Genomic DNA, 288,358 nt, shown 5'->3' with positions numbered 1-288,358 from the left:
CATAATATGCAAATAAAATGTTAAAAAAACAGACAATGTGATTTTCTGGATTTTTTTTTCTCAGTTTGTCTCCCATAGTTGAGGTCTACCTATGATGTAAATTACAGACACCTCTCATCTTTTTAAGTGGTGGAACTTGCACTATTGCTGACTGACTAAATACTTTTTTGCCCCACTGTATATTCAGTAGTTTCAATGTGATATATGTTCAGCAGTCGCAGTGTCTCCTATGTGATGTATGCATCATAATATAGTATAATGCTGTCTTAATTACCGTATATTGTAAAGATGTTTATATAGTGTAGAAATGTTTACGGTACATAGTATGGCGCTATGTATATATTGTGGAATTAACACTAAATATACACTGCTGCCACATCTCTACACTATATAATATATGCACCAATTCCTTAACACGGTATATAATATGCTGCTGTGTATATAATATATTGTAGTATACCATATATACTCGTGTATAAGCCGAGTTTTTCAGCATATTTTTTTTGTGCTGAAAACACCCCCCTCAGCTTATACACAAATCATTGTCCCAGAAAGACGGAGAAGGAGCAGCGGGTGACAGAGGCAGGAGCCGGCGGCTGTGGCTAAAGCCTGTGCCGCTGCTAAAGAGAAATGAATATTCACTGCACTGGCAGTGAATATTCATTTCTCTTATTAGGGTTGAGCGACCTTGACCTTTTTAGAGTCGAGCCGTGTTTCGCGAAACCCGACTATCTTAGAAGTCGAGTCGAGTGGAATCGGCCGATTATCGCGAAAAGTCGGGTATCGCCCGAAACACGAAACCCAATGCAAGTCAATGGGGGAGCATAGTCGGCAGTGAGTGGAGGCCAGGAAAACACCTACACTGCCCATTTTAATAATAATCTTTATAATAATCTTTATTTTTATATAGCGCTAACATATTACGCAGCGCTTTACAGTTTGCACACATTATCATCACTGTCCCCGTTGGGGCTCACAATCTAAATTCCCTATCAGTATGTCTTTGGAATATGGGAGGAAACCGGAGTGCCCGGAGGAAACCCACGCAAACACGGAGAGAACATACAAACTCTTTGCAGATGTTGTCCTTGGTGGGGCTTGAACCCAGGACTCCAGCGCTGCAAGGCTGCTGTGCTAACCACTGAGCCACCGTGCTGCCCATTTTAATGGCAAAAACATCCATTCTTGTTAAAGAAGCTTGTCAATCGTAATTTACCTTATAATAATTGGAAGGCATTTGAAATTGGGGGTCATTTGGCTAAAGTTGTGGGGGGTAGGGCTGGTTCAAGTAATTAGTGGGCCCAGTAAATCTGGACCACGTCACGGCAGTGGAGCAGGGAGAGGTAAGTATTTAAACTTTGCAAGTGCTGTGATCCTGAGCAAGCAGGGGGGGGCCACTCGTTGGCATTGGCACTGGCACAGGGCCCCTCAAAGTACAGCGGTGTGTTTGCACGGCGGGGGCGCCTCCCACCGGCAGCAACACTTTTGCGTACTATGAGAGGCCCTGTGCCAGTGACGTCGCCAACTAGTATTCCTCCCCCCACCTGATGAAGGAACCTGCACTTTCATCTGCACCTTCCTCTTTGTCCCCGTGTAAGGTGGTATGGTATGCGGGAAGAGGAACCTGACTTTCAGCAGGGTCACAATCTTGCTGTGTAGCGTGCACGGGGAATTTTGCGTTATGGGTCAATGTACCAGCAGACTCATCTATCACTGGCTGGGCAATGGGCAGGATGAGGAGGAAACACAGATATAGGCCCAAAGAATAAAGTGGGCTAAATGCAGTTCAAAATTGGTAACACAGGACTAACCAGGGGGCATTGCAGTGGAGGACAACTGGAATGAGAGGCTGACACAGAGAGTAGGCCCAAATCAGTAAGTAGTCGACATGCAGTTCAAAATTGGCAACCGTAGTAAACAGGCGGCCCAGCTTTGTTCAGTTGAGGAGAACAGCAAGGAGTGGCAGACACCGATAGTAGGCCCCAACCCAACTAGTAGGCCAAATGCAGTCTAACATTAACAACTACTTAACAAGAGCCTGAAAATGGAATTTCAGGACAGGAAACCAGGAGAACAGCAAGGAGTGGCAGACACCGATAGTAGGCCCCAAACCAACTAGTACGCCAAATGCAGTTGTTCCATTTAACTACAATTTAATGAGAGCCTGAAGATAGAAGTTCAGGAAAGGCAACCTGGAGAACACCTTGGAGTGGAACACACCATCTCTCTACACCCCATACCCAATTTGTAGGCCTAATGCAATGTAGTTTTCAACAACTACTAAGCGAGAGTCGGAAGATCGAAGCAATGTGGACGAAACCTGGGGAACACCTTGGAGTGTAACACACCGTCTCTCTACACCCCATACCCAATTTGTAGGCCTAATGCAGTGTAGTTTTCTACAACTACTAAACGAGAGTCGGAAGACCGAAGCAATGTGGACGAAACCTGGGGAACACCCTGGAGTGGAAGACACCATCTCTCTACACCCCATACCCAATTTGTAGGCCTAATGCAGTGTAGTTTTCTACAACTACTAAACGAGAGCATGAAGATCGCAGCAATGGAGAGGAAACCTGGGGAACACCTTGGAGTGGAACACACCATCTCTCTACACCCCATACCCAATTTGTAGGCATAATGCAGCGTAGTTTCCAACAACTACTAAACGAGAGCATGAAGATCGAAGCTCAGGAAAGGCAACCTGGAGAACACCTTGGAGTGGAACACACCATCTCTCTACACCCCATACCCAATTTGTAGGCCTAATGCAGCGTAGTTTCCAACAACTACTAAACGAGAGCATGAAGATTGAAGCTCAGGAAAGGCAACCTGGAGAACACCTTGGAGTGGAACACACCATCTCTCTACACCCCATACCCAATTTGTAGGCCTAATGCAGCGTAGTTTCCAACAACTACTAAACGAGAGCATGAAGATCGAACCAATGGCGATGAAACCTGGGGAACACAATGGAGTGGAACACACCATCTCTCTACACCCCATACCCAACTTGTAGGCCTAATGCAGCGTAGTTTCCAACAACTACTAAACGAGAGCATGAAGATCGAAGCAATGGAGAGGAAACCTTGGGAACACCTTGGAGTGGAACACACCATCTCTCTACACCCCATACCCAATTTGTAGGCCTAATGCAGCGTAGTTTCCAACAAATACTAAACGAGAGCATGAAGATTGAAGCTCAGGAAAGGCAACCTGGAGAACACCTTGGAGTGGAACACACCATCTCTCTACACCCCATACCCAATTTGTAGGCCTAATGCAGCGTAGTTTCCAACAACTACTAAACGAGAGCATGAAGATTGAAGCTCAGGAAGGGCAACCTGGAGAACACCTTGGAGTGGAACACACCATCTCTCTACACCCCATACCCAATTTGTAGGCCTAATGCAGCGTAGTTTCCAACAACTACTAAATGAGAGCATGAAGATCGAAGCAATGGAGAGGAAACCTGGGGAACACCTTGGAGTGGAACACACCATCTCTCTACACCCCATACCCAATTTGTAGGCCTAATGCAGCGTAGTTTCCAACAACTACTAAACGAGAGCATGAAGATCGAAGCAATGGAGAGGAAACCTTGGGAACACCTTGGAGTGGAACACACCATCTCTCTACACCCCATACCCAATTTGTAGGCCTAATGCAGCGTAGTTTCCAACAACTACTAAACGAGAGCATGAAGATTGAAGCTCAGGAAAGGCAACCTGGAGAACACCTTGGAGTGGAACACACCATCTCTCTACACCCCATACCCAATTTGTAGGCCTAATGCAGCATAGTTTCCAACAACTACTAAACAAGAGCATGAAGATTGAAGCTCAGGAAAGGCAACCTGGAGAACACCTTGGAGTGGAACACACCATCTCTCTACACCCCATACCCAATTTGTAGGCCTAATGCAGCGTAGTTTCCAACAACTACTAAATGAGAGCATGAAGATTGAAGCTCAGGAAAGGCAACCTGGAGAACACCTTGGAGTGGAACACACCATCTCTCTACACCCCATACCCAATTTGTAGGCCTAATGCAGCGTAGTTTCCAACAACTACTAAACGAGAGCATGAAGATTGAAGCTCAGGAAAGGCAACCTGGAGAACACCTTGGAGTGGAACACACCATCTCTCTACACCCCATACCCAATTTGTAGGCCTAATGCAGCGTAGTTTCCAACAACTACTAAACGAGAGCATGAAGATTGAAGCTCAGGAAAGGCAACCTGGAGAACACCTTGGAGTGGAACACACCATCTCTCTACACCCCATACCCAATTTGTAGGCCTAATGCAGCGTAGTTTCCAACAACTACTAAACGAGAGCATGAAGATTGAAGCTCAGGAAAGGCAACCTGGAGAACACCTTGGAGTGGAACACACCATCTCTCTACACCCCATACCCAATTTGTAGGCCTAATGCAGCGTAGTTTCCAACAACTACTAAACGAGAGCATGAAGATTGAAGCTCAGGAAAGACAACCTGGAGAACACCTTGGAGTGGAACACACCATCTCTCTACACCCCATACCCAATTTGTAGGCCTAATGCAGCGTAGTTTCCAACAACTACTAAACGAGAGCATGAAGATTGAAGCAATGGAGAGGAAACCTGGGGAACACCTTGGGGAGGCAGACACCGTTAGTAGGCCCTACCAAAGTTGTACACCCAATGCAGTTTTAAAATTCCTAGAGGCTGAAAACAAGACTATTGACGCTCAGCTTTTTTCAAAGGAACACAGCTGAATTGAGTGGCGCAGACAGACACAGGTAGTAGGACTCAAACCAAAAATGTGGCTCACTGCAGCAGAAAAAAGTTACAGGGGTACACAAGCTGCAGTGCTCTGGGCAGTGGAGGACAATTTCAATAGTGAACCGCAGACAGACTTTGTACGCCTACTATTAAAAAAAGGATGCTCTATGCAATTATAAATAGGTTCTAGGGGTACACGGGCAGCAGTGATGTGGTCAGTGGAGGCCTAGTGGAAGGAGTGACCGCAGACAGGCATCGAAGGCCTAAAATAATAACACATGGCTGTAGGCAATTTTAAATTGGTTCCAGGGGTACACGGGCAGCAGTGGCCTGGTCAGTGTAGTAGTAGTAGAAAGAACGGACCGCAGACAGGCATCGAAGGCCTAAAATAAAAAAATTGGGCTGGCTGTAGGCAATTTTAAATTGGTTCCAGGGGTACACGGGCAGCAGTGGTGTGGTCAGTGGAGGCATATTGTAAGGAGTGACCGCAGACAGGCATCGAAGGCCTAAAATAATAACACATGGCTGTAGGCAATTTTAAATTGGTTCCAGGGGTACACGGGCAGCAGTGGTGTGGTCAGTGGAGGCCTAGTGGAAGGAGTGACCGCAGACAGGCATCGAAGGCCTAAAATAAAAAAATTGGGCTGGCTGTAGGCAATTTTAAATTGGTTCCAGGGGTACACGGTCAGCAGTGGTGTGGTCAGTGGAGGCCTAGTGGAAGGAGTGACCGCAGACAGGCATCGAAGGCCTAAAATAATAACACATGGCTGTAGGCAATTTTAAATTGGTTCCAGGGGTACACGGGCAGCAGTGGCCTGGTCAGTGTAGTAGTAGTAGAAAGAACGGACCGCAGACAGGCATCGAAGGCCTAAAATAAAAAAAATTGGGCTGGCTGTAGGCAATTTTAAATTGGTTCCAGGGGTACACGGGCAGCAGTGGTGTGGTCAGTGGAGGCATGTTGTAAGGAGTGACCGCAGACAGGCATCGAAGGCCTAAAATAATAACACATGGCTGTAGGCAATTTTAAATTGGTTCCAGGGGTACACGGGCAGCAGTGGTGTGGTCAGTGGAGGCCTAGTGGAAGGAGTGACCGCAGACAGGCATCGAAGGCCTAAAAAAAAAAAATTGGGCTGGCTGTAGGCAATTTTAAATTGGTTCCAGGGGTACACGGGCAGCAGTGGTGTGGTCAGTGGAGGCATATTGTAAGGAGTGACCGCAGACAGGCATCGAAGGCCTAAAATAATAACACATGGCTGTAGGCAATTTTAAATTGGTTCCAGGGGTACACGGGCAGCAGTGGTGTGGTCAGTGGAGGCCTAGTGGAAGGAGTGACCGCAGACAGGCATCGAAGGCCTAAAATAAAAAAATTGGGCAGGCTGTAGGCAATTTTAAATTGGTTCCAGGGGTACACGGGCAGCAGTGGTGTGGTCAGTGGAGGCCTAGTGGAAGGAGTGACCGCAGACAGGCATCGAAGGCCTAAAATAAAAAAATTGGGCTGGCTGTAGGCAATTTTAAATTGGTTCCAGGGGTACACGGGCAGCAGTGGTGTGGTCAGTGGAGGCCTAGTGGAAGGAGTGACCGCAGACAGGCATCGAAGGCCTAAAATAAAAAAATTGGGCTGGCTGTAGGCAATTTTAAATTGGTTCCAGGGGTACACGGGCAGCAGTGGTGTGGTCAGTGGAGGCCTAGTGGAAGGAGTGACCGCAGACAGGCATCGAAGGCCTAAAATAATAACACATGGCTGTAGGCAATTTTAAATTGGTTCCAGGGGTACACGGGCAGCAGTGGCCTGGTCAGTGTAGTAGTAGTAGAAAGAACGGACCGCAGACAGGCATCGAAGGCCTAAAATAAAAAAATTGGGCTGGCTGTAGGCAATTTTAAATTGGTTCCAGGGGTACACGGGCAGCAGTGGTGTGGTCAGTGGAGGCCTAGTGGAAGCAGTGACAGCACACAGGCATCGAAGGCCTAAAATAATAACACATGGCTGTAGGCAATTTTAAATTGGTTCCAGGGGTACACGGGCAGCAGTGGCCTGGTCAGTGTAGTAGTAGTACAAAGAACGGACCGCAGACAGGCATCGAAGGCCTAAAATAAAAAAATTGGGCTGGCTGTAGGCAATTTTAAATTGGTTCCAGGGGTACACGGGCAGCAGTGGTGTGGTCAGTGGAGGCATAGTGGAAGGAGTGACCGCAGACAGGCTTCGAAGGCCTAACATAACAAAAATGTCAATACAATGGTATTGTCAGTGGCAGGCATTGAAGGATGTCAGCGCATAGACTAAACATTGGTGGAGCTGTGAGATAATTTTGCAAGTGGTAGAGCACTGTTTGAGCTGGGGGGGGGGAACTGTCTTGTGGCCGGCGGTACAGGCCCAGGGCCCCTCATATTACAACGGTGTGTCTGATGTTATGTGCGCACCACCACCGCCAGAGACACTTTATTGTACTAGGAGGGACCCAGTGGCAGTGCCGTCGACCAAAAGTGGGCACACCCACCTCTTCAGACAAACAGCACTCTCACGGGTGCTGTCGCCAAGTGTCGATACCACGGCCCCGTGTGCGGAGTTTGGCCATTTAGTGAGGTGTAAACATGTCGTATGCTGGACTATCAGGTGCAGAAAATTATGAGATTGGAAAAGGCATTCAGAATAGTCCACAGGCAAGACCTTTTCATAGGAAAGCTAGGTGTCAGCCGGGCAAGGTGGGGCAAAAGATTTCGAAATCCAGTTGTGGTTCATTTTAATGAAGGTTAGATCATCTACATTTTGGGTAGCCAGACGAGTCCTTTTTTCTGTTAGTATTGAACCTGCAGCACTGAATACTCTTTCTGATGGGACACTAGCTGCCGGGCAAGCAAGCTCCTGCAATGCATATTCTGCCAATTCTGGCCAGGTGTCTAATTTTGATGCCCAGTAATCAAATGGGAATTACGGTTGAGGGAGAACATCGATAAGGGATGAAAAATAGTTTGTAACCATACTGGACAAATGTTGTCTCCTGTCACTTTGAATTGATGCTGCAGTACCTGTCCTGTCTGCGGTCATAGCAAAATCACTCCACAACCTGGTCAGAAAACCCCTCTGGCCAACGCCACTTCTGATTTCTGCCCCTCTAACTCCTCTGGTCTGCTGGCCCCTGCAGCTCGTGTGAGAACGATCACGGGCGCTGTGTGCAGGGAATGCCAGAAGCAAACGGTCAACAAGAGTTGATTGTTTGGTTGCTAATATTAGTTCCAAGTTCTCATGTGGCATTATATTTTGCAATTTGCCTTTATAGCGAGGATCAAGGAGGCAGGCCAACCAGTAATCGTCATCGTTCATCATTTTAGTTATGCGTGTGTCCCTTTTGAGGATACGTAAGGCATAATCCGCCATATGAGCCAAAGTTCCAGTTCTCAAATCTGCGGTTGTGCTTGGTTGAGGGGCAGTTTCAGGCAAATCCACGTCACTTGTGTCCCTCCAAAAACCAGAATCCGGCCTTGCCGCGCCACCAATTTCCAGTGGCCCCGGAAAAGCTTCCTCATTAAAAATATAATCATCCCCATCATCCTCCTCGTCCTCCTCCTCCTCTTCGCCCGCTAACTCGTCCTGTACACTGCCCTGGCCAGACAATGGCTGACTGTCATCAAGGCTTTCCTCTTCCTCAGCTGCAGACGCCTGATCCTTTATGTGCGTCAAACTTTGCATCAGCAGACGCATTAGGGGGATGCTCATGCTTATTATGGCATTGTCTGCACTAACCAGCCGTGTGCATTCCTCAAAACACTGAAGGACTTGACACATGTCTTGAATCTTCGACCACTGCACACCTGACAACTCCATGTCTGCCATCCTACTGCCTGCCCCTGTATGTGTATCCTCCCACAAAAACATAACAGCCCGCCTCTGTTCGCACAGTCTCTGAAGCATGTGCAGTGTTGAGTTCCACCTTGTTGCAACGTCTGTGATTAGGCGATGCTGGGGAAGGTTCAAAGAACGCTGATAGGTCTGCATACGGCTGGAGTGTACGGGCGAACGGCGGATATGTGAGCAAAGTCCACGCACTTTGAGGAGCAGGTCGGATAACCCCGGATAACTTTTCAGGAAGCACTGCACCACCAGGTTTAAGGTGTGAGCCAGGCAAGGAATGTGTTTCAGTTGGGAAAGGGAGATGGCAGCCATGAAATTCCTTCCGTTATCACTCACTACCTTGCCTGCCTCAAGATCTACAGTGCCCAGCCACGACTGCGTTTCTTTCTGCAAGAACTCGGACAGAACTTCCGCGGTGTGTCTGTTGTCGCCCAAACACTTCATAGCCAATACAGCCTGCTGACGTTTGCCAGTAGCTGCCCCATAATGGGAGACCTGGTGTGCAACAGTGGCAGCTGCGGATGGAGTGGTTGTGCGACTGCGGTCTGTGGACGAGCTCTCGCTTCTGCAGGAGGACGAAGAGGAGGAGGAGGGGGTGCGAACGGCTACAGCCAACTGTTTCCTAGACCGTGGGCTAGGCAGAACTGTCCCAAACTTGCTGTCCCCTGTGGACCCTGCATCCACAACATTCACCCAGTGTGCCGTGATGGACACATAACGTCCCTGGCCATGCCTACTGGTCCATGCATCTGTTGTCAGGTGCACCTTTGTGCTCACAGATTGCCTGAGTGCATGGACGATGCGCTCTTTAACATGCTGGTGGAGGGCTGGGATGGCTTTTCTGGAAAAAAAGTGTCGACTGGGTAGCTGGTAGCGTGGTACAGCGTAGTCCATCAGGGCTTTGAAAGCTTCGCTTTCAACTAACCGGTAGGGCATCATCTCTAACGAGATTAGTCTAGCTATGTGGGCGTTCAAACCCTGTGTACGCGGACGCGAGGCTAAGTACTTCCTTTTTCTAACCATAGTCTCATGTAGGGTGAGCTGGACTGGAGAGCTGGAGATCGTGGAACTAGCGGGGGGGCCCCTCCTCCTCCGCTTCAGAACTGCTGCCGCCTGCACCCTGTTCCCCCAATGGCTGCCAATCGGGGTCAAGAACTGGGTCATCTATTACCTCTTCTTGTAGCTCGTGTGCAACTTCGTCTGTGTCACCGTGTCGGTCAGTGGTATAGCGTTCGTGATGGGGCAACATAGTCTCATCAGGGTCTGATTCTTGATCATTACCCTGCGAGGGCAATGTTGTGGTCTGAGTCAAAGGACCAGCATAGTAGTCTGGCTGTGGCTGTGCATCAGTGCACTCCATGTCAGATTCAACTTGTAATGGGCATGGACTGTTAACTGCTTCACTTTCTAAGCCAGGGACGGTATGTGTAAAGAGCTCCATGGAGTAACCCGTTGTGTCGCCTGCTGCATTCTTCGCTGTTGTTGTTTTTGCTGAAGAGGACAAGGAAGCGACTTGTCCCTGACCGTGAACATCCACTAACGACGCGCTGCTTTGACATTTACCAGTTTCACGAGAGGAGGCAAAAGAGCTAGAGGCTGAGTCAGCAAGATAAGCCAAAACTTGCTCTTGCTGCTCCGGCTTTAAAAGCGGTTTTCCTACTCCCAGAAAAGGGAGTGTTCGAGGCCTTGTGTAGCCAGACGACGAACCTGGCTCCACAGCTCCAGACTTAGGTGCAATATTTTTTTTCCCACGACCAGCTGATGCTCCACCACTACCACTACCCTCATTACCAGCTGACAATGAACGCCCCCGGCCACGACCTCTACCACCAGACTTCCTCATTGTTTTAAAAACGTAACCAAACTAACGGTATTTGTTGCTGTCACACAACTTACATGGTGAGCTATAACTTCAGTATGATTTAGCTACCCCTTTACAGGTGAGTGAGACCACAACGAAAATCAGGCACAATGTTACACACTCTGTTGTTGGTGGCAACAAATGAGAGAGATGCCACACACGCAGGACTGTCACTGAAGCACAAATGTAAATATTAATCTCCCACTGATTTGATTTTTTTTTTTTTTTCAGGGAGACTTTAGGAAAAAAAATAATAGAATAAAATGATTTTTTCAGGAAGAATTTAGAAACCAAATAAAATAAAATGATTTTTTCAGGGAGAATTTAGAAAACAAATAAAACAAAAAAAGGCTTTCTATGGCCCACTGAGTGAGAGATGACGCACACAGGAGTCAGGAGTGGCACACAAGCCCAGAGGCCAATATTTATCTCCCACTGATTGATGTAGTGATTTTTTCAGGTAGATTTTGGAACCCAAATCAAGCTAAAAAAATAATAGGCTTTCTATGGCCCACAATTGGAGAGAGAGAGAGAGAGATGGCACACCCAGGAGTCAAGACTGGCACACAAGCAGAAAGGGCAATATTAATCTCCCACTGATTTGATTTTTTTTTTTTTTCAGGGAGACTTTAGGAAAAAAAAATAATAGAATAAAATGATTTTTTCAGGAAGAATTTAGAAACCAAATAAAATAAAATGATTTTTTCAGGGAGAATTTAGAAAACAAATAAAACAAAAAAAGGCTTTCTATGGCCCACTGAGTGAGAGATGACGCACACAGGAGTCAGGAGTGGCACACAAGCCCAGAGGCCAATATTTATCTCCCACTGATTGATGTAGTGATTTTTTCAGGTAGATTTTGGAACCCAAATCAAGCTAAAAAAATAATAGGCTTTCTATGGCCCACAATTGGAGAGAGAGAGAGAGATGGCACACCCAGGAGTCAAGACTGGCACACAAGCAGAAAGGGCAATATTAATCTCCCACTGATTTGATTTTTTTTTTTTTTTCAGGGAGACTTTAGGAAAAAAAAATAATAGAATAAAATGATTTTTTCAGGAAGAATTTAGAAACCAAATAAAATAAAATGATTTTTTCAGGGAGAATTTAGAAAACAAATAAAACAAAAAAAGGCTTTCTATGGCCCACTGAGTGAAAGATGACGCACACAGGAGTCAGGTGTGGCACACAAGCCCAGAGGCCAATATTTATCTCCCACTGATTGATGTAGTGATTTTTTCAGGTAGATTTTGGAACCCAAATCAAGCTAAAAAAAATAATAGGCTTTCTATGGCCCACAATTGGAGAGAGAGAGAGAGATGGCACACCCAGGAGTCAAGACTGGCACACAAGCAGAAAGGGCAATATTAATCTCCCACTGATTTGATTTTTTTTTTTTTTCAGGGAGACTTTAGGAAAAAAAAATAATAGAATAAAATGATTTTTTCAGGAAGAATTTAGAAACCAAATAAAATAAAATGATTTTTTCAGGGAGAATTTAGAAAACAAATAAAACAAAAAAAGGCTTTCTATGGCCCACTGAGTGAGAGATGACGCACACAGGAGTCAGGAGTGGCACACAAGCCCAGAGGCCAATATTTATCTCCCACTGATTGATGTAGTGATTTTTTCAGGTAGATTTTGGAACCCAAATCAAGCTAAAAAAATAATAGGCTTTCTATGGCCCACAATTGGAGAGAGAGAGAGAGAGAGATGGCACACCCAGGAGTCAAGACTGGCACACAAGCAGAAAGGGCAATATTAATCTCCCACTGATTTGATTTTTTTTTTTTTCAGGGAGACTTTAGGAAAAAAAAATAATAGAATAAAATGATTTTTTCAGGAAGAATTTAGAAACCAAATAAAATAAAATGATTTTTTCAGGGAGAATTTAGAAAACAAATAAAAGAAAAAATAGGCTTTCTATGGCCCACGGAGTGAGAGATGACGCACACAGGTGTCAGGAGTGGCACACAAGCCCAGAGGCCAATATTGTTCTCCCAATGATTGATGTAGTGATTTTTTCAGGTAGATTTTGGAACCCAAATCAAGCTAAAAAAATAATAGGCTTTCTATGGCCCACAATTGGAGAGAGAGAGAGAGATGGCACACCCAGGAGTCAAGACTGGCACACAAGCAGAAAGGGCAATATTAATCTCCCACTGATTTGATTTTTTTTTTTTTTCCAGGGAGACTTTAGAAAAAAAAAAATAATTAAAAAAAAAATGATTTTTTTCAGGAAGAATTTAGAAACCAAATAAAATAGAAATGATTTTTTCAGGGAGAATTTATAAAACAAATAAAACAAAAAATAGGCTTTCTATGGCCCACTGTGTGAGAAATGACGCACACAGGAGTCAGGAGTGGCACACAAGCCCAGAGGCCAATATTTATCTCCCACTGATTGATTTATTGATTTTTTCAGGTAGAATTTAGAACCCAAATCAACCAAAAACATAAATAGGCTTTCTATGGCCCACTATTTGTGAGAGAGAAGGCACGCTCAGGACTGGCACACAATCCCAGAGGCCAATATTAATCTCCCACTTTTTATTTTTTTTCAGGGAAAAATTATAAACCCAATAAAAAAAATAATAAATAGGCTTTCTATGGCCCACTATCTGAGAGAGAGAGATGGCACGCATAGGACTGGCACACAAGCCCAAAGGCCAATATTAATCTCCCTTTTTTTTTTCAGGGAGAATTTATAAAACCAAAAAAAAAATAAATAAATAGGCTTTCTATGGCCCACTATTTGTGAGAGAGATGGCACGCTCAGGACTGGCACACAAGCCCAGAGGCCAATATTAATCTCCCACTTTTTTTTTTTTGTTCCAGGGAAAATTTATAAACCCAATAAAAAAAATAATAAATAAGCTTTCTATGGCCCACTATCTGAGAGAGAGAGATGGCACACTTAGGACTGGCACACAAGCCCAAAGGCCAATATTAATCTCCCTTTTTTTTTCAGGGAGAATTTATAAAACCAAAAAAAAAATAAATAAATAGGCTTTCTATGGCCCACTATTTGTGAGAGAGATGGCACGCTCAGGACTGGCACACAAGCCCAAAGGCCAATATTAATCTCCCACTGATTGATTTATTGATTTTTCAGGTAGAATTTAGAACCCAAATAAAGCAAAAAAAAAAAAATAGGCTTTCTATGGCCCACTGAGTGAGTGATGATGCACACAGGAGTCAGGAGTGGCACACAAGCCCTGAGGCCAATATTTTTCTCCCACTGATTGATGTAGTGATTTTTTCAGGTAGATTTTATAACCCAAATCAAGCAAAAAAATAAATAGGCTTTCTATGGCCCACTGAGTGAGAGATGGCACACACAGGGATGGCACTCTAGCAGAAATGTCAATCTTAATCTCCCACAAAAAAAAAAAAAAAAAAAAAAAAACAGGGAGTGTCCAACAATTACTATCTCCCTGCAGTAATCTCAGCCAGGTATGGCAGGCAGCAATAAGGAGTGGACTGGTGCACAAATTAAATAAAAAGTGTGGACAAACAAAAAAGATAGCTGTGCAGAAAGGAAGGAACAAGAGGATTTGTGCTTTGAAAAAAGCAGTTGGTTTGCACAGCGGCGTACACACAGCAATGCAGCTATCAGGGAGCCTTCTAGGGCAGCCCAATGAGCTACAGCGCTGAGGGGAAAAAAAAAAATGTAGCTTCCACTGTCCCTGCACACCGAAGGTGGTGTTGGGCAGTGGAAATCGCTACAGCACAAGCGGTTTGGTGGTTAATGGACCCTGCCTAACGCTATCCCTGCTTCTGACGAAGCGGCAGCAACCTCTCCCTAAGCTCAGATCAGCAGCAGTAACATGGCGGTCGGCGGGAACGCCCCTTTATAGCCCCTGTGACGCCGCAGACAGCAAGCCAATCACTGCAATGCCCTTCTCTAAGATGGTGGGGACCAGGACCTATGTCATCACGCTGCCCACACTCTGCGTTTACCTTCATTGGCTGAGAAATGGCGCTTTTTGCGTCATTGAAACGCGACTTTGGCGCGAAAGTCGCGTACCGCATGGCCGACCCCGCACAGGGGTCGGATCGGGTTTCATGAAACCCGACTTTGCCAAAAGTCGGCGACTTTTGAAAATGAACGACCCGTTTCGCTCAACCCTATCTCTTATAGCGTTGACAGACGCCGGCTTCCAGCACACATCCTACTTACCTTCCCTGCGCACCCTCGCTGCATCTCGTTCCGGCTCTAGCAGCTCTTCAGGACGACCGATCATGTGTCTCTCCACTCCCATAGGTGTGGGTAAATATTCATTACCTTAATGAGCGGGGGACATGTGATCGCCCGGCCACAGGAGCTGCTGGCACCGGAACGAGATGCTGCACGGCCATGCAAGGAAGGTAAGTAGGATGTGGTTTTTTATTTTTTTTTAGGAACCATACATATATGAACAGGGATAAGGAGCCATGCATACAAGGATGGGGATAAGGAGCCATACACACAAAGACGGGGATAAGGAGCCATGCAGACAAGGATGGGGATGAGGAGCCATGCATACAGGGACAGAGGAGCCATGCATACAAGGACGGGATGTGGGGACAATGCATACCAGGCTTATACTCGACTCAATACGTTTTCACAGTTTTTTGTGGCAAAATTAGGTGCCTCGTCATATACTTGGGTCGACTTATACTCAAGTATACACGGTATACTGTGGAGCTGTGTATACTTCTAATGTCCTGCATAAATGGTGTAATTCTCAGTATCTATTCTTATGTATGTATCTGTCTATCACTCCGATTAATTGTGAAAAAAGTAGCGGACTCTTTATTGGCCCATGTGGCATTGTTTCGGATCCATAACTGAACATTTCTCTGATATGGAAGTGAAATGTTGCCACATTGACTAATAAAGAGTATAAAAAAAAATCGGTTCCATTTTCTTCCACAAAAGTGGTACAATCATCTTCTCACTTGCTGTCCGTGTGCAGTCGTGTTTTTTTTTTTCTCAGCAGATGTTGCAGTCTGATACACGGCGAGCCAGACCATTGAGGAGATGGAGAAATTCATTTCTTCGTCTCCTCCACACCTATGCTGCGAGAGCATTGGAGCACGGACACTCTAATCAAGCTCACAGCAGAGCAAGAGCCGAGTATCATTGGCATATCACATCCGATGCCATATTCTAGTGTGATTCCACCCTAATGAGCACCTGTATTAAGCCCACGTTCACACGGTCAGTATTTGTTCAGTATTTTCATCAGTATTTGCAAGCCAAAACCGGGAGTGGTACAATCCAGAGGAAAATTATAATAGAAACATATGCACCACTTCTGTATTTATCACCCACTCCTGGTTTTGGCTACAAATACTGAGGTCAAATACTGACCAAATACTGACCGTGTGAATGTGGCCTTATTCTGTATCTATACACTGCACAGTACCACTCCTCATTTTAGAGTGGGGCTGTGTGTGTGTCACTATACAGTGGGGCTGTGTGTGTCATTAATTATACAGTGGGGCTGTGTGTGTGTGTCATGATACAGTGGGGCTGTGCCTGTCATTATACAGTGGGACTGTGTGTGTCAATATATATATACAGTCATGGCCAAAAGTATTGACACCCCTGCAATTCTGTCAGATAATACTCAGTTTCTTCCTGAAAATGATTGCAAACACAAATTATTTGTTATTATTATCTTCATTTAATTTGTCTAAAAAAACACAAAAAGAATTGGCCTAAAGCCAAATTGGATATAATTCCACACCAAACATAAAAAAAGGGGTGGACAAAAGTATTGACACTGTTCGAAAAATCATGTGATGCTTCTCTAATTTGTGTAATTAACAGCACCTGTAACTTACCTGTGGCACCTAACAGGTGTTGGCAATAACTAAATCACACTTGCAGCCAGTTGACATGGATTAAAGTTGACTCAACCTCTGTCCTGTGTCCTTGTGTGTACCACATTGAGCATGGAGAAAAGAAAAAAGACCAAAGAACTGTCTGAGGACTTGAGAAACCAAATTGTGAGGAAGCATGAGCAATCTCAAGGCTACAAGTCCATCTCCAAAGACCTGAATGTTCCTGTGTCTACCGTGCACAGTGTCATCAAGAAGTTTAAAGCCCATGGCACTGTGGCTAACCTCCCTAGATGTGGATGGAAAAGAAAAATTGACAAGAGATTTCAACGCAAGATTGTGCGGATGTTGGATAAAGAACCTTGACTAACATCTAAACAAGTTCAAGCTGCCCTGCAGTCCGAGGGTACAACAGTGTCAACCCGTACTATCCGTCGGCGTCTGAATGAAAAGGGACTGTATGGTAGGAGACCAAGGAAGACCCCACGTCTTACCCCGAGACATAAAAAAGCCAGAGCATTGTAAGAAACTCATTGATGGTTACCGGAAGCAGTTGGTCGCAGTTATTTTGGCTAAAGGTTGTGCAACCAAGTATTAGGCTGAGGGTGCCAATACTTTTGTCTAGCTCATTTTTGGAGTTTTGTGTCAAATGATCAATGTTTTGCTTTTTGCTTCATTCTCTTTTGTGTTTTTTCATTTAAGACAAATTAAATGAAGATAATAATACCAAAGAATTTGTGTTTGCAATCATTTTCAGGAAGAAACTGAGTATTATCTGACACAATTGCAGGGGTGTCAATACTTTTGGCCATGACTGTATATATGTAAGTTTTAAGAAAAAAAATTTTTGAAAATTTTTTTATGAAAAAATATTTTTGAGTAGTATGATTCATATCAAACATTTGTCTGTGTTTTCACATGGCCTAGATTCATGTACATGTGCTGCTGCGTTCTTTTATATCTATATGATGCAGCTTGCATGTGTTCACATTGGGAGTGCTGGTTGGCTTTTTTTCTTTCTTTTTTTTTATATATATATATATATATATCGCATGCTTGCGGTCACCAGACCACCTGTTCCCGGCGCCGGCACCAGAGAATCCTCATAGCGCACAGTGCGCACGACATGAGGATTCGCACATAGTGACTGTAGACATGTAGCTTAAGATCCGACAACACCTTTAAGGATAGGCCGCTACTCATGGGCCACTGCTTGTGCTTGCCCCCCAGGCTAAAATTTGCCAGCCAGCCCCTGGCTGGGGGGAACACTCTCTCGTGGGTGGCGGTACTGGCACAGGGCCCCTAATATTACGACGGTGTGTCTGACGTTGGTTGTGCACCACCACCATCAGAGACACTTCATTGTACAGTGAGGAACTCTGTGCCAGTGCCGTCGTCCAAGAGTGGGTGCACCCACCTGTCCAGGCAAACAGCACTCGCACGGGTCCTTGCGCCAGGTGGTGACCACGGCCCTGTGGGGGGAGTCAGCCCATTTAGGGAGGTATAAAAATAGCCTATGGTGGACATTCAGCAGCTGCAAATGGCGGAATTGGAGAAGTCAGTAAGAGGAGGCCAAAAGCAAGACATTTTTCAGGCAAGCTACGTGTCAGCAGGAGAAGGTGGGGCAAAATAATTTGAAATCCATGATTGGTTCATTTTAATGAAGGTTAGATCATCAACATTCTGGGTAGACCGATGTGTCTTTTTTTTCGGTCAGTATTGAACCAGCAGCACTGAAGACTCTTTCTGATAGCACACTAGAAGCAGGGCAAGCGAGCTCCTGTAATGCATATTCTGCCAATTCAGGCCAGGTGTCTATTTTAGATGCCCAGTAATCAAAGGGGAATGACCTGTGAGGGAGAACATCGATAAGGTAGGAAAAGTAGTTCGTAACCATACTGGACAAATGCTGTCTCCTGTCACTTTGAATCGATGCAGCAGTACCTGTCGTGTCAGCAGTCATTGCAAAATCACTCCACAACCTGGTCATAAAACCCCTCTGTCCAACGCCACTTTGGATTTGTGCACCTCTAACACCTCTGCCATGTTGCCCCCTACGGCTCGTGTGAGAATCATCACCGCCGATGTGTGCTGGGAATGCCTAAACCAAACGGTCTTCAAGAGTTGCTTGTTTGGTAGACAATATTTGCTCAAGGTGGCATGATATTCTGTAATTTTGTATGTGTATCCTCCCACAAATTAATTACAGCTCGCCTCTGTTCGCACAGCCTCTGAACCATGTGCAGTGTGGAGATCCACCTTTTTGCAACATCGATTATTAGGTGGTGTTTTGGAAGATTCAGCGATCGCTGATGTTTCAGCATACGGTTGGAGTGTACGGGCGAACAGCCGATGTGTGAGCAAAGTCTTCGCACCTTCAGGCGCAGGGATGGTAACTCCGGATAATTCTTGATGAAGCACTGCATCACCAGGTTCAAGGTGTGAGCCAGGCAAGGTATGTGTTTAAGTTCTGAAAGGGCTATGGCAGCCATAAAATTCCTTCCGTTATCGCTAGCGTTGAGCGAAATGGGTCGGCCATTTTCAGAAGTCGCCGACTTTTGGCAAAGTCGGGTTTCATGAAACCCGACCCGACCCCTGTGTGGGGTCGGCCATGAGGTCGGCGATCTTCTGAATCTGGTATCGGAATTCCGATACCGAGTTCCGATATGTTTGCAATATCGGAAATCGGTATCGGAATCCATATTTATGTGTAAAATAAAGAATTAAAATAAAAAATATTGCTATACTTACCCTCTGACGCGCCCTGCTTCTTTCGGCAGCCTTCCTTCCTAAGAATCAGCGCTTGAAGGACCTTCGGTGACGTCGCGGCTTGTGATTGGTCGCGTGAGCGGTCACATGGGTGGTCGCGCGACCAATCACAAGCCGCGACGTCATCTAAGGTCCTTCACGTGCTGATTCTAAGGAAGGAAGGGTGCCGGTTAGTACCAGGGCGCGTCAGAGGTTAAGTATAGCAATATTTTTTATTTTAATTCTTTATTTTACACTTAAATATGGATCCCAGGGCCTGAAGGAGAGTTTCCTCTCCTTCAGACCCTGGGAACCATTGGAGACACAATGCACTGCATTGGGTTTCGTGTTTCGGCCGACCCCGACCCCGACCCCGACTTTTTTATAAGATCGGCCGATTTCACTCGACCCGACTTTTGAAAAAGTCGGGTTTCGTGAAACCCGACCCGATCCTATAAAAGTAAAAGTCGCTCATCCCTAGTTATCACAGACTACCTTGCCTGCCTCAAGATGTACACTGCCCAGCCATGACTGAGTTTGTTGCTGCAAGTACTGGGCAATACTTCCGTGGTGTGTCTGTTGTCGCCCAAACACTTCATTTCTAACACAGCCTGCTGACGCTTACCACTAGCTGTACGATAATGGGACACCTCGTGTGCAACACTGGCAACTGCGGATGGAGTGGTCATGCGACTGCGCTCTGTGGACGTGCTTTCGCTTCTGGAGGAGGAGGAGGGGTGGCAAACGCCTACAGCCAACTGTTTCCTAGACCGTGAGCTAGGCAGAACTGTCCTACTATGGCTGTCCCCCGTGGACCCTTCATCCACCACATTAACCCAGTGTGCCGTGATGGACACGTAACGTCCCTGGCCATGCCTACTGGTCCATGCATCTGTTGTGAGGTGCACCTTTCTACTGACTGATTGCCTCAGTGCAGGGACAATGCGGTCTTTGACATGCTGGTGGAGGGCTGGGATGGCTTTTCTTACAAAGAAGTGTCGACTGGGTAGGTCATAGCATGTTACTGCGTAGGCCATCAGGTCTTTGAAAGCTTAGCTTTCAACCAACCGGTAGGGCATCATCTCTAACTAGATTAGTCTAGCAATGTGGGCGTTCAAACCCTGTGTACGCGGATGAGAGGATGAGCACTTTCTTTTCCTAACGAGAGTCTCTTGTATGGTGAGCTGGACTGGAGAGGTGCATATGGTGGAACTAGCGGTGGTGGTGGTGGTGAACATGGTGGATTGAGAGAGGGTTGGTGATGGTATTCTCGATGTTGGCCTACTTACAGTGTTTCCTACCAATAACCTTGTGATTCCCTGACTGCTTTGGCTTTGCGACGATACCTACACATTTGCTGCTGGTGGTGTCCTAACCGGTGGGCTTACAGTGAGGGAAGCAATGTAGCATTGCTGACTACCTTCATTCTGAGCAGGTGCACCAACGGTACGGGACGTTTGATAGTTAGTCCAGGCTTGCAAGTGTATGCTGGTTAATAGTCTAGGCATGCACGTTGTATTTAAATTTTGAAGATTCTTCCCTCTGCTAAAGGTCTTTGAGCATTTCTTACAGATAAATTTTGACTGATCATTCGGATCTTGGTTAAAAAATTGCCACACTGCACTCTTCCTACTATGGAATACCTTTTCAGGCATTGCACACTGTGCTACTTTCACCGGATGGCCTCGCTGTCCTAAAACTGTTTTTGTTTTTGACAAATGTTTTTGGCCTGATACGGGTGTCATGGTCAGGACATGGTTAATGTCCTGTCAGGGTTAATTTTTGCTAGCCTCTTTTCTATATTGGGAGGGGTATTTATACTCGCTCCTAGCTTGGTTTCTCTGTCAGCTATAGATTCTGTTTCTGTCTGTATGCGTGACTCCTGGATTGTGTGCCTGGTTTGCATAGTGTTGTCTTGCTTACTGTGCTTTACCCTGTTTGTGTTCCTGGCTACTGAACTCTGGCTTTGCTTCTGACGATCCTCTGTCTCTCTGTTTTGGTACCTCGTTACCTCCTGGCTACGACTTCTGCTTGTTTGATAATTCTTTAGTGCTTGTCCCTTCTCTGTTTCCCTGGCATCTGGCTCCGCCCCCTTTCCCTCCTCCCACTCTGTCACATGGTCTAGGTCCTGTTCGTTACCTGTACACTCTGTTTCATGTCAAAGGTCCTGTGGGTTCAGGTTAGTAACTTGGCATTTTGCTCAACTGCTGTGTGCAGCTTCCCCTGCAGCATAGATATCCAGGCACCGTGACAACGGGCCTACCAGATGACAGCTGTTGCGATGTAGATGGCTGCTGCAGATCATCCTCCTCCACTTCTGAGCTACTGGCAGTGGCACCCTCTTCCCCCAATGGCCGCCAATCTGGGTCAACAACTGGGTCATCTATCACCTCCTCTTCAATGTCATGTGCACCTTCCTCTGTGTCACCGTATAAGGCGCTATAGCGTTCGGGACGGGGCACCATAGTCTCATAAGGGTCAGATTCTGGCTCAGTGCACTGCAAGGGCAATGTAGTGATCTGAGTCAATGGAACAGCATTATAATCTAGCTGTGGCTGTGCATCAGTGCACTCCATGTTCGATTCATCTTGTAATGGGCAGTTAACAATTTCCCTTTCTAACCCAGGCATGGTATGTGTAAAGAGCTCAATGGAGTAACCTGTAGTGTCGACTGACGCATCCTTCACTTTTGGTTTGGGTGAAGGACACAAGGAAATGTCTTGTTCCTGACCGGGAGCATCCACTGACGACTTGCTGCTTTTATATTTGGAACTATCTGAAGAGGAGGCGAAAGAGCTAGAGGCTGAGTCAGCAAGGAAAGCCAAAACTTTGTCCTGCTGCTCCGGTTTTAAAAGCCATTTTCCTACTCCCAGATAAGGGAGCCTTCGAGGCCTTGTGTAGCCAGACAATGACGCTGGCTCAACACCTCCAGCCTTAGGTGCTATTGTGCTTTTGCCACTACCACCAGATGCACCACCACCACCATCATTACCAGCTCGCAACCACCGCCCACGGCCTCTTCCACCTGACTTCCTCATTTTTTGGAAAATCTAATCAAAATAACAACCGTTATATGGTACTGTAAAACAAGGTAGAAGGTGTATATAAACGTATTGAGATTTTAAATCTCCCTTTTTGGGGGGAGACTGAACAAAAAATCAGGCCCTGTGCAAAAAACAACACAATGTAAGTGGCAGAAAGTGGCTGGCTGATATACCACAAACTAACAGGACTGAAATATATCCACTTTGTTATAATTTGAATCTCACTTTTTTGGGGGGGAGACTAAACCAAACCTCATATAATGAATAAATAGCTTTTTTATTTTGGTAGCAGTCCAAATTTGAATTTTGACTGCTACCAAAATAAAAAAAGCTATTTTGAAAATCATCACCATTAATAAGTTGAGTGCCAAGTTATTTATTCATTATATGTTTACTGGTGTGGGGAACCTATCTTGTACACCAACACAGCTGTGCCACTATATACTTCACTAAACCAAACCTCAGGCCCTGTGCATATAACAGCACAATGTAAGTGGCAGAAAGTGGCTGGCTGATATACCACAAACTAACAGGACTGAAATATATCCACTTTGTGATAATTTGAATCTCACTTTTTTGGGGGGGAGACTGAAGCAAACCTCAGGCCCTATGCATAAAACAACACAATGTAAGTGGCAGAAAGTGGCTGGTTGATATACCACAAACTAACAGGACTGAAATATATCCACTTTGTGATAACTTGAATCTCACTTTTTTGGGGGGAAGACTAAACCAAACCTCAGGCCCTGTGCATAAAACAACACAATATAAGTGGCAGAAAGTGGCTGGCTGATATACGACAAACTAACAGGACTGCAGTATATCCACTTTGTGATAATTTGAATCTCCCTTTTTTGGGGGGAGACTAAACCAAACCTCAGGCCCTCTGCATAAAACAACACATTGTAAGTGGCAGAAAGTGGCTGGCTGATATACCACAAACTAACAGGACTGCAGCATATCCACTTTGTGATAATTTGAATTTCCCTTTTTTGTGGGGGAGACTAAACCAAACCTCAGGCCCTGTGCATAAAACAACACAATGTAAGTGGCAGAAAGTGGCTCGAAGATATATGAAAATATACAAGGACTGTAGTACAATTTCAATCTCCCTACAATGATCTCAGGACAAGTATGACAGCAATAAAAAGGACTGCTGCACACAAAAGTGTTGACAAATAAACAAGATAACTGTGCAGAAAGGAGCAACAGGACTTTTACTTTTAAAAAAGCAGTTGGTTTGCACTGCAGCGTGCAAACAGCAATGCAGCTATCAGGGAGCCTTATATGGCAGCCTAATAAGCTACAGAGCTGATGCACAAAAATATAGCCTCCACCATCCCTGCAAACAAATGGTGGTGTTGGACAGTGGAAATCGCTACAGCACAAGCAGTTTCGGGGCTTAATCTTCCCTCCCTAACTAAATCCCTTCTTCTGATGAAGCTGCGGCAACCTCTCCCTATGCTACGATTGGCAGAAGTAAGATGGTGGTCGGTGTGTACGCTCTTTATAGCCCCTGTTATGCCGCAGAAAGCAAGCCAATCAATGTCATGCCCTTCTCTAAGATGGTGGGGACCGAGACCTATGTCATCACGCTGTGCCCACACTCTGCGTCCTCCTTCATTGGTTGAAAAATGGCGCTGAACGCATCATACGAAATGCAACTTTGGCACGAAGATCATCGCCCTCGTGGCCGATCCCACACTAGGATCGGGTCAACTTTGCCGAAAGTCGGCGATTTCTGAATTTGTCCAATCCGTTTCGCTCAACCCTATATATTAGTACAGTCACACTGCTGACAAAGGAGCACAATGACTGACTGGTGCACTGCTGATAAGTGTTTTGTAATGAACAGGTGTAACAGGCCAGATTAACCCCCCGCCCAGAATATACCCGGGGTTAAAGTGGCCTAGGCCAGATTATACCCCGGGTATAGTCTGGCCTATCCCAAACTATACCCCAGGGTATAAATTGGACTAGTCGAGTTTATACCCCTCTGGGCCAGAATATAGCCCGGGTATATTCTGGCCTAGCCCAAACTATACACCGGAGTACAAATTGGACTAGTCCAGTTTATACCCCTCCAGGACAGAATATACCCCAGCTACTGTAGATAAAATTTTTCAGGCTTTTGAGAACCATTGAGTGACATTCTTAATATCGAGGCCCCAGGCAGCACCCAGGGCCCCAGGCAGCACACAGGGGTCCCAGGCAGCGCACAGGGGCCACAGGCAGAGCACAGGGGCCACAAGCAGCGCAAGGGGCCCCAAGCAGCGTACAGGGGCCCCAGGCAGCGCACAGGACCCCAGGCAGCCCACAGGGGCCTCAGGCAGCCCACAGCGCCCCAGGCTGCACACGGGCCCCAGGCAGTGCACATGGCCCCAGGCAGCACACAGGGACCCCAGGCAGTGCAGGGGGGCTCAAGGCAGCGCACGGGGCCCAGGGCAGCAAACGGGGCCCCAGGCAGAGCACGGGGGCCCAGACAGTGCACAGGGGCCCCAGGCAGCGCACAGGGCCCAAGGCAGCACATGGGCTTCAGGGAGCACACAGGGGCCCCAGGCAGCACACAGGGGCCCCAGGCAGCACCTTGGGCCCCAGGCAGCACATGGGGCGTAGACAGCGAATGGGGCCCCAGGCAGCACACAGGGCACCAGACAGCACACAGGGGTCCCTGGCAACACACGAGGCCCCAGGCAGCACACGGAGTGGCAGAGACAGTGCACAAGGGAGGGGCAAGAGACAGCGTGCAAGGGGGTAAGAGACAGTGGACCCAGGCAGCACACAGGGCCCCAGGCAGCGCACAGGGGGCAGAGACAGTGCACAAAGGAGGGGGAAGTGACAGTGTGCAAGAGGGGAAGAGACGGCACGCAGGGTCCCTGTGCGCTGTCTCTGCCCCCTGTGCGCTGTTTGGGATCCCATGTGCACTGTTTGGGACCCCCTGTGTGATGTCTGTGGCCCCGTTCTTGAGTATATTAAAGATTAAAGCATATTAAAGATCAGATTTTTCACGCATATGAGCACCATTGAGTGATATTTAAATGTAGGCCCCTTAAAAAATAGTGAGGAAAGAATGGTTGTAGATGACGTGGAAAAAGCTAACATATTAAACACCTTCTTCTCCACGGTATTCACGGTGGAAAATGAAATGCTAGGTGAAATCCCAAGAAACAATGAAAACCCTATATTAAGGGTCACCAATCTAACCCAAGAAGAGGTGCGAAACCGGCTAAATAAGATTAAAATAGATAAATCTCCGGGTCCGGATGGCATACACCCACGAGTACTAAGAGAACTAAGTAATGTAATAGATAAACCATCATTTCTTATTTTTAGGGACTCTATCGCGACGGGGTCTGTTCCGCAGGACTGGCGCATAGCAAATGTGGTGCCAATATTCAAAAAGGGCTCTAAAAGTGAACCTGGAAATTATAGGCCAGTAAGTCTAACCTCTATTGTTGGTAAAATATTTGAAGGGTTTCTGAGGGATGTTATTCTGGATTATCTCAATGAGAATAACTGTTTAACTCCATATCAGCATGGGTTTATAAGAAATCGCTCCTGTCAAAGCAATCTAATCAGTTTTTATGAAGAGGTAAGCTATAGGCTGGACCACGGTGAGTCATTGGACGTGGTATATCTCGATTTTTCCAAAGCGTTTGATACCGTGCCACACAAGAGGTTGGTACACAAAATGAGAATGCTTGGTCTGGGGGAAAATGTGTGTAAATGGGTTAGTAACTGGCTTAGTGATAGAAAGCAGAGGGTGGTTATAAATGGTATAGTCTCTAACTGGGTCGCTGTGACCAGTGGGTACTGCAGGGGTCAGTATTGGGACCTGTTCTCTTCAACATATTTATTAATGATCTGGTAGAAGGTTTACACAGTAAAATATCGATATTTGCAGATGATACAAAACTATGTAAACCAGTTAATACAAGAGAAGACAGTATTCTGCTACAGATGGATCTGGATAAGTTGGAAACTTGGGCTGAAAGGTGGCAGATGAGGTTTAACAATGATAAATGTAAGGTTATGCACATGGGAAGAAGGAATCAATATCACCATTACACACTGAACGGGAAACCACTGGGTAAATCTGACAGGGAGAAGGACTTGGGGATCCTAGTTAATGATAAACTTACCTGGAGCAGCCAGTGCCAGGCAGCAGCTGCCAAGACAAACAGGATCATGGGGTGCATTAAAAGAGGTCTGGATACACATGATGAGAGCATTATACTGCCTCTGTACAAATCCCTAGTTAGACCGCACATGGAGTACTGTGTCCACTTTTGGGCACCGGTGCTCAGGAAGGATATAATGGAACTAGAGAGAGTACAAAGGAGGGCAACAAAATTAATAAAGAGGATGGGAGAACTACAATACCCAGATAGATTAGCGAAATTAGGATTATTTAGTCTAGAAAAAAGATGACTGAGGGGCGATCTAATAACCATGTATAAGTATATAAGGGGACAATACAAATATCTCGCTGAGGATCTGTTTATACCAAGGAAGGTGACGGGCACAAGGGGGCATTCTTTGCGTCTGGAGGAGAGAAGGTTTTTCCACCAACATAGAAGAGGATTCTTTACTGTTAGGGCAGTGAGAATCTGGAATTGCTTGCCTGAGGAGGTGGTGATGGCGAACTCAGTCGAGGGGTTCAAGAGAGGCCTGGATGTCTTCCTGGAGCAGAACAATATTGTATCATACAATTATTAGGTTCTGTAGAAGGACGTAGATCTGGGGATTTATTATGATGGAATATAGGCTGAACTGGATGGACAAATGTCTTTTTTCAGCCTTACTAACTATGTTACTATGTTACTATGTTACTATGATATACTCAAGAATTACATACACACAGACTTTTTTTTACTTCAACCTGAAAACCTTGACTGTTCATAAAATAACTGTTCAGGATATAATAAAAGTTATAACATTCTGAAACTTCAACTTATAAAGGTACTATTATATGGGGCGATTATTGGTTCCAGAGAGGCTTTCGGCTGATAATCGTACACATGGCTGGTGACAGGACACTACAATATAAACGTTCAAAGGTAATCACTGATAACAACATTAAAATGATTAGTAAACACTGACAACATTAAAATGATCATGATTGTTTTCAAGATAAAGTGCATGTTCTGTTGTTGACTGCAGATTGAAGCTTGCGGGATAAGTCAACCAATCCATGGTGTCACCAACTTTGGTGTGGATGACGATGTCACAACTCAACAGATTTGCTGTGGCCATGATTTCAGCATCAGTTGCCCAGACTCCGTCACGAGAGATGCCAGCGGTGTTCACATATTCATTCACATCTTGATAACAGTAGCCCTGTAGTTTTTTGGACAAGTCAGTTTTCCTGTGGTGGATGACTTTAGCTCTGAGAAAGGAGTACTTGTCCTCTGTTCCTGTCAGGAAATAGCTTATGGCCCGAAAATAGCAGTTCCCATCACCTTTGGTTTTATATGTGCGCCACGGTTGTCCAAGATCTCTTGTGCCTCCAAAGTACACAACCCTATTAAACGTAAGGTCAAGAGTGGTGGTAAGATACTTCCTTCCTGAACTTGGTAATGGGTTGAAAGTCTTGGTTTGCTGGTGCTTCTGTGTGGCAGAGTCACTGGGACAGTCATCAGGGGACTGGGGTGGTAGAGAAGTCTCTTCATCCTGGTAAATCTTAAGGTTGCTGGCATGGTAGGTGTTGCTTAGTATCTTGCCAGTCTTATTGTTCTTAAGTTTTACTCGTCCCTTGGTTAAGGATTCCACAACTAAGTAGGGTCCAACCCAGCGTGGTGCCATCTTTGAACCCATGCGATGAATACAACACTGATTCTTGATATAAACAATGGTGTCAGCAGTGATTTCTTTGTTGCTCTTGTGTCGGCAATCAAAGGCAGACTTTTGGTGTTCCTGAGCAGAATGGATGTTGGTACTTACAGTTGAGAAGATCCTGTTATGAATGGTTGTGAGTGTATTTAGCACATCATGGTTGGCATCATCTGAAAGAGACATGACATCCACAGTGTCGTTTGCTGATAGATTGAGGTCAATAGGAAGCTTAACCTTTCGTCCAAATGGAGTGCACTTGGTTTTTGGCATGCACAGATGTGTGATAGGCAAACAAAACACCAGGGATAAACTGATCCCAGTTGGTTTCTTGGTCATTGACAAGCTTGCAAAGAGATTCTTTGAGTGTTCGATTGTCACGTTCCCGCTGGCCATTTGTTTGTGGGTGGTAGGCAGATGAAATGAGGTGATCTGTTTTAAAATGATCCATCAGGTTGTCGATGATTGAGTTCACAAACTCTCTTCCCTGGTCGCTAATCAGAGTGTCCATACAGCCTAAGTGGCAAATAATGGTGTACAAAAATTTTGCTACTGACATGGCATTCTTGTCTGGAACAGCTGTTGCTTCAGTCCACTTCGAGAAATGATCAGTGACAGCAACTATATATTTGTTGCCTTTTGATTTTTCCTGAAGAGGACCGATCATATCAATCCCAACTAATCTCCATACTTTTCCAGGCACTGGTATACTGTTGAGTGGTGGAGCTTCTTTGCTGATTTTGGGACATGTGACAAAATATTTTTGACAGGCTTTGACATGTTGGTAAACATCATTCTTCAATCCCTTCCAGTAATAATGGTAAGAAATTTTGGCAAATGTTTTATATCTGCCAAAATGGTCACCAGAAGTTGGGTTGTCATGACAGGCCTTCAGGATATTTGGCAGTCAGTCTTTAGCGAGAACCTCCTTTTTTCCATACTAACTTATCCCTTTCTCTGCTCGATATGGCTTTGATGTTTATCTAAACTGGGACTTGGCATTTGAACGTTTCTCTGGAGGTAGATCGTAGATCCACTGGGGGTACTTTTGTTCTGTTGCAGTGTAGAATCTCAAAAGCTGATCACATAGTAGGTCTTCCATTGTTGTCAAAATTGGAAAACTTTTTTTTTGTTGAAGGTGTTCCAAGTTCACTTTATATACCTTATCAGGATAGAATAGGAACTCACACTGGAGAACTTAAGGTGCATATCATAGAGAGCAGGGAGAAACATACATAACAATTACAACACATAACATTAAGTATGCACTGATGGAACTGCACGATCTACTGTCAGTTCAATGTAATGCCTCCAACACATGCTATAAATCTAGTCCACTCGTTCCCTTGCACTAGATTTGCTGCTGATTTTCAACAGGGAAAAAATCAGCAGTCAATCTGCATCAAAATCCGCATCCCAACGATGTGGATTTTTTTGTGCAGAAGCACAGCAGATTTCTCCGTTTCATGTGGAAGAGGGAATTCTGCTGCAGACTGCATGAAAATCTGACAAAAGCCACATGAAATGGTATATGGTTTGTGTATGTGCATCTATATATACTGTAGCACTACAACAGCAAAAACACACTAATATTCTGCCCTAGAGGAGTATAAACCATGGGTATATTATACCTAGGCCAGATTATACTCCTCCGGGCCAGAATATACCTCTGCTGCTGTAGATCAGATTTTTCATGCTTATGAGAACCATTGAGTGATGTACTCAAGAACGGGGCCCCAGACATCGCACAGGGGCCCCAGACATAGCACATCGTACAGGGGCCCTAGACATCTTAGGCTAGTTTCACAATTGCTTACGGCTGTGTACACTCTTAGTGAAGCCCCGCCCACTGCCGCACCCGCCAGTTAAGAAGATGCGCCTATTCTGGCACGTGGCCACCTTACCTTCATTACCCCATATCCCACCGCTACATGGGAATGGGAAGAGAGTGGCCAAGTGCCAGAATAGGTGCATCTTCCAGATGTGCCTTTTCTGGGGTGGCTGGGGGCAGATGTTTTTAGCCAGGGGGGGGGCAATAACCATGGACCCTCTCCAGGCTATTAATATCTGCCCTCAGTCACTGGCTTTACCACTCTGGCGGAGAAAATTGCGCGGGAGCCCACGCCAATTTTTCCGTGATTTAACCCTTAAATTTAATAGCTACAGCACCCAAATTTTGCACATACACACTACTAACAATAGTAGTGTGGAATGTGCAAAAAAAATGGGGATATGACATGGTTTACTGTATGTAAACCATGTCTCATATCATGTCGGGTTTAGGAAGGAGAAATGAAATGCCGGCAATTGAATTACCGGCTTTTCTGCATTATCGCGCTGAAGTAAATATAAATATATATATATATGTGTCTCAATGACATATATATATAAAAAATGAAACCCGACTTTGGAGCGAAGATCGCCGACCACCGACCCGATCCCACAGTGGGATTGGGTCGGGTTTCACGAAACCCAACTTTGCCAAAAGTCGGCGACTTTGGAAATTGGCCGATCTGTTTCGCTCAACCCTAGTCTTTAGGAGAAAAACACCATAAATAGAATTGATTGTAATTTTTTTATTATTTATTTTCTTCCTGATTTCTGGCAACCGGAGACACTTTACAATTCCTCCACTTCCAATACCGGCTTGGAATTTCCACCCTGTCCGGAACAGTTGCGGACACCTGCCGGGCTTTGTGGAATGTTCTCCGGGATAAGTTTATACCCCTACCCACCGCGGACATGTGGAATTAAATAGCTGAAAAATTCTGGAGTGTGTGTGATTTCCCCAACTGTTTGGGAGTGGTGGATGGAAAGCACATCTGCATTATCGAACCAGCCAGAACAGGATCGGAGTACTTCAACTATAAAAAATATTTTTCTGTTGTGCTCATGGCAAAAGCAGATGCGGACTGTCGCTTCATCGCCGTGGACATTGGAGCTTTTGGCCGCGGCAACGATTCCCAGATTTTCAAGAACTCGGATATGGGGCGCCGTGTGTATGGCAAAAAATTTAATTTTCCATGGCCACAACCTCTCTCCAACACTCAAGGTCCACTGATGCCATTTGGTATGGTTGGGGATGAGGCCTTTCAGATGTGTGAAAACCTACTGAAGCCATATTCCAGTTGGGACTTGAACCACATAATTCTGCACAGTAATATATACCTGCACAAACAGAAATCCTCCTAAGAACATAGTCGTTGATCAATAATAAAAATAATCCTCTAGAATACAACTTGCCTAATAATTATGAACACAGTGTATGTGACACAAGAACCAAAAAACTAGATGACCCTATGTATATAGCCCTATATATCCCTGCCTGTCTGTGGGGGTTGGCACCCTATAAGATACAATTGCTTGGCGCCCCCACTACGCGACGTCTATCCCAATCTGTCCTTAATAGACCCTATAACTGATAAAGGTAGGAAAACAAAAAGCTTTAAAAGAAATGAATTATAGCTTGCAGAGAAAAATATATAACTATAGGGTCAATACTCAGGGTACATAGGGGTATACTAGAAAATATAAAAAATATAATTTATAGGAGTAGATAGTATTTCCCTCTATTGGAAAAAAGGGGGACTAATATCCCTTCAAAACAAACCATCAACACCTTTCATAAAAATTGTCCAATATAGAGAAATGGCTAATGCACAATCACGTGTGCACTCAGCATAAATGATTAGATATCAATAACGTCCATATAGATAATGAAAGGGTTGTAAATCATGGGGGAACTTATCTCATCCAGAAGGATTCGCCTCGACACGTTTCCCCATCCGTGTGGTTCATCAGGATGCCCGGTGTGGTCTGTGTTATGCCACACTAATGAGGTGTACAGATAGAGGAAGCATACCTGACTGATTTGTGTAGAGCGGGGTGAAATACCCCACCATACGGCCAGGGGGCAAAACAACATTACGGATATAATACCCACCTGTGAAAAGAATTACTGTATGTCTCTCCAAGTTCTCGTCCCTCAGCATGCCGCCGTGGTGGCTGATGTACACTCAAAAAAAATATACCAGAAACTTGCGGCATGACATGCCATATTGCATTCCACAGTGGAGCGCAAGGAAGTAAAAACATTTACCTCTGATATATTTCCAGTCATGTGCAGATCCATGCGTTTCAAGCTGGAAGGCCAAAGAATATCCCTGATCATGCGCAGATGTATACAGAATGATGCATGGGTATTAATATATTATAACATAATTTTTTTCATACAAAACACTCGAATGACAATAGAGTGTAAGGATATGAAGCCCTACTAACTAGGCTACGATAAATGTTAATGACTTTAAATGCAATTAGTATTTTCAAAGAAAGATGTAATTAAATAGGATGGAGAGAGCCGCAGGTATACATGGATAAAAATATACAGTGCCTTGCGAAAGTATTCGCTCCCTGGAACTTTTCAACCTTTTCCCACATATCATGCTTCAAACATAAAGATACCAAATGTAAATCTTTGGTGAAGAATCAACAACAAGTGGAACACAGTTGTGAAGTTTAACAAAATTTATTGGCTATTTTAAATTTTTGTGGAAATTCAAAAACTGAAAAGTGGGGCGTGAAATATTATTCAGCCCCTTTAACTTAATACTTTTTTTGGAACCACCTTTTGCTGCCATTATAGCTGCACATCTCTTGTGGTATGTCTCTATCAGTTTTGTACATCGAAAGACTGAAATTCTTGCCCATTCTTCCTTGGCAAACAGCTTGAGCTCAGTGAGGTTTGATGGAGATCGTTTGTGAACAGCAGTTTTCAGCTCTTTCCACAGATTCTCGAATGGATTGAGGTCTGGACTTTGACTTGGCCATTCTGTCACTCGGATACGTTTATTTGTGAACCATTCCATTGTAGATTTTGCTTTATGTTTGGGATCATTGTCTTGTTGGAAAACAAATCTCCGTCCCAGTCTCAGGTCTTTTTCAGACTCCAACAGGTTTTCTTCAAAAATGGTCCTGTATTTGGCTCAATCCATCTTCCCATCAATTTTAACCGTCTTCCCTGTCCCTGCTGAAGAAAAGCAGACCCAAACCATGATGCTGCCACCACCATGTTTGACAGTGGGGTTGGTGTGTTCAGGGTGATGAGTTGTGTTGCCTTTACGCCAAACATATCATTTGGCATTGTTGCCTAAAAGTTTGATTTTGGTTTCATCTGACCAGAGCACCTTCTTCCACATGTTTGGTGTGTCTCCCAGGTGGCATGTTGCAAACTTTAAACGACACTTTTTATGGATATCTTTGAGAAATGGCTTTCTTCTTGCCACTCTTCCATAAAGGCCATATTTGTGCGGTGTACGACTGATTGTTGTCCAATAGATAGACTGTCCCAAATCAGCTGTATATCTCTGCAGTTCATCCAGAGTGATCATGGGCCTCTTGGCTGCATCTCTGATCAGTCTCCTCCTTGTTTGAGATGAAAGTTTAGAGGGATGGTCAGGTCTTGGTAGATTTCCAGTGGTATGATACTCCTTCCATTTCAATATGATCACTTGCACAGTGCTCCTTGGGATGTTTAAAGTTTTGGAAATCATTTTGTATCCAAATCCAGCTATAATCTTCTCCACAACAGTATCACCAACCTGCCTGTTGTGTTCCTTGGTCTTCATGATGCTTTCTGTGCTTCAAACAGAACCCTGAGACTATCACAGAACAGTTGCATTTATACGGAGACTTGATTACACACAGGTGGATTATATTTATCATCATTAGACATTTAGGACAACATTGCATCATTCAGAGATCCACAATGAACTTCTGGAGTGAGTTTGCTGCACTGAAAGCAAAGGGGCCAAATAATATTGCATGCTCCACTTTTCAGCTTTTGAATTTCCTCAAAAATTTTAAATAACCAATAAATTTCGTTCAACTTCTCAATTGTGTTCAACTTGTTGTTGATTCTTCACCAAAAATTTACATTTGGTATCTTTATGTTTCCCATGATATGTGGGAAAAGTTTAAAAACTTCCAGGGAGTCGAATACTTTCGCAAGGCACTGTAGATTATACAAAGATAAAGTCTCACTAATGGAGAAACCAGCAATACATTTTTGTTGGACAAAAAAGGCCCAGAAAACCATTACAAAAAGTCCCCAAGGAACTGTGGGACCAAAACCACCAACATTGTCAACTCATGAAGATGCTAATCTAGGGAATAGAATATATAAATTAAATAAAACAAGTGTAGGAGAGACACTCATTTAGACCCCCAGGGGACAAGGATTGCATCCTGAAGATCCATTATGCCTCGAGTTTCAAAATAGCCTTGTCAAAATCACCCCCACAATGCCAGGTTTAACCAACTCAATCATGGAAAAGGAAATTTCCTCCAGGTGTCCGTGATGTACACCATTGATGTGGCGAGCAATAAGGGTGTCACGTTTGTTTCTTATGTCACCGAGATGTTCTCCAACTCTCACTCTTAGTGTAACAACCCTGCTGGCATCACTGCATGGCCTCCCATCCCCCACGTGCATTACACTCAAACTCACTTACTTCTCTGGGCCTTGTGGTGACTTCTCTCTGCTGCCAGCTCCATGCTGTGTGCCTCATGTCTGCTGTTTGCTCTGTGAATGCTCTGTCTGTGTGCATAGGGGGGCGGCACCAGCAACTCCTGTTTCTTATAGAGACTGTGTGCACCTTGCTAAGGTGTCCCTGGCCAACCGCCATGAGGCTTCCTGTATTTAAGACATCCCCACCCATTGGTGGGGGCCTGTGTAACTTACTCCTTCAGTCTGTTCTTAGCTGCTGAAGTGCCAGGCCATGTCTCTGTGACTCTTGTGTTCCACCACACAGGGGGGCGTTGTAACCTGGTCTGTGTCCTGTGTAGCCAGAGGGGCGTCGTACCCTGGCTTGTGTCCATGTCTCTGTGCCTTTTCTCGTTCCTGACTCTGTCTTAGTCTAGTCCTGTTCCTGTGTTCGTTTATATCTCTGTCTTGATTTCCTTTTCCTGCTGTGCGTTCTCTGTGTCTTGCTTTGCTCCGCTTTCAGCTCCGCTCTCTGCGACCTTGCTTTGCTCCTTGCTCTGCATTCTGTTACCTTGCTCTGCACTCTGTGGCTTTGCTCTCGGCTCTGCACTCTGTGTCTTGCTCTGCACTCTGACTTTGCTCTGCTCTCAGCTCTGCACTGTGGCTTTGCTCTCTGCTCTGCACTCTGTGTCTTGCTCTGCACTCAGCTCTGCACTCTGTGGCTTAGATCTAGCTCTGCTCTCAGTGACTTTGCTCTGCACTCTGACCTTGCTCTGCACTCTGTGGCTTCACTCTGACCTTGCTTTGCACTCAGTGGCTTCACTCTGACCTTGCTCTGCACTCTGTGGCTTCGCTTTGCGGCTCCGCTCCTTGCGGTTCTACCTGGCTCCGCTCTTTGCGGTTCTACTTCTTCTGCTTTTGGCTCCGCCTCCTGCATTTCTGCACTTGGCTTCGCCTCCAGCTCTTGGCTCCGCCTCCTGCGTTTCTACACTCGGCTTTGCCTCCAGCTCTTGGCTCTGCCTCCGGCATCTCTGTTATTGCCTCTAGCTCCTGTGCTTTCGCTCTGCATCCACTCTTGCGGTCTTCCTCTGCCTTTTCTTAAGTCCTCCTGTCTGAACAGGTTCTTACCTGTCTGCAGATCGGTCCCTACCGGTTCTTCCAGTGTACCAGCCTTGTCTGCCTGTCCTGCCAGCGAGCCAGCCATACCTGCCTGCCGACCAGAGAGCCAGCCGTGCCCGCCTGCCTGCCAGTGTCTCTGTTGTACCTGTCTGTCTGCCTGTGTCCCAGCCATGCCCGCCTGTCTGCCAGAGTGCCAGCCGTGCCCGCTTGCCTGTCTATGTTCCGTTCCCCAGTGGGATCAGCAGCCACAGCCAGACACCACCCTGGAGCGGTACCTGGTAGCATCCTATTGCTCAAGTCTGACCTCACCATCAGAGGCTCCAGCGAACACCTTGGAAGCTACTTAGTTACGCCCCTTCCAGGGAAGTTTGGTCTGTGGTCCAGTGGGGCCACACCCCCGCACGCCCGCGCCGACCAGTCTGGGCGCGAGCATGACACTTAGTTCCGTTATAGTTTTACCAATATAATCCAAGGGGCATGCGCAAGTTGCTTTATATACTAGTCCCAAGGATCTGCAGTTGCCAAAATCTCTAATACAGAATTTTTTACCATTCGAGGCACTGCAAAATTCCTTGCATTGTGACATTACTCCGCACCTTGTGCAATTGCCGCACCTAAAAAAACCAATGGGTTCCCTGTCCAACCAAGTTCCAGTCCCCTGAGGTCTCTGATAAAGACTATGCACTAACGTATCCCCTAAAGATCTTCCTCTTCTATAGGTAATATTTGGTCTTGGCGCTAAAAAGTTTGTTAGGTTCGGGTCAGCCAATAGTATACCCCAATGTGTATTGATGATTGGGTGTACCCTCTCGGCCTGGTTGTCAAAAGTACCAATTATCCTGACCACATTAGATACATCCTCAGGTCGAATCCTTTCCCTGAGGAGAGAAGATCTACCCTGGCCGAATGGTGGGGTATTTAACCCCGTTCTACACAAATCAGTCAGGTGTGCTCCCTCTATCTGGACACCTCATTACTGTGGCATAATACAGACCACACTGGGCCTCCTGATGAACCACACGGACGAGGAAACGCGTCGAGGCGAATCCTTCTGGATGGGATATGTTCCCCCATGATTTACAACCCTTTCATTATTTATATGGACTTTATTGATATGTAATCATTTATGCTGAGTGCACACACGATTGTGCATTAGCCATTTCTCTAAATTGGACCATTTTTATGAAAGGTGTTGATGGTTTGTTTTGCTGGGATATTACTCCCCCTTTTTTCCAATAGAGGGATATACTATCTACTACTATAAATTATATTTTCTAGTATACCCCTATGTACCCTGAGTATTGACTCTATAGTTATATATTTTTGTCTGCAAGCTATAATTAATTTCTTTTAAAGCTTTTTGTTTTCCCACCTTTATCAGTTATAGGGTCCATTAAGGACAGATTGGGATAGACGTCGTGGAGTGGGGGCGCCAAGCAATCATATCTTATAGGGTGCCAACCCCCACAGACAGGCAGGGATATATAGGGCTATATACATAGGGTCATATAGTTTTTTGTTCTTGTGTCACATACATGTTTTTACACATTGGATTGGTGTTTTTAAATATTAATAATATAATTTAGATTTAAGGGATTATATGTTATACACAAATTTGCTTTTTCCCTAATCCAAAGATCCCTTTTTTGAATATTATTTGACATGCAATGCATAAGCAAATGGTATGGGAGTACCAAGTTACTAATAATGGGAACAATGCTTTCAGGTGGCCATCCAGGACGTTTGTTCAAAGGGTCATTGGGATGCATCCAAATTTAGAACAGGACTTACATTCACTTCATGGGCAAAGAGTATGGGAGTACAAAATTAATAATAATGGGAACTTTGGTTTCATGTGGCCATCCATGACGTCTGTTCAAATGGTTATTGGGGTATGTCCAAATTTGGAGCAGGACTTGCATTCACTTCATGGACCAACAGTATGGGAGTACAAAATTAATAATAATGGGAACTTTGGTTTCATGTGGCCATCCAGTACATCGGTCCAAAGGGTTTTTTGGGGTACGTGAAACTTTGGGGCACAGCAGGCCTTGCATTCAATGCATAGGCAAACAGTATGGGAGTACCAAAGTTCTAATAATGGGAAGAATGCATTCATGTGGCCATCCAGGATGTCTGTTCAAAGGATGATTGGATTGCATCCAAATTTGGAGCAGGACTTGCACTAACTTCATGGGCAATCAGTATGGGAGTACAAAATTAATAATAATGATAACTTTGGTTTTGTGTGCCTTCCAGTACGTAGGTTCAAAGGGTTTTTGGGGTGCGTGTAAGGCTGGTTTCACTGTTATGATAAGGTAATTCAGTACCACAATGGACATAGAAGTCAGAGCACATACAGTGACCTGACAATAACCCAAAAACATAGAACGAGCTCTGAGACGTGGGAACTCTGCTGACCGCAATCCCTAATCATCTCCAACCACACTAGAGGCAGCCGTGGATTGCGCCTAACGCTCCCTATGCAACTCGGCACAGCCTGAGAAACTAGCTAGCCTGAAGATAGAAAATAAGCCTACCTTGCCTCAGAGAAATACCCCAAAGGAAAAGGCAGCCCCCACATATAATGACTGTGAGTTAAGATGAAAAGACAAACGTAGAGATGAAATAGATTTAGCAAAGTGAGGCCCGACTTTCTGAACAGAGCGAGGATAGGAAAGGTAACTTTGCGGTCAACACAAAACCCTACAAAAAACCACGCAAAGGGGGCAAAAAGACCCTCCGTACCGAACTAACGGCACGGAGGTACACCCTCTGCGTCCCAGAGCTTCCAGCAAACAAGAAAAAACAAATAGCAAGCTGGACAGAAAAAAACAGCAATCAAAATAGCAAAAGCGGAACTTAGCTATGCAGAGCAGCAGGCCACAGGAACGATCCAGGAGGAAACAGGTCCAATACTAGAACATTGACTTGAGGCCAGGATAAGAGCACTAGGTGGAGTTAAATAGAGCAGCACCTAACGACATCACCACATCACCTGAGGAAGGAAACTCAGAAGCCGCAGTACCACTCTCCTCCACCAACGGAAGCTCACAGAGAGAATCAGCCGAAGTACCACTTGTGACGACAGGAGGGAGCTCTGCCACAGAATTCACAACAGTACCCCCCCTTGAGGAGGGGTCACCGAACCCTCACCAGAGCCCCCAGGACGACCAGGATGAGCCATATGAAAGGCACGAACAAGATCGGGAGCATGGACATCAGAGGCAAAGACCCAGGAATTATCTTCCTGAGCATAACCCTTCCACTTAACCAGATACTGAAGTTTCCGTCTTGAAACACGAGAATCCAAAATCTTCTCCACAATATACTCCAACTCCCCCTCCACCAAAACCGGGGCAGGAGGATCAACAGATGGAACCATAGGTGCCACGTATCTCCGCAACAATGACCTATGGAATACGTTATGTATGGAAAAGGAATCTGGAAGGGTCAGACGAAAAGACACAGGATTAAGAACCTCAGAAATCCTATACGGACCAATGAAACAAGGTTTAAACTTAGGAGAGGAAACCTTCATAGGAATATGACGAGAAGATAACCAAACCAAATCCCCAACACGAAGTCGGGGACCCACACAGCGTCTGCGATTAGCGAAATGTTGAGCCTTCTCCTGGGACAAGGTCAAATTGTCCACTACATGAGTCCAAATCTGCTGCAACCTGTCCACCACAGTATCTACACCAGGACAGTCCGAAGACTCAACCTGCCCTGAAGAGAAACGAGGATGGAACCCAGAGTTGCAGAAAAACGGCGAAACCAAGGTAGCCGAGCTGGCCCGATTATTAAGGGCGAACTCAGCCAAAGGCAAAAAGGACACCCAGTCATCCTGATCAGCAGAAACAAAGCATCTCAGATATGTTTCCAAGGTCTGATTGGTTCGTTCGGTCTGGCCATTAGTCTGAGGATGGAAAGCCGAGGAAAAAGACAAGTCAATGCCCATCCTAGCACAAAAGGCTCGCCAAAACCTCGAAACAAACTGGGAACCTCTGTCAGAAACGATATTCTCTGGAATGCCATGTAAACGAACCACATGCTGGAAGAACAATGGCACCAAATCAGAGGAGGAAGGTAATTTAGACAAGGGTACCAAATGGACCATCTTAGAGAAGCGATCACAGACCACCCAAATGACTGACATCCTTTGAGAGACGGGAAGATCTGAAATAAAATCCATAGAGATATGTGTCCAAGGCCTCTTCGGGACCGGCAATGGCAAAAGCAACCCACTGGCACGAGAACAGCAGGGCTTAGCCCGAGCACAAATCCCACAGGACTGCACAAAAGAACGCACATCCCGTGACAGAGATGGCCACCAAAAGGATCTAGCCACTAACTCTCTGGTACCAAAGATTCCAGGATGACCAGACAACACCGAACAATGAACCTCAGAGATAACTTTATTCGTCCACCTATCACGGACAAACAGTTTCTCCGCTGGGTAACGATCAGGTTTATTAGCCTGAAATTTTTGCAGCACCCGCCGCAAATCAGGGGAGATGGCAGACACAATTACTCCCTCTTTGAGAATACCCGCCGGCTCAGATAAACCCGGAGAGTCGGGCACAAAACTCCTAGACAGAGCATCCGCCTTCACATTTTTAGAGCCCGGAAGGTACGAAATCACAAAATCAAAACGGGCAAAAAACAGCGACCAATGAGCCTGTCTAGGGTTTAACCACTTGGCAGACTCGAGATAAGTCAAGTTCTTATGATCAGTCAAGACCACCACGCGATGCTTAGCTCCTTCAAGCCAATGACGCCACTCCTCGAATGCCCACTTCATGGCCAGCAACTCTCGATTGCCAACATCATAATTTCGCTCAGCAGGTGAAAACTTCCTGGAAAAGAAGGCGCATGGTTTCATCACCGAGCAATCAGAACCTCTCTGCGACAAAACAGCCCCTGCTCCAATCTCAGAAGCATCAACCTCTACCTGGAATGGAAGCGAAACATCTGGTTGACACAACACAGGGGCAGAAGAAAAACGACGCTTCAACTCTTGAAAAGCTTCCACAGCAGCAGAAGACCAATTGACCACATCTGCACCCTTCTTGGTCAAATCGGTCAATGGTTTAGCAATACTAGAAAAATTGCAGATAAAGCGACGATAAAAATTAGCAAAGCCCAAGAACTTTTGCAGACTTTTCAGAGATGTCGGCTGAGTCCGATCATGGATGGCTTGGACCTTAACAGGGTCCATCTCGATAGTAGAAGGGGAAAAGATGAACCTCAAAAATGAAACCTTCTGAACACCAAAGAGACACTTTGATCCCTTCACAAACAAAGAATTAGCACGCAGGACCTGAAACACCGTTCTGACCTGCTTCACATGAGACTCCCAATCATCCGAGAAGATCAAAATGTCATCCAAGTACACAATCAGGAATTTATCCAGGTACTCTCGGAAGATGTCATGCATAAAGGACTGAAACACTGATGGAGCATTGGCAAGTCCGAATGGCATTACTAGATACTCAAAATGGCCCTCGGGCTTATTAAATGCAGTTTTCCATTCATCGCCTCGCTTAATACGCACAAGATTATACGCACCACGAAGATCTATCTTGGTGAACCAACTAGCCCCCTTAATCCGAGCAAACAAATCAGATAACAACAGCAAGGGGTACTGAAATTTAACAGTGATCTTATTTAGAAGGCGGTAATCTATACAAGGTCTCAGCGAACCATCCTTCTTGGCCACAAAAAAGAACCCTGCTCCTAATGGCGACGATGACGGGCGAATATGCCCCTTCTCCAAGGACTCCTTCACATAACTCCACATAGCGGCATGCTCAGGCACAGATAAATTAAACAGTCGACCTCTTGGGAATTTACTACCAGGAATCAAATCGATAGCACAATCACAATCCCTATGCGGAGGTAGGGTATCGGACTTGGGCTCATCAAATACATCCCGGTAATCAGACAAGAACTCTGGAATAGAGTTGAGCGACCTTGACCTTTTTAGAGTCGAGCCGGGTTTTGCGAAACCCGACTATGTCCAAAGTCGGGTCGAGTGAAATCGGCCGATTATGACGTAAAGTCGGGATCGACCGAAACACGAAACCCAATGCAAGTCAATGGGGCAGCATAGTCGGCAGTGAGTGGGGGCCAGGAAAACACCTAGAGTGCCCATTTTAATGTCAAAACCATCCATTCTTCTTAATGAAGCTTGTCAAGCGTAATTTACCTTATAATAATTGGAAGGCATTTGAAATTGGGGGTCATTTGGCTAAAGTTGTGGGGGGTAGGGCTGGTTCAAGTAATTAGTGGGCCCAGGAAATCTGGACCACGTCACGGCAGTGGAGCAGGGAGAGGTAAGTATTTCAACTTTGCAAGTGCTGTGAACCTGAGCAAGCAGGGGGGGCCCACTCGTTGGCATTGGCACTGGCACAGGGCCCCTCAAAGTACAGCGGTGTGTTTGCACGGCGGGGGCGCCTCCCACCGGCAGCAACACTTTTGCGTACTATGAGAGGCCCTGTGCCAGTGACGTCGCCAACTAGTATTCCTCCCCCCACCTGATGAAGGAACCTGCACTTTCATCTGCACCTTCCTCTTTGTCCCCGTGTAAGGTGGTATGGTATGCGGGAAGAGCAACCTGACTTTCAGCAGGGTCACAATGTTGTTGTGTAGCGTGCACGGGGAATGTTGCGTTATGGGTCAATGTACCAGCAGACTCATCTATCACTGGCTGGGCAATGGGCACGATGAAGTGGAAACACAGATATAGGCCCAAAGAAGAAAGTGGGCTAAATGCAGTTCAAAATTGGTAACACAGGAATAACCAGGGGGCATTGCAGTGGAGGACAACTGGAATGAGAGGCTGACACAGAGAGTAGGGCCAAATCAGTAAGTAGTCGAAATGCAGTTCAAAATTGGCAACCGTAGTAAACAGGCGGCACAGCTTTGTTCAGTGGAGGAGAACAGCAAGGAGTGGCAGACACCGATAGTAGGCCCCAACCCAACTAGTAGGCCAAATGCAGTCTAACATTAACAACTACTTAACGAGAGGCTGAAAATGGAATTTCAGGACAGGAAACCAGGAGAACAGCAAGGAGTGGCAGACACCGATAGTAGGCCCCAAACCAACTAGTACGCCAAATGCAGTTGTTCCATTTAACCACAATTTAATGAGAGCCTGAAGATAGAAGCTCAGGAAAGGCAACCTGGTGAAAACCTTGGAGTGTAACACAACCTGTCTCTACACCCCATACCAAATTTGTAGGCCTAATGCAGCGTAGTTTCCACCAACTACTAAACGAGAGCCGGAAGATCGAAGCTCATGAAAGGCAACCCGGGGAACACCTTGGAGTGTAACACAACCTCTCTCTACACCACGAAAGGGCTGATTCTTAGGAAGGAAGGCTGTTGTAAATAAGCATTGCGCGTCCAAGGGTGATTATATTCTTATTCGGTATCTACTCACCCTCGGACGCGCCATGCTTCTTGATTTGTAATTAATGTTTATTTGCAATGTGCTTTTGACTTACTCAATTATTTTTTTAATTATTGATTTTATTAAATTAATAGTTTAACATCTTATTGGAAATAATTTAAAGGAGACGCGACAGGACAACACTCGGTGGATGCCATATCTGTGTTAACAACTCCAAAAAACTTTCAGTTAACTTCTTGCAGGAGAAAGAAATTGTAGCTGTTGGACCTTTGTAGTACAGTTCCAGATATTTGTTGTGTGTTTGTTTTGATTGTTAAAATGTCTGCATTTGAGATCTCAACACGATCTTATTTTTTATAATCAAATTAATTTTTTAAATATTTTATTAGGTTGGTTCAAGGGGTACACGGGCCGCAGTAGACAGGTCAGTGGAGGCCTAGTGGAAGGAGGGACCGCAGATGCGCCACTGTTTCACCCATACACAATTAGTAGGCCTAATGCAGCGTAGTTTCCAACAGCTACTAAACGAGAGCCGGAAGATCGAAGCTCAGGAAAGGCAACCTGGGGAACACCTTGGAGTGTAACACACCATCTCTCTCCACCCCATACCCATTTTGTAGGCCTAATTCAGCGTACTTTTCTACAACTACTAAACGAGAGCATGAAGATCGAAGCTCAGGAAAGGCAACCTGGTGAAAACCTTGGAGTGTAACACAACCTGTCTCTACACCCCATACCAAATTTGTAGGCCTAATGCAGCGTAGTTTCCACCAACTACTAAACGAGAGCCGGAAGATCGAAGCTCATGAAAGGCAACCCGGGGAACACCTTGGAGTGTAACACAACCTCTCTCTACACCACGAAAGGGCTGATTCTTAGGAAGGAAGGCTGTTGTAAATAAGCATTGCGCGTCCGAGGGTGATTATATTCTTATTCGGTATCTACTCACCCTCGGACGCGCCATGCTTCTTGATTTGTAATTAATGTTTATTTGCAATGTGCTTTTGACTTACTCAATTATTTTTTTAATTATTGATTTTATTAAATTAATAGTTTAACATCTTATTGGAAATAATTTAAAGGAGACGCGACAGGACAACACTCGGTGGATGCCATATCTGTGTTAACAACTCCAAAAAACTTTCAGTTAACTTCTTGCAGGAGAAAGAAATTGTAGCTGTTGGACCTTTGTAGTACAGTTCCAGATATTTGTTGTGTGTTTGTTTTGATTGTTAAAATGTCTGCATTTGAGATCTCAACACGATCTTATTTTTTATAATCAAATTAATTTTTTAAATATTTTATTAGGTTGGTTCAAGGGGTACACGGGCCGCAGTAGACAGGTCAGTGGAGGCCTAGTGGAAGGAGGGACCGCAGATGCGCCACTGTTTCACCCATACACAATTAGTAGGCCTAATGCAGCGTAGTTTCCAACAGCTACTAAACGAGAGCCGGAAGATCGAAGCTCAGGAAAGGCAACCTGGGGAACACCTTGGAGTGTAACACAACCTCTCTCTACACCACGGAAGGGCTGATTCTTAGGAAGGAAGGCTGTTGTAAATAAGCATTGCGCGTCCGAGGGTGATTATATTCTTATTCGGTATCTACTCACCCTCGGACGCGCCATGCTTCTTGATTTGTAATTAATGTTTATTTGCAATGTGCTTTTGACTTACTCAATTATTTTTTTAATTATTGATTTTATTAAATTAATAGTTTAACATCTTATTGGAAATAATTTAAAGGAGACGCGACAGGACAACACTCGGTGGATGCCATATCTGTGTTAACAACTCCAAAAAACTTTCAGTTAACTTCTTGCAGGAGAAAGAAATTGTAGCTGTTGGACCTTTGTAGTACAGTTCCAGATATTTGTTGTGTGTTTGTTTTGATTGTTAAAATGTCTGCATTTGAGATCTCAACACGATCTTATTTTTTATAATCAAATTAATTTTTTAAATATTTTATTAGGTTGGTTCAAGGGGTACACGGGCCGCAGTAGACAGGTCAGTGGAGGCCTAGTGGAAGGAGGGACCGCAGATGCGCCACTGTTTCACCCATACACAATTAGTAGGCCTAATGCAGCGTAGTTTCCAACAGCTACTAAATGAGAGCCGGAAGATCGAAGCTCAGGAAAGGCAACCTGGGGAACACCTTGGAGTGTAACACACCATCTCTCTCCACCCCATACCCATTTTGTAGGCCTAATTCAGTGTACTTTTCTACAACTACTAAACGAGAGCATGAAGATCGAAGCTCAGGAAAGGCAACCTGGTGAAAACCTTGGAGTGTAACACAACCTGTCTCTACACCCCATACCAAATTTGTAGGCCTAATGCAGCGTAGTTTCCACCAACTACTAAACGAGAGCCGGAAGATCGAAGCTCATGAAAGGCAACCCGGGGAACACCTTGGAGTGTAACACAACCTCTCTCTACACCACGAAAGGGCTGATTCTTAGGAAGGAAGGCTGTTGTAAATAAGCATTGCGCGTCCGAGGGTGATTATATTCTTATTCGGTATCTACTCACCCTCGGACGCGCCATGTTTCTTGATTTGTAATTAATGTTTATTTGCAATGTGCTTTTGACTTACTCAATTATTTTTTTAATTATTGATTTTATTAAATTAATAGTTTAACATCTTATTGGAAATAATTTAAAGGAGACGCGACAGGACAACACTTGGTGGATGCCATATCTGTGTTAACAACTCCAAAAAACTTTCAGTTAACTTCTTGCAGGAGAAAGAAATTGTAGCTGTTGGACCTTTGTAGTACAGTTCCAGATATTTGTTGTGTGTTTGTTTTGATTGTTAAAATGTCTGCATTTGAGATCTCAACACGATCTTATTTTTTATAATCAAATTAATTTTTTAAATATTTTATTAGGTTGGTTCAAGGGGTACACGGGCCGCAGTAGACAGGTCAGTGGAGGCCTAGTGGAAGGAGGGACCGCAGATGCGCCACTGTTTCACCCATACACAATTAGTAGGCCTAATGCAGCGTAGTTTCCAACAGCTACTAAACGAGAGCCGGAAGATCGAAGCTCAGGAAAGGCAACCTGGGGAACACCTTGGAGTGTAACACAACCTCTCTCTACACCACGGAAGGGCTGATTCTTAGGAAGGAAGGCTGTTGTAAATAAGCATTGCGCGTCCGAGGGTGATTATATTCTTATTCGGTATCTACTCACCCTCGGACGCGCCATGCTTCTTGATTTGTAATTAATGTTTATTTGCAATGTGCTTTTGACTTACTCAATTATTTTTTTAATTATTGATTTTATTAAATTAATAGTTTAACATCTTATTGGAAATAATTTAAAGGAGACGCGACAGGACAACACTCGGTGGATGCCATATCTGTGTTAACAACTCCAAAAAACTTTCAGTTAACTTCTTGCAGGAGAAAGAAATTGTAGCTGTTGGACCTTTGTAGTACAGTTCCAGATATTTGTTGTGTGTTTGTTTTGATTGTTAAAATGTCTGCATTTGAGATCTCAACACGATCTTATTTTTTATAATCAAATTAATTTTTTTTATATTTAATGATGTTGGTTCAAGGGGTACACGGGCCGCAGTAGACAGGTCAGTGGAGGCCTAGTGGAAGGAGTGACGGCAGACAGGCATCAAAGGCCTAACATTGGGCTGGCTGTAGGCAAGTTAAAATTGGTTCCAGGGGAACACGGCCATCAGTGGCCTGGTCAGTGTAGTTGTAGTTGAAAGAACGGGACGCAGACAGGCTTCGAAGGCCTAACATAATAACATAGGGCTGGCTGTAGGCAAGTTAAAATTGGTTCCAGGGGAACACGGCCATCAGTGGCCTGGTCAGTGTAGTTGTAGTTGAAAGAACGGGACGCAGACAGGCTTCGAAGGCCTAACATAACAAACTTGGGCTGGCTGTAGGCACTTTTAAATTTGTTCCAGGGGTACATGGGCAGCAGTGTATGGTCAGTGGAAGTCTAGTGGAAGGAGTGACCGCAGACAGGCTTCCAAGGCCTAACATAACAAACTTGGGCTGGCTGTAGGCACTTTTAAATTGGTTCCAGGGGTACACGGGCAGCAGTGGTCTGGTCAGTGGAAGTCTAGTGGAAGGAGTGACTGCAGACAGGCTTCCAAGGCCTAACATAACAAACTTGGGCTGGCTGTAGGCACTTTTAAATTGGTTCCAGGGGTACACGGGCAGCAGTGGTCTGGTCTGTGGAAGTCTAGTGGAAGGAGTGACCGCAGACAGGCTTCCAAGGCCTAACATAACAAACTTGGGCTGGCTGTAGGCACTTTTAAATTGGTTCCAGGGGTACACGGGCAGCAGTGGTCTGGTCAGTGGAAGTCTAGTGGAAGGAGTGACCGCAGACAGGCTTCCAAGGCCTAACATAACAAACTTGGGCTGGCTGTAGGCACTTTTAAATTGGTTCCAGGGGTACACGGGCAGCAGTGGTCTGGTCAGTGGAAGTCTAGTGGAAGGAGTGACCGCAGACAGGCTTCCAAGGCCTAACATAACAAACTTGGGCTGGCTGTAGGCACTTTTAAATTGGTTCCAGGGGTACACGGGCAGCAGTGGTCTGGTCTGTGGAAGTCTAGTGGAAGGAGTGACCGCAGACAGGCTTCGAAGGCCTAACATAACAAACTTGGGCTGGCTGTAGGCACTTTTAAATTGGTTCCAGGGGTACACGGGCAGCAGTGGTCTGGTCAGTGGAAGTTTAGTGGAAGGAGTGACCGCAGACAGGCTTCCAAGGCCTAACATAACAAACTTGGGCTGGCTGTAGGCACTTTTAAATTGGTTCCAAGGGTACACGGGCAGCAGTGGTCTGGTCTGTGGAAGTCTAGTGGAAGGAGTGACCGCAGACAGGCTTCGAAGGCCTAACATAACAAACTTGGGCTGGCTGTAGGCACTTTTAAATTGGTTCCAGGGGTACACGGGCAGCAGTGGTCTGGTCAGTGGAAGTCTAGTGGAAGGAGTGACCGCAGACAGGCTTCCAAGGCCTAACATAACAAACTTGGGCTGGCTGTAGGCACTTTTAAATTGGTTGCAGGGGTACACGGGCAGCAGTGGTCTGGTCAGTGGAAGTCTAGTGGAAGGAGTGACCGCAGACAGGCTTCGAAGGCCTAACATAACAAAATTGGGCTGGCTGTAGGCACTTTTAAATTGGTTCCAGGGGTACATGGGCAGCAGTGTATGGTCAGTGGAAGTCTAGTGGAAGGAGTGACGGCAGACAGTCTTCGAAGGCCTAACATAACAAAATTGGGCTGACTGTAGGCACTTTTAAATTGGTTCCAGGGTAACACGGCCAGCAGTGGCCTGGTCAGTGTAGTAGTTGTAGAAAGAAGGGACCGCAGACAGGCTTCGAAGGCCTAACATAACAAAAATGTCAAAACAATGGTATTGTCAGTGCCAGGCATTGAAGGATGTCAGCGCCTAGACTACACATTGGTGAAGCTGTGAGAGATAATTTTGCTAGTGGTAGAGCACTGTTTGAGCTGGGGGGGGAACTGTCTTGTGGCCGGCGGTACAGGCACAGGGCCCCTCATATTACAACGGTGTGTCTGACGTTGGGTGCGCACCACCACCGCCAGAGACACTTTATTGTACTATGAGGGACCCAGTGGCAGTGCCGTCGACCAAAAGCGGCCACACCCACCTCTTCAGACAAACAGCACTCTCAAGGGTCCAAGCGCAAAGTGGCGATAGCACGGCCCCGTGTGGGGAGTTTGGCCATTTCGTGAGGTGGAAACATGTCGTATGCTGGACAATCAGGTGAAGAAAATTACGAGATTGGAAAAGTCATTCAGAATAGTCCACAGGCAAGACCTTTTCATAGGAAAGCTAGGTGTCAGCCGGGCAGGGTGGGGCAAAAGATTTTGAAATCCAGTTGTGGTTCATTTTAATGAAGGTTAGATCATCTACATTTTGGGTAGCCAGACGAGTCCTTTTTTCTGTTAGTATTGAACCTGCAGCACTGAATACTCTTTCTGATAGGACACTAGCTGCCGGGCAAGCAAGCTCCTGCAATGCATATTCTGCCAATTCTGGCCAGGTGTCTAATTTGGATGCCCAGTAATCAAATGGGAATGACGGTTGAGGGAGAACGTCGATAAGGGATGAAAAATAGTTTGTAACCATACTGGACAAATGTTGTCTCCTGTCACTTTGAATTGATGCTGCAGTACCTGTCCTGTCTGCGGTCATAGAAAAATCACTCCACAACCTGGTCAGAAAACCCCTCTGGCCAACGCCACTTCTGATTTCTGCCCCTCTAACACCTCTGGTCTGCTGGCCCCTGGAGCTCGTGTGAGAACGATCACGGGCGCTGTGTGCAGGGAATGCCAGAAGCAAACGGTCAACAAGAGTTGATTGTTTTGTTGCTAATATTAGTTCCAAGTTCTCATGTGGCATAATATTTTGCAATTTGCCTTTATAGCGAGGATCAAGGAGGCAGGCCAACCAGTAATCGTCATCGTTCATCATTTTTATAATGCGTGTGTCCCTTTTGAGGATACGCAAGGCATAATCCGCCATGTGGGCCAAAGTTCCCGTTGTCAAATCTGCGGTTGTGCTTGGTTGAGGGGCAGTTGCAGGCAAATCTACGTCACTTGTGTCCCTCAAAAAACCAGAACCCGGCCTTGCCACGCCACCAATTTCCCGTGCCCCCGGGAAAGCTTCCTCATTAAAAATATACTCATCCCCATCATCCTCCTCATCCTCCACCTCCTCTTCGCCCGGTACCTCGTCATGTACACTGCCCTGACCAGACAATCGCTGACTGTCATCAAGGCTTTCCTCTTCCTCTGGTGCAGACGCCTGATCCTTTATGTGCGTCAAACTTTGCATCAGCAGACGCATTAGGGGGATGCTCATGCTTATTATGGCGTTGTCTGCACTAACCAGCCGTGTGCATTCCTCAAAACACTGAAGGACTTGACACATGTCTTGAATCTTCGACCACTGCACACCTGACAACTCCATGTCTGCCATCCTACTGCCTGCCCGTGTATGTGTATCCTCCCACAAAAACATAACAGCCCGCCTCTGTTCGCACAGTCTCTGAAGCATGTGCAGTGTTGAGTTCCACCTTGTTGCAACGTCTATGATTAGGCGATGCTGGGGAAGGTTCAAAGAACGCTGATAGGTCTGCATACGGCTGGAGTGTACAGGCGAACGGCGGATATGTGCGCAAAGTCCACGCACTTTGAGGAGCAGGTCGGATAACCCCGGATAACTTTTCAGGAAGCACTGCACCACCAGGTTTAAGGTGTGAGCCAGGCAAGGAATGTGTTTCAGTTGGGAAAGGGAGATGGCAGCCATGAAATTCCTTCCGTTATCACTCACTACCTTGCCTGCCTCAAGATCTACAGTGCCCAGCCACGACTGCGTTTCTTGCTGCAAGAACTCGGACAGAACTTCCGCGGTGTGTCTATTGTCGCCCAAACACTTCATAGCCAATACAGCCTGCTGACGTTTGCCAGTAGCTGCCCCATAATGGGAGACCTGGTGTGCAACAGTGGCAGGTGCGGATGGAGTGTTTGTGCGACTGCGGTCTGTGGACGAGCTCTTGCTTCTGCAGGAGGACGAGGAGGAGGAGGAGGAGGAGGGGGTGCGAACGGCTACAGACAACTGTTTACTAGACCGTGGGCTAGGCAGAACTGTCCCAAACTTGCTGTCCCCTGTGGACCCTGAATCCACCACATTTACCCAGTGTGCCGTGATGGACACGTAACGTCCCTGGCCATGCCTACTGGTCCATGCATCTGTTGTCAGGTGCACCTTTGTGCTCACAGATTGCCTGAGTGCATGGACGATGCGCTCTTTAACATGCTGGTGGAGGGCTGGGATGGCTTTTCTGGAAAAAAAGTGTCGACTGGGTAGCTCGTAGCGTGGTACAGCGTAGTCCATCAGGTCTTTGAAAGCTTCGCTTTCAACTAACCGGTAGGGCATCATCTCTAACGAGATTAGTCTAGCTATGTGGGCGTTCAAACCCTGTGTACGCGGATGCGAGGCTAAGTATTTCCTTTTTCTAACCATAGTCTCATGTAGGGTGAGCTGGACTGGAGAGCTGGAGATCGTGGAACTAGCGGGGGTGCCGGTGGACATGGCAGACTGAGAGACGGTGGGAGATGGTATTGTTGCCGCCGGTGCCCTAGATGCAGTGTTTCCTACTACGAAACTTGTGATTCCCTGACCCTGACTGCTTTGGCCTGGCAAAGATACCTGCACAGATACAGCAGGTGGTGCGCTAAATGGTGGTCCTACACTGCCGGAAGGGATGTTGCGTTGATGACTAGCTTCATTGGCCGAGGGTGCAACAACCTTAAGGGACGTTTGGTAGTTAGTCCAAGCTTTCAAATGCATGGTGGTTAAATGTCTATGCATGCAACTAGTATTGAGACTTTTCAGATTCTGACCTCTGCTTAAGGAAGTAGAACATTTTTGACAGATGACTTTGCGCTGATCAATTGGATGTTGTTTAAAAAAATGCCAGACTGCACTCTTTCTAGCATCGGATACCTTTTCAGGCATTGCAGACTGAGCTTTAACCGGATGGCCACGCTGTCCTCCACCAGGTTTTGGCTTTGCCACGCGTTTTGGGCAAGATACGGGCCCGGCAGATGGAACCTGTGGCGATGTTGATGCCTGCTGCGGCCCCTCCTCCTCCTCTGCTTCAGAACTGCTGCCGCCTGCACCCTGTTCCCCCAATGGCTGCCAATCGGGGTCAAGAACTGGGTCATCTAATAACTCTTCTTGTACCTCCTGCGCAACTTCGTCTGTGTCACCGTGTCGTTCGGTGGTATAGCGTTCGTGATGGGGCAACATAGTCTCATCAGGGTCTGATTCTTGATCAGCACCCTGCGAGGGCAATGTTGTGGTCTGAGTCAAAGGACCAGCATAGTAGTCTGGCTGTGGCTGTGCGTCAGTGCACTCCATGTCAGATTCAACTTGTAATGGGCATGGACTGTTAACTGCTTCACTTTCTAAGCCAGGGACGGTATGTGTAAAGAGCTCCATGGAGTAACCCGTTGTGTCGCCTGCTGCATTCTTCTCTGTTGTTGTTTTTGCTGAAGAGGACAAGGAAGTGACTTGTCCCTGACCGTGAACATCCACTAACGACGCGCTGCTTTTACTTTTACCAGTTTCACGAGAGGAGGCAAAAGAGCTAGAGGCTGAGTCAGCAAGATAAGCCAAAACTTGCTCTTGCTGCTCCGGCTTTAAAAGCGGTTTTCCTAATCCCAGAAAAGGGAGCGTTCGAGGCCTTGTGTAGCCGGACGACGAACCTGGCTCCACAGCTCCAGACTTAGGTGCAATATTTTTTTCCCCACGACCACCTGATGCTCCACCACTACCACTACCCTCATTACCAGCTGACAATGAACGCCCCCGGCCACAACCTCTTCCACTAGACTTCCTCATTGTTTTAAAAACATAACTAAACTAACGTTATTTGTTGCAGTCACACAACTTACACGGTGAGCTATAACTTCAGTATGATTTAGCTACCCCTTTACAGGTTGGTGAGACCACAGCGAAAATCAGGCCCAATGTTACACACTCTGTTTTTGGTGGCTGCAAATTAGAGAGATGCCCCACACGCAGGACTGTCACTGAAGCACAAATGTTAATATTAATGTCACACTATTATTATTTTTTTATTTTTATTTTTTTCAGGAACACTTTAGAAACCCCAAAAAAAAAAAAAAATAGATTTTTGCAGGGAGAATTTAGAAAACAAATGTAACAAACTATATGCTTTCTATGGGCCACTGAGTGAGAGATGACGCACACAGGAATCAGGAGTGGCACACAAGCCCAGAGGCCAATATTTTTCTACCAATGATTGATGTAGTTATTTTCTCTGGTAGATTTTGGAACCCAAATCAAGGAAAAAAAATATAGGCTTTCTATGGACCACAATTGGAGAGAGAGAGAGAGAGAGAGAGAGAGAGAGATGGCACACCCAGGAGTCAAGACTGGCACACAAGCAGAAAGGCCAATATTAATCTCCCACTGTTTTTTTTGGTTGTTTTTTTTTTTTTTTTCAGGGAGACTTTAGAAAAAAAAATAATAAAAAAAATATGATTTTATAAGGAAGAATTTAGAAACCAAATAAAATAAAATGATTTTTTCAGGGAGAATTTATAAAACAAATAAAACCAAAAATAGGCGTTCTATGGCCCACTGACTGAGAGATGACGCACACAGGAGTCAAGACTGGCACACAAGCAGAAAGGCCAATATTAATCTCCCACTGTTGTTTTTTTTTTTTTTTTTTTTTTTTCAGGGAGACTTTAGAAAAAAAAATAATAAAAAAATATGATTTTATCAGGAAGAATTTAGAAACCAAATAAAATAAAATGATTTTTTCAGGGAGAATTTATAAAACTAATAAAACAAAAAATAGGCGTTCTATGGCCCACTGAGTGAGAGATGACGCACACAGGAGTCAAGACTGGCACACAAGCAGAAAGGCCAATATTAATCCCCCACTGTTTTTTTTGTTTGTTTGTTTTTTTGTTTTGTTTTTTTCAGGGAGACTTTAGAAAAAAAAATAATAAAAAAAATATGATTTTATCAGGAAGAATTTAGAAACCAAATAAAATAAAATGATTTTTTCAGGGAGAATTTAGAAAACAAATAAAACCAAAAATAGGCGTTCTATGGCCCACTGACTGAGAGAGAGAGAGAGATGGCACGCTTAGTACTGGCACACAAGCCCAAAGGGCAATATTAATCTCCCTTTTTTTTTCAGGGAGAATTTCTAAAACCCAAAAAAAAAAAAAAATAGGCTTTCTATGGCCCACTATTTGTGAGAGAGATGGGACGCTCAGGACTGGCACAGATGGCACGCTCAGGACTGGCACAGAAGCCCAGAGGCCAATATTAATCTCCCTTTTTTTCTGGGAGAATTTATAAAACCAAAAAAATATTTAAATAGGCTTTCTATGGCCCACTATTTGTGAGAGAGATGGCACGCTCAGGACTGGCACAGATGGCACGCTCACAACTGGCACACAAGCCCAGAGGCCAATATTAATCTCCCTTTTTTTCAGGGAGAATTTATAAAACCAAAAAAAAAATTAAATAGGCTTTCTATGGCCCACTATTTGTGAGAGAGATGGCACGCTCAGGACTGGCACAGATGGCACGCTCACAACTGGCACACAAGCCCAGAGGCCAATATTAATCTCCCTTTTTTCAGGGAAAATTTATAAAACCAAAAAAAAAATTAAATAGGCTTTCTATGGCCCACTATTTGTGAGAGAGATGGCACGCTCAGGACTGGCACAGATGGCACGCTCACAACTGGCACACAAGCCCAGAGGCCAATATTAATCTCCCTTTTTTCAGGGAAAATTTATAAAACCAAAAAAAAAATTAAATAGGCTTTCTATGGCCCACTATTTGTGAGAGAGATGGCACGCTCAGGACTGGCACAGATGGCACGCTCACAACTGGCACACAACCCCAGAGGCCAATATTAATCTCCCTTTTTTTCAGGGAGAATTTATAAAACCAAAAAAAAAAATTAAATAGGCTTTCTATGGCCCACTATTTGTGAGAGAGATGGCACGCTCAGGGCTGGCACAGATGGCACGCTCACAACTGGCACACAAGCCCAGAGGCCAATATTAATCTCCCTTTTTTCAGGGAAAATTTATAAAACCAAAAAAAAATTAAATAGGCTTTCTATGGCCCACTATTTGTGAGAGAGATGGCACGCTCAGGACTGGCACAGATGGCACGCTCACAACTGGCACACAAGCCCAGAGGCCAATATTAATCTCCCTTTTTTTCAGGGAGAATTTATAAAACCAAAAAAAAAATTAAATAGGCTTTCTATGGCCCACTATTTGTGAGAGAGATGGCACGCTCAGGGCTGGCACAGATGGCACGCTCAGGACTGGCACACAAGCCCAGAGGCCAATATTAATCTCCCTTTTTTTCAGGGAGAATTCATAAAACCCCAAAAAAAATAAAATAGGCTTTCTATGGCCCACTATTTGTGAGAGAGATGGCACACTCAGGACTGGCACACAAGCCCAAAGGCCAATATTAATCTCCCACTGTATTTTTATCAGGGAGAATTTATACACCCCACAAAAAAAAATACAGAAAAATGAAAAGGCTTTCTATGGCCCACTATGTGAGAGAGATGGCACACACAGGGATGGCACTCTAGCAGAAATGCCAAATTGCCAATCTTAATCTCCCACCAAAAGAAAAAAAAAAAAAAAAACAGGGAATGTCCTACAATTACTATCTCCCTGCCTGCAGTAATCTCAGCCAGGTATGGCAGGCAGCTACTATCTCCCTGCCTGCAGTAATCTCAGCCAGGTATGGCAGGCAGCAATAAGGAGTGGACTGATGCACAAATCAAATAAAAAGTGTGGACAAACAAAAAAGATAGCTGTGCAGAAAGGAAGGAGCAACAGGATTTGTGCTTTGAAAAAAGCAGTTGGTTTGCACAGCGGCGTACACACAGCAATGCAGCTATCAGGGAGCCTTCTAGGGCAGCCCAATGAGCTACAGCGCTGAGGGGAAAAAAAAAAAAAAAACTTCCACTGTCCCTGCACACCGAGGGTGGTGTTGGACAGTGCAAATCGCTGCAGCACAAGCGGTTTTGTGGTTAATGGACCCTGCCTAACGCTATCCCTGCTTCTGACAAAGTGGCAGCAACCTCTCCCTAAGCTCAGATCAGCAGCAGTAAGATGGCGGTCGGCGGGAACGCCTCTTTATAGCCCCTGTGACGTCGCAGACAGCAAGCCAATCACTGCAATGCCCTTCTCTAAGATGGTGGGGACCAGGACCTATGTCATCACGCTGCCCACACTCTGCGTTTACCTTCATTGGCTGAGAAATGGCGCTTTTCGCGTCATTGAAACGCGACTTTGGCGCGAAAGTCGCGTACCGCATGGCCGACCCCGCACAGGGGTCGGATCGGGTTTCATGAAACCCCGACTTAGCCAAAAGTCGGCGACTTTTGAAAATGTTCGACCCGTTTCGCTCAACCCTACTCTGGAACCTCAGAAGGGGTGGATGACGAAATAGACAGAAATGGGACATCACCATGTACCCCCTGACAACCCCAGCTGGACACAGACATGGATTTCCAATCTAATACTGGATTATGGACTTGTAGCCATGGCAACCCCAACACGACCACATCATGCAGATTATGCAACACCAGAAAGCGAATAACCTCCTGATGTGCAGGAGCCATGCACATGGTCAGCTGGGTCCAGTACTGAGGTTTATTCTTGACCAAAGGCGTAGCATCAATTCCTCTCAATGGAATAGGACACTGCAAGGGCTCCAAGAAAAACCCACAACGCCTAGCATACTCCAAGTCCATCAAATTCAGGGCAGCGCCTGAATCCACAAATGCCATGACAGAATAAGATGACAAAGAGCAGATCAAGGTAACTGACAAAAGAAATTTTGACTGTACCGTACCAATGGTGGCAGACCTAGCGAACCGCTTAGTGCGTTTAGGACAATCAGAGATAGCATGAGTGGAATCACCACAGTAGAAACACAGCCCATTCAGACGTCTGTGTTCTTGCCGTTCAACTCTGGTCAAAGTCCTATCGCACTGCATAGACTCAGGTTTATGCTCAGATAATACCGCCAAATGGTGCACAGATTTACGCTCACACAAGCGTCGACCGATCTGAATGGCCAAAAACATAGACTCATTCAGACCAGCAGGCATAGGAAATCCCACCATGACATCCTTAAGGGCTTCAGAGAGACCCTTTCTGAAAATAGCTGCGAGCGTACCTTCATTCCATTGAGTGAGTATGGACCACTTTCTAAATTTCTGACAATATACCTCTATCTCATCCTGACCCTGATACAGAGCCAGCTAATTTTTCTCTGCCTGATCCACTGAAATAGGTTCATCGTACAGCAATCCGAGCGCCAGGAAAAATGCATCGATATTACTTAATGCAGGATCTCCTGACACAAGAGAAAATGCCCAGTCCTGAGGGTCGCCACGTAAAAAAGAAATAATGATCCTAACTTGTTGAACTGGGTCACCAGAGGAGCGAGGTTTCAAAGCCAGAAATAGTTTACAATTATTTTTGAAACTCAGAAATTTAGTTCTATCTCCAAAAAACAAATCAGGAATAGGAATTCTTGGTTCTAACATAGAATTCTGAACCACAAAGTCTTGAATATTTTGTACTCTTGCAGTGAGCTGATCCACACATGAAGACAGACCTTTAATGTCCATCGCTACAACTGTGTCCTGAACCACCCAAATGTCTAGGGGAAAAAAAAGGCAAAACACAGTGCAGAGAAAAAAAAATGTTCTCAGAACTTCTTTTTTCCCTCTATTGAGAATCATTAGTACTTCGGGCCTCCAGTACTGTTATGATAAGGTAATTCAGTACCACAATGGACATAGAAGTCAGAGCACATACAGTGACCTGACAATAACCCAAAAACATAGAACGAGCTCTGAGACGTGGGAACTCTGCTGACCGCAATCCCTAATCCTCTCCAACCACACTAGAGGCAGCCGTGGATTGCGCATAACGCTCCCTATGCAACTCGGCACAGCCTGAGAAACTAGCTAGCCTGAAGATAGAAAATAAGCCTACCTTGCCTCAGAGAAATACCCCAAAGGAAAAGGCAGCCCCCACATATAATGACTGTGAGTTAAGATGAAAAGACAAACGTAGAGATGAAATAGATTTAGCAAAGTGAGGCCCGACTTTCTGAACAGAGCGAGGATAGGAAAGGTAACTTTGCGGTCAACACAAAACCCTACAAAAAACCACGCAAAGGGGGCAAAAAGACCCTCCGTACCGAACTAACGGCACGGAGGTACACCCTCTGCGTCCCAGAGCTTCCAGCAAACAAGAAAAAACAAATAGCAAGCTGGACAGAAAAAAACAGCAATCAAAATAGCAAAAGCGGAACTTAGCTATGCAGAGCAGCAGGCCACAGGAACGATCCAGGAGGAAACAGGTCCAATACTAGAACATTGACTTGAGGCCAGGATAAGAGCACTAGGTGGAGTTAAATAGAGCAGCACCTAACGACATCACCACATCACCTGAGGAAGGAAACTCAGAAGCCGCAGTACCACCCTCCTCCACCAACAGAAGCTCACAGAGAGAATCAGCCGAAGTACCACTTGTAACCACAGGAGGGAGCTCTGCCACAGAATTCACAACATTTCACACTTGCGTTTTTATCTGCAGCGTTTGTACCTCGTCTTTTTTAGACACGTTTGGTCGCGTTTTTGAACGCATGCGTTTTTTTGCTGCATGCGTTCATTTGCAGAAATGCAACATGTAGTAATTTTCAGAGGCGTTTTTTTGACGCATAAAAACGCATGCATTCGTATGCGTTTTTTTGCGGCAAAAAATGCATTGGAGTCAATGGAAGCGCATGCGTTTTTTATGTACATGCGTTTGCATGCGTTTTTAAACGCATGCGTTTCAATTAAGATAAGGATGTCTAGACACTGATAAGCCACCCCCTAGCTTCAAAGTGATAAAAGGGAGCTTGGGGGAAGTTTCAGGACACTTCTCATCAGACTCTCAAGAAGACAAGACACTGTCAGGCTGCATTTTGGAGGACAAGACCCAGATCAATGTGAGTATATCCTAGCCAATGCCTTTATTTTCTATTTTTTGGCTCTACATGTCCTAATTTCTTCCATTTATTTCTTTCTACATGCATCAGAATGTCTTCTGCGGAGTCTTCATCTGAGGAGGAATACCAGCCACGTGAGTTGGAAGTGGAGCACGTCAGTGAGGTGAGTGTTTGCCTCGTCAGATTGGTAAGTATTCACTGTCACATCGACACGTGTGACAATTTGATTTTTACTTTTTTTAGAGCACGTCTACTGAGGCACAGACCAAGCAGGAGCAGCAGAGTGAAGGTCCGGTGGGAAGACGGCAGCGGGTATGTATACAAGGCTGACTGTCCTCATTGTAATATTCTTGAATCGTCCTTTCTTTACACTCGTATTTCTTTAAATTTTACTTCTGGAATCCTTTTGTATGTTGACTTTCGTATTCATGCCATTTCTCATCATCTGTTCTCTTTCTTTTCCTTATGTGATTGAGCAAACTTTAATTATTTTCTTTTAATTTTAGGTTTAATGACGGGATGATGACCGTATTGACAACGACTGTTGTGAATTCTGTTGTCGAACTCCCTCCTGTGGTCGTGAATGGTACTTCGGCGAGTTCTGTCTATGGGCTTCCTCTGGTGGCTGTGAGTGAAGCTGCTGCTTCTGAGGTTCCTTACACAGGTGACGTGGTTTATCCTTTGGTTGGCTGCTCTATTTAACTCCACTCAGATTGTTACTCCATGCCAGCTGTCAATGTTCCTGCATTGGTTCAGTTCGCTCTTGGATCTTTCTGGTGACCTGTCTTCTCCAGCAGAAGCTAAGTTCCTGATAGTTATTATTTGTTCATTGTTTCCTTGTCCAGCTGGTTATCATGATTTTGTCATGCTAGCTGGAAGCTCTGGGACGCAGAGTGGCACCTCAGCACCGTGAGTCAGTGCGGAGGTCTGATTGCACACTCTGCGTGGTCTTTTGTAGTTTTTTGTGCTGACCGCAAAGATACCTTTCCTATCCTCTGTCTGTTTAGTAAGTCTGGCCTCCCTTTGCTGAAACCTGTTTCATTTCTGCGTTTGTGACTTTCATCTTTACTCACAGTCAATATATGTGGGGGGCTGCCTTTTCCTTTGGGGAATTTCTCTGAGGCAAACTAGGCTTTATTTTCTATCTCTAGGGCTAGCTAACCCTTAGGCTGTGAAGAGGCGTCTAGGGAGAGTCAGGAACGCTCCACAGCTATTTCTAGTTGTTGTGATAGGATTAGGGCCTGTGGTCAGCAGAGCTCCCACATCCCAGAGCTTGTCCTGCGTGAGTTTAACTATCAGGTCGTGCCGGGTGCTCCTAACCACCAGGTCATAACAGTACAGCTGGCCCAAAGTATTAATGCATCTCAATAGAGGGATAAGAGAAGTTCTGAGACCATTTTTTTTTCTTTGCACTGTGTGTTGTCTTTCTTTTCCCCTAAACCTTTGGGTGGTTCAGGACACAGGTGTAGATATGGACATTCAAGGTCTGTCCTCTTGTGTGGATCATCTCACTGCAAAGGTACAAAACATTCAAGATTTTGTGGTTCAGAATCCTATGTTAGAGCCTAGAATTCCTATTCCTGATTTATTTTCTGGGGATAGATCTAAGTTCTTGAGTTTCAAAAATAATTGTAAACTGTTTCTAGCTTTGAAACCCCGCTCTTCTGGTGACCCCGTTCAACAAGTAAAAATCATTATTTCTTTGTTGCGTGGTTACCCTCAAGACTGGGCATTTTCCCTTGCGCCAGGAGATCCTGCATTGCGTGATGTTGATGCATTTTTTCTGGTGCTTGGATTGCTTTATGATGAACCAAATTCAGTGGATCAGGCAGAGAAAATCTTCCTGGCTTTGTGTCAGGGTCAGGATGAAGCGGAGGTGTACTGTCAGAAGTTTAGAAAGTGGTCTGTGCTTACTCAGTGGAATGAGTGTGCCCTGGCGGCAATTTTCAGAAAGGGTCTTTCTGAAGCCCTTAAGGATGTAATGGTGGGATTTCCCACGCCTGCTGGTGTGAATGAGTCTATGTCCTTGGCCATTCAGATCGATCGGCGCTTGCGTTAGCGCAAAGCTGTGCACCATCTGGCGGTATTCTCTGAGCATAGGCCTGAGCCTATGCAGTGTGATAGGACTTTGACCAGAGCTGTTCGGCAAGAACACAGACGTCGGAATGGGCTGTGTTTTTACTGTGGTGAATCCACTCATGCTATCTCCGATTGTCCTAAGCGCACTAAGCGGTTCGCTAGGTCTGCCACCATTGGTACGGTACAGTCTAAATTTCTTTTGTCCGTTACTCTGATTTGCTCTCTGTCGTCCTATTCTGTTATGGCATTTGTGGATTCAGGCGCTGCCCTGAATTTGATGGAGTTGGAGTTTGCCAGGCGCTGTGGTTTTTTTCTTGGAGCCCTTGCAGTATCCTATTCCATTGAGAGGAATTGATGCTACGCCTTTGGCCAAGAATAAGCCTCTGCCCTACCTCCTCATAGGGATTGCGATTGTGCTATTAATTTGATTCCTGGTAGTAAGTTTCCTAAGGGCCGTCTATTTAATTTATCTGTGCCAGAGCACGCCACTATGCGGAGTTATATAAAGGAATCCTTGGAGAAGGGTCATATTCGCCTGTCGTCGTCACCATTGGGAGCAGGGTTCTTTTTTGTGGCCAAGAAGGATGGCTCTTTGAGACCTTGTATTGATTACCGCCTTCTTAATAAGATCACAGTCAAATTTCAGTATCCTTTGCCGCTGCTGTCTGATTTGTTTGCTCGGATTAAGGGGGCTAGTTGGTTCACCAAGATAGATCTTCGAGGGGCGTATAATCTTGTGCGAATTAAACAGGGCGATGAATGGAAAACAGCATTTAATACGCCCGAGGGCCATTTTGAGTACCTGGTTATGCCATTCGGGCTTTCTAATGCTCCATCTGTGTTTCAGTCCTTTATGCATGACATCTTCCGAGAGTACCTGGATAGATTCATGATTGTATATTTGGATGACATTTTGGTCTTTTCGGATGATTGGGAATCTCATGTGAAGCAGGTCAGAATGGTGTTCCAGGTCCTTCGTGCGAATTCCTTGTTTGTGAATGGGTCAAAGTGTCTCTTTGGAGTTCAGAAGGTTTCATTTTTGGGTTTCATTTTTTCCCCTTCTACTATCGAGATGGACCCTGTTAAAGTTCAGGCCATTTACGATTGGACTCAGCCGACATCTGTGAAGAGCCTGCAGAAGTTCCTGGGCTTTGCTAATTTTTACCGTCGCTTCATCGCTAATTTTTCTAGTATTGCTAACCCGTTGACTGATTTGACCAAGAAAGGTGCTGATGTGGTCAATTGGTCCTCTGCGGCTGTAGAGGCTTTTCAGGAGTTGAAGCATTGTTTTTCTTCTGCCCCTGTGTTGTGCCAGCCAGAGGTTTCGCTCCCGTTTCAGGTTGAGGTTGATGCTTCTGAGATTGGAGCAGGGGCTGTTTTGTCGCAAAGAAGTTCTGATGGCTCGGTGATGAAACCCTGTGCCTTCTTTTCTAGAAAATTCTCGCCTGCTGAGCGCAATTATGATGTTGGCAATCGAGAGTTCTTGGCCATGAAGTGGGCATTCGAGGAGTGGCGACATTGGCTTGAAGGAGCTAAACATCGCGTGGTGGTCTTGACGGATCACAAGAATTTGACTTATCTCGAGTCTGCCAAACGGTTGAATCCTAGACAGGCTCGATGGTCGCTCTTTTTCTCCCATTTTGATTTTGTGGTTTCGTACCTTCCGGGATCTAAGAATGTGAAGGCTGATGCCCTGTCAAGGAGTTTTGTGCCTGACTCTCCGGGTGTTCCGGAGCAGGCGGGTATTCTTATAGAGGGTGTAATTTTGTCTGCCATCTCCCCTGATTTGCGGTGTGTGCTGCAGAAGTTTCAGGCTGATAGACCTGACCGTTGTCCTACGGAGAAACTGTTTGTCCCTGATAGATGGACTAGTAGAGTTATCTCTGAGGTTCATTGTTCGGTGTTGGCTGGTCATCCTGGAATCTTTGGTACCAGAGATTTGGTGGCTAGATCCTTTTGGTGGCCTTCTTTGTCACGGGATGTGCGTTCTTTTGTGCAGTCCTGTGGGACTTGTGCTCGGGCTAAGCCCTGCTGTTCTTGTGCCAGTGGGTTGCTTTTGCCCTTGCCGGTCCCGAAGAGGCCCTGGACGCATATTTCCATAGATTTTATTTCTGATCTCCCTGTTTCTCAAAGGATGTCGGTCATTTGGGTGGTCTGTGATCGCTTCTCTAAGATGGTCCATTTGGTACCCTTGTCTAAATTGCCTTCCTCCTCTGATTTGGTGCCATTGTTTTTCCAGCATGTGGTTCGTTTGCATGGCATTCCAGAGAACATCGTCTCGCACAGAGGTTCCCAGTTTGTTTCGAGGTTTTGGCGGTCCTTTTGTGCTAAGATGGGCATTGATTTGTCTTTTTCTTCAGCTTTCCATCCTCAGACTAATGGCCAAACCAAACGAACTAATCAGACTTTGGAAACATATCTGAGATGCTTTGTTTCTGCTGATCAGGATGATTGGGTGTCCTTCTTGCCTTTGGCTGAGTTCGCCCTTAATAATCGGGCCAGCTCGGCTACTTTAGTTTCTCCTTTTTTCTGTAATTCTGGTTTCCATCCTCGTTTCTCTTCAAGGCAGGTTAAGCCTTCGGACTGTCCTGGTGTGGATACGGTTGTGGACAGGTTGCAGCAGATTTGGACTCATGTGGTGGACAATTTGACATTGTCCCAGGAGAAGGCTCAACGTTTCGCTAACCGCCGGCGCTGTGTTGGTCCCCGACTTCGTGTTGGGGATTTGGTTTGGTTGTCATCTTATCATGTTCCTATGAAGGTTTCCTCTCCTAAGTTTAAGCCTCGTTTCATTGGGCCATATAAGATTTCTGAAGTTCTTAATCCTGTGTCATTTCGTTTGGACCTTCCAGCTTCTTTTGCCATCCATAATGTGTTCCATAGGTCGTTGTTGCGGAGATACGTGGCGCCTATGGTTCCCTCCGTTGATCCTCCTGCCCCGGTGTTGAATGAGGGGGAGTTGGAGTATGTTGCGGAGAAAATTTTGGATTCTCGTGTTTCGAGACGGAAACTCCAGTACCTGGTCAAGTGGAAGGGTTATGGTCAGGAAGATAATTCCTGGGTTTTTGCCTCTGATGTTCATGCTGCCGATCTTGTTCGTGCCTTTCATTTGGCTCATCCTGATCAGCTTGGGGGCTCCGGTGAGGGTTCGGTGACCCCTCCTCAAGGGGGGGGTACTGTTGTGAATTCTGTTGTCGAACTCCCTCCTGTGGTCGTGAATGGTACTTCGGCGAGTTCTGTCTATGGGCTCCCTCTGGTGGCTGTGAGTGAAGCTGCTGCTTCTGAGGTTCCTTACACAGGTGACGTGGTTTATCCTTTGGTTGGCTGCTCTATTTAACTCCACTCAGATCGTTACTCCATGCCAGCTGTCAATGTTCCTGCATTGGTTCAGTTCGCTCTTGGATCTTTCTGGTGACCTGTCTTCTCCAGCAGAAGCTAAGTTCCTGATAGTTATTATTTGTTCATTGTTTCCTTGTCCAGCTGGTTATCATGATTTTGTCTTGCTAGCTGGATGCTCTGGGATGCAGAGTGGCACCTCCGCACCGTGAGTCGGTGCGGAGGTCTTTTTGCACACTCTGCGTGGTCTTTTGTAGTTTTTTGTGCTGACCGCAAAGATACCTTTCCTGTCCTCTGTCTGTTTAGTAAGTCTGGCCTCCCTTTGCTGAAACCTGTTTCATTTCTGCGTTTGTGACTTTCATCTTTACTCACAGTCAATATATGTGGGGGGCTGCCTTTTCCTTTGGGGAATTTCTCTGAGGCAAGGTAGGCTTTATTTTCTATCTCTAGGGCTAGCTAACTCTTAGGCTGTGAAGAGGCGTCTAGGGAGAGTCAGGAACGCTCCACAGCTATTTCTAGTTGTTGTGATAGGATTAGGGCCTGCGGTCAGCAGAGCTCCCACATCCCAGAGCTTGTCCTGCGTGAGTTTAACTATCAGGTCGTGCCGGGTGCTCCTAACCACCAGGTCATAACAAACGACCTCCTGATAACCCTGGTCCAGGAGCGAGTTCCGTTGTGGGACAGCCGGGATCCACAGCATGCAATGAACAGCACGCTCCGCCGTTTATGGAGTGAGGTGGCCCAAGCGTTGTGGGATGGCTGGGACAATGCCCCGCCACGGGCCCGTAGTGCATTTGGTAAGTATTGCACTGCAGTGTGAAGCAGCAGAGACCTTGGCCGTGCTCTCTTGACTGTGTGTGATGAAAGAAACTCTTCGGAATTTCTTTCATCACACATAGTTGTCTTTGCACGGCCAAAAGTCCATTTACTGATCATTATATTTTATTTGACATTGGACAAACTAAGAACACGTTAGCGTTCCATGAAGGACGGCTTCAACAAGGACCTTCGCGAAGAGAGTCGTGTTGCCAGTGGTTCAGCAGCAAGGATCAGACCGTACAAGTACCATCGTGTGCTGTCATTTTTAAGACTGGTCCTTCTCATGAGAACGTAAGTATTTCTCACATGCTTTCGGTTGTATTGCATTGACATAATATGTATTTTCACATTCCACAGGATTTAGCGTCTGTTTATTTTTTGGTATTAATTTTCTGTTTCCTTTTTTCACAGCACATACAGCACGACTGTCGCCCCAGGTTCTGGAGTGGTCCTTCAGCTGGCAGCCACGGACCCATCCCAGCCATCCAGCAGCGCAGCAGCAGGTGGGCCTTCCACACTTACTGGAGACCAGGGAGCTGGCCCATCAGGACTTCCCCTTTCGCAGTCCTCTTCCACTACACCCTTTTTTGCGGGCACATCCCGGCAGCGACAGAGGGCTTCGGACAGGTCACTCATGCCCGAGTTTTTGCCCTTGAGCTCGGTTTTACATGAAGCAATCAAGGCTTTAGGTGACCGAATGGATGTGTCTCATAACCTCTTAAATTGCCGTATCCAGGAGGTCACCAAAAGACTTGATCAAGTTAAAGCCGACCTCCAGAGGCCAGCTCATCATTTTTTCAACCAAATTGAGCAGGGCATGTCGGAACACCTTAGCCCTGATCTCCAGCTCAGTGTGATGCAGGCCTGCAATGCTGCTTTTGTGCAGGCTATGCAGCAGAGTCACAATTTACAGCAGACAGTGGCGGCATATCCAAATGTGCCGTCACTGTCACGATTAACCTCCATTCCTACCTTTGCTGCATACCACTGCACGGCCACCACAATTCCTTCCACAGGTGGACTCCACTACAGCGGCAACACCATTACAAGTGCTGTTGGACATCCCACCGCCACCACCGTGACAATCGCTGCTCCGGCTTGGACCTACTCCACTGACACCACGATGCTGCAGGACCCTGGCGTGGCTTTTCGGACCGGCCCCCCTGATGCAGCAGGACCCAGGCATGGCTTTCCGGGCAGGACCACCCCCGATGCAGCAGGACCCAGGCATGGCTTTCCGGGCAAGACCCCCCGATGCAGCAGGACCCAGGCATGGCTTTCCGGGCAAGACCCCCCGATGCAGCCGGACCCAGGCATGGCCTATCGGGCTGGCCCTACCACGATGCAGCAGGACCCTGGCAGGGCTTTATGTTCCCCCCCCCAATGATGCAGCAGGACCCTGGCAGGGATTTATTTTCCCCCCAATGATGCAGCAGGACCCTGGCAGGGCTTTATGTTCCCCCCCAACGATGCAGCAGGACCCTGGCAGAGCTTTATGTTCCCCCCACTACGACGCAGCAGGACTCTGGCGTGGCCAAGTGATCACCAAGCGCAATGGACTATGACACAGTGCAGCCGGACCCTGACGTGTCTCCCGCCACCACGCTACAGCATATGAGCCCACCAAGACGTCCCCCTACCAGGCAAACCCAAACAAAAACTCATTAAAAAAAACAGAGAACTCTTAGCATTCCTCCCCTTTCACCTACCAATGTACTGTATCTGTAATATCAATTTTGTCTCACCCTTCCAGTGCGTCTCAAGCCTCTCATGTGTCAAGCCCCATCCCCGAACTTCCAGACCCTTCCAGTTTCATTGCCCCTTCTCCTGCCACCTCTGCGTCATCCACGGTTAGCCAGGCATCAGTTCTTCACACCCCCCGTTTACATCACTCTACCCCAAGCCGTCGCGGTACAAGCCGTCGCGGTACCAAAAAAAAAGTTTTACAATTTGTTAACTAAATAAAAAAAGTTTAATTTGCCACAATTATGTTTGGTTTATTGTGTCTATCGCCGCCGGCAATACACACCGTGCACCAAGAAACTTCGCCATACATGTCTTCTTTGGGCCACAACATATCTCCATTAGTTAAAAATACAAGACTGCAGCTATATGTGTGTCTTTAGTATTGAGATATGAGGTTGCCCAAAAAATATAACATTTATTTCTATACTCTTTTTTTGTATATGCCTAGTGTGACAGTACGAAGACAATATGGTGAATATACAAGGCAGTTATCAACTCAATAGGTCAGGTGTCCAAAAACTCATAAGTTAGGACACCTGACCTATTGAGTTGATAACTGCCTTGTATATTCACCATATTCTCTTCTTTATACCTAATCTATTACACACCAATTGAGGTGACAATGGTTGTCTCACGCTACATATCTATGCTCGCCTGCCCAGGTGTAAGAAATTGTGAATTCATGACCCTGTATATGTTTATCATGAATTCATTATTTCTGACACTTGACTTGATGAGTATAGATAGCGTGACAGTGATTGTCTCAGTCTTGACGCAATGACGTCAACAAGCTTACCAATAAATCAACATGGTTGCCATTATTAGAAGTATGTGGCCAGTGTTTTATATCATTATTTGTAAACCAAAATAGGGAGCAAAACAATAAGAGGTCAATTATAATATTAAAATAATAACTAGGGTTGAGCGAAACGGGTCGGTTAATTTCATAAGTCGCTGACTTTTGGCAAAGTCGGGTTTCATGAAACCCGACCCGATCCCTGTGTGGGGTCAGCCATGCGGTACGCGACTTTCGCGCCAAAGTCGCGTTTCAATGACGTGAAAAGCGCCATTTCTCAGCCAATGAAGGTGGACGCAGAGTGTGGGCAGCGTGATGACATAGGTCTCAATCGCCACCATCTTAGAGAAGGGCATTGCAGTGATTAGCTTGCTTTCTGCGGCGTCACAGGGGCTATAAAGGGGCATTCCCGCCGACCGCCATCTTACTGCTGCTGATCTGAGCATAGGGAGAGGTTGCTGCCGCTTCGTCAGGAGCAGGGATAGCGTTAGGCAGGGTACATTAACCCCCAAACCACTTGTGCTGTAGCGATTTCCACTGTCCAACACCACCTTTTGTTTGCAGGGACAGTAGAGGCTACATTTTTTTTCCTCAGCACTGTAGCTCATTGGGCTGCCCTAGAAGGCTCCCTGATAGCTGCATTGCTGTTTGTACACAGCTGTGCAAACCAACTGCTTTTTTCAAAGCACAAATCCTGTTGCTCCTTCCTTTCTGCACAGCTTTCTTGTTTGTTTGTCCACACTTTTGACATTTTTGTGCAGCAGTCCACTCCTTGTTATTGCTGCCTGCCATACTTTGCTGAGATTACAGCAGGGAGATAGTAATTGTAGGACAGTCCCCTTTTTTTTTGTTTCGTTATATCTCTTCAAGCCACTTTCTGCCACAGAAAATATACTCTAATACAGTGGCTCAGATTTATTCACTAGTCTCCCTGAAGAAAAAAAAAAAGGGTGCAGATTAAAATTGGCAAATCTGTATCAGTGGCAGTCCTGTGTGTGGCATCTGTGTCTCATTTTCTGGCACAGAAAACATACAGTCTAACAGTGGGACTGATTTCTTGCCAATTCTCCCATAAATAAAAAAATAATAGTGGGAGATTAAGATTGGCAATTTTGCCTCAGTGCCAGTGCTGTGTGTGGCATCTGTCTCTAATTTTGTGCCACATTAAACCTAGTGTGTAATACTGGGCCAGATTTCTTTTAAATTCTCCCTGAAAAAATAAAAATAGTGGGAGATTAAGATTGGCAATTCTGCCTCATTGCCAGTGCTGTGTGTGCCACCTGTCTCAAATTTTGTGCCACATTAAACCTAGTGTGTAATACTGGGCCAGATTTCTTTTAAATTCTCCCTGAAAAAAAAAAATAGTGGGAGATTAAGATTGGCATTTCTGCTTCAGTGCCACTCCTGTGTGTGCCACCTGTCTCAAATTTTGTGCCACATTAAACATAGTGTGTAATACTGGGCCAGATTTCTTTTAAATTCTCCCTGAAAAAAAAAAGTAGTGGGAGATTAAGATTGGCACTTCAGCTTCATTGCCACTCCTGTGTGTGCCACCTGTTGTGAATTCTGTGGCAGAGCTCCCTCCTGTGGTCACAAGTGGTACTTCGGCTGATTCTCTCTGGGAGCTTCCGTTTGTGGAGGAAAGTGGTACTGCGGCTTCTGAGTTTCCTCCCTCAGGTGATCTGGTGAGGTCGTTAGGTGCTTCTCTACTTAACTCCACCTAATGCTTTGATCCATGCTTCCTGTCAATGTTCCAGTGTTGGACTTGTTTTTCCCTGGATCATTCCTGTGGCCTGCTGCTCTGCATAGCTAAGTTCTTCTTTGCTATTTGTTTGCTATTTTTTCTGTCCAGCTTGTCTATTTGTTTTGCTGGAAGCTCTGGGACGCAAAGGGTGTACCTCCGTGCCGTTAGTTCGGTACGGAGGGTCTTTTTGCCCTCTTTGCGTGGTTTTCTTTCGGGTTTTGTGTAGACCGCAAAGTTATCTTTCCTATCCTCGCTCTGTTAAGAAAGTCGGGCCTCACTTTGCTGAATCTATTTCATCCCTACGTTTGTCTTTTCATCTTAACTCACAGTCATTATATGTGGGGGGCTGCCTTTTCCTTTCGGGTATTTCTCTGAGGCAAGGTAGGCTTATTTTCTATCTTCAGGCTAGTTAGTTTCTCAGGCTGTGCCGAGTTGCATAGGCAGAGTTAGGCGCAATCCACGGCTGCCTCTAGTGTTGTTTGGAGAGGATTAGGGATTGCGGTCTGCAGAGTTCCCACGTCTCAGAGCTCGTTCTATTATTTTGGGTTATTGTCAGATCACTGTATGTGCTCTGACCGCTATGTCCATTGTGATACTGAATTGCCTATCACAACAGTACAGGAAGCTAAAAGTGCTAATGATTCTCCATAGAGGGAAAAAAGAAGTTCTGAGACCATTTTTTTTTCTTTGCACTGTGTTTTTCCTTTTTTTTCCCCTAGACATTTGGGTGGTTCAGGACACAGGTGTAGCAATGGACATTAAAGGTCTGTCTTCATGTGTGGATCAGCTCACGGCAAGAGTTCAAAATATTCAAGATTTTGTGGTTCAGAATTCTTTGTTAGAACCGAGAATTCCTATTCCAGATTTGTTTTTTGGAGATAGAACTAAATTTCTGAGTTTCAAAAATAATTGTAAACTATTTCTGGCTTTGAAACCTCGCTCCTCTGGTGACCCAGGTCAACAGGTTAGGATCGTCATTTCTTTTTTGCGTGGCGACCCTCAGGACTGGGCATTTTCTCTTGCGTCAGGAGATCCTGCATTAAGTAATATCGATGCGTTTTTCCTGGCGCTTGGATTGCTGTACGATGAGCCTAATTCAGTGGATCAGGCAGAAAAAAATTTGCTGGCTCTTTGTCAGGCTCAGGATGAGATAGAGGTATATTGCCAGAAATTTAGAAAGTGGTCCGTGCTCACTCAATGGAATGAATCTGCGCTGGCAGCTATATTCAGAAAGGGTCTCTCTGAAGCCCTTAAGGATGTCATGGTGGGATTTCCTATGCCTGCTGGTTTGAATGAGTCTATGTCTTTGGCCATTCAGATCGGTCGACGCTTGCGTGAGCGTAAATCTGTGCACCATTTGGCGGTATTACCTGAGATTAAACCTGAGCCTATGCAGTGCGATAGGACTATGACCAGAGTTGAGCGGCAAGAACACAGACGTCTGAATGGGCTGTGTTTCTACTGTGGTGATTCCACTCATGCTATCTCTGATTGTCCTAAACGCACTAAGCGGTTCGCTAGGTCTGCCACCATTGGTACAGTACAGTCAAAATTTCTTCTGTCCGTTACCTTGATCTGCTCTTTGTCATCGTATTCTGTCATGGCGTTTGTGGATTCAGGCGCTGCCCTGAATTTGATGGACTTGGAATATGCTAAGCGTTGTGGGTTTTTCTTGGAGCCCTTGCAGTGTCCTATTCCATTGAGAGGAATTGATGCTACGCCTTTGGCCAAGAATAAGCCTCAATACTGGACCCAGCTGACCATGTGCATGACTCCTGCACATCAGGAGGTTATTCGCTTTCTGGTGTTGCATAATCTGCATGATGTGGTCGTGCTGGGGTTGCCATGGCTACAAGCCCATAATCCAGTATTGGATTGGAAATCCATGTCGGTGTCCAGCTGGGGTTGTCAGGGGGTACATGGTGATGTTCCATTTCTGTCAATTTCGTCATCCACCCCTTCTGAGGTTCCAGAGTTCTTGTCTGATTACCGGGATGTATTTGATGAGCCCAAGTCCGATGCCCTACCTCCGCATAGGGATTGTGATTGTGCTATCAATTTGATTCCTGGTAGTTAATTCCCAAAAGGTCGACTGTTTAATTTATCCGTGCCTGAGCACACCGCTATGAGCAGTTATGTGAAGGAATCCCTGGAGAAGGGGCATATTCGCCCGTCATCGTCGCCATTAGGAGCAGGGTTCTTTTTTGTAGCCAAGAAGGATGGTTCGCTGAGACCTTGTATAGATTACCGCCTTCTTAATAAGATCACTGTTAAATTTCAGTACCCCTTGCCATTGTTATCTGATTTGTTTGCTCGGATTAAGGGGGCTAGTTGGTTCACCAAGATAGATCTTCGTGGTGCGTATAATCTGGTGCGAATTAGGCGAGGCGATGAATGGAAAACTGCATTTAATATGCCCGAGGGTCATTTTGAGTATCTAGTGATGCCATTCGGACTTGCCAATGCTCCATCAGTGTTTCAGTCCTTTATGCATGACATCTTCCGAGAGTACCTGGATAAATTCCTGATTGTGTACTTGCATGACATTTTGATCTTCTCGGATGATTGGGAGTCTCATGTGAAGCAGGTCAGAACGGTTTTTCAGGTCCTGCATGCTAATTCTTTGTTTGTGAAGGGATCAAAGTGTCTCTTTGGTGTGCAGAAGGTTTCATTTTTGGGGTTCATCTTTTCCCCTTCTACTATCGAGATGGATCCTGTTAAGGTCCAAGCCATCCATGATTGGACTCAGCCGACATCTCTGAAAAGTCTGCAAAAGTTCCTGGGCTTTGCTAATTTTTATCGTCGCTTCATCTGCAATTTTTCTAGTATTGCCAAACCATTGACCGATTTGACCAAGAAGGGTGCTGATTTGGTCAATTACTGGTACTGTGTAGAAAGAAGCGGCAACACTCACCGGTCCTGTGTGGTCTGAGTCTTTATTTAGAAGGTTACAACCATCGTATCTTCACGGCGTCGGGATACAAACAAAGGGGGAGGTGAGCAGGATGTGACGACGGCCGTTTCGCGCCGACGATAGCGCTTCCACGGGTCTAAGGTGCAGGAGCATGACGCGGGTTCATAAAGGCAGGTGAGGGGAAGACCCCTCCTCCACATCCCCGCCCCTCTACTTCCCGCACCCTCAGACAAGGTAATCATATGTGATAAGTGAGACTAAAAGGAACCGGGATTAGCCCGGATCATAAACACCATAGCTCCCGATTAAAAACAAACAATACAAAACAAGACCCCAAACGGCCATACAGGCATGAGGACAGAAAGTAACAATACATATACCCTCCTCCCATTCACATACAATGAGTCACCCGCATAATCTCAAGCACGTATATAACCGATGGGACAATATCGTTACCCCACCGCAAAGAGTTAATGCGTTTAATCGTATGCACGTAAATACGAGCGTGTGCGGATGTCATACGCAGCAAAACCAGGCGAATCTGAATACATAAGGAACTGCAGATTATTACAAAAAGACAGCCATGTCAATTCTGTCATTCAGGCCTGCCGGACCAACCGCGCGCGTGCGCATGATCCACTGTGCCTCTTTCCTAAGTAGAAGTTTATGCACATCGCCCCCCTGTACTGGAGCAACCACCCTCTCAATGCCTGCAAAAGTGAGGACGTCCGGGTCCCCTCGATGGGTATCCCTGATATGTTCAATTAACCTTGGTGCACCTATGCCAGTTCGAATTGACCTATAATGTTCTCTAAACCGAGTACACAAATGCCTAATAGTTTTACCGATGTAAAATCTCCTACAGGGACAGAACACCACATACACCACGTAATCGGTCTTACACGATATAAACTGCTGGACGGTATGTCTCACAGGCCCTATATCTAAAGATCGTCCAGTTACATGTTGCTTACACGAAAGGCAGTGACCACAACGGAAATTTCCTTTCGGAACGCACCGTTCTAACCAATTTGAACCAGGGTTAGACACACGATTCCGCACCAGTACGTCCCTGATCCGTGTGCTTCGTCTATTAGAAATTAGCGGCCCTCTAGCCACTCTGTCCGCCAGGTCTCTATCTCCTGCCAACACATGCCAATGCCTTCTGATCGAAGCCCAGATTTCACGGTCCATGGGACCAAACCGAAAACAAAAGGAAAACCGCTGACCCCCAGAGGCTCCACCACTGCCCGACCCCGACCGTCCGTGTCCATCCACCCGCTCCACTGCCCTCCGCAACACACTGTCCGGGTAGCCCCTAGCCCTAAATCTATCACATAACTCTCCAGACTGCCTCTCAAACCCTAACTGTGTATTATTAATCCTCCTCGTCCGGAGGAGTTGACTATAGGGTAATGAGCGTCTGGTGTGCACGGGGTGGTAACTACCAAAATGTAAGACAGAGTTGGTGGCAGTGGGTTTTCGATGGACTGACGTGCAAATATCCCCGTCTTGAATCCTCACTGCTACATCCAGGAACTCCAGACTCTCTCCTCCAAAAACGGAGGTAAAGGACATCCCCATAGTATTAAAATTCAAATAATCCACAAATGAATAAAAGCTATCCTCTGTCCCGTCCCATATCAGGAATACATCGTCCACGAATCGAAGCTGTGGAAGTTTTTCAAGAGTTGAAGCGTCGTTTTTCTTCTGCCCCTGTGTTGTGTCAACCAGATGTTTCTCTTCCCTTCCAGGTCGAGGTTGATGCTTCTGAGATTGGAGCAGGGGCTGTTTTGTCGCAGAGAGGTTCTGATTGCTCAGTGATGAAACCATGCGCTTTTTTTTCCAGGAAGTTTTCGCCTGCTGAGTGAAATTATGATGCGGGCAACCGAGAGTTGCTGGCCATGAAGTGGGCATTCGAGGAGTGGCGTCATTGGCTTGAAGGAGCTAAGCATCGCGTGGTGGTATTGGCTGATCATAAGAACTTGACTTATCTCGAGTCTGCTAAGCGTTTGAATCCTAGACAGGCTCGTTGGTCGCTGTTTTTTGCCCGTTTTGACTTTGTGATTTCGTACCTTCCGGGCTCTAAAAATGTGAAGGCAGATGCTCTGTCTAGGAGTTTTGTGCCCGACTCTCCGGGTTTATCTGAGCCGGCGGGTATCCTCAAGGAAGGAGTAATTGTGTCTGCCATCTCCCCTGATTTGCGGCGGGTGCTGCAAAAATTTCAGGCTAATAAACCTGATCGTTGTCCAGCGGAGAAACTGTTTGTCCCTGATAGGTGGACGTATAAAGTTATCTCTGAGGTTCATTGTTCGGTGTTGGCTGGTCATCCTGGAATCTTTGGTACCAGAGAGTTAGTGGCTAGATCCTTTTGGTGGCCATCTCTGTCGCGGGATGTGCGTACTTTTGTGCAGTCCTGTGGGATTTGTGCTCGGGCTAAGCCCTGTTGTTCTCGTGCCAGTGGGTTGCTTTTGCCCTTGCCGGTCCCGAAGAGACCTTGGACACATATCTCTATGGATTTTATTTCAGATCTTCCCGTTTCTCAAAAGATGTCAGTCATTTGGGTGGTCTGTGATCGCTTTTCTAAGATGGTCCATCTGGTACCCTTGTCTAAATTGCCTTCCTCCTCTGATTTGGTGCCATTGTTCTTCCAGCATGTGGTTCGTTTGCATGGCATTCCAGAGAATATCGTTTCTGACAGAGGTTCCCAGTTTGTTTGTTTGTTTCGAGGTTTTGGCGAGCCTTTTGTGGTAGGATGGGCATTGACTTGTCTTTTTCCTCGGCTTTCCATCCTCAGACTAATGGCCAGACCGAACGAACCAATCAGACCTTGGAAACCTATCTGAGATGCTTTGTTTCTGCCGATCAGGATGACTGGGTGTCCTTTTTGCCTTTGGCTGAGTTCGCCCTTAATAATCGGGCCAGCTCGGCTACCTTGGTTTCGCCATTTTTCTGCAATTCTGGGTTCCATCCTCGTTTCTCTTCAGGACAGGTTGAGTCTTCGGACTGTCCTGGTGTGGATACTGTGGTGGACAGGTTGCAGCAGATTTGGACTCATGTAGTGGACAATTTGACCTTGTCCCAGGAGAAGGCTCAACATTTCGCTAATCGCAGACGCCGTGTGGGTCCCCGACTTCGTGTTGGGGATCTGGTTTGGTTATCTTCTCGTCATATTCCTATGAAGGTTTCCTCTCCTAAGTTTAAACCTCGTTTCATTGGTCCGTATAGGATTTCTGAGGTTCTTAATCCTGTGTCTTTTCGTCTGACCCTCCCAGATTCTTTTTCCATACATAACGTATTCCATAGGTCATTGTTGCGGAGATACGTGGCACCTATGGTTCCATCTGTTGACCCTCCTGCCCCGGTTTTGGTGGAGGGGGAATTGGAGTATATTGTGGAGAAGATTTTGGATTCTCGTGTTTCAAGACGGAAACTCCAGTATCTGGTTAAATGGAAGGGTTATGCTCAGGAAGATAATTCCTGGGTTTTTGCCTCTGATGTCCATGCTCCCGATCTTGTTCGTGCCTTTCATGTGGCTCATCCTGGTCGGCCTGGGGGCTCTGGTGAGGGTTCGGTGACCCCTCCTCAAGGGGGGGGTACTGTTGTGAATTCTGTGGCAGAGCTCCCTCCTGTGGTCACAAGTGGTACTTCAGCTGATTCTCTCTGGGAGCTTCCGTTTGTGGAGGAAAGTGGTACTGCGGCTTCTGAGTTTCCTCCCTCAGGTGATCTGGTGAGGTCGTTAGGTGCTTCTCTACTTAACTCCACCTAATGCTTTGATCCATGCTTCCTGTCAATGTTCCAGTGTTGGACTTGTTTTTCCCTGGATCATTCCTGTGGCCTGCTGCTCTGCATAGCTAAGTTCTTCTTTGCTATTTGTTTGCTATTTTTTCTGTCCAGCTTGTCTATTTGTTTTGCTGGAAGCTCTGGGACGCAAAGGGTGTACCTCCGTGCCGTTAGTTCGGTACGGAGGGTCTTTTTGCCCCCTTTGCGTGGTTTTCTTTCGGGTTTTGTGTAGACCGCAAAGTTATCTTTCCTATCCTCGCTCTGTTAAGAAAGTCGGGCCTCACTTTGCTGAATCTATTTCATCCCTACATTTGTCTTTTCATCTTAACTCAAAGTCATTATATGTGGGGGGCTGCCTTTTCCTTTGGGGTATTTCTCTGAGGCAAGGTAGGCTTATTTTCTATCTTCAGGCTAGTTAGTTTCTCAGGCTGTGCCGAGTTGCATAGGCAGAGTTAGGCGCAATCCACGGCTGCCTCTAGTGTTGTTTGGAGAGGATTAGGGATTGCGGTCTGCAGAGTTCCCACGTCTCAGAGCTCGTTCTATTATTTTGGGTTATTGTCAGATCACTGTATGTGCTCTGACCGCTATGTCCATTGTGATACTGAATTGCCTATCACAACAGCCACCTGTCTCAAATTTTGTGCCACATTAAACCTAGTGTGTAATACTGGGCCAGATTTCTTTTAAATTCTCCCTGAAAAAAAAATAGTGGGAGATTAAGATTGGCATTTCTGCTTCAGTGCCACTCCTGTGTGTGCCACCTGTCTCAAATTTTGTGCCACATTAAACCTAGTGTGTAATACTGGGCCAGATTTCTTTTAAATTCTCCCTGAAAAAAAAATAGTGGGAGAATAAGATTGGCAATTCCGCCTCATTGCCAGTGCTGTGTGTGGCATCTGTCTCTAATTTTGTGCCACAGAACATATACTGTATAAGAGTGGGCCACATTTCTTCAATATTCTCCCATATAAAAACAAAAAGGGGGAGATTTTTATTGGTAGTGTCTGCATCAGCGTCAGTCCTGTTAGTGGCATATCTGTCTGCCACTGAAACTGTGTACTGTTATTAGTGTTGAGCATTCCGATACCGCAAGTATCGGGTATCGGCCAATATTTGCGGTATCGGAATTCCGATACCGAATTCCGATACTTCCCGCGTATCGGATACCGGAATCGGAAGTTCCCAGAATTCAAACTGAACGCAGCAGCCAATGAGGAATGATTGGAAGTGTGGGCACATCCTGTTTAGCATGGTGGGACTCTGCTGTGATTTCAGTTAGGGACAGGACGCTGTGTTCTAACTGAGGGCCAGTTGAGCTAGCTAATTGCTTTATTTTCCTTTCCAAAGACTAATTTAGCAAAACGCTGTGTGTTCTTCACTGTTCACCTTGCTCTTGCCTTGCAGCGCTGTTTTAACAGCGTTCTGCAAGGTCTCTGTGTGTGTGTGTGTGTGTGTGTGTGCAGCTCACTCTGTAGTCTGTGTGCAGCCATATACCCGGTTGTATTCAGCTCAGGGGGGGTTCACACTGCCTCACACAGTTGTCCTTTTTTGCTCATAGTGCAGCCTGCTGCACATTTTTTCTCAAATTTCCTATTAGTGTCTTTCCACCCGTCTCCAGCTAAATTGTGGAAAAACACTACATAGGATAACCTAGAGGGGGGTTTTTGGGCCTTGCAGCGCCGTTTACGGCTGTCTGCACGGTCTCCGTGTGAGCCCAGCTCGCCCTGTAGTCTGTGTGCAGCCATAGCCGGTTGGATTCAGCTCAGGGTTCGTTACTGGCTCATACCTTGAGAAAAATTTTCCTTTTTTTCAAATAGTGCAGCCTGTTTAAAATTAAAAAAAAAAATTCCTATTAGTGTTTTTCCACCCGTCTCCAGCTAAATAGTGGAAAAACACTACATAGGATAACCTAGAGGGGGTTTATTGGGCCTTGCAGCGCCGTTTACGGCTGTCTGCACGGTCTCTGTGTGAGCGCAGCTCGCCCTGTAGTCTGTGTGCAGCTATAGCCGGTTGGATTCAGCTCAGGGTGCGTTACTGCCTCATACCTTGAAAAACAATTTCCTTTTTTTCAAATAGTGCAGCCTGTTTAAAATTTAAAAAAAAAATTCCTATTAGTGTCTTTCCACCCGTCTCCAGCTAAATAGTGGAAAAACACTACATAGGATAACCTAGAGGAGGGTTTTTTGGCCTTGCAGCGCCGTTTACGGCTGTCTGCGCGGTCTCCGTGTGATTTAAACTAGCTCTGTAGCCCGATCTGCACAAAAAAAAAAGTAAAGTTCACCAAACACAACTTAACACTTGTGTAGGCCACATTTGAAAAATAATAAAGTTTAGTCCACACTTTACAACATTAGTGTTTCTTACACCTGTCAGGAGGAGCATTTCAGGAATAAGCACACTAAGGCCTTAGTACTTTTCTGCTTATCTTTATCTGTCAACCAAGATGAAGAGGGCAGGGAGTAAGGCACGTGGGCGTGGGCGCGGAGCAGGGAGAGGAGCAGGGAGAGGACGTGGTGATTCTGTGCCTGCTGCGGGCGCCGGTGACTCGTCGTCACTCAGTTTCAGCAGGGAACAGTCCTTCATGCGCAGCTTTGTCGGAGAGCGCTGTGCACCGCTGCTGCGTGAAGACCAAATTGAAGCCGTTGTCGGGTGGATGGCAGCTAACGCCTCGGCATCGACTTCAGTTAGTGCCACATCCTCTCAGGCACAGAGCACTGGAGAGCAGCCATCTGTCTCTTCACCACCTGCCAAATTGGCCAGGCAGTCAGAGAGCCCAGGACAGGAGCCGTCTCTACTTCTGTTCTCTGAATCTCTTGGCTTGGAAACAGGGGGCCAGCCAAGCAGCATTGGAGAAATGGAAGAAGAGGCAGTGTGCAGTGATGCCCAACAGCTTTTTCTCTCTGACTCTGAAGAGGCAGGTGGGCCAGTGCCTCCGGTGACCACAGCGCAGTACGCATCTGATGATGAAACTCAGGTGCCGCTTTCTGATGCGTACTGTGCTGCCGAGACTACCCAGGAGGAGCAGTTGGTGGCAGAGGGTAGTGGAGATGATGAGGTCCTTGACCCATCGTGGCGTGAGGAACAGGAAGGTGGTGGGAGCAGCTCTGAGGAAGAGCTTCCCCTTACGGGCCAAAGAGGGAGAGGGAGGGGGAAGACTGCGGAGCCCGTAGCCTCCACTTTGGCACCTGTTAGGAGCCTGTCTCTTTCCAAAGCCAAAAAGGGTGCTCCCAAGACTTGCAGTGCCTGGTCCTTTCTTGACACAGTTGCAGATGACATTTGTTTTGTCAAATGCAAGCTGTGTCATCAGAAAGTAAAAAGAGGGAAAAATGTCAGCAACCTCAATACCATAAATATGTGGAAACATGTGCGGACCAGGCACGCGGTGGAGTTACAGAAACAGACTGAAGATGTAGGCCAACCAACAGCGGCAGCTACCACCTCTTCAGCTCGTGTTGCCTCTTCCTCCAGCTCACGCACAGCTGGTTTGGCTTCCTCCCAGGATCGCCATGGAAAAACCTCTGGCACTGTTGTCCAGAGACCTTGTGTAATTCCACCCACAGCACCACCTTCCCAGTCATCCTCACACTCCCAGTCTACTCTACAGCCATCGGTAGTACAGGCATGGGAGAAAAGGCGGGCATTCTCGGCCAACCACCCCCGAGCACAGGCTCTGAATGCAGGCTTTGCCAAACTGTTGTCCCTGGAAATGCTCTCGTTCAGGATGGTGGAGACTGACAGCTTCCGTGACTTGATGGCATTGGCAGTCCCACAGTACAAGGTGCCCAGCCGCTTTTACTTCAGCAGGCAGGCTGTCCCTGCCCTGCACAGGCATGTTGAGGCAAACATAAAACATGCGCTACTGAACGCCGTCAGTAGCAAGGTCCACCTCACCACCGATGCGTGGACCAGTCAGCATGGACAGGGGCGATATGTTTCCCTCACTGCCCATTGGGTTAATGTTGTTGAGCCAGGTACAGATCGTGCGAGTGGCGCAGGACGTGTCCTGCCCACTCCAAGGATTGCAGGAATCCAGTCTGTACGCATCGACTCCTCCTCTTACACCAGTTCCTCAGATTCCTCTCTGCAGGATCCGTCACAGTCCACCTCCACATGGACCCGTGAACGTTTACCTATGACCGACATGAGCACAGCCGTGGCCAAACGTCAGCAGGCCGTCTTGAAACTAGTTTCATTGGGGCATCGAAGCCACACAGCGCAGGAGCTCTGGAATGCCATCAAGCAGGAGAGCGATGTGTGGTTACTGCCAGCGAATCTCCAGCCAGGCATGGTAGTGTGTGACAATGGCCGAAATCTGGTGGCAGCTTTGGCCCTTGGCAACCTCACTCACATCCCATGTCTGGCACATGTGCTCAATTTGGTTGTGCAGAGTTTTCTGAGGGACTATCCGGATCTTGATGCCCTGCTGCACAAGGTCCGCCTAGAGTGTGCTCACTTGCGGCGTTCCAGCTTGGCCAGATCCCGCATTGCTGCTCCGCATCATATGTGACCTACCTACCCGGTGGAATTCTACGTTACATATGTTGGAGCGGTTGTGTGAGCAGCAGCAAGCAGTTATGGAGTACCAGCTGCATCAGGCGCAAAGAAGTCGCAGTCAGCGCCGATCAGACTTCACAACCACAGAGTGGGCCACTATGAAGGACGTCTGCCAGGTTTTGCGTCCTTTTGATTATTCCACGCGGATGGCAAGTGCAGATGATGCACTAGTCAGCATGACTGTCCCCCTTATCTGCCTGCTTCAGCAAACTTTGCAAGGGTTAAGGGATGATGTTGTGGAAGAGGTGGAGGATGAGGAGTCACCTTTTCCATTAGCTTCTGGAGAGTCAGCGCCACGTGGTTCCTCACAAAGGGGTACGCAGGGGCCAATTTGTGAGGAGGATGAGGAGGAGTCAATGGAGGAGGAAGAGCTCCGTCCAGAGGAGGGAGCGACACAATTGTCCAGTGGTCAGTGTGTACAGCGAGGGTGGGGTGATGACGAGCGGGCAGAGATCATGTCTCAAGCAGGGGACAGCGTTTCTGGGCCAGTTGGCACTCTGCAGCACATGGTGGATTTCATGCTGCAGTGCCTGAGAAACGACCGCCGCATCGACCACATTCTCAACATGCCTGATTATTGGGTGTTCACCCTCCTCGATCCTCGCTACCGGGACAACGTCCAAAACCTCATCCCTGCATTGACCCGGGAGCGTAAATTGCAGGAGTACCACGACACACTGGTGAATTCCATCATCTTCTCCTGTCCAACTGAGAGGAGTGCTGCTAGTGCTTTACAAAGCAGCTCAGTGCGTCGAGGCAGTGGGGGAGGCTCTGCCCAAAGAGGGAGCAGAAGCAGTGCCTCTGCCCAAGGCAAGCCCAGTATGGCACAACTCTGGCACACTTTTGTGTGCCCGCCCCAAATGTCTACACCATCACCGGCGGCTCCAGTCAGCAGGAGGCAACGGTTCCGTCAGATGGTGACAGACTACATGGCTTGCCCTCTTACTGTACTCCCAGACGGCTCTTCCCCGTTCAAGTTTTGGGTCTCTAAGCTGGATACATGGCCAGAGCTAAGCCAGTATGCATTGGAGGTGCTGGCTAGCCCTGCGGCTAGTGTCTTATCGGAACGTGTCTTTAGTGCCGCAGGTGGTGTACTAACAGACCGTCGCATGCGACTATCCTCCGATAACGTTGACCGGCTTACTTTCCTGAAAATGAACCAGGCCTGGTTCTCGCAGGAATTTGCCACTCCTCTGCCTGATTAAGTAATTGGGTGTCATCCAGGTCTCCTGCTGTGTTCATCTTTCTACCACCTGAACTGCTATTCCTGGGCTCCAACACCGCCAGTTGCGGCTCAGAAGTGCAGGCTGCACAGTAAAAACATACGACCCAGTGTTATTGGGTTTCAGTAACGTCAGCTGATCCCCAGCTGTGTAGCCGGCAATGTGTCCTGCGACCGCCACGCTGGCACAACAACCTAAATGTAAGGGAACCTGTCCCCCCCCCCGTCGTTTGTTACTGAAAGAGCCATCTTGTGCAGCAGTAATGCTGCACAAGGAAAAGGTAGCTCTTTTTTTTTAGCTCCTTGCACACGCAGAACTTAACACTTATAAAATGTGTTCACTGATACCGTTATACTGTCCCGGAGCTGGGACTTTCCTTCGTAATGTGACGCAGCACAGCCGTCATTCCTACCCCCTTGGTGCCATGCGCTGCCTCCTCAGCGTTGTTTTAAGTTGTCACGGAGCCTGCGCTGTTCTGTTATCCCTTGGGCATGCCCTATTTGCGCTGCCTGTCTTCTGACATAATTTGGTGTCAGGCTGGCTGCGCCTGTGCGGCCGCGCTGCCCGAGATCCCGCCTCGCAGTGTCTTCTGATTGAGTCACACTGCGGGCCTGGGATCCATGGGCATGCGCAGTGCATATCTTCCCCTCGGGCTCTCGCTCATTTCCCTCCGCCTTCTTTAGACTGTGCGCCGTCAGCTGATCCCTAATAGCATGCCACGGCCGTGACACCGCACAGTCTGAAGAAGAGGGAAGGAGGGGAGTGAGAGTCGAGGATATGCACTGTGCATGCCCATGGTTCCAAGGCCCGCAGTGGGATTACGTTAGACGAGACTGCGAGGTGGGATCTGGAGCAGCGTGGACGCACAGGCACTGACAGCCTGACACCAAATTATGTCAGAAGACAGGCAGCGCTAATTGGGCATGGCCAAGGGCTAACAGAACAGCGCAGGCTCCGTGACAGCTTAAAACAACGCTGAGGAGGCAGCGCACGGCACCAAGGGGATAGGAATGACAGCTGTGCTGTGTCCCATTACGAAGGAAATTCGCACCTCCGGGACGGTTTAACGGTATAAGGGGACACATTTTTAGTGTTTACTTCGGTGTTTGCAAGGAGCATAATTAAAAGAACCACCTTTTCCTTTTGCATCCTTAGTGCTGCACAAGATGGCTCTTTCAGCTACAAACGTCTTGGGGGGGGGTTAAAGGTTCCCTTTCAACTTGCTCCAATCAGGCTTCGGCCTACACTCTGTTCCTCTGCTCCTCCTGCTGTCCCTGGGCTCTAACACCGCCAGTTGGTGCCTGGAAGTGCTGTGTGCACAGTCAACAGTCGCTCCTCTGTTATTGGGGTTCAGTAACGTCAGCTGATCCCCAGCTGTGTGTGCGGCAATACCTCCAATCTGCTCCTCCTGCTGTCCCTGGGCTCTAACACCGCCAGTTGGTGCCTGGAAGTGCTGTGTGCACAGTCAACAGTCACTCCTCTGTTATTGGGGTTCAGTAACGTCAGCTGATCCCCAGCTGTGTATCCGGCAACGTGTCATGCGACCGCCACGCTGGCACAACTAAAATATAAGGGGACCTGTCCCCCCCCCCCCTAGGCGTTTGTTACTGAAAGAGCCACCATGTGCAGCACTAATACTGCACAAGGGAAAGGTCGCTCTTGAAATTATGCTCCTTGCAAACGCTGAACTACACACTCATGTAATGTGTCCCCTCACACCGTCCAACCGTCCCGGAGGTGGGACTTTCCTTTGTAATGTGACGCAGCACAGCCGTAATTGCTACCCCCTTGGCACCGTGCGCTGCCTCCTTAACGTTGTTTGATTCCGTCATGGACCCTGCGCTGTTATGTTATCCCTTGGCCATGCACAGTTTGCGCTGCCCGTCCTCTGACATCATTTGTTGTCATCCTGGCTGCGCCTGTGCGTCCACGCTGCCCGAAATCACACCTCGCAGTGTCGTCTAATGTGATCCCACAGTGGGCCTGGTATCCATGGCCATGCGCAGTGCATATACTAGCCTCTCACTCCCCTTCTTCACGCTTCTTCAGACTAGGCGGCGTCAGCTGATCCCTAATAGCATGCCACGGCCGTGACGCCGCACAGTCTGAAGAAGCAGGAAGGAGGTGAGTGAGAGGCGATGATATGCACTGCGCATGCCCATGGATCCCTGGCCCGCAGTGGGACTACATTAGATTACACTGCAAGGTTGGATCTCGGGCAGCTTGGACGCACAGGCACTGCCAGCCTGACACCTACATGATGTCAGAAGACGGGCACCGCTAACTGTGCATGGCCAAGGGATAACATTACAGCGCGGGCTCCGTGACAGAACCAAACAACGTTGAGGAGGTGGCGCCCGGCACCAAGGGGGTTGGAATGACGGCTGTGCTGTGTCACATTACAAAGGAAAGTCCCACTTCCGGGATGGTTTGACGGTGTGAGGGGACACATTATATGAGTGTGTACTTCAGCGTTTGCAAGGAGCATAATTTTCGGAGCCACCATTTTCCATGTGCAGTATTACTGCTGTACAAGATGGCTCTTTCAGCAACAAATGCCGGGGGGGGGGGGGGTTAAAGGTTCCCTTTCAACTTGCTCCACTGCAGGCTTCGGCCTACACTCTGCTCCTCTTTGATTCCCTGGGTTTCAACACTGTCAGTTGCCACCTGGAAGTGTTGTCTACACAGAAAAAACACTAGGTGATGTGTCAGTGGGGTTCAGCACCGCCAGCTGTTCCCCTGCTGTGTAGTCGGCAACGTGTCCAGCACAAGCCACGCTGGCACAACAGAACAAAAGCTGCCACCAGTGCAGGCTTTGGCCTACACTCTGCTCCTCTCCTCCTCCTGCTGACCCTGGGCTCAAACACCGCTAGTTTTTGCCCGGAAGTGCTAGCTGCACAGAGAAAAACACCAGCCAATGTGTTAGTGGGGTTCAGCAATGCCAGCTGTTCCCCTGCTGTGTAGCCGGCAACGTGTCCAGCACAAGCCACGCTGGCACAACAGAACAAAAGCTGCCACCAGTGCAGGCTTCGGCCTACACTCTGCTCCTCTCCTCCTCCTGCTGACCCTGGGCTCAAACACCGCTAGTTTTTGCCAGGAAGTGCTAGCTGCACAGAGAAAAACAGCAGCCAATGTGTTAGAGGGGTTCAGCAACGCCAGCTGTTCCCCTGCTGTGTAGCCGGCAACGTGACCTGCAAACGCCACGCAGGCACATGAACTGAAATTAAAGGGAACCTGGCCCCAACCCCCCCAGGTGTTTCTATGTATAACTGCCACCTAGTACAGCAGTACTGCTGCATTTGTACAAGGTGGCTGACTTTTTATCCTTGCCCACGTGGAACTCAACACGTACAAAATGTGTCTCATTGAGACCATTCCACTGTCCCTGAGGTGTGACTTTCCTTTCTAATGATACGCAGCACCCCCCTTGGTAGCGTTTCACGTCTTTTGACATCATGGTTAGCTGGCTGCGCCTGTGCATCCGCCCTGCTAGAAACAACGCCCCTTGTTGGCATATTTATTTTGTCAGCGAGGGTGTGGTTTATGGGCACGAGCAGTGCATATGTTCGCCTGTCTTAACTCATCTCCTTCCGCCTTCTTCAGACTGTGCGGCCTCCTGGCCCTGGTAGGCGATAAGGGATCAGCTGAGGCCGCCCAGTCTGAAGCAGGTGTAAGGACATGTGTGAGCGGCAAACCTATTTACTGCAAAAGGCCACGAATCCCAGCCACGCAGTGTGTTTTTTGGAAAACACACTGCGGGTCTGGGATTCATATTCATTGCTAACCGCAACGGCCAACATGAAATGAGGTGAGAAGACAGGCAGCGCTCACAGCGCATGGCCAAGGGATCACAATAGCGCAGACTCCTGTACAGCTAATAACAACGCTCATGAATCTGCGCCCAGTACCTAGGTGCAAATTTTGACACCTGTGCTGCGTCTCCTTAAAAAGACAAGTCACGCCTCCACAACTGTTTGACAGTATAATGGGCTAAATAGTGTACGTGTTTTATTCAGCGTGTGCAAGGAGCAAACTAAATAGAGCAACCTTTTACTTGTGCAGCATTAATGCTGCACGAGGTGTGGCTCTTGTACCTTGCAACACCTGAGGGGGGGTTAAAGGTAACCTTTGAAATTGGTTCAACTAGGCTTCGGCCTACACTCTGCTCCTCTCCTCCTCCTGCTGACCCTGGGCTCTAACACCGCCAGTTTTTGCCCGGACATGCGATCTGCACAGAGAAAAACACCAGTCAATGTGTCAGTGGGGTTCAGCAACGCCAGCTGTTCCCCTGCTGTGTAGCCGGCAACGTGTCCAGCACAAGCCACACTGGCACAACAGAACAAAAGCTGCCACCAGTGCAGGCTTCGGCCTACACTCTGCTCCTCTCCTCCTCCTGCTGACCCTGGGCTCAAACACCGCTAGTTTTTGCCAGGAAGTGCTAGCTGCACAGAGAAAAACAGCAGCCAATGTGTTAGAGGGGTTCAGCAACGCCAGCTGTTCCCCTGCTGTGTAGCCGGCAACGTGACCTGCAAACGCCACGCAGGCACATGAACTGAAATTAAAGGGAACCTGGCCCCAACCCCCCCAGGTGTTTCTATGTATAACTGCCACCTAGTACAGCAGTACTGCTGCATTTGTACAAGGTGGCTGACTTTTTATCCTTGCCCACGTGGAACTCAACACGTACAAAATGTGTCTCATTGAGACCATTCCACTGTCCCTGAGGTGTGACTTTCCTTCTAATGATACGCAGCACCCCCCTTGGTAGCGTTTCACGTCTTTTGACATCATGGTTAGCTGGCTGCGCCTGTGCATCCGCCCTGCTAGAAACAACGCCCCTTGTTGGCATATTTATTTTGTCAGCGAGGGTGTGGTTTATGGGCACGAGCAGTGCATATGTTCGCCTGTCTTAACTCATCTCCTTCCGCCTTCTTCAGACTGTGCGGCCTCCTGGCCGTGGTAGGCGATAAGGGATCAGCTGAGGCCGCCCAGTCTGAAGCAGGTGTAAGGACATGTGTGAGCGGCAAACCTATTTACTGCAAAAGGCCACGAATCCCAGCCACGCAGTGTGTTTTTTGGAAAACACACTGCGGGTCTGGGATTCATATTCATTGCTAACCGCAACGGCCAACATGAAATGAGGTGAGAAGACAGGCAGCGCTCACAGCGCATGGCCAAGGGATCACAATAGCGCAGACTCCTGTACAGCTAATAACAACGCTCATGAATCTGCGCCCAGTACCTAGGTGCAAATTTTGACACCTGTACTGCGTCTCCTTAAAAAGACAAGTCACGCCTCCACAACTGTTTGATAGTATAATGGGCTAAATAGTGTACGTGTTTTATTCAGCGTGTGCAAGGAGCAAACTAAATAGAGCAACCTTTTACTTGTGCAGCATTAATGCTGCACGAGGTGTGGCTCTTGTACCTTGCAACACCTGAGGGGGGGTTAAAGGTAACCTTTGAAATTGGTTCAACTAGGCTTCGGCCTACACTCTGCTCCTCTCCTCCTCCTGCTGACCCTGGGCTCTAACACCGCCAGTTTTTGCCCGGACATGCGATCTGCACAGAGAAAAACACCAGTCAATGTGTCAGTGGGGTTCAGCAATGCCAGCTGTTCCCCTGCTGTGTAGCTTGCATCGTGACCTGCAAACGCCACGCAGGCACATGAACTGAAATTGAAGGGAGCCTGCCCCCCACCCCCAGGTGTTTCTATATATAACAGCCACCTTGTACAGCAGTACTGCTGCATTTGTACAAGGTGGATGACTTTTTCTCCTTGCCCACGTTTAATTAAATACGTACTAAATGTGTCTCATTGAGACCATTCCACTGTCCCTGAGGTGTGACTTTCCTTTCTAATGATACGCAGCACCATCCTTGTTAGCGCTGCCCGACTTTTGACATCATTGGTTAGCTGGCTGCGCCTGTGCGTCTGCCCTGCTCGAAACAACGCCCCTCGATGTCTTATTTTTTTGGACAGCGAGGGTGTGATTGATGGGCATGTGCAGTGCATATGTTTGCCTGTGTTCACTCATCTCCTTCCGCCTTCTTCAGACTGGGTGTCCTCATGGCCGCGGCAGGCGATAAGGGATCAGATGAGGCCGCCCAGTCTGAAGCAGGTGTAAGGACATGTGTGAGCGTCAAACAAATTTACTGCACAAGGCCATAAATCCCAGCCACGCAGTGTGATTTTTTGAAAACACACTGTGGGTCTGGGATTCATGTCCATCGCTAACCGCAACGGCCGACATGAAATGAGGTCAGAAGACAGGAAGCGCTCACAGCGCATGGCCAAGGGATCACAATATAGCAGACTCCTGTACAGCAAATAACAACGCTCAGGAAGCTGCGCCCAGCACCTAGGTGTAAATTTTGACACCTGTGCTGCATCTCCTTCAAAAGACAAGTCACGCCTCCACTACTGTTTGACAGTATAATGGGCTAAATAGTGTACGCGTTTTATTCAGCGTGTGCAAGGAGCAAAATTAAGAGAGCAACCTTTTACTTGTGCAGCATTAATGCTGCACGAGGTGTGGCTCTTGTACCTTGCAACACCTGAGGGGGGTTAAAGGTTACCTTTGAAATTGGTTCAACTAGGCTTCGGCCTACACTCTGCTCCTCTCCTCCTCCTGCTGACCCTGGGCTCTAACAACGCTAGTTTTTGCCCGGAATTGCAATCTGCACAGAGAAAAACACCAGTCAATGTGTCAGTGGGGTTCAGCAACGCCAGCTGTTCCCCTGCTGTGTAGCTTGCATCGTGTCCAGCACAAGCCACGCTGGCACAACCGACCAAAAGCTGCCACCAGTGCAGGCTTCGGCCTACACTTTGCTCCTCTCCTCCTCCTGCTGACCCTGGGCTCTAACACCGCCAGTTTTTGCCCGGACATGCGATCTGCACAGAGAAAAACACCAGTCAATGTGTCAGTGGGGTTCAGCAATGCCAGCTGTTCCCCTGCTATGTAGCTTGCATCGTGACCTGCAAACGCCACGCAGGCACATGAACTGAAATTGAAGGGAGCCTGCCCCCCACCCCCAGGTGTTTCTATGTATAACAGCCACCTTGTACAGCAGTACTGCTGCATTTGTACAAGGTGGATGACTTTTTCTCCTTGCCCACGTTTAATTAAACACGTACTAAATGTGTCTCATTAGAGACCATTACAATGTCCCGGAGGTGTGACTTTCCTTTTTAATGACATGCAGCACCCCCATTGTTAGCGCTGCCCGTCTTCTGACATCATTGGTTGGCTGCCTGTGCCTGTGCGTCCGCCCTGCCCGACACAACGCCCCTCGTTGTCTCATATATTTTGGCTGCGAGGGTGTTATTGATGGGCAAGTGCAGTGCATATGTTCGCCTGTTTTAAGTCATCTCCTTCCGCCTTCTTCAGACTGTGCGGCCTCATGGCCGCGGCATGCGATAAGGGATCAGATGATGCCGCCCAGTCTGAAGCAGGTGTAAGGACATGTGTGAGCGGCAAACATATTAACTGCACAAGGGCACGAATCCCAGCACCGCAGTGTGATTTTTTCAAAACACACTGTGGGTCTGGGATTCATGTCCACCGCTAACCGCAACGGCAAACATGAAATGAGGTCAGAAGACAGGAAGCGCTCACAGCGCATGGCCAAGGGATAACAAGAGCGCAGACTCCTGTACAGCAAATAACAACGCTCAGGAAGCTGCGCCCAGCACCTAGGTGTAAATTTTGACACCTGTGCTGCATCTCCTTAAAAAGACAAGTCATCACGCCTCCACTACTGTTTGACAGTATAATGGGCTAAATAGTGTACGTGTTTTATTCAGCGTGTGCAAGGAGCAAATTAAATAAAGCAACCTTTTACTTGTGCAGCATTAATGCTGCACAAGGTGTGGCTCTTGTACCTTGCAACACCTGAGGGGGGGTTAAAGGTAACCTTTGAAATTGGTTCAACTAGGCTTCGGCCTACACTCTGCTCCTCTCCTCCTCCTGCTGACCCTGGGCTCTAACACCGCCAGTTTTTGCCCGGACATGCGAGCTGCACAGAGAAAAACACCAGTCAATGTGTCAGTGGGGTTCAGCAACGCCAGTTGTTCCCCTGCTGTGTAGCCGCCATCGTGTCCAGCACAAGCCACGCTGGCACAAATGACCAAAAGCTGCCACCAGTGCAGGCCTCGGCCTACACTCTGCTCATCTCCTCCTCCTGCTGACCCTGGGCTCTAACACCGCTAGTTTTTGCCCGGAAGTGCTGGCTGCACAGAGAAAAACACCAGCCAATGTGTTAGTGGGGTTCATCAACGCCAGCTGTTCCCCTGCTGTGTAGCCGGCAACGTGACCTGCAAACGCCACGCAGGCACATGAACTGAAATTAAAGGGACCCTGCCACCCACCCCAAGGTGTTTCTATGTATAACAGCCACCTTGTACAGCAGTACTGCTGCATTTGTACAAGGTGGCTGACTTTGTCTACTTGCCCACGTTTAATTAAACACGTACAAAATGTGTCTCATTACAGACCATTACAATGTCCCTGAGGTGTGACTTTCCTTTTTAATGACACGCAGCACCCCCCTTGTTAGCGCTGCCTGTCTTCTGACATCTTTGCTTGGCTGGCTGCGGCTGTGCGTCCGCCCTAACTGAAACCACGCTCCTCGTTGTCTTACATATTTTGACTGCGAGGGTGTGATTGATGGCCACGACCAGTGGATATATTCGCCTGTCTTTACTCATCTCCTTCCGCCTTCTTCAGAATGTGCGGCCTCATGGCCGCAGCATGCGAGAAGGGATCAGATGAGGCCGCCCAGTCTGATGCAGGTGTAAGGACATGAGGGACAGGCGACAAAATTTACTGCGCAAGGTCACGAATCCCAGCTCAGCAGTGTGACTTTATTAAAAGACACTGCGGGTCTGGGTTTCATGTCCATCGCTAACCGCACCGGCCAACATGAAATGAGGTGAGAAGACAGGCATCGCTCACAGCGCATGGCCAAGGGATAACAAGAGCGCAGACTCCTGTACAGCAAATAACATCGCTCAGGAAGCTGCGCCCATGCACCAAGGTGTTATTTTCGACACCAGTGCTGCTTTTCTTTAAAAAGACAAGTAACGCCTCCACTACTGTTTTACAGTATAATGGGCTAAATAGTGTACGCGTTTTATTCAGCGTGTGCAAGGAGCAAAATTAAGAGAGCAACCTTTTACTTGTGCAGCATTAATGCTGCACGAGGTGTGGCTCTTGTACCTTGCAACACCTGAGGGGGGTTAAAGGTTACCTTTGAAATTGGTTCAACTAGGCTTCGGCCTACACTCTGCTCCTCTCCTCCTCCTGCTGACCCTGGGCTCTAACAACGCTAGTTTTTGCCCGGAAATGCGATCTGCACAGAGAAAAACACCAGTCAATGTGTCAGTGGGGTTCAGCAACGCCAGCTGTTCCCCTGCTGTGTAGCTTGCATCGTGTCCAGCACAAGCCACGCTGGCACAACCGACCAAAAGCTGCCACCAGTGCAGGCTTCGGCCTACACTCTGCTCCTCTCCTCCTCCTGCTGACCCTGGGCTCTAACAACGCTAGGTTTTGCCCGGAAATGCGATCTGCACAGAGAAAAACACCAGTCAATGTGTCAGTGGGGTTCAGCAACGCCAGCTGTTCCCCTGCTGTGTAGCTTGCATCGTGTCCAGCACAAGCCACGCTGGCACAACCGACCAAAAGCTGCCACCAGTGCAGGCTTCGGCCTACACTCTGCTCCTCTCCTCCTCCTGCTGACCCTGGGCTCTAACACCGCCAGTTTTTGCCCGGACATGCGAGCTGCACAGAGAAAAACACCAGTCAATGTGTCAGTGGGGTTCAGCAACGCCAGCTGTTCCCCTGCTGTGTAGCTTGCAACGTGACCTGCAAACGCCACGCAGGCACATGAACTAAAATTGAAGGGAGCCTGCCCCCCACCCCCAGGTGTTTCTATGTATAATAGCCACCTTGTACAGCAGTACTGCTGCATTTGTACAAGGTGGCTGACTTTTTCTACTTGCCCACGTGGAACTCAACACGTACAAAATGTGTCTCATTGAGACCATTCCACTGTCCCTGAGGTGTGACTTTCCTTTCTAATGATACGCAGCACCCCCCTTGGTAGCGTTTCCCGTCTTTTGACATCATGGTTAGCTGGCTGCGCCTGTGCATCCGCCCTGCTGAAACAACGCCCCTCGTTGTCATATTTATTTTGTCAGCGAGGGTGTGGTGTATGGGCACGAGCAGTGCATATGTTCGCCTGTCGTCACTCATCTCCTTCCGCCTTCTTCAGACTGTGCGGCCTCATGGCCGCGGCATGCGAAAAGGGATCAGATGAGGCCGCCCAGTCTGAAGCAGGTGTAAGGACGTGTGTGAGCGGCGAAAATATTTACTGCTCAAGGCCACGAATCCCAGCACCGCAGTGTGACTTTATGAAAAGGCACTGTGGGTCTGGGATTTATGGCCATCGTTAACCGCAGCGGCCAACATAAAATGAGGTCATAAGACGGGCATCGCTAACAGGGCATTGCCAAGGGATAACACAAGAGCGCAGACTCCTGTACAGCAAAAAACAATGCTCAGGAAGCTGCGCCAAGCACCAAGGCGTTATTTGGGACACCTGTGCTGCGTCTCCTTAAAAATACAAGTCACGCCTCAACTACAGTTTGACTGTAGAATGGGCTAAATTGTGTACGTGTTGCATTCAGCGTGTGCAAGTAGACAAATTAATAGAGCAACCTTTTACTTGTGCAGCATTAATGCTGCACGAGGTGTGGCTCTTGTACCTTGCAACACCTGAGGGGGGTTAAAGGTTACCTTTGAAATTGGTTCAACTAGGCTTCGGCCTACACTCTGCTCCTCTCCTCCTCCTGCTGACCCTGGGCTCTAACAACGCTAGTTTTTGCCCGGAAGTGCTAGCTGCACAGAGAAAAACACCAGCCAATGTGTTAGTGGGGTTCAGCACCGCCTGCTGTTCCCCCACTGTGTAGCCGGCAAAGTGTCCTGCAAACGCAATGCAGACACAAAGCTGACTCCAGTGCAGGCTTCGGCCTACACTCTGCTCCCCCTGCTTACCCTTTGCTCCAACATCGCTAGTTGGGGCTGTTGGAAGCCAATCTTTGATAGGCAACGCATCTGGGTTCCAGCTCCGCCAGCTGGTTCTCGGCAGTGTTCTTGTCACAGGTACTCCCTCGTGCCAAGCCTGGTTTCAGCACCGTCAGCTGTTTCCGGGTTGTGTCAAGCTCACTGAGACGCCTATGCTTGCCCCGTCGTGGTGCGGTCGGGTTAGCCAACTCCAGGGTGCCTCCAGTTTAGGAGCTTCCTATGTGGGCTGCGTGAACTGGTAGTCAAGGCTGGTTCTGTAGTGCCAGTAGGCCCAGCTCCCCCTGTAGGACTGTTGGGTTCGGTAACTGCGGCTGCCTCGCGGCCTAGCTGTTCTCTCCTCTCCTGTGGGCCTTCGGGTCCACCTCCTGGTTCCAGCACCGTCAGCTGGTTCCAGGCCGAGCCTTTGGCTTAGGTGCCTCCTCCTGGGTATCCGAGTTCCGCCAACACCAGGCGGTCCTTGGTAGTGCTTTTAAGCGCGGGCACCTACAGCTTAGTAACCGGGTTCCAGCACCGTCAGCTGGTCCTCGGTCGTGCCATTGGCTCTTGCACACTGGGGCAACGCATCTGAGTTCCAGCAACGCCAGCTGGTTCTCGGCAGTGTTTTTGACACAGGTACTCCCTCGTGCCAAGCCTGGTTTCAGCACCGTCAGCTGTTTCCGGGTTGTGTCAAGCTCACTGAGACGCCTATGCTTGCCCCGTCGTGGTGCGGTCGGGTTAGCCAACTCCAGGGTGCCTCCAGTTTAGGAGCTTCCTATGTGGGCTGCGTGAACTGGTAGTCAAGGCTGGTTCTGTAGTGCCAGTAGGCCCAGCTCCCCCTGTAGGACTGTTGGGTTCGGTAACTGCGGCTGCCTCGCGGCCTAGCTGTTCTCTCCTCTCCTGTGGACCTTCGGGTCCACCTCCTGGTTCCAGCACCGTCAGCTGGTTCCAGGCCGAGCCTTTGGCTTAGGTGCCTCCTCCTGGGTATCCGAGTTCCACCAACGTCAGGCGGTCCTTGGTAGTGCTTTTAAGCGCGGGCACCTACAGCTTAGTAACCGGGTTCCAGCACCGTCAGCTGGTCCTCGGTGCCATTGGCTCTTGCACACTGGGGCAACGCATCTGGGTTCCAGCACCGCCAGCTGGTTCTCGGCAGTGTTCTTGTCACAGGTACTCCCTCGTGCCAAGCCTGGTTTCAGCACCGTTAGCTGTTTCCGGGTTGTGTCAAGTTCACTGAGACGCCTATGCTTGCCCCGTCGTGGTGCGGTCGGGTTAGCCAACTCCAGGGTGCCTCCAGTTTAGGAGCTTCCTATGTGGGCTGCATGAACTGGTAGTCAAGGCTGGTTCTGTAGTGCCAGGAGGCCCAACTCCCCCTGTAGGACTGTTGGGTTCGGTAACTGCGGCTGCCTCGCGGCCTAGCTGTTCTCTCCTCTCCTGTGGGCCTTCGGGTCCACCTCCTGGTTCCAGCACCGTCAGCTGGTTCCAGGCCGAGCCTTTGGCTTAGGTGCCTCCTCCTGGGTATCCGAGTTCCGCCAACGTCAGGCGGTCCTTGGTAGTGCTTTTAAGCGCGGGCACCTACAGCTTAGTAACCGGGTTCCAGCACCGCCAGCTGGTCCTCGGTGCCATTGGCTCTTGCACACTGGGGCAACGCATCTGGGTTCCAGCACCGCCAGCTGGTTCTCGGCAGTGTTCTTGTCACAGGTACTCCCTCGTGCCAAGCCTGGTTTCAGCACCGTCAGCTGTTTCCGGGTTGTGTCAAGTTCACTGAGACGCCTATGCTTGTCCCGTCGTGGTGCGGTCGGGTTAGCCAACTCCAGGGTGCCTACAGTTTAGGAGCTTCCTATGTGGGCTGCGTGAACTGGTCGTCAAGGCTGGTTCTGTAGTGCCAGTAGGCCCAGCTCCCCCTGTAGGACTGTTGGGGTTCGGTAACTGCGGCTGCCTCGCAGCCTAGCTGTTCTCTCCTCTCCTGTGGGCCTTCGGGTCCACCTCCTGGTTCTAGCACCGTCAGCTGGTTCCAGGCCGAGCCTTTGGCTTAGGTGCCTCCTCCTGGGTATCCGAGTTCCGCCAACGCCAGGCGGTCCTTGGTAGTGCTTTTAAGCGTGGGCACCTACAGCTTAGTAACCGGGTTCCAGCACCGCCAGCTGGTCCTCGGTGCCATTGGCTCTTGCACACTGGGGCAACGCATCTGGGTTCCAGCACCGCCAGCTGGTTCTCGGCAGTGTTCTTGTCACAGGTACTCCCTCGTGCCAAGCCTGGTTTCAGCACCGTCAGCTGTTTCCGGGTTGTGTCAAGTTCACTGAGACGCTTATGCTTGTCCCGTCGTGGTGCGGTCGGGTTAGCCAACTCCAGGGTGCCTACAGTTTAGGAGCTTCCTATGTGGGCTGCGTGAACTGGTCGTCAAGGCTGGTTCTGTAGTGCCAGTAGGCCCAGCTCCCCCTGTAGGACTGTTGGGGTTCGGTAACTGCGGCTGCCTCGCGGCCTAGCTGTTCTCTCCTCTCCTGTGGACCTTCGGGTCCACCACCTGGTTCCAGCACTGTCAGCTGGTTCCGGGCCGAGCCTTTGGCTTAGGTGCCTCCTCCTGGGTATCCGAGTTCCGCCAACGCCAGGCGGTCCTTGGTAGTGCTTTTAAGCGCGGGCACCTACAGCTTAGTAACCGGGTTCCAGCACCGTCAGCTGGTCCTCGGTGCCATTGGCTCTTGCACACTGGGGCAACGCATCCGGGTTCCAGCACCGCCAGCTGGTTCTCGGCAGTGTTCTTGTCACAGGTACTCCCTCGTGCCAAGCCTGGTTTCAGCACCGTCAGCTGTTTCCGGGTTGTGTCAAGTTCACTGAGACGCCTATGCTTGTCCCGTCGTGGTGCGGTCGGGTTAGCCAACTCCAGGGTGCCTACAGTTTAGGAGCTTCCTATGTGGGCTGCGTGAACTGGTCGTCAAGGCTGGTTCTGTAGTGCCAGTAGGCCCAGCTCCCCCTGTAGGACTGTTGGGGTTCGGTAACTGCGGCTGCCTCGCGGCCTAGCTGTTCTCTCCTCTCCTGTGGACCTTCGGGTCCACCACCTGGTTCCAGCACTGTCAGCTGGTTCCGGGCCGAGCCTTTGGCTTAGGTGCCTCCTCCTGGGTATCCGAGTTCCGCCAACACCAGGCGGTCCTTGGTAGTGCTTTTAAGTGCGGGCACCTACAGCTTAGTAACCGGGTTCCAGCACCGTCAGCTGGTCCTCGGTGCCATTGGCTCTTGCACACTGGGGCAACGCATCCGGGTTCCAGCACCGCCAGCTGGTTCTCGCAGTGTTCTTGTCACAGGTACTCCCTCGTGCCAAGCCTGGTTTCAGCACCGTCAGCTGTTTCCGGGTTGTGTCAAGTTCACTGAGACGCCTATGCTTGCCCCGTCGTGGTGCGGTCGGGTTAGCCAACTCCAGGGTGCCTCCAGTTTAGGAGCTTCCTATGTGGGCTGCGTGAACTGGTAGTCAAGGCTGGTTCTGTAGTGCCAGTAGGCCCAGCTCCCCCTGTAGGACTGTTGGGTTCGGTAACTGCAGCTGCCTCGCGGCCTAGCTGTTCTCTCCTCTCCTGTGAGTAGTGTATAATAGCCAGGTTTCGTCAAACTCAATCTGACAGGTGCCCCGCCCCTATCAAAGTGTATCAAAATGTGTAACCCCTCCCCTCCTCCTGTCAGCCAGATGTCCTTGAGGCTGTCTGATTTCCCCTTTTGATATCGTTTGATATACTTTAATTTGTTGTAGTTTTGATATTATTCCCGTATTTTGTGGAATAACACATGTTTATAATTATAGCCTAGTCGTGTATTTATTTTACACGTGGTTTATAACACCTTTCTCATTTGTTTTATATTAGATTTTATACGTAGCCCCGAGTTTGATTCTGTAAGCTGTGTTTTATTCACAGTGTACAGATATAGTGGAGAACTTATATAACACACCAAGCTGTTTATTTGTGGCCCTGCTGAACATTAACTAAAGGCTTATTTTCCCAAACAGAAGAGCCATTTTCTGTTTGTGTTAACTGCGGGTCAGAGGTTTATAACACCTAGGTCAATTGTTGTTGTATTTGCTATCTGCATGTCATTTGCCCATGCATTGTGTATTATGTATGTTTTATAACGCCGAATGTTTGATATTTGCTTTCTCTTTTTTGTGTCCTGAAGATGGCATCTGAGAAGTTATTTGTACCTCTACTGCGCATTAACTAAATTGGGGTCATCTGTGTTTTCTGAGGGTCAGATATTTTTGTACAAACTCATGCTGTTTGGTGATCTTTGTGAAGCAGAACTTTGTTTTATAACACATTTGTACCTGTAGATGTTATCTGTGGTGCATTGTAAGCTGTGTTTATTCACAGTGTAGCAGATTTACTCCTTGTGGCTGCCTTATATACACAAACAGAAGAGTTACTGGACAACTTATTTCTGTATATATATATATATATATATATATATATATATATATATATATATATATATATAATATGCACCAATGTTACATCACAAGCTATAATATGACCCAATGTTACAACACAAGTAAGAAGCTGCGTGTTTTATACGAATATAAACCAAAGACACGATATTGTAAAAAATTTAAAAAGATTTATTTCTCACAATAAAACAACATCTCAAAGACATTTCAATACTATAAAATTCCAGGAAGCACATTTTAAGTTAGCTAACAGCATGATGCTGACAAAATGCATCTTTGCGGAATCTGATAACGACACGATGAACAAAGGACTGCGCCTGAAAATCTTGATGTCACAAAATCTGATACGGATCGATCATTATTCTGCATGTCAGACGTAAAATTTTGTAAAATCTTCTTAAATGGAAAGCCTCGCGCTAAATGGTATAATACATATATGCAATAATGACCGCATACACGGCTATACAAATCTTGAATTTGTGCGCTCTGATAACAATAAGAATAACAATTCTTGTTCAGGAATGTCACAAAAGCGCGTGGAAAGATAATATTATCTGCACGGAAGCCGTAACTGTCAAAAAATATGCCCGTCTTATCGTCGCAGAGTACGATTAATATCCAGTGGCGACCAGCTTGATTCGCCGGGTCTGTATTCACAATATATGCCGCGGGTCTCTGAGTCACTCTTTCTGCCAGAAGCAAATCACACGGAAACACACCGGCGAATATGCGGTCTGTATAATTATCGGACCGCGCTACAACTGTAAGCTGCAGACTGTCCATCGTTGCTTAATTAAAATCGTACAAAATCTCTCGCCTGTTATTAATTTCCAGAATGGTGTGGTTGACTGCAAAGACAATCATATTTATCGTGTGGGGTGTCGCTATCGCAAAGCGGACTTCAGCACGCAGATTACCTGTTTTAATGAGCGAGAAATGGCCTCCAGGCTCTTGATCAGGCGATAAATCAAAAGCAAATAGCGTGAAGCCAGCCATAAATTCTTCACGATCTATCGCCATGGCACAATCAGCTTTTTGCTTGCCCGATATATGGGCAAGCGCCATATATTCTCTGATGGCTAAATCAGCATTAAAATTAGGATTATAAGGCCTCGCGGGTATCTGCTGACCATCCAGATATAATGCCGCGTGGCTGACGTGGTAGTGGTGAAAGTCCAGTGGGTTTTTTGTATAAGAACCGCTGAAGGCCTCATTATCTACAAACCCCAATATAACAGTTTTTGGGATCTGTCCTAGGAAGAGGTTCTCGTGGTTCGTGATCCGGGTCCCTGCGGCGATGCTGTACACTTTCAGGCATGTTCGGTCAACAGCGTACTTGGCTGTTGCGGCTAGGAGGGCCTGGCTGTGGCCGATTCGGACAGCCGGTGATACCTGCACTCTTTTCACATAGAGAGCCGCCTGCGAGATTTGTACCTTCAGCGGCTCGGCTTCTGCGGACATGAGGCAGAAAGTATCCTTATTTCTTGACAGCTTAACCTTAAGGTCAAGGCCGTTCAATATTAACTTTGGCTGGTTAAATATATCCCCAAAAATGGGTCCCAAAAGGTCGATGGGTTTTGAGTGAGAGGCGGCACTGGCTCTTTTGATAAATCCCGCATTTGCACCATCCAGGCGCCTGTCATTATGATGCCCCGCAGTGTCTTTATAGAGCAAACCGGCTGTAAATTGTGATGCCAGCGTCTGTGAACTGTAATTTAAAAGGGTCTCTATGTACGCTCTATAGCTGTAGAGATTGTCCGATTGTGAGATAAGTCGGTCTCCCAGAGTAATATCGACCTGGTTAAAAAGAGTGGCTAGAGGGTAGTTTATGAGCGCCACACGCGCACCAGCGGCGATGGCCGTATTATCCTGCTTCACGATGCGACAGCTTATGTACAGCAGCGTGTTGTTCAGATCATAATAATAATCACCGCTACCAGATATGTAAAACTCCAACGGTCCATTGTCTGACAGAGCAGCAACCGGCTGTACTTCTACAAATAGAGATTTCTCGATACTTGTTTGAGTCGGTGGTACGGCAAAAATATCCAGTTCAGATTTTGCGCACTCTACAGATGCGTCATGCAGGAAAGCCATGGTAACTGATTAGAAGATGTCGTCCGCAGAGCGCCTTACTCGTTTCTGACGGGGCCGTCTCTTGGATGTAGTTTTATTCATGAGCATCGGCGGTAAAGGAGGGCAAACGCGCCGCTTTCTTTTTTGGGCTTTTTTAGCGACATAGATTATCCCAGAGCCGTCTTGCTGTGTTGGTGTATTTATCCTTTTCATAAGGGCCGTCGATGCTGATGTCACGGCATCTGCAGCGATGTTCCGGGCAGCCGTCCGAACATGTGGTTTTACTAATTCTAAGCCTTTTCTGAAAAGCGGCACGGCGCGACGAAATAAGCCTTTAAATAGTCCTGCCAGTCCAGAGCCATACATGTACTTGCTCCCGCGGAACCCCTCTAGTCCGTGCCCCGACTGGGCATTATAGTAGCGGGCATAAACAGCAGGATCTCCATACACCCTTTGAGACAGCATTTTATCGTGTCAATGCTGGCGAGGTCTAAAATGTAATCGCACTATACACTTGCCGTATCTGAATTTAACCGGCGTGCCCTGGTCCGACATGACTGTAATGTTTATGGAGTCAAAGTGTTGCTTGCACAGCGGTATGTAATCGGGCCGTGAGTAGCGCACCGTGACAATATCATTATCATCGCCGCTAACTTCTACGGTTCGTAGCAGTTGAACGTAACTGTCGCCTACAAGTTGATGTTGAATTATATCAGTGTATACAAAAAGCGAATAAAAACCAGCTTTTGAATCGGGGTAAAAGCGGCGATTCAACGGCATTAAAGCAACGGGGGAGTCATCGACGGTCTGCAGTCCGAAAATAAATTTTAACTTAGTACCCAGAGCAAACTGTATAGGGGATGGGTCGGTCAGGATCACCTCGCGGCGTAGCTCATCATACCGTATTCTGTAGGCAGGCGTAGATAAATACAGCGCTTCTATTCGGGCATTGACCGCGCCAACTAGCTTAGGAATGGACGAGTAAAATCCTGATTTTATGTGATACTGTACTAAAGGTTCGCCGTGTTTAGCCGCGTAGAAGCTCCCTTCAAAAGCATCAAACGTGTTCCACGTATGGGGGTACTGTATTTCCGTTAACGCCACCTCATAATCTGCCGAAAGATGAACGGCCCGCGCTAACTTGGTATTGTACTCCGATATTGTGTTTTCAGGGTAGATTTTAATTGACGAATTACTGGGTAATGTCACGAAAAATGAGCCCGCTTCCATGGTTATATATCTGTCAACTCCGAGGCCGGGATCCAACTATTGAATTTTTCGGGGTAGCCCAGCCATTTGACAAAGCAGTGACTCACACCCCTGACACGTTTTTTTCTCAAAATTTTTTCTACTCTGTAGACACGATCCTCATCCATAGGTATTTTTTGCAGCTCTTCCTTATAAAATGACCCCTCTACAGGCTCCCCGGCTAAATCACTGATTTTATAAAGGGGTTTATGAAATTTATTGGAGACGCCGGTGATTAAAAAAATCTCATCGCTGTACGTCTTCTCATAGCCCTTACAGAAGGTCGATTTATAGCGCGATATTCTCACATGAGAGCCAACCGTTAAAGACGGTTTAATCGGTTTATTAGTAATAGTAGAACTGTAAATATTGCGCCAGATTTGCATCACGTTTCTCTCTGACACAGACGCGGGACTACAGCGGATCGTTAAGTGGTATGTATGGTTGTAGCTATACAGCAAATCCGGTAAAATATCAATATACCTAAAGGTATTATGATGCGTAAGATAGCGCCACATACGGGTTTTTAATGTGCGATTAAAACGCTCGACCATAGCGGCTTTTACATCATTGTTTGTAAAAAAGTGATGAATATTGTGCGTATTACATAGCTGCTTGAGTGATGAATTTATAAATTCTTTGCCGCGATCCGTCTGCAGTTTCTTCGGTATGCGCTTATCATTTTGAAATATTAATTCGAACGATCTGGCGACACTAGCGCCTGTCTTGTTTGTCAAGGCCACGCACCATGCGTATCTCGATAGAACATCAATCACCGTCAGGATGTATTTGACATTACCATTTTCCCTTGAATAGTCAATTAAACTTACGAGATCCGCCTGCCACTGCGCATCAATGGCCGAGATGTAAATTTTATTTGTCAAAAAGCGTTTTCTAGCAGGCTTGTGTAGCGTGTAGGTGTCTTGCTTATTTAACCAAGCAATAACATCAGATTTCTTTATTTCGCACGCTCTTGCAGATCTAAATAATTTGTCAATACCCGAGAATGATCCGGGTGCCTGGCTTGTAAAATATTGTTTTTCTAATATGGCATCATACGATTTAGACGTCATGATTGATTAAAATGATTGTGGCTCGTTAATCAAAAGCCTGCTTCTTTCAGAAATTCAGCTGTATAAAAATTCCTGTTTTAATCCGGCTATATCATGCGTGAGTTAATGCATGCATTAATTGCATGTATGGTTGTGTTCTGGGTGTTAGCAGAAGGCGTGTGATGGGGCGTAACTGGGTGTGTTTCTGGGTGTTAACAGGTGAGCTGATTTCTGACACTCAGGATAAATACAGCTGGTTGGACCACTAAGTACATCAGACATCCAACAGAAGTCCGACTAGACTAAAAAAGCAGAGCTATTCTAAATGTAAGTATATAAGACAGTTGTGTTATTATTCGCAAATGCTTAATTATATTTAACTATGCATCTCTAAAACCATAATTAAGGGTGTTATTTGTTTAATAAGTTAGTGTTATACTGGAGGATAGCTGCATATTTAGTATCGTTGTATAATATAGTTTTACTGCATAAAACATATTCTGTGGTACATAATTAATATAGAAAGACTTATCCGCGGGCAACTATTATAACATAATTTATGTAATACAGTAGTTAATAACTGTTAATACGCCCTAACTAGCGCATGCAGCGCTTACTTACTACATGTGTTTTGTTTAACATAGACATATTTATAGTCATATTTATACAGTAGCGGTATATTTAGTGGGGCTGTGTAATATAGTTTTACCGCATAAATCATATTTGTGGCGCATAATTAATATAGAAAGACTTAGCCGTATTAGCCATGATTTGCTTAGTATAAGAATATTTATACACGGGCCGCAGTTTTATTTGGTGTGTATATAAATGAGCTTGACGAGTGGTGGTGTGCGGTTAATATAGATTGCGCAAAAAATTTACACAGATAATTTATTTTAGATGGAATCCCAACATTTTTCGGCTTTTTCCAGTCAAGTTGCGGATTCGGTATTCGGTATGTTTCAAGATTTATATACATGTATCTGTTAGTGGCCCATTCTAAGTAAGGATTGTTTTATATATTATCTTTATATTGTTTATTCTTTCTTGTTTAAGATGAATTAATCAGGACCATCCCCGATAATCTAGATGAATTTACCAGGAACACCCCCGATGCTGTAGATGAATTTATCAGCAACTACAGCGATGATTTTTTAAACGGCTTCAGCGTGCCTACTCTGGAGTGTGATACACCTGGAGCTGAGTATAGTAACACTAATGCAGGTGCCGCTGCTGTGTGGGATTTGACTCAGGATATCATAGGTGCGTTGTGTGTCTGCGTGTGTGTAGGTGTGTGTGTGTGTATATAGCTTTTAAGTATTTAGACGTGTAAATATATATATTAATTCTTTACAGATGTCGACATGTTTCCAGAACCAACCTCGGAACACAATCAGCTACCTGTTGAGGAACTGATGTACCAGACCCCCACGCCGAGAAACAGTCCTGTTTCTAGAGCACCTAAAAAACAGCTCGGACCGGGGTGCCGGAAAGGAAAAGGTAATCGTATGAAAAGTTTTTGCACAACCGCTCTGAGAAAATCCACCACGCCTCTACTAAGGCCTATATCTTTATTTATAGCTTGTAAACTGAAGCCTAGAAGAATTTTCACAAAAGAGAATATACCGGAGCTAATGGAGAGCCTCGCAGAAGCTACAGAAGACGCCACGGCAATCATTCACCACACATCGCTATCCCGTAAGTGTATATTTTGGTATACATGCACAGTCTCTGTACAATCAATGATACACGTGCTTCACCATTGAGATCCAGGGCACACACATATCTGACACATGTATAATCATTCCTGCAGCTAAGCGCAGCGGCCTGCGACGGTCTCGCACATATCTGACACATGTATAATCTTTCCTGCAGCTAAGCGCAGCGGCCTGCGACAGTCTCGCACATATCTGACACATGTATAATCTTTCCTACAGCTAAGCGCAAAGTCATGAGAAAAACACCTCCAGCACCTCTACAGCCGCTACAGATCACCGAGAATGGCGCAGCACCAGCGTGGCCGGCGATACAGACGGCTAATGGAGCTGTTAGAGCATATCCGCTATCACCGATCTGCGTGGTTCAGGACGCAGGAAACCCTGTGCCGTCGGACCATCGTGAAATACCCCATTCCAGCACCGGCCAGCCATCGACAATCCGTGTGAATGACCCCGCGCTACTATATCCAGAAGTGGTCGAGGCACCCCGAAAACATAAGCGAAAAACAAAACATGTTACAGAGCCACCAACCGCATCCTGCGCCGTGGGTGCAACAGCCACGATGACTCGTGAAGAGTATGATCGCGAGATTGATCAGCTCGCTGATGGTAAGCAACCATCCGTAGAACCGCTCATTATACGTATGTCCCACACTATGCAACCGTCAGCGCCATGTGTAACGGGGCCTGCTAATGCCTCTGGGGTCGGACCCTCAGGACCCTCTAATTTGGGTGACATATCTCATGTCTGTGTATCTAACTCTGTTAATGTTAAGAAACGGTCAAAGAGGTCGCGACCGGCTGATGTTAAGGTGTGTAAAGAGCTTAAGGTGTGTAAAAAGCCACGGATTCATGCGCCAGCTATAGATTTGCCGCATGAATCCCGCAGCTGGGGCCCCGTTGAAATGCTTGTGTTTCAGGAACACTTCGTCCGCTACTTACGCTACAAACGCTGGCTCCCCAAAATAATGTTTTTTTGCGATACTTTTGAAAAAATATTATCAACACAAAGCCCAACACAGGCTAATAAGTCCGAACTATACGCACTTCGGAGCCTGCTGCTGGATGGCGAGATAACAACTACAGCGACCCCATTATGACTAGATATGGTCGGCTACGGCATGCATAAACCGCCTAAACTAACACTACCCAGGTATAATAGGGCTAGAGTTATAAAGAGGGCTCTAAAATTGTTGGTCAGCGCTAGACGGGCGCTATGCTCTAGGGGGCGTCGTGGTGACATGTGTACTGCAGTGCCTCTACAGACACCACAGACGTCGTCACAAGAGTCAGAACAGCACTCACATAGCCCAGGCAGCTCTGCAGATGCCGCACATGCATCTACACAAAATTCACAAGCCTCAGACGCTGACGCTGCTGGTAATGTGCGGAGCCCCGATCATACAGTATTTTTGCAACACATCCATCATCATGAAAGAGCCCTCCGCAATTTCAACGGTCATATACATACAGATCATTTTAGATTTGTAAATTTAGAGCGTGTATGATCATTTGAAGAGGGCTTGAATATTGTTCATGAGGGCATTCAGGCATTACTGGATAGAATCATCAGGGACATTGAACCTGGCGACTTTGTACAGTTAAGGTTTGATGCCGGCGATACTTTAGACCCTATTTTCACTACAAAACAAACCCGTGAAGATTTTAATTCTGAATCCTTTTAAAATGCTGTTGCCAGCGCACTTCAAAGTAACAGTGAATGCATAGCATCCAATTCGCTAAAGCTAGTCGTCACCATCATTAAAAACCGACGCGGTGGTGTAAAACAAAAAAGGCGCTTGAAATCTATAGCGAGCAGTCAGATCATTAAACAAAAGAGACAATGGCTGTATGATTTTAACAATTACACGACAAATCTGTGTTTGGCTGCTAGTGTGTGCGCCCTGATGGACGACACGGATGTCACTGATGGTGTTTTACTGAGCCGCTCTAAAAACATACACGCAGCACTGGGCATCCCTGATGATCAATTAGTGAGTTTTAGCGACATCCCTGCATTTGAAAAATATTTGGGGGTCACCATTAAAGTACTGTACTATAGTGAGGGCGATTGGCGTTACTTTCAGAGCGGTAATACATCTAATGACAAAACAGTATTCATATTGTTCCATGATAATCACTACTACGGGATCAAAAATATGAAGGGTTTTATCGGCGCTAAGTACTTTTGTGAGCTCTGCAATTCAGTGTTTCACCACAAAAACAACCATTCCTGTCAGTATTTTTGTAAAGCCTGTCAGAGAGAGAATTGCGTAGAAAGCGGTGCCGACCAACAGCCCAGATGTCCTGTTTGCAGAGTTTATTGCCGTTCGAGCGTGTGCCTAGATTATCACAAACAATTGGGATTAGGCGACCCAGCATTCTGCAGACTTAAAACATTTTGTGATAAATGCAATCTTTTTGTCCCCAGAAATAGCGAAACAGAGCATAAATGTAATGGTTTGCGCTGTCCTGTATGTCGCAGACATATAAATAAATTCGATGCCCATCTTTGTTACATGCGGAAGTATGTAGCACAGGATGAGTCAGATTGCTATATCTTTTATGATTTTGAATGTATGCAGGAGACAGGCACGCACATCCCGAATTACATTTATGCTACAACGCTGTATGGCCACCCCTCCTGGGAGTTTGAGGGCGATACCTGTACACATGACTTTGTACAGTTCTTTACAAGCGGTAAATTTTCAGATCATACATTTATTGCCCACAATGGTGGAAGATACGACTCATACTTTATTGTTAAGGAACTGATTTCTGAAAAACTACAAGTACAGTTGATAACCCAAGGTGGCCGTCTCTTGTGTGTGTCGCTACCCGATTTGTCTATAAGGTTCATAGACTCTCTAAATTTTATCCCCATGAAACTCAGTAAATTACCACAGGCCATGGGCTTTTCAGGAGGCAAAGGGCATTTTCCACACTTTTTCAATACCAGAGAAAACCAAAACTATGTAGGCCTCATACCTGATGTAAAATATTATGGGGTGGAGTACATGTCACCTGGTGAGAAGGTAGAGTTCCTGGAGTGGTATGAGACACAGGTAAATACAACTTTTGACTTCAAGGCCGAGCTAAAATCTTATTGCAAACAAGATGTTGAAATTTTGAGACACGCCTGCGAGATCTATAGAGAGCATATTATGCAGATGACGCAGAAAAATGTTAAAAAATACTGTAAGCGTCAAAAGCAAAGGATTGTAGTGAGCAGATGTGTTGATCCTTTTCAGCTCATCACCCTGGCCTCGGTGTGTATGACAATGTACCGGTTTAAATTTCTTCCAAAAAAGACAATCGCCATTTTACCTGGTGATAATTATCACAAGGCAAAAAAGCGCTACTCGACACCCGCTATACAGTGGCTCATGTATGTAGCCCACTCTGAGAACATCGACATACAGCACGCTTTGAGAGGCGGTGAAAAACAGGTCGGGAAGTATTTTCTAGATGGCTATGCCTATGTTAGCGGCCAGCACATAGCCTTTGAATTTCAGGGGTGTTTTTACCACGGCTGTCCCGTGTGCTATAATGAAAATGACACGAATAAGGTCACGAGTACGTCCTACGGCCAGTTATATTACACCTTTTTAGCTAAAAAGCGTTACTTACAGTGTTGCGGGTACACAGTAAGACTGATGTGGGAACATGAGTGGAATGAAATGGTTGAAAATGATTCTAACCTTCAAACATTTCTTTGTCAGATGTAATTCCCCGTTCCTCTAGACCCCCGTGATGCGCTTTATGGCGGGCGAACTAACGCCATTAAGCTCTATCACCATCTGGAAGAAGGGGAGACTTTACACTACTACGATTTCACCAGTCTGTACCCCTTTGTAAACAAAACTAAAACATACCCTGTAGGCCATCCAGACATCATCTACGACAATTTTGGATTCATTAAAAAATACTTTGGCATTGCTAGAGTCAAGGTCTACCCGCCGAGAGATTTATTTTTTCCAGTTCTACCGGTAAAACTCAACAAAAAATTAATGTTTCCCCTTTGCTACACATGCGCTGCAAATTCCCAGGCAGATATTTGTGCCCACAGTGATGAAGAACGGGCACTGACAGGCACCTGGTGCACTATAGAGCTCGAGATGGCTATAGAAAAAGGGTATCGGATCGCTCACATCTATGAAATATGGCATTTTCCTAAAACCACTGATGATCTGTTTGCGCCTTACATTAAATTACATCTTAGGGATAAGCAGGAAGCCTCTGGTTATCCTAGCTGGTGCACTGATGACGCCAAGAAACGGCAGTACATTGACTCTTTTCTTGAAAAAGAAGGTGTCCAATTACGGCCTGAAAATATAGCTGTCAATCCTGCTAAGCGACAGATCTCCAAGCTTTTCTTAAATTCTTTATGGGGAAAGTTTGCTCAGAGATCTAATCTATCATGTACCAGCATTGTTAGGGATCCAGATGAGCTTTTTAAGTATTTGTTCCTGCCTTACTATGACATTTCGATGTTACATTTCCTTGATGATGACACCGCAACCATTAACTGGAAATATGCAAAAGGTCATCACACACTCAACAAAAACACAAACATTTTTATAGCGTGTTTTACAACAGCGTATGCTCGGTTAGAGCTCTATTCGCTGCTGGACCGGCTGCAGGAGAGGTGCTTTTATCACGACACAGACTCAGTTATTTTTGTACAGAGAGATGGTGAGTGGCAACCGCCTTTAGGCGATTACCTGGGGGAGCTGACCAGTGAAATACCCGATGGTACACACATCACAGAATTTGTATCCGCGGGCCCCAAAACTTACGGCTACAAACTCAACACCGGTAAAACTGTCTTAAAAGTTAAGGGGATAACACTAAATGTTGGTAACTCTCAATCTATTAATTTCAACAGTCTGAAAGATCTAGTTCTGGACTACCCGCGCAATTCTGCCGCAGAAACTCAGAAACGTATTGTCGTACAGCAGGCGTCCATTGTGAGAAATAAAAAGTACTGGGATATTGAAACAAGGCCATTACGCAAAACACAAAAGTGCGTTTATACAAAGCGCCGACTATTAGACGATTTCACAACATTACCTTTTGGGTATTAGTCGAGTATTGTGATGGATACGCGTCTGCAACACCCGTTCTCGTGCATTCTAGCAGGACCGTCTAATTCTGGAAAGAGCTATTTTGTAAAACAGCTGCTATATAATATTAAAGCTAATTTTGTCAGGGTAAGAAAAGCCGTACGATAAATTTAAACACAAAGTACATGGTGCTTTTTAATAACCCCCGAGATAAATTACAAATTTTAACTCTAGCTCGTCAGATGCTTCCTAGAAGCTTTTGAGGATGCCACGCGGGAGCCTTACGGGTATTTGCTTGTAGATTTGAGAGCTAATACTCCTGAGGATCTGCGTTTAAGGACTGGGTTGTTTCCACCCGCGTTGCCCGCTGTCTATGTTCAGAAGAAAAACACTTCTAAAAAGTGAATTTTACCCGGTATCAGACATTCTACGCTGTGGTCGTTGTGATGTAAAGATGTCTGAGAGGCTCCGGCGTAACTGGGCTCTCTTAAAAACCCTAGTGAAAGCAACCCCCGCTGTCAGAAAGTCTATTTTGCGCGATGCAAGCAATGATTTAATTACAGCCATAGGCGAGATTGCTTTAAATATCTTAAAAGGCAGGATTCCGCTGAAAGAGCGTCAAAAAGGTATATTAAAGAAGTGGCGTAAAGCTATAAGAACACTGAGCGACAGATCTCAGCCCATAAAGAAAAAGAAGCGACTACTAAAACAGACCGGCGGGTTTATCGGCCCTCTTTTAGCTTTTGCAATTCCAATAATAACAAGCCTGTTCGCCGGGAGATAATGGAGCATGCAGCGAAAATGTATCTAGTCCCCAAACAGGAGCTAGACAAACTAAGACCCGGTAATACAGATAACATACGCGACAGTGTTATTCGCCGCCTTGATGGTGAAATTAGCGACATTTTACAGCGTCGTGACATTCCCGATGATGTGAAAATTAAAATGTATAGCTCTGTGCTACAACGCTACTTGGTACAAACGAGGCACAGCTCAAAAAAAGTAATGGCTTTAAATCTCGTTAGCCCTCCTGATCCTGGTCAGCAGCAATTGCCAAATACCGACTCTGATAAAAATCATGAGATCGCTGAAATTGTCAGCCATATAAACCAAAGATATAAAAAGAATGCTGAATTTTTACTAAACAGGCTGCTGCAGAATAAAAATGTCACAGCATGGAATAATAATGCTGAATTTATTTTCAAAGGATCCGTAATACCAGGGTCTAACTTACTGGATTTGGTACGTAGCACAACGCAGAGCCATGCTCTGAACAGTAGAAATTTACCGCCGGGTTGGGATTCATTTATGCAGGCTATGGCCGAGCTAAATATGCCGTCTACAGTTGTGGGTAACACCGCTACTAGGAAGCTTTTAGATGAATTAAAAATTACCAACAGTGAGACACGCTCTGTATCTACACCGCTGAAGTTAGCGGCGGCTCCCCGTACAATTCAATCTTTACATTCCCCGTCATTAGGTACCACACGTGGAACTCTGCTACCTAAAAAAAGGTCTCTACCGATGCTGCAAACCATGTGGCTCACGATGTAAAGAATGTACTGGCTAAAATGCTGTACTCGCCTTGTAACTCTATATTAATTATTTTGTAAGAAGTGTAATTGTTCATTGTATTATTTAATGTTTTTTACTTTTTATATTCTGTAAGAATTTTTATAGTATTGAAATGTCTTTGAGATGCTGTTTTATTGTGAGAAATAAAATTTTTTACATTTTTACAATATCGTGTCTCTGGTTTTTATTCGTATAAAACACACAGCTTCTTACTTGTGTTGTAACATTGGGTCATATTATAGCTTGTGTTGTAACATTGGTGCATATTATATATATATATATATATATATATATATATATATATATATATATATATATATATATATATATATATATACAGAAATAAGTTGTCCAGTAACTCTTCTGTTTGTGTATATAAGGCAGCCACAAGGAGAAAATCTGCTACACTGTGAATAAACACAGCTTACAATGCCCCACAGATAACATCTACATGTACAAATGTGTTATAAAACAAAGTTCTGCTTCACAAAGATCGCCAAACAGCATGAAGGGATAGCAAATACAACAACAATTGACCTAGGTGTTATAAACCGCTGACCCACAGCAGATTCTCTGTTTGTGAAAATAAACATTTAGTTAATGTTCACCATTTAGTACTAGTGTTCAGTAGAGACACATATAAACAGCTTTAAGTTCTGGACTATATGAATACACTGTGAATAAAACAAAGCTTACTGAATCAAACTCGGGGCTACGTATAAAATCTAATATAAAACAAATGAGAAAGGTGTTATAAACCACGTGTAAAATAAATACACGACTAGGCTATAATTATAAACATGTGTTATTCCACAAAATACGGGAATAATATCAAAACTACAACAAATTAAAGTATATCAAACGATATCAAAAGGGGAAATCAGACAGCCTCAAGGACATCTGGCTGACAGGAGGAGGGGAGGGGTTACACATTTTGATATCTCTGTTTGTGAAAATAAACATTTAGTTAATGTTCACCATTTAGTACTAGTGTTCAGTAGAGACACATATAAACAGCTTTAAGTTCTGGACTATATGAATACACTGTGAATAAAACAAAGCTTACAGAATCAAACATACACGACTAGGCTATAATTATAAACATGTGTTATTCCACAAAATACGGGAATAATATCAAAACTACAACAAATTAAAGTATATCAAACGATATCAAAAGGGGAAATCAGACAGCCTCAAGGACATCTGGCTGACAGGAGGAGGGGAGGGGTTACACATTTTGATACACTTTGATAGGGGCGGGGCACCTGTCAGATTGAGTTTGACGAAACCTGGCTATTATACACTACTCCTGTGGGCCTTCGGGTCCACCTCCTGGTTCCAGCACCGTCAGCTGGTTCCAGGCCGAGCCTTTGGCTTAGGTGCCTCCTCCTGGGTATCCGAGTTCCGCCAACGTAAGGCGGTCCTTGGTAGTGCTTTTAAGCGCGGGCACCTACAGCTTAGTAACCGGGTTCCAGCACCGTCAGCTGGTCCTCGGTCGTGCCATTGGCTCTTGCACACTGGGGCAACGCATCTGGGTTCCAGCAACGCCAGCTGGTTCTCGGCAGTGTTTTTGACACAGGTACTCCCTCGTGCCAAGCCTGGTTTCAGCACCGTCAGCTGTTTCCGGGTTGTGTCAAGCTCACTGAGACGCCTATGCTTGCCACGTCGTGGTGCGGTCGGGTTAGCCAACTCCAGGGTGCCTCCAGTTTAGGAGCTTCCTATGTGGGCTGCGTGAACTGGTAGTCAAGGCTGGTTCTGTAGTGCCAGTAGGCCCAGCTCCCCCTGTAGGACTGTTGGGGTTCGGTAACTGCGGCTGCCTCGCGGCCTAGCTGTTCTCTCCTCTCCTGTGGGCCTTCAGGTCCACCACCTGGTTCCAGCACCGTCAGCTGGTTCTCGGCAGTGTCTTTTGCTCTTGTACCTTCTGCTCCCCATCCTGGTTCCAGTACCGTCAGCTGGTTCCGGGCAGAGCCTTTGGCTTAGGTGCCTCCTTCTGGGTATCCGAGTTCCGCCAACGTCAGGCGGTCCTTGGTAGTGCTTTTTAGCACGGGTACCTCCTGCTTAGTAACCGGGTTCCAGTAACATCAGCTGGTCCTCGGTAGTTCCATAGGCTCTTGATCCTTCGGGTAGCCATCCGAGTTCCAGTTCCATCAGCTGGTTCTTGGCATTTTCTCAGCCTTCTTGTACCTTCTGCTACATTTCCAAGTTGAAGACCCTAAAGTCGACGACCCGGAAGACCACCCCGATGACGATGACGACGACCCGGAAGACCACCCCGATGATGACGACGACGACGACGACGGCGGAGACGACGACGGCTGAGACGACGACGGCGGAGATGACGACACTGGAGACGACGACCCTGGAGACGACGACATGGAAGACCGAGAAGCAGAAGAACAAGAGGCTGCAGAACAAAGAGCAGAAGAACATTAAGCATAAGATTTAATATCAGAGCAAAAGATGTTATCTAAATTATATGCAGAAGAAGACTATGCAGTGTATGGGGGTGAGTCCGTTCCTCCTCGTGGTGCCCCTGGATAAAGCCTGATGCTGCAGGCCAAACTGAACGCGGACAAATGTAACTTTTGTGACTGGCAGAACGGAAGGTGTAATCTTCCAACTTTTATTGATAACAACTACGGGAATGCCTGTCACAAATGAAAATATGATGAAGAAGTAGAATAGGAAGAATAATAACAGTGGAATAAAAAGAATATGTAGAATAGGAAGAATAACAATAGTTGAATAAAATGAATATGAAGAATGTAATAAAAAAAAAAAAAAAAAGGTAAAGGATGAAGAAGAAGATGAATAAGGTGAAGAAGAAGTTGATGTCAAAGATGCTGATGATGATGAAGATGAAAGTGTGGGAAAAGAAAAAAAAAAAAGAAAAAAAAGAAGGGGAAGGGCGTGGAATAGTGAAACATCAATATCTGACAAAAAAAAAAAAATTTACATAGTCAATATCTTTGTCACTCCGAACGTCTTAAAAAAAAACAAAAAACATGCTATTCTATTTGATTGGGATAAACCTCTATGACTTTAATGTCTCCGCCACCTCCCCAAATACATCCGGCATTATTCTTAGTTGTTTTCCTTCATGTAGAATGAACCTACAAGGCAAGAAAGGGTTTATTTTAATTCCGATATTTTGGTCCCATTGACTTGCATTGGGATCGGGTATCGGCGATATCCGATATTTTTTGAATATCGGCCGATCCTATCCGATACCGATACTTTCCGATATCGGAAGGTATCGCTCAACACTAACTGTTATACATTGGGCCTGATTTTCCCTGCAGTCTCACACACCTATAAAGGGATATATAAATCCAAAAGAAGTTTGAGTTCACCTTGTAACTGGTTTTACAATAACAAATACCGTTAGTTTGGTTACGTTTTTCAAACAATGAGGAAGTCTGGTGGAAGAGGCTGTGGCCGTGGGCGGTCATTGCCAGCTGGTAATGATGGTAGTGGTGGTGGAGCATCAGGTGGTCGTGGGAAAAGCAATATAGCACCTAAGTCTCGAGTTGTGGAGCCAGGTTCGCCGTCTGGCTACACAAGGCCTCGAACGCTCCCTTTTCTGGGAGTAGGAAAACCGCTTTTAAAGCCGGAGCAGCAAGAACAAGTTTTGGCTTTCCTTGCTGACTCAGCCTCTAGCTCTTTTGCCTCCTCTTCTGAAACTGCTAAATGTAAAAGCAGCGCGTCGTTAGTGGATGTTCACGGTCAGGGACAAGTCGCTTCCTTGTCTTCTTCACCAAGAACAACAGAGAAGGATGCATCAGGCGTCACAACGGGTTACTTCATGGAGCTCTTTACACATACCGTTCCTGGGTTAGAAAGTGAAACAGTTAACAGGCCATGCCCATTACAAGTTGAATCGGACATGGAGTGCACAGATGCACAGCCACAGCCAGATTACTATGCTGTTCCTTTGACTCAGACCAAAACATTGCCCTCGCAGTGTACTGATCCAGAATCAGACCCTGATGAGACTATGGTGCCCCGTCACAAACGCTATACCACCGGCTTACACGGTGACACAGACCAAGTTGCACACGAGATAGAAGAGGAGGTCATAGATGACCCAGTTGTTGACCCCGATTTGCAGCCTTTGGGGGAACAGGGTGCAGGTGGCAATAGCTCTGAAGCGGAGGAGGAGGAGCTGCAGCAGGCATCAACATCGCAACAGGTTCCATCTGCCAGGCCCGTATCTGGCCAAAAACGCGTGGCAAAACCAAAACCAGTTGTAGGACAGCGTGGCCATCCGGTTAAAGAAGCTCAGTCTGCAATGCCTGAAAAGGTATCCGATAGTAGAAAGAGTGCAGTCTGCCATTTTTTTTAAACAACATCCAAATGATCAGCGTAAAGTCATCTGTCAAAAATGTTCAACTACCTTAAGCAGAGGTCAGAATCTTAAAAGTCTAAATACAAGTTGCATGCATAGACATTTAACCACCATGCATTTGCAAGCCTGGACTAACTAACAAAAGTCCCTTAAGGTTGTAGCACCCTCGGCCAATGAAGCTAGTCAGCAACGCTACATCCCTTCCCTCACTGTAAGCCCACCATTTCCCGCACCACCTGCAGTAAATGTGCAGGTTTCGTCGCCAGGCCAAAGCAGTCAGGGAATAACCAGTTTCGTAGTAGGAAACACTGCAAGAAGGGCACCAGCAAGAATACCATCACCAGCCCTCTCTCAGTCTGCCGTGTCCACCGGCACCCCCGCTAGTTCCACCATATGCAGCTCTCCAGTCCAGCTCACCCTACATGAGACTCTCATTAGGAAAAGGAAGTACTCATCCTCACATCCGAGTACACAGGGTTTGAACGCCCACATTCCTAGACTAATCTCATTAGAGATGATGCCCTACCGGTTAGTTGAAAGCGAAGCTTTCAAAGCCCTGATGCACTACGCTGTACCACGCTACTAGCTACCCAGTTGACACTTCTTTTCGAGAAAAGCCATCCCAGCCCTCCACCAGCATGTAAAAGACCGCATCGTCCATGCACTCAGGCAATCTGTGAGTACAAAGGTGCACCTGACAACAGATGCATGGACCAGTAGGCATGGCCAGGGACGTTACGTGTCCATCACGGCACACTGGGTTAATGTGGTGGATGCAGGGTCCACAGGGGACAGCAATATAGGGACAGTTCTGCCTAGCCCACGGTCTAGGAAACAGTTGGCTGTAGGCCTTCGCCCCCCCCCTCCTCCTCCTCCTCCTCCTCCTCCTGTAGAAGCGAGAGCTCGTCCACAGACCGCAGTCGCACAACCACTCCATCCGCAGCTGCCCATGTTGCACTCGAGGTGTCCCATTGGGGACAGCTAGTGGCAAGCGTCAGCAGGCACTTTCTAGTTGGTCTTCCAGTTGTTTTACATATTAACACATGTTTTTAAATAATTGGCAGTCTATTTTAGGTTTTTGCACGTCATTTTTTTGTGAATTGTACATGCAAGCAATTTATATATTACTATGCATTTAGTTGTTGGTTACAAGCACAGCACTTAGCATTTTTTTTTTTTTGAGTGTAGCATTTTTCAGAGTAGGACCATTGTAACATATAAGCACCTATAGACAGCATATGTTGCTTCTTTGACATAACACATTCTCTAGCTGGACATTTCTATCCACTATATGCACTCTTTGCATATAGACAGTCTATTTTTCACACGGTATATTGTATGAATTGTGATTAATATTTATAGTCCCATGCATATAACACATCCAAAAAAAATTTTCTATTCTTGGTAGGGATCTAAATATATTTTTGGGTATTGCTGCTATTGCTCTATTTTTATATGTCCTGTGGTGCGTACTGGTATTTGATTTTATATAATATGAATGTATTGTTGCTACTTGGATTATGTAATAAAAGCAGATTTTAATTAAATATTCCTGGTGTGGTGCTAATCTCTGGTGCGTCTATGATCATGGTGTTTGGGTTGTTTTACTCCATGTATGATGCTAGTTAAAATAGGCAGGGTAAGTGTCCTATAATGACACCAGTAAATACTTAGCGCCAAATTACTATATCTGAAACTCAGCAGAGGAGCCCACCCCTCTACCTAAGTATGCCACCCTTTTGTTTTTTGGTTTTGTTGTTTTCTGAGACATTAACATCTATTTATTTTTTGGGAGTACTAACTGTGTCAGACACTCCTTCCAATTGTCCTCCGCTGACCACACCAATGCTGCCTGTGTACCCCTGCAAGATAATTCAAACTGCTTTGAGCATATTTTTTAAAATCTGTCTGCCGTCCCTCCTTCCATTTGTCCTCCGCTGCGCACACCAATGCCGACCGTGTACCCATGTAACTTTTTTTCATCCTGCAGTGAGCCTACTTTGTGGTGTAAGGCCTACTAGCAGTGTCTGTCTGCGCCACTTAATACAGCTGTCGTCCTCCTTTAAAAAAAAAAAAAAGGCTGATTTTCAGCTTGTCAGAATGATAACACTGCATTGGGGCCACAAGTTTCGTTGTGGTCTACAAACTGAGTCTCCCGCTCCAAGGTTTTCTCTCTGTTGCCTCTCCCTCGCTTCTATCTTGAAGCTCTTGTTAAGTAGTTGTTGAAACAACACTGCATTAGGCCTACAAGTTGGGTTTGGTTTGTAGAGACGATGTCTGCCGCTCCAAGGTGTTCTCCTGGTTGCCTTTCCTGAGCTTCAATCTTCAGGCTCTTGTTAAATAGTTTTTTAATCGAACAACTGCAGTGGGACTACTAGTTTGGTTGGGGCCTACTAACAGTGTCTGCCGCTCCAAGGTGTTCTCCTGGTTGCCTTTCCTGAGCTTCAATCTTCAGGCTCTTGTTAAATAGTTTTTTAATCGAACAACTGCAGTGAGGCTACTAGTGTGGTTGGGGCCTACTAACAGTGTCTGCCGCTCCAAGGTGTTCTCCTGGTTGCCTTTCCTGAGCTTCAATCTTCAGGCTCTTGTTAAATAGTTTTTTAATCAAACAACTGCAGTGGGGCTACTATTTTGTTTGGGGCCTACTAACAGTGTCTGCGGCTCCAAGGTGTTCTCCTGGTTGCCTTTCCTAAGCTTCAATCTTCAGGCTCTTGTAAAATAGTTTTTTAATCGAACAACTGCAGTGGGGCTACTAGTTTGGTTGGGGCCTGCTAACGGTGTATGCCGCTCCGTGCTGTTCTCCAGGTTTCCTATCCTGAAATTACATTTTCAGGCTCTCGTTAAGTAGTTGTTGAAACAACACTGCATTAGGCCTACAAGTTGGGTCTGGGTTGTAGAGACGGTGTCTGCCGCTCCAAGGTGTTCTCCAGGTTGCCTCTCCCTAGCTTCTATCTTGAAGCTCTCGTTAAGTAGTTGTTGAAACAACACTGCATTAGGCCTACAAGTTGGGTCTGGGTTCTAGAGACGGTGTCTGCCGCTCCCAGGGTGGATTTGATTTAAATCTAACTGATTTAAATCATGATTTAAATCACGATTTAAATCACTAGTCAGTAAGGCTTGATTTAAATCAGTGATTTAAATCAAAGTTTCTACCTAAACTACCGTATATACTCGAGTATAAGCCGACCCGAGTATAAGCCGACCTCCCTAATTTTGCCACAAAAAACTGGGAAAACTTATTGACTCGAGTATAAGCCTAGGGTGGAAATGCAGCATTTACCGGTGAATTTCAAAACTAAAAATAGATCATTATTTCCCCATAGCTGTGCCATATAGTGCTCTACACCGTTCATTATTTCCCCATAGCTGTGCCCCATATAGTGCTCTGCACCGTTCATTGTGCCCCATAGCTGTGCCATATACGGTGCTCTGCACCGTTCATTGTGCCCCTTTGCTGTGCCATATACAGTGCTCTGCACCATTCATTGTGCCCCATTGCTGTGCCATATACGGTGCGCTGCACCGTTCATTGTGCCCCATTGCTGTGCCATATACGGTGCTCTGCACCGTTCATTGTGCCCCATTGCTGTGCCATATACGGTGCTCTGCACCGTTCATTGTGCCCCATTGCTGTGCCATATACGGTGCTCTGCACCGTTCATTGTGCCCCATTGCTGTGCCATATACGGTGCTCTGCACCGTTCATTGTGCCCCATTGCTGTGCCATATACGGTGCTCTGCACCGTTCATTGTGCCCCATTGCTGTGCCATATACGGTGCTCTGCACCGTTCATTGTGCCCCATTGCTGTGCCATATACGGTGCTCTGCACCGTTCATTGTGCCCCATTGCTGTGCCATATACAGTGCTCTGCACCGTTCATTGTGCCCCATTGCTGTGCCATATACAGTGCTCTGCTCCGTTCATTGTGCCCCATTGCTGTGCCATATACGGTGCTCTGCACCGTTCATTGTGCCCCATATCTGTGCCCATATACGGTGCTCTGCACCGTTCATTGTGCCCCATTGCTGTGCCATATACGGTGCTCTGCACCGTTCATTGTGCCCCATTGCTGTGCCATATACGGTGCTTTGCACCGTTCATTGTGCCCCATTGCTGTGCCATATACGGTGCTCTGCACCGTTCATTGTGCCCCATTGCTGTGCCATATACGGTGCTTTGCACCGTTCATTGTGCCCCATTGCTGTGCCATATACGGTGCTCTGCACCGTTCATTGTGCCCCATAGAAATCTCTGCCGCCGCTGCTGCAATAAAAAAAAAAAACACATACTCACCTCCCTTGATTGCAGCTCCCGGCGTCTCGTTCCGGCGCCTCCATCTTCCCGGCGTCTCTGCTCTGACTGATCAGGCAGAGGGCGCCGCGCACACTGTATGCGTCATCGTGCCCTCTGCCTGAACAGTCAGAGCGCAGGCGCCGGGAAGATGGAGGCGCCGGCCGGGAAGATGGAGCGGCGCCCCCGGCGGCTGGAACGAGGACAGGTGAATATGCTATACTTACCTAGTCCTGGCGATCCTCGCGCTGTCCCTCTGCCTGGTCTTCGGTGCCGCAGCTCTTCCTGTCAGCGGTCACCGGCACCACTGATTAGAGGAATGAATAGGCGGCTCCGCCCCTATGGGAGGTGGAGCCGCTTATTCATATCTCTAATGAGCGGTCCCACGTGACCGCTGAAGAGGGGAAGAAGCTGCAGCACAGAAGCCCGTGGGACGGCAGGGACAGCGCGAAGATCGCTGGGACTAGGTAAGTATACCTCAGCGCCCTCACCCACCGACCCTGCCACCCACATTGACTCGAGTATAAGCCGAGAGGGGCACTTTCAGCCCAAAAATTTGGGCTGAAAATCTCGGCTTATACTCGAGTATATACGGTAGTTCTTGCTACTTTAACATGCAAGTAGATGAAGATTTTTAGAATCACTTTTTATATTACTTTTTTCTCCCCAGTTTAATGGGTTAATCATTCATATTTGGACACCACTGTTCTGTTGTACTTAGGAAGGAGAAAAATAATCCTGACCTTAATAACAATTTAAATAGATTTATTCAACTGAAACAATAACAACATTACAGCATAAGTTATTTGCTTAAACAAACATCCATGTTTGTTAACTAATTTGGCTAAACAAAATATATATATATTATAAGAAACTTAGACTGTCAGCCCAGCCGACACATGAAAAACTTAAATACTACTGTCCCTGCTGTCCTCTGTAGCTCACTTGTCGTCATCTTCATCATCATCCTCTTCTTTGTTCCTATTCATAATCTGGAAAAGAAAAACAAGCTTTCCTGCTTTATTGGGTCCCAACCGATTTCTCAATTTAGAATGAATGAGTCCAAAGGAAGAGTATATTCTTTCAACGCCTGCAGAAGAAGCTACTGCTGTTAAAAGTGAAATCATTACTTGAACAGTCTCTAAATCCAAGCGCTTAAGTGACTTCCACCAGTTTACTTGTGTGACCTTCCTTAAAATATCTTCAGCAAACATATATTTCTTGAATGGTTCCCCCTTAGCTCTGAAGTTTATTATAGTTGGCATTAAAGATGGATGATTGCTGGATACCCATGTCATAGCTAACTCCTCTTCCTCAGCACTTAGGTTTTGACCCTGATATAGGATATTGACAATATTTGCCAAAAAATGAGCTGGAGTCAGTGCTTGTCCCATTCGTTTGTTTACTGCTTGTAATTTAATTCTGTCCATGTGTAGTTCTGTTTTTAAGTGTTCACTCAGTTCCTTCCAAATTTCAACAGCATCCGCAATAAAACAGCTATTTTTCTGTATATTGTTTAAAGCTTGAGAGATGGGTTTCAGGAAGCTCAGCATATGTTCAACATTTCTCTTAAGCCCAATGTTGAGAATTTTGGCCGTGACAGTGCCATCTATTTTATCTCGATTTTCTTCACAAAGTGTCATCAGAATAGGCCAGTTTTTGATATACTGCTCAAAACAGTCCACCACAGAGTGCCATCTAACATCTTGTGGGAGCGTTAGCTTGGTTCCACCCATCCTTTTCAGAGCTGCTGCAGCAAAATGATTATTACGGAAGTATTTAGCAATTTCAACAACATTAGCCTTTATTTCTGGAACACTTAAGTCTTTGGCTAAGAGGTGCAGCAAATGAGCACTGCAACCATATGTTATTAGCAGCTTTGTATTCCCTCCCTGCTCTTCTAAATCTCTTCTCATCTTGGATACGTTTGCAGCATTGTCAGTGACCAAACTGCGTACTAGACATTTGAATTTTTGTTCACATGTCGTTATAGCTTTTACTGCCACTTCTTGTAAGTATTCTGCTGTGTGTGCATTTCCTGACGTATCAGTTGTTTGTGCAAGGAAGACTTTGCCTTCTTCTGTTGTTATACAAGCACATACAATAGGATCATTGTGGACATTACTCCACCCATCAATACTTAGGTTAACAATTTTACCCTCCAGAGCTGTTGCACATTGCTCCATTTCTCTGTCATACACTTGATCCAGCAGTTTCCCTGCAACATCAGCTCTGCTGGGTGGACTGTATCCTGGTCTCAGTGACTGAACCATATTAATGAAATGTGGGTTCTCAGTCAGACGGAAAGAAGAGTTCGTTGCATAAATAAACTGGGCAATTTTTTAATCAATCAACTCTTTCTAATCTGCTAGTTCTTATCACAAACCTATCTATGGTGGTTCCAGGAGGTAAAGGTTTTTTCTTCCTTTTGGGTGATGGTGATATGTGGCTGTGGGTGTCTGATGATGATGCTGCTGCTAATGAAGCACTATCCTGGATGGATAACTCTGAAACTGTAGAACAGGATGATGGTGATCTTGGAGGTGGATAGTTTCCAGAATCCATGAATTCCCCTAAACAAAAAAAGTCAATGCTGTTATTTTATTGTTTATACAATTTCTGCTTATTGTACACAACACATCACTGCCCCCGCCCTAAAAGGAATATGTGTTTTTCTTCATAACTGTACCAAATGACAGTAACATGCAGTAATAATAAGTAATATAATTTTTCTCACACATGACAGTTCAGTTTTTAGAAATAGAATTCAATAAAAATGTTTACCAACCTGAAGATCCTGCCTGTTCAGAAGTGTTTCTTTGGTCATCTTCATCACCGCACTTCTCATGATGCTGCCTCATTCGCGCCACCAGGCCTTGCATCTCTTTGTTGCATCGTTTGCATTTTGCACGCATGCCTGCCTTACCGATAGGTGAAGGAGCTTCATTAAAATATTCCCAAACTGGGTCTCTTTTACGGCCTGCTGCCATTATAAGGAAAGAATGTAATAAACCTCAGATCGTACACACAAACAGATCCAGACTTGTTTGTCTGTGGCTATGCTGCAGTATTGTGCTCAAAGTTTCACTTTCATTTTCTTGTCTGCTTGCCCTTCCTCCTCCTCACACTTAGATTCACATTCTTCTTGTGTTGTGCAGATCTATTCCACTCCAAACAATCAGAAACATATTGTCTAACTTCTTGGACTTGGCACTGAAGGGGTTGATTCTGTATTCATAGGTTTGTAGAACAATAGCATTAAGGTCTTTTTCTCAACTCTGTTCATGTTGTTACATTTTTGCCGTGAAGAAGAGGCTGGGACCTCTGCGGAGTCAAATTCAGTTTTGAGAACTGCATAAGTAAAGCGAGCGTCTGTGATAATATAGGAGAGAAACTGCCCACTAATCCTACAGAAACCTCTGGAAGAGCATGGCATTGTGAATGTTACACATATACAGCCTTTATTCTACTGAGTTAAACAACTCAGCTTTATCTCACGATGGAAGAACCTTTGGATGGTAAAATATTTTCCTCAAAAAGCAGTTTATTGAAAAATATCCGATTTAAATAAAAAAAATCCGATTTAAATAAAAAAAATCAGATTTTTTTGATTTTTTTAAAAAAAAACATTGATTTTTATCCACCCTGGCCGCTCCAAAGTGTTCTCCAGGTTGCCTCTCCCTAGCTTCTATCTTCAAGCTCTTGTTAAGTAGTTGTTGAAACAACACTGCATTTGGCCTACAAGTTGGGTCTGGGTTGTAGGGACGGTGTCTGCCGCTCCAAGGTGTTCTCCAGGTTGCCTCTCCCAAGCTTCTAACTTCAAGCTCTTGTTAAGTAGTTGTTGAAACAACACTGCATTTGGCCTACAAGTTGGGTCTGGGTTCTACAAACGGTGTCTGCTGCTCCAAGGTGTTCTCCAGGTTGCCTCTCCCTAGCTTCTATCTTTGAAGCTCTCGTTAAGTAGTTGTTGAAACAACACTGCATTAGGCCTACAAGTTGGGTCTGGGTTCTACAAACGGTGTCTTACGCTCCAAGGTGTTCTCCAGGTTGCCTTTCCCTAGCTTCTATCTCCAGGCTCTCATTAAATTGTTTTTAATATAACACTGCATTTGGCCTACTTGTTTTGCTGGCCTTACTAACGTTGTCTGCCGCTCCTTGATGTTCTCCTACACTGAACAAACCAGTGCCGCCTGTTTACTTCTGTTACCAATTTTGAACTGCATTTAGCCTACTTACTGATTAGGGCGTACTCACTGTGTCAGCCTCTCATTACAGTTGTACTCCACTGAACAAAGCAATGCCCCCTGGTTAGTCCTGTTACCAATTTTGAACTGCATTTAGCTCACTTTATTAGTTGGGCCTATATCTGTGTTTCCTCCTCATCCTGCCCATTGCCCAGCCAGTGATAGATGAGTCTGCTGGTACATTGACCCATAACGCTACATTCCCCGTGCATGCTACACAGCCAGAATGTGACCCTGCTGAAAGTCAGGTTCCCCTTCCCGCATACCATACCACCTTACACGGGGACAAAGAGGAAGATGCAGATGAAAGTGCAGGTTCCTTCATCAGGTGGGGGGGAATACTCATTGGCGACGTCACTGGCACAGGGCCCCTCATAGTATGCAAAAGTGTCGCTGCCGGTGGGAGGCGCCCCCGCCGTGCAAACACACCGCCGTACTTTGAGGGCCCCTGTGCCAGTGCCAATATCAACGAGTGGACCCCCCTGCTTGCTCAGGATCACAGCACTTGCAAAGTTTAAATACTTACCTCTCCCTGCTCCACTGCCGTGACGTGGTCCAGATTTCCTGGGCCCACTAAATACTTGAACCAGCCCTAAACCCCACAACTTTAGCCAAATGACCCCCAATTTCCAATGCCTTACTATTATTATAAGGTAAATTAAGATTGACAAGCTTCAGTAACAAGAATGGATGTTTTTGCCATTAAAATGGGCAGTGTAGGTGTTTTCCTGGCCTCCACTCACTGCCGACTATGCTCCCCCATTGACTTGCATTGGGTTTCGTGTTTTGGTCGATCCCCGACTTTTCGCGATAATCGGCCGATTCCACTCGACTCGACTTTTGAGATAGTCGGGTTTCGCAAAACCCGACTCGACCCTAAAAAACTAAAAGTCGCTCAACCCTAATAATAACTATTACCTCTGCCTCTATCACCCACTCCTGGTTTTGGATTACAAAAAATGATATTACATACATATATACTGGCCGTTTTTGGGCAACCTTTGTTTGGAGAGGAAAAAGATAGGAGACACGGTAAACACAACCAACACTAAAGTTTATTAATTTGAAATATTTTTTATCATTGTAGAAAATTACTGGTAAAGATAAAGATACAACAGGACATTTATACAACATTGTCCTGCCATGACACATGTCCAATATCTGAAACAAAATAGGCCGCAAATTGGTCCCGCATGAGACCAACGGCTGCAGTTGACCACAGCGGGTGATGCTGAAAATCAGGCAGTGGGTGGGCAACTGGTTCATCCAGTTCAATGTGGGGTTGCTCCTTAGTAATTATGTAATTGTGGAGAACCACACAGGCTTTGACCACCTCGTCGACTGTTTCCACTTTTAGATTTATGGCTGTTGCAAGAATGTGCCATTTAGCAACCAGAATGCCAAAGGTACACTCTACTGTTCTCCGGGCCCTGGTCAGTCTGTAGTTGAAGATCCTTCTAGTGTGGTCCAAGTCCCGACTGGAATATGGCTTCAGCAGATTTTCACACATCTGGAAAGCCTCATCCCCAACTATAACAAATGGCAGCGGTGGGCCTTGAGTGTTGGGGAGAGGCTGTGGAGGAGGAAAATTAAAATTGTTGCCATACACACGATGGCCCATTTCCGAGCTCTTGAAAGTCTGGGAATCATTGCCACAGCCAAAAGCTCCAATGTCCACGGCGATGAAGCGACAGTCCGCATCAGCTATTGCCATGAGCACTACAGAAAAATATTTTTTGTAGTTGAAAAACTCCGATCCGGTTCTGGCAGGATTGATAATGCGGATGTGCTTTCCATCCACCGCCCCTAAACAGTTGGGGAAATCATACACATTCAAAAATTTATCTGCAATTAAAATTGTTGCCATACACACGACGGCCCATATCCGAGCTCTTGAAAGTCTGGGAATCATTGCCACGGCAAAAAGCTCCAATGTCCACGGCGATGAAGCGACAATCCGCATCAGCTATTGCCATGAGCACTACAGAAAAATATTTTTTGTAGTTGAAAAACTCCGATCTGGTTCTGGCAGGTTTGATAATGCGGATGTGCTTTCCATCCACCGCCCCTAAACAGTTGGGGAAATCACACACATTCAAAAATGTATCTGCAATTTCACGCCACATGTCCACAGTGGGTACTGGTATAAACTCCTCACGGAGTACATTCCATAAAGCCCTACAGGTGTCCACAACTATTCCGGACAGGGTGGATATTCCAAGCCGGTATAGGAAGTGGAGGGAAGATAAACTCTCCCCTGTGGCAAGAAATCTAGAAGAAAAACACAAACAAAAAACAACATTACAATCTACTCTTTTTATGGTGTGGTTAAAAAGAAAAAAAAAGAGGAAAACACAAAAAAAAGATGTCAGAATAAACAAAATAGGGACTGTCATTGGTTTAGATTTTGAACGTACCTTAATGTCACCAGCAGACGTCCCTCGGGTGGAATCGCTCTACTGAGCTGGGTGTCCTGCCGCCGTATGGCTCCTTGTACACGAGACAGCAAATCCCGGAACGATTCTTGCGACATTCTCGTGTACTCCTGGAATTTCTCCGGGTTGTCATTCAGCTCGGCATAGAGCGTGTGATAGGCTCCACGGCTCTCACGCACTTCTATTATGGGGTGCCTCCAAAAATGCCTACGTTGTCTCCTTCTCCATCTTTCGCAGTTTCGGTCTTGCTCCCAAGCAAAAGCACAGGCCAGAAAAATCTTGAAGCTGAAATCCAGGTTGAAATAAAAGCTCTCCATGCTAAGATCCATCATGACACAGGAAACAGTAGCAAGCTGTTAACATTTAAGTTGCCCTAGGGTCTATATATAAAGAGCCCATCATATACGCCCTCTCTATTCCCATTGGTGGTGTCAGGTTATCTTTGTTTGGCTCCTGTGATATTTTTGGAATTGTGCAAAAAAAACCGCAAACGCATGCAAAAACGCATGTAAACGCGTGTAAACGCTGCATTTTTTTAGACGCATGCGTTAACGCATGCAGCAAAAAAAGCAGCGTTGACACGCGTTTACATGCGTTTTTGCATGCGTTTGAAATGCGTTAAAAACGTATGCAGATAAAAACGCAAGTGTGAAACCAGCCTAACTTTGAGGCAGGGCAGGCCTTGCAATAAATGCATTGGCAAACAGTATTAGAGTACCAAATTTCTAATAATAGGAACAATTCTTTCAAGTGGCCATCCTGGACGTCTCTTCAAAGGGGTATTGTGGTGGCTCTTCTAAGGGATATTGTGGTGCATCTAAATTTTGGGCAGGCCTTGCATTCACTTCATAATAATGGAAACATTGCTTTCAGGTGACCATCCTGTTCGGCTCTTCAAATGGGTGCGTCTAAATTTCATGCAAGTCAGGCCTTGCATGCAATGCATAAGCAAACAGTATGGGAGTACCAAATTACTAATAATGGGAACATTGCTTTCAGGTAGCCATCCAGGAAGTCTGTTTAAAGGGTCATTGGGGTGCATCAAAATTTGGAGCAGGACTTGCATTCACTTCAAACGCTAAACGCAAACACAAATGCTATAAGAGTACAAAATCTATATATATAATCGTCTAAGGGGCACTTCCGTCTGTTTGTCTATTTGTCTGTCTGCCTGTCTGTCTTTCTGTTTGTCTGTCTGTTTGTCTTTCTGTCATGGAAATCCTGTGTCCCGGAGGCCGCGACCAATCAGCGACGGGCACAGTCCAGCTGCGAATTCACCCCTTCCTACTCTCTGTCAGTGCCCCCTCCATGCTCCCCTCTAGTCAGCGCTCACACAGGGTAAATGGCTGCGTTACACCGCATTATGCCGTTGTGTAACGCAGTCCGTTAACGCTGCTATTAACCCTGTGTGACCAACCTTTTACTATTGATGCTGCCTATGCAGCATCAATAGTAAAAAGATCTAATGTTAAAAATAATAAAAAAAACAAAAAATCATTATATACTCACCTTCCGGCGCCTTTCCCACTGCTCGCGAAGCTCCGGGCCTTGCATTGCCATCTCGTGAGATGATGACGTAGCGGTCTCGCTAGACTGCTACGTCATCATCTCGCGAGACCGCAATGCATTCTTGGGACAGGAGTGTCGCGAGGAGCATCGCTAAACGCCTCGCCTGGATCCGGGGGCCGACGGAAGGTGAGTTTATAACTATTTTTTATTTTAATTCTTTTTTTTAACAGGGATATGGTGCCCACATTGCTATATACTGCGTGGGCTGTGTTATATACTGCATGGGCTGTGTTATATACTGCATGGACTGTGTTATATACTACATCTCTGTGCTATATACTACGTGGGCTATGCTATATATTACATCGCTGTGCTATATACTACATGGGCTGTGCCATATACTGCATGAGCTGTGTTATATACTGCATCTCTGTGCTATATACTACGTGGGTTGTGCAATATATTACGTGGCTGGGCAATATACTACGTGGCTGTGTTATATACTGCGTGAGCTGTGCTATATACTATGTGAGCTGTGCTATATACTACGTGAGCTGTGCTGTATACTACATGGCTGTGTTATATACTATGTGGGCTGTGCTTTATACTACGTAGCTGTGCAATATACATGGCTGTGCAATATACTATGTGGCTGTGCTATATACTACGTGGCTGTGTTATATACTACGTGGGTTGTGTTATATACTACGTGGCCTGTGATATATACTTTGTGGGCTGTGTTATATACTAAGTGGGCTGTGTTATATACTGTGTGGGCTGTGTTACACACTGCGTGGGCTGTGCTATATACTAAGTGTGCTGTTATACACTGCGTGGGCTGTGTTATGTATTACGTGGGCTGTGCTATATACTACATGGGCTGTGTTATACACTGCATGGGCTGTGCTGTATACTACATGGGTTGTGTTATATACTGTGTGGGCTGTGCTATATACTGCGTGGGCTGTGCTATATACTATGTGGGCTGTGCTATATACTATGTGGGCTGTGCTATATACTACGTGGGCTGTGCTATAAACTACGTGGCTGTGCTATATACTATGTGACTGTGCTATATGCTATGTGGCTGTGTTATATGCTGCGTGGCTGTGCTATATGCAATGTGGGCTGTGTTATATACTACATGGCCTGTGCTATTTACTACGTGGCCTGTGCTATATGCTACGTGGGCTGTGTTATATTCTATGTGGGCTGTGTTATATGCTACGTGGGCTGTGTTATATGCTACTTGGCTGTGGTATATGTTGTGAATTCTGTTGTCGGGCTCCCTCCTGTGGTCATGAATAGTACTTCGGCTGGTTCTGTCCATGGACTTCCTCTGGTGGGTGTTTCTGAGTTTCCTTCCACAGGTGACGAGGTTAATTCGTTAGCTGCTGCTCTATTTAACTCCACTTAGATCTTTGCTCCATGCCACCTGTCAATGTTCCAGTATTGGTCTAGTTCACTCCTGGATCGTTCTTGTGACCTGTCTTCCCAGCAGAAGCTAAGTTCCTGCTTGTATTTCTTTGGTTTGCTATTTTTCTGTCCAGCTTGCTATTTTTATTGTTGTCTTGCTTGCTGGAAGCTCTGGGACGCAGAGGGAGCGCCTCCGCACCGTGAGTCGGTGCGGAGGGTCTTTTTGCGCCCTCTGCGTGATCTTTTTGTAGGTTTTTGTGCTGACCACAAAGTAACCTTTCCTATCCTCGGTCTGTTCAGTAAGTCGGGCCTCACTTTGCTAAATCTATTTCATCTCTGTGTTTGTATTTTCATCTTTACTCACAGTCATTATATGTGGGGGGCTGCCTTTTCCTTTGGGGAATTTCTCTGAGGCAAGGTAGGCTTTATTTTTCTATCTTCAGGGCTAGCTAGTTCCTTAGGCTGTGCCGAGTTGCATAGGGAGCGTTAGGCGCAATCCACGGCTATTTCTAGTGTGTTTGATAGGATTAGGGATTGCGGTCAGCAGAGTTCCCACGTCCCAGAGCTCGTCCTTTATTATCAGTAACTATCAGGTCATTCCGTGTGCTCTTAACCACCAGGTCCATTATTGTCCTGACCACCAGGTCATAACAGTACAGGTGGCCCAAAGTACTAATGCATCTCAATAGAGGGATAAGAGAAGTTCTGAGACCATTTTCTTTTCTTTGCAGTGTGTTTTGTCTCTTTTTTCCCCTTTACCTCTGGGTGGTTCAGGACACAGGTGTAAACATGGACATTCAAGGTCTGTTCTCTTGGATGGATAATCTCACTACAAGGGTACAAAACATTCAAGATTTTGTGGTTCAGAATCCGATGTCAGAGCCTAGGATTCCAATTCCTGATTTGTTTTTTTGGTGATAGATCTAAGTTCTTGAATTTCAAAAATAATTGTAAATTGTTTCTTGCCTTGAAACCTCGCTCCTCAGGTGACCCAGTTCAACAAGTAAAGATCATTATTTCTTTGTTACGTGGTGACCCTCAAGACTGGGCATTTTCCCTTGCGCCAGGAGATCCGGCATTGCGTGATGTTGATGCGTTTTTCCTGGCGCTTGGATTGCTTTATGACGAACCTAATTCAGTGGATCAGGCAGAGAAAATCTTGCTGGCTCTGTGTCAGGGTCAGGATGAAGCGGAGATATATTGTCAGAAGTTTAGAAAGTGGTCTGTGCTCACTCAGTGGAATGAATGTGCCCTGGCAGCAATCTTCAGAAAGGGTCTCTCTGAAGCCCTTAAGGATGTCATGGTGGGATTTCCCATGCCTGTTGGTCTGAATGAGTCTATGTCTTTGGCCATTCAGATCGATCGACGCTTGCGTGAGCGTAAAGCTGTGCACCATTTGGCGGTACTATCTGAGCATGGGCCTGAGCCTATGCAATGTGATAGGACTTTGACCAGAGCTGAACGGCAAGAACACAGACGTCGGAATGGGCTATGTTTTTACCGTGGTGATTCCACTCATGCTATCTCCGATTGTCCTAAGAGCACTAAGCGGTTCGCTAGGTCTGCCACCATTGGTACGGTACAGTCTAAATTTCTATTGTCCGTTACTCTGATTTGCTCTTTGTCATCCTATTCTGTTATGGCATTTGTGGATTCAGGCGCTGCCCTGAATTTGATGGACTTGGCGTATGCTAGGCGCTGTGGTTTTTTCTTGGAGCCCTTGCAGTATCCTATTCCATTGAGAGGAATTGATGCTACGCCTTTGGCCAAGAATAAGCCTCAGTACTGGACCCAATTGACCATGTGCATGGCTCCTGCACATTAGGAGGATATCCGCTTTCTGGTGTTGCATAATCTACATGATGTGGTCGTTTTGGGGTTGCCATGGCTACAGGTTCATAATCCAGTATTGGACTGGAAATCTATGTTTGTGTCCAGCTGGGGTTGCCAGGGGGTACATGGTGATGTTCCATTTTTGTCTATTTCGTCTTCCACTCCTTCTGAAGTTCCAGAGTTTTTGTCGGATTATCGGGATGTATTTGATGAGCCCAAAGCCAGTGCCCTACCTCCTCATAGGGATTGCGATTGTGCAATTAATTTGATTCCTGGTAGTAAGTTTCCTAAGGGCCGATTGTTCAATTTATCTGTGCCAGAACACGCCGCTATGCGGAGTTATATAAAGGAATCCTTGGAGAAAGGCCATATTCGCCCGTCGTCATCACCGTTAGGAGCAGGGTTCTTTTTTGTGGCCAAAAAGGATGGTTCTTTGAGACCTTGTATTGATTACCGCCTTCTTAATAAAATTACAGTCAAATTTCAGTATCCTTTGCCGCTGCTGTCTGATTTGTTTGCTCGTATTAAAGGGGCTAGTTGGTTCACCAAGATAGATCTTCGAGGGGCGTATAATCTTGTGCGTATTAAACAAGGCGATGAATGGAAAACAGCATTTAATATGCCCGAGGGCCATTTTGAGTACCTGGTTATGCCATTCGGGCTTTCCAATGCTCCATCAGTATTTCAGTCCTTTATGCATGACATCTTCCGAGAGTACCTGGATAAATTCCTGATTGTGTATTTGGATGATATTTTGGTCTTTTCGGAGGATTGGGAGTCTCATGTGAAGCAGGTCAGAATGGTGTTCCAGGTCCTTCGTGCGAATTCCTTGTTTGTGAAGGGGTCAAAGTGTCTCTTTGGAGTTCAGAAGGTTTCATTTTTGGGGTTCATTTTTTCCCCTTCTACTATCGAGATGGACCCTGTTAAAGTCCAGGCCATTTACGATTGGACTCAGCCGACATCTGTGAAGAGCCTGCAAAAGTTCCTGGGCTTTGCTAATTTTTATCGGCGCTTCATCGCTAATTTTTCTACTGTTGCTAAACCGTTGACTGATTTGACCAAGAAGGGTGCTGATGTGGTCAATTGGTCTTCTGCAGCTGTAGAGGCTTTTCAGGAGTTGAAGCGTCATTTTTCTTCTGCCCCTGTGTTGTGCCAGCCAGATGTTTCGCTCCCGTTTCAGGTTGAGGTTGATGCTTCTGAGATTGGAGCAGGGGCTGTTTTGTCGCAAAGAAGTTCTGATGGCTCGGTGATGAAGCCATGTGCTTTCTTTTCTAGAAAGTTTTCGCCTGCTGAGCGTAATTATGATGTTGGTAATCGTGAGTTGTTGGCCATGATGTGGGCATTCGAGGAGTGGCGTCATTGGCTTGAAGGAGCCAAGCATCGCGTGGTGGTCTTGACAGATCACAAGAATTTGACTTATCTTGAGTCTGCCAAACGGTTGAATCCGAGACAGGCTCGATGGTCGTTATTTTTCTCCCGTTTTGATTTTGTGGTTTCGTACCTTCCGGGCTCTAAGAATGTGAAGGCTGATGCCCTGTCAAGGAGTTTTGTGCCTGACTCTCCGGGTGTTCCTGAGCCGGCGGGTATTCTCAAAGAGGGGGTAATTTTGTCTGCCATCTCCCCTGATTTGCGGCGGGTGCTGCAAAAATTTCAGGCTGATAGACCTGACCGTTGCCCAGCGGAGAAACTGTTTGTCCCTGATAGATGGACTAGTAGAGTTATCTCTGAGATTCATTGTTCAGTGTTGGCTGGGCATCCTGGAATCTTTGGTACCAGAGATTTGGTGGCTAGATCCTTTTGGTGGCCGTCTTTGTCACGGGATGTGCGTTCTTTTGTGCAGTCCTGTGGGACTTGTGCTCGGGCTAAGCCCTGCTGTTCTCGTGCCAGTGGGTTGCTTTTGCCCTTGCCGGTCCCGAAGAGGCCCTGGACGCATATTTCTATGGATTTTATTTCGGATCTCCCCGTCTCTCAAAAGATGTCGGTCATTTGGGTGGTTTGTGATCGCTTTTCTAAGATGGTCCATTTGGTACCTTTGTCTAAATTGCCTTCCTCCTCTGATTTGGTGCCATTATTTTTCCAGCATGTGGTTCGTTTACATGGTATCCCGGAGAACATCGTTTCTGACAGAGGTTCCCAGTTTGTTTCGAGGTTTTGGCGATCCTTTTGTGCTAGGATGGGCATTGATTTGTCTTTTTCCTTGGCTTTCCATCCTCAGACAAATGGCCAAACCGAACGAACTAATCAAACTTTGGAAACATATTTGAGATGCTTTGTTTCTGCTGATCAGGATGATTGGGTGTCCTTTTTGCCGTTGGCTGAGTTCGCCCTTAATAATCGGGCCAGCTCGGCTACTTTGGTTTCGCCGTTTTTCTGCAATTCTGGTTTCCATCCTCGTTTCTCTTCAGGGCAGGTTGAGTCTTCGGACTGTCCTGGTGTAGATACTGTGGTGGGTAGGTTGCAGCAGATTTGGACTCATGTGGTGGACAATTTGACATTGTCCCAGGAGAAGGCTCAATGTTTCGCTAACCGCCGGCGCTGTGTGGGTCCCCGACTTTGTGTTGGGGATTTGGTTTGGTTGTCGTCTCATTATGTTCCTATGAAGGTTTCCTCTCCTAAGTTTAAGCCTCGTTTCATTGGTCCGTATAAGATTTCTGAGGTTATCAATCCTGTGTCATTTCGTTTGGCCCTTCCTGCTTCTTTTGCCATCCATAATGTGTTCCATAGGTCGTTATTGCGGAGATACATGGCGCCTGTGGTTCCATCTGTTGATCCTCCTGCCCCGGTGTTGGTTGAGGGGGAGTTGGAGTATGTGGTGGAGAAGATTTTGGATTCTCGTGTTTCGAGACGGAAACTCCAGTACCTGGTCAAGTGGAAGGGTTATGGTCAGGAAGATAATTCCTGGGTTTTTGCCTCTGATGTTCATGCTGCCGATCTGGTTCGTGCCTTTCATTTGGCTCATCCTGGTCAGCCTGGGGGCTCTGGTGAGGGTTCGGTGACCCCTCCTCAAGGGGGGGTACTGTTGTGAATTCTGTTGTCGGGCTCCCTCCTGTGGTCATGAATGGTACTTCGGCTGGTTCTGTCCATGGACTTCCTCTGGTGGGTGTTTCTGAGTTTCCTTCCACAGGTGACGAGGTTAATTCGTTAGCTGGCTGCTCTATTTAACTCCACTTAGATCTTTGCTCCATGCCACCTATCAATGTTCCAGTATTGGTCTAGTTCACTCCTGGATCGTTCTTGTGACCTGTCTTCCCAGCAGAAGCTAAGTTCCTGCTTGTATTTCTTTGGTTTTAATTTTTCTGTCCAGCTTGCTATTTTTATTGTTGTCTTGCTTGCTGGAAGCTCTGGGACGCAGAGGGAGCGCCTCCAAACCGTGAGTCGGTGCGGAGGGTCTTTTTTGCGCCCTCTGCGTGGTCTTTTTGTAGGTTTTTGTGCTGACCGCAGAGTAACCTTTCCTATCCTCGGTCTGTTCAGTAAGTCGGGCCTCACTTTGCTAAATCTATTTCATCTCTGTGTTTGTATTTTCATCTTTACTCACAGTCATTATATGTGGGGGGCTGCCTTTTCTTTTGGGGAATTTCTCTGAGGCAAGGTAGGCTTTATTTTACTATTTTCAGGGCTAGCTAGTTCCTTAGGCTGTGCCGAGTTGCATAGGGAGCGATAGGCGCACTCCACGGCTATTTCTAGTGTGTTTGATAGGATTAGGGATTGCGGTCAGCAGAGTTCCCACGTCCCAGAGCTCGTCCTTTATTATCAGTAACTATCAGGTCATTCCGTGTGCTCTTAACCACCAGGTCCATTATTGTCCTGACAACCAGGTCATAACAGGTATATTTCTCTGCTGTATCTGTGCATCATGAATCGTAGTATGTATTAAAGAGGGGGCCCACTGAGACTCTTTTGCCCGGGGACCTCAAAAACCTGTAGCCAGCCCTGGCTTCACTGATTGGTCACGCCCGGCCGTGAACAATCAGCGACAGACGCAGTCCGGCCGCGATTTGGCATAGAATTAGAACCACGCTTCGCTAATTGGTCGCGCCCAGCCGAATTCTGTGTATAAATTGCATTATTCTGAAATCTTCATAAATAAACTACATACATATTTTAGAATACCCAATGCATTAGAATCGGGCTACCATCTAGTTAATAATAATGGGGACTTTGGTTTCATGTGGCCATCCAGTACGTAGGTTCAAAAGGTTTTTGGGGTGCATGTAACTTTGGGCAGTAAAAGCTTTGCATTAAATGCATAGGCAAATAATATGGAAGTACTAACTTCCTAATAATGGAAACATTGCTTTCAGGTGACCATCCTGTACGGCTCTTCAATGGGATATTGGGGTGTGTATAAATTTGATGCAAGGCAGGCCTTGCATGCAATGCATAAGCAAACAGTATGGGAGTACCAACTTCCTAATAATGGGAACATTAAAATTCAAACTGATTAACTCTTTATTTAGAGGCCTGGTGTGGGGGAGGCAACACCCGCAAATTATATTGGAGACGCTTCAACGCCCTAAGGATGCGGGAGGCTTGGCTTTACCTAACCCTGAAATATATTTCTTTGCAGCCCAATGTCAGCATTTAAAGGGCTGGGAACATGAGTCATCTTCCAATGTAGCACAACTTTTGATGGAAAGGGTGGTGAAGAGAAGTCCGGTGGTACAGTGTCTGGAAGATGGATCCCTAGGGATACTGGGGAATAAATACCCAACATTATTTCTGATATATAAAGTATGGGGAAGAGTTAAACAAATTTGCGGGGTTACTTGTCTGACCAGGTTTTCTCCGCTGTGGTTTAATAATAATTTACCGGAGATTTTGGCGATGGGACACATACCAGAATGGCAAGCCAGGGGGATCCGGTATGCCTATCAGATTTTAGAGTGACGGGAGTTGAAATCCTTTTCCCAGCTACAGTTGGAATATGGTCTTAGGACATCTGGAGGGTTCCAATATGCACAAGTACGGCATGCATTTGTGGCCCAGAATGAGGGGGATTGTTTCCAAATTCAAAACGACTTAGTATTAGACTACATCTGTGGAGTGGAGACAACGAGGGTAGCTATTTCATCTTTATATAATGATCTACTTCACACTCACCTATTGCGATATCTGATTGGCGCGAGGGCTAAATGGGAAAGAGAGTTGGGTCATTTAGAGGATGAAACGTGGGAATCTGTATTAGAATGGATACCGAAACAATCACTGAATGGGCCATATAGACTTTTCCAGCTTTATATTGTACACAGAGTGTATAGATCCCCGGATGTCCTGTATAGAGCTCGGCTGAGATCTGACTCGGAATTCCCTAGATGTAGGAATGATAGTACTGGAATGTTTCATATGTTATGGTCGTGTCCGAGATTGACTGCTTTTTGGTTGGTGGTTGTAAGCCGGATAGAAGGGGCATACAGATGTGTAATTCCAAGAGAACCTTTGGTGTGCGTGCTGGGGTATGTGGAAGAGATGGCTGTGGATAACAAACTGAAAATAGCAATCGCCAGACTACTTTATATGGCTCGGAAGGTCATAGCCAGAAATTGGATCAAAGAGGAACCTCCCTCGAGGGGAGAATATCTTAAATATGTGAAGCAGGTCATTACCCTGGAAAAGGGTTTATATCAGAAAAGAGGGAAGATGGGCCTGTTCGAAAAATTGCAGATGCCTTGTTTGGAACTAGGCTAGGGGAGGCTAAGAGAAGTTAGGCCTGAGCAGGGTTTGCCTATTTATTTACGGTGTATTGGTTTACAAATAAAGGTTATTGTATATGGTTAACATATATAATACCACAGGATATGTTAAGAGGAAAGCATGAGCTGTCTAAAAGGGAATTAGGGGGGCGGGCTGGGTAAGGGGGGTTAAGAGTGGGGAAAATGGAAATTTATGTCTTAATGTGAAATGTTTTATTGGACTGTTATATTTAATAAAAAACATTTGAGTAAAAAAATAATGGGAACATTGCTTTCAGGTGGCCATCCTGTACGGCTTTTTAAATGAGTATTGGGGTGGCTGCTCTAAGGGGTATTGGGGTGCATATAAATTTGGGGCAGGCCTTGCATTCACTGCATAGGCAAACAGTATGGGAGTATCAACTTCCTAATAATGGGAACATTGGTTTCAGGTGGCCCTCCTGTAAGTCTCGTCAAAGGGGTATTGAGGTGCATCCAAATTTTGGGCAGCCCTGCCACTCACTGCATACACAATAACATGATAGGAGACCCACTGTTTAATAATAGGAACACAAAGCAATCGCCAGACTACTATACATGGCTCGGAAGGTCATAGTCAGAAATTGGATCAAAGAGGAACCTCCCTCGAGGGGAGAATATCTTAAATATGTGAAGCAGGTCATTACCCTGGAAAAGGGTTTATATCAGAAAAGAGGGAAGATGGGCCTGTTCGAAAAATTGCAGATGCCTTGTTTGGAACTAGGCTAGGGGAGGCTAAGTTAGGCCTGAGCAGGGTTTGCCTATTTATTTACGGTGTATTGGTTTACAAATAAAGGTTATTGTATATGGTTAACATATATAATACCACAGGATATGTTAAGAGGAAAGCATGAGCTGTCTAAAAGGGAATTAGGGGGGCGGGCTGGGTAAGGGGGGTTAAGAGTGGGGAAAATGGAAATTTATGTCTTAATGTGAAATGTTTTATTGGACTGTTATATTTAATAAAAAACATTTGAGTAAAAAAATAATGGGAACATTGCTTTCAGGTGGCCATCCTGTACGGCTTTTTAAATGAGTATTGGGGTGGCTGTTCTAAGGGGTATTGGGGTGCATATAAATTTGGGGCAGGCCTTGCATTCACTGCATAGGCAAACAGTATGGGAGTATCAACTTCCTAATAATGGGAACATTGCTTTCAGGTGGCCCTCCTGTAAGTCTCGTCAAAGGGGTATTGAGGTGCATCCAAATTTTGGGCAGCCCTGCCACTCACTGCATACACAATAACATGATAGGAGACCCACTGTTTAATAATAGGAACACAAAGCAATCGCCAGACTACTATACATGGCTCGGAAGGTCATAGCCAGAAATTGGATCAAAGAGGAACCTCCCTCGAGGGGAGAATATCTTAAATATGTGAAGCAGGTCATTACCCTGGAAAAGGGTTTATATCAGAAAAGAGGGAAGATGGGCCTGTTCGAAAAATTGCAGATGCCTTGTTTGGAACTAGGCTAGGGGAGGCTAAGAGAAGTTAGGCCTGAGCAGGGTTTGCCTATTTATTTACGGTGTATTGGTTTACAAATAAAGGTTATTGTATATGGTTAACATATATAATACCACAGGATATGTTAAGAGGAAAGCGTGAGCTGTCTAAAAGGGAATTAGGGGGGCGGGCTGGGTAAGGGGGGTAAGAGTGGGGAAAATGGAAATTTATGTCTTAATGTGAAATGTTTTATTGGACTGTTATATTTAATAAAAAACATTTGAGTAAAAAAATAATGGGAACATTGCTTTCAGGTGGCCATCCTGTACGGCTTTTTAAATGAGTATTGGGGTGGCTGTTCTAAGGGGTATTGGGGTGCATATAAATTTGGGGCAGGCCTTGCATTCACTGCATAGGCAAACAGTATGGGAGTATCAACTTCCTAATAATGGGAACATTGCTTTCAGGTGGCCCTCCTGTAAGTCTCGTCAAAGGGGTATTGAGGTGCATCCAAATTTTGGGCAGCCCTGCCACTCACTGCATACACAATAACATGATAGGAGACCCACTGTTTAATAATAGGAACACAAAGCATAGCCGGCTGATAGAATAGTGAGGACCAACTGCTGTCCCTTAAGAATATTACAGTCTGCCTGATGGTCCTATAAAAATAGCCTTTGTGACTTTGAGTCCCTCCTTCATAAATACAAACAGGATGAGTCACACACCACATAGCCAACCTTAGCCAGCTAAGGTTGTAAAATGTTAAAATTACATTTCCCAGTGACTGCATTTGTCTTGGTTGAAAGCAATGCTAAAGTTCAAAAGCACTATGGGTGAACATAGCCCAAGGTGTGGAGGAGCATTTTTGTTTTTGGTTATTTATTTTGCCTTATATACAAGTCATTACCATGGAAAGGATGCTCCCTTACATATTTCCCAGGAAAATCCATTTTGGTTTAGTTTTTGTATGTTTTTTGGTGAGTCTGTAAAAGTGGCTAAAGACTCGGAGAACACTATTCACAACAGTGACCTGGGAGTCAGAAATGCTTCCAGGGGTCTTCCCCATGATGTTCCCAATGATTTACAATGTTTTTAGACCTTCTAAAAAGCTTTGTGGGGCTGCAGCAAAAAAGCTTGAGTTTCCCATAGACTTAAATTTGGCTTGTTGCTTGGGTCGAGCACCCGAGCATTAAAAAATGTTCGACAACAGCAGCGTGCACCCGAGCATTTTAGTGCTTACCCATCACTAATCAATGCCAAAACATTAGCAGAAGCAGTAGTGTAAGTGGGAGAAGCAATTTCTGTGATTCCTTTGACACATTTTTTAGACCAGCTTGTAGACCAGCACAACAGAGTCCAAGCCTGACACATTGTGAACGAATGGAGAGGATGGTGCAGGAGTATCTAGAACTCAATATCAATACCATCAGGGAGCGTTCAGACCCTTTTACATTTTGGTCTTCAAAAATGGATGAATGGCCTGAGCTTGCCTTTCACACCTTGAAGGTTTCATCATGCCCGTCAGCCAGCGTTCTCTCTGCGCTACTGGTGGTTTCCTGATGGATAAGCGCAGCTGGCTGTCCCCTGAAAATGTAGGCCGCCTAACTTTTATGAAGATGAACAAATCATGGATCTCCAAGGACTTTTGCACCCCAATCGTACACTGGGGCTTCTGTGCCTGCTGTTGCTGCTGCTGCAGATGTCAACACTAATTTGTAGAAATGTGAACACTCCTGGTTGGGTCGCTTTCATTATACAGTACTATTTCTACTCTGGTGAAATTGATGCCAAGTCGGTGGTGTCAGGTCCTAATTTTTTTAAATTTGAAGACTCCTGATAGGGTCTCCAAACCATGTGCTGGGTTGGCTGTAGAGGAAGAGGTGTTGGTCCCCATTATACCAGTTGTACTCTATTGCAATTGATGTCACTTTGTTGGTGTCTGCCATTAATTTTTGGAAATGTGATCACTCGTGTTTGGGTCTCCATCTGCTGGGTTGGCATTAGCGGAAGAGGTGTCAGTCCCTATTATACTATTTCTTCTTTGGTGAAGTTGATGCCATTTTTTGTTGGTGTCTGCCACTAATTTTTGGAAATGTGGAGACCTCTGATTGGGTCTCTCCATTTGCTGGGTTGTCTGTAGTGAAAGAGATGTCAGTCCCCATTATACTATTTCTACTCTGGTGAAATAGATGCCTCTTTTGTGGTTGATGCCACTAATTTTTGGTGATGTGCAGACTACTGGTTGGTTCCCCTTCATGTGTGTTGCCTGTATTAGTATGTCTCCGAGACCAGCAGGCCTCTACACCCTTTGAGTCAACTAACCATGTTACTATCCTTACATTTTTCTGACAATAGTAGTCTAAGAAACTGATATTTGTGCCACCTGAATGTGGCTGAGCATGAAAGCAGGTTGAGCTGTGGCATATGGTATCAGGGCTTCCAGCATGCCTACATCGATTCCTCACCCACCTCGTCTTCGTCCTCGTCAAAGCTGTAAATACTTGCACAAACCCTGATACCTCATGTGTTTTGGCATATTTTTGGCCAGTTTAAAGGTGTTGTGTATGTGTCTTTTTGCCTCCCATTGTCTCCAATGACGATCGGCTACGTCATGCGAATAATTAGCTAATAATTCGTTAAATATTGTAAAATCGGCGATCGTAATCCGAAACGAGCATTTAAATATTTGCTCATCTCTAATTATTAACATAGACTATTCATTTTATTTTTATGCTTCTATTTGCTACAACAATATGGTGATTAAAAAAGGCACACACTCTCTATATCAACCTAGATAAAATATAATATATCTAAAATAATAAAATACTTCGAATAATTTATAAAAAAGGTATACTAAGTATATAGTGTAAGAGGTGTGTGACAAGAAAAAAGTGGAGCCCACTCAATACATAGAGAAAACCAAAACCTAAAACAAGGATCAGAAGAAGAAGGACCACCAGGCTAAGATGTGCAAATATAAAATTTTATCATTTATTATGGTACCTTAATGGGGTTAATGTCCTTGTGCACAACGCGCGTTGTGCACAAGGACATTAACCCCATTAAGGTACCTGTATGCTGTTTATTTTTTATCACTTTTTTTACATTCATAGCGGTGTTCTGATATTCATGCTGGCCCTGATATATATTATTTTGGACCAGTGCAAACATTTTTTATTTACTATAGCACTTGAGCACTTTAGTCACTTATTTTTATATATATGTGTATATATATATTTTATACAGATATATACTTTTTTCCACAAAAACATTTTTTTCTTTTCACTTATCTAATTATTCAGCATCAGGTTTTGCCTTGCCCCTTTTTTCTTATACTGAGGGTTACTATTATGTATATAACTATGTATTATTTATATCAGTATATGTCCTGTAGTGCACATCTCTTTTTAATAATTTTATAATATTATATACCATTTGTTACCATAATAAATAATAAAATTTAATATTTGCACATCTTAGCCTGGTGGTCCTTCTTCTTCTGATCCTTGTTTTAGGTTTTGGTTTTCTCAACAATATGGTGATATAGTATATTTTCATTTCTACTGTAATACTCCTCTTTTATGGGAATACTTATTGACATTAATACTAAGATATTGGAGGAATTAGAGGTTGAGATTGGTGAGATACAGAAGAAATTAAATTTTGAAAGTCCAAAAGAGGAAATTGAGCTTTTCAGAAAGGAAATTGAGAAGAATTTGCTGGAATGGGAAAATCAGATATCCGATAATAAAACAAAAAAGTTCCAGAGAGATTTGGAGGATAAAAAAATCCAATCGGGTGTTTAAATGGAATATTAAAAGGGAGACAAAAAAGGACGTATCCGTTAAAGAATCCACTGACACGTCTACTACGGAATGTCGACTACCTCTTCTGTCAGTAATAGGAGATACCCTCTTAGGTATAACAGACGAAGATATGATTATGGTCATAGACAGGGGACAGAAGACAAAAGGATGTGGGCCGAAATCAAGGAAGTAATCACTCTAACCCTACATTGAAGGTAATCAATCTGTCTTCTGATCACATTTCGGTATTGAGTCATGGTTTATCTTTTTCCCCTGCTTCAAGTTTTGACAGATTCTCCGTGGCAAAGGACGTACAACTGTTTGCCAGGAAGCTAACCTTTAAGAAAATGTATTACAAACAGGAGGAGGCTTCAATTTCGTCGACATTATCAGACACACAGGTCCTTGGAATTTTGAAGGAGAATAGGAGGAATCCAATAAAGGATTCATCTCATCTCATCTCCTCCCAAAATCTACTAAATTTCCACAGATTTCAACTTACCCTGAGATTGACTTACTTATTCAATTGGTTATCAGGGATATTCAAGATATCCCTGAGTCTATTTCTAGGGATACCTCTCGTGAAAGGGTGGCCCTTAAGGAATTGCAAGATTTGAAGAACGTGGTTATCAAACCCTCGGATAAGGGAGGGAATGTGGTTATTTGGTCTGTTGACCTTTATGAAAAGGAAATGTTTAAACAGCTGGATGATGCCATGTGTTACCGCCATTTGACCTTTAATCCCCTTTTGAAATTCAGATCAGAATTGAAAGAGCTCCTTGAATAAGCTGTTGAACGAGATGTGATTACCATTAAATAAATGGAAGGACTCCTGATTGAAGATTCAACTGTGGCAGTGATTTATTTATTACCAAAGGTTTACAAAAACCTGGTTACTCCCTCAGGTAGATCAATTGTCTCTGGGATCAATAACATCTGTGATCCATTATGCCGACTAATTGATTTTTACCTGAGACCCCTTGTGGAAACCCTTCCATTTAATTTAAAGGACACCACTGATGTCCTTAGAAAACTTGAATGTATCCACCTGGAGGCAGATAGGTGTTTAGTGACATGTGATGTTGAGTCACTATACACATCAATAAGGCATCAGGATGGGATACGTGCTACCCAGTTTTTTCTGAGGTCTAGTGGACTTGATGGAGCCTTGTATGATTTTCTCACTAAAGCTTTGTATTTTATTTTGACACTCAATTTCTTTTACTTTAAGGAGTCCCTCTACCTGCAGCTCCAGGGGACTGCAATGGGGGCATCTTGTGTGCCCTCATATGCAAATCTCTTCCTGAGGCTGTGGGAGAGGAACATTTTTCAGTCCGATCCAGTTGCACTGTGTTCTGGTGTAGTTGCATGGTGGCGCTACATTGACGATGTACTCCTTATCTGGCAGGGGTCTCTAGCAGACCTGCATTCCTTCTTCGACTATCTTAATATGAACGATCCTAATGTCAAACTTACTTACCAGAATAGTAGACAGGGGATTGAGTATTTGGATATTTCCATCCAAGTTGATGAGTTTGGGGATATCCAAACTGATCTTTTTCGTAAAAAGACTGCAGCAAATACCTTATTGCATGCTACCTCCCAACACCCAAGACATTTGATAAGGAATATTCCAACAATACAATTCTTAAGAGCAAGGAGGATATACTCTAATGACTCTCTTTACGACAAATAGGCTGAAGACCTGTGTGAGATTTGAAGAACGCGGTTATGGTAGAATATCAATTTGCCACGCATACACAAGGGCACGGATGAGTAATGTTAGCGATTTTTTTGAAGAATAAACTCAAGATTGATAAAGCATTTGAATCTAAGGTACGGTGAATTCTGGACGTTAATTCACGTAGTGATGAACTGTACAAAATATTACAGAGACATTGGTCAATCCTGTCACTTGATAAAACTTTATCTTGTTTTATTGGAAAAACCCCTTCTGTGACATATAGAGGAGCACACAATTTGCGTGATCACTTGGTACTGGTACATAGCTATCACAAAGGGGAGACAACAAAATTCATCTTTGGTTCCAAAGGCACACCTTGGGGATGTTCCCCGTGCGGCAAGTGCATGGCCTGTTGATAGGATCAAAGAATTTGTCAATTCAGATTTGAGCAAAAAATACACCATTCAACTGTACGACTAGAGCCGTCATTTACCATGCTACATGCTTGTGCAGACTTATATACATTTGATACACAATTTGATATGCCAATCTCTCCTGTTTCCTCCATAATATGAATTGATTTGATTGGTATTTAATTTTAACCCCTTTTTTAGCTGCTTGTTTTTAGTCGTTGGTTCTTTTTAATGTGTTTTTATTATTGTTGTCCTTTTTTCCTTACCTCTTTATTTATTTACTAGCTGAAGAGCCCGGCGTTGCCTGGGCATAGTAAATATCTGTGGTTAGTTATAGCACCTCACTTCTCTTATTTTCCCATCACGCCTCTCATTTTCCCCCTCACATCTCTCATTTTCTCCCTCACTCCTCTCATTCCCCCTAACACTTGTCATTTCAACCTCACATCTGTCATTTTCTGATCACTCCACTATTTTTCCTCACTCCTCTCATTTTGCACTCACACCTTTTCATTTTCACCTCACACCTCTAATTTTCACCTCATTACCTCAGTATAAACATGTTTGTCATCTCCCTTATATATAGTATACATCTTTATGTCATCTCCTGTATATAGTATATACCTGTATGTCATCTCCCCTGTATATAGTATATACCTGCTGTGTGTCATCTCCCCTATATATAGTATATACCTGAATGTCATCTCCTTCTATATATAGTATATACCTGTATGTCATCTCCTCCTGTATATAGTATATACCTGTGTGTCATCTCCCCTGTATATAGTATATATCTGTGTGTCATCTCCTCCTGTATATAGTATATACCTGCATGTCATTTTCTATATATAGCATATACCTGTATGTCATCTCCTCCTGTATATAGTATATACCTGTGTGTCATCTCCCCTGTATATAGTATATATACCTGCATGTCATCTTCTATATATAGCATATACCTGTATGTCATCTCCTCCTGTATATAGTATATACCTGTATGTCATCTCCTCCTGTATATATATGTACCTGTATGTCATCTCCTCCTCTATATAGTATATACCTGTGTGTCATCTCTCCTGTATATAGTATATATCTGTGTGTCATCTCTCCTGTATATAGTATATACCTGTGTGTCATCTCCTCCTGTATTAGACCTTGTTCACACGTTATTTGCTCAGTATTTTTACCTCAGTATTTGTAAGCTAAATTGGCAGCCTGATAAATCCCCAGCCAACAGGAAGCCCTCCCCCTGGCAGTATATATTAGCTCACACATACACATAATAGACAGGTCATGTGACTGACAGCTGCCGTATTTCCTATATGGTACATTTGTTGTAGTTTGTCTGCTTATTAATCAGATTTGTATTTTTGAAGGATAATACCAGACTTGTGTGTGTTTTAGGGCAAGTTTCATTTGTCAAGTTGTGTGTGTTGAGTTGTGTGTGGTGACATGCATGTAGCGACTTTTGTGAGATGAGTTTTGTGTGGCAACATGCGTGTAGCAACTTATTGTGTGTCGAGTTGCATGTGACAGGTTAGTGTAGCAAGTTGTGTGCAGCAAGTTTTGCGCATGGCGAGTTTTGCGCGTGGCGAGTTTTATGTGTGCTGCCTTTTGAGTATGTGCAAGTTTTGTGTGAGGCAACTTTTGCATGTGTTGCAACTTTTGTGCATGTTGCAATTTTTCCGCGTGTGAAAGTTTTGCGTGTGGCGAGTTTTCCATGAGGTGAGTTTTGCACTTGTGGCGAGTTTTGCAAGAGCCTAGTTTTTGCATGTGGCGAGTTCTGCGCGTGGCGAGTTTTGAGTGGCGACTTTTGTGTTTCAATTTTTATGTGGCGAGGTTGGTGTTTTTGTGGTGAAATGTGTGCTGAGGGTAATATGTGTTCAAGCACATGGTAGTGTGTGGCGCATTTTGTGTGTGTTCATATCCCCGTGTGTGGTGAGTATCCCATGTCGGGGCCCCACCTTAGCAACTGTACGGTATATACTCTTTGGCGCCATCGCTCTCATTCTTTAAGTCCCCCTTGTTCACATCTGGCAGCTGTCAATTTGCCTCCAACACTTTTCCTTTAATTTTTTCCCATTATGTAGATAGGGGCAAAATTGTTTGGTGAATTGGAAAGCGCGGGGTTAAAATTTCACCTCACAACATAGCCTATGACGCTCTCGGGGTCCAGACGTGTGACTGTGCAAAATTTTGTGGCTGTAGCTGCGACGCCTCCAACACTTTTCCTTTCACTTTTTTGCCCATTATGTAGATAGGGGCAAAATTGTTTGGTGAATTGGAACGCGCGGGGTTAAAATTTCGCCTTACAACATAGCCTATGACGCTCTCGGGGTCCAGACGTGTGACTGTGCAAAATTTTGTGGCTGTAGCTTCGACGCCTCCAACACTTTTCCTTTCACTTTTTTCCCCATTATGTAGATAGGGGCAAAATTGTTTGGTGAATTGGAACGCGCGGGGTTAAAATTTCACCTTACAACATAGCATATGACGCTCTCGGGGTCCAGACGTGTGACTGTGCAAAATTTTGTGGCTGTAGCTGCGACGGTGCAGATGCCAATCCCGGACATATACACACACACACACACACACATTCAGCTTTATATAGTAGATTTAGGTGTTGGCTTCAACCCATGTTGTCTCATTTTCCTTTTCTTCTCCAGGATGATGTCCTTCTTCAAGCATGAAGCACTTTGCACCTAATGTATAGTATATTTATAGAGCACGAAGGATGATGTCCCTCTTCAAGCATAAAGCACTATGCACTTTTTTATTATATATCTAATATATATATATATATATATATATATATATTTGTATATGTATATATATATATATTTCTATTATAAATTTTTGAGTATTTGTATGTATAATATATATTCACTGTTTATCCCAACACTAGACTTTGTGGGGCTTCGATTCATGAACTTTTTCACTTTAACGGTTTTATCATTATAATATACATCTATATACGTACCATATATATATTTTCACATTTTTCTATGCTTATATGGTCCGTTCAAACACCTTTGTCACCCATATATAACAGACCATTGTTGTTAATATTAGTTCTCTTTATTGTTTTGCAGTATTTGTATCACGTTGTTCCCCTGTTTTTACTCTATGGAACATTTTTCGTTTTACCTTATGGAACATATTCCGCTTTTTCTTCTTTTTTCTTTTCTTTTTGTCTTTTGCGGCATTTCGTGGAGATAGCGTCTGTGTTGCTTGGATACTTACTGCACCCGTGATTCTGCACCTCAGCGTATAGTACGGCTATTACACGTCATTAGACTGACTTACGGCCAGTCACCCGGAAGTGGTTCCTCGGTGTTTTCACTATATGATCCGTTTGGTATTCTGTTTGACAGATCTATGCGGGGACTTTGCTTGTTTCTCCGCGCTTATTCTCCATGCGTTTTTCTTTCTATGCGGGTGTTGTTTTTTTATTTTTAATCGATGCATCCTTTGCGTTAATGTCATCTCCATTACAACGGCGTCAACATCACTTCCTGTCTTTTTGGTGCATGCGCTTTTGAACTATACATCTGTGGATTTACTGATTGGCCATTTGCAATATAAAAAGGTACCTTACCAGCGTCTATCCAACCCTGGACGAAGCATTTCAGTGCAAAACGCGGGTCGGGTGTGGTGGACATCTGGATTTCTCCTATCCCTCCTGGTAATGAATGGTGTAGTGTTTATTTTTCTAGACATGTTCTTGAGATGGCCGAGTTAAAACTTTGTGTAGTTTTTTACTGGCTTTATATTTAGCCTTATATTTCAAAACCTAATACATGTGTGCTCTCTTTATATTAGTACATACACCTAAACGTACTTTATATGTCAATTTTACTTTTGTATACTTCTATCTACTTGTGCAAATGGTGTAGTATTGACTAATAATGAATAAAAAGTGCCTTTCTCTGTCTTTTTATATACTACTAGCTGAAGAGCCCGGCTTTGCCTGGGCATAGTAAATATCTGTGGTTAGTTATAGCACCTCACTTCTCTTATTTTACCATCATGCCTCTCATTTTCCCCCTCACTCCTCTTATTTTCCATCTAACTCCTCTCATTCCCCCCTAACACTTGTCATTTCGACCTCACATCTCTCATTTTCCAATTACTCCACTATTTTTCCTCACTCCTCTCATTTGCACTCACACCTTTTCATTTTCACCTCACACCCCTCATTTTCACCTCACTCCTCTCATTTTCCCCTCAGTATATACATGTTTGTCATCTCCCTTATATATAGTATACACCTTAAAAAACACAGATGCACCAATAAAATATAAAATAATATATGAATAATAATATAAATCTGAAATCAATAATATCAGTGCTCTGTGAAAGAATAGTGACTAAACACTAGAATGTGAAAACAAACACTACAACCAAGACCTGGAACGCCAAAGGGAGTGAATCCACACAGGAGATAAATATTAAATAGCCTTTATTATAGTGAAATGGCAACAAAGTTATACATAAAAATATTAAAAAATCAATAAAAACAAGTACGCGGTTTTATAACAGGACAATTAGAGAAAATATACAATTATGGTGATAAATATATGTGGTGACCTCCAGTACCGGTTAATACAGATAGAACACTAAAAAAATATAAAAATGTGTAAAGAAAAAAAATAAAAAGTAAAAAATTTTTAAAAAAATATATATGTACAATTATCTGTGTACTGAAACATATGTGCAAAATTGCAAAAACCAAATAATTAAATCGAGCAGCAAAAAATTATTTATCAAAAGAAACTCACTGAATAGTGGCGTGTATGATATACGATATACCCTGTGTTAAAATATATATGTGCAATATTATAACATAAATAAGAGCCAAGCTATCGGCTATCGGCTATAAAACCGCGTACTTGTTTTTATTGATTTTTTAATATTTTTATGTATAACTTTGTTGCCATTTCACTATAATAAAGGCTATTTAATATTTATCTCCTGTGTGGATTCACTCCCTTTGGCGTTCCAGGTCTTGGTTGTAGTGTTTGTTTTTATAGTATACACCTGTATGTCATCTCCTGTATATAGTATATACCTGTATGTCATCTCCCCTGTAAATTGTATATGCCTGCTATACGTCATCTCCTCCTGTATATTGTATATACCTATGTGTCATCTCCTCCTGTATATAGTATATACCTGTATGTCATCTCTTCTGTATATACTATATACCTGTATGTCATCTCCACCTATATATAGTATATACCTGTATGTCATCTCCTGTATACAGTATATACCTGTATGTCATCTCCCCTGTATATAGTATATACCTGCTTTATGTCATCTCCTCCTCTATATACCTATGTGTCATCTCCTCTTTTATATAGTATATACCTGTATGTCATCTCCTCCTGTAAATAGTATATGCCTGTGTATCATCTGCTCCTGTATATAGTATATACCTGTGTGTCATCTCCTTCTATATATAGTATGTACCTGTATGTCATCTCCTCCTGTATATAGTATATACCTGTGTGTCATCTCCTCCTGTATATAGCATATACCTGTGTGTCATCTCATCCTGTATATAGTATATACGTGTGTCATCTCCCCTGTATATAGTATATACCTGTGTGTCATCTCCTCCTGTATATAGTATATAACTGTGTGTCATCTCCTCCTGTATATAGTATATACCTGTGTGTCATCTCCCCTATATACAGTATATACCTGTGTGTCATCTCCCCTGTACATAGTGTGTACCTGTATGTCATCTCCCCTGTATATAGTATATACCTGTGTGTCATCTCCCCTGTATATAGTATATATGTGTGTGTGTCATCTCCTACTGTATATAGTATATACCTGTATGTCATCTCCTCCTGTATATAGTATAAACCTGTGTGTCATCTCCCCTGTATATAGTATATATGTGTGTGTCATCTCCCCTGTATATAGTATATACCTGTGTGTCATCTCCACCTGTATATAGTTTATACCTGTGTGTCATCTCTTCCTGTATATAGTATATACCTGTGTGTTATCTCCCCTGTATATAGTATATACCTGTGTGTCATCTCCCCTGTATATAGTATATACCCCTGTGTCATCTCCTCCTGTATATAGTATATACCTGTGTATCATCTCCTCCTGTATATAGTATACACCTGTGTGTCATTTCCCCTGTATATAGTATATACCTGTGTGTCATCTCCCCTGTATATAGTATATACCTGTGTGTCATATTTCCTGTATATAGTATATACCTGAATGTCATCTCCCCTGTATGTAGTATATACCAGTGTGTCATCTCCTCCTGTATATAGTATATACCTGCATGTCATCTTCTCCTGTATATAGTATATACCTGCATGTCATCTCCTCCTGTATATAGTATATACCTGTGTGTCATCTCCCCTGTATATAGTATATATGTGTGTGTCATCTCCTCCTGTATATAGTATATACCTGTGTGTCATCTCCTCATGTATATAGTATATACTTGTGTGTCATCTCTCCTGTATATAGTATATACCTGTGTGTCATCTCCCCTATATAGTATGTACTTGTATGTCATCTCCTCCTATATTAGACCTCGTTCACACGTTATTTGCTCAGTATTTTTACCTCAGTATTTGTAAGCTAAATTGGCAGCCTGATAAATCCCCAGCCAACAGGAAGCCTTCCCCCCTGGCAGTATATATTAGCTCACACATACACATAATAGACAGGTCATGTGACTGACAGCTGCCGTATTTCCTATATGGTACATTTTTTGCTCTTGTAGTTTGTCTGCTTATTAATCAGATTTTTATTTTTGAAGGATAATACCAGACTGGTGTGTGTTTTAGGGCGAGTTTCATGTGTCAAGCTGTGTGTGTTGAGTTGCATGTGGCGACATGCATGTAGCGACTTTTGTGAGATCAGTTTTGTGTAGCGACCTGCGTGTAGCAACTTTCTGTGTGTCCAGTTGCATGTGACAGGTTAGTGTAGCAAGTTGTGTGCAGCAAGTTTTGCACATGGAGAGTTTTGCACGTGGCGAGTTTTATGTGTGGTGCGTTTTGAGTATGTGCAAGTTTTGTATGAGGCAACTTTTGCATGTGTTGCAACTTTTGTGCATGTGGCAATTTTTCCGCGTGTGCAAGTTTTTCATGTGGCGAGTTTTCCATGAGGTGAGTTTTGCACGTGTGGCGAGTTTTACGTGAGCCTAGTTTTGCATGTGGTGAGTTTTACGTGTGGCGAGTTTTGAGTGGCGACTTTTGTGTTTCGACTTTTATGTGGCGAGGTTGGTGTATGTGTGGTGAAATGTGTGCTCAGGGTGGTATATGTGTTCAAGCACGTGGTAGTGTGTGGTGCATTTTGTGTGTGTGTTCATATCCCCGTGTGTGGTGAGTATCCCATGCAGGGGCCCCACCTTAGCAACTGTACGGTATATACTCTTTGGCGCCATCGCTCTCACTCTTTAATTCCCCCTTGTTCACATCTGGCAGCTGTCAAGTTGCCTCCAACACTTTTCCTTTCACTTTTTCCCCATTATGTAGATAGGGGCAAAATTGTTTGGTGAATTGGAACGCGCGGGGTTAAAATTTCGCCTCACAACATAGCCTGTGACGCTCTCGGGGTCCAGACGTGTGACTGCAAAATTTTGTGGCTGTAGCTGCAACGGTGCAGATACCAATCCCGGACATACACACATACACACACACATTCAGCTTTATATATTAGATATTGATCATTCATCATGGCCTAAGAGGGATATACATACACTGGTATTTGCATTGCTATTTTCCAGGTCTGTCCATCTGTTTTTCTGTGCTTTTGTGTGTCTCACCTGCTTTGTATTTGGTTCTCTTACAGTATGACCATACTTGGTCTTGTTTTATCTTTTGTTATAAATAAATACATAGTTTTTATCATTGTATTGTTCTTGTGTGGAGCCTTATTTGTAGGTGTATTAATAATACAGTACAGACCAAAAGTTTGGACACACCTTCTCATTGAAAGATTTTTCTGTATTTTCATGACTATGAAAATTGTACATTCACACCGAAGGCAGCAAAACTATGAATTAACACATGTGGAATTATATACTTATATTATATACTTATAAATGGGGTTGGGACCATCAGTTGTGTTGTGCATTAGTCTGGTGGATACACAGCTGATAGTCCTACTGAATAGACTGTTAGAATTTGTATTATTGCAAGAAAAAAGCAGCTAAGTAAAGAAAAACGAGTAGCCATCATTACTTTAAGAAATGAAGGTCAGTCAGTCTGAAAAATTGGGCAAACTTTGAAAGTGTCCCCAAGTGCAGTGGCAAAAACCATCAAGTGCTACAAAGAAACTGGCTCACACGAGGAACGCCCCAGGAACGGAAGACCAAGAGTCACCTCTGCTTCTGAGGATACGTTTATCTGTGCCACCAGCCTCAGAAATCACAGGTTAGCAGCAGCTCAGATTAGAGACCAGGTCAATGCCACACAGAGTTGTAGCTGCAGACACATCTCTACAACAACTGTTAAGCGGAGACTTTGTGCAGCAGGCCTTCATGGTAAAATAGCTGCTAGGAAACCACTGCTAAGGGCAGGCAACAAGCAGAAGAGACTTGTTTGGGCTAAAGAACACAAGGAATGGACATTAGACCAGTGGAAATCTGTGCTTTGGTCTGATGAGTCCAGCCATCGTGTCTTTGTGTGATGCAGAAAAGGTAAACGGATGGACTCTACATGCCTGGTTCCCACCGTGAAGCATGGAGGAGGAGGCGTGATGGTGTAGGGGTGCATTGCTGGTGATGCTGTTGGGGATTTATTCAAAATTGAAGGCATACTGAACCAGCATGGCTACCACAGCCTCTTGCAGCGGAATGCTATTCCATCCGATTTGCATTTAGTTGGACCATAATTTATTTTTCAGCAGCACAATAACCCCAAACACACATCCAGGCTCTGTAAGGCTGGGGTCACATTGCGTTTCGGGTGTCCATTTAACGGACTACGTTACACCGCTGCATAATGTGGTGTAACGCAGTCCGTTAAGACCGTCATTGCTAGTAATGGCGAACGCATCTCTAGCGCATGTCCACATTGGGCGTGCACTAGCGATGTGCCGTCATTTGAGTGATGGACCCGAGATGCGGGCTGCAGCGTTTCCGGGTCCATCACTGCTAGCGCAGATGGAGCTAGCAGAAGCTCCATCTGCGCTAGCATGATGTAGCGCAGGCACTTGTGCTAGCAGCAGCCCGTTAGCGTATGTGCTGAACGGGCTGCTGATAACGCAATGTGACCCTAGCCTAAGGGCTATCTGACCAAGAAGGAGAGTGATGGAGTGATGGGGTGCTACGCCAGATGACCTGGCCTCCACAGTCACCAGACCAGAACCCAATCGAGATGGTTTGGGGTGAGTTGGACCGCTGACTGAAGGCAAAAGGGCCAACATGTGAAGCATCTCTGGGAACTCCTTCAAGATTTTTGGAAGACCATTCCCGGTGACTACCTCTTGAAGCTCATCAAGAGAATGCCAAAAGTGTGCAAAGCAGTCATTAAAGCAAAAGGTAGCTACTTTGAAGAACCTAGAATATAAGACATAATTTCAGTTGTTTCACACTTTTTTGCTAAGTATATAATTCCACATGTGTTAATTCATAGTTTTGATGGCTTCAGTGTGAATGTACAATTTTCATAGTCATGAAAACACAGAAAAATCTTTAAATTTAAAGGTGTGTCCAAACTTTTTGGTCTGTACTGTATATGAGTCAACTTACCGTATATACTCGAGTATAAGCCGACCCGAGTATAAGCTGACCCCCCTAATTTTGCCACAAAAAACTGGGAAAACTTATTGACTCGCGTATAAGCCTAGGTTGGAAATGCAGCAGCTACCGGTGAATTTCAAAAATAAAAATAGATACCAATAAAAGTAAAATTAATTGAGACATCAGTAGGTTAAGTGTTTTTTTTGAATATTTATTTAAAAGAAAACATTAAATTAGCACTGTAAGTGGAAAAAAGGGTCAACAAAAACAATACGGTAACAACAATAACTTTAACCCCTTCACCCCAAAGCCTGTTTTCACCTAAGTGACAGGGCCAATTTTTACAATTCTGACCACTGTCACTTTATGAGGTCATAACTCTGAAACGCTTCAACGGATCCTGGTGATTCTGACACTGTTTTCTCGTGACATATTGTACTTCATGATAGTGGTAAAACTTCTTCGATATGACTTGCATTTATTTGTGAAAAAAACAAAAATTTGTCGGAAATTATGAAAATTTAGCAATTTTCAAACTCTTAGTTTTTATGCCCTTAAATTAGAGAGTTATATCACATAATATAGTTAATAGACAACATTTCCCACATGTCTGCTTTACATCAGCACAATTTTGGAAACATAATTTTTTTTTTGTTAGGGAGTTATAAGGGTTAAAAGTTGACCAGCGATTTTTCATTTTTGCAACAAAATTTGCAAAACCATTTTTTTACGGACCACCTCACACTTGAAGTGACTTTGAGTGGTCTATATGACAGAAAATGCCCAAAAGTGACACCATTCTAAAAACTGCACCCCTCAAGGTACTCAAAACCACATTCAAAAAGTTTATTAACCCTTCAGGTGCTTCACAGGAATTTTTTGAATGTTTAAAAAAATTGAACATTTAACTTTTTTTTCACAAAATTTTTACTTCAGGTCCAATTTGTTTCATTTTACCAAGGGTAACAGGAGAAATTGGACCACAAAAGTCGTTGTACAATTTGTCCTGAGTACGCCGATACCCCATATGTGGGGGTAAACCACTGCTTGGGCACATGGCAGAGCTCGGAAGGGAAGGAGCGCCATTTGACTTTTCAATGCAAGATTTGCTGGAATTGAGATCGGAGCCCATGTCACGATTGGAGAGCCCCTGATGTGCCTAAACAGTGGAAACCCCCACAAGTGACACCATTTTGGAAAGTAGACCCCCTAAGGAACTAATCTAGATGTGTGGTGAGCACTTTGAACCTCCAAGTGCTTCACAGAAGTTTATAATGTAGAGCCGTAAAAAAAATTTCATATTAATTTTCACAAAAAATGATCTTTTTGCCCCCAATTTTTTTTTTTTAAATTTTCAAAATTTCAAAATACATGAACAAAAATGTAGGACACATGAATCTGAAACATACTGTTACAGGCTGCTGAATGGGATAAACTGTACCGTACAGATGCAACAACTGAATATATTGTTCACCGGAGGTGTCCGAAAGTTAGGGTATTTGCATAAAGTTCCGGTGGCAAGGTTAGGTCACTAAGTTCAGGACATGCAATCCAAAAAACTCGAAAGAAAAAGAAATACCCATAAACACAAGAACAGAGAACAACAAAAAACAATGAAAGAGGGAGGGGGGGGGGGAGGGAAGGGGGATGGGATGTACCGGAGGGGATATAGTGGTCAAGTGGAAATTCCTGAATAAGAAATCATCATCTGAGGAGGACGAATATGTAGAAAAGAAAAAGAAAAACCTTAAACCGGCAAGAAACAGTCAGGTAATTTCGATCAACTGGAAAAGAATGCTAGGGATAATATCAAATAATACTAGTTTGACCAGGTGAATGAGCAGTGCCCGGGCCCATCACAGTGCAGTATTAATAATCATGATGAAATCACAGGAGAACAAACTTGTGTAGCTAAGAAGAGTAGCTAGTGGAAGGCTGTGAAGTAGAGCTATTTGACATTTGCCATGGCAACCATGTCCGAAAGAATTTATCGTGTGAATGAGAATCCCAGCTGGACAACTCCTCCATCCTGCAGATGTCCTGGACTTTTTTGGTCCATTCATCAATATGAGGGGGATTCGTTTGTCTCAAATGTAAGGATATCAAGTGCTTGGCCGCGGCTATTAGGAGAGGGAGAAGGTCATGTTTTTTCGGCTTGTATGACTTCGTGGGAACTGACAGTAGTACTTCTTGGGGTGTTAGGTTGTGCGTTATTAATCCAATTTGGCGAATTCGTTTGAAGACATCTTTCCAGAATTTTGTGATAGCTGGACATGACCAGAATATGTGTGATAGCGAACCCTTTGACTCCATACATCTCCAACAAAGAGGAGAGTCTGAGAGGCCTAGGTGATAGAGCGACTCGGGGGTTCTATACCATCTGGAAAGGACTTTAAAAGCATTCTCCTGTAACAGGACACATCTTGAAAACCCATGTGAGTGTCCTAGTACTTGATCTGATTCCCTACTGGAGAGAGATATGTTTAACTCAGACTCCCAAGAGGATAAGTATAAAGGTTTAAATTTAGTATTAGGAGAGATTAAGTTATGGTATAGTTTGGATATTAATTTAGTGGGTGTGGGATTGAGTTTGAGTATAAGTTCCAACCAGAGCCAGTCTGTGTTGTTCTGGATGTTAGACTTGAGTTTAGACATGATGTGCTGAACATGGTGAACCTGTATGATTTGCCCCAAATTTTTTATTTTCCCAAGGGTAACAGGATAAATTGGACCCAAAAAGTTGTTGTGCAATTTGTCCTGAGTACGCCGATACTTCATATATGGGGATAAACCACTGTTTGAGCGCATGGCAGAGCTCGGAAGGGAAGGAGTGCCATTTGACTTTTCAATGCAAAATTGGCTGGAATTGCGATCGGACGCCATGTCGCATTTGGAGAGCGCCTGACGTGCCTTAACAGTGGAAACCCCCCACAAGTGACCCCATTTTGGAAAGAAGACCCCCTAAGGAACTTATCTAGATGTGTGGTGAGCACTTTTAACCCCCAATTGTTTCACTAAAGTTTAGAATGTAACATTGGGAAAATTAAAAAATCATTTTTTCTTTCCACAAAATGATGTTTTAGCCCGCAATTTTTTTTTCCCAAGGGTAACAGGAGAAATTGGACCACAAATGTTATTGTCCAATTTGTCCTGAGTACGCTGATACCCCACATGTGGGGGGGAACCACCATTTGAGTGCATGGCAGAGCTCGGAAGGGAAGGAGCACCGTTTGAAATGCAGACTTAGATGGAATGGACTGCAGGTGTCATGTTGCATTTGCAGAGCCCCTGATGTACCTAAACAGTAGAAACCCACCACAAGTGACCCCATATTGGAAACTAGACCCCCAAGGAACTTATCTAGATGTGTTGTGAGAGCTTTGAACCAACAAGTGTTTCACTACAGTTTATAACGCAGAGCCGTGAAAATAAAAAATATTTTTTTTCCACGAAAATGATATTTTAGCCCCCACGTTTTTATTTTCCCAAGGGTAACAGGACAAATTAGACCCCAAAAGTTGTTGTCCAACTTGTCCTGAGAACGCTGATACCCCATATGTTGAGGGGAACCACTGTTTGGGTGCACGGCAGAGCTCGGAAGGGAAGGAGCGCCATTTGAAATGCAGACTTAGATGGATTGGTCTGCAGGCGTCATGTTGCATTTGCAGAGCCCCTGATGTACCTAAACAGTAGAAACCCCCCACAAGTGACCCCATATTGGAAACTAGACCCCCCAGGGAACTCATCTAGATGTGTTGTGAGAGCTTTGAACCAACAAGTGTTTCGCTACAGTTTATAACGCAGAGCCGTGAAAATAAAAAATTTTTTTTTTCCATGAAAATGATATTTTATCCCCTATGTTTTTATTTTCCCAAGGGTAACAGGACAAATTGGACCCCAAAAGTTGTTGTCCAACTTGTCCTGAGAACGCTGATACCCCTTATGTTGGGGGGAACCACTGTTTGGGCGCACAGGAGAACTCGTAAGGGAAGGAGCACTGTTTTACTTTTTCAAAGCAGAATTGGCTGGAATTGAGATCGGACGCCATGTCGCGTTTGGAGAGCCCCTGATGTGCCTAAACAGTGGAAACCCCCAATTATAACTGAAACCCTAACCCCAACCCTAACCCTAGCCCTAACCCTAACCCTAGCCCTAACCCTAGCCCTAACCCTAGCCCTAACCCTAATGGGAAAATGGAAATAAATACATTTTTTTACATTTTATTATTTTTCCCTAACTAAGGGGGTGATGAAGGGGGGTTTGATTTACTTTTATAGCGTTTTTTTGGCGGATTTTTAGGGTTAGCAGCTGTCACACACTAAAAGACGCTTTTTATTGCAAAAAATAGTTTTTGCATCACCACATTTTGAGAGCTATAATTTATCCATATTTTGGCCCACAGAGTCATGTGAGATCTTGTTTTTTGCGGGACGAGTTGACGTTTTTATTGGTAACATTTTCGGGCAGATGACATTTTTTGATCGCTTTTTATTCCGATTTTTGGGAGGCGGAATGAACAAAAACCAGCAATTCCTGATATTCTTTTAAGGGGGGCGTTTATACCGTTCCACGTGTGGTAAAATGGATAAAGCAGTTTTATTCTTCAGGTCAGTACGATTACAGCGATACCTCATTTATGCAATTTTTTTATGTTTTGGCGCTTTTACACAATAAAAACTATTTTATATAAAAAAATAATTGTTTTTGCATCGCATTATTCTGAGAGCTATAACTTTTTTATTTTTCTGCTGTTGATGCTGTATGGTGGCTTTTTTTTTGCGGGATAAGATGATGTTTTCAGCAGTACCATGGTTATTTATATCCGTCGTTTTGATCGCGTGTTATTCCACTTTTTGTTCACCTGTATGATAATAAAGCAATGTTTTTTGCCTTGTTTTTTATTTATTTTTTTTGCGGTGTTCACTGAAGGGGTTAACTAGTGGAATAGTTTTATAGAGCGGGTCGTTACGGACGCGGCGATACCAAATATGTGTACATTTATTGTTTTTTTTTAAATTTACATAAAAAAATGGATTTATTGGGAAATGTTTTTTTTTTTTTTATTTGGGGATTTTTTTTTTTTTACACATTCTATTTTTTTTTTAACTTTCTACCATTGTCCCAGGGTGGGATATCTCTGTATTAGATCAGATCGTTGATCTGGCACTGCATAGCACACTGTCAGATCAACGATCTGACAGGCAGTTTAGCTGGCTTTCCGGCGCCTGCTCTCAGCAACTCTCAGCAGGCGCCGGCTAGCCAGGTCATTTCATGACCCTGAAGGAGTCCGGCGGTCATCTTGGATCCGGGGACTCCTTCCGGGTCACCGGAGCAACGCGATCTCATTGCGTTGCTCCGGTGGGAGAGCGCAGGGAGCCCCCGTCCCTGCGCGATCCCCCTCTATGCCGCTGTCACTACTGACAGCGGCATCAGAGGGGTTAAATGCCCGCGATCGGCGATAGCTCCGATCGTGGGCATTGCTGCGTGGTGTCAGCTGTCATATACAGCTGACACCCACACCCGATCACCGCGGCACTCAGCGCGAGACCGCAGTGATCGGTGCGCCGTACTAGTACTGCTGCTGGCACAAATGCAGTGCCGGCAGCGCAGTACTAGTACGGCGCATGGCGCGAAGGGGTTAAAAGTACAAAAACCATAGATCAATCAGCAACCAAGCTAAACACAAGTTAAAATCCTTCAAATTCACTGGATTCATCATCTGTATCTCCAAACAGAGCCTCAAATTCAGTTGGTAAGAGGTTATCAGCATAGACGTTGTCATCATCACTGAGTTTGTCATCACCGTCACTGCTGTCATTCTCATACAAAGCGTTGTCTTCACTGCCATCCATAGCGTTACTAATGCCACACTTCTTGAAGGCCCGTTGCACCATGTCCTCTGGAATCTCTTCCCATGCATCACGAACCCACTTTGCTATTAATTCTATGTCCGGCTTCATCAGATTTCCAAGTTTTGTCAGTCGGGCTTGACCAGATGACATCCATTCATGCCACATCCTTCGCACACGGTCTTTGAAAGGTTTATTTAAACACACATCTAGGGGCTGCAATACAGATGTAAGTCCACCTGGAATAACCGCCAGAGTAACTTGAGAAGACTTTGCCAGTTTTTTATGTCATCAGATGTGTGTGCTCTGAACATATCCCAGACTAATAATGATGGTTTTTTCTTTAAGGTTGCTCCTGGTCGTCCATTCCAAATTTCTTCCAGCCATTTTTTTGTTCCATCTTCATCCATCCAGCCTTTAACATGCGCGCGCACTGTAATTCGTGGTGGAAATTTGACCTTTTTAGGCAAGGTCTTTCTTTTAAAAATAATGACAGGCCGCAGCTTAGTTCCATTAGCCAAACATGAAAGAACGACTGTGAAGTGTTTTTTTTCATTTCCTGTGGTTCTGAGTAAAATAGTTTTGTCTCCCATATTTGCCACAGTTCTGTTGCTTGGAAGATCAAAAGTCATAGGTGTTTCATCCATATTTCCAATATCTCCCAGGTCATAGTTATGGATCCTTCTTTGTTTTATGATGAATGAATGGAATGACATCACTTTTTCATCAAGGTCTTTTGGCAACTTCTGTGAAATCTTTGTTCTTTGCCGCAAACATAGGCCAAATCTACTCATGAAGCGGGTACACCATCCTGCTGATGCAACAAAATTTTCAATGCCTGGTGCTTTCAATTTGTCTTCTTTAGCCATTTGAAGAGCACGTAAGCGAATTCCCATGCGTGTTACGCAGTAACCATTTTGACGACACTCCATAACCCATTTATGCAACTCAGTCTCTAGAGCCTCATATGACGTCTTCAAACCACGTCGAGCTTTTTTTGCCTTTGGAATCTTTACCAAGTCAGCTTTCATTTTCCGCCACTCTCTCACTTGTTTTTCATTAACACAAAATTCCCTACTTGCTATACTGTTATTGCTTTCTTCTGCTCTTGACACAACCTTAAGTTTGAAACCAGCTTCGTATGACCTGCGTTTTTGTTTTGGTCCAGGATCAGAAGTATTGGGATCCATTTCTAACGGGATAAAAAAAACGTCAAAAAAAAAACCATACTATAGCGATTAAATTCTCAAAATACTGTATATCCAAGACCACAGACCACGTAATGCTCCATAAAGTTCATAATGGGCCCATAAGATGCTCTATATAAAAATGTGCCACATATAATGCCCCATACAGTTCATTATTGCCCCATAGCTGTGCCATATAGTGCTCTGCACTGTTCATATTGCCCCATAGCTGTGCCCCATATAGTGCTCTGCACTGTTCATATTGCCCCATAGCTGTGTCCCATATAGTGCTCTGCACTGTTCATATTGCCCCATAGCTGTGCCCCATAGAGTGCTCTACACCGTTCATACTGCCCCATAGCTGTGCCCCATACAGTGCTCTGCACTGTTCATATTGCCCCATAGCTGTGCCCCATATAGTGCTCTGCACCGTTCATACTGCCCCATAGCTGTGCCATATAGTGCTCTGCACCGTTCATTATTGCCCTATAGCTGTGCCCCATACAGTGCTCTGCACTGTTCATATTGCCCCATAGCTGTGCCATATAGTGCTCTGCACTGTTCATATTTCCCCATAGCTGTGCCATATAGTGCTCTGCACTGTTCATATTTCCCCATAGCTGTACCATATAGTGCTCTGCACTGTTCATATTTCCCCATAGCTGTGCCATATAGTGCTCTGCACTGTTCATATTTCCCCATAGCTGTGCCATATAGTGCTCTGCACTGTTCATATTGTCCCATAGCTGTGCCCCATATAGTGCTCTGCACCGTTCATACTGCCCCATAGCTGTGCCCCATATAGTGCTCTTCACCGTTCATACTGCCCCATAGCTGTACCCCATACAGTGCTCTGCACTGTTCATATTGCCCCATAGCTGTGCCATATAGTGCTCTGCACTGTTCATATTGCCCCATAGCTGTGCCCCATATAGTGCTCTGCATCGTTCATACTGCCCCATAGCTGTGCCCCATACAGTGCTCTGCACTGTTCATATTGCCCCATAGCTGTGCCCCATATAGTGCTCTGCATTGTTCATATTGCCCCATAGCTCTGCCATATAGTGCTCTGCACTGTTCATATTGCCCCATAGCTGTGCCCCATATAGTGCTCTGCACTGTTCATATTGCCCCATAGCTGTGCCCCATATAGTGCTCTGCACTGTTCATATTGCCCCATAGCTGTGCCCCATATAGTGCTCTGCACTGTTCATATTGCCCCATAGCTGTGCCCCATATAGTGCTCTGCACTGTTCATATTGCCCCATAGCTGTGCCCCATATAGTGCTCTGCACTGTTCATATTGCCCCATAGCTGTGCCCCATATAGTGCTCTGCACTGTTCATATTGCCCCATAGCTGTGCCACATAGTGCTCTGCACCGTTCATATTGCCCCATAGCTGTGCCATATAGTGCTCTGCACTGTTCATATTGCCCCATAACTGTGCCCCATATAGTGCTCTGCACTGTTCATATTGCCCCATAGCTGTGCCCCATATAGTGTTCTGCACTGTTCATATTGCCCCATAGCTGTGCCACATAGTGCTCTGCACCGTTCATATTGCCCCATAGCTGTGCCCCATACAGTGCTCTGCAGCGTTCATATTGCCCCATAGATGCTCCACATAAATCTGTGCCGCTGCTGCTGCAATAAAAAAAAAAAAAAGCCATACTCACCTCGCTGCTTGCAGCTCCCCAGCGTCTGGTCCCGGCTTCTCTCCGCACTGACTGATCAGGCAGATGGCGCCGCGCACACTAGTGCGTCATTGCGCCCTCTGACCTGCACAGTCAGAGCGCAGAGACGCCGGGAAGATGGACCCGCGCCCGGCGGCTGGAACGTGGACAGGTGAATATTACATACTTACCTGGTCCCGGTGTCCGGCTCCTTCCCCCGTACAGCTGGTCTTCGGTGCCGCAGCTTCTTCCTCTATCAGCGGTCACCGTTACAACTGATTAGGGAAATGAATAGGAGGCTCCACCCCTATGGGAGGTGGAGCCGCTTATTCATTTCTCTAATGAGCGGTCCCACGTGACCGCTGAAGAGGGGAAGAAGCTGCAGCATCGAAGACCGTGGGACGGCAGAGACCGCGCCAGGATCGCTGGAAGCAGGTAAGTATGCCTCAGCGCCCTCACCCCCTCACCCGCCGACCCTGCCACCCACCTTGACTCGAGTATAAGCCGAGAGGGGCACTTTCAGCCCAATAATTTGGGCTGAAAATCTCGGCTTATACTCGAGTATATACGGTATTTACATTTACTGCTCCATAATACAAATTTTCAATTCAAATATTTTGCTGTAGTTCCCTGTTAGTTTCTATTTCTACCAGTTTTTCAATTTACATTTCTAGATACATGGACAAAATCCCAAGTAGTATTAGTGAGTTTTCAGTGTATTAATGTGACATTGAGAGACACAGGTTTTGTTGCTAATCTTCTGCTTTGCCATAAACCCAGAGGGCTCCTGTAAATATAATTACGATGGAAAATGTTCTCAATGTATTTCACGATGTTTGCAAAACTATAGATTATCTCAATAATAGAAACCTCATAAAATGTTAAAACACCTCCAGGTTGTTTAGTTACCTTGCTTTCTTGAATTAAGGAAAAAGAAATGTACAATTTCATCTACAGAAATCATTCTCGTGGTTGCTTGCGTTTACTAATTAAATTCTCACAACAGCGTAGTTGGGTGCCAGGAAAAAAGCACACTGGTTAAGAAAGGACTTTCAGTTGTGTGCCAAGTAGAATTATTTCCAACAGCCATCAGCAGCATTCGAAACAATCTCAAATGACAGGAGCGGCAAGTCTAAGATCAAGGAGGAGACATGGATTATAAAAAGAACTGTTTGTCCCTTTGCTTGAAGCTCAAGGAAACTAATGGCAATATACTAAATATTGTCTTGATTATTTGTTAAAAAGACAATTTCTTAAAAATAGAATATTTCAAAATATTTATGTATAAACTAAACAATGATGGGAATTTTACAAATATTTATTTTTTCACAATGCAGTAAGTTGGGTCAGTGGATAGCATTGTAGCCTTTCAGTACTGGTGGCCTGGGATCAAATCTCACCAAGGACCTCTGCACTGTGACAAAATCTGCAAGGAGTTTGTACTTTTTCCCCTTCTTTGTGTGCTTTTCATCCCAGTACTCCTGTTTCCTTCTACACTCCAAAGACATATAAAGCAATAGCAATATCTGTAAAGGTGATGTGGAATATGATGGCGCTATATAATTAAGCATGTTAAATAAGTCATCAAAATGTAGGACTATATACAGTACATATGTGTGTGTATGTACATATATATATATATATGTATACATATATACAGTGGGGCAAAAAAGTATTTAGTCAGTCAGCAATAGTGCAAGTTCCACCACTTAAAAAGATGAGAGACGTCTGTAATTTACATCATAGGTAGACCTCAACTATGGGAGACAAACTGAGAAAAAAAAATCCAGAAAATCACATTGTCTGTTTTTTTAACATTTTATTTGCATATTATGGTGGAAAATAAGTATTTGGTCAGAAACAAACAATCAAGATTTCTGGCTCTCACAGACCTGTAACTTCTTCTTTAAGAGTCTCCTCTTTCCTCCACTCATTACCTGTAGTAATGGCGCCTGTTTAAACTTGTTATCAGTATAAAAAGACACCTGTGCACACCCTCAAGCAGTCTGACTCCAAACTCCACTATGGTGAAGACCAAAGAGCTGTCAAAGGACACCAGAAACAAAATTGTAGCCCTGCACCAGGCTGGGAAGACTGAATCTGCAATAGCCAACCAGCTTGGAGTGAAGAAATCAACAGTGGGAGCAATAATTAGAAAATGGAAGACATACAAGACCACTGATAATCTCCCTCGATCTGGGGCTCCAAGCAAAATCCCACCCCGTGGGGTCAGAATGATCACAAGAACGGTGAGCAAAAATCCCAGAACCACGCGGGGGGACCTAGTGAATGAACTGCAGAGAGCTGGGACCAATGTAACAAGGCCTACCATAAGTAACACACTACGCCACCATGTACTCAGATCCTGCAGTGCCAGACGTGTCCCACTGCTTAAGCCAGTACATGTCCAGGCCCGTCTGAAGTTTGCTAGAGAGCATTTGGATGATCCAGAGGAGTTTTGGGAGAATGTCCTATGGTCTGATGAAACCAAACTGGAACTGTTTGTTAGAAACACAACTTGTCGTGTTTGGAGGAAAAAGAATACTGAGTTGCATCCATCAAACACCATACCTACTGTAAAGCATGGTGGTGGAAACATCATGCTTTGGGGCTGTTTCTCTGCAAAGGGGCCAGGACGACTGATCCGGGTACATGAAAGAATGAATGGGGCCATGTATCGTGAGATTTTGAGTGCAAACCTCCTTCCATCAGCAAGGGCATTGAAGATGAAACGTGGCTGGGTCTTTCAACATGACAATGATCCAAAGCACACCGCCAGGGCAACGAAGGAGTGGCTTCGTAAGAAGCATTTCAAGGTCCTGGAGTGGCCTAGCCAGTCTCCAGATCTCAACCCTATAGAAAACCTTTGGAGGGAGTTGAAAGTCCGTGTTGCCAAGCGAAAAGCCAAAAACATCACTGCTCTAGAGGAGATCTGCATGGAGGAATGGGCCAACATACCAACAACAGTGTGTGGCAACCTTGTGAAGACTTACAGAAAACGTTTGACCTCTGTCATTGCCAACAAAGGATATATTACAAAGTATTGAGATGAAATTTTGTTTCTGACCAAATACTTATTTTCCACCATAATATGCAAATAAAATGTTAAAAAAACAGACAATGTGATTTTCTGGATTTTTTTTCCTCAGTTTGTCTCCCATAGTTGAGGTCTACCTATGATGTAAATTACAGACGCCTCTCATCTTTTTAAGTGGTGGAACTTGCACTATTGCTGACTGACTAAATACTTTTTTGCCCCACTGTACATATATATATATATACTGTATATATGTATATGTATATATATATATATATATATATATATATATATACACTGCTCAAAAAATAAAGGGAACACTAAATCCCACATCCTAGATATTACTGAATGAAATATTCCAGTTGTAAATCTTTATTCAGTACATAGTGGAATGTGTTAAGAGCAATAAAACCTAAAAATTATCAATGTAAATCACAACTAATATCCCATGGAGGTCTGGAGTTGGAATGATGCTCAAAATCAAAATGGAAAATGAAGTTACAGGCTGATCCAACTTCAGTGGAAATACCTCAAGACAAGGAAATGATGCACAGTAGTGTGTGTGGCCTCCATGTGCTTGTATGACCTCCCTACAATGCCTGGGCATGCTCCTGATGAGGCGGCGGATGGTCTCCTGAGGGATCTCCTCCCAGACCTGGACTAAAGCATCCGCCAACAACTGGACAGTCTGTGGTGCAACGTGACATTGGTGGATGGTGCGAGACATGATGTCCCAGATGTGTGCAACCGGATTCAGGTCTGGGGAAAGGGCGGTCTAGTCCATAGCTTCAATGCCTTTAACTTGCAGGAACTGCGGACACACTCCAGCCACATGAGGTCTGGCATTGTCCTGCATTAGGAGGAACCCAGGGCCAACCGCACCAGCATATGGTCTCACAAGGGGTCTGAGAATCTCATCTCGGTACCTAATGGCAGTCAGGCTACCTCTGGCGAGCACATGGAGGGCCGTGCGGCCATCCAAAGAAATGCCACCCCCCACCATTATTGACCCACTGCCAAACCGGTCATGCTGAAGGATGTTTCAGGCAGCAGATCACTCTCCATGGCATCTCCAGACTCTGTCATGTCTGTCACATGTGCTCAGTGTGAACCTGCTTCATCTGTGAAGAACACAGGGCACCAGTGGCGAATTTGCCAATCCTGGTGTTCTGTGGCAAATGCCAAGAATCCTGCACGATGTTGGGCTGTGAGGACAACCTCCATCTGTCGACGTCGAGCACTCAGACCATCCTTATGGAGTCGGTTTCTAACCGTTTGTGCAGACATATGCACATTTGTGGCCTGCTGGAGGTCATTTTGCAGGGCTCTGGCAGTGCTCCTCCTGTTCCTCCTTGCACAAAGGCTGAGGTAGCGATCCTGCTGCTGGGTTGTTGCCCTCCTATGGCCCCCTCCATGTCTCCTGGTGTACTGACCTGTCTCCTGGTAGTGCCTCCAGCTTCTGGACACTACGCTGACAAACACAGTAAACCTTCTTGCCACAGCTTGCATTGATGTGCCATCCTGGATGAGCTGCACTACCTGTGCCACTTGTGAGTTGCAGAGTCCGTCTCATGCTATCATGAGGGTGAAAGCACAACCAACATTCAAAAGTGACCAAAACATCAGCCAGAAAGCATTGGTACTGAGATATGGTCTGTGGTCCAGAACCACTCCTTTGTTGTCTATTCCATTTACACAACAGCATTGATTTCACAGAAGTTTGATTTACTTGGAGTTATATTCTGTTGTTTAAGTGTTCCCTTTATTTTTTTGAGCAGTGTATATATATATATATATATATATATATACATACATATGGGTTAATAGATGTGCCAGTTAGGGTTGAGCGACCTTGACCTTTTTAGAGTCGAGCCATGTTTCGCAAAACCCGACTATCTTAGAAGTTGAGTCGAGTGGAATCGGCCGATTATCGCGAAAAGTCAGGTATCGACCGAAACACGAAACCCAATGCAAGTCAATGGGGGAGCATAGTCGGCAGTGAGTGGAGGCCAGGAAAACACCTACACTGCCCATTTTAATGGCAAAAACATCCATTCTTGTTACAGAAGCTTGTCAATCGTAATTTAGCTTATAATAATTGGAAGGCATTTGAAATTGGGGGTCATTTGGCTAAAGTTGTGGGGGGTAGGGCTGGTTCAAGTAATTAGTGGGCCCAGTAAATCTGGACCACGTCACGGCAGTGGAGCAGGGAGAGGTAAGTATTTCAACTTTGCAAGTGCTGTGATCCTGAGCAAGCAGGGGGGCCCACTCGTTGGCATTGGCACTGGCACAGGGCCCCTCAAAGTACAGCGGTGTGTTTGCACGGCGGGGGCGCCTCCCACCGGCAGCAATGCTTTTGCGTACTATGAGAGGCCCTGTGCCAGTGACGTCGCCAACTAGTATTCCTCCCCCCACCTGATGAAGGAACCTGCACTTTCATCTGCACCTTCCTCTTTGTCCCCGTGTAAGGTGGTATGGTATGCGGGAAGGGGGACCTGACTTTCAGCAGGGTCACAATCTTGCAGTGTAGCGTGCACGGGAAATGTTGCGTTATGGGTCAATGTACCAGCAGACTCATCTATCACTGGCTGGGCAATGGGCAGGATGAGGAGGAAACACAGATATAGGCCCAAAGAATAAAGTGGGCTAAATGCAGTTCAAAATTGGTAACACAGGAGTAACCAGGGGGCATTGCAGTGGAGGACAACTGGAATGAGAGGCTGACACAGAGAGTAGGCCAAATCAGTAAGTAGTCGAAATGCAGTTCAAAATTGGCAACAGTAGTAAACAGGTGGCACAGCTTTGTTCAGTGGAGGAGAACAGCAAGGAGTGGCAGACACCGATAGTAGGCCCCAACCCAACTAGTAGGCCAAATGCAGTCTAACATTAACAACTACTTAACGAGAGCCTGAAAATGGAATTTCAGGACAGGAAACCAGGAGAACAGCAAGGAGCGGCAGACACTGTTAGTAGGCCCCAAACCAACTAGTACGCCAAATGCAGTTGTTCCATTTAACCACTATTTAACAAGAGCCTGAAGATAGAAGCTCAGGAAAGGCAACCTGGAGAACACCTTGGAGCAGAAGACACCGTCTCTACACCCCATACCCAATTTGTAGGCCTAATGCAGTGTAGTTTCCAACAACTACTAAACGAGAGTCGGAAGACCGAAGCAATGTGGACGAAACCTGGGGAACACCTTGGAGTGTAACACACCGTCTCTCTACACCCCATACCAAATTTGTAGGCCTAATGCAGTGTAGTTTGCAACAATTACTAAACGAGAGTAGGAAGATCGAAGCAATGTGGACGAAACCTGGGGCACACCTTGGGGCGGCAGACACCGTTAGTAGGCCCTACCAAAGTTGTAGCCCCAATGCAGTTTTAAAATTCCTAGAGGCTGAAAACAAGACTATTGACGCTCAGCTTTTTTCAAAGGAACACAGCTGTATTTAGTGGCGCAGACAGACACAGGTAGTAGGCCTTAAACCAAAAATGTGGCTCACTGCAGTTTAAAAAAGGTTACAGGGGTACACAGGCAGCATTGCTCTGGACAGTGGAGGACAATTTCAATAGTGGACCGCAGACAGACTTTGTACGCCTACTATTAAAAAAAGGATGCTCTATGCAATTAAAAATAGGTTCCAGGGGTACACGGGCAGCAGTGGTCTGGTCAGTGTAGGAGTAGTAGAAAGAACGGGCTGCAGACAGGCTTCGAAGGCCTAACATAATAAAATTGGGCTGTAGGCACTTTTAAATAAGTTCCAGGAAAACACGGGCAGCAGTGGTCTGGTCAGTGTAGGAGTAGTAGAAAGAACGGGCCGCAGACAGGCTTCGAAGGCCTAACATAAAAAAATATTGGGCTGTAGGCACTTTTAAATAGATTCCAGGGGTACACGGGCAGCAGTGGTCTGGTCAGTGTAGGAGTAGTAGAAAGAACGGGCCGCAGACAGGCTTCGAAGGCCTAACATAAAAAAAATTGGGCTGTAGGCACTTTTAAATAGGTTCCAGGGGTACACGGGCAGCAGTGGTCTGGTCAGTGTAGGAGTAGTAGAAAGAACGGGCCGCAGACAGGCTTCGAAGACCTAACATAAAAAAATATTGGGCTGCAGGCACTTTTAAATAGGTTCCAGGGGTACACGGGCAGCAGTGGTCTGGTCAGTGTAGGAGTAGTAGAAAGAACGGGCCGCAGACAGGCTTCGAACGCCTAACATAATAAAATTGGGCTGTAGGCACTTTTCAATAGGTTCCAGGGATACAAGGGCAGCAGTGGTCTGGTCAGTGGAGGAGTAGTAGAAAGAACGGGCCGCAGACAGGCTTCGAACCCCTAACATAATAAAATTGGGCTGTAGGCACTTTTAAATAGGTTCCAGGGGTACACGGGCAGCAGTGGTCTGGTCACTGGAGGAGTAGTAGAAAGAACGGGCCGCAGACAGGCTTCGAAGGCCTAACATAAAAAAAATTGGGCTGTAGGCACTTTTAAATAGGTTCCAGGGGTACACGGGCAGCAGTGGTCTGGTCAGTGTAGGAGTAGTAGAAAGAACGGGCCGCAGACAGGCTTCGAAGGCCTAACATAAAAAAAATTGGGCTGTAGGCACTTTTAAATAGGTTCCAGGGGTACAAGGGCAGCAGTGGTCTGGTCAGTGGAGGAGTAGTAGAAAGAACGGGCCGCAGACAGGCTTCGAAGGCCTAACATAAAAAAATATTGGGCTGTAGGCACTTTTAAATAGGTTCCAGGGGTACACGGGCAGCAGTGGTCTGGTCAGTGTAGGAGTAGTAGAAAGAACGGGCCGCAGACAGGCTTTGAACCCCTAACATAATAAAATTGGGCTGTAGGCACTTTTAAATAGGTTCCAGGGGTACACGGGCAGCAGTGGTCTGGTCAGTGGAGGAGTAGTAGAAAGAACGGGCCGCAGACAGGCTTCGAAGGCCTAACATAAAAAAATATTGGGCTGTAGGCACTTTTAAATAGGTTCCAGGAGTACACGGGCAGCAGTGGTCTGGTCAGTGTAGGAGTAGTAGAAAGAACGGGCCGCAGACAGGCTTTGAACCCCTAACATAATAAAATTGGGCTGTAGGCACTTTTAAATAGGTTCCAGGGGTACACGGGCAGCAGTGGTCTGGTCAGTGGAGGAGTAGTAGAAAGAACGGGCCGCAGACAGGCTTCGAAGGCCTAACATAAAAAAAATTGGGCTGTAGGCACTTTTAAATAGGTTCTAGGGGTACACGGGCAGCAGTGGTCTGGTCAGTGTAGGAGTAGTAGAAAGAACGGGCCGCAGACAGGCTTCGAAGGCCTAACATAAAAAAATATTGGGCTGTAGGCACTTTTAAATAGGTTCCAGGATTACACGGGCAGCAGTGGTCTGGTCAGTGTAGGAGTAGTAGAAAGAACGGGCCGCAGACAGGCTTCGAAGGCCTAACATAAAAAAATATTGGGCTGTAGGCACTTTTAAATAGGTTCCAGGAGTACACGGGCAGCAGTGGTCTGGTCAGTGTAGGAGTAGTAGAAAGAACGGGCCGCAGACAGGCTTTGAACCCCTAACATAATAAAATTGGGCTGTAGGCACTTTTAAATAGGTTCCAGGGGTACACGGGCAGCAGTGGTCTGGTCAGTGGAGGAGTAGTAGAAAGAACGGGCCGCAGACAGGCTTCGAAGGCCTAACATAAAAAAAATTGGGCTGTAGGCACTTTTAAATAGGTTCTAGGGGTACACGGGCAGCAGTGGTCTGGTCAGTGTAGGAGTAGTAGAAAGAACGGGCCGCAGACAGGCTTCGAAGGCCTAACATAAAAAAATATTGGGCTGTAGGCACTTTTAAATAGGTTCCAGGATTACACGGGCAGCAGTGGTCTGGTCAGTGTAGGAGTAGTAGAAAGAACGGGCCGCAGACAGGCTTCGAACCCCTAAGATAATAAAATTGGGCTGTAGGCACTTTTAAATAGGTTCCAGGGGTACACGGGCAGCAGTGGTCTGGTCAGTGGAGGAGTAGTAGAAAGAACGGGCCGCAGACAGGCTTCGAAGGCCTAACATAAAAAAATATTGGGCTGTAGGCACTTTTAAATAGGTTCCAGGGGTACACGGGCAGCAGTGGTCTGGTCAGTGTAGGAGTAGTAGAAAGAACGGGCCGCCGACAGGCTTCGAAGGCCTAAGATAAAAAAATATTGGGCTGTAGGCACTTTTAAATAGGTTCCAGGGGTACACGGGCAGCAGTGGTCTGGTCAGTGTAGGAGTAGTAGAAAGAACGGGCCGCAGACAGGCTTCGAACCCCTAACATAATAAAATTGGGCTGTAGGCACTTTTAAATAGGTTCCAGGGGTACACGGGCAGCAGTGGTCTGGTCAGTGGAGGAGTAGTAGAAAGAACGGGCCACAGACAGGCTTCGAAGGCCTAACATAAAAAAATATTGGGCTGTAGGCACTTTTAAATAGGTTCCAGGGGTACACGGGCAGCAGTGGTCTGGTCAGTGGAGGAGTAGTAGAAAGAACGGGCCGCAGACAGGCTTCGAAGGCCTAACATAAAAAAATATTGGGCTATAGGCACTTTTAAATAGGTTCCAGGGGTACACGGGCAGCAGTGGTCTGGTCAGTGTAGGAGTAGTAGAAAGAACGGGCCGCAGACAGGCTTCGAAGGCCTAACATAAAAAAATATTGGGCTGTAGGCACTTTTAAATAGGTTCCAGGGGTACACGGGCAGCAGTGGTCTGGTCAGTGGAGGTGTAGTAGAAAGAACGGGCCGCAGACAGGCTTCAAAGGCCTAACATAAAAAAATATTGGGCTGTAGGCACTTTTAAATAGGTTCCAGGGGTACACGGGCAGCAGTGGTCTGGTCAGTGTAGGAGTAGTAGAAAGAACGGGCCGCAGACAGGCTTCGAAGGCCTAACATTAAAAAATATTGGGCTTTAGGCACTTTTAAATAGGTTCCAGGGGTACACGGGCAGCAGTGGTCTGGTCAGTGGAGGAGTAGTAGAAAGAACGGGCCGCAGACAGGCTTCGAACGCCTAACATAATAAAATTGGGCTGTAGGCACTTTTAAATAGGTTCCAGGGGTACACGGGCAGCAGTGGTCTGGTCAGTGTAGGAGTAGTAGAAAGAACGGGCCGCAGACAGGCTTCGAACACCTAACATAATAAAATTGGGCTGTAGGCACTTTTAAATAGGTTCCAGGGGTACACGGGCAGCAGTGGTCTGGTCAGTGGAGGAGTAGTAGAAAGAACGGGCCGCAGACAGGCTTCGAAGGCCTAACATAAAAAATATTGGGCTGTAGGCACTTTTAAATAGGTTCCAGGGGTACACGGGCAGCAGTGGTCTGGTCAGTGTAGGAGTAGTAGAAAGAACGGGCCGCAGACAGGCTTCGAAGGCCTAACATAAAAAAATATTGGGCTGTAGGCACTTTTAAATAGGTTCCAGGGGTACACGGGCAGCAGTGGTCTGGTCAGTGTAGGAGTAGTAGAAAGAACGGGCCGCAGACAGGCTTCGAACCCCTAACATAATAAAATTGGGCTGTAGGCACTTTTAAATAGGTTCCAGGGGTACACGGGCAGCAGTGGTCTGGTCAGTGGATGAGTAGTAGAAAGAACGGGCCGCAGACAGGCTTCGAAGGCCTAACATAAAAAAATATTGGGCTGTAGGCACTTTTAAATAGGTTCCAGGGGTACACGGACAGCAGTGGTCTGGTCAGTGTAGGAGTTGTAGAAAGAACGGGCCGCAGACAGGCTTCGAAGGCCTAACATAAAAAAATATTGGGCTGTAGGCACTTTTAAATAGGTTCCAGGGGTACACAGGCAGCAGTGGTCTGGTCAGTGTAGGAGTAGTAGAAAGAACGGGCCGCAGACAGGCTTCGAAGGCCTAACATAAAAAAATATTGGGCTGTAGGCACTTTTAAATAGGTTCCAGGGGTACAAGGGCAGCAGTGGTCTGGTCAGTGTAGGAGTAGTAGAAAGAACGGGCCGCAGACAGGCTTCGAAGGCCTAACATAAAAAAATATGGGGCTGTAGGCACTTTTTTTTTTTTTTTTTTAAATTCTTTATTTAAGATTTCAATTAACAGAAATAAAACAGTAAACATTCGCTCTCATGTCAAGAAATACAGGTATTTGTCATTTTATAATATGTCTAAGGATAATCATGGCATCTGGATTATACGTATGTAGTCTTTAGACAGTGAAGACAATTGAGCTTACAGAACTTAGAACAAAATTTCAGGACTGCAATGAACTAGCCCTAGATACAATACAAGTTATAATAGAAATTTGGAAGGCTAGAGGGTGTGACGGAAGGACTATTTTACCGGGGATAAAATTGAATTCAGATGAGGTGGAGGAGGAGTGGAAGGCAAAGAAAAAGGCTAGAACATGCAAAAAGTAGAGTCGGGACGGTCATCGCGTCTTGCTAAATAAAAGATAAGTTGGAAGGGTTAAAACAGAGCTCTTGGTAGGGAACTAGTAGATGAAGTCCTCATGGGGGGGTCTTCCGCCCTGAACCCAGGAGTAGGGGACAAAAACACTTCCCATGGAAGCCAAGAATCCTTGAATCTCTCGTGAGAGTGTGTTTCCCAACTAGATAATTCCTCCAAACGATATAAATCTTGGACTTTGAGGATCCATTCCTCCAGCGTTGGGGGAGATGTTTTTCTCCAGTGTAATGAGATTAAGTGTTTTGCGGCCGCTAATAAAATGGGTAGTAAGTCGTGTTTCTTTGGGTTAAAAGAGGAAGAAGGAAGAGAGAGCAACACCTCCTGGGGAGTTAGATCCCGATCTATCAGGCCCATATCGTGTAAAGACATATTAACATCTGCCCAAAATTGTTTTAATTCCGGACAGAGCCAGAAGATATGCACTAAGGACCCCACACATCGAGAGCACCTCCAACACAGCGGGGAATCCACCAATCCCAAATGAAACAGTCTTTCTGGGGTATAATACCACCTGGAAAGGATCTTAAATGTATTTTCCTGTAATAGGATGCATCTGGAGAACCCATGGGAATTGGCTAGTACCCGCTGAGTTTCATGAGGGGAAAGTGTCACTCCCAACTCCGTCTCCCAGGAAGAAAGATATAAAGGTTTAAATTGAGTTGAACTTTTGAGGAGGTTCGCGTATAGTTTAGAAACCAATCTAGTGATTGGAGCCTTCAACTTCACTAGCAAGTCAAGCCAAAGCCAATCCGTAGACTGGTTTATCTTAGTTCTAAACGCGGTCATTATACGGTGTATGTGATATTTCTGGAGAAAATTAGTAGGTTGTTTTGTTGCACTGATCGGCCAATTATCAATGCAAGGTATTTGGTTTGAAAGGAACTGAGAAATTGGGGCGTCTGGTAGGGATGTCCAGAGTCCATAAACGTCCACATAGGTAGGGTCCACCAACCATGGGATGATCTTAATTGGAATACTTTCTAGAAAATGACAATACGGAATCTGGTTTGGTATAAGGGAACGTTTTATATATAGAGTGTTGGACAGGATCTCATTAGATTTTATGCGTGTGCAATTAAAAGACGACCAGAGATAGAGATCAGCTTCATCCCCTAGTATAGCAAGTTCTAGATTTGTACTGAGATTTTCTGGATTGGGTTTTACCAGGTTAAACCATCTAGCAATATGTATGGCTTTGTAATAGGTTTTGATGTCTGGAAGGCCAAGACCGCCGCTACCTCTAGGAAGAGAGAGAATTTTAAAAGGGAGTCTGGCTCTTTTGTATTTCCATATAAACTGGGAGATCAGTTGGTTGGCTGAATGGAAGAATGAGTTGGGAAGGGGTATGGGAACCATGTTCATGGTATAAAATATTTTGGGGAAAATATAAGATTTAAAGACATTTATTCTGCCCATCCAAGATAAATAAGGTATGTCGTAATTTTTTAAGTCCGTTTGAAGCCGTGTCAGGAGGGGAGTATAATTATATTTATAAAGGGAGGAAGGGTCGGCTGTTAGATAAATTCCAAGATATTTTAGTTTCTCTGATGGCCAATTAAAAGGGGTGTTTTCTTTTAAAACCAGGATATCTGAGTTGTTTGCAGAGACATTTAATGCTTCAGATTTATTTGCGTTTATTTTAAAGTTAGATATCTCACCAAAATCAGCAAACAGGGACATTAACTTCGGGAAAGATGTTTTGGGATTGGAGGTTAAGATTAAAAGGTCGTCGGCAAAAGCAGCTACTTTGACGTCTAGTTTACCCATCTTAAGGCCTACGATCTCACTATCCTGTCTAATTTTTTCCATCAGGGTTTCCATGACCATGATAAAAAGGGAGGGAGAGAGAGGACAGCCCTGTCTGGTACCGTTAGTTATATTAAATGGTTCGGAAAAAATACCGTTCACACCGACCCTAGCAGATGGATCTACGTAGAGGGACATTACAGCATCTATAAAGGCTTGTGGGAAGGCAAACTTTTGAAGCGTACAGACCATGTATCTCCAGCTAATTCTGTCAAATGCTTTTTCAGCATCAGTCGACAAAATAGTCAATGGAGTCTTAGTCTTCTTTGCATATGAAATAGCGTGGAGGATTTTGGTAGAATTATGTTTGCCCTCGCGACCCTTCACGAAACCCACCTGGTCAGGCCGAATAATTCTGCCCAAGACACCATTCAACCTCGAAGCCAACACCTTGGCCCACAATTTCAGGTCAGTGTTGAGCAATGAGATAGGGCGGTAATTGCTACACAGGCTGTCGTCCTTCCCTTCCTTAGGTATAATAGCAATGTAGGCCTCTAGTGCCTGGCGAGGTGGGAGCTTCCCCTCTAGAAAGGAATTAAACAGATCAACTAGGTGGGGGAGAAGAATATCAGAGAACTTTTTGTAATAGCCCACCGGGAAACCGTCGGGGCCGGGAGCCTTCCCATTTGGGATGGTTTTTAAAATGTCGTCTAATTCTTTAAGTGTAATTTTGGCCGTGAGTGCGTTACCTTCCTCAGGGGAGATTTTTGGAAGGGGAAGAGAGGCCAAAAAAGTTTGGATTTTAGTCATGGCTGTCGAGCAATTTTTCATGTCATCAGAAAGGGGCAGGTTATAGAGGGATTCGTAGTATTGCCGGAAGGTCTCAGCAATCTCTTTTGAGTCCACCACTCTCTTATCTGTCGTCGTAATAATTTTTTTAATGAATTTTTTCTCTTTTTGCTTCTTTAGTAATTGTGTGGTGAGTTTCCCACTTTTATTGCCATGCAAATAAAAGTGGTGTCTACAATACATAAACAATTTAGCTGACTTTACATTTAATAGGTCTTTGAGTTTGTTACGAAGGAAACTAAGGTCCTGGTGAGACTCGGGTGATTTAGTACTTTTATGTGTACGCTCTGCAGTGGTTATTTGGTAGAGGAGAGATTGGACTTCTTTTTCTCTTTGTTTTTTAATGTACGAGCTAAGTGAGATGAGTTCACCCCTGAGGACGGCTTTATGTGTTTCCCATATATTGGGAGTGAGATGTCCCGTATTTATGTTCTCATTGAAGAATTGAGAGATGATGGCTTTAAGTTTGTCTGTATGCCTCGGGCTATCAATCAACGATTCATTAAGTCTCCAGGTCAAAGCAGGTCTAGGTAGCGTGGTGATGAGAATCTCAATGAAGACAGGGGCGTGATCTGATAAAGTGATTGTGCCAATTTTAGAAGATTTTATTAGATGTAAGGCTCGAGATTGTACTAAAAAGTAGTCAATGCGATGATAAGAGTTGTGTGGTGACGAGAAGAATGTGTAATCCTTCGTTGTGGGGCAGAAGCTTCGCCAGGGGTCTATTAGTTGTAAAGAGTTTAGCTTATTTAGGAGTTTTTGTCTCGATTTTTGAGGAATGGAAGAGGAACCACTAGAGGTGTCTAGGTTGGGTTGTAGAGTCAGGTTTAGGTCCCCACCCACAATCAATAAACCTTCCTTAAAAAGCTGTAAAGTATCCAATGATTTGAGAATCCATTGTGTCTGGTTTATATTTGGGGCGTATAAATTTGCTAAGGTTATTTTTGTGTTTGCTAAAAGCCCTTTTATAAAAACGAATCTGCCTTCCGAATCAGTCAGACTGTCCTCCAGTGTGAATGGGAGACCTTTTTTAAGCGCAATACTTACACCCCTAGAGGCGGAGGAAGAACAGCTATTGTACCAAGTTGGGAAAGGGGAGAAAGACATGTTAGGGGTTCTTCCCATTTTAAAGTGAGTTTCTTGCAAGAAGGCTATTTGTGTAGATTGTTTTTTTAACAGTGTTAGGATCTGACTGCGTTTTGCAGGGGAATTTAAACCTTTCACATTAAGGGACGCTACCGTAACCGTGCCCACGTTAGTTCGGTTAGTCGCCATCCACTCCTTCCTCAAAGTCCTCCGTCACACCATAGAGCCTGAAAAAAACATAAAACATGGTAGTTAACCAACTATATACAAAATACAACTCGCTTATCGCAGGGGGGGGGTACAAGAACCCAAACATAAGCGAGAGAAGGCCCAAGTGGTGACCTCTACAAATATGTGAACATAGCAGTGGAGCTATTATCAAAGTATCGAGAAAACACTAGTGTTAAGGAACAGAAACATAATGCAATCAACAATATGGAGTTTTTCTCCAAGTCCAGAGAAATGACAAAAATTCTGTCGACTCCAGTCAATGTGAACAGATGAGGAAAAACATTGGCAACAGGAGAAAAAGAATCATAAGAAGAACTTGGTTTGGTGAAAAAGAAAAAAGAAAAAAGACACAGGAGTCAGGTCGTAATTTTCGCCCCTTTCAAGAGGAAGAAAAAACCAAACCAGCGTAACCGGTCTGCTTCATGTTGGGAGAACTTTAGGGGCGGTTTTCTTCGGTTTAGGAGAAGCGTGTTTCTTTTTAACTGACCATTCTTGTGGTTTTGTCAATTTAGGGAAATTCCATCCTGTGTCAACTTGCATCCAGGAGGGAATGTCTATCGGTGAAATGTCAAGAGTCGACCAGGCTTCATCAAGGTCTGACGGGGATCGTATTGTGATCTGGCGGTTGCCCACCGTGATGGCCAGACCGAAGGGGTAGAGCCACCTATACATCAGGCCGCGTGACCTCAGTTCAGATAGGAGTGGTTTGAGAATTCTCCGTTTAGCCAGAGTGGATGGGGCGAGATCCTGGAAGAGTTGTAAATGAGCACCCTCATATAAGAGATTGACTTTTTCCCTAGCGCCAGTTAGGACTGCTGTGGTATCAACGAAGCTCAGGAGGCCACAGATGATGTCTCTAGGCGGCTCTCCCTGTTTAGGCCTGGGTTTGAGGGCGCGATGAACTCTCTCAATAACAATGGAGTCCGCTCTCTCTTTCCCTAGGAGGTCAGAGAAGATTTCTCTGGTGACCTTATCCAGTGATTCCCGAGCAAAGGATTCAGGAACGCCTCTCAGCCTGATGTTTTTTCTTCTGCTGCGGTTTTCCTGGTCTTCCGCAGCTAGGAGGGCAGTGTTGATTTGGTGTTGTTGTTGTAGGAGTTGGTCACGTAGGGACAAGATGGCATCAGTCGCTTCCATGTTGGCGGATTCTAGGGTTTCCACTCTCTGGCCCATATGCTGTAGATCTGCACGCAACCCAGAAATTTCTTCCAAAAGTGGCTGCATGCTTTGTGCAAGTAATTTTTTCATGAAGGCTCTAGAGATCGGGGCTAAGTCCTCCAAAGTGGATTCACATTCAGAGCCCTCCCCACTGGAATCTGAGTCTTCCAAGATGTCTGAAGAGATAGCTCTCTTGTATGATTTTTTTGAGGGAGTCTGCGGCATATCTGCCCCCTTTTTAAGATATTTATCTAAATTTCCATGTGCTTTACGAGTCTGAGTGTCAGCGAGAGGTTTAGCTGAAAGTTTTTCACGCTCTTTGGTTGTTTTACCCATAGTGAAGCTTCTGATGGCGTGATATGCAATGGTCACCACTTGGACATTCAAGTAAAAAGTGTTAGTTCATTGTTGAGAAACGGTTCTCTACTGTTTGAGCATAATTTTGCGCTTTATGGCTGACCGGTTTCGATCGGGGATAAAGTATGCAGATGAGAAAAAACTAAATAAAATTGTAAAAGAAAAAATAAAAAACAATAAAATTGAAATAAAAATGTGGTTGGAGCAGCAGTTCCTGTAAGTCGCCAGATGATGGCAGCGGTGGACTGTGGCTTTTTCTTACTAGCTCTCTGTTGATATAAGTAAGATGTAGCAGAGTTGTAAAGGAGTTTGTATTATATGAATGCACCACAAGTTATCACCCAGATGATTTAAGGGTATGAGAGCTCGAGATAATCGAAACCACAGTGCAGGGGAGAGAAGGGGCAGGAGGGAATCCCAGCGCAGAGAACAATGCCGTCTCAGTCCGTCACAGCCCTGATCACCAGAGGGGGTTAATGCCACCTCCAATTATATTTATAGTCTCCGGTATTTAAAGGAGCTTTTTGTGTGCTTTTTATGTGCAGCGGATTTATTGCCAATGTGATCACAGTGCCCTGTTGTTAGCCACTTATGTCTCTGGGTATGGGGCAGCAGGAGAAAGATTATCAGGTTTTATGCTGTATAAGTGAACGCTGTGGAGCCCAAAAAGCTCTAGGGTTTTGTCAGCAGCTTAAGAGTTTAATATAACTGCGGCATCCTGTTATGTGTGCCCGTTGCTTCTGGGTATGGGGCGGCAGAGAGGAGCAGATGATGAGCCCTCCGTGACAAGGGAGACAGCAAGAGACAGATCATTACTCCCCACCGCCAGTAGTTGCAGAGTCCGCTCACCACCTCTGAGACTAATCCAAGATGGCGTTGGCGCGATAATTTCCCGCGCTTCCCCAGGGGCGCATATGCCGGTGACCAACTGCCGGGACAGAGGGGCCGCGAACCGCCGGCCGCACCGCGCCTCCCCCCTCCAGATCCCCGCGCTCAGCGGCCGGAGATGAGGGCCAAGAGGGGACGCAGGTACCAGCTCCGCAGGTCCCCAGTTCCAGACCGCTGCAACAGGAGGCAGGAATGTGTGGTCGCTGAGCCGGGGCGAGGGCGCGGGAGCGGCGCCCAGCAGCAGCACCTCCGGGGGACAGCTCCCTCCGGTGCAGGACCGTCTCCAAGGCGGCGCCGCTTCACATCACCCTCCGCTCTTCTCACCAGGGCTCGGTAAAACCGCGGCACTCTCGGCGGCCAGGGGGAGTGTCGGGGTCGCAGGGCACTCTTCCCCCTCAGTCCTACCTTCCCCCGGCGCCGCAGCACAGTCCTCAAGACTCCCTCACTCCAGACAGCAAGGGCACCAGGCGTAGAGGGAAGCGGGAAAACACCCGCTGCAGGGAGAAGTCTGGGTAGTTTTCCACACTAGGCGCAGCTCTCAGCCCTCCACCGGCAGGGAGAAGGGATCCTCCGGCAGGCTTCTGGCCCACGTGCAGGCCTCAGGGCCAAAGTTCTAAGAGAGGCCAATTTGTGGGGTATAATAAGATGAAAAAGACTCCTATGCCAGCGAGGAGATGAGAAAAGTTCTTAAGGCCAATGGATGTCTTATGAAAAGAAGTGGATTTAGCTGGATAAGAACGGCCAGCAGAGGAGCTTAATGGAAGCACGTCCTGCTCCTTCAGCTGCTAGCCACGCCCCCCCTGTAGGCACTTTTAAATAGGTTCCAGGGGTACACGGGCAGCAGTGGTCTGGTCAGTGTAGGAGTAGTAGAAAGAACGGGCCGCAGACAGGCTTCGAAGGCCTAACATAAAAAAATGTTGGGCTGTAGGCACTTTTAAATAGGTTCCAGGGGTACACGGGCAGCAGTGGTCTGGTCAGTGGAGGAGTAGTAGAAAGAACGGGCCGCAGACAGGCTTCAAAGGCCTAACATAATAAAATATTGGGCTGTAGGCACTTTTAAATAGGTTCCAGGGGTACACGGGCAGCAGTGGTCTGGTCAGTGTGGGAGTAGTAGAAAGAACGGGCCGCAGACAGGCTTCGAACGCCTAACATAATAAAATTGGGCTGTAGGCACTGTTAAATAGGTTCCAGGGGTAAACGGGTAGCAGTAGACTGGTCAGTGGAGGCCTAGTGGAAGGACGGACCGCAGACAGGCTTCGAAGGCCTAACATAAAAAAATATTGGTCTGTAGGCACTTTTAAATAGGTTCCAGGGGTACACGGGCAGCAGTGGTCTGGTCAGTGTAGGAGTAGTAGAAAGAACGGACCGCAGACGGGCTTCGAAGGCCTAACATAAAAAAATATTGGGCTGTAGGCACTTTTAAATAGGTTCCAGGGGTACACGGGCAGCAGTGGTCTGGTCAGTGGAGGAGTAGTAGAAAGAACGGGCCGCAGACAGGCTTCGAACGCCTAACATAATAAAATTGGGCTGTAGGCACTTTTAAATAGGTTCCAGGGGTACACGGGCAGCAGTGGTCTGGTCAGTGTAGGAGTAGTAGAAAGAACGGGCCGCAGACAGGCTTTGAACGCCTAACATAATAAAATTGGGCTGTAGGCACTTTTAAATAGGTTCCAGGGGTACACGGGCAGCAGTGGTCTGGTCAGTGGAGGAGTAGTAGAAAGAACGGGCCGCAGACAGGCTTCGAACGCCTAACATAATAAAATTGGGCTGTAGGCACTGTTAAATAGGTTCCAGGGGTACACAGGCAGCAATGGTCTGGTCAGTGGAGGCCTAGTGGAAGGAGGGACCGCAGACAGGCTTCGAAGCCCTACCATAATAAATTAGGGCTGTGGGCACTTTAACATTGGTTCCAGGGGTACACAGGCAGCAGTAGACTGGTCAGTGGAGGCCTAGTGGAAGGAGGGACCGCAGACAGGCATCGAAGGCCTAACAATAAAATTGGGCTGTAGGCACTTTGAATTCTCTTGCAGGGGTACACAGGCAGTGGGCACCATTGGTGTTGTCAGCGGCGGCCGATTGTAATGAGTGTCTGCCAGTTAGTAGTCCCAAAAAATCAATATATGTTAATGTCTCGCATTACAACAAAAAGAAAAACCAAAAGGGTGCAATCATTAGGTACAGGGTTGGGCTCCTCTGCGTAGTTTCAGACCTAGTAATTTGGCACAAAGTATTTACTTGGGTAAATATAGGACACTGCCCCTGACTATGTTAAGTACCATCATACATGTCAACACAATGGTATTGTCAGTGGCAGTAACTTACGGATGTCAGCGCATAGACTAAACATAGGTGTAACTGTGAGAAATAATTGTGCAAGTGGTAGAGCAATGTTTGAGCTGGGGGTGGGTGAACTCTCTTTTGGCCGGCGGTACATGCCCAGGGCCCCTCATGTTACAACAGTGTGTCTGACGTTGGGTGCGCACCACCACCGCCAGAGACACTTTATTGTACTATGAGGGACCCAGTGGCAGTGCCGTAGACCAAAAGCATGCACACCTGGTGTGAATTCTGTGGCAGAGCTCCTTCCTGTGGTCACAAGTGGTACTTCGGCTGATTCTCTCTGGGAGCTTCCGTTTGTGGAGGAAAGTGGTACTGCGGCTTCTGAGTTTCCTCCCTCAGGTGATCTGGTGAGGTCGTTAGGTGCTTCTCTACTTAACTCCACCTAATGCTTTGATCCATGCTTCCTGTCAATGTTCCAGTGTTGGACTTGTTTTTCCCTGGATCATTCCTGTGGCCTGCTGCTCTGCATAGCTAAGTTCTTCTTTGCTATTTGTTTGCTATTTTTTCTGTCTAGCTTGTTTATTTGTTTTGCTGGATGCTATGGGACGCAAAGGGTGTACCTCCGTGCCATTAGTTCGGTACGGAGGGTCTTTTTGCCCCAATTGCGTGGTTTTCTTTAGGGTTTTGTGTAGACCGCAAAGTTATCTTTCCTATCCTCGCTCTGTTAAGAAAGTTGGGCCTCACTTTGCTGAATCTATTTCATCCCTATGTTTGTCTTTTCATCTTAACTCACAGTCATTATATGTGGGGGGCTGCCTTTTCCTTTGGGGTATTTCTCTGAGGCAAGGTAGGCTTATTTTCTATCTTCAGGCTAGTTAGTTTCTCAGGCTGTGCCGAGTTGCATAGGCAGAGTTAGGCGCAATCCACGGCTGCCTCTAGTGTTGTTTGGAGAGGATTAGGGATTGCGGTCTGCAGAGTTCCCACGTCTCAGAGCTCGTTCTATTATTTTGGGTTATTGTCAGATCACTGTATGTGCTCTGACCGCTATGTCCATTGTGATACTGAATTGCCTATCACAACAGTACAGGAAGCCAAATGTACTAATGATTCTCAATAGAGGGAAAAAAGAAGTTCTGAGACCATTTTTTTTTCTTTGCACTGTGTTTTGCCTTTTTTTTCCCCTAGACATTTGGGTGGTTCAGGACACAGGTGTAGCAATGGACATTAAAGGTCTGTCTTCATGTGTGGATCAGCTCACGGCAAGAGTTCAAAATATTCAAGATTTTGTGGTTCAGAATTCTTTGTTAGAACCGAGAATTCCTATTCCAGATTTGTTTTTTGGAGATAGAACTAAATTTCTGAGTTTCAAAAATAATTGTAAACTATTTCTGGCTTTGAAACCTCGCTCCTCTGGTGACCCAGTTCAACAGGTTAGGATCGTCATTTCTTTTTTGCGTGGCGACCCTCAGGACTGGGCATTTTCTCTTGCGTCAGGAGATCCTGCATTAAGTAATATCGATGCGTTTTTCCTGGCGCTTGGATTGCTGTACGATGAGCCTAATTCAGTGGATCAGGCAGAAAAAAATTTGCTGGCTCTTTGTCAGGCTCAGGATGAGATAGAGGTATATTGTCAGAAATTTAGAAAGTGGTCCGTTCTCACTCAATGGAATGAATCTTCGCTGGCAGCTATATTCAGAAAGGGTCTCTCTGAAGCCCTTAAGGATGTCATGGTGGGATTTCCTATACCTGCTGGTTTGAATGAGTCTATGTCTTTGGCTATTCAGATCGGTCGACGCTTGCGTGAGCGTAAATCTGTGCACCATTTGGCGCTATTACCTGAGATTAAACCTAAGTCTATGCAGTGCGATAGGACTATGACCAGAGTTGAACGGCAAGAACACAGACGTCTGAATGGGCTGTGTTTCTACTGTGGTGATTCCACTCATGCTATCTCTGATTGTCCTAAGCGTACTAAGTGGTTCGCTAGGTCTGCCACCATTGGTACAGTACAGTCAAAATTTCTTCTGTCCGTTACCTTGATCTGCTCTTTGTCATCGTATTCTGTCATGGTGTTTGTGGATTCAGGCGCTGCCCTGAATTTGATGGACTTGGAATATGCTAAGCGTTGTGGGTTTTTCTTGGAGCCCTTGCAGTATCCTATTCCATTGAGAGGAATTGATGCTACGCCTTTGGCCAAGAATAAGCCTCAATACTGGACCCAGCTGACCATGTGCATGGCTCCTGCACATCAGGAGGTTATTCGCTTTCTGGAGTTGCATAATCTGCATGATGTGGTCGTGTTGGGGTTGCCATGGCTACAAGCCCATAATCCAGTATTGGATTGGAAATCCATGTCGGTGTCCAGCTGGGGTTGTCAGGGGGTACATGGTGATGTTCCATTTCTGTCAATTTCGTCATCCACCCCTTCTGAGGTTCCAGAGTTCTTGTCTGATTACCGGGATGTATTTGATGAGCCCAAGTCCGATGCCCTACCTCCGCATAGGGATTGTGATTGTGCTATCAATTTGATTCCTGGTAGTAAATTCCCAAAAGGTCGACTGTTTAATTTATCCGTGCCTGAGCACACCACCATGCGCAGTTATGTGAAGGAATCCCTAGAGAAGGGGCATATTCGCCCGTCATCGTCGCCATTAGGAGCAGGTTTCTTTTTTGTAGCCAAGAAGGATGGTTCGCTGAGACCTTGTATAGATTACCGCCTTCTTAATAAGATCACTGTTAAATATCAGTACCCCTTGCCATTGTTATCTGATTTGTTTGCTCGGATTAAGGGGGCTAGTTGGTTCACCAAGATAGATCTTCGTGGTGCGTATAATCTGGTGCGAAGCAGGCAAGGCGATGAATGGAAAACTGCATTTAATACGACCGAGGGTCATTTTGAGTATCTAGTGATGCCATTCGGACTTGCCAATGCTCCATCAGTGTTTCAGTCCTTTATGCATGACATCTTCCGAGAGTACCTGGATAAATTCCTGATTGTGTACTTGGATGACATTTTGATCTTCTCGGATGATTGGGAGTCTCATGTGAAGCAGGTCAGAACGGTTTTTCAGGTCCTGCGTGCTAATTCTTTGTTTGTGAAGGGATCAAAGTGTCTCTTTGGTGTGCAGAAGGTTTCATTTTTGGGGTTCATCTTTTCCCCTTCTACTATCGAGATGGATCCTGTTAAGGTCCAAGCCATCCATGATTGGACTCAGCCGACATCTCTGAAAAGTCTGCAAAAGTTCCTGGGCTTTGCTAATTTTTATCGTCGCTTCATCTGCAATTTTTCTAGTATTGCCAAACCATTGACCAATTTGACCAAGAAGGGTGCTGATTTGGTCAATTGGTCTTCTGCTGCTGTGGAAGCTTTTCAAGAGTTGAAGCGTCGTTTTTCTTCTGCCCCTGTGTTGTGTCAACCAGATGTTTCTCTTCCGTTCCAGGTCGAGGTTGATGCTTCTGAGATTGGAGCAGGGGCTGTTTTGTCGCAGAGAGGTTCTGATTGTTCAGTGATGAAACCATGCGCTTTTTTTTCCAGGAAGTTTTCGCCTGCTGAGCGAAATTATGATGTGGGCAACCGAGAGTTGCTGGCCATGAAGTGGGCATTCGAGGAGTGGCGTCATTGGCTTGAAGGAGCTAAGCATCGCGTGGTGGTATTGACTGATCATAAGAACTTGACTTATCTCGAGTCTGCTAAGCGTTTGAATCCTAGACAGGCTCATTGGTCGCTGTTTTTTGCCCGTTTTGACTTTGTGATTTCGTACCTTCCGGGCTCTAAAAATGTGAAGGCGGATGCTCTGTCTAGGAGTTTTGTGCCCAACTCTCCGGGTTTATCTGAGCCGGCGGGTATCCTCAAGGAAGGAGTAATTGTGTCTGCCATCTCCCCTGATTTGCGGCGGGTGCTGCAAAAATTTCAGGCTAATAAACCTGATCGTTGTCCAGCAGAGAAACTGTTTGTCCCTGATAGGAGGACGAATAAAGTTATCTCTGAGGTTCATTGTTCGGTGTTGGCTGGTCATCCTGGAATTTTTGGTACCAGAGAGTTAGTGGCTAGATCCTTTTGGTGGCCATCTCTGTCGCGGGATGTGCGTACTTTTGTGCAGTCCTGTGGGATTTGTGCTCGGGCTAAGCCCTGCTGTTCTCGTGCCAGTGGGTTGCTTTTGCCCTTGCCGGTCCCGAAGAGGCCTTGGACACATATCTCTATGGATTTTATTTCAGATCGTCCCGTTTCTCAAAAGATGTCAGTCATTTGGGTGGTCTGTGATCGCTTTTCTAAGATGGTCCATCTGGTACCCTTGTCTAAATTGCCTTACTCCTCTGATTTGGTGCCATTGTTCTTCCAGCATGTGGTTCGTTTACATGGCATTCCAGAGAATATCGTTTCTGACAGAGGTTCCCAGTTTGTTTCGAGGTTTTGGCGAGCCTTTTGTGGTAGGATGGGCATTGACTTTTCTTTTTCCTCGGCTTTCCATCCTCAGACTAATGGCCAGACCGAACGAACCAATCAGACCTTGGAAACCTATCTGAGATGCTTTGTTTCTGCCGATCAGGATGACTGGGTGTCCTTTTTGCCTTTGGCTGAGTTCGCCCTTAATAATCGGGCCAGCTCGGCTACCTTGGTTTCGCCATTTTTCTGCAATTCTGGGTTCCATCCTCGTTTCTCTTCAGGACAGGTTGAGTCTTTGGACTGTCCTGGTGTGGATACTGTGGTGGACAGGTTGCAGCAGATTTGGACATGGTGGACAATTTGACCTTGTCCCAGGAGAAGGCTCAACGTTTCGCTAATCGCAGACGCCGTGTGGGTCCCCGACTTCGTGTTGGGGATCTGGTTTGGTTATCTTCTCGTCATATTCCTATGAAGGTTTCCTCTCCTAAGTTTAAACCTCGTTTCATTGGTCCGTATAGGATTTCTGAGGTTCTTAATCCTGTGTCTTTTCGTCTGACCCTCCCAGATTCTTTTTCCATACATAACGTATTCCATAGGTCATTGTTGCGGAGATACGTGGCACCTATGGTTCCATCTGTTGACCCTCCTGCCCCGGTTTTGGTGGAGGGGGAATTGGAGTATATTGTGGAGAAGATTTTGGATTCTCGTGTTTCAAGACGGAAACTCCTGTATCTGGTTAAGTGGAAGGGTTATGCTCAGGAAGATAATTCCTGGGTTTTTGCCTCTGATGTCCATGCTCCCGATCTTGTTCGTGCCTTTCATGTGGCTCATCCTGGTCGGCCTGGGGGCTCTGGTGAGGGTTCGGTGACCCCTCCTCAAGGGGGGGTACTGTTGTGAATTCTGTGGCAGAGCTCCCTCCTGTGGTCACAAGTGGTACTTCGGCTGATTCTCTCTGGGAGCTTCCATTTGTGGAGGAAAGTGGTACTGCGGCTTCTGAGTTTCCTCCCTCAGGTGATCTGGTGAGGTCGTTAGGTGCTTCTCTACTTAACTCCACCTAATGCTTTGATCCATGCTTCCTGTCAATGTTCCAGTGTTGGACTTGTTTTTCCCTGGATCATTCCCGTGGCCTGCTGCTCTGCATAGCTAAGTTCTTCTTTGCTATTTGTTTGCTATTTTTTCTGTCCAGCTTGTCTATTTGTTTTGCTGGAAGATCTGGGACGCAAAGGGTGTACCTCCGTGCCGTTAGTTCGGTACGGAGGATCTTTTTGCCCCCTTTGCGTGGTTTTCTTTAGGGTTTTGTGTAGACCGCAAAGTTATCTTTCCTATCCTCGCTCTGTTAAGAAAGTTGGGCCTCACTTTGCTGAATCTATTTCATCCCTACGTTTGTCTTTTCATCTTAACTCACAGTCATTATATGTGGGGGGCTGCCTTTTCCTTTGGGGTATTTCTCTGAGGCAAGGTAGGCTTATTTTCTATCTTCAGGCTAGTTAGTTTCTCAGGCTGTGCCGAGTTGCATAGGCAGAGTTAGGCGCAATCCACGGCTGCCTCTAGTGTTGTTTGGAGAGGATTAGGGATTGCGGTCTGCAGAGTTCCCACGTCTCAGAGCTCGTTCTATTATTTTGGGTTATTGTCAGATCACTGTATGTGCTCTGACCACTATGTCCATTGTGATACAGAATTGCCTATCACAACACACACCCACCTCTTCAGACAAACAGCACTCTCACGAGTGCTTGCGCCAAGTGGCGATACCACGGCCCCGTGTGGGGAGTTTGGCCATTTAGGGAGGTGTAAACATGTCGTATGCTGGACAATCAGCTGCTGCAAATTACGAGATTGGTAAAGTCATTCAGAGTAGTCCACAGGCAATACCTTTTCATAGGAAAGCTAGGTGTCAGCCGGGCAAGGTGGGGCAAAAGAATTCGAAATCCAGCTGTGGTTCATTTTAATGAAGGTTAGATCATCAACATTTTGGGTGGCCAGACGAGTCCTTTTTTCGGTTAATATTGAACCTGCAGCACTGAATACTCTTTCTGATAGGACACTAGCTGCCGGGCAAGCAAGCTCCTGCAATGCATATTCTGCCAATTCTGGCCAGTTGTCTAATTTGGATGCCCAGTAATCAAATGGGAATGACGGTTGAGGTAGAACATCGATAAGGGATGAAAAATAGTTAGTAACCATACTGGACAAATGTTGTCTCCTGTCACTTTGAATTGATGCAGCAGTACCTGTCCTGTCTGCGGTCATAGCAAAATCACTCCACAACCTGGTCAGAAAACCCCTCTGTCCAACGCCACTTCGGATTTCTGCACCTCTAACACTTCTGTTCTGCTGCCCCTTGCTGCTCGTGTGAGATCGATCACGGGCGCTGTCTGCTGGCAATGCCTGAAGCAAACGGTCAACAAGAGTTGATTGGTTGCTAATATTAGTTCCAAGTTCTCATGTGGCATAATATTTTGCAATTTGCCTTTATAGCGAGGATCAAGGAGGCAGGCCAACCAGTAATCGTCATCGTTCATCATTTTAGTAATGCGTGTGTCCCTTTTGAGGATACGTAAGGCATAATCCGCCATGTGGGCCGAAGTACCAGTTGTCAAATCTGCGGTTGTGATTGGTTGAGGGGCAGTTTCAGGCAAATCTACGTCACTTGTGTCCCTCAAAAAACCAGAACCCGGCCTTGCCACGCCACCAATTTCCAGTGCCCCCGGGAAAACTTCCTCATTAAAAATATACTCATCCCCATCATCCTCTTCGTCCTCCACCTCCTCTTCGCCCGCTACCTCGTCCTGTACACTGCCCTGACCAGACAATGGCTGACTGTCAACAAGGCTTTCCTCTTCCTCTGGTGCAGACGCCTGATCCTTTATGTGCGTCAAACTTTGCATCAGCAGACACATTAGGGGGGATGCTCATGCTTATTATGTCGTTGTCTGCACTAACCAGCCGTGTGCATTCCTCAAAACACTGAAGGACTTGACACATGTCTTGTATCTTCGACCACTGCACACCTGACAACTCCATGTCTGCCATCCTACTGCCTGCCCGTGTATGTGTATCCTCCCACAAAAACATAACAGCCCGCCTCTGTTCGCACAGTCTCTGAAGCATGTGCAGTGTTGAGTTCCACCTTGTTGCAACGTCTATGATTAGGCGATGCTGGGGAAGGTTCAGAGACCGCTGATAGGTCTGCATACGGCTGGAGTGTACAGGCGAACGGCGGATATGTGAGCAAAGTCCACGCACTTTGAGGAGCAGGTCGGAGAACCCAGGATAAGTTTTCAATAAGCATTGCACCACCAGGTTTAAGGTGTGAGCCAGGCAAGGAATGTGTTTCAGTTGGGAAAGGGAGATGGCAGCCATGAAATTCCTTCCGTTATCACTCACTACCTTGCCTGCCTCAAGATCTACTGTGCCCAGCCACGACTGCGTTTCTTGCTGCAAGAACTCGGACAGAACTTCCGCGGTGTGTCTGTTGTCGCCCAAACACTTCATAGCCAATACAGCCTGCTGACGCTTGCCAGTAGCTGGGCCATAATGGGACAACTGGTGTGCAACAGTGACAGCTGCCGATGGAGTGGTTGGGCGACTGCGGTCTGTGGAAGAGCTCTCGCTTCTGCGGGAGGACGAGGAGGAGGAGGGGGTGCAAACGCCTACAGCCAACTGTTTCCTAGACCGTGGGCTAGGCACAACTGTCCCGAAATTGATGTCCCCTGTGGACCCTGCATCCACCACATTCACCCAGTGTGCCGTGATGGACACGTAACGTCCCTGGCCATGCCTACTGGTCCATGCATCTGTAGTCAGGTGCACCTTTGTACTCACAGATTGCCTGAGTGCATGGACGATGCGCTGTTTAACATGCTGGTGCAGGGCTGGGATGGCTTTTCTCGAAAAGAAGTGTCGACTGGGTAGCTCGTAGCGTGGTTCAGCGTACTCCATCAGGGCTTTGAAAGCTTCGCTTTCAACTAACCGGTAGGGCATCATCTCTAACGAGATTAGTCTAGCTATGTGGGCGTTAAAACCCTGTGTACGCGGATGCGAGGATAAGTACTTCCTTTTTCTAACCAGAGTCTCATGTAGGGTGAGCTGGACTGGAGAGCTGGAGATCGTGGAACTAGCGGATGTGCCGGTGGACATGGCAGACTGAGAGACGGTTGGAGACGGTATTGTTTCCGCCGGTGCCCTAGATGCAGTATTTCCTCCTACGAAACTGGTGATTCCCTGACCCTGACTGCTTTGGGCTGGCAAAGAAACCTGCACAGATACTGCTGGTGGTGCAGAAAATGGTGGCCTTACAGTGACGGAAGGGATGTAGCGTTGCTGACTAGCATCATTGGCCGAGGGTGCTACAACCTTAAGGGACGTTTGGTAGTTAGTCCAGGCTTGCAAATGCATTGTGGTTAAATGTCTATGCATGCAACTTGTATTGAGACTTTTCAGATTCTGACCTCTGCTTAAGCTAGTTGAACATTTTTGACAGATGACTTTGTGCGGATCAATTGGATGTTGTTTAAAAAAATGCCAGACTGCACTCTTTCGAGCCTCGGATCCCTTTTCAGCCATTGCAGACTGAGCTTTAACTGGATGGACACGCTGTCCTCCAACAGTTTTTGGCTTTGCCACGCGTTTTGGGCCAGATACGGGCCCGGCAGATGGAACCTGTTGCGATGTTGATGCCTGCTGCGGCCCCTCCTCCTCCGCTTCAGAACTACTGCCGCCTGCACCCTGTTTCCCCAATGGATGCCAATCGGGGTCAACAACTGAGTCATCTATAACCTCCTCTTCTAGCTCATGCGCAACTTCGTCTGTGTCACCGTGTAAGTCGGTGGTAGAGCGTTCGTGATGGGGCAACATAGTCTCATCAGGGTCTGATTCTGGATCAGTACCCTGCGAGGGCAATGTTGTGGTCTGAGTCAAAGGACCAGCATAGTAGTCTGGCTGTGGCTGTGCATCAGTGCACTCCATGTCAGATTCAACTTGTAATGGGCATGGCCTGTTAACTGCTTCACTTTCTAAGCCAGGGACGGTATGTGTAAAAAGCTCCATGGAGTAACTCGTTGTGTCGCCTGCTGCATCCTTCTCTGTTGTTGTTTTTGCTGAAGAGGACAAGGAAGTGACTTGTCCCTGACCGTGAACATCCACTAACGACGCGCTGCTTTTACATTTACCAGTTTCAAAAGAGGAGGCAAAAGAGCTAGAGGCTGAGTCTGCAAGGTAAGCCAAAACTTGCTCTTGCTGCTCCGGCTTTAAAAGGGAGCGTTCGAGGCCTTCTGTAGCCAGATGACGAACCTGGCTCCACAGCTCCAGTCTTAGGTACAATATTTATTTTCCCACGACCACCTGATGCTCCACTACCACTACCATCATGACCAGCTGACAATGAACGTCCACGGCCACGACCTCTTCCACCAGACTTCCTCATTGTTTTAAAAACGTAACCAAAGTAACGGTATTTGTTGCTGTCAAACAACTTACACGGTGAGCTATAACTTCAGTATGATTTCGATATCCCTTTACAGGTTGGTGAGACCGCAAGGAAAATCAGGCACAATGTTACACACTCTGTTTTCTGTGGCACCAAATCAGAGAGATGCCACACACGCAGGACTGTCACTCAAGCACAAATGTCAATATTAATCTCCCACTGTATTTTTTTTTTTATTTCAGGGAGAATTTAGAAAGCAAAAAAAAAAAAAATTGCCTTTCTATGGCCCAGTGCCCACTATTTGAGAGAGAGAGATGGCACACCCAGGAGTCAAGACTGGCACACAAGCAGAAAGGGCAATATTAATCTACCACTGATTTTTTATTTTTTTTTTTCAGGGAGACTTTAGAAACAAAATAAAATAAAATGATTTTTTCAGGAAGAATTTAGAAACCAAAAAAAAGTAAAATGATTTTTTCCGGGAGAATTTAGAAACCAAATAAAAAAAAATTGCCTTTCTATGGCCCAGTGCCCACTGTTTGAGAGAGAGAGATGGCACACCCAGGAGTCAAGACTGGCACACAAGCAGAAAGGGCAATATTAATCTCCCACTGATTTTTTTTTTTTTCAGGGAGACTTTAGAAACAAAATAAAATAAAATGATTTTTTAAGGAAGAATTTAGAAACCAAATAAAATAAAAGGATTTTTACCGGGAGAATTTAGAAACAAAAAAAAAATATAGGCTTTCTATGGCCCACTGAGTGAGAGATGGCACACACAGGAGTCAGGAGTGGCACACAAGCCCAGAGGCCAATATTTATCTCCCACTGATTGATTTATTGATTTTTTCAGGTAGAATTTAGAAACCAAATCAACAAAAAAAATAAATAGGCTTTCTATGGCCCACTGAGTGAGAGATGGTACACACAGGAGTCAGGAGTGGCACACAAGCCCAGAGGCCAATGTTTATCTCCCACTGATTGATTTATTGATTTTTTCAGGTAGAATTTAGAAACCAAATCAACCAAAAAAATAAATAGGCTTTCTATGGCCCACTGAGTGAGAGATGGCACACACAGGAGTCAGGAGTGGCACACAAGCCCAGAGGCCAATATTTATCTCCCACTGATTGATTTATTGATTTTTTCAGGTAGAATTTAGAAACCAAATCAACAAAAAAATAAATAGGCTTTCTATAGCCCACTGAGTGAGAGATGGCCCACACAGGAGTCAGGAGTGGCACACAAGCCCAGAGGCCAATATTTATCTCCCACTGACTGATTTATTGATTTTTTCAGGTAGAATTTAGAAACCAAACCAACCAAAAAAATAAATAGGCTTTCTATGGCCCACTGAGTGAGAGATGGCACACACAGGAGTTAGGAGTGGCACACAAGCCCAGAGGTCAATATTTATCTCCCACTGATTGATTCATTGATCTTTTCAGGTAGAATTTAGAAACCAAATGAACCAAAAAAATAAATAGGCTTTCTATGGCCCACTGAGTGAGAGATGGCACACACAGGAGTCAGGAGTGGCACACAAGCCCAGAGGCCAATATTTATCTCCCACTGATTGATTTATTGATTTTTTCAGGTAGAATTTAGAAACCAAATCAACGAAAAAAATAAATAGACTTTCTATGGCCCACTGAGTGCGAGATGGCACACACAGGAGTCAGGAGTGGCACACAAGCCCATAGGCCAATATTTATCTCCCACTAATTGATTTATTGATTTTTTCAGGTAGAATTTAGAAACCAAATCAACCAAAAATATAAATAGGCTTTCTATGGCCCACTGAGTGAGAGATGGCACACACAGGAGTCAGGAGTGGCACACAAGCCCAGAGGCCAATAGTTATCTCCCACTGATTGATTTATTGATTTTTTCAGGTAGAATTTAGAAACCAAATGAACCAAAAAAATAAATAGGCTTTCTATGGCCCACTGAGTGAGAGATGGCACACACAGGAGTCAGGAGTGGCACACAAGCCCAGAGGCCAATATTTATCTCCCACTGATTGATTTATTGATTTTTTCAGGTAGAATTTAGAAACCAAATCAACCAAAAAAATAAATAGGCTTTCTATGGCCCACTGAGTGAGAGATGGCACACACAGGAGTCAGGAGTGGCACACAAGCCCAGAGGCCAATATTTATCTCCCACTGATTGATTTATTGATTTTTTCAGGTAGAATTTAGAAACTAAATCAAGCAAAAAAATAAATAGGCTTCCTATGGCCCACTGAGTGAGAGATGGCACACACAGGAGTCAGGAGTGGCACACAAGCCCAGAGGCCAATATTTATCTCCCACTGATTGATTTATTGATTTTTTCAGGTAGAATTTAGAAACCAAATCAACCAAAAAAATAAATAGGCTTTCTATGACCCACTGAGTGAGAGATGGCACACACAGGAGTCAGGAGTGGCACACAAGCCCAGAGGCCAATATTTATCTCCCACTGATTGATTTATTGATTTTTTCAGGTAGAATTTAGAAACCAAATCAACAAAAAAAATAAATAGGCTTTCTATGGCCCACTGAGTGAGAGATGGCACACACAGGAGTCAGGAGTGGCACACAAGCCCAGAGGCCAATATTTATCTCCCACTGATTGATTTATTGATTTTTTCAGGTAGAATTTAGAAACCAAATCAACCAAAAAAAAAAATAGGCTTTCTATGGCCCACTATGTGAGAGAGATGGCACACACAGGGATGGCACTCTAGCAGAAATGCCAATCTTAATCTCCCACAACTTATTTTTTGTAGGGAGAATTAAAAAAAATAAATAAATAAAAGGGACTGTCCTACAATTACTATCTCCCTGCAGTAATCTCAGCCAGGTATGGCAGGCAGCAATAAGGAGTGGACTGATGCACAAATTAAATAAAAAGTGTGGACAAACAAAAAAGATAGCTGTGCAGAAAGGAAGGAACAAGAGGATTTGTGCTTTGAGAAAAGCAGTTGGTTTGCACAGCGGCGTACACACAGCAATGCAGCTATCAGGGAGCCTTCTAGGGCAGCCCAATGAGCTACAGCGCTGAGAAAAAAAAATGTAGCTTCCACTATCCCTGCACACCGAAGGTGGTGTTGGACAGTGGAAATCGCTACAGCACAAGCGGTTTGGGAGTTAATGGACCCTGCCTAACGCTATCCCTGCTTCTGACGAAGCGGCAGCAACCTCTCCCTAAGCTCAGATCAGCAGCAGTAAGATGGCGGTCGGCGGGAACCCCTCTTTATAGCCCCTGTGACGCCGCAGACAGCAAGCCAATCACTGCAATGCCCTTCTCTAAGATGGTGGGGACCAGGACCTATGTCATCACGCTGCCCACACTCTGCGTTCACCTTCATTGGCTGAGAAATGGCGCTTTTCGCGTCATTGAAACGCGACTTTGGCGTGAAAGTCGCATACCGCATGGCCGACCCCACACAGGAAACCCGACTTTGCCAAAAGTCGGCGACTTTTGAAAATGAATGACCCGTTTCGCTCAACCCTAGTGCCAGTCATTCAGAACCTTTATGTTTAAGTCAAAGCAAGGACTAGATTCCGAGACCGTCTCTTACTTTGGAGGATGTATGAGACCTCTTCTACACCTAATGATTTAAATAAAAGCTATCATTTACATTTACTGTAAACCATTAGGTGAAGCTTGATATTGTAGCACCGGCATCCCTTCCCTCTGCCCCTCTTCTCTGGCAGAGACACCCGCGTAATCACCACCGTGCCCCTCGTCCTGCTCTTTCTCCTCCTTCCAGGTCTGTGGATGTTGATGCCCAAGGTGAGTGCACCGTGTGCAGGTCCCCAGGCACTGTGCTTAGGGCATGCATGCACATACTTCCCATCTCTTAAATGGGACATGCACATTCTCCTAAAGAGTCCCCAAGCAATGGCTTGAGGACACTTACTATTTAAGGCACTTCATCCAGCATGGAGGTGCCTGTGCAACGTTGTAATTTTGTTCCTTTAACACTCATGATGGATATGGATGGCCAGACAGTATACATTTAAAATGTTATTGAATAGGTTTTCTAGCTCCACGCATTTCGAGGACAGCACACAACCTCTTGATAGCAACTGTTACAGATCATTGTCTTAGATGCAGTGTTTTTTTAAAGAAAGCACCAAACAGGACACATGACAATGTCAAAGTTCATCATATAGTAAGGCAGATTTGAAAAACAGAATAAATAATCAGAAAGCGTCCGAGATTACTGCTTCACACTAAAAGCTCCCAGAGTATATGCGCAACTGTAGAAAATAAAAATATAAAAAATAATTCATATTAAATGAAAACAAGGATCAATATGCCTGAGGAAATTGGTAACTAAAAGGGGGTCTGAACACGTATCCACTAGATCTCTGGATTTAACAAGACAAAGATTTGTGGTAGTGAATCACTGAGTGTCAAAGGCGCATACTATGAGACCGTGAACCAGAGGAACTTTTAGGAGGAAAAAGTATGAAAATGTTTCAAAGGAGATATCAATATATATGTGTGCCTGGAAATAATGTCTCATAAATATAGAAATATTACAAACTCTATTTCAACATAATGAATTTTCAACAGATACTTCGTACAACTGAATATGATGGAAAAGGAATTATACAGCGATTCACAATCTGATCATAGGCAGGATATTCCCACTGCCATGAACACCTCCACATGCTAGCGAATTAACGTGGGCTTTAAAGTGTTAAAAACTACCTCCATATATGAAAGAGAAGAATTTCTGTGTCGAGGACTGATAGAGAGCTAATAACTCCTGGCTGTCTGAATTCCTGAATTACACCAAAATATGACCGATGTAGTGGATGAAAGGGTTACTGCAGAGGAAAAAGTGCAGAGAGAACCTGAAGAAACCAGAGAGGACAGCCAAGGATGTCTATATTCATCAGCAGCCCAACAAGTGTCACTTTACCTGGATTCCTTGCTTCACAGTCCTTATGGACATGTGGTCTGCAGCAGCTGATCCATGTGCTAAACATGTTGCTTGAGTGCCTATCCGTCTTTCAGTCATGTCTACCTGCCTGTCTATCAGCCAAGCCTGCCAGTTCATCTGTTCATCAGCAGGTCCTATCTGCACCAGCCGGTGCTCATCTGTTCATCAGCCAGTCCAGTCTGAATCCGTAGTTATCATGTTACTACAGTGCCCACCTACAACAACCATTCCTTCCTTTGGGCCGTCCCGGCTACCCATCACTAAGAGGTCGGTTGCCCTCTTACCAAGGTCAGTCTTTGCATAGCACCTGGTTCGACCTCCTTAGTCTCTCCTCGAATCTTCAAATCATCATCCGCCATGTATCCGAGGTTGGAATAGGTGAGCCACTTAGTTATCACCCCTCCTGGCTTTCCTTGGTCCACAGTACAGTGGTTCCACCACCCAGCCTGTTACATATATGAGGGTCGACATTACCTAACTGAAGCTTCATATTACATGTGGTGGCACTGCAGGGAAATCGAATACATACTGATAGATGTTGAAAAAAAATTTGGGACACCCTTTGAAACTCTAACAAAATGGAGTTTTCATCAAATTAGGATAACTCCTTTATAATAACCAATGAATACCACCCTTTTCTAAATAGATCCCTAACACATCTGTCTGATTATATCAGATCTCTGTGCTGATTTGTCCTGAATTTAATAAAGAAATAAATATCAGTTATTTTTAACGACTAGAAATTATTTAATTATTCATATTTTAAAGATGACAATATGCACCAAAATATTAGAAAATCACCAAATGACATTCAGATTCAATAGTTAGATAATTAGATATACAATTATGCACAAAATTTATTTGCGGATTATTAGATTTCATTAATTCATCCATTAAATAATTATCAAGATTACCGATGCATTATGATACAGTGAAGACTTGTGAGGTAGTGGAAGTGTTAACCATAAGATGTGGTACATTTACTCAGCATACACTTAATTGATTGCTGAAACCCATTCAAAAGAAGTGACATTCTGTGAATCTCCAGATGAAAAGAACGATTTGGAAACATGCCATCAATGGCTCTATGTGACCTTTCTAAGCACAAAGAATAAAATCTGTGTGCCCTTCTCACAGACGCCTAAGTATAACTGTATCTCACCACACTCCTTCCTCCACATTCACTTTAGTCTCTTGTAAAATCAATACCTAATTATCTGTACCTCTGTTGTGCACGCTCCCAATCACAAAAATTCAAGGACTCTGATAGGTACTTACTGCAACCCTCTCAAGTAGATGTGCCATGTATGCATGACTATAAGATAAGCCAGACATACAAGACAGGTAGTCCTTTCATATTACTATCTTGTCCAATCTTGCAGTGCACAGTTTTGAATTAAAGGGGATTTCCGCTACAAGTTTTTAGAAAATCAGTCCAAAGTATTAATCTAAAACGAGTGAAACAGAATGCCTTACTTGTGTCTCTTGGTAATGTTTCGGTCTTACTATGAAACCATAAAATACTTGACTTGACTTGCATTGAACTGTGTAGATAATTACTCAGAAAAATGCTCACTTACTTTGCTGGTAATATTTAGCAGATAAATTTATGAACTCATGAAAAATATAATTTGTGTGTGAAGAATGTCCAAATTTTAACTTTTTGATGAAATGCTAATTTTGTGAAAAGCACCAGTACATATTATAATATCATCAAAAAGTTAATTTATTTCAGTTCATGTTATGATCTGGTGGTTTAGGAGCAACATGGAACGAGCTCTGAAGGAAGTGGTATCTGTACTGACCGCAGTCCCTAAGCTCAACACAACACTAGAAGTAGCCGTGGGATGCTCCTAACTCTCCCTAGGCACCTCGTCACCGCCTGAGAGCTAACTACCCCTAAAGATAGAAGCAGGAAAACTATCTTGCCTCAGAGAAAATCCCCAAAGGATAGATTAGCCCCCCACAAATAATGACTGTGAGTGGAGAGTGAAAAGACATACACAGAATGAAACCAGGATGAGCACAGGAGGTCAGTCTAGCTAGATAGATAGGACAGGATGGAATACTGTGCGGTCAGTATAAAACACTACAAAAATCCACGCAGAGATTACAAAAATCTCCACACCTGACTAAAGGTGTGGAGGGTAAATCTGCTTCCCAGAGCTTCCAGCAACACAGAGATAATTCATACTGATAAGCTGGACAAACATAGAAAGCACAGAAAGGATAAGTCCACAATCTGTGGACAGAAAAGAGCAAGCAAGAACTTAGCTTAGCTGAACTGGTCAGGACAACAGGGAAATCCAAAGAGAATCCAACCAGGAACCATTTACAAGTGGCACTGGCTGAAGGAAAGAGCCAGGCATAAATAGCCAAGCAGAAAAGACAATCAGTAGAAGCAGCTGCTGACAGCTAAATCCGAGGAGCAGCCATACTACTTGAAACCACAAGAGGGAGTCCAAGAGCAGAACTCACAAAAGTGCCACTTACAACCACCGGAGGGAGCCCAAGAGCGGAATTCACAACAGTTCATCAATACAAAAAGTGAAACTCATATGTTATATAGAGTCATTACAAACAAAGTGATCTATTTCAAGTGTTTATTTCTGTTTATGTTGATTATAATGAAAACCCAAAAGTCATTAACTCAGTAAATTAGAATACTTTGAGAACTCCACAAAGATGGTGAGCGGCGATGTCGCCATCATCAGCTTAACAATCTCACCTCTGTGCCTACTTAAACAGTCGTTTCTGACAATTAAACTAGAAACTTTGAATGTTGACCAGATCAGTTGTTGCCTTCAAGGGTCTATCAATGACTGTATTACCCTCCTTATCATTTTTACATGACTGAGCACTTTGTTCAGAGCCTTTATGAGTGTAGAAGCACATCAGCCGCACTTTCTTAATATTTTAATGAATCCCTCCAGTTGTTTCCTTCAAGGGTCTATGGATGAGCCTGCTTGTAAATTTTTGATGGCTTTACACTGTGTGCAGAGCCTATATGAGTGCAGGAGTACCGCAACTACACTTTGTTCACAATATTTGAATGAGGTACTGCAGTTAATACCTTCAAGGGTGTATGGATGACTCTGTTTGTAATTTTTGGCAGGCTTTGCATTTAGTGCATAGCCTTTATGAGTCTAGGAGTACCACTATATGCCAATTTGAACAAAATTGGTATGATACCCTCCTTTATGTCTAATACAGGATGTAACTGAGTCCCTTTTCCATCACATTTTTGGCACTTCTTGCTTCCTTCATAAATTACACTGAAATTTCCAATTTTTTAATAAACAATTCAAGTCTAGTTTACTTAAATTCTTATCTCTTGTGAGTATGATAAGTGTTGACCTTATTCCATCAGAAGTATTTAATTGAAAACATCGCCTTTACAATTAGCTAATACAATAAATTACGTCACTTACATAATACTGCACGAAAAATCATTTTCATACCAGAAGAATTCTTTTCATTGTATTGTCTTTTTTAAAGTTGATAATGAGAAATACAGGAATGCTGGGCAGGTTGAGAATAATTTTCCAATATATGGCCTACTTTAATATGTGCTCAACATAAAGATACTGTACAGTATATACTGAATAAACTGATAACCTATATCATTACCAAAAACGGTTTGAATGAAACTTTTAATTTCATAAGATCTATAAAATTGCAAATGTTATTATATAGATGCCTTAAAAATTACAATTTCACACTTACAAATAAATACTATAGAATGCTGACCATTAGTCTACACTGCTGACATTTTAATGGTCAAACTGTCAAAGACTTTACTTTCATGAATATGTCAACTGATTTAATCATTGTAATGCATGCAGATACCAAAGGCAAGTAATATTCTTAACATAGTGAGATAGATACTGCTCTATAGAAGACTTTTCTTACTCAATTAATATATAATAACCATAGAAGGTCAAGTGCCCTGCTTAAAAGAAATCCCAGAATACACTTCTGATAAAAAATAATTCATAGTTTGACTTATACATTAAAATACATTTTATTTAGTAATGCCTTAAGGGCTTGTACAGATCGCTTTTCTTCTTTAAAGTGTGTAAGAAAGGGAAGTAGACTCATTTATTTAAAATCTCTGTGGGGTAATGTACAACTGGCCTTAGTGATGATAGTTGTCAGAAAATGGATAACAATCAAGGTAGTGGGGGGGGTGTTCTGTTATCTTTGACATTCACCTTCAATAGCCCTGATGAGTAGAAACATTCCTTACTCCCTAATGATCTTTATGTGAGTGTGGCACCCCTTGGGGTATTTGCCACAAAAATAGTTACTGACAGTAAATACAAATACTAAAATAGCAAGACTGCACTACCACCTCCGGCCAGAAGGGGGAGCTCCAGAGACTCCCCTTGATCCATTCTGGTCTGAGAGAAGAAATGGCAGTTGGGCTAAGGAGCTGAAAGTGAGAGGTCATACAACTGAATTTCTAACAGTCCTATGACGGTTTCCAGGCCCAAATCACCGGCCTGAGGAGAAAAGGGACGGAGAAAAAGGACATTGTGAGAACCGGGTAGCATTAATCACTACCCAGAACAGGCGCAAAGACGGATACCGGATCCGTGGCTGTATTCATTATATATAATACAGCAACCGGAAAAACGTGAGGTGATATCAGCTTCACTAGGGCCGGACGCAGCAACAGACACAGAGTTCAGCGGTACTCCCAGAGGGGGTAAACCGATAAAAGGACTCGAGTTGCCCGTCGAACCAGGACCCGGAGGGGACAGATTGGGCCGGCAGCCAGTTCACACACAGAAATTGCGCACAATAAGAGGCGAAGACCCCGGCAGGGTCAAAGTAACTCAGAGTTCCCATACAGACTCCGGTGACAGGACTGGTTGTAAATCCTTTTATGTTAAAGTAAACTGGTTAAACGTTTCAGTGCCTCAGTCTTTCATTTGGACAATAGCCATCTATCCAGGATTGGGATCGTCACCGCTGGGAGAACCTGCTGCTGATCAAGTAAGTGCCTGTCCCCTCACGATACCCCTTACACTGTGCATTGCCTGAGGCCACAGCACCGGGTCAAGCCACCCGTGACATCCCCCTCAGACTCCATTGGTCCGGTGCTGGGTATCCCGGTCTCCTGGGCGTCACAATTGGCGTCACGAACAGGATCCAGCCAGCCCGTATACCGGGTATTGTGTGCCATGATTGGAGTCCAAAATTGTGAAAACTTGGATGAAAAATCTTGAAAATTGACTTTATTAAAGAAAATTCCATTTCCCATTGAAAACTATTGAAAGTGACTTTTCCCCATTGGTTATAATGGAGTAAAGATGGCCGCCATCCCCTGAGGTAATCACCTCATAACCGTTAGGCACGAGACTGATAATTGAGCTACGCCATCACCTGAGCCCCAGTCTAACTGAAAAACTTCAGAATCCGCAATTACAGAGCGCGCGGCGGGTGGGAGCAGCAGGGGGCGTGTCATTGTGGGCGGCACCAAGCTGAGCGCTCTGACGTCAGAGCAAGGGGAAAATCGATCCTGCTGCACAGCGGAACGAATCTACACTATCCCGACGGAAGCGGAGGACCGGAAGGGTCCGGATTAACTAAGAGGGCACAGTATGTCGCAGCACGGAGACGCCGCAGCACCCGGCGACGCTAATGCAGCTGAAAGACAGAGTGTCGATAGAGAGTCTGGTAGCGCAGCGGTGCAAGGAGTGGCGCCCATCATGCCGGTGCTGATGCCATATACCCCGGGTGGTCCATGGCTTCCAATGTATGAAGGTGAGCCTAATACCCTTGACGATTTCAGAGAAAAGATGCTGGCCCATTTTGACATGTTCCCCGTGGGTGAAGTTCAGCGTGTTAGTCTCCTGATGATGCAGTTAAGTGGCCATGCTAAGCGAGAAGTCACAGCATGGGCAGCTGATCTAAAAGGCACTGTTGAACGCATATTTGCTGGATTAAAAGCTACATTTGAAACCACTGCCAGCAGCAAAGCTAAAGTACGATTCTTTAATTGCAAACAAAAAGTTAATGAGTGCGTGAGAGGCTTTGCCTTAAACCTGCAGGAAGCCCTTAAATCACTTACACTGGCTGAACCCATTTTTAACACCGGAGCGGATAAACTGCTAAGAGATCAATTTATTGAGGGACTCTACACCCCTTCTCACCGGGGGCATGTGAGCATGCTTGTTTTTAAGAACCCTGAATTAACATTTGCCCAATTAAAGGAGAGCGTTATACGTCTCCAGCTGGCAGAAGCACCTCGGGATCAGGAGCCTGCGCAACTCATGGCAGAGGCTCCTCAACAACATGGAGTACCAGTGACATCAGCTATGTCCGGGGCCATTGCTAAGCCCCTGGGGCCCAGTACTAATGAGGCTCTTCAACAAAAGCTTGACTCTTTAACTGATGTTGTTGCTTCAATGGCTAAAACCATGCAGGAGATGAGAGGACCCAAGATGGAGTTGGCAAACCGTAGAGAAGATGTTCCATGGATGAGACCCCGGAGATACCCGACATGGAGAGGACGACCCCGCGACCGCTACCAACCGGATGGACAGCCCATTTGCCGCCGTTGCCAGCAGCCAGGCAACTTTGCACGAGATTGTGATTTAAATGGGAATCCCCTGGGAATGCGGGCCGCTTCACAGGAATGAACTTTCAAGGCCCAACACCCTGGCACGACAGGTACATCGGAGGACGACCCATTATCCCTATCGTGCTGGACGGAATTCCTCTCAATGCTTTGCTGGACACAGGTTCCCAGATTTCATCTATACCGTATATCCTTTATAAGAGGTACTGGGCTGATGCAGATATTGATAAAGGGCCCTCTGATGTTGAACTAGATATATGGGCCAGTAATGGTAAGTTGGTACCGAAACTAGGATTCAGGGAGATGACCATAAAGATTGGTAAAGTAGAATTGAAGAAACAGGGTATAATTGTTGTTGATGTTGACCGGCGGAACTGTGAACCAACTGTATTGATAGGAATGAATGTGTTAGAGAACTGCTTTTCCGAAGTCATTTCTGTCTTACAGCAAATTGCTGAAACTGCCCAATCCTGCCAGCAGAGAGTTCTCCGGAGGGAAATAAAAGTATTGATGTTAAGGCAACAGGTAGAAGTTGCAGGTGGAGAAATCGGCAGTGTGAGGGTAAGTGATCCAACGTCTATTGTAATCCCACCAAAAACAGAAATGCTGGTATGGTGTAGAGCAGCCATTGGTACTAAGGGACGAGATTATCAAGCCTTAATAGAACCAGTGTACACCGACAGCAGGCCCACTATACTCACAGCACGAGGGATAGTCGAGGTACACCGGGGACGAGTGCCGGTACGACTTTTGAACTGTGGAGAGGAAGAGGTCACTTTGCCAAGGTATGCTACAATGGCAAAGCTATATACTGTTGACAACAATGCCATCACAACCATTGAGCCCTTAGAACCAACCTGTCAGGTGGAAGGCAATGGCTCAGATGGAGAAATGGAGGATTGGTGCCAACAGCTACACGTGGGCATAAATTCAACACCTACCCATCAAAAACAAGGGGTGTATAGGCTAGTGATGGAATATGAACAAGTCTTCAGTAAACACCCATTGGACTTCGGACGGATAGAAGGGGTAGAACACACAATCCCCACCGGTGACCATCCCCCAATAAAAGAAAGATATAGACCCATACCGCCCGCTCACTATCAGTGTGCAAAAGATATGCTGAGGGAGATGAAACAGGCCGGGGTAATAAGAGACAGCTGTAGCCCCTGGGCGGCCCCTCTAGTGATTGTCAAAAAAAAGGACGGAACCATGAGAATGTGCGTAGACTACCGGAAGATTAATAACATCACCCATAAAGACGCCTACCCCTTGCCTAGGATAGAAGAGTCCTTAACTGCTTTGAAATCTGCTAATTATTTTTCCACCTTAGACTTAACAAGCGGGTATTGGCAAGTCCCTGTGGCTGAGAGAGATAAGGAAAAGACAGCATTCACCACACCAATGGGTCTATGTGAATTTAATCGCATGCCGTTCGGACTCTGCAACGCATCCGGTACCTTCCAGCGGCTGATGGAATGCTGCCTCGGACACAAGAACTTCGAGACCGTCCTCCTGTACCTAGATGATGTGATCGTCTACTCAAAGACTTACGAACAACACTTAATAGACCTGGCAGAAGTGTTCGAAGCCTTATCCAGGTATGGCATGAAAGTCAAGCCATCCAAATGTCACCTTCTCAAGCCAAAGGTACAGTACCTGGGACACATCGTGAGTTCGGAGGGAGTAGCACCAGATCTCGAGAAAATAAGCGCCATAAGGGATTGGCCAAGACCTACCAGCGCAAAAGAAGTGAGACAATTCCTGGGATTGGTGGGTTACTATCGCAGATTTATAAAAGGATTTACCAAGTTGGCAGCACCCTTGCAAGACACCTTGGTAGGGCAGACGAAGAAACCCTCCTTTTCAGTGGAACGACGAAAGGGAAGACTCCTTTGATCAACTAAAGAAGGCACTAACCGGAGAAGAGGTTCTGGCATACCCAGATTACCATCAACCTTTCATCCTCTACACCGATGCCAGTAATGTGGGACTAGGAGCGGTGCTGTCACAAAAGCAAGAAGGTCGGGAGAAAGTCATCGCCTTTGCAAGTAGAAAGCTCCGGCCTACTGAAAGAAATTCAGAAAATTACAGCTCCTTCAAATTGGAACTACTGGCAGTAGTTTGGGCTGTGACTGAACGTTTCAAACACTATCTGGCCGCTGCAGAATTTATTTTCTATACTGACAACAATCCGTTGACCCACCTGGACACAGCCAAATTAGGTGCGTTAGAACAGCGATGGATAGCCCGGTTATCTAATTACAACTTCATAATCAAGTATCGAGCAGGTCGCAAGAATGGAAATGCCGATGCCCTATCCCGGATGCCACACTTGAGAGATGTAGAAGAAGAAACGGGGGAGCTTGAAGAAATTGAACTACCAGCCTTCCATCATCCCAAGGCGAAACATCATCAGTCAAGTACCTATCAGAAACAACAAGAGGTGAATTTTCATCCGTTAGCACACCATAGATGGGCTGACACCCAAGACAGCAATCCGGCTGTGAAGTTGGTGAAGGAACTGTTAACTGAGCAAAGTGCATATCCCGATGAGGATGCCCCAGAAGAGACGCATCAACTCTGGAAAGAGAGAGGCAAAATGTTCCTGTATCAAGGGAAGCTCTGTAGAAGGTACACCAATCCGAAAACACATGAATTGGTTTGGCAGATTATCGTGCCTAAACAAGATGTGAAGATGGTCCTCGAAGCTTACCATAATGGTGCTGGTCACTTCGGTTGGAAAAAGTTAGAAGTACTTCTAAGAGAAAGATTTTATTGGGTCGGGATGAGAAAATCAATCGAACAGTGGTGCAGAAATTGTGGCCCGTGCAACCTCAGAAGAAACGATCAAAAGAACCAAAGAGCACCACTGCAGCCCATAATCACCAAACAACCACTTGAACTTGTAGCCATAGACCACGTGAAGTTAATACCAAGCCGGTCCGGCTATGTCTATGCCTTGACCATCGTGGACCATTATTCACGCTTCTTGGTAGTAGTACCCGTAAAAGATCTGACAGCAAAAACAGCAGCCAAAGCGTTCCAAACGTACTTTTGTAGACCCCATGGATATCCGGAACAGGTTCTCACCAACCAAGGTACAGCCTTTGAATCAGAGATCTTCAGAGAATTCTGTAATATGTATGGTTGCAAAAAGATCCGGACGACGGCCTATCATCCACAAACAAACGGCTTATGCGAGAAGATGAACCATATTGTAATAGACCTACTAAAGACTTTACCTGAGACAGAAAGGAATCAATGGCCAGAGAAATTGCCTGACTTGGTGGATCTGTATAATCATGTCCCGGTGAGCTCCACCAACTGCACCCCAGCTTACCTTATGCGTGCAAGACCCGGCCAATTACCAATCGATCTAGAAATGGGAATTCTGAAACCAGACGCAGAAGTTCAAGACTCCAATTGGGATATCATACGGCAAAAGCAGTATCGCCAAGTGCAAGAGAGTGTGGAAAGAAGCCTTCAGCAAACTAGAGAAAGACAAGATCGAACTTTCAACCAGAATGCTCTAGCGACCCCATTAAGACCGGGTGATCAAGTGCTCAAGAGAAACCGTCGAACCAATAAACTAGACAATCAGTGGGAAGCCGTACCCTACACAGTTTTACCAACAAGAATGGATAATCCTAAAATGTGTCTCATTAGCAAAAACGGGACTTAACATCTGTATTAGTGTCAAGAGACAATCTTAAATTGTGTCCGGAATCATTGAAAGAGCCAGAAGTTGTCCAGCCAGAACCAGAAGTTATTCAACCCATGCAGGTTCAACCAGTAAAGGAAAAAGAAGAGGAAATGTATCACACCTGTATAGGAGACTTTCCCAAAACCCTACTAACATACCATGGTGCAGTAATGGTTCCCATGGTGGCCTTTTACCCAACACCGAACCCAATACCAGAAGTCCCAAGACAGGAAGAGGCTGACCCCGTACTACAGGAGGTTCCAGGCCAGGAAGAACAGATTCCTGGTCAGAGTAATCCCATTCACGGTGGACTTGCCAACTCCATAGTCGTGGAATTATCTTTAGCAGAGCGGGCAGATACTACATCCGCAGTAGACAGTAGTACACCACATGAAGAGACACCGCTATTACGTAGATCACAGCGTAGTACCCAGGGTCAATTACCGGCCAGGTATGCAGATTACCAACTATAAAGCTCATAATGTGAATTGTATATATGTTATGCCGTGTATAGTTAAACAGAAAATGTAGTATAGTCATTGTTATCATTCTGCAACGTTTAAGCCCAGTACCTACAGAGACTTGTCTGTATGAACTTCTTGCATATTCTTGAACTTTTTATCAGCCCGGAGGCACTAAATCAAAGCTCCGGAAAGACTGCTTTTTGAACTTTGCTTTTTGCTCTTTTTGAACTTTCTTTAGACTTTATATTGATAACTCCGTTGGAAAAATGGAACTAAATTCTTGGACACAAAGTGCAGTGCCTTTCCTAGTACCTTCAAGGATAGGACTGTATTAATGGACGCTATTTGAAGTGACTTTTTACAGAACTCTATTTTTGTTTCCTTGAGTGGTTTTTGTAACTTTTCATTTTTAAGACTCTGTACATATTAATTGTTATTTCAAAATGTTATTGTCCCACAGTCCCGGAGTACTGTTCTTAACTTAGGGGGAATGTGGCACCCCTAGGGGTATTTGCCACAAAAATAGTTACTGACAGTAAATACAAATACTAAAATAGCAAGACTGCACTACCACCTCCGGCCAGAAGGGGGAGCTCCAGAGACTCCCCTTGATCCATTCTGGTCTGAGAGAAGAAATGGCAGTTGGGCTAAGGAGCTGAAAGTGAGAGGTCATACAGCTGAATTTCTAACAGTCCTGTGACTGTTTCCAGGCCTAAATCACCGGCCTGAGGAGAAGAGGGATAGAGAAAAAGGACATTGTGAGAACCGGGTAGCATTAATCACTACCCAGAACAGGCGCAAAGACGGATACCGGATCCGTGGCTGTATTCATTATATATAATACAGCAACCGGAAAAACGTGAGGTGATATCAGCTTCACTAGGGCCGGACGCAGCAACAGACACAGAGTTCAGCGGTACTCCCAGAGGGGGTAAACCGATAAAAGGACTCGAGTTGCCCATCGAACCAGGACCCGGAGGGGACAGATTGGGCCGGCAGCCAGTTCACATACAGCAGCAGGGCCACACAGAAATTGCGCACAATAAGAGGCGAAGACCCCGGCAGGGTCAAAGTAACTCAGAGTTCCCATACAGACTCCGGTGACAGGACTGGTTGTAAATCCTTTTATGTTAAAGTAAACTGGTTAAACGTTTCAGTGCCTCAGTCTTTCATTTGGACAATAGCCATCTATCCAGGATTGGGATCGTCACCGCTGGAAGAACCTGCTGCTGATCAAGTAAGTGCCTGTCCCCTCACGATACCCCTTACACTGTGCATTGCCTGAGGCCACAGCACCGGGTCAAGCCACCCGTGACATCCCCCTCAAGAGACAGACTCCATTGGTCCGGTGCTGGGTATCCCGGTCTCCTGGGCGTCACATGAGCATTCCTTCCCCTCTATTTCCATTAAAGAATGAACCCTTAAGTGAATAGATTGAACACTGCCTGCATAAGCCTTTGTATACCTCTGATTGGTATTCCTGGATAAAAAATTATCTAATGGCTTTAACCAAGGGTAATACCTTCATTCCAGTACTGGAATATTGATTTTACTATTTCCTTTTTGTCTGTTCTGACCTTTAGTAATTAGCGGATGGGAAGGAGGCAGAAATAAGCCTTTGTGTTCTTATCATCAAGAGATACTTCATTCCTGTATATAGTCAGATGCACAGTTATGATTCAATTAAGATTAGAAATGAGTGCATCATTTGAAATTTGAATTCACCAGATATACAAAATTTCACTAAGAGTTTCAAAAAAATTTGCCACGAATCACCATACTGAAAAGACTTATATAGCAAAAATACATGAATAAAACTTTGATGTCTCCAGGGTGTGTACTGAACTCACTTTGAGTTGTGTTGTGCAAACACAGCCTTTTTCATGTTCAAGTGGCCTCAACCTATCCCTCAGGGTGTAAATGTATAAAAAGTATTAGTAATTTCAGACTTTTCAGGCTACTTAAATTGTATAAATCAGCCAAAAAATGTGTGAATGCCAGGGTATAGCCAATTGAATTAGGCTATACCCTGGCATTCACTTTGTGCAAGCTTCATTTTGTTTATTCGCAGCATGATTGATATGACAAATCTATATATACTGAGCATCTACATTAGTGCCTTATTGAACGTGTAAGACTTTATCTACTTAACATTGAAACTATTTTAAAAACTCTGTATCTACAATTTCTCTTTACATCTGAATTTATACAGTGCCTTGTATGAATGTATTTATCTTGAAGAAGTGCTTTTTTTTAGGGCAAGACATCAATATTTTTGAGCAGCCCTTTTTTCGGCTGAGAATCCTTTTTCTTAAGCGTCATATATACTGTTTTTTTACTATTGTTTTTTCCACTGTATGTGTTTTTTTATTACAATATAGGTGTCAAATAGGGCTTTCTAGGGCTATAGACATGGAGTAGGGGTGCCATATTGCCAACTTTAGGGTATCAACCAACGCTGCCAGGCAGGGTGATGAGCAAATTTGTTCGGAAATCGATCGCCAAACATAAATTTGGCATGAATATGGCACAATCGGATTCGTGATCAGAAACACAAGCAAAATGTTATAAAATCTGAAAAAATCAGTAACATTCGATAAAAAGTGCGGGAAAATATCTGCGTTGGGACAAAAGTATTTTCAGCACTTTAGCAATGATAATGATGGTGTACAATGAGTGTTTGGCATGTGCTAGATGAGGGGAGTGGATTTACAGAGCTCAGAGGTGCGGGGTTCTTCTCCTAACGTTACGTGTGCACATTGCGGCTAGCCAATCAGGGCGCAGGAAGAATCCACAATGTCCTGACACAACGATTTGTGTAATTGGCTGCTGAAATCATGTCCCTCTCAATATAAAGAGTGGACATCTTGTTTTAGCACCATTTTGACACCTTAACAGTGTAGAGAGGCTGCTCCTGATGCTGTCACTGTTAGCAGCAAGATTTTATCTAGTTAGCTAAGTGGTTGTTTATCAGTAGAGATGAGCGGACACTTGGATGTTCAGGTCCGGCGGATTTGGCCAAACAGTTACAAAAAGTTCGGGTTCACTTGAATGGGGGGCCTGAACATCCAGTGTTTGCAATGCTGTCATGTGCATGACAGCGCGGCAAACATCGCTTCTGATCGGTTCCCATGTCAAAAGACAGCATGAGCGCTCAGCTCTGATCAGAGGTATAAAGTTTACCTCCTGTCATTGGTGTCAGCTGATGGGACTACAGCTCCCATTATCTGACACCTGCTGCCGCTAATAACAGCAAGCACAGGAGCGGATGATGGGTGTATTTGCTCTGCAAATAAATAATTACAAAAAAAATTGTGGGTTCCCCTGTATTTTTGATAACCAGCCAAGTAAAATTCACAGCTGGTGGCTTAACCCTTAGCTGTTAGCTTCAACAAGGCTGGCTATGAATGATAGTGGTCCCCACACGGTTTTTTAAATTATTTAAACAAAACAGTGTGGGGTCCCTTCCATTTTTTACAACCAGCCTTGCTAAAGCAGACAGCTGGGAGGTGGTATTCTCAATCTGTTAAGGGACCATGGATATTTTTAGGCCCCCCAGCCTAAAAATAACAGCCTGCAGCTGCCCAGAAAAGACACATCTATTATATGAGCCAATTCTGATGCTTTTCCTGGCTCTTCCCACTTGCCTGTAGTGGTGGCAAGTGGGGTTAATATATCTGGGGTTGATGTCACCTTAGTATTGTCAGGTGACATCAAGCCCATGGATTAGTAATGGAGAGGCATCTGTAAGAAATAAAGGCACAGCCAGAATGCATTCCTTTATTAGAAATAAAACAAAACACTGTTTAGTTTTTTGTTTTAAAAATAACAAACACAGTTATACTCACCTAATGCCTATTCTACTGAAGCCCTCATTCTCTTGAAATAAACAAAAAATTTTAAAACAACAATATCCCTCACCTATCTGTCGTTCTGTCACAAGCCGTAATCCATGTCTGGGGAAAAAACAGTTTTCAACCTGGTTGGTGACAAGATGTGTCCATCCAGGCTAAGAACCACTGGTGACTGAACTGCTGTGAGCACAGCATGAGTGACTGGCAGTGACATAATCAAGGTTACTGCCGGTCAGTGAGGCTGCATTCCCTGCCAGGCTGAACTGCTGTCACCTCGGTGAGATCCCCGCTAGCACTGTAAGAAAAACTCACCCATCACGGGCTCCTGGACTTGCTGTTATTAGCGGCAGCTGTAGTCCCATCAGCTGACACCAGTGCCTAGAAGTAAACTTTATACCTCCGATCACAGGTGAGCACTCACACTGTCTTTTGACAGCATGGTATCCGCGGCTCTCTGATCGGCTGGGCTGGTTTCACCGCCAATCAGAAGCTGTGTTTGCAGCGCTGTCATGCACATGGCAGCGTGACAAACACCTGGGTTCTGGCAGCCAAACCCGAACAGTAACACGGACTTCCTGGTGCAGTCTTTGTTCGTTGTCCGTGACCGAACAGTAGGTGTTCAGTATGGATGCCGAATTTATCTGCTCCGGTTCGCCATCTCTATTTATCAGTCTTTGTTTATCAGTCAGATAACTTAGCAGTCTACAGTTCACTGTGGCTGTGAAATTGACCTTCCAGCCTTTTTTAATTTTTTTTGCCATCACTGAGGTCCACAGACAAAGCCAGCAGGGCACATGTCATACAAGTGTGTTGTGCACTGCTTCTACTGTGCTCCATGTACAAGTATATAGTTCTAAACCTTTTTTCACTAGCTAAATGTGAAACATCCTGCTATATTGTACCTTGTCACTTAGTGCTGTGGTGATATGAAAGTGTCTGCAGACCTAACGCTCATTAAAAAATATATATAATTTTTCTGTTGCAAAGCGTCATACAGTAGTGGACCTGAATTTCAAATAGTTTGTAGCATCTAGTGCTTATAGAGGTCTGATCCAGAGGCCTCCAGTAAATTCTTCTGTTACTAAAGTCATACAGTAGGGGACATCTGACTTTCAAATTGTTTGAAGCATCTAGTGTGTTATACGGGCCTGATCAAGAAGCCACCAAAAAATTCTTCTGTTACGTCATACAGTAGGGGACATCTTACTTTCAAATTGTTTGTAGCATCTAGTGTGTTATAGAGGCCTAATCCAGAGGCCACCAATAAAATTCTTCTGTTACTAACGTCATACAGTAGGCAACATCTCACTTTCAAATTGTTAGTAGCATATTTTCTTAGTCATACAGGCTTCATCCACACTCAAACAATTCTTTGTTCTGTGACTAATGCAATTCAGAAAGCTATAACTCACCTTGTAATTTACTGCTGCTAAAATTCAGCTGTATGCAGAGCTGTTGCAGATTTAAAAATGTAATTTTCTGTTGGTAATACTGCGCTCCTACCAAACTATCTGAGCAAATGACTGAGAAAAAGCAAGGCTGAGGTGGAATTAGGCTTGGTGTTCAAGGTGTATGTGGGGTAGGTGGTAATGTTTGTGAGAGCACTAGTAAACAAACAAAGTCACGTCCTATGCAAAGACAACTGACAACTTCTGCTACTGGATGGGATACTACTCTACCTTTGTTTGGCAAGCGCCCAGTGGTAAGCCTTGTTGATGAAGCCCAGAAAGAGCATGTGCTTAAGTACATGTCACACGTAGCTTCAAGTGGCCTATCTTCCTCTTCTTCCACCTCAAAATCACACACAGTAGAGTCCACAGTTATGGCACCCAAATTACCCTTGCTTCCCCCTGCGTCCCAACTCTCCAACCATACAACTGACTGTATGGATGAGTCTGAAGAGCTGTTCACATATTCTATGTCATGGTCATCAGAATTGTACTCAAAAGCTTCAAATAATAATAATAAAAAAATTTCAGCTCATCCCTGAGATGCTATTCCAATCTGGGAGAAGCACGGCATCCCCGCTGCTGCACAGCGCTAAAGTTGATTGAAGAAAACAGAGTTGGAACCAGCTCAACACATCAGAAAAATTTAAAAGTGAATTTGTGAGTTTTTAATTTTTCCGGTGTGTTGAGCTGGTTCCAACTCTATTTTCCTCACTCAAAAGCTTCACAGAGTCAAAAGGAGGAAATTTGCACTGATGCACAATTTTTTTTTAGCTTGGATCTGGGGCAGGATGAAGTAGGATCCGAGCAGTATCCTGACCCTCATCATCAGATGTTAACCCCCGGGGGGATGATCCTGATGAGACTCAGATTTCTGAAGCTCACACAGACTGTACTGTGCTGTCAGGGCAGGAAGAGTAGGAGGGTGACTCTAAGGGCGAGGAATGTGATAACACAGATGATGATGATGAGGTGTTAGATCCCAGTTTGCATGAACATAGAGGCACACAGCTGAGTGGTTCATCTGAGGAAGAAGATGAGGAGGGTGCGTTGCGCCATACATTGCAGACATGTAGTGATGCATCCATGGCAAGCAATGCACCCTCAGCCATAACTGGAGTGTCAAAGGTTGCCTAGCCTGGACCCTTTTTGACACTGCATATGTTGAGCCAACTCACGTAATCTGTCAATTTAAAAAAAAAACTCAGTCGAGGTAAAAAGTGCAATAATTTGACTACTACATGTATGAACCTTCACATGCACAATCAACATGCTTTAGTGTGGTAATCCCACTGCGCAAAAATCATCCACCATCAGCCGCCCCATCAATCGCGTCTGCTGCTTCTTCCTCCTCTGTTACCATGCCAACCAGAGGTGTAGTTAGGGTTTTGGCTCAGGGGGGCGAAGCGTCTGAATGGGCCCCTAACCAGGTAACCTTGATAACAACTGGGTGACACACCCTAATAGTGGAGGAGAACCTCAGCAAATGACCGTTCTGTTGAAAATAATCTCTATATAAAGACCAATATTGATATTACCACCATTTGGTGACAGACTCTATAACAAACTCTATAACATGATGCACCCCGATAAAAAAATAAATCCAATACTCCCCTCTCTTCCTCCTGGTTCCTCCGCTGCTCTGAGTGCCTGCACATCTCCGGACCGCAGACACCGAGTAATAATAATAATAATAATAATAATAATCTTTATTTATATAGCGCCAACATATTCCGCAGCGCTTTGCAGTTTAACAGTTTCAAACACAAAAGTCATAAGTAACAACGTTAACAATACAATAATTAAAGGAAAATAAGACGACCCTGCTCGTGAGAGCTTACAATCTACAATGAGGTGGGGGAGATACAAAGCACAGGTGTGTATTTACAATGATGTATTTACAATCATGGTCCAGCCATCTTCAGGGGGTGGGGAATAGATGGGGATAGTGAATGGGCTACACACACACAAACATAACTTTGATTAGTGAACGTGATAGGCCGCTCTGAACAAATGTGTTTTGAGCGAGCGCCTAAAACTATGCAAATTATGGATGGTCCTAATATCTTGGGGTAGAGCATTCCAGAGGATTGGCGCAGCACGGGAGAAGTCTTGGAGTCGGGAGTGGGAGGTACGGATTAGTGCAGAGGTTAATCAAAAGTCATTTGCAGAGCGCAGTGGTCTGTTAGGCTGATAGACAGAAATGAGGGAGGAGATGTAAGGGGGTGCCGCACTGTGGAGAGCTTTGTGGGTGAGAACAAGTACTTTGAATTGTATCCTGTAATGAATGGGTAGCCAGTGTAATGACTGGCGAAGAGCGGACGCGTCCGAGTAACGATTAGCCAGAGTAGTGATGTCATCGCAACCTCCTGTCCGTGTCGGTGTCGGTGACGTCAGATGCTGACAGGGGATGATGGGAGAGGGAGCGTAACGCTCCTCTGATCAATGCGGTCAGCTGTATCGGCTAGATGCCGCTACAGCTGAATTAGCGATGATGGGCAGGGTGCCCACTGCTGGCCCCCAGGTCCCCCCGCCTGCTCAGGGGCCGCATAGCGGCTGGGCGGCATAGCAAGGAGATTGATTCTCCCTACTCTGCCGCAGAATGTAACTGTATCGGCGCACTGCGCGCGATAATGCAGTTATAGTAGCGTAGCTCCAGGTGGGCCCCCTCAGAGCGCAGGGCCCGGGGCGATGGCCCCCTCTGCCCCGGTAGCTATGCTGCTGATGCCAATTATTGAGATGCAGGTCTTCAACCGCAGAACCTTGAGTGCTTTATCCGCTCCAGTTATGCTGACTGAGAACCCACCGCCAGCTGTAACAGAAGCAGACATGCCTGCTGTTTTTGACCGATCACAGAGAACGAGCACACCACAGCTTTTTCAATCCATCATAACATCTGCGCCTGACAAAGCTAAGAGGTTGAACTCCACCATCTCCAAATCTGTTGGCCATGGAAATGCTGCCTTTCCACTTGGTAGATACAGACCGTTTCTGAAAGCTGATGGGCGTTGCAGTCCCCCAGTACCAATTTCCCAGTCACCATTACTTTTCTATGAAAGCTGTGCCTGCACTACACCAGCATGTCACATACATCACCTGTTCCTTGACTAAATCTCTGTCTGTCAGGGTGCATTTCACCACAGACACTTGGACGAGTAAGCATGGCCAAGGGCGTTACAGCTCGCTGACTGGGCACTGGGTGACTCTGGTGACTGTTGTGGCAGGCGCTGCTCCACGAGTCTTGTAATCCCCAAGGCTTGCATCACAAACCTTTACATTTAACACTTCCTCCACTGCTTCTGCCTCCTCCTCTATCTCCTCTAGTGCCTCCACCTGTGCCCCCAAGCTCTGCCTTAATGCAACATACATTCCAACAGTGCAGAGCATATCCCCACCACCTCCGAACTGCACAGCCAGGGCTCACCGTAATCAGTGTAAAAATTGATATGTCTTGGAGATCGCAGTCATACAGCTGAAGAATTGTGGACAGCTCTCCAGGCTGAGTTTGATCAATGGCTGTCTCCACTGAACCTGCATCCAGGGAAGGCAGTCTCCGATAATGGTGAAAACAGTGAGGCAAGCTCACACACGTGCCTTGCATGGCTTATGTCCCCAACCTGGTGGTACAGCATTTTCTCCGCCATTATCCTGGCCTGTAAGCTGGGTGCTCATTCCCACCGTTCGTACCCCTCAGGTCATTGACTTGCATGAATACATAGTTCTTTGTCCATGCCAGTTAACAGGATGATATGTGATGTGCCGACATGGTGAAATTCCACTTTGCACATGTTGCAGCGACTGTGGCAGCAGCAACAAGCCCTGACACAGTATGTCATATCGTATAGCCTGGGTGAATGCAGTACGGATGTGGTGCATATCATGTTTATGGAGTGGGCACAGATTAAGGACTTCTGCACCCTTCTGCACATTTTTTAAATGGCTATTACGATGGTTAGCACTGAGGTCGCCCTCATCAGCATCACTATTCTCGTCATCTATATGCTGGAGTAGACTTTGAATAGCCTGAGGGAGGAGATGGTAGTCTCAGAATAAGAGGAGAATATGGAGGGGATAACGTTGTCTCTAAGTTCCAGACTGTCGTCACACAAGCGGGTGTCAAGGGAGAGTGGATTTCTGCGATCGAGGGGGTCTGGTGACAACAGACAAACTGTTGGTGAAGGTGCAAGATCCGAGGAGCAAATGGAGGAGGAAGAGGTGATGGGCGAGCAACTGTCAAGAAACCACCAGAGACTAGACGGAGGTGGACATGACTTGGGGATGGGTGGACCGAGAACTCCTGCAGCTTTTGTTTGTTTTGCGGTGTAGATTTTAAACAAGAGTGTTGTTGCTTTAAGAGGAAGGAGTTTAGATGTTTGTGCCTGTTGTATTACTGTGCGGAGGGTGGGGCTTGTATAGGGGAGGCAACTCTGGCTCTCCCTCTTTCTCTCACAGGATGGACAGGAGGAAACATGTCTGCAGTTTCAGGGAGTATAATACTGGGGTTATTACTTCACATTATAGCTGATAGGAGTACATTCACCTCACACATCATGTATTATTGTAGTATCAGCTCCTACATCATATATGGGATCAATTTTACCTCAGAAATAAATGTAGCCACCATGTTCCCTTATGTGTACCTCCCTGCAGACATTGCTGATATACTACTCCACATTCATCATGTATTAGTTTAGTCTCAGCTCTTACATCTTATTTGGGAGTAATATTACCTCAGAGATTCATGTATATGCCATGTTCCTTCATGGGTCTGTTACAAGTTGAACACACTGCAGAGACAGCTCCTGTGGGACCTCTTTACAGACATGGCTGTTGTATCACATTTCTGCTGTACTATACAGAGTCTTCATGAGTTTTGGGTATATGTGTGATAGGTCAGAGCATTGACACATAAAGTGTCTGCTGTTGCTAGGATGGAGCTGGGCAGTTACAGGGACTGGTAAGAGGGAGCAGTAACGGGATGGTATATATACACCGTATATATATATATGATGGTAAGAGGCTGCACTTCATGTCTGTGCATTGCATGCTGCTGTGTGCTGATTCCCTCCCTTCTCATTTTTGGAGTCTGGTGACCTGTATGTGACCTCATCTCTGCTACAGTACAGTCTGATGATGCTGGGTCTACAGATCCAGCATAACCAGGTGACTCACTATATATATATATGTTGTGATGGTGTGATATGCTATGTGGGTATCATTTTGTGTATATTTCTATTTTACTTATTTTCATGGTGTTCTCTTGTAGAAGGAGTTATTTGCTAATTGAATTGAATGGCTGTTGCTGCCACCTGATATCAGCCCCCACAGTATTGTATGCTAATGACATGTTGACCTAATTTGTTGAAACAATGAGCCCCTGAGACCTTCCCCCTCCTGACCTGTGAAGGAGGAGGGAGACTTGTAAATATCAGTGAGGTGAGACACAGATCAGTCTTGTGTGGAATAAGGTGAACAGAGCACAGAGAAGGGGAAGCATATGGACCATTTTTTTATCCTCAGTGTGATGGATCGTATATATGGACCTTTCATGTTTTGCCTAAATAAAGGTCTTGGAATTGTTCACTATTCTCTTGCTCTGTTGATTGTGTGATACCGGAGAAGGAACCCGTGACATATGTGATTTATGAGAAAAGGCTCCTTCTCTGCGCAGCATGCTTATCATGTATACAGACTTTGAGTACATGTTAGATCCTGGGTCTCCAGGTTATTTTCCTTGTTGCACATATAATCTGTGCATGACTTCCAAATCCATGCTTTATTTCTGGACATATGGCAGCCTTTAGTCCTATTATGTTGCATGCTGTCCTGCCTGATATATCCACCCCTTTTTCTGTATATTGTCCCCCTCATATGTTTGCAGGATCGGGTTATACCCACTGAGCGCTATTTTATATTACCTGAGATGGTGGATAGCACTAGCCTGAGTGGATTATCTGGAGCCTTACTATATATATTTTATCAGGTGTCAATAATTATTCAGGGAGTAATTCAGCACATGGCGGTAAGGTGAGTGGGGCACTAATAATGCAGCATATGGCAGGCAGTGAGTGGGGCACTCCTAGTGTGATGCTGCACCTTGCTCTGGAGAACACATCATGGGCCCAGTTTTCAGCCCTGTCTCTCGTCTATTGTATGTAGGTAGTGTGACTGACTGGGGACACAGACCTTGCAGTTTTCTGCACATACACTTATGGCTGCAGGCAGCTTATACTAGACCTACGTATTATATTTTCTTACGATGTATGTGCAGCTGGTGATTAGAGAGCCTGTCTGTAACTGCTGTAGAGGAACAGGCGGCTTCTTTATTGTTACAGCATATAACACAGCATTGCCCATCATCGAATGTATCTGACCTTATGATGGGACATTTTCCAGTATCAACCTGTAATATACCTTGGTTGTAAACTTATATGGTGTTTTCATCTTCACTTATCCCACATCTTGTGCAGTTGGGGGGGTCCTTGAAGTTGGTAATAAATTGGTCTGGGGGATCGATTGGGATATAGATTCCTCTTTTTGGAATTTAATTTGGTTCTTGATCTGGTGAATGGTAGAGGGGATTTTCAGCAAGGGTTTGTTGAATCCTCAGGAAGTTCAAGTGAACATTGGAACCCTGTGGTTGTGGTGCTCCCAAGCTAGTGGGGTAATGGCTGGGAGTAGGGTTGAGCGAAACGGATCGTTCATTTTCAAAAGTCGCCGACTTTTGGCAAAGTCGGGTTTCATGAAACCCGACCCGACCCTTGTGTGGGGTCGGCCATGCGGTACGCGACTTTCGTGCCAAAGTCGCATTTCACTGACGCGAAAAGCGCCATTTCTCAGCCAATGAAGGTGGACGCAGAGTGTGGGCAGCGTGATGACATAGGTCCTGGTCCCCACCATCTTAGAGAAGGGCATTGCAGTGATTGGCTTGCTGTCTGCGGCTTCACAGGGGCTATAAAGAGGCGTTCCCGCCGACCGCCATCTTACTGCTGCTGATCTGAGCCTAGGGAGAGGTTGCTGCTGCTTCGTCAGAAGCAGGGATAGCGTTAGGCAGGGTCCATTAACCACCAAACCGCATGTGCTGTAGCGATTTCCACTGTCCAACACCACCTTTTGTTTGCAGGGACAGTGGAAGCTACATTTTTTTTTCCTCAGCACTGTAGCTCATTGGGCTGCCCTAGAAGGCTCCCTGATAGCTGCATTGCTGTGTGTACGCCGCTGTGCAAACCAACTGCTTTTTTCAAAGCACAAATCCTGTTGTTCCTTACTTTCTGCACAGCTATCTTTTTTGTTTGTCCACACTTTTTATTTAATTTGTGCATCAGTCCATTCCTTATTGCTGCCTGCCATACCTGGCTGAGATTACTGCAGGGAGATAGTAATTGTAGGACAGACCCTTTTTTTTTTTTTTTTTTTTTTAATTCTCCCTAAAAAAATAAGTTGTGGGAGATTAAGATTGGCATTTCTGCTAGAGTGCCATCCCTGTGTGTGCCATCTCTCTCACATAGTGGGCCATAGAAAGCCTTTTTTTTTCTTTTTTTTTATTGGGTTTATAAATTCTCCCTAAAAAAAAAACAGTGGAAGATTGATATTGGCCTTTGGGCTTGTGTGCCAGTCCTGAGTGTGCCATCTCTCTCTCAAATAGTGGGCCATAGAAAGCCTATTTATTAATTTTTTTTAAAATTTGGTTTCTAAATTCTCCCTGAAAAAATAACAAAAAACCGTGGGAGATTAATATTGGCCTTTCTGCTTGTGTGCCAGTCCTGACTCCTGAGTGTGCCATCTCTCTCTCTCAAATAGTGGGCCATAGAAAGCCTATTTATTTATTTTTTATTTGGTTTCTAAATTCTCCCTGAAAAAATAAAAAAAACAGTGGGAGATTAATATTGGCCTTTCTGCTTGTGTGCCAGTCCTGAGTCCTGAGTGTGCCATCTCTCTCTCTCAAATAGTGGGCCATAGAAAGCCTATTTTTTTTTTATATTTGGTTTCTAAATTCTCCCTGAAAAAATTAAAAAAAAACAGTGGGAGATTAATATTGGCCTTTCTGCTTGTGTGCCAGTCCTGACTCCTGAGTGTGCCATCTCTCTCTCAAATAGTGGGCCATAGAAAGCCTATTTATTTATTTTTTTATTTGGTTTCTAAATTCTCCCTGAAAAAATAAAAAAAAACAGTGGGAGATTAATATTGGCCTTTCTGCTTGTGTGCCACTCCTGACTCCTGAGTGTGCCATCTCTCTCTCAAATAATGGGCCATAGAAAGCCTATTTTTTTTTATTTGGTTTCTAAATTCTCCCTGAAAAAATAAATAAAAAACAGTGGGAGATTAATATTGGCCTTTCTGCTTGTGTGCCAGTCCTGACTCCTGAGTGTGCCATCTCTCTCTCAAATAGTGGACCATCGAAAGCCTATTTTTTTTATTTGGTTTCTAAATTCTCCCTGAAAAAATAAAAAAAAACAGTGGGAGATTAATATTGGCCTTTCTGCTTGTGTGCCAGTCCTGACTCCTGATTGTGCCATCTCTCTCTCAAATAGTGGGCCATAGAAAATTTATTTATTTATTTTTTTATTTGGTTTCTAAATTCTCCCTGAAAAAATAAAAAAAAAACAGTGGGAGATTAATATTGGCCTTTCTGCTTGTGTGCCACTCCTGACTCCTGAGTGTGCCATCTCTCTCTCAAATAGTGGGCCATAGAAAGCCTATTTATTTTTTTTTATTTGGTTTCTAAATTCTCCCTGAAAAAAATAAAAAAAAACAGTGGGAGAATAATATTGGCCTTTCTGCTTGTGTGCCAGTCCTGACTCCTGAGTGTGCCATCTCTCTCAAATAGTGGACCATCGAAAGCCTATTTTTTTTATTTGGTTTCTAAATTCTCCCTGAAAAAATAAAAAAAACAGTGGGAGATTAATATTGGCCTTTCTGCTTGTGTGCCAGTCCTGACTCCTGATTGTGCCATCTCTCTCTCAAATAGTGGGCCATAGAAAGCCTATTTTTTTTTTATATTTGGTTTCTAAATTCTCCCTGAAAAAATAAAAAAAAACAGTGGGAGATTAATATTGGCCTTTCTGCTTGTGTGCCAGTCCTGACTCCTGAGTGTGCCATCTCTCTCTCAAATAGTGGGCCATAGAAAGCCTATTTATTTTTTTTATTTGGTTTCTAAATTCTCCCTGAAAAAAATAAAAAAAAACAGTGGGAGATTAATATTGGCCTTTCTGCTTGTGTGCCAGTCCTGACTCCTGAATGTGCCATCTCTCTCTCAAATAGTGGGCCATAGAAAGCCTATTTTTTTTATTTGGTTTCTAAATTCTCCCTGAAAAAATAAATAAAAAACAGTGGGAGATTAATATTGGCCTTTCTGCTTGTGTGCCAGTCCTGACTCCTGATTGTGCCATCTCTCTCTCAAATAGTGGGCCATAGAAAGCCTATTTTTTTATTTTTTTATTTGGTTTCTAAATTCTCCCTGAAAAAATAAAAAAAAAACAGTGGGAGTTTAATATTGGCCTTTCTGCTTGTGTGCCAGTCCTGACTCCTGATTGTGCCATCTCTCTCTCAAATAGTGGGCCATAGAAAGCCTATTTTTTTATTTTTTTATTTGGTTTCTAAATTCTCCCTGAAAAAATAAAAAAAAAACAGTGGGAGTTTAATATTGGCCTTTCTGCTTGTGTGCCAGTCCTGACTCCTGAATGTGCCATCTCTCTCTCAAATAGTGGGCCATAGAAAGCCTATTTTTTTTATTTGGTTTCTAAATTCTCCCTGAAAAAATAAAAAAAAACAGTGGGAGATTAATATTGGCCTTTCTGCTTGTGTGCCACTCCTGACTCCTGAGTGTGCCATCTCTCTCTCTCAAATAATGGGCCATAGAAAGCCTATTTTTTTTTATTTGGTTTCTAAATTCTCCCTGAAAAAATAAAAAAAAAACAGTGGGAGTTTAATATTGGCCTTTCTGCTTGTGTGCCAGTCCTGACTCCTGAGTGTGCCATCTCTCTCTCTCAAATAGTGGGCCATAGAAAGCCTATTTTTTTTTTATATTTGGTTTCTAAATTCTCCCTGAAAAAATAAAAAAAAACAGTGGGAGATTAATATTGGCCTTTCTGCTTGTGTGCCAGTCCTGACTCCTGAGTGTGCCATCTCTCTCTCAAATAGTGGACCATCGAAAGCCTATTTTTTTTATTTGGTTTCTAAATTCTCCCTGAAAAAATAAAAAAAAACAGTGGGAGATTAATATTGGCCTTTCTGCTTGTGTGCCAGTCCTGACTCCTTATTGTGCCATCTCTCTCTCAAATAGTGGGCCATAGAAAATTTATTTATTTATTTTTTTATTTGGTTTCTAAATTCTCCCTGAAAAAATAAAAAAAAAACAGTGGGAGTTTAATATTGGCCTTTCTGCTTGTGTGCCAGTCCTGACTCCTGAGTGTGCCATCTCTCTCTCAAATAGTGGGCCATAGAAAGCCTATTTTTTTTTTATATTTGGTTTCTAAATTCTCCCTGAAAAAATTAAAAAAAATCAGTGGGAGATTAATATTGGCCTTTCTGCTTGTGTGCCAGTCCTGACTCCTGAGTGTGCCATCTCTCTCTCAAATAGTGGGCCATAGAAAGCCTATTTTTTTTTATTTGGTTTCTAAATTCTCCCTGAAAAAATAAAAAAAACAGTGGGAGATTAATATTGGCCTTTCTGCTTGTGTGCCAGTCCTGACTCCTGAGTGTGTCATCTCTCTCTCTCTCAAATAGTGGGCCATAGAAAGCCTTTTTGTTTTATATTTGGTTTCTAAATTCTCCCTGAAAAAATAAAAAAAAAACAGTGGGAGACTAATATTGGCCTTTCTGCTTGTGTGCCAGTCCTGACTCCTGAGTGTGCCATTTCTCTCTCTCAAATAGTGGGCCATAGAAAGCCTTTTTGTTTTATATTTGGTTTCTAAATTCTCCCTGAAAAAATAAAAAAAAAAACAGTGGGAGATAAATATTGGCCTTTCTGCTTGTGTGCCAGTCCTGACTCCTGAGTGTGCCATCTCTCTCTCAAATAGTGGGCCATAGAAAGCCTATTTTTTTTTATTTGGTTTCTAAATTCTCCCTGAAAAAATAAAAAAAACAGTGGGAGATTAATATTGGCCTTTCTGCTTGTGTGCCAGTCCTGACTCCTGAGTGTGCCATCTCTCTCTCTCAAATAGTGGGCCATAGAAAGCCTTTTTGTTTTATATTTGGTTTCTAAATTCTCCCTGAAAAAATAAAAAAAAACAGTGGGAGACTAATATTGGCCTTTCTGCTTGTGTGCCAGTCCTGACTCCTGAGTGTGCCATCTCTCTCTCAAATAGTGGGCCATAGAAAGCCTATTTATTTATTTTTTTATTTGGTTTCTAAATTCTCCCTGAAAAAATAAAAAAACAGTGGGAGATTAATATTGGCCTTTCTGCTTGTGTGCCAGTCCTGACTCCTGAGTGTGCCATCTCTCTCTCTCAAATAGTGGGCCATAGAAAGCCTTTTTGTTTTATATTTGGTTTCTAAATTCTCCCTGAAAAAATAAAAAAAAACAGTGGGAGATTAATATTGGCCTTTCTGCTTGTGTGTCAGTCCTGACTCCTGAGTGTGCCATCTCTCTCTCAAATAGTGGGCCATAGAAAGCCTATTTTTTTTATTTGGTTTCTAAATTCTCCCTGAAAAAATAAAAAAAAACAGTGGGAGATTAATATTGGCCTTTCTGCTTGTGTGCCAGTCCTGACTCCTGATTGTGCCATCTCTCTCTCAAATAGTGGGCCATAGAAAGCCTATTTTTTTTTATATATTTGGTTTCTAAATTCTCCCTGAAAAAATAAAAAAAAACAGTGGGAGATTAATATTGGCCTTTCTGCTTGTGTGCCAGTCCTGACTCCTGAGTGTGCCATCTCTCTCTCAAATAGTGGGCCATAGAAAGCCTATTTATTTATTTTTTTATTTGGTTTCTAAATTCTCCCTGAAAAAATAACAAAAAACAGTGGGAGATTAATATTGGCCTTTCTGCTTGTGTGCCAGTCCTGACTCCTGAGTGTGCCATCTCTCTCTCTCAAATAGTGGGCCATAGAAAGCCTTTTTGTTTTATATTTGGTTTCTAAATTCTCCCTGAAAAAATAAAAAAAAAACAGTGGGAGATTAATATTGGCCTTTCTGCTTGTGTGCCAGTCCTGACTCCTGAGTGTGCCATCTCTCTCTCTCAAATAGTGGGCCATAGAAAGCCTATTTTTTTTTTATATTTGGTTTCTAAATTCTCCCTGAAAAAATAAAAAAATAACAGTGGGAGATTAATATTGGCCTTTCTGCTTGTGTGCCAGTCCTGACTCCTGAGTGTGCCATCTCTCTCTCTCAAATAGTGGGCCATAGAAAGCCTTTTTGTTTTATATTTGGTTTCTAAATTTTCCCTGAAAAAAAAAAAAACAGTGGGAGATTAATATTGGCCTTTCTGCTTGTGTGCCAGTCCTGACTCCTGAGTGTGCCATCTCTCTCTCAAATAGTGGGCCATAGAAAGCCTATTTATTTATTTTTTTATTTGGTTTCTAAATTCTCCCTGAAAAAATAAAAAAAACAGTGGGAGATTAATATTGGCCTTTCTGCTTGTGTGCCAGTCCTGACTCCTGAGTGTGCCATCTCTCTCTCTCTCAAATAGTGGGCCATAGAAAGCCTTTTTGTTTTATATTTGGTTTCTAAATTCTCCCTGAAAAAATTTAAAAAAAAACAGTGGGAGATTAATATTGGCCTTTCTGCTTGTGTGCCAGTCCTGACTCCTGAGTGTGCCATCTCTCTCTCAAATAGTGGGCCATAGAAAGCCTATTTATTTATTTTTATTTGGTTTCTAAATTCTCTCTGAAAAAAATAAAAAAAACAGTGGGAGATTAATATTGGCCTTTCTGCTTGTGTGCCAGTCCTGACTCCTGAGTGTGCCATCTCTCTCTCTCTCTCAAATAGTGGGCCATAGAAAGCCTTTTTGTTTTATATTTGGTTTCTAAATTCTCCCTGAAAAAATAAAAAAATAACAGTGGGAGATTAATATTGGCCTTTCTGCTTGTGTGCCAGTCCTGACTCCTGAGTGTGCCATCTCTCTCTCAAATAGTGGGCCATAGAAAGCCTATTTATTTTTTTTAATTTGGTTTCTAAATTCTCTCTGAAAAAAATTAAAAAAAACAGTGGGAGATTAATATTGGCCTTTCTGCTTGTGTGCCAGTCCTGACTCCTGAGTGTGCCATCTCTCTCTCAAATAGTGGGCCATAGAAAGCCTATTTTTTTTATTTGGTTTCTAAATTCTCCCTGAAAAAATAAAAAAAAAACAGTGGGAGATTAATATTGGCCTTTCTGCTTGTGTGCCAGTCCTGACTCTTGATTGTGCCATCTCTCTCTTAAATAGTGGGCCATAGAAAGCCTATTTTTTTTTTATATATTTGGTTTCTAAATTCTCCCTGAAAAAATAAAAAAAAAAACAGTGGGAGATTAATATTGGCCTTTCTGCTTGTGTGCCAGTCCTGACTCCTGAGTGTGCCATCTCTCTCTCAAATAGTGGGCCATAGAAAGCCTATTTATTTTTTTTTATATTTGGTTTCTAAATTCTCCCTGAAAAAATAAAAAAAAAGAGTGGGAGATTAATATTGACATTTGTGCTTGAGTGACAGTCCTGCGTGTGTGGCATCTCTCTCATTTGGTGCCACAGAAAACAGAGTGTGTAACATTGTGCCTGATTTTCCTTGCGGTCTCACCCACCTGTAAAGGGATATCTAAATCATACTGAAGTTATAGCTCACCGTGTAAGTTGTTTGACAGCAACAAATACCGTTACTTTGGTTACGTTTTTAAAACAATGAGGAAGTCTGGTGGAAGAGGTCATGGCCGTGGGCGTTCATTGCCAGCTGGTAATGATGGTAGTGGTAGTGGAGCATCAGGTGGTCGTGGGAAAAAAAATATAGCACCTAAGTCTGGAGCTGTGGAGCCAGGTTCGTCGTCTGGCTACACAAGGCCTCGAACGCTCCCTTTTCTAGGAGTAGGAAAACCGCTTTTAAAGCCGGAACAGCAAGAGCAAGTTTTGGCTTACTTGCTGACTCAGCCTCTAGCTCTTTTGCCTCCTCTTTTGAAACTGGTAAATGTAAAAGCAGCACGTCGTTAGTGGATGTTCACGGTCAGGGACAAGTCGCTTCCTTCTCCTCTTCAGCAAAAACAACAACAGAGAAGGATGCAGCAGGCGACACAACGGGTTACTCCATGGAGCTCTTCACACATACCGTCCCTGGCTTAGAAAGTGAAACAGTTAACAGGCCATGCCCATTACAAGTTGAATCGGACATGGAGTGCACTGATGCACAGCCACCGCCAGACTACTATGCTGTTCCTTTGACTCAGACCACAACATTGCCCTTGCAAGGTACTGATCCAGAATCAGACCCTGATGAGACTATGGTGCCCCGTCACGAACGCTATAGCACCGACTTACACGGTGACACAGACGAAGTTGCACACGAGATAGAAGAGGAGGTTATAGATGACCCAGTTGTTGACCCCGATTGGCAGCTATTGGGGGAACAGTGTGCAGGCGGCAGTAGTTCTGAAACGGAGGAGGGGCCCAGCAGGCATCAACATCGCAACAGGTTCCATCTGCCGGGCCCGTATCTGGCACAAAACGCGTGGCAAAGCCAAAACCTGTTGGAGGACAGCGTGGCCATCCGGTTAAAGCTCAGTCTGCAATGCCTGAAAAGGGATCCGATGCTCGAAAGAGTGCAGTCTGGCATTTTTTTAAACAACATCCAATTGATCAGCGCAAAGTCATCTGTCAAAAATGTTCAACTACCTTAAGCAGAGGTCAGAATCTGAAAAGTCTCAATACAAGTTGCATGCATAGACATTTAACCACCATGCATTTTCAAGCCTGGACTAACTACCAAACGTCCCTTAAGGTTGTAGCACCCTCAGCCAATGAAGCTAGTCAGCAACGCTACATCCCTTCCGTCACTGTAAGGCCACAATTTTCCGCATTTTTCTTTGCCAGGCCAAAGCAGTCAGGGTCAGGGAATCACCAGTTTCGTAGTAGGAAACACTGCATCTAGGGCACCGGCGGAAACAATACCGTCTCCAACCGTCTCTCAGTCTGCCATGTCCACCGGCACACCCGCTAGTTCCACGATCTCCAGCTCTCCAGTCCAGCTCACCCTACATGAGACTCTCGTTAGAAAAAGGAAGTACTTATCCTCGCATCCGCGTACACAGGGTTTGAACGCCCACATAGCTAGACTAATCTCGTTAGAGATGATGTCCTACCGGTTAGTTGAAAGCGAAGCTTTCAAAGCCCTGATGGACTAAGCTGAACCATGCTACGAGCTACCCAGTGGACACTTCTTTTCGAGAAAAGCCATCCCAGCCCTCCACCAGCATGTTAAAGAGCGCATCGTCCATGCACTCAGGCAATCTGTGAGTACAAAGGTGCACCTGACAACAGATGCATGGACCAGTAGGCATGGCCAGGGACGTTACGTGTCCATCACGGCACACTGGGTGAATGTGGTGGATGCATGGTCCACAGGGGACATCAATTTCGGGACAGTTCTGCCTAGCCCACGGTCTAGGAAACAGTTGGCTGTAGGCATTCGCACCCCCTCCTCCTCCTCCTCCTGCAGAAGCGAGAGCTCGTCCACAGACCGCAGTTGCCCAACCACTCCATCCGCAGCTGCCACTGTTGCACACCAGTTGTCCCATTATGGGCCAGCTACTGGCAAGTGTCAGCAGGCTGTATTGGCTATGAAGTGTTTGGGCGACAACAGACACACCGTGGAAGTTCTGTCCGAGTTCTTGCAGAGAGAAACGCAGTCGTGGCTGGGCACAGTAGATCTTGAGGCAGGCAAGGTAGTGAGTGATAACGGAAGGAATTTAATGGCTGCCATCTCCCTTTCCCAACTGAAACACATTCCTTGCCTGGCTCACACCTTAAACCTGATGGTGCAGTGCTTCCTGAAAAGTTATCCGGGGTTATCCGACCTGCTCCTCAAAGTGACTTTGCTCACATATCCGCCGTTCGCCTGTACACTCCAGCCGTATGCCGACCTATCAGCGGTCTTTGAACCTTCCCCAGCATCGCCGACGCCTAATCATAGACGTTGCAACAAGGTGGAACTCAGCACTGCACATGCTTCAGAGACTGTGCGAACAGAGGCGGGCTGTTATGTTTTTGTGGGAGGATACACATACACGGGCAGGCAGTAGGATGGCAGACATGGAGTTGTCAGGTGTGCAGTGGTCGAAGATACAAGACATGTGTCAAGTCCTTCAGTGTTTTGAGGAATGCACACGGCTGGTTTGTGCAGACAACGCCATAATAAGCATGAGCATCCCCCTAATGCGTCTGCTGATGCAAAGTTTGACGCACATAAAGGATCAGGCGTCTGCAGCAGAGGAAGAGGAAAGCCTTGATGACAGTCAGCCATTGTCTGGTCAGGGCAGTGTACAGGATGAGGTAGCGGGCGAAGAGGAGGATGAGGACGAGGAGGATGATGGGGATGAGTATATTTTTAATGAGGAAGCTTCTCCGGGGCCACTGGAAATTGTGGCGTGGCAAGGCCGGGTTCTGGTTTTTTGAGGGACACAAGTGACGTAGATTTGCCTGAAACTGCCCCTCAACCAAGCACAACCGCAGATTTGACAACTGGAACTTTGGCCCACATGGCGGATTATGCCATGGCGGATTATGCTCAAAAGGGACACATGCATTACTAAAATGATGAACGATGACGATTACTGGTTGGCCTGCCTCCTTGATCCTCGCTATAAAGGCAAATTGCTAAATATTATGCCACATGAGAACTTGGAACTAATATTAGCAACCAAACAATCAACTCTTGTTGACCGTTTGCTTCAGGCATTCCCAGCACACAGCGCCCGTGATCATTCTCACACGAGCTGCAGGGGACAGCAGACCAGAGGTGTTAGAGGTGCAGAAATCAGAAGTGGCGTTGGACAGAGGGGTTTTCTGACCAGGTTGTGGAGTGATTTTGCTATGACCGCAGACAGGACAGGTACTGCTGCATCAATTCAAAGTGACAGGAGACAACATTTGTCCAGTATGGTTACTAACTATTTTTCATCCCTTATCGATGTTCTCCCTCAACCGTCATTCCCATTTGATTACTGGGCATCCAAATTAGACACCTGGCCAGAATTGGCAGAATATGCATTGCAGGAGCTTGCTTGCCCGGCAGCTAGTGTCCTATCAGAAAGAGTATTCAGTGCTGCAGGTTCAATATTAACCGAAAAAAGGACTCGTCTGGCTACCCAAAATGTTGATGATCTAACCTTCATTAAAATGAACCACAACTGGATTTCGAATTCTTTTGCCCCACCTTGCCCTGCCGACACCTAGCTTTCCTATGAAAAGGTCTTGCCTGTGGACTACTCTGAATGACTTTTCCAATCTCGTAATTTGCAGCAACTGATTGTCCAGCATACGACATGTTTACACCTCCCTAAATGGCCAAACTCCCCACACGGGGCCGTGGTATCGTCACTTGGCGCAAGCACCCGTGAGAGTGCTGTTTGTCTGAAGAGGTGGGTGTGCCCGCTTTTGGTCGACGGCACTGCCACTGGGTCCCTCATAGTACAATAAAGTGTCTCTGGAGGTGGTGGTGCGCACCCAACGTCAGACACACTGTTGTAACATGAGGGGCCCTGGGCCTGTACCGCCAGCCACAAGAGAGTTCCCCCACCCCCAGCTCAAACATTGCTCTACCACTTGCACAATTATCTCTCACAGTTCCACCAATGTTTAGTCTATGCGCTGACATCCTTAAATTCCTGCCACTGACAATACCATTGTGTTGACATGTATGATGGTACTTAACATAGTCAGGGGCAGTGTCCTATATTTACCCAAGTAAATACTTTGGACCAAATTACTAGGTCTGAAACTACGCAGAGGAGCCCACCCCTGTACCTAATGATTGCACCCTTTTGTGTTTTCGTTTTGTTGTAATGCGAGACATTAACATGTATTTATTGTTTGGGAGTACTAACAGGCAGACACTCATTACAATCGGCCTCCGCTGACAACACCAATGCTGCCTGTGTACCCCTGCAAGAGAATTCCAAGTGTCTACAGCCAAATTTTATTATGTTAGGCCTAATACGCCTGTCTGCGGTCCCTCCTTCCACTAGTCCTCCACTGACCAGACCACTGCTGCCCGTGTACCCCTGGAACCAATTTTAAAGTGCCTACAGCCAATTTTATTATGTTAGGCCTTCTAAGCCTGTCTGTGGTCCCTCCTTACACTTGTCCTCCACTGACCAGACCACTGCTGCCCGTGTGCCCCTGGAACCAATTTTAAAGTGCCTACAGCCCAATTTTATTATGTTAGGCCCTCGAAGCCTGTCTGCGGTCCCTCCTTCCACTAGTCCTCCACTGACCAGACCACTGCTGCCCGTGTACCCCTGGAACCAATTTTAAAATGCCTACAGCCATATTTTATTATGTTAGGCCTACTACGCCTGTCTGCGGTCCCTCCTTACACTTGTCCTCCACTGACCAGACCACTGCTGCCCGTGTACCCCTGGAACCAATTTTAAAGTGCCTACAGCCCAATTTTATTATGTTAGGCCTTAGAAGCCTGTCTGCGGGCCCTCCTTCCACTAGTCCTCCACTGACCAGACCACTGCTGCCCGTCTACACCTGGAACCAATTTTAAAGTGCCTACAGCCATATTTTATTATGTTAGGCCTACTACGCCTGTCTGCGGTCCCTCCTTACACTTGTCCTCCACTGACCAGACCACTTCTGCCCGTGTACCCCTGGAACCAATTTTAAAGTGCCTACAGCCCAATTTTATTATGTTAGGCCTTCGAAGCCTGTCTGCGGGCCCTCCTTCCACTAGGCCTCCACTGACCAGACCACTGCTGCCCGTGTACCCCTGAAACCAATTTTAAAGTGCCTACAGCCCAATTTTATTATGTTAGGCCTTCGAAGCCTGTCTGCGGTCTCTCCTTCCACTAGGCCTCCACTGACCAGACCACTGCTGCCCGTGTACCCATGGAACCAATTTTAAAGTGCGTACAGCCATATTTTATTATGTTAGGCCTACTACGCCTGTCTGCGGTCCCTCCTTACATTTGTCCTCCACTGACCAGACCACTGCTGCCCGTGTACCCCTGGAACCAATTTTAAAGTGCCTACAGCCCAATTTTATTATGTTAGGCCTTCGAAGCCTGTCTGCGGTCCCTCCTTCCACTAGTCCTCCACTGACCAGACCACTGCTGCCTGTGTACCCCTGGAACCAATTTTAAAGTGCCTACAGCCATATTTTATTATGTTAGGCCTACTACGCCTGTCTGTGGTCCCTCCTTCCACTAGGCCTCCACTGACCAGACCACTGCTGCCCGTGTACCCCTGGAACCAATTTTAAAGTGCGTACAGCCATATTTTATTATGTTAGGCCTACTACGCCTGTCTGCGGTCCCTCCTTACACTTGTCCTCCACTGACCAGACCACTGCTGCCCGTGTACCCCTGGAACCAATTTTAAAGTGCCTACAGCCCAATTTTATTATGTTAGGCCCTCGAAGCCTGTCTGCGGGCCCTCCTTCCACTAGGCCTCCACTGACCAGACCACTGCTGCCCGTGTACCCCTGGAACCAATTTTAAAGTGCCTACAGCCATATTTTATTATGTTAGGCCTACTACGCCTGTCTGCGGTCCCTCCTTACACTTGTCCACCACTGACCAGACCACTGCTGCCCGTGTACCCCTGGAACCAATTTTAAAGTGCCTACAGCCCAATTTTATTATGTTAGGCCTTCGAAGCCTGTCTGCGGTCCCTCCTTCCTCTAGTCCTCCACTGACCAGACCACTGCTGCCCGTGTATCCCTGGAACCAATTTTAAAGTGCATACAGCCATATTTTATTATGTTAGGCCTACTACACCTGTTTGCGGTCCCTCCTTCCACTAGGCCTCCACTGACCAGACCACTGCTGCCCGTGTACCCCTGGAACCAATTTTAAAGTGCCTACAGCCATATTTTATTATGTTAGGCCTACTACGCCTGTCTGCGGTCCCTTCTTACACTTGTCCTCCACTGACCAGACCACTGCTGCCCGTGTACCCCTGGAACCAATTTTAAAGTGCCTACAGCCATATTTTATTATGTTAGGCCTACTACGCCTGTCTGCGGTCCCTCCTTACACTTGTCCTCCACTGACCAGACCACTGCTGCCCGTGTACCCCTGGTACCAATTTTAAAGTGCCTACAGCCCAATTTTATTATGTTAGGCCTTCGAAGCCTGTCTGCGGGCCCTCCTTCCACTAGGCCTCCACTGACCAGACCACTGCTGCCTGTGTACCCCTGGAGCCAATTTTAAAGTGCCTACAGCCATATTTTATTATGTTAGGCCTACTACGCCTGTCTGCGGTCCCTCCTTACACTTGTCCTCCACTGACCAGACCACTGTTGCCCGTGAACCCCTGGAACCAATTTTAAAGTGCCTACAGCCCAATTTTATTATGTTAGGCCTTGGAAGCCTGTCTGCGGTCCCTCCTTCCACTAGTCCTCCACTGACCAGACCACTGCTGCCCGTGTACCCCTGGAACCAATTTTAAAGTGCCTACAGCCATATTTTATTATGTTAGGCCTACTACGCCTGTCTGCGGTCCCTCCTTACACTTGTCCTCCACTGACCAGACCACTGCTGCCCGTGTACCCCTGGAACCAATTTTAAAGTGCCTACAGCCCAATTTTATTATGTTAGGCCTTCGAAGCCTGTCTGCGGTCCCTCCTTTCACTAGTCCTCCACTGACCAGACCACTGCTGCCCGTGTACCCCTGGAACCAATTTTAAAGTGCCTACAGCCATATTTTATTATGTTAGGCCTAGTACGCCTGTCTGCGGTCCCTCCTTACACTTGTGCTCCACTGACCAGACCACTGCTGCCCGTGTACCCCTGGAACCAATTTTAAAGTGCCTACAGCCCAATTTTTTTATGTTAGGCCTTCGAAGCCTGTCTGCGGTCCCTCCTTCCACTAGTCCTCCACTGACCAGACCACTGCTGCCTGTGTACCCCTGGAACCAATTTTAAAGTGCCTACAGCCATATTTTATTATGTTAGGCCTACTACGCCTGTCTGCGGTCCCTCCTTACACTTGTCCTCCACTGACCAAACCACTGCTGCCCGTGTACCCCTGGTACCAATTTTAAAGTGCCTACAGCCCAATTTTATTATGTTAGGCCTTCGAAGCCTGTCTGCGGGCCCTCCTTCCACTAGGCCTCCACTGACCAGACCACTGCTGCCCGTGTACCCCTGGAACCAATTTTAAAGTGCCTACAGCCATGTTTTATTATGTTAGGCCTAGTACGCCTGTCTGCGGTCCCTCCTTACACTTGTCCTCCACTGACCAGACCACTGCTGCCCGTGTACCCCTGGTACCAATTTTAAAGTGCCTACAGCCCAATTTTATTATGTTAGGCCTTCGAAGCCTGTCTGCGGGCCCTCCTTCCACTAGGCCTCCACTGACCAGACCATTGCTGCCTGTGTACCCCTGGAGCCAATTTTAAAGTGCCTACAGCCATATTTTATTATGTTAGGCCTACTACGCCTGTCTGCGGTCCCTCCTTACACTTGTCCTCCACTGACCAGACCACTGCTGCCCGTGAACCCCTGGAACCAATTTTAAAGTGCCTACAGCCCAATTTTATTATGTTAGGCCTTCGAAGCCTGTCTGCGGTCCCTCCTTCCACTAGTCCTCCACTGACCAGACCACTGCTGCCCGTGTACCCCTGGAACCAATTTTAAAGTGCTTACAGCCATATTTTATTATGTTAGGCCTACTACGCCTGTCTGCGGTCCCTCCTTACACTTGTCCTCCACTGACCAGACCACTGCTGCCCGTGTACCCCTGGAACCAATTTTAAATTGACTACAGCCCAATGTTATTATGTTAGGCCTTCGAAGCCTGTCTGCGGTCCCTCCTTCCACTAGTCCTCCACTGACCAGACCACTGCTGCCCGTGTACCCCTGGAACCAATTTAAAAGTGCCTACAGCCATATTTTATTATGTTAGGCCTACTACGCCTGTCTGCGGTCCCTCCTTACACTTGTGCTCCACTGACCAGACCACTGCTGCCCGTGTACCCCTGGAACCAATTTTAAAGTGCCTACAGCCCAATTTTATTATGTTAGGCCTACTACGCCTGTCTGCGGTCCCTCCTTACATTTGTGCTCCACTGAACAGACCACTGATGCCCGTGTACCCCTGGAACCAATTTTAAAGTGCCTACAGCCCAATTTTATTATGTTAGGCCTTCGAAGCCTGTCTGCGGTCCCTCCTTCCACTAGTCCTCCACTGACCAGACCACTGCTGCCCGTGTACCCCTGGAACCAATTTTAAAGTGCCTACAGCCCAATTTTATTATGTTAGTCCTTCGAAGCCTGTCTGCTTTCCCTCCTTCCACTAGTCCTCCACTGACCAGACCACTGCTGCCCGTGTACCCCTGGAACCAATTTTAAAGTGCCTACAGCCATATTTTATTATGTTAGGCCTACTACGCCTGTCTGCGGTACCTCCTTCCACTAGTCCTCCACTGACCAGACCACTGCTGCCCGTGTACCCCTGGAACCAATTTTAAAGTGCCTACAGCCATATTTTATTATGTTAGGCCTACTACGCCTGTCTGCGGTCCCTCCTTCCACTAGGCCTCCACTGACCAGACCACTGCTGCCCGTGTACCTCTGGAACCAATTATAAAGTGCCTACAGCCCAATTTTATTATGTTAGGCCTTCTAAGCCTTTCTGCGGTCCCTCCTTCCAATAGTTCTGCACTGACCAGACCAATGCTGGCCGTGTACCCCTGGAACCCAGCTGAAAGTGCATGGAGCCTACTTTTTTTCTTTGTTTTATATTTATAAAGCTCAGATGAACTACGCTGTACCACGGTTCAAGCTACCCAGTCGACACTTCTTTTGTGAGAAAAGCCATCCCAGCCCTCCACCGGCATGAAAAAGTCTGCATTGTCATAGCACTCAGGCAATCAAACAGTAGAAAGGTGCACCTGACAAGAGACGCATGGACCAGTAGGCATGTCCACAAAAAGTTACGTGTCCATTACAGCGCACTGGGTTAATGTGTTGGATGCATGGTCCACAGGGGACAGCTTACAAAGTCTGTCTGCAGTCCCTAATTCAAATTGTCCTCCGCTGACCACACCACTGCTGCCCGTGTACCCCTGGAACCAATTTTAAAGTGCCTACAGCCTAATTTTGTTATGTTAGGCCTACTACGCCTGTCTGCGGTCCCTCCTTCCAATACTCCTCCACTGACCACACCACTGCTGCCCGTGTACCCCTGGAACCTATTTTTAATTGCATAGAGCATCCTTTTTTTAATAGTAGGCATACAAAGTCTGTCTGCGGTCCATAATTGAAATTGTCCTCCACTGACCAGACCAATGCTGCCTGTGTACCCCTGTAACCTTTTTTAAACTGCATTGAGCCACATTTTTGGTTTAAGGCCTACTACCTGTGTCTGTCTGCACCACTCAATACAGCTGTCCTCCTTTGAAAAAAGCTGAGCGTCAATAGTCTGGTTTTCAGCCTCTAGGAATTTGAAAACTGCATTGGGGCTACTACTTCGGTAGGGCCTACTAACGGTGTCTGCCGCTCCAAGGTGTTCCTCAGGTTTCCTCGCCATTGCTTCTATCTTCTGACTCTCGTTTAGTAGTTGTTGAAAACTAAACTGCATTAGGCCTACTAATTGGGTATGGGGTGTAGAGACGGTGTGTTCCACTCCAAGGTGTTCCCCAGGTTTCGTCTCCATTGCTTCGATCTTCTGGCTCTTCTTAAGTAGTTGTTGAAAACAACACTGCATTAGGCCTACTAGTTGGGTTGGGGCCTTCTATCTGTGTCTGCCGCTCCTTGCTGTTCTCCTACAGTGAACAAAGCTGTGCCGCCGGTTTACTACTGTTGCCAATTTTGAACTGCATTTAGAGTACTTACTGATTTGGGCCTACTCTCTGTGTCAGCCTCTCATTCCAGTTGTCCTCCACTGAACAAAGCAATACCCCCTGGTTAGTCCTGTTACCAATTTAAGATGGAGTGGGGTCCATCCCATCTCCAAAATTCAGGAGATGAAGAGGATAATTCTCCCTTCTCTGTTGTTCGTGGTTGGAGGGGACTGAGGAAACAAGCATCAGTGTTTCACAGCCACCAACACAGCATGGGCTTGGACCTCATGGTAAAGCACAACATATGAGTGTGATGACATGCGAATGCTGGAGTATGGAAAAATGCTTTTACACAACCGTAAGAGAGCTTTTCCCCACGACAGCAGTGAAGCACACAGTTCACATCGCAGCTCTAGACTTCCAACCTCTGGCACGTCAATTCATCAATGCCAAAACATTAGCAGCTGCAGCATTAGCAGTAGTGTAAGTAGAAGAAGGAATTTCTGTGAGACCTTTGACACTTTTTAAGACCAGCCCATGCACCAGCATAACATAATCCAAGACTTAGACGTGGTGAATGAATCGAGAGGATGGTGCAGGAGTATCTAGAGCTAAATATCAATACAATCATGGAGAATTTAAACCCTTTCACATTTTGGTCTTCCAAAATGGATGAGTAGTCTGAGCTCGCCTCACATGCCTTGGAGGTGTTATCATGCCCGGTAACCAGAATTCTCTCAGAATGTGTCTTCAGCACTGCTGGTGGTATTCTGACAAATAAGTGCAGCTGTCTGTCCCCTGAAAGTGTAGACCACCTAACTTTCATCAAGATGAACAAGTGATGGATCTCCAAGGACATTTCCCCCAATTACAAACTGTGCAGACTAGTTGATATTGCATTTTTTTGTATGCTGCATTAATGTCACGTACCTACACTCGCTGATATATTTAGTGCGACTTATGTGCATGCTGTTGCTGCTGCAGATGTGAACACATAATTGTGGAAATGTGAACAGTCATAGTTTGTCTACATCTGCTGGGTTTGGGGTAGTGGAAGACGTGTCAGTCCCAATAATACTATTTCTACTCTCGTAAAATTTATGCCACATTATTGGTGTCAGGCCCTCATTTGCTTAAATGTGAACACTCCTCGTTGGGTGTTCATCTGCTGGGTCGGTTGTAGTGGAAGACCTGTCTGTCCATATTATACAGGTCCTTCTCAAAAAATTAGCATATAGTGTTAAATTTTATAATTTACCATAATGTAATGATTACAATTAAACTTTCATATATTATAGATTCATTATCCACCAACTGAAATTTGTCAGGTCTTTTATTGTTTTAATACTGATGATTTTGGCATACAACTCCTGATAACCCAAAAAACCTGTCTCAATAAATTAGCATATCAAGAAAAGGTTCTCTAAACGACCTATTACCCTAATCTTCTGAGTCAACTAATTAACTCTAAACACATGCAAAAGATACCTGAGGCTTTTATAAACTCCCTGCCTGGTTCATTACTCAAAACCCCCATCATGGGTAAGACTAGCGACCTGACAGATGTCAAGAAGGCCATCATTGACACCCTCAAGCAAGAGGGTAAGACCCAGAAAGAAATTTCTCAACAAATAGGCTGTTCCCAGAGTGCTGTATCAAGGCACCTCAATGGTAAGTCTGTTGGAAGGAAACAATGTGGCAGAAAACGCTGTACAACGAGAAGAGGAGACCAGACCCTGAGGAAGATTGTGGAGAAGGACCGATTCCAGACCTTGGGGAACCTGAGGAAGCAGTGGACTGAGTCTGGTGTGGAAACATCCAGAGCCACCGTGCACAGGCGTGTGCAGGAAATGGGCTACAGGTGCCGCATTCCCCAGGTAAAGCCACTTTTGAACCATAAACAGCGGCAGAGGCGCCTGACCTGGGCTACAGAGAAGCAGCACTGGACTGTTGCTAAGTGGTCCCAAGTACTTTTTTCTGATGAAAGCAAATTTTGCATGTCATTCGGAAATCAAGGTGCCAGAGTCTGGAGGAAGACTGGGGAGAAGGAAATGCCAAAATGCCTGAAGTCCAGTGTCAAGTACCCACAGTCAGTGATGGTGTGGGGTGCCATGTCAGCTGCTGGTGTTGGTCCACTGTGTTTCATCAAGGGCAGGGTCAATGCAGCTAGCTATCAGGAGATTTTGGAGCACTTCATGCTTCCATCGGCTGAAATGCTTTATGGAGATGAAGATTTCATTTTTCAGCACGACCTGGCACCTGCTCACAGTGCCAAAACCACTGGTAAATGGTTTACTGACCATGGTATTACTGTGCTCAATTGGCCTGCCAACTCTCCTGACCTGAACCCCATAGAGAATCTGTGGGATATTGTGAAGAGAAAGTTGAGAGACGCAAGACCCAACACTCTGGATGAGCTTAAGGCCGCTATTGAAGCATCCTGGGCCTCCATAACATCTCAGCAGTGTCACAGGCTGATTGCCTCCATGCCACGCCGCATTGAAGCAGTCATTTCTGCCAAAGGATTCCCGACCAAGTATTGAGTGCATAACTGAACATTATTATTTGTTGTTTTTTTTTGTTTGTTATTAAAAAACACTTTTATTTGATTGGATGGGTGAAATATGCTAATTTATTGAGACAGGTTTTTTGGGTTATCAGGAGTTGTATGCCAAAATCATCAATATTAAAACAATAAAAGACCTGACAAATTTCAGTTGGTGGATAATGAATCTATAATATATGAAAGTTTAATTGTAATCATTACATTATGGTAAATAATGAAATTTAACACTATATGCTAATTTTTTGAGAAGGACCTGTACTATCTATACTGTGGTGAAATTGATGCCACTTTGGTGGAGTCTGCCAATAACTTTTTGAAATGTGAAAACTCCTGGTTGGGTGTCCATCTGCTGGATTGGGCGTAGTAGAAGACCTATCGGTCCCTACTATACTATTTCTACTGTGGTGAAATTGATGCCACTTTTGTGGTGTCTGTCAATAATTTTGGGAAATGTGAGCACTCCTAAATGGGTGTCCATCTGCTGGGTTGGGTGTAGTGGAAGACCTGTCGGTCCATATTATACTATCTATACTGTGGTGAAATTGATGTCAATTTGGTGGTGTCTGCCACTAATTTTTGGAAATGTGAACATTTCTGGTTGGGTGGATCTACTGGATTGTGTATAGTGGAAGACCTGTTGGACCATATTATGCTATCTATACATTGGTGAAATTGATGCCACTTTGGTGATGTCTGCCAATAATTTTTGGATATGTGAACACTAGTGTTGAGCGATACCTTCCGATATCGGAAAGTATCGGTATCGGTTGGGATCGGCCGATATTCAAAAAATATCGGATATCGCCGATACCGATACCCGATCCCAATGCAAGTCAATGGGACCAAAATATCGGAATGAAAATAAACCCTTTCTTTCCTTGTAGGTTCATTCTACATCAAGGAAAACAACTAAGAATAATGTAGGATGTATTGTGGGAGGTGGCGGAGACATTAAAGGCAATGAGGTTTAGCCCAATCAAATAGAATAGCATGTTTTTTTTTTTTTTTAAAGACGTTCGGAGTGAAAAAGATATTGAGTATGTAAATTTTTTTTTATTTTGTCAGATATTGATGTTTCACTATTCCACGCCCTTCCCCTTCTTTTTTTTCTTTTTTTTTTTTACTTTTCCCACACTTTCATCTTCATCATCATCACCATCTTTGACATCAACTTCTTCTTCACCTTATTCATCTTCTTCTTCATCTTCTACCTATTTTTTTTTTTTATTACATTCTTCATATTCATTTTATTCAACTATTATTATTCTTCCTATTCTACATATTCTTTTTATTCCACTGTTATTATTCTTCCTATTCTACTTCTTCATCATATTCTCATTTGTGACAGGCATTCCCGTAGTTGTTATCTATAAAAGTTGGAAGATTACACCTTCCGTTCTGCCAGTCACAAAAGTTACATTTGTCCGCGTTCAGTTTGGCCTGCAGCATCAGGCTTTATCCAGGGGCACCACGAGGAGGAACGGACTCACCCCCATACACTGCTTAGTCTTCTTCTGCATATAATTTAGATAATATCTTTTGCTCTGATATTAAGTCTTATGCTTAATGTTCTTCTGCTCTTTGTTCTGCAGCCTCTTGTTCTTCTGCTTCTCGGTCTTCCATGTCGTCGTCTCCAGGGTCGTCGTCTCCAGTGTCGTCATCTCCGCCGTCGTCGTCTCAGCCGTCGTCGTCTCCGCCGTCGTCGTCTCCGCCGTCGTCATCGGGGTGGTCTTCCGGGTCGTCGTCGTCGTCGTCATCGGGGTGGTCTTCCGGGTCGTCGTCATCGGGGTGGTCTTCCGGGTCGTCGACTTTAGGGTCTTAAACTTGGAAATGTAGCAGAAGGTACAAGAAGGCTGAGAAAATGCCAAGAACCAGCTGATGGAACTGGAACTCGGATGGCTACCCGAAGGTTCAAGAGCCTATGGAACTACCGAGGACCAGCTGACGTTACTGGAACCCGGTTACTAAGCAGGAGGTACCCGTGCTAAAAAGCACTACCAAGGACCGCCTGGCGTTGGCGGAACTCGGATACCCAGGAGGAGGCACCTAAGCCAAAGGCTCTGCCCGGAACCAGCTGACGGTACTGGAACCAGGATGGGGAGCAGAAGGTACAAGAGCAAAAGACACTGCCGAGAACCAGCTGACGGTGCTGGAACCAGGTGGTGGACCCGAAGGCCCACAGGAGAGGAGAGAACAGCTAGGCCGCGAGGCAGCCGCAGTTACCGAACCCCAACAGTCCTACAGGGGGAGCTGGGCCTACTGGCACTACAGAACCAGCCTTGACTACCAGTTCACGCAGCCCACATAGGAAGCTCCTAAACTGGAGGCACCCTGGAGTTGGCTAACCCGACTGCAACACGACGGGGCAAACATAGGCGTCTCAGCGAGTTTGACACACCCCGGAAACAGCTGACGGTGCTGAAACCAGGTTTGGCACGAGGGAGTACCTGTGACAAAAACACTGCCGAGAACCAGCTGGCGGTGCTGGAACCCAGATGCGTTGCCCCAGTGTGCAAGAGCCAATGGCACGACCGAGGACCAGCTGACGGTGCTGGAACACGGTTACTAAGCTGTAGGTGCCCGCGCTTAAAAGCACTACCAAGGACCGCCTGACGTTGGCGGAACTCGGATACCCAGGAGGAGGCACCTAAGCCAAAGGCTCGGCCCGGAACCAGCTGATGGTGCTGGAACCAGGTGGTGGACCCCAAGGCCCACAGGAGAGGAGAGAACAGCTAGGCCGCGAGGCAGCCGCAGTTACCGAACCCCAACAGTCCTACAGGGGGAGCTGGGCCTACTGGCACTACAGAACCAGCCTTGACTACCAGTTCACGCAGCCCACATAGGAAGCTCCTAAACTTGGAGGCACCCTGGAGTTGGCTAACCCGACCGCACCACGACGGGGCAAGCATAGGCGTCTCAGTGAGCTTGACACAACCCGGAAACAGCTGACGGTGCTGAAACCAGGCTTGGCACGAGGGAGTACCTGTGACAAGAACACTGCCGAGAACCAGCTGGCGGTGCTGGAACCCAGATGCGTTGCCCCAGTGTGCAAGAGCCAATGGCACGACCGAGGACCAGCTGGCGGTGCTGGAACCCGGTTACTAAGCTGTAGGTGCCCGCGCTTAAAAGCACTACCAAGGACCGCCTGACGTTGGCGGAACTCGGATACCCAGGAGGAGGCACCTAAGCCAAAGGCTCGGCCTGGAACCAGCTGACGGTGCTGGAACCAGGTGGTGGACCCCAAGGCCCACAGGAGAGGAGAGAACAGCTAGGCCGCGAGGCAGCCGCAGTTACCGAACCCCAACAGTCCTACAGGGGGAGCTGGGCCTACTGGCACTACAGAACCAGCCTTGACTACCAGTTCACGCAGCCCACATAGGAAGCTCCTAAACTGGAGGCACCCTGGAGTTGGCTAACCCGACCGCACCACGACGGGGCAAGCATAGGCGTCTCAGTGAGCTTGACACAACCCGGAAACAGCTGACGGTGCTGAAACCAGGCTTGGCACGAGGGAGTACCTGTGACAAGAACACTGCCGAGAACCAGCTGGCGGTGCTGGAACCCAGATGCGTTGCCCCAGTGTGCAAGAGCCAATGGCACGACCGAGGACCAGCTGGCGGTGCTGGAACCCGGTTACTAAGCTGTAGGTGCCCGCGCTTAAAAGCACTACCAAGGACCGCCTGACGTTGGCGGAACTCGGATACCCAGGAGGAGGCACCTAAGCCAAAGGCTCGGCCTGGAACCAGCTGACGGTGCTGGAACCAGGTGGTGGACCCCAAGGCCCACAGGAGAGGAGAGAACAGCTAGGCCGCGAGGCAGCCGCAGTTACCGAACCCCAACAGTCCTACAGGGGGAGCTGGGCCTACTGGCACTACAGAACCAGCCTTGACTACCAGTTCACGCAGCCCACATAGGAAGCTCCTAAACTGGAGGCACCCTGGAGTTGGCTAACCCGACCGCACCACGACGGGGCAAGCATAGGCGTCTCAGTGAGCTTGACACAACCCGGAAACAGCTGACGGTGCTGAAACCAGGCTTGGCACGAGGGAGTACCTGTGACAAGAACACTGCTGAGAACCAGCTGGCGGTGCTGGAACCCAGATGCGTTGCCCCAGTGTGCAAGAGCCAATGGCACGACCGAGGACCAGCTGGCGGTGCTGGAACCCGGTTACTAAGCTGTAGGTGCCCGCGCTTAAAAGCACTACCAAGGACCGCCTGACGTTGGCGGAACTCGGATACCCAGGAGGAGGCACCTAAGCCAAAGGCTCGGCCTGGAACCAGCTGACGGTGCTGGAACCAGGTGGTGGACCCCAAGGCCCACAGGAGAGGAGAGAACAGCTAGGCCGCGAGGCAGCCGCAGTTACCGAACCCCAACAGTCCTACAGGGGGAGCTGGGCCTACTGGCACTACAGAACCAGCCTTGACTACCAGTTCACGCTGCCCACATTGGAAGCTCCTAATCTGGAGGCACCCTGGAGTTGGCTAACCCGACCGCACCACGACGGGGCAAGCATAGGCGTCTCAGTGAACTTGACACAACCCGGAAACAGCTGACGGTGCTGAAACCAGGCTTGGCACGAGGGAGTACCTGTGACAAGAACACTGCCGAGAACCAGCTGGCGTTGCTGGAACCCAGATGCGTTGCCCCAGTGTGCAAGAGCCAATGGCACGACCGAGGACCAGCTGGCGGTGCTGGAACCCGGTTACTAAGCTGTAGGTGCCCGCGCTTAAAAGCACTACCAGGGACCGCCTGACGTTGGCGGAACTCGGATACCCAGGAGGAGGCACCTAAGCCAAAGGCTCGGCCCGGAACCAGCTGACGGTGCTGGAACCAGGTGGTGGACCCCAAGGCCCACAGGAGAGGAGAGAACAGCTAGGCCGCGAGGCAGCCGCAGTTACCGAACCCCAACAGTCCTACAGGGGGAGCTGGGCCTACTGGCACTACAGAACCAGCCTTGACTACCAGTTCACGCAGCCCACATAGGAAGCTCCTAAACTGGAGGCACCCTGGAGTTGGCTAACCCGACCGCACCACGACGGGGCAAGCATAGGCGTCTCAGTGAGCTTGACACAACCCGGAAACAGCTGACGGTGCTGAAACCAGGCTTGGCATGAGGGAGTACCTGTGACAAGAACACTGCCGAGAACCAGCTGGCGGTGCTGGAACCCAGATGCGTTGCCCCAGTGTGCAAGAGCCAATGGCACGACCGAGGACCAGCTGGCGGTGCTGGAACCCGGTTACTAAGCTGTAGGTGCCCGCGCTTAAAAGCACTACCAAGGACCGCCTGACGTTGGCGGAACTCGGATACCCAGGAGGAGGCACCTAAGCCAAAGGCTCGGCCCGGAACCAGCTGACGGTGCTGGAACCAGGTGGTGGACCCCAAGGCCCACAGGAGAGGAGAGAACAGCTAGGCCGTGAGGCAGCCGCAGTTACCGAACCCCAACAGTCCTACAGGGGGAGCTGGGCCTACTGGCACTACAGAACCAGCCTTGACTACCAGTTCACGCAGCCCACATAGGAAGCTCCTAAACTGGAGGCACCCTGGAGTTGGCTAACCCGACCGCACCACGACGGGGCAAGCATAGGCGTCTCAGTGAGCTTGACACAACCCGGAAACAGCTGACGGTGCTGAAACCAGGCTTGGCACGAGGGAGTACCTGTGACAAGAACACTGCCGAGAACCAGCTGGCGGTGCTGGAACCCAGATGCGTTGCCTATTAAAGATTGTCTTCCTAGAGCCCCAACTAGCGGTGTTGGAGCTAAGGGTAAGCAGGGGGAGCAGAGTGTAGGCCGAAGCCTGCACTGGAGGCAGCTTTGTGTCTGCGTTGCGTTTGCAGGACACTTTGCCGGCTACACAGTGGGGGAACAGCTGGCGTTGCTGAACCCCACTAACACAATGGCGTGTGTTTTTCTCTGTGCAGCTAGCACTTGCGGTCAAAAACTAGCGATGTTAGAGCCCGTGTTGAAGCAGGAGGAGGAGGAGAGGAGCAGAGTGTAGGCCGAAGCCTAATTGAACCAATTTCAAAGGAAACCTTTAACCCCCCCTCAGGTGTTACAAAGTACAAGAGACACACCTTGTGCAGTATTAATGCTGCACAAGTGAAAGGTTGCTCTATTAATTTGTCTACTTGCACATGCTGAATGAAAGACGTACACAATTTAGCCCATTCTACAGTCAAACTGTAGTGGATGCGTGATTTGGCTTTTTAAGGAGACGCAGCACAGGTGTCCCAAATAACGCCTTGGTGCTTGGCGCAGCTTCCTGAGCGTTGTTATTTGCTGTACAGGAGTCTGTGCTCTTGTGTTATCCCTTGGCAATGCCCTGTTAGAGCTGCCCGTCTTATGACCTCATTTCATGTTGGCCGGTGCGGTTAACGATGGCCATAAATCCCAGACCCACAGTGCCTTTTCATAAAGTCACACTGCGGTGCTGTGATTCGTGGCCTTGAGCAGTAAATATTTTGGCCGCTCACACACGTCCTTACACCTGCTTCAGACTGGGCGGCCTCTGCTGATCCCTTCTCGCATGCCGCGGCCATGAGGCTGCACAGTCTGAAGAAGGCGGAAGGAGATGAGTTAAGACAGGTGAAGATATGCACTGCTCGTGCCCATCAATCACACCCTCGCAGTCAAAATAAGACAACGAGGAGCATTGTTTCAGGCAGGGCGGACGCACAGGCGCAACAAGCCAACCAATGATGTCAGAAGACGGGAAGCGCTACCAAGGGGGGTGCTGCGTATCATTAGAAAGGAAAGTCACACCTCAGGGACAGTGAAATGGTCTCAATGAGACACATTTTGTACGTTTTGAGTTCCACGTGGGCAAGGACAAAAAGTCAGCCACCTTGTACAAATGCAGCAGTACTGCTGTACAAGGTGGCTGTTATACATAGAAACACCTGGGGGTGGGGGGCAGGCTCCCTTCAATTTCAGTTCATGTGCCTGCGTGGCGTTTGCAGGACACGTTGCCAGCTACACAGCAGGGGAACAGCTGGCGGTGCTGAACCCCACTAACACATTGGCTGGTGTTTTTCTCTGTGCAGCTAGCATGTCCGGGCAGAAACTGGCGTTGTTTGAGCCCAGGGTCAGCAGGAGGAGGAGAGGAGCAAAGTGTAGGCCGAAGCCTGCACTGGTGGCAGCTTTTGGTCAGTTGTGCCAGCGTGGCTTGTGCTGGACACGATGCTGACTACACAGCAGGGGAACAGCTGGCGGTGCTGAACCCCACTAACACATTGGCTGGTGTTTTTCTCTGTGCAGCTAGCATGTCCGGGCAGAAACTGGCGTTGTTTGAGCCCAGGGTCAGCAGGAGGAGGAGAGGAGCAAAGTGTAGGCCGAAGCCTGAACTGGTGGCAGCTTTTGTTCTGTTGTGCCAGCGTGGCTTGTGCTGGACACGTTGCCGACTACACAGCAGGGGAACAGCTGGCGTTGCTGAACCCCACTAACACATTGACTGGTGTTTTTCTCTGTGCAGCTAGCAGTTCCGGGCAAAAACTAGCGGTGTTTGAGCCCAGGGTCAGCAGGAGGAGTAGAGGAGCAGAGTGTAGGCCGAAGCCTAGTTGAACCAATTTCAAAGGTTACCTTTAACCCCCCCCTCAGGTGTTGCAAGGTACAAGAGCCACACCTTGAACAGCATTAATGATGCACAAGTCAAAGGTTGCTCTATTTAATTTTGCTCCTTGCACACGCTGAATAAAACACGTACACTATTTAGCCCATTATACTGTAAAACAGTAGTGGAGGCGTGACTACTAGTCTTTTTAAGGAGACGCAGCACAGGTGTACAAATTTACACCTAGGTGCTGTGCGCAGATTCCTTACCGTTGTTATTTGCAGTACAGGAAACTGCGCTCTTGTGTTATCCCTTGGCAATACCCTGTTAGTGCAGGCCGTCTCATGACCTCATTTCATGTTGGCCGGTGCGGTTAACGATGGCCATAAATCCCAGACCCACAGTGGCTTTTCCTAAAGTCACACTGCGGTGCTGGGATTCGTGGCCTTGTGCAGTAAATATGTTCGCCGCTCACACATGTCCTTACACCTGCTTCAGACTGGGCGGCCTCAGCTGATCCCTTATCGCATGCCGCGGCCATGAGGCCGCACAGTCAGAAGAAGGCGGAAGGAGGGGAGTGAAGACAGGGGAACATATGCACTGCTCGTGCCCATCAATCACACCCTCGCAGTCAAAATATATGAGACAACGGGGGGCGTTGTGTCGGGCAGGGGGGACGCACAGGCACAGCCAGCCAACCAATGATGTCAGGAGACGGGCAGCGCTAACAATGGGGGTGCTGCGTGTCATTAAAAAGGAAAGTCACACCTCAGGGACATTGTAATGGTCTGTAATGAGACACATTTTGTACTTGTTGAGTTCCACGTGTGCAAGGAGAAAAAGTCAGCCACCTTGTACAAATGCAGCAGTACTGCTGTACAAGGTGGCTGTTATACATAGAAACACCTGGGGGGGTGGAGGGCAGGCTCCCTTCAATTTCAGTTCATGTGCCTGCGTGGCGTTTGCAGGACACGTTGCCAGCTACACAGCAGGGGAACAGCTGGCAGTGCTGAACCCCACTAACACATTGGCTGGTGTTTTTCTCTGTGCAGCTAGCATGTCCGGGCAGAAACTGGCGTTGTTTGAGCCCAGGGTCAGCAGGAGGAGGAGAGGAGCAAAGTGTAGGCCGAAGCCTGCACTGGTGGCAGCTTTTGGTCAGTTGTGCCAGCGTGGCTTGTGCTGGACACGATGCCGACTACACAGCAGGGGAACAGCTGGCGGTGCTGAACCCCACTAACACATTGGCTGGTGTTTTTCTCTGTGCAGCTAGCATGTCCGGGCAGAAACTGGCGTTGTTTGAGCCCAGGGTCAGCAGGAGGAGGAGAGGAGCAAAGTGTAGGCCGAAGCCTGCACTGGTGGCAGCTTTTGTTCTGTTGTGCCAGCGTGGCTTGTGCTGGACACGTTGCCGACTACACAGCAGGGGAACAGCTGGCTTTGCTGAACCCCACTAACACATTGACTGGTGTTTTTCTCTGTGCAGCTAGCAGTTCCGGGCAAAAACTAGCGGTGTTTGAGCCCAGGGTCAGCAGGAGGAGTAGAGGAGCAGAGTGTAGGCCGAAGCCTAGTTGAACCAATTTCAAAGGTTACCTTTAACCCCCCCCTCAGGTGTTGCAAGGTACAAGAGCCACACCTTGAACAGCATTAATGATGCACAAGTCAAAGGTTGCTCTATTTAATTTTGCTCCTTGTACACGCTGAATTAAACACGTACACTATTTAGCCCATTATACTGTCAAACAGTAGTGGAGGCGTGACTACTAGTCTTTTAAGGAGACGCAGCACAGGTGTACAAATTTACACCTAGGTGCTGTGCGCAGATTCCTTACCGTTGTTATTTGCAGTACAGGAAACTGCGCTCTTGTGTTATCCCTTGGCAATACCCTGTTAGTGCAGGCCGTCTCATGACCTCATTTCATGTTGGCCGGTGCGGTTAACGATGGCCATAAATCCCAGACCCACAGTGGCTTTTCCTAAAGTCACACTGCGGTGCTGGGATTCGTGGCCTTGTGCAGTAAATATGTTCGCCGCTCACACATGTCCTTACACCTGCTTCAGACTGGGCGGCCTCAGCTGATCCCTTATCGCATGCCGCGGCCATGAGGCCGCACAGTCAGAAGAAGGCGGAAGGAGGGGAGTGAAGACAGGGGAACATATGCACTGCTCGTGCCCATCAATCACACCCTCGCAGTCAAAATATATGAGACAACGGGGGGCGTTGTGTCGGGCAGGGGGGACGCACAGGCACAGCCAGCCAACCAATGATGTCAGGAGACGGGCAGCGCTAACAATGGGGGTGCTGCGTGTCATTAAAAAGGAAAGTCACACCTCAGGGACATTGTAATGGTCTGTAATGAGACACATTTTGTACTTGTTGAGTTCCACGTGTGCAAGGAGAAAAAGTCAGCCACCTTGTACAAATGCAGCAGTACTGCTGTACAAGGTGGCTGTTATACATAGAAACACCTGGGGGGGTGGAGGGCAGGCTCCCTTCAATTTCAGTTCATGTGCCTGCGTGGCGTTTGCAGGACACGTTGCCAGCTACACAGCAGGGGAACAGCTGGCAGTGCTGAACCCCACTAACACATTGGCTGGTGTTTTTCTCTGTGCAGCTAGCATGTCCGGGCAGAAACTGGCGTTGTTTGAGCCCAGGGTCAGCAGGAGGAGGAGAGGAGCAAAGTGTAGGCCGAAGCCTGCACTGGTGGCAGCTTTTGGTCAGTTGTGCCAGCGTGGCTTGTGCTGGACACGATGCCGACTACACAGCAGGGGAACAGCTGGCGGTGCTGAACCCCACTAACACATTGGCTGGTGTTTTTCTCTGTGCAGCTAGCATGTCCGGGCAGAAACTGGCGTTGTTTGAGCCCAGGGTCAGCAGGAGGAGGAGAGGAGCAAAGTGTAGGCCGAAGCCTGCACTGGTGGCAGCTTTTGTTCTGTTGTGCCAGCGTGGCTTGTGCTGGACACGTTGCCGACTACACAGCAGGGGAACAGCTGGCTTTGCTGAACCCCACTAACACATTGACTGGTGTTTTTCTCTGTGCAGCTAGCAGTTCCGGGCAAAAACTAGCGGTGTTTGAGCCCAGGGTCAGCAGGAGGAGTAGAGGAGCAGAGTGTAGGCCGAAGCCTAGTTGAACCAATTTCAAAGGTTACCTTTAACCCCCCCCTCAGGTGTTGCAAGGTACAAGAGCCACACCTTGAACAGCATTAATGATGCACAAGTCAAAGGTTGCTCTATTTAATTTTGCTCCTTGTACACGCTGAATTAAACACGTACACTATTTAGCCCATTATACTGTCAAACAGTAGTGGAGGCGTGACTACTAGTCTTTTTAAGGAGACGCAGCACAGGTGTACAAATTTACACCTAGGTGCTGTGCGCAGATTCCTTACCGTTGTTATTTGCAGTACAGGAAACTGCGCTCTTGTGTTATCCCTTGGCAATACCCTGTTAGTGCAGGCCGTCTCATGACCTCATTTCATGTTGGCCGGTGCGGTTAACGATGGCCATAAATCCCAGACCCACAGTGGCTTTTCCTAAAGTCACACTGCGGTGCTGGGATTCGTGGCCTTGTGCAGTAAATATGTTCGCCGCTCACACATGTCCTTACACCTGCTTCAGACTGGGCGGCCTCAGCTGATCCCTTATCGCATGCCACGGCCATGAGGCCGCACAGTCAGAAGAAGGCAGAAGGAGGGGAGTGAAGACAGGGGAACATATGCACTGCTCGTGCCCATCAATCACACCCTCGCAGTCAAAATATATGAGACAACGGGGGGCGTTGTGTCGGGCAGGGGGGACCACAGGCACAGCCAGCCAACCAATGATGTCAGGAGACGGGCAGCGCTAACAATGGGGGTGCTGCGTGTCATTAAAAAGGAAAGTCACACCTCAGGGACATTGTAATGGTCTGTAATGAGACACATTTTGTACTTGTTGAGTTCCACGTGTGCAAGGAGAAAAAGTCAGCCACCTTGTACAAATGCAGCAGTACTGCTGTACAAGGTGGCTGTTATACATAGAAACACCTGGGGGGGTGGAGGGCAGGCTCCCTTCAATTTCAGTTCATGTGCCTGCGTGGCGTTTGCAGGACACGTTGCCAGCTACACAGCAGGGGAACAGCTGGCGGTGCTGAACCCCACTAACACATTGGCTGGTGTTTTTCTCTGTGCAGCTAGCATGTCCGGGCAGAAACTGGCGTTGTTTGAGCCCAGGGTCAGCAGGAGGAGGAGAGGAGCAAAGTGTAGGCCGAAGCCTGCACTGGTGGCAGCTTTTGGTCAGTTGTGCCAGCGTGGCTTGTGCTGGACACGATGCCGACTACACAGCAGGGGAACAGCTGGCGGTGCTGAACCCCACTAACACATTGGCTGGTGTTTCTCTCTGTGCAGCTAGCATGTCCGGGCAGAAACTGGCGGTGTTTGAGCCCGGGGTCAGCAGGAGGAGGAGAGGAGCAGAGTGTAGGCCGAAGCCTGCACTGGTGGCAGCTTTTGGTCGGTTGTGCCAGCGTGGCTTGTGCTGGACACGATGCCAACTACACAGCAGGGGAACAGCTGGCGGTGCTGAACCCCACGAACACATTGACTGGTGTTTTTCTCTGTGCAGCTAGCAGTTCCGGGCAGAAACTAGCGGTGTTTGAGCCCAGGGTCAGCAGGAGGAGTAGAGGAGCAGAGTGTAGTCCGAAGCCTAGTTGAACCAATTTCAAAGGTTACCTTTAACCCCCCCTCAGGTGTTGCAAGGTACAAGAGCCACACCTTGAACAGCATTAATGATGCACAAGTCAAAGGTTGCTCTATTTAATTTTGCTCCTTGCACACGCTGAATAAAACACGTACACTATTTAGCCCATTATACTGTCAAACAGTAGTGGAGGCGTGACTACTAGTCTTTTTAAGGAGATGCAGCACAGGTGTCAAAATTTACACCTAGCTGCTGTGCGCAGATTCCTGAGCGTTGTTATTTGCTGTACAGGAGTCTGCGCTATTGGGATCCCTTGGCCATGAGCTGTGAGCGCTTCCTGTCTTCTGACCTCATTTAATGTCGGCCGTTACGGTTAGCGATGGACATGAATCCCAGACCCACAGTGTGTTTTCAAAAAATCACACTGCGTGGCTGGGATTCGTGGCCTTGTTCAGTAAATATGTTTGACGCTCACACATGTCCTTACACCTGCTTCAGACTGGGCGGCCTCATCTGATCCCTTATCGCCTGCCGCGGCCATGAGGACACCCAGTCTGAAGAAGGCGGAAGGAGATGAGTGAACACAGGCAAACATATGCACTGCACATGCCCATCAATCACACCCTCGCTGTTCAAAAAAATAAGACACCGAGGGGCGTTGTTTCGAGCAGGGCAGACGCACAGGCGCAGCCAGCTAACCAATGATGTCAAAAGACGGGCAGCGCTAACAAGGGTGGTGCTGCGTATCATTAGAAAGGAAAGTCACACCTCAGGGACAGTGGAATGGTCTCAATGAGACACATTTTGTACGTGTTGAGTTCCACGTGGGCAAGGAGAAAAAGTCAGCCACCTTGTACAAATGCAGCAGTACTGCTGTACAAGGTGGCTGTTTTACATAGAAACACCTGGGGGTGGGGGGCAGGCTCCCTTCAATTTCAGTTCATGTGCCTGCGTGGCGTTTGCAGGTCATGTTGCAAGCTACACAGCAGGGGAACAGCTGGCGGTGCTGAACCCCACTGACACATTGACTGGTGTTTTTCTCTGTGCAGCTCGCATGTCCGGGCAAAAACTGGCGGTGTTAGAGCCCAGGGTCAGCAGGAGGAGGAGAGGGGCAATGTGTAGGCCGAAGCCTGCACTGGTGGCAGCTTTTGGTCAGTTGTGCCAGCGTGGCTTGTGCTGGACACGATGCCGGCTACACAGCGGGGGAACAGCTGGCGGTGCTGAACCCCACTAACACATTGGCTGGTGTTTTTCTCTGTGCAGCTAGCACTTCCGGGCAGAAACTGGCGGTGTTTGAGCCCAGGGTCAGCAGGAGGAGGAGAGGAGCAGAGTGTAGGCCGAAGCCTGTACTGGTGGCAGCTTTTGGTCAGTTGTGCCAGCGTGGCTTGTGCTGGACACGATGCCGACTACACAGCAGGGGAACAGCTGGCGGTGCTGAACCTCACTAACACATTGACTGGTGTTTTTCTCTGTGCAGCTAGCAGTTCCGGGCAAAAACTAGCGGTGGTTGAGCCCAGGGTCAGCAGGAGAGGAGCAGAGTGTAGGCCGAAGCCTAGTTGAACCAATTTCAAAGGTTACCTTTAACCCCCCTCAGGTGTTGCAAGGTACATGAGCCACACCTTGTGCAGCATTAATGCTGCACAAGTAAAAGGTTGCTCTATTTGTTTTGCTCCTTGCACACGCTGACTAAAACACGTACACTATTTAGCCCATTATACTGTCAAACAGTTGTGGAGGCGTGACTTGTCTTTTTAAGGAGAGGCAGCACAGGTGTCAAAATTTGCACCTAGGTACTGGGCGCAGATTCCTGAGCGTTGTTATTTGCTGTACAGGAGTCTGCGCTATTGTGATCCCTTGGCCATGCGCTGTGAGCGCTTCCTGTCTTCTGACCTCATTTCATGTCGGCCGTTGCGGTTAGCGATGGACATGAATCCCAGACCCACAGTGTGTTTTCAAAAAATCACACTGCGTGGCTGGGATTCGTGGCCTTGTGCAGTAAATAGGTTTGCCGCTTAAACATGTCCTTACACCTGCTCCAGACTGGGCGGCCTCAGCTGATCCCTTATCGCCTACCACGGCCAGGAGGCCGAACAGTCTGAAGAAAGCGGAAGGAGATGAGTTAAGACAGGCGAACATATGCACTGCTCGTGCCCATAAACCACACCCTCGCTGACAAAATAAATATGACAACGAGGGGCGTTGTTTCTAGCAGGGCGGATGCACAGGTGCAGCCAGCTAACCATGATGACAAAAGACGGGAAACGCTACCAAGGGGGGTGCTGCGTATCATTAGAAAGGAAAGTCACACCTCAGGGACAGTGGAATGGTCTCAATGAGACACATTTTGTACGTGTTGAGTTCCACGTGGGCAAGGAGAAAAAGTCAGCCACCTTGTACAAATGCAGCAGTACTGCTGTACTAGGTGGCTGTTATACATAGAAACACCTGGGGGGGTGGGGCCAGGTTCCCTTTAATTTCAGTTCATGTGCCTGCGTGGCGTTTGCAGGTCACGTTGCCGGCTACACAGCAGGGGAACAGCTGGCGTTGCTGAACCCCACTAACACATTGGCTGGTGTTTTTCTCTGTGCAGCTAGCACTTCCGGGCAAAAACTAGCGGTGTTTGAGCCCAGGGTCAGCAGGAGGAGGAGAGGAGCAGAGTGTAGGCCGAAGCCTGCACTGGTGGCAGCTTTTGTTCTGTTGTGCCAGCGTGGCTTGTGCTGGACACGTTGCCGACTACACAGCAGGGGAACAGCTGGCGGTGCTGAACCCCACTGACACATCACCTAGTGTTTTTTCTGTGTAGACAACACTTCCAGGTGGCAACTGACAGTGTTGAAACCCAGGGAATCAAAGAGGAGCAGAGTGTAGGCCGAAGCCTGCAGTGGAGCAAGTTGAAAGGGAACCTTTAACCCCCCCCCCCAGGCATTTGTTGCTGAAAGAGCCATCTTGTACAGCAGTAATACTGCACATGGAAAATGGTGGCTCCGAAAATTATGCTCCTTGCAAACGCTGAAGTACACACTCATATAATGTGTCCCCTCACACCGTCAAACCATCCCGGAAGTGGGACTTTCCTTTGTAATGTGACACAGCACAGCCGTCATTCCAACCCCCTTGGTGCCGGGCGCCACCTCCTCAACGTTGTTTGGTTCTGTCACGGAGCCCGCGCTGTAATGTTATCCCTTGGCCATGCACAGTTAGCGGTGCCCGTCTTCTGACATCATGTAGGTGTCAGGCTGGCAGTGCCTGTGCGTCCAAGCTGCCCGAGATCCAACCTTGCAGTGTCATCTAATGTAGTCCCACTGCGGGCCAGGGATCCATGGGCATGCGCAGTGCATATCATCGCCTCTCACTCACCTCCTTCCTGCTTCTTCAGACTGTGCGGCGTCACGGCCGTGGCATGCTATTAGGGATCAGCTGACGCCGCCTAGTCTGAAGAAGCGTGAAGAAGGGGAGTGAGAGGCTAGTATATGCACTGCGCATGGCCATGGATACCAGGCCCACTGTGGGATCACATTAGACGACACTGCGAGGTGTGATTTCGGGCAGCGTGGACGCACAGGCGCAGCCAGGACGACAACAAATGATGTCAGAGGACGGGCAGCGCAAACTGTGCATGGCCAAGGGATAACATAACACCGCAGGGTCCATGACGGAATCAAACAACGCTAAGGAGGCATCGCACGGTGCCAAGGGGGTAGCAATGACGGCTGTGCTGCGTCACATTACAAAGGAAAGTCCCACCTCCGGGACGGTTGGACGGTGTGAGGGGACACATTACATGAGTGTGTAGTTCAGCGACCTTTCCCTTGTGCAGTATTAGTGCTGCACATGGTGGCTCTTTCAGTAACAAACGCCTAGGGGGGGACAGGTCCCCTTACATTTTAGTTGTGCCAGCGTGGCGGTCGCATGACACGTTGCCGGATACACAGCTGGGGATCAGCTGACGTTACTGAACCCCAATAACAGAGGAGCGACTGTTGACTGTGCACACAGCACTTCCAGGCACCAACTGGCGGTGTTAGAGCCCAGGGACAGCAGGAGGAGCAGATTGGAGGTATTGCCGCACACACAGCTGGGGATCAGCTGACGTTACTGAACCCCAATAACAGAGGAGCGACTGTTGACTGTGCACACAGCACTTCCAGGCACCAACTGGCGGTGTTAGAGCCCAGGGACAGCAGGAGGAGCAGAGGAACAGAGTGTAGGCCGAAGCCTGATTGGAGCAAGTTGAAAGGAAACCTTTAACCCCCCCCCCCAAGACGTTTGTAGCTGAAAGAGCCATCTTGTGCAGCACTAAGGATGCAAAAGGAAAAGGTTGCTCTTTTAATTATGCTCCTTGCAAACACCGAAGTAAACACTAAAAATGTGTCCCTTTATACCGTTAAACCGTTCCGGAGGTGCGAATTTCCTTCGTAATGGGACACAGCACAGCTGTCATTCCTATCCCCTTGATGCCGTGCGCTGCCTCCTCAGCGTTGTTTTAAGCTGTCACGGAGCCTGCGCTGTTCTGTTAGCCCTTGGCCATGCCCAATTAGCGCTGCCTGTCTTCTGACATAATTTGCTGTCAGGCTGTCAGTGCCTGTGCGTCCACGCTGCTCCAGATCCCACCTCACAGTCTCGTCTAACGTAATCCCACTGCGGGCCTTGGAACCATGGGCATGCACAGTGCATAACCTCGACTCTCACTCCCCTCCTTCCCTCTTCTTCAGACTGTGCGGTGTCACGGCCGTGGCATGCCAGGGATCAGCTGACGGCGCACAGTCTAAAGAAGGCGGAGGGAAATGAGCGAGAGCCCGAGGGGAAGATATGCACTGCGCATGCCCATGGATCCCAGGCCCGCAGTGTGACTCAATCAGAAGACACTGCGAGGCGGGATCTCGGGCAGCGCGGCCGCACAGGCGTAGCCAGCCTGACACCAAATTATGTCAGAAGACAGGCAGCGCAAATAGGGCATGCCCAAGGGATAACAGAACAGCGCAGGCTCCGTGACAGCTTAAAACAACGCTGAGGAGGCAGCGCATGGCACCAAGGGGGTAGGAATGACGGCTGTGCTGCGTCACATTACGAAGGAAAGTCCCAGCTCCGGGACGGTATAACGGTATCAGTGAACACATTTTATAAGTGTTAAGTTCTGCGTGTGCAAAAAGCTAAAAAAAAAGAGCTACCTTTTCCTTGTGCAGCATTACTGCTGCACAAGATGGCTCTTTCAGTAACAAACGACGGGGTGGGGGGACAGGTTCCCTTACATTTAGGTTGTTGTGCCAGCGTGGCGGTCGCAGGACACATTGCCGGCTACACAGCTGGGGATCAGCTGACGTTACTGAAACCCAATAACACTGGGTCGTATGTTTTTACTGTGCAGCCTGCACTTCTGAGCCGCAACTGGCGGTGTTGGAGCCCAGGAATAGCAGTTCAGGTGGTAGAAAGATGAACACAGCAGGAGACCTGGATGACACCCAATTACTTAATCAGGCAGAGGAGTGGCAAATTCCTGCGAGATCCAGGCCTGGTTCATTTTCAGGAAAGTAAGCCGGTCAACGTTATCGGAGGATAGTCGCATGCGACGGTCTGTTAGTACACCACCTGCGGCACTAAAGACACGTTCCGATAAGACACTAGCCGCAGGGCAAGCCAGCACCTCCAATGCATACTGGCTTAGCTCTGGCCATGTATCCAGCTTAGAGACCCAAAACTTGAACGGGGAAGAGCCGTCTGGGAGTACAGTAAGAGGGCAAGCCATGTAGTCTGTCACCATCTGACGGAACCGTTGCCTCCTGCTGACTGGAGCCGCCGGTGATGGTGTAGACATTTGGGGCGGGCACACAAAAGTGTGCCAGAGTTGTGCCATACTGGGCTTGCCTTGGGCAGAGGCACTGCTTCTGCCCCCTCTTTGGGCAGAGCCTCCCCCACTGCCTCGACGCACTGAGCTGCTTTGTAAAGCACTAGCAGCACTCCTCTCAGTTGGACAGGAGAAGATGATGGAATTCACCAGTGTGTCGTGGTACTCCCGCAATTTACGCTCCCAGGTCAACGCAGGGATGAGGTTTTGGACGTTGTCCCGGTAGCAAGGATCGAGGAGGGTGAACACCCAATAATCAGGCATGTTGAGAATGTGGTCGATGCGGCGGTCGTTTCTCAGGCACTGCAGCATGAAATCCACCATGTGCTGCAGAGTGCCAACTGGCCCAGAAACGCTGTCCCCTGCTTGAGACATGATCTCTGCCCGCTTGTCATCACCCCACCCTCGCTGTACACACTGACCACTGGACAATTGTGTCGCTCCCTCCTCTGGACGGAGCTCTTCCTCCTCCATTGACTCCTCCTCATCCTCCTCACAAATTGGCCCCTGCGTACCCCTTTGTGAGGAACCACGTGGCGCTGACTCTCCAGAAGCTGATGGAAAAGGTGACTCCTCATCCTCCACCTCTTCCACCACATCATCCCTTAACCCTTGCAAAGTTTGCTGAAGCAGGCAGATAAGGGGGACAGTCATGCTGACTAGTGCATCATCTGCACTTGCCATCCGCGTGGAATAATCAAAAGGATGCAAAACCTGGCAGACGTCCTTCATAGTGGCCCACTCTGTGGTTGTGAAGTCTGATCGGCGCTGACTGCGACTTCTTTGCGCCTGATGCAGCTGGTACTCCATAACTGCTTGCTGCTGCTCACACAACTGCTCCAATATATGTAACGTGGAATTCCACCGGGTAGGTAGGTCACATATGATGCGGTGTTCCGGAAGGCGGAATCGGCGCTGCAGAGCAGCAATGCGGGATCTGGCCAAGCTGGAACGCCGCAAGTGAGCACACTCTAGGCGGACCTTGTGCAGCAGGGCATCAAGATCCGGATAGTCCCTCAGAAAACTCTGCACAACCAAATTGAGCACATGTGCCAGACATGGGATGTGAGTGAGGTTGCCAAGGGCCAAAGCTGCCACCAGATTTCGGCCATTGTCACACACTACCATGCCTGGCTGGAGATTCGCTGGCAGTAACCACACATCGCTCTCCTGCTTGATGGCATTCCAGAGCTCCTGCGCTGTGTGGCTTCGATGCCCCAATGAAACTAGTTTCAAGACGGCCTGCTGACGTTTGGCCACGGCTGTGCTCATGTCGGTCATAGGTAAACGTTCACGGGTCCATGTGGAGGTGGACTGTGACGGATCCTGCAGAGAGGAATCTGAGGAACTGGTGTAAGAGGAGGAGTCGATGCATACAGATTGGATTCCTGCAATCCTTGGAGTGGGCAGGACACGTCCTGCGCCACTCGCACGATCTGTACCTGGCTCAACAACATTAACCCAATGGGCAGTGAGGGAAACATATCGCCCCTGTCCATGCTGACTGGTCCACGCATCGGTGGTGAGGTGGACCTTGCTACTGACGGCGTTCAGTAGCGCATGTTTTATGTTTGCCTCAACATGCCTGTGCAGGGCAGGGACAGCCTGCCTGCTGAAGTAAAAGCGGCTGGGCACCTTGTACTGTGGGACTGCCAATGCCATCAAGTCACGGAAGCTGTCAGTCTCCACCAGCCTGAACGAGAGCATTTCCAGGGACAACAGTTTGGCAATGCCTGCATTCAGAGCCTGTGCTCGGGGGTGGTTGGCCGAGAATGCCCGCCTTTTCTCCCATGCCTGGACTACCGATGGCTGTAGAGTAGACTGGGAGTGTGAGGATGACTGGGAAGGTGGTGCTGTGGGTGGAATTACACTAGGTCTCTGGACAACAGTGGAGGAAGAGGCAACACGAGATGAAGAGGTGGTAGCTGCCGCTGTTGGTTGGCCTACGTCTTCACTGTGTTTCTGTAACTCCACCGCGTGCCTGTTCCGCACATGTTTCCACATATTTGTGGTATTGAGGTTGCTGACACTTTTACCTCTTTTTACTTTCTGATGACACAGCTTGCATTTGACAAAACAAATGTCATCTGCAACTGTGTCAAAAAAGGACCAGGTACTGCAAGTCTTGGGAGCGCCCTTTTTGGCTTTGGAAAGAGACAGGCTCCTAACGGGTTCCAAAGTGGAGGCTACAGGCTCCGCAGTCTTCCCCCTCCCTCTCCCTCTTTGGCCCGTAAGGGGAAGCTCTTCCTCAGAGCTGCTCCCACCACCTTCCTGTTCCTCACGCCACGATGGGTCAAGGACCTCATCATCTCCACTACCCTCTGCCACCAACTGCTCCTCCTGGGTAGTCTCGGCAGCACAGTACGCATCAGAAAGCGGCACCTGAGTTTCATCATCAGATGCGTACTGCGCTGTGGTCACCGGAGGCACTGGCCCACCTGCCTCTTCAGAGTCAGAGAGATAAAGCTTTTGGGCATCACTGCACACTGCCTCTTCTTCCATTTCTCCAATGCTGCTTGGCTGACCCCCTGTTTCCAAGCCAAGAGATTCAGAGAACAGAAGTAGAGACGGCTCCTGTCCTGGGCTCTCTGACTGCCTGGCCAATTTGGCAGGTGGTGAAGAGACAGATGGCTGCTCTCCAGTGCTCTGTGCCTGAGAGGATGTGGCACTAACTGAAGTCGATGCCGAGGCGTTAGCTGCCATCCACCCGACAACGGCTTCAATTTGGTCTTCACGTAGCAGCGGTGCACGGCGCTCTCCGACAAAGCTGCGCATGAAGGACTGTTCCCTGCTGAAACTGAGTGACGACGAGTCACCGGCGCCCGCAGCAGGCACAGAATCACCACGTCCTCTCCCTGCTCCTCTCCCTGCTCCGCACCCACGCCCACGTGCCTTACTCCCTGCCCTCTTCATCTTGGTTGACAGATAAAGATAAGCAGAAAAGTACTAAGGCCTTAGTGTGCTTATTCCTGAAATGCTCCTCCTAACAGGTGTAAGAAACACTAATGTTGTAAATTGTGGACTAAACTTTATTATTTTTCAAATGTGGCCTACACAAGTGTTAAGTTGTGTTTGGTGAACTTAACTTTTTTTTTGGTGCAGATCGGGCTACAGAGCTAGTTTAAATCACACGGAGACCGTGCAGACAGCCGTAAACGGCGCTGCAAGGCCAAAAAACCCTCCTCTCGGTTATCCTATATAGTGTTTTTCCACTATTTAGCTGGATACGAGTGGAAAGACACTAATAGGAATTTTTTTTTTCAAATTTTAAACTGGCTGCACTGTTTGAAAAAAAGTACAATTTTTCTCAAGGTATGAGGCAGTAACGAACCCTGAGCTGAATCCAACCGGCTATGGCTGCACACAGACTACAGGGCGAGCTGCGCTCACACAGAGACCGTGCAGACAGCCGTAAACGGCGCTGCAAGGCCAACAAACCCTCCTCTAGGTTATCCTATATAGTGTTTTTCCACTATTTAGCTGGATACGAGTGGAAAGACACTAATAGGAATTTTTTTTTTCAAATTTTAAACAGGCTGCACTGTTTGAAAAAAAGTACAATTTTTCTCAAGGTATGAGGCAGTAACGAACCCTGAGCTGAATCCAACCGGCTATGGCTGCACACAGACTACAGGGCGAGCTGGGCTCACACGGAGACCGTGCAGACAGCCGTAAACGGCGCTGCAAGGCCAAAAAAACCTCCTCTAGGTTATCCTATATAGTGTTTTTCCACTATTTAGCTGGATACCAGTGGAAAGACACTAATAGGATTTTTTTTTTTCAAATTTTAAACTGGCTGCACTATTTGAAAAAAAGGAAATTGTTTTTCAAGGTATGAGGCAGTAACGCACCCTGAGCTGAATCCAACCGGCTATGGTGCACACAGACTACAGGGCGAGCTGCGCTCACACAGAGACCGTGCAGACAGCCGTAAACGGCGCTGCAAGGCCAAAAAACCCTCCTCTAGGTTATCCTATATAGTGTTTTTCCACTATTTAGCTGGATACGAGTGGAAAGACACTAATAGGAATTTTTGTTTTTCAAATTTTAAACAGGCTGCACTATTTGAAAAAAAGTAAAATTTTTCTCTAGGTATGAGCCAGTAACGAACCCTGAGCTGAATCCAACCGGCTATGGCTGCACACAGACTACAGGGCGAGCTGGGCTCACACGGAGACCGTGCAGACAGCCGTAAACGGCGCTGCAAGGCCAAAAAACCCTCCTCTAGGTTATCCTATATAGTGTTTTTCCACTATTTAGCTGGATACGAGTGGAAAGACACTAATAGGAATTTTTTTTTTTTCAAATTTTAAACAGGCTGCACTATTTGAAAAAAAGTAAAATTTTTCTCAAGGTATGAGCCAGTAACGAACCCTGAGCTGAATCCAACCGGCTATGGCTGCACACAGACTACAGGGCGAGCTGGGCTCACACGGAGACCGTGCAGACAGCCGTAAACGGCGCTGCAAGGCCCAAAAAACCCCCTCTAGGTTATCCTATGTAGTGTTTTTCCACAATAGAGCTGGAGACTGGTGGAAAAACACTAATAGGAAATTTGAGAAAAAATGTGCAGCAGGCTGCACTAAGAGCAAAAAAGGACAACTGTGTGAGGCAGTGTGAACCCCCCCTGAGCTGAATACAACCGGGTATATGGCTGCACACAGACTACAGAGTGAGCTGCACACACACACACACACAGAGACCTTGCAGAACGCTGTTAAAACAGCGCTGCAAGGCAAGAGCAAGGTGAACAGTGAAGAACACACAGCGTTTTGCTAGATTAGCCTTTGGAAAGGAAAATAAAGCAATTAGCTAGCTCGACTGGCCCTCAGTTAGAACACAGCGTCCTGTCCCTAACTGAAATCACAGCAGAGTGAGCGCAAAATGGCGGCAGCGTTTTTTATAGTGCAGAGTGACATCATTTCAGCAGCCAATCCAAGCCTTGCCAGTACTTACATGCCCACCATGCTAAACAGGATGTGCCCACACTTCCAATCATTCCTCATTGGCTGCTGCGTTCAGTTTGAATTCTGGGAACTTCCGATTCCGGTATCCGATACGCGGGAAGTATCGGAATTCGGTATCGGAATTCCGATACCGCAAATATCGGCCGATACCCGATACTTGCGGTATCGGAATGCTCAACACTAGTGAACACCCCTGGTTGGGCGTCCATCTTCTGGGTTGGGTGTAGTGGAAGACCTGTCTGTCCATATAATACTATCTATACTGTGGTGAAATTGATGCCACTTTGGTGGTGTTTGCCAATAAGTTTTGGAACTGTGAGCACTCTTGGTTGGGTGTCCCTCTGCTGGATTGGACGTAGTGGAAGACCTGTTCGTTCCCATAATACTATTTCTACTGTGGTGAAATTGATGCCAATTTGTTGGTGTCTGCCATGCTACAATTTGTACTGTGGGTAAATTGAGGCCACTTTCCTGGTGTCCCCCCTTAATTTGATGTGTTTTGGCAGCTTTTGGGGCCATTAGAAGGTGTTTTGCATGCATTTGTTTTTACCTCCCATTATTTTGAATGGCGTTCGGTTATGTTCGGCAAATATTCAACAAATAAATCAGCGAATATTGCAAATTTGGTGCCCGTAAACCAAACCAAACATTGAAATATTCACTCATCTCTAATGATTACCAGGAATATCTAAGGAATGATCATCTCTTGTAATTATTTATATGGACTTTGGTTCAGTTGTGATTTGCCAGTATGCATTACACCTCACTGAATACTATTTTTGGAAGATTTTATTTTATGAGAAGCACACTTTTAATTGTATAATATAAGTTAATTTTTAGGGGTCTGTTTTTCTTTGTGTTTCTACTGACAGCAGAGAAAGCTGGTCTAGCTCCAGTGGATTTTTTAGCCACACATCATTGCTGAGGCCAGCGTCCACCTCCACCACATAATCATCATCATTATTGTCGTCACCACTGATTCAGCTGACAGCTACCTCTGAGTGAAACATCTTGCATTCCCACATTATTCCTATCTCTAGATTTCATCCTGGGTCAGAGGACTACTGCCATTGCCAGTGCTGCTACCACCAGATTTAACAGAGCCAGCATCATTAAAATTGTGTTTTTCATCTCCTCCATCTTTACATCAACCAAGTTCACAGGCTAACTGTTCATGTTGTCCAATAATTTAACTGTAAAAAGTTGTTCTAGTGAAGTGTGTTCCTTAGTCCCCCAAGGTGCTCTTGGTCAGGGAATTACATGGCAGAAAAAAACAGGTTTCATTGACAAAATGGAAATTCTGACATGTATAACATTAACAGTTATGGTGGAGAAGGAGGTGAAGAGGACAATGACTCCAGGTGATGGTGTCACTGTCAGTGGCTACATGATTCTGCTGTGATTAAGATGAGTGGTGTGACAGATATTTAATTGCACCCTCTGTTTTCTTCCCACTAATACGTGACCAGTGTGACCTGAGTTTGACTGCTGCTGGTACAGTTGATTCCAGCAGTACCAGTGGTGTTGCTACTGCTGGTGACTCCCATTTTTTTCACTTCATTGTGATATATTTTACTTGTTTCATACTATCACATCTGTTGTGCATGCCACGACTTGGTTTACCATACATTTGTGACACAATTGTAGCATTTAATTTGTATCCAAAACTTTGAACCACACTTAGGCCAACGCAGGAAAAAGCAAAGTCAGCGCAACTGTCTACCATGAAATTTTAGAGCACTCCATGCTTCCCTCTACCAACAAGCTTTTTGGAGATGGAAATTTCATTCTCCAGCAGGACTTGGCACCTGTCCACACTGCCAAAAGTACCAATACCTGGTTTAAAGACAACAGTATCACTGTGCTTGATGGGCCAGCAAACTCACCTGACCTTAACTCCATTAACTCCATAGAGAATCTATGGGGTATTGTCAAGAGGAAGATGAGAGACACAAGACCCAACAATACAGATGAGCTGAAGGCTGCTATCAAAGCAACCTGGGCTTCCATAACACCTCAGCAATGCCAGAGACTGATCGCTTCCATGTCACGCCACATTGATGCATTAATTGATGCAAAAGGAGCCCCAACCAAGTATTGAGTGCATTTACTGAACATACATTTCAGTAGGCCAAGGTTTCGAATTTTAAAATAAATTTTTAAGCTGTGTTATAAAGTATTCTAATTTACTGATATAATGACGTTTGGGTTTTAATTGGCTGTAAGCCATAATCATCAACATTAACAGAAATAAACACTTGAAATAGATCACTCTGTCTGTAATGATTCTATATAATTCCGTATTTTTGAGATTATAAGACGCACGTCAGTTCCCCCAAATTTTGGGGGAAAGTGTGCGTCTTATAATCCGAATCTGTGTGCTGTGCTGTGCTGTAGAGGAGGGGAGCAGCTCTGGAGAGGTGTCAGGGGGCGAAAGTGGGCTGGCTGCAGGCTGCAGAAACAGCAGGAGGTCACATGCTCCCGCTCATTAGCCTCATGTAATATTCACTGCACCTGCTGTCCATCACCTCGGTGCTGAAGCTGCATGAGTTGATTCACAGGGGGAGCAGCGAATATGACCTGTGCCTGCATCTCCCCCCCTCCCATCATGGATATGCCCCCCCTGTCACTCTTATATGCCCCCCTGTGCTACTGGCAGGCACATGCCCCCCCTGTGCTGCTGGCAGACACATGATAAAATAACAAACACTTAACTCACCTTCAGATGATGGCTCTATGCTCACAGCTCCTCGGTTGCTTCCTGTGTCTGTGCTGACATCCGATCATGTGATCGGCACAGCACAGTGATGACATCACTTTGTGCCCAGGTCACATGATCCGATGCCTGGGAAATAGGAAGCACAACCGAGGAGCTGTGAGCACAGAGCCGTCATATGAAGGTGAGTTAAGTGTTTGTTATTTTATCATGTGTCTGCCAGCAGTACAGGGGGGCATGTGTCTGCCAGCAGTACAGGGGGGGCATGTGTCTGCCAGCAGAACAGGGGGCATGTGTCTGCCAGCAGCACGGGGGGGGCATGTGTCTGCCAGCAGTACAAGGGGGCATGTGTCTGCCAGCAGTACAGGGGGATGTGTCTGCCAGCAGTACAAGGGGGCATGTGTCTGCCAGCAGTACAGGGGGATGTGTCTGCCAGCAGTACAAGGGGGCATGTGTCTGCCAGCAGTACAGGGGGGCATGTGTCTGCCAGCAGCACAGGGGGGGCATGTGTCTGCCAGCAGCACAGGGGGGCATATCCCTGCCAGCACAGGGGGGCATATTTTGACTGGGGGGCATGTGCCTGCCAGCAGCACAGGGGGGCATATAGTGAACCAGGAGGGCATGTGCCTGCCAGCAGCACAGGGGGACATATAGTAAACCAGAGGGGCATGTCCCTGCCAGCAGCACAGGGGGGCATGTGCCAGCACAAGGATGGGGGTTATATACATACCAGGATGAGGGACATATGATTTGTAAGACAGACACTGGAATTGTAAGACAGACCCCCATTTAACATAAAAAATTATTTTTTCTCTTTTTCTTCACCAAATTTGGGGGTGCGTCTTATAATCAGGTGTGTCTTATAAAGCAAAAAATACGGTATATCAGTTTCACTTTTTGCATTGAAGAATTGAAATAAATTAACTTTTTGATGATATTTTAATTTTGTGAGATGCACCTGTATAATAATAATCGTTATTTATATAGCGCCAACATATTCCGCAGCGCTTTACAGTTTAATTGTTCATATATATATATATATATATATATATATATATATATATATATATACAATGCTCTTCACTCCTCCTCCTAGACCTGTCCTCTGCTTTTGACACAGTTGACCACTGCCTCCTACTACAGATCCTCTCCTCCTTTAGCATCAAAGACCTCACCCTATCCTGGATATCCTCATACCTTTCCAACTGCACATTCAGTGTCTCCCACTCCCACACTACCTCCTCATCCCACCCTCTTTCTGTTGGAGTCCCCAAAGGCTCTGTTCTAGGACCCCTACTCTTCTCAATCCATACACTTGGACAGCTCAAAAAATCCTAAGGATTCCAGTACCTCCTTTATGCTGATGGCACACAAATCTACCTCTTTGACCCAGACATCACCTCTCTGCTGTCCAGAATCCCGAAGTGTCTATCAGCCATATCCTCCTTCTTCTCAATATATTATAAAATATCCTTCTTCTTCGCCTTTTGCTTCCTCAAATGGACAAATGTGGACAAATATGGACAAATCTGAACTCATCATCTTTCCTCTATCTTATAGATCTTCCTTACCCAACCTATCTATCACAATTAACGACATCACGCTTTGCCTTGTACCAGAAGTCCGCTGCCTCGGAGTAACCCTTGACTCTGCCCTGTCCTTTAAACCACACATCTAAGCTCTTTCCACCTCCTGTCGCCTCCAGCTCAAAAATATTTCCAGAATCCGTCCTTTCCTCAACTGTCAATCTACTAAAATGCTTGTGCATTCACTCATCATTACCTGCCTCGACTACTGCAACATCCCTTTCTGTGGCCTCCCTGCTAACACCCTTGCACCTCTCCAGTCCATCCTTAACTCTGCTGCCCAACTAATTCATCTTTCTCCTCGCTTCTCCCCTCTGCAAATCTCTTCACTGGCTCCCATTACCTCAGCGTAACCAGATCAAATTACTAATACTGACCTACATAGCCATCTATAACCTGTCTCCTCCATATATCTCTGAACTATTCTCCCGATATCTTCCCTCACATAATCTCCGGTCCTCCCAATACCTCCATCTCTCCTCCACACTTATTTGCTCCAAACTCAACCATCTCCAACACTTCTCCCGAATATCCTCCATCCTCTGGAATTCTTTGCCCCAACATGTCCGACTATCAACCACATTCGGATCCTTCAGATGGAACCTGAAAACCCACCTCTTCAGGAAAGCCTACAGCCTGCACTGACCCCGCTGCCTCCTCACCACTACCGGAGCTACCGCTTCACCAACACCGGAGCTCCTGCAACCCTCAACCTATTGTCTCCTTCCCCAACCTCCTATAGAATGTAAGCTCGCAAGGGAAGGGTCCTCGGCCTCGCTAGTGTTGAGCAATACCTTCCGATATTTGAAAATATTGGTATCGGATTGGATCGGCCGATATTCGAAAAATATGGATATCGCCGATACCGATACCCGATACCAATGCAAGTCAATGGGACCAAAATATCGGAATTAAAATAAACCCTTTCTTTCCTTGTAGGTTAATTCTACATGAAGGAAAACAACTAAGAATAATGTAGGATGTATTGGGGGAGGTGGAAGAGACATTAAAGGCATAGAGGTTAAGCCCAATCAAATGGAATAGCAGGAATTATTTTTTTAAGACGTACGTAGTTACAAAGTTATTGACTATGTTAAGATTTTTTATATTTAGTCAGATATTTATGTTTCACTACTTCCATGCCCTTCACCTTCTCTTTTACTTTTCCCACACTTTCTTCTTCATCATCCTCAGCAGCAGAATCTTTTACATCAACTTCTTCACCTTATTCATCTTCTTCTTCTTCACCTTCTTCCTATTATTCTTTTTTGTTACATTCTTCAAATTCTTTTTATTAAACTATTCTTCTTCTTCATATTCTACTTCTTCATCATATTCTTATTTGTGACAGGCATTCCTGTAGTTGTTATCTATAAAAGTTTGAAGATTACACCTTCCATTCTGCCTGTCACAAAAGAGTTACAACAGGATTTGTCTGCGTTCAGTTTGGCCTGCAGCAGCAGGCTTTTTCCAGGGGCACCACGAGGAGGAACGGACTCACCCCCATACACTGCTTAGTCTTCTTCTGCTTATAATTTAGATAATATCTTTTGCTCTGATTTTTAGTCTTATGCTTAATGTTCTTCTGCTCTTTGTTCTGCAGCTTCTTGTTGTTCTGCTTCTCGGTCTTCAGGGTCATCGTCTCCAGGGTCGTCGTCTCCAGGGTCGTCGTCACCGGGGTCATCAACTTAGGGGTGGCCATCAGTGTCGTTGTCTTTAGGGTTTTGAACTTGGAAATGTAGCAAAAGGTACAAGAAGGCTGAGGAAATGCCGAGAACCAGCTGACTGTACTGGAACCCAGATGGCTACCCGAAGGTCCATGAGCCAATGGAACTACCGAGGACCAGCTGACGGTACTGGAACCCGGTTACTAAGCAGGAGGTACCCATGCCAGAAAGCACTACCAAGGACCACCTGACGTTGGTGGAACTCAGATACCCAGTATGAGGCACCTAAGCCAAAGGCTCTGTCTGGAACCAGCTGATGGTACTGGAACCAGGATGGGTAGCAGAAGGTACAAGAGCAAAAGACACTGCCGAGAACCAGCTGACGGTACTGGAACCCGGATGTGTAGCAGAAGGTACAAGAGCCAATGGAACAACCGAGGACCAGCTGACGTTACTGGAACCAGGATGGGGAGCAGAAGGTACAAGAGCAAAAGACACTGCCGAGAACCAGCTGACGGTACTGGAACCCGAATGTGTAGCAGAAGGTACAAGAGCCAATGGAACAACCGAGGACCAGCTGACGTTACTGGAACCCGGTTACTAAGCAGAAGGTACCCATGCCAGAAAGCACTACCAAGGACCACCTGACGTTGGTGGAACTCGGATACCCAGAAGGAGGCACCTAAGCCAAAGACTCTGCCCAGAACCAGCTGACAGTACTGGAACCAGGGGGACCTATTCAAGATTGTCTTCCTAAGAACCAGCTAATGGTGCTGGAACTCAGATAGGCAGCAGAAGGTCCACAGGAAAAAAAAATTGCTAGGCCGCGAGCCGACCTCAGTTACCGAAAACCCACAGTCCTACAGGGGGAGCTTGTCCTATTGGCACTACAGAACCAGCCTTGATTGCCAGTTCCCGCAGCCCACGTAGGAAGCACCTAAACTGCAGGCACCATAGAGTCGGCTAACCCGACCGCAACACGACAGGACAATGTATTGGAGGCAAAGTGACCTTGACACTACCCGGAAACAGCTGGCGTGCTGGAACCAGGCAGGGCAGGAGGGAGTACCTGTGACAAAGACACTTCAGAGCAGCAACTGGCAGTGTTGGAGCCCAGGGATTAAATGACAAACAGAGTGTAGGCTAAGGCCTAATTGGAGCAAGTTGAAAGGGAACCTTTAACCCCCCCAAGCGTTTGCAACTAGAAGAGCCACCTTGTGCAGTAGTAATGCTGCACAAGGAAAAGGTGGCTTTTTTAATTATGCTCCTTGCACACGCTGAATGAAACACTTATAAAATTTGGCCCCTCATACCGTGAAACCGTCCCGGAGGCGGGACTTTCCTTCTTAATGAAACGCAGCACAGCTGTCATTCATACCACCTTGGCACCGGGCACAGCCTCCTGAGCGTTGTTTGTTTGTGTACCGGAGCCTGTGCTGTTATGTTATCCCTTGGCTATGCGCAATTAGCGCTGCCCGTCTTCTGACATCATTAGATGTCAGCCAGACTGCGCCTGTGCGGTCGTGCTGCCCAAGCGCAGTGCATTTCTTTGCCTCTCACTCATCTCCTTCTGCCTTCTTCAGACTGTGCGGCATCAGCTGATCGCTAATCACATGCCACGACCGTGACGCCGCATAGTCTGAAGAAGGCGGAAGGAGATGAGTGAGAGGCGAAGATATGCATTGCGCATGCCCATGAATCCCAGCCACGCAGTGTCTTTTGATTTATTCACACTGCGGGGCTGGGATTCATGGCCTTGCGCAGTGCATATCTTCGCCTCTTACTCATCTCCTTCTTCAGACTGTGCGGTGTCAGCTGATCCCTAATCACATGCCACGGCCGTTGTTATGATTAGGCAATTCAGTACCACAGTGAACATAGAGGTCAGAGCACATACAGTGATCTGACAATAATCCAAAAACATAGAACGAGCTCTGAGACGTGGGAACTCTGTTGACCGCAATCCCTGATCCTCTCCAACAACACTAGAGGCAGCCGTGGATTGCGCCTAACGCTACCTATGCAACTCGGCACAGCCTGAGAAACTAGCTAGCCTGAAGAAGAAAATAAGCCTACCTTGCCTCAGAGAAATACCCCAAAGGAAAAGGCAGCCCCCCACATATAATGACTGTGAGTTAAGATGAAAAGACAATAGTAGAGATGAAATAGATTTAGCAAAGTGAGGCCCGACTTTCTGAACAGAGCGAGGATAGGAAAGGTAACTTTGCGGTCAACACAAAACCCTAAAAACCACGCAAAGGGGGCAAAAAGACCCTCCGTACCAAACTAACGGCACGGAGGTACACCCTCTGCGTCCCAGAGCTTCCAGCAAACAAATAGATAAGCTGGACAGAAGAAAAGCAAACAAAATAGCAAAGGAAAACTTAGCTATGCAGAGCAGCAGGCCACAGAAACGATCCAGGAGGAAAACAAGTCCAATACTGGAACATTGACAGGAAGCCAGGATCAAAGCACTAGGTGGAGTTAAGTAGAGCAGCACCTAACGACCTCACCACATCACCTGAGGGAGGAAACTCAGAAGCCGCAGTACCACTTCCCTCCACCAACGGAAGCTCACAGAGAGAATCAGCCGAAGTACCACTTGTGACCACAGGAGGGAGCTCTGCCACAGAATTCACAACAGTACCCCCCCCCCCTTCAGGAGGGGTCACCGAACCCTCACCAGAGCCCCCAGGCCGGCCAGGATGAGCCACATGAAAGGCACGAACAAGATCGGGAGCATGGACATCAGAGGCAAAGACCCAGGAATTATCTTCTTGAGCATAACCCTTCCACTTAACCAGATACTGGAGTTTCCGTCTTGAAACACGAGAATCCAAAATCTTCTCCACAATATACTCCAACTCCCCCTCCACCAAAACCGGGGCAGGAGGGTCAACAGATGGAACCATAGGTGCCACGTATCTCCGCAACAATGACCTATGGAATACGTTATGTATGGAAAAAGAATCTGGAAGGGTCAGACGAAAAGACACAGGATTAAGAACCTCAGAAATCCTATACGGACCAATGAAACGAGGTTGAAACTTAGGAGAGGAAACCTTCATAGGAATATGACGAGAAGATAACCAAACCAGATCCCCAACACGAAGTCGGGGACCCACACAGCGTCTGCGATTAGCAAAACATTGAGCCTTCTCCTGGGACAAGGTCAAATTGTCCACTACCTGAGTCCAAATCTGCTGCAACCTGTCCACCACAGTATCCACACCAGGACAGTCCGAAGACTCAACCTGTCCTGACGAGAAACGAGGATGGAACCCAGAGTTGCAGAAAAATGGCGAAACCAAGGTAGCCGAGCTGGCCCGATTATTAAGGGCGAACTCAGCCAAAGGCAAAAAGGACACCCAGTCATCCTGATCAGCAGAAACAAAACATCTCAGATATGTTTCCAAGGTCTGATTGGTTCGTTCGGTCTGGCCATTAGTCTGAGGATGGAAAGCCGAGGAAAAAGACAAGTCAATGCCCATCCTACCACAAAAAGCTCGCCAAAACCTCGAAACAAACTGGGAACCTCTGTCAGAAACGATATTCTCTGGAATGCCATGCAAACGAACCACATGCTGGAAGAACAATGGCACCAAATCAGAGGAGGAAGGCAATTTAGACAAGGGTACCAAATGGACCATCATAGAAAAGCGATCACAGACCACCCAAATGACTGACATCTTTTGAAAGACGGGAAGATCTGAAATAAAATCCATAGAGATATGCGTCCAAGGCCTCTTCGGGACTGGAAAGGGCAAAAGCAACCCACTGGCACGAGAACAGCAGGGCTTAGCCCGAGCACAAATCCCACAGGACTGCACAAAAGTACGCACATCCCGCGACAGAGATGGCCACCAAAAGGATCTAGCCACTAACTCTCTGGTACCAAAGATTCCAGGATGACCAGCCAAGACCGAACAATGAACCTCAGAGATAACTTTATTCGTCCACCTATCAGGGACAAACAGTTTCTCCGCTGGACAACGATCAGGTTTATTAGCCTGAAATTTTTGCAGCACTCGCCGCATATCAGGGGAGATGGCAGACACAATTACTCCTTCCTTGAGGATACCCGCCGGCTCAGACAAACCCGGAGAGTCGGGCACAAAACTCCTAGACAGAGCATCCGCCTTCACATTTTTAGAGCCCGGAAGGTACGAAATCACAAAGTCAAAACGGGCAAAAAACAGCGACCAACGAGCCTGTCTAGAATTCAACCGCTTGGCAGACTCGAGATAAGTCAAGTTCTTATGATCAGTCAATACCACCACGCGATGCTTAGCTCCTTCAAGCCAATGACGCCACTCCTCGAATGCCCACTTCATGGCCAGCAACTCTCGGTTGCCCACATCATAATTTCGCTCAGCAGGCGAAAACTTCCTGGAAAAGAAGGCGCACGGTTTCATCACTGAGCAATCAGAACCTCTCTGCGACAAAACAGCCCCTGCTCCAATCTCAGAAGCATCAACCTCGACCTGGAACGGAAGCGAAACATCTGGTTGACACAACACAGGGGCAGAAGAAAAACGACGCTTCAACTCTTGAAAAGCTTCCACAGCAGCAGAAGACCAATTGACCACATCAGCACCCTTCTTGGTCAAATCGGTCAATGGTTTAGCAATACTAGAAAAATTGCAGATGAAGCGACGATAAAAATTAGCAAAGCCCAGGAACTTTTGCAGACTTTTCAGAGATGTCGGCTGAGTCCAATCATGGATGGCTTGGACCTTAACAGGATCCATCTCGATAGTAGAAGGGAAAAAGATGAACCCCAAAAATGAAACCTTCTGCACACCAAAGAGACACTTTGATCCCTTCACAAACAAAGAATTAGCACGCAGGACCTGAAACACCGTTCTGACCTGCTTCACATGAGACTCCCAATCATCCAAGAAGATCAAAATGTCATCCAAGTACACAATCAGGAATTTATCCAGGTACTCTCGGAAGATGTCATGCATAAAGGACTGAAACACTGATGGAGCATTGGCAAGTCCGAATGGCATTACTAGATACTCAAAATGACCCTCGGGCGTATTAAATGCAGTTTTCCATTCATCGCCTCGCTTAATTCGCACAAGATTATACGCACCATGAAGATCTATCTTGGTGAACCAACTAGCCCCCTTAATCCGAGCAAACAAATCAGATAACAACGGCAAGGGGTACTGAAATTTAACCGTGATCTTATTTAGAAGGCGGTAATCTATACAAGGTCTCAGCGAACCATCCTTCTTGGCTACAAAAAAGAACCCTGCTCCTAATGGCGACAATGACGGGCGAATATGCCCCTTCTCCAGGGATTCCTTCACGTAACTGCGCATAGCGGCGTGCTCAGGCACAGATAAATTAAACAATCGGCCTTTTGGGAACTTACTACCAGGAATCAAATTGTTAGCACAATCACAATCCCTATGCGGAGGTAGGGCATCGGACTTGGGCTCATCAAATACATCCCGGTAATCAGACAAGAACTCTGGAACCTCAGAAGGGGTGGATGACGAAATTGACAGAAATGGAACATCACCATGTACCCCCTGACAACCCCAGCTGGACACCGACATGGATTTCCAATCTAATACTGGATTATGGACTTGTAGCCATGGCAACCCCAACACGACCACATCATGCAGATTATGCAACACCAGAAAGCGAATAACCTCCTGATGTGCAGGAGCCATGCACATGGTCAGCTGGGTCCAGTACTGAGGCTTATTCTTGGCCAAAGGCGTAGCATCAATTCCTCTCAATGGAATAGGACACTGCAAGGGCTCCAAGAAAAACCCACAACGCTTAGCATACTCCAAGTCCATCAAATTCAGGGCAGCGCCTGAATCCACAAATGCCATGACAGAATACGATGACAAAGAGCAGATCAAGGTAACGGACAGAAGAAATTTTGACTGTACTGTACCAATGGTGGCAAACCTAGCGAACCGCTTAGTGCGCTTAGGACAATTAGAAATAGCATGAGTGGAATCACCACAGTAGAAACACAGCCCATTCAGACGTCTGTGTTCTTGCCGTTCAACTCTGGTCAAAGTCCTATTGCACTGCATAGGCTCAGGTTTAAGCTCAGGTAATACCGCCAAATGGTGCACAGATTTGCGCTCACGCAAGCGTCGACCAATCTGAATGGCCAAAGACATAGACTCATTCAAACCAGCAGGCATAGGAAATCCCACCATGACATCCTTAAGGGCTTCAGAGAGACCCTTTCTGAACATAGCTGCCAGCGCAGATTCATTCCATAGAGTGAGCATGGACCACTTTCTAAATTTCTGACAATATACCTCTATCTCATCCTGACCCTGACAAAGAGCCAGCAAATTTTTCTCTGCCTGATCCACTGAATTAGGTTCATCGTACAGCAATCCGAGCGCCAGGAAAAACGCATCGATATTACTTAATGCAGGATCTCCCGGCGCAAGAGAAAATGCCCAGTCCTGAGGGTCGCCACGCAAAAAAGAAATAATGATCAAAACCTGTTGAACTGGATCACCAGAGGAGCGAGGTTTCAAGGCCAGAAATAGTTTACAATTATTTTTGAAACTCAGAAACTTAGTTCTATCACCAAAAAACAAATCAGGAATAGGAATTCTTGATTCTAACATAGATTTCTGATCAATAGTGTCTTGAATCTTTTGTACTCTTGCCGAGAGCTGATCCACACATGAAGACAGACTTCTAATGTCCATTGCTACACCTGTGTCCTGAACCACCCAAATGTCTAGGGGAAAAAAAAGGCAAAACACAGTGCAGAGAAAAAAAATGGTCTCAGAACTTCTTTTTTCCCTCTATTGAGAATCATTAGTACTTTTGGCTTCCTGTACTGTTATGATTAGGCAATTCAGTACCACAGTGAACATAGAGGTCAGAGCACATACAGTGATCTGACAATAATCCAAAAACATAGAACGAGCTCTGAGACGTGGGAACTCTGTTGACCGCAATCCCTGATCCTCTCCAACAACACTAGAGGCAGCCGTGGATTGCGCCTAACGCTACCTATGCAACTCGGCACAGCCTGAGAAACTAGCTAGCCTGAAGAAAAAAATAAGCCTACCTTGCCTCAGAGAAATACCCCAAAGGAAAAGGCAGCCCCCCACATATAATGACTGTGAGTTAAGATGAAAAGACAAACGTAGAGATGAAATAGATTTAGCAAAGTGAGGCCCGACTTTCTGAACAGAGCGAGGATAGGAAAGGTAACTTTGCGGTCAACACAAAACCCTAAAAACCACGCAAAGGGGGCAAAAAGACCCTCCGTACCGAACTAACGGCACGGAGGTACACCCTCTGCGTCCCAGAGCTTCCAGCAAACAAATAGATAAGCTGGACAGAAGAAAAGCAAACAAAATAGCAAAGGAAAACTTAGCTATGCAGAGCAGCAGGCCACAGGAACGATCCAGGAGGAAAACAAGTCCAATACTGGAACATTGACAGGAAGCCAGGATCAAAGCACTAGGTGGAGTTAAGTAGAGCAGCACCTAACGACCTCACCACATCACCTGAGGGAGGAAACTCAGAAGCTGCAGTACCACTTCCCTCCACCAACGGAAGCTCACAGAGAGAATCAGCCGAAGTACCACTTGTGACCACAGGAGGGAGCTCTGCCACAGAATTCATAACAGGCCGTGATGCCGCACAGTCTGAAGAAGGCAGAAGGAGAAGAGTGAGAGGCGAAGATGCACTGCGCATGCCCATGAATACCAGCCCCACAGTGTGAATAAATAAGACACTGCGGGGCGTGATCTCGGGCAGGGTGGCCGCACAGGCGCAGCCAGACTGACAACAAATGATGGCAGAAGACAGGCAGCGCTAACGGCGCATGGCCAAGGGATAACATAACAGCGCAGGCTCCGGTACACAAACAAACAATGCTCAGGAGGCTGCACCCGGCACCAAGGGGGTATGAATGACGGCTGTGCTGCATCTCATTAAGAAGGAAAGGGACGGTTTGACGGTATGAGAGGACACATTTTATAAGTGTTAACTTCAGCGTGTACAAGGAGAATAACTAAAAGAGCCACCTTGTCCAAATGCAGCATTAGTGCTGCACAAGGTGGCCCTTTTAGTTACAAATGCCTGGGGGGGACAGGTTCCCTTAAATTTCTGTTGCTGTGTCAGCGTGGAGGTCACAGGACACATTGCCGGATACACAGCAGGGGAGCAGCTGACATTACTGAACCCCAATAACACGGCAGCAAGTGTTGACTGTGCAAACGGCACTTCTGGGCAGCAACTGGCGGTGTTGGAGCCCAGGAATTACATGAGAAACACAGTGTAGGCCGAGGCCTAATTTGAGCAAGTTTCAAATCTGTAGTAGTGTGAATGTGGGGGGAGCAGGCGAAATTGCCGCACACACAGCAGGGGAGCAGCTGGCATTACTGAACCCCAATAACAGAGGAGCAACTGTTGACTGTGCAGACAGCACTTCCGAGCAGCAACTAGCGGTGTTGGAGACAAGGGAAAGCAGGAGCAGACTTTAGTTATTGCCGCACACACAGCAGTGGAGCAGCTGGCATTACTGAGCCCCAATAACAGACTAGCAACTGTTGACTGTGCAGACAGCACTTCCGAGCAGCAACTGGCAGGGTTGGAGCCCAGGGAAAGCAGGAGGAGCAGACTTGAGTTATTGCCACACACACAGCAGGGGAGCAGCTGGCGTTACTGAACCCCAATAACAGAGGAGCAACTGTTGACTGTGCAGACAGCACTTCCGAGAAGCAACTGGCAGTGTTGGAGCCCAGGGAAAGCAGGAGGAGCAGACTTGAGTTATTGCCACACACACAGCAAGGGAGCAGCTGGCGTTACTGAACCCCAATAACAGAGGAGCAACTGTTGACTGTGCAGACAGCACTTCCGGGCAGCAACTGGTAGTGTTGGAGCCCAGGGATTACAGGAGAAACAGAGTGTAGGCTGAGGCCTAATTGGAGCAAGTTGAAAGGTAAACTTTAACCCCCAAGGCGTTTGTAACTGAAAGAGCCACCTTGTGCAGCACTAATGCTGCACAAGGAAACGGTGGCTCTTTTAATTATGCTCCTTGCAAATGTAGAACTAAACACTTATAAAATATGTGCCCTCATACCGTGAAACCGTCCCGGAGGTGGGACTTTCCTTCGTAATGAGACGCAGCACAGCCGTCATTCCTACCTCCTTGGCACCGGGTGCCGCCTTCTCAGTGGAGAAGTGGAGTGGAGTGGAGTGTTTGGTGAACTTTATTAACTTTTTTTCGCAGAACAGACTACAGAGTGAGCTGCTCTCACACACAGACCGTGCAGACAGCCGTGAACGGCGCTGCAAGGCCAAAAAAAGCTCCTCTATGTAATCCTATATAGTGTTTTTCCACAATCTAGCAGAATATGGAAGGAAAGCCACTAATAGGATAAATTTGAAAAAATGTGCAGCAGGATGCACTAATTGAGAAACGGACAATGAAACAGTATGAGGCAGTGACACACCCTTAGCTGACTACAACTGGCTGTGGCGGCAGAATAGACTACAGAGTGAGCTGCACTCACACACAGACCATGCAGACAGCCATGAACAGCGCTGCAAGGCCAAAAAAGCTCCTCTATGTAATCCTATATAGTGTTATTCCACAATCTAGCAGGATACGGATGGAAAGCCACTAATAGGATAAATTTGAAAAAATGTGCAGCAGGATGCACTAATTGAGAAACGGACAATGGAACGGTATGAGGCAGTGACACACCCTGAGCTGACTACAACCGGATGTGGCGGCAGAATAGACTACAGAGTGAGCTGCACTCACACAGAGACCGTGCAGACCGCCTTGAATGGCGCTGCAATGCCAAAAAAGCTCCTCTATGCAATCCTATATAGTGTTTTTCCACAATCTAGCTGGATGCGGATGGAAAGCCACTAATAGGATAAATTTGAAAAAATGTGCAGCAGGCTGCACTAATTGAAAAACGGACAATGGAATGGTATGAGGCAGTGACGCACCCTGAGCTGACTACAACCAGCTTTGGTGGCAGAACAGACTACAGAGTGAGCTGTACTCACACACAGACTGTGTAGACAGCCGTGAACGGCGCTGCAAGGCCAAAAAAAGCTCCTCTATGTATTCCTATATAGTGTTTTTCCACAATCTACCTGGATACGGATGGAAAGCCACTAATAGGATAAATTTGAAAAAATGTGCAGCAGGATGCACTAATTGAGAAACGGACAATGGAACGGTATGAAGCAGTGATGCACCCTGAAATGACTACAACCGGCTGTGGCGGCAGAATAGACTACAGAGTGAGCTGCACTCACACAGAGACCGTGCAGACCTCCTTGAATGGTGCTGCAAGGCCAAAAAAGCTCCTCTATGCAATCCTATATAGTGTTTTTCCACAATCTAGCTGGATGCGGATGGAAAGCCACTAATAGGATAAATTTGAAAAAATGTGCAGCAGGCTGCACTAATTGAAAAACGGACAATGGAATGGTATGAGGCAGTGATGCACCCTGAGCTGACTACAACCAGCTGTGGTGGCAGAACAGACTACAGAGTGAGCTGTACTCACACACAGACTGTGTAGACAGCCGTGAAGGGCGCTGCAAGGCCAAAAAAAGCTCCTCTATGTATTCCTATATAGTGTTTTTCCACAATCTAGCTGGATGCGGATGGAAAGCCACTAATAGGATAAATTTGAAAAAATGTGCAGCTGGCTGCACTAATTGGAAAGCGCGCAATGGAACGGTATGGGGTAGTGATGCACCCTGAGCTGACTACAACCAGTGGTGGCTGCAGATCAGACTACAGAGTGAGGTGCACTCACACAGACACATTGCAGACACCTGTGAACAGCGCTGCAAGGCAAAAACAATGTTCTCACACAGTGGTTGCTAAATTAGCCTGGGTAAAGCACAATGAAGCAAATCGCTATCTCTAAACTGGCCCTCAGTCAGAACACAGCGTCCTGTCCCTAACTGAATTCACAGCAGAGTGAACCCAAAATGGCGGTGGCAACTTTTATAGTGCATCATGACATCATTTCAGCAGCCAATGACCGCCATGCCAGTAGTTACATGCCTACCATGCAGAACAGGATGTGCCCACACTTCTAATCATTCCTCATTGGCTGAATTCGGGCTCTTTGAATTATGGGAACTTCCGATTCCGGTATCCGATATACTGAAAATATCGGAACACGGTATCGGAATTCAGATATCCGATATCCGATACTTGCGGTATCGGAATGCTCAACACTAGTCCTCGCCCCTCTGTATCAGTCTGTAATTGTTAGTTTGCTTACTGTAAGTGATATCTGTAATTTGTATGTAATCTCTTCTCTTGTACAGCACCATGAAATCAATGGTGTTATATAAATAAATAATAATAATATGTGTATATATATATATATATATATATTCATACAAACACACACATATACATATGGAAATCACATATACTCTATCTAAAAGAGACAAGAAAGAGATCCCAATGTATAGACCTTTGGCACTAGAATAATATGTGTGTAATAGTACCTCTAATCATATCCACTGAGAAAAGTCAGACATGGACGTCAACATTTATGTAATAACCCAATTTCTTCTGGCATGTGGAAAAGAAGAAATTGATGTCTTTAATACATTTATTTGTACTGAGAATAAAGCCTTCACAAATTAAAAGATTATTTCAGTCCCTTTGAAGATGCTGTCCCAATTCTCCTGTTATTCTGGAAAGATCTGTGTACCAATAAAGTAACAGTGAAAGTTGTTTGTGAGTAGCGGCCATAGAGATTAGGATGTTTGTTCTTCTGAAAGTAAAGTAAAGGGAAATGTTGGAAAATAATTTGATGTAATAAAAAGTCCCATGGATCGTTACTTCATGACGGGGCCAATCATTTATATACGCCTTCCCACCTGCTTGTTTTTCCTCTATCTCCAGCTCCCTCTTCTTTGATTGACAGCGAAACTTTCATAAGGCCAGACAAGGGTGGAGATAGATGGAAAGCAGACAGGTGGGAAGGTGTATATAAATGATTGGCCATGCCATGTTGCACCGAGTGCCTGTACTTAGTTTGAACAGTCATTCTGTGCTGACAGAGTCCCTTTAAGGTTTTAATTAGTTGTTGCTAAATGCTCTATATGGTCATTATACCAATAAATAATGAATGCTAAGCAACTTTTAAGAGGGTCAATAGAAAACTTTTTGGCTCGATCAAAACTGTAAGGCCACATTCACACGTTCAGTATTTGGTCAGTATTTTATATCAGTATTTGAAAGCCAAAATCAGGAGTGGAACAAACAGAGGAAAAGTAAAAAAGAAACATGTCACCACTTCTGTATTTTTTACCCACATTTGGTTTACTAATACTGAGGTAAAAAACTCACTAAATTCTGAACGTGTGAACATGGCCTTAAAAGAGAAAATCTCCTGTTTTGTACTAATCAATTGGTGAGAAAGCAATTAGGACTCATGTAATAACTGGTAAAACAAAACAACATTTTAACATCAGAACCAAAGACTTATGGTATGGAACTTAAGTGGATCACGCTGACACCAAACTTTTGCTCAAAGTGACAATTGTGGTTAATAATCAGGTTAAGAGATTAGTAACATCTGACATTTACTTTTCCATGGTGACTATCAATAGTTCAGAATTCTGTGATGAAATACATTTCTATTCCTCAACATTGAAATTGCAACACCTGGAAGGAAAAGTGATGGAATTATGAAAATCACATTGAAACGGAAACTTCCAGTAGTGAATCATGATAATTTTTGTGCATTCAATGTGGCTGGACATTGGTCTGACAAACCTTAATGACCTAATTGATAGCATGCCAAGGATTGTGGTGCTCATACTCAATCCTAAATAAATCAAAAACATTTTTTGTAGGGTGAGCTGATTGTGGTATTTATACAATATCATGGTACATATGGTGCTTTGATCTCTTCGTACTGTATTTTTTAGGAAGTGAAATGCTTGTAAAACCACAATTCCAGCATTTGGATTTTTATTAATTTTATTCATGTTTACTAGGAGTTAATTTATTTTATATTTTGATATATTTTGACTATATTTTTATGAAGTGATGATACCAGATATGTGATTTTTTTATAATTTATGATGAAAAAGGGGTATAATTAAAAAAAATTGTATTTTTTTTAAATTATTGAAAACTTTTTTATTTTTTACTCTTATTTTTTAGTCTTCTCAGGAAAATTGATCCTCTGTCCATATTGCAGTATATAGTGTAAATTATGGACTCCAAAAATCTCAGCCTATAGCTGAGCTTTATAGGAGTACCAAGATGTCAAATGGACCATCAGCAGGCCCCAAGCTGCCACAGAAACCCATTAGTTCCCCGCCTTAGAGATTTACAACCGTATCCAAATGGCTGAAGGGCAGAACTCTAGCTGTGGCTGTTAGACACAGATGCCTGCTATTTAATTTAGATGGCATCTATTGCATGTGAAGCATGCTAAGCTCCTGAGCATACTTCAAACACCTTACCTGCTCCATGATGCATATATCCATCATGGAGCAATAAGGTTAAAATAATAATAAAAATATCATATTTGCATACGTATTATCAGCCGCAGGATGCTAATGTATCTTTGTATTTATTTTTTGCAGTCATGAAAAATTTGCCTATATTTCTGGATTTAAAGTTAAGGACTTCAGCAGCTTAACTGGGCGGTTAGTGGTGCCAAAAAGTTTATACTATTTCTCATGTTTTTTTGCTGTTCTTGCTTGGGTTTCTTTAGTTGCTCTATCTGTTCAAATTTATTTTTCATAAAATTTGGTCCAGTTAGAGATGAGCAAACGTGTTCGGAAAATGTTCGCCAATATCAAATTTGACATGAACATTGCACATTTGGATTCGTGTTCAATTTCACGAGCATTTTTACTCAAAGTTGGCAAAAGTCGGTCACAGTTTGGTAAATCATTGCGTTTCCACTAATGCTTTTGTATAACTTTGGCTACAATCGTGCTGCTGCATGATGAGTGGGTGGGACGTGTTTGATAAGGGGAGGGGGTGTGAAGAGGTTAAATGAGCGTCTGAAGAGATTACAGGAGCAGCACATGCTTTTTTATTCTTTTCACTTAACGTTTTGTGTGTTGCTTCCGACAACCAATCATGCGCAATCAACATGCCTTAGTGTGGGAATATCACTGATGAGGGGCAAATACCCCGAAACAGCTGTCTGTGGATGGATACCATGTTTTGGCGTAGGTGGTTTTCCTTTTTGGATGCTGCCCTTCCCATGGTTGTTCCTTCCCGGTGAAAGACCTTGCTATTTATTGCTTGCGTTGAGAAACACGTGATGGTGTCTCCACGGCTTTTCTACATGCATTTGCATATTTCCCATAAGGGATAGGGGCAGTGTTCTGGATCACTGCATTGAGAAACACATGATGGTGTCTCCGTGGTGTTGGATGTTTTGATCTCCCCGAGGTCATTCATCCTTATGTTTATAAAATAAAAAAGTAGGCTAAATGCAGTTCAAAATTGGTAAGAGGAGTACACAGGTGGCATAGCTTTGTTCAGCAGAGGAGGACAACTGTTATGAGAGGCTCACACAGTTACTAGGCCCAAGTAAGTAAGTAGGCTAAATGCAGTTCAAAATTGGTAAGAGGAGTACACAGGTGGCATTGCTCTGTTCAGTAGAGGACAACTGTAATAAGTGGCTCAGACAGACTGAGTAGGCCTAAAATAAAAAAGTAGGTTAAATGCAGTTCAAAATTGGTAAGAGGAGTACACAGGCGGCATAGTTTTGTTCAGCGGAGGAGGACAACTGTTATGAGAGGCTCACACAGATACTAGGCCCAAGTAAATAATTAGGCTAAATGCAGTTCAAAATTGGTAAGAGGAGTACACAGGCGGCATAGCTTTGTTCAGCGGAGGAGGACAACTGTTATGAGAGGCTCACACAGTTACTAGGCCCAAGTAAGTAAGTAAGTAGGCTAAATGCAGTTCAAAATTAGAAAGAGGAGTACACAGGTGGTATTGCTCTGTTCAGTAGAGGACAACTGTAATAAGTGGCTCAGACAGACTGAGTAGGCCTAAAATAAAAAAAAGTAGGCTAAATGCAGTTCAAAATTGGTAAGAGAAGTACACAGGCGGCATAGCTTTTTCAGCGGAGGAGGACAACTGTTATGAGAGTCTCACACAATTACTAGGCCCAAGTAAGTAATTAGGCTAAATGCAGTTCAAAATTGGTAAGGGGAGTACACAGGCGGCATAGCTTTGTTCAGCGGAGGAGGACAACTGTTATGAGAGGCTCACACAGTTACTAGGCCCAAGTAAGTAAGTAGGCTAAATGCAGTTCAAAATTGGTAAGAGAAGTACACAGGTGGCATTGCTTTGTTCAGTCGAGGTCAACTGTAATAAGTGGCTCAGACAGACTGAGTAGGCCTAAAATAAAAAAGTAGGCTAAATGCAGTTCAAAATTGGTAAGAGGAGTACACAGGCGGCATAGCTTTGTTCAGTGGAGGAGGACAACTGTTATGAGAGGCTCACACAGTTACTAGGCTCAATTAAGTAAGTAGGCTAAATGCAGTTCAAAACTGGTAAGAGGAGTACACAGGTGGCATTGCTTTGTTCAGTGGAGGACAACTGTAATAAGTGGCTCAGACAGACTGAGTAGGCCTAAAATAATAAAGTAGGCTAAATGAAGTTCAAAATAGGTAAGAGGAGTACACAGGCGGCATTACTTTTTTCAGTGGAGGACAACTGTAATAAGTGGCTGACACAGTTAGTAGGCCAAAATAATAAAGTGGGCTAAATGTCAGCCCAAAATACAGTACAGACCAAAAGTTTGGACACACCTTCTCATTTAAAGATTTTTCCGTATTTTTATGACTATGAAAATTGTAAATTCACACTGAAGGCATCAAAACTATGAATTAACACATGTGGAATTATATACTTAACAAAAAAGTGTGAAACAACTGAAAATATGTCTTATATTCTGGGTTCTTCAAAGTAGCCACCTTTTGCTTTGATGACTGCTTTGCACACTCTTGGCATTCTCTTGATGAGCTTCAAGAGGTAGTCACCGGAAATGGTTTTCACTTCACAGGTGTGAAATAAGTGTGATTTCTTGCCTTATAAATGGGGTTGGGACCATCAGTTGTGTTGAGCAGAAGTCTGGTGGACACACAGCTGACAGTCCTTCTGAACAGACTGTTAGAATTTGTATTATGGCAAGAAAAAAGCAGCTAAGTAAAGAAAAACGAGTGGCCATCATTGCTTTAAGGAATGAAGGTAAGTCAGTCCAAAAAATTGGGAAAACTTTGAAAGTGTCCCCAAGTGCAGTTGCAAAAACCATCAAGCGCTACAAAGTACCTGGCTCACATGAGGACCGCTCCAGGAAAGGAAGACCAAGAGTCACCTCAGCTTCTGAGGATAAGTTTATCCAAGTCACCAACCTCAGAAATAGCAGGTTAACAGCAGCTCAGATTAGAGACCAGGTCAATTCCACACAGAGTTCTAGCAGCAGACACATCTCTACAACAACTGTTAAGAGGAGACTTTGTGCAACAGGCCTTCATGGTAAAATAGCTGCTAGGAAACCACTGCTAAGGACAGGCAACAAACAGAAGAGACTTGTTTGGGCTAAAGAACACAAGGAATGGACAATAGACCAGTGGAAATCTGTGCTTTGGTCTGATGAGTCCAAATTTGAGATCTTTGGTTCCAACAATCGTGTCTTTGTACGACACAGAAAAGGTGAACGGATGGACTCTACATGCCTGGTTCCCACCGTGAAGCATGGAGGAGGAGGTGTGATGGTGTGGGGGTGCTTTGCTGGTGACACTGTTGGGGATTTATTCAAAATTGAAGGCATACTGAACCAGCATGGCTACCACAGCATCTTGCAGCGGCATACTCTTCCATCCGGTTTGCGTTTAGTTGGACCATCATTTATTTTTCAACAAGACAATGACCCCAAACACACCTCCAGGCTGTGTAAGGGCTATTTGACCAAGAAGGAGAGTGATGGGGTGCTATGCCAGATGACCTGGTTTAAGGTGAGCTGGACCGCAGAGTGAAGTCAAAAGGGCCAACAAGTGCTAAGCATCTCTGGAAACTCCTTCAAGATTGTTGGAAGACCATTTCCGGTGACTACCTCTTCAAGCTCATCAAGAGAGTGCCAAGAGTGTGCAAATCAGTCATCAAAGCAAAAGGTGGCTGCTTTGAAGAACCTAGAATATAAGACATATTTTCAGTTGTTTCACACTTTTTTGTTAAGTATATAATTCCACGTGTTGAATCATAGTTTTGATGCCTTCAGTGTGAATTTACCAATTTTCATAGTCATGAAAATACAGAAAAATCTTTAAATGGAAGGTGTGTCCAAACTTTTGGTCTGTACTGTATGTTCATAAATAAACTGGTGGCATAGCTAGGTACAGGGATGGGCTCCTCTGCTGAGTAGTAGACAGTGGTAGTTGGCACAAAGTATTAACTGGTCTAAATGGAGGCCAGGGCCCCTGTATATTTTTACTATCATCTATCATTTCAACAAATCTGTCTTGGCAGTGCCATTGAAGGATTTAACAGTAGGGTTGAGCGAAACAGATCGGCACTTTTCAAAAGTCGCCGACTTTTAGCAAAGTCGGGTTTCGCAAACCCCCACCTGACCCGATCCCACTCTGGGATCGGGTCAGCGGTTGGCTATCTGTACTCCAAAGTCGGGTTTCGTTTTATATATATATTTATTATATATATATTTATATTTACTTCAGCGTGATAATGTTGAAAAGACAGTAATTCAATTGCCGGCTTTTCATTTCTCCTGCCTAAACCCGACAAGATATGAGACATGGTTTACATACAGTAAACCATGTCATATCCCCATTTTTTTTTGCATATTCCACACTACTAATGTTAGTAGTGTGTATGTGCAAAATTTCGGCGCTCTAGCTATTAAATTTAAGGGTTAAATCGTGGAAAAAATTGGCGTGGGCTCCCGCGCAATTTTCTCCGCCAGAGTAGAAAAGCCAGTGACTGAGGGCAGATATTAATAGCCTGGAGAGGGTCCATGGTTATTGCCCCCCCCTGGCTAAAAACATCTGCCCCCAGCCACTCCAGAAAAGACACATCTGTAAGATGCGCCTATTATGGCACTTGGCCACTCTCTTCCCATTCCCGTGTAGCTGTGGGATATGGGGTAATGAAGGGTTAATGCCACCTTGCTGTTGTAAGGTGACATTAAGCCAGATTAATAATGGAGAGGCGTCAATTCTGACACCTATCCATTATTAATCCAATTGTATGAAAGGGGTTAAAAAAAACACACACACATTATTAAAAAGTATTTTAATGAAATAAACACACAGGTTGTTTTAATATTTTATTGCTCGCTCAATCCACCTGAAGACCCTTGTTCTGTAACAAATTAAAAATAATAAACCAACAATATACATACCTTCCGTTGATCTGTAATGTCCCACGCTGTAAATCTATCTGAAGGGGTTAAAAGATTTTACAGGCAGGAGCTCTGCAAAATGCAGCTGTGCTCGTGGCTGTAAAACCCCGGGGAACGAAGATAATGTAGGTCAATGACCTGTAGTTACCTTCATTCGCGGTGATGCGCCCTCTGCTGAATGTCCTCATATGAACTTGAGCCTGGGAACTTGTCTGATTTTTTTCCCACGCTCGAAAGACATCCAGCAGAGGGCGCATCACCGGGACTGAAGGTAACTATAGGTCATTGACCTACATTACCTTCGTTCCCCAGGGTTTTACAGCCACGAGCACAGCTGCATTAGCAGAGCTCCTGCCTGTAAAATATTTTAACCCCTTCAGATGGATTTACATCGTGGGACGTTACAGATCAACGGAAGGTATGTATATTGTTGGTTTATTATTTTTAATTTGTTACAGAACGAAGGTCTTCAGGTGGATTGAGCGAGCAATAAAATATTAAAACAACCTGTGTGTTTATTTCATTAAAATACTTTTTAATAATGTGTGTGTTTTTTTTAACCCTTTCATACAATTGGATTAATAATGGATAGGTGTCAGAATTGACGCCTCTCCATTATTAATCTGGCTTAATGTCACCTTACAATAGCAAGGTGGCATTAACCCTTTATTACCCCATATCCCACAGCTACACGGGAGTGGGAAGAGAGTGGCCAAGTGCCAGAATAGGCGCATCTTACAGATGTGCCTTTTCTGAGGTGGCTGGGGGCAGATGTTTTTAGCCAGGGTGTGGCCAATAACCATGGACCCTCTCCAGGCTATTAATATCTGCCCTCAGTCACTGGTTTTACTACTCTGACAGAGAAAATTGCGCGGGAGCGCACGCCAAATTTTTCCGTGATTTAACCCTTAAATTTAATAGCTAGAGCGCCGAAATTCAATGCAAATGCAAAAAAGGGGGATATCACATGGTTTACTGTATGTAAACCATATCTCTTATCATGTCGGGTTTAGGCAGGAGAAATGAAAAGCCGGCAATTGAATTACCGGCTTTTCTGATATATCGCGCTGAAGCAAATATAAAGAAAGAAAATCTCCCATTGACTTTGCATTGGGTTTCATGTTTCGGCCGATCCCCGACCCCGACTTTTCAATAAGATCGGCCGATTTCACTCGACCCGACTTTTGAGAAAGTTGGGTTTTGTGAAACCCGACTCGATCTCAAAAAATGAAAAGTCGCTCAACGCTACTTAACAGCACAGACTACACAGTGGTGGAGCAGGGAAAGGTAAGTTTTGCAAGTGGTAGAGCACTGTTCGAGCTGGGGGGAACACTCTCTCGTGGGCGGCGGTACTGGCACAGGGCCCCTCATATTACGACGGTGTGTCTGACGTTGATTGTGCACCACCACCATCAGAGACACTTCATTGTACTATGAGGGACCCTGTGCCAGTGCCGTCACCCAAGAGTGGGCACACCCACCTGTCCAGGCAAATGGCACTCGCACGGGTGCTTGCGCCAAGTGGTGATCATGGCCCTGTGGGGGGAGTCAGCCCATTTAGGGAGGTATAAAAATGGTCTATGGTGGACATTCAGCAGCTGCAAATGAAGGAATTGGAGCAGTCAGTAAGAGGAGGCCAAAAGCAAGACATTTTTAAAGCAAGCTACGTGTCAGTAGGGGAAGGTGGGGCAAAATCATTTGAAATCCATGATTGGTTCATTTTAACGAAGGTTAGCTCATCAACATTTCGGGTAACCAGTCGTGTCCTTTTTCGGTCAGTATTGAACCAGCAGCACTGATGACTCTTTCTGATAGCACACTAGCAGCTGGGCAAGCGAGCTCCTGTAATGCATATTCTGCCAATTCAGGCCAGGTGTCTATTTTAGATGCCCAGTAATCAAAGGGGAATGACCTGTGAGGGAGAACATCGATAAGGGAGGAAAAATAGTTGGTAACCATACTGGACAAATGCTGTCTCCTGTCACTTTGAATTGATGCAGCAGTACCTGTCATGTCTGCGGTCATTGCGAAATCACTCCACAACCTGGTCATAAAACCCCTGTGTCCAACGCCACTTCGGATTTGTGCACCTCTAACACCTCTGCCATGTTGCCCCCTACAGTTCGTGTGAGAACCATCACTGCCTCTATGTGCTGGGAATGCATGAACCAAACGGTCTACAAGAGTTGCTTGTTTGGTAGCCAATATTTGCTCCAGGTTCTCATGTGGCATGATATTTTGCAATTTTCCTTTGTGTCGTGGATTCAGGAG

The sequence above is a fragment of the Ranitomeya imitator genome, chromosome 1 (assembly GCF_032444005.1).
Source record: "Ranitomeya imitator isolate aRanImi1 chromosome 1, aRanImi1.pri, whole genome shotgun sequence".
NCBI lineage: Eukaryota > Metazoa > Chordata > Amphibia > Anura > Dendrobatidae > Ranitomeya > Ranitomeya imitator.
This window is presented reverse-complemented; position numbering follows the sequence as displayed.